Below are 288,358 nucleotides of genomic sequence, written 5' to 3' on the forward strand. Positions count from 1 at the left end.
CATGCATTTGTGCCTGTCAATAAGTTGGTGACAATAACTGATGACATGATTTTGGATTACTGTAAAGGCCTGGCTGACGCAGTTCATTCTGTGTTTCACCAGGTTGGAGAAGAAGCTACCACACTTGAGAAGAAGCAAGCACATGATCTAAGTCCAGGAGACTGGGTGAGGATTAAGGTACACAGAAGAAGAAATTGCTTGGTTCCAAGGTGGGGAAGGCCGAGACAAGTCATTCTGACTACGACAACTGCAGTAAAGTGTGCTGGAGTGAAACACTGGGTACATGCGAGTCATACTCTGAGAGTTCCAAACCCAAAAGAAGGGACTGGTAAAGAGTATTTTGAAGAGTCAGATTCCAGTGATGAAGAAGATACAGAATCAGTGAGGAGAGAAGCAGAAAAAGCTTCAAGTGAACCACTGCGAGTATCAGAGAAGAGATCAGATTCTGTGAACGAGCCAGAAGTTTCAAAAGGCAGCAGTGAAGGAAAAAGAAAAGAAAAGAGAAATTTCACAGAGACTACTCCTGAATTAGAAGAGGAGGAGATTGAAGAACCACTTGAGATTGTTCTTGAAGAAGCAGGGTCAGAAGAAGATAGAGAGGGACAGATTGCGGAAGACCCCCGAGGAGGTGTAGGGAACATTCTTGATGAGCTAGGTGAAGGGACAAGTAGACAGCAAGAAGATTGCGTGTCGGAGACCCGAGGAGGGACAGAAATAGGGAAGTCTCAAACAGTGGTGAAAGAATCTGTGGAAAAAAAGAAAGCTGCTAGAAAACGAAAACAGGAGGCACTTGAAACAGAATTGGATGAGAGTGAGAATGAACAAACAGAGGGTCGAGTTCTGAGAAAGAGAACTTGGATTGGAGAGAGAAGTAATAAAGAGATAAAGCCTAAAAAGGTTGTGAAAGGAGATCGTTGGCCTAACAACAGAGTTAAAAGGCTGAGATACAGAATAATAAGAGCAAATACATCGAAAGCAGAACAAGTGAATGAAATATCGAGTCAAAATTTAAAGACAAAAGGAGAAGAATCAAAAGAATCAAAGAAACCAGAGGAAATCAAACGGATAAGAAAACCTAACCAAAAGTATAGGTCACCGGAATGGATGTATGTGACACTGCCTGAAGGTGAAGAGGTGGAAAGTCAAGGAAATCCAGAGGAGACCGTACGAGAAGTGGTTGAGAAAGATACTGGTGAAATCATGAAAGTACTATTGACTGACATTGGTGAAGAGTCAGATACTGAGGATTTTGATGTTGGAGATCTAATACAATTTGACGTTGAAGAGAAGAATGACAAGTATCCAAACTGAATGAAAGAAAGATTCGCTTGGATTAAGTGAACGAAAAAATCATTTTGAAGAAACTGAAGAGACATCAGTAGTGGAGTAGTAGAAGCTAAGTCAAGAGATAAGGTCAACGTAGTAAAATGGCTAACATAGAGGATAATCAAAATAGATGTGCCTTCCTAAAAAGGTGGTGTAGGATGTGCTGCTGCTGTACTGGATTATTAATGCTTCTATGGGGTGTTTTAATTTTGTTAGTTACTTTTAAAGTTGAATTTGAGATGCATACAGAGAATGTGACAAATGTAGAAAAGAATTCGCAAAAAGTAGTCCCGATTAGAATTAGTGACACTTATATACACAAAGATAGGTCAATTAATAATTTTTCTAGTAATGTTTTTTCAAAGTTGCTATATGAATATGTGAAAACAATGGAAGTCAGGGATTGCTATGTCTGTATGCAGTTACCTGCATCCGTTTCAGAGGGTGTTACTTATCACCATTTGCCAGCTACATATGGTATTTCTTGTAGTGTTTTAAGTAGTGTTTTTTATCTGTTAGGGAAAATAGATTATAAGATGTCTAACAGAGATAGTATTTTTGGGCACTTGCCAATGAACAAAGAGCTGAATCCAGCTAAAGAAGCTAACACTTTTGGTGAGATTTTTATTGAAGAAAAGGGATTAACATTAGATTACATTTTTAAGAATAATTTAACTTGCAGTCTGAAAGAAGAGGAGGAAGCTTTCCTGGATATGGTAGAGGAAAGGAGATTGAACATGCAGGAGAAAGCAGGAAAATATAAAGTGAGTGAGACAATTTGGGACATTGAGATGGGAAAAAAGTTGAAAAATGGGGCTAGTCCGACTTTAGCTCTAGATGCATCACAGAAGGGTAAATTGTGCATTACCAGAAAGAAATCCCAATATGATACATACTTTGTTGGGACTAGTGAGTGTCATGATACATACTTCATTGCAACAGGATGGGGTTTCAGAGGTGGAGAAGATACAGTTTTTCCAGGAGTGTATTATGTTTGTGGGAACAAGGCTTATTACAAGTTGCCTGACCATTGGTATGGCACGTGTTATGTGGGCCTGGTCTTTCCAAAGATCTTTCATGTAGATAAGATAAGAGATGTAGAGCATATTAATTTACTAATGCGTTATAAGAGAGAAACGTGGTCTGAAATAGTGGGTGATATTTTTGGGGTTTTGATTCCAGCAGTGGGGATTTCTTTGAATGCTTATGGGATTCGGAAACTGTCCACAGTGGTTGATCGCTTATCGACAAATACCGCAGGAGGGTTTCTTTTGGTGAATACGGAATTAAGTGCCGTACGTGCCATGTCTATGCAAAATCGACTTGCCCTTGATATTCTATTGGCCAAGGAGGGTGGAGTCTGTGGAATGCTGAAAGTTCAACATTGTTGCACTTACATTCCAGACGAAAGCAAAGACCTGAAGGTCTATATCAAAAATATTACTGATTTGCATGAAGAATTAGTACCACTTGAAGCTGAAGGGTTGTGGACTAAAATAGCTAATAAGATGATAGCTGTTAAGGATTTTATTGCAAAAATAGGTAGTACTATTATAGGTAGGATATTGTTTCCTTTAACTTGTATAATTGTTGCTCTATTGATACTGAGATTAGTGTGTGTGTGTTGTAAAAACAGGAGAGGGAAAAAGAAATTGAATAGAGAAAAGAGAAACAAGAGGTTGAAAAGAGAACCACAAGAAATTGAATTGGAGGAATTGAGGGAAAGTGTTTACTTAGAGACAAAGAAGGATGACGAAAGAGTGACTGGTGTGTAATGTTGTGTAAGGAGAAAAAGACATTTCCGATTTCTCCTAAAAGGGGACTAAATTTTCACTAATTTTTTTTGGGGTTTATTTGGTGATAAAATCACCAAAGGGGGGATTGCTGGAGCAGAGTTTTCAGTTTGAAAATTCGTTGGCTTTTGAGGCTCTGGCATGTCTATTCGTTATATTAATTTATTAATAATTAATAAATAATTATTTGTCTTGTGCAAGTATGTTTATATTAATCAATCCGTTTGTCTTAACACAAGAGAGAGTTACACGTGGGTACGCATGAATGTGCTGTTTAAAAATAACGTGCGTGTTTTCATGTTTAAACGTTGCTGTGTGCTGTTTATTTTTGAGCACAAAACGCTTTCCGAATTAATGCTTTTCTATGTTGCAAGAGCTAGATAAATACATACCCATAAGGGTATTAGTGGGGTTAACACTGTTTAATCATTATGCTGTAGTAACATTGTTTTTGTTTCTTTTAATTAAGATGGTCTATTGTGGCCTATGGTGGCCTAAGAAAAGATGGCCAATTTTGTAAGCCTGGCCTCGATTTATAATATGAAAAACTGTGACGAGGGAGACCTCTGCTGGAAATGGTCCTGAAGTTAACTGACCATAGTCCTTGCTTGCTTGTTTGAAAACTTTCCATGAGGACAGCAGCAGTTTTGGGAGATCTCCAAGTGAAATGAAACGTCCTTGGCAGCCTTGGGAAACAAAGGAGCCTTAGAGAAAGACTGTGAACTGTGGCTCGATTGCTGAGGAGAAGTAGAACTAACAAGATACATTTTGTTTCTTGGTTCCTGTTCCGTAGTCTTTATTTTGTGAACTTTTCCTGAGCGGAGATTTTAAAATGTAGCGATGCTACATCCTTTCCTTCTCGCTCTGCTCAGCAGGTCCGGCGGACATTACAACTTTTTATGTTTCCAATGTATCTTTCCTTTGTCTTAGACACTATAAGAAATGTTAGCTTAGAGAGGGTTTTTGCCACTTGCCATTTGCCTTTGCCGCGTACCGAATCTGCGTTGCTGAGGATCGATGCTGAAAGGACTTCGTCTTGAGAGACTTTACTGAGAGACTTGTCCTGACCCGTTCTGACATTTAGCTAGAATAGGTAACTATGAGAAAAATGATTTATTCTGATTTATTTTCTTTGACTAATTTAGATAAAGTACCATACTTTTGAATACGGTGTTGAGTTATCATTTCTTGTCGATTATTGTGTACACTATTTTGATTATTGTTGTATAGATTGTTTAGATTATGTATCAGGACAGTCATAATAATCAGGTCTTATCGACCTCGATATAGATGCAGGGTGTTTAGAAGTTTTCCTTCCACAGGTTTAGTGCTGGTAGAGTATTTGAGCGTATGTTAGTGAAATGGGCCCTAGCGTATGATGAATGTATGTGCGTGTAACTGTGAGATTACTCTATCTGTGGTAGTGGGAATATTAAAACAGCAAGTAGCGAGATGCACACCAGGTTAATCGTGAAAATTCATCTACAATTTAAACAAATATGTTCAGTGTGGGCGTGCAATGCCAGGTAAGCGCTCCGTCCAAATGCGCTGCATATGAACAAAAACTGTGAAACCGGTTGCAGTTCCAATACCGGCAGCACAACCTATAATTCCATGAGTCCAATCAATCAAATGCTAATATTCTTATTTTCTTGACTTTTCCATTAATCTTTTGCTTTAAACTCCCATTTTTATGAACTTCGATTCATTTTACTCATTTCAGGCGGCGATCGTTATACTCAAACACAGGAGGCCAGATGGTTTCAGAATGTCACGTTTTAATAAATAACCCAATGCATTTCGGGAATCAATCCCTTCTTCGGGGGTATCTACAATGCAAACAATTCAAGAAATTAACATCTTAGTTGTATTGCGACTTCACTTTCAATGATACTCTTCTTTAATAAAAATGTAAACATAGTATTTCAAATGGTGCATGCTTGTTAAATCACCCCACCTATTAGAGCCACGTAGTGGGAATATTATACACATCCTGATCTCTATCAGAGGCACAGGGTCAAGACTGATTTGCATATGGCCATGTCTAAACTGGGGTGGCGTAGTGGGCTAAAGAACGATGGATTTAACCCAGATCTCTTGACTGGGGGAGAATGTCTGCATTGTCAGCATTCCATCCATCAATTGTTTGTTGTAACGCTTTTCGCCCTAAGTGGGATGGGTATTCCCAGACGTGGGACCCGTGCTCACTACGCCACTGGAGTCAAGCTATCCTGGCTGATGACGGCTGATAGCCAGAAACCGGTCCTAGGATGCTTGATTCTGGTCCAGGGAAGACATCGCTTGGTAGTTCGGGCTGGACTGTTCCCATGAGGCACAGGGTCAAGACTGATTTGCATATGGCCATGTCTAAACTGGGGTGGCGTAGTGTGCAAAAGAACGATGGATTTAACCCAGATCTCTTGACTGGGGGAGAATGTCTGCATTGTCAGCATTCCGTCCATCAATTGTTTGTTGTAACGCTTTTCGCCCTAAGTGGGATGGGTATTCCCAGATGTGGGACCCGTGCTCACTACGCCACTGGAGTCAAGTTATCCTGGCTGATGACGGCTGATAGCCAGAAATCGGTCCTAGAATGCTTGATTCCGGTCCAGGGAAGACATGGCTTGGCAGTTCGGGCTGGACTGTTCCCATGAGGCACAAGGTCAAGACTGATTTGCATATGGCCATGTCTAAACTGGGGTGGCGTAGTGGGGAAAAGAACGATGGATTTAACCCAGATCTCTTGACTGGGGGAGAATGTCTGCATTGTCAGCATTCCGTCCATCAATTGTTTGTTGTAACGTCATCCCTGCATATCAGCAGGGATGCGCCAGTTATTGTGCGTCACGGCTCCGCCACCATAGATGCGCTGCATTTACAATGCGGCGCACCATGGGGCAAAAATGGACAGATGCGTGACGCATCTGCTGCCGTAAAGGCGGTGCATTGCTGAAGTTGCGTTGCAAGCGCGATGCAGCTCCAGCAAGGCTCGGGGGGCCCTATCTTTAAAATGCTGCATCAATCCTAACGCCTGCTTCAAGCAGGCGCAGGTTTTTGACGCAGCATGGCCTTAAAAGTGGCTGTGTGAAATCTTGTAGATTTACTCAGCCACTTTTATTAGGCGTTCCTGTGCCGAAACGCCCCCCGCGCCTGAACGCCTACATCTGGCGTAAGGCTTTACAACGTGACGCATCTCCCAGATGCGTCACGTTGTAAGTACCCCGCACCATGGCGCTGGCTTTGTGCCGCCACTACGTCACAAAACTTACGCAACGGCGGTGTAAAAGAGGCGCAAGGGGCTTGTAAATCTGCCCCCCAGTGTCTTTGAGATGCCCTCCAGGGTACTAACCGACTGGGCTCTCTTTGACAGCTTTGGTGAGTAGAGGTCACCGTAAAAGTCTGTTACGACTCTCATGACTTCCTCTATCTCACTTTGGAGGATTCCCTCCAAGTCCCAAAGCTCCACCAGCGGTGTGTGGGCTGAGTGAAGTTTCTTAAAGAAGAACGAGTTTCATTTCGCGTCCTTCTCGAAGTTCTCAGTTCTTGTCCAGAAGATGATGTTCTTGGATTCTCCCCTGAAGTGCTCCTTGAGCCCTTTTTGGGTTTCCTCCGAGTCGTCATCCACGTCCCATCCCCTGAGCTCGAGTTTGTACCGTTGCTGCAGTTTGCTCTGCAGCTTCCTGAACTTCCTCTTCTTTTCCCGTGCAGCAGCTCTGCTTGCATCCTGGAAGAAGCTCCGGAACCTGTCCTTCACCCATTTCAACCACTCGCTGGTGGAGTGAAAGAGATCCTTCATGTCCGTCCACTCTACATACATGGGGGCAGATTTATGTGGGACTTGCGCCCCTTTTACGCCGCTGTTGCGTCACTTTTGTGACGCAGCGGCGGCGTAAACCCTGCGCCACGTTGCGCCCGATTTACATCGTGACGCATCTATGGAGATGCGTCACGGTGTAAAGCCCTGCGCCACGTGAAACCTGCATCAGGTTTCATGTGGGCGTTGCGACACAGGGGGGGGTGTTCCGTCGCAGGAACGCCCCTGAAAAGTGACTCAGTGAAATCTATAAGATTTCACTGAGTCACTTTCCCAACGCTGATGCGTCAAAACCCTGCGCCTGCTTGAAGCAGGCGTAAGGCTTGACGCACCATGTTAGGAATAGGGTAGGTTGGAACAGTGACGCTTGTGACACAACTTCAGCACTGCGCCAACCTTACGCCGGCAGATACGTCACGCATCTGCTTGTCCTTGTGCCACGGTGCACCGCATTGTAAATGCGGCGTATCTGCGGTGGCGCAAGGGCAAACTTGCATGACGCATCTTCCCTGGCGCATCCATGCTGATTTGCAGGGATGCGCCAGGGAACATAAATCTGCCCCATGGTTCTAAGGTTCGCCACTAACTCCTAATTTTCCAAAAAAGAGCAGTGCAGCTTCCACGATCCTGGGCCAGCGGGTAACTTCCCTGTAAGTTCCCCCTTGAAACTGACTGCTCTGTGGTCAGAGAAGTGGACTGCGACCATGGAGCTTTGCCCAGGCTTTACTGTTGGGAAGGTAAATAGGAAGTAGATCCATAAACGCACAGACCTGTCCGGCCTACTCAAGGAATAATTCCTGGCATTCGGTCCCATGCTCCCAATGACATCCTGGAGGGATGCCTCACCTATCATCTCCACCAACAGCCTGGACGTCACACCCATCCCTGCAGAGCCTGCCCCTGTACGTCCGTCCAGCTCTACTATGCAATTGAAATCACCACCCATCAGAATGGTTCTGGAATTCACAAGTTGCATCCTGAACATCTCGAGTTGCTCCTTTTTTTCTGAGGGGAGCAAAGATGTTGATGAGCGTAGCGGGCTCACCGGGCCACGAGCGGTCCATGACCAGCACTCTGCAGTTGACCTGCTCGGTGACCTTGTCCATGGTGAAATGCCTCCCCTTGATCAGAATGGCCACTCCAGATGATTTGCAGTCGTTCCCTCCAGACCAGAAAGATGGCCCGTGCGTCCACTGCTGTTCTAGCTCGCTGTATGACTGGGCGTACGGAATCCCGCATTCCTGCAGAAAGTAGATATCTCGGTTCTGAGCGGCCAGGAAGCGCAATGTGCCGACCCGCATAACCTGATCCTTCACACTTCTGATGTTTAGGGTGAACAATGATACAGCCATTGTCTCCGCACTAACGGTTAGTATCTGGTTTGGAATCTACTGGGGTTGAAGGCCCTGGGGTGCTCTACTTGGTGTCCTGAGCCACCCCCTGCTGGTCCTGCTCTCCCTCTTCTGGGACATCTTCAGTGCTTGCGATGAACACCTCTATCTCGACTTCTGAGACCCACTATGCTGACTCGGGGTGGGGCCCATCATGCTTAGGTGACGGAGGGGTTCTTGGATGACTGAGCAGATCTGCTCTAGTTCATCGTCCCTCTCGTCCTCCATCTCCTCGTTGTGGTCGCTTTCCACGATTATGATGTCATCTTCTTCTTCTTCCTCCGTGCCTGCTTTGTTTAGCTTCTTGCTGGCCAGGAAGTCTTTTTTCATTGACATCTTCCTCTTGTTGGCGTTTACCCGCTGGAGGCTTTTGTCCGGTGTCTTCCCATCCTCCAATGTCTCCAGCTTGGGTCCGGGTTGTGGTGTTCCGTGCGAGTTTGCCTGCTGGATCCTGGCACTGGAGCGTCTTCGTTCCGTTGCCTCTTCCCTGTCTTTTGTCACCTTTTGATGCAGTGTCTAGAATCGGACTTGGCTCCATGTCTCCTGTCATCTTCTTCACCACTGCTTTCCTCGGGTTTCCCCTTCTTCTTTTTCTCTTTCTTCTTCTCCTTTGCCCTAGAAGAGTGTACTACCTCCGTCTCCACTTCCTTGTCCTCTGTTCTCTGTTTCCGGCTTTGGACTGCTTCCTTGGGGCTTCCTTTCGTAGGGCTCCTTTTGGTGCTCCGTCCTTGGGGCTCCCTTGGGCTGGTGGACCTCCTCGGCCACTGCCGTCCCAGTCAGTGGTGTTGGTTCCTCTGCTGTGGCTGCTCCTTCCTTGGGGTCCTCTTGGTTCTTTGGGCCTGGTCCTGTGTGCAGTGGGCTCTTTGGGTTCTGACCTTTCTTATCCACCTTCCTGGCTTCCTTCAAGAGGATGTTCAGTTCGGTGCTGGCTGCTGGGGATACCTTCGGTCTGGTCTGTCTCCGAGCTGGGGTTCCTGCAGCGGCCGCTGCGTAAGTCTTCGGCAGGTCAGACTTGGGGCATTGATAGTAAGTGTGACCCTCTCCTCTGCAGGAGTTGCACTTCTTGATCCTATTGCATGTGCCTGCTTCATGTCCGTTTTGCTTGCGGATCCTGCAGAACTTCTTTAGGCAGTCCTTGCCAAAGTGTCCCATGGCCTAACACTTCCTGCAGCTGAGGGGTTGTCCTGGGTATCTGATCCTCCCTTCGTCGGCTCCTAGGTAGAAGCTTGCTGGTGGGTGTTTCATTCCGTCTCTCCCTGCAGGGTCCTTGTGAAGGCTGATGGTTGCTCGCCACATCATGTTCCATACTCCATTGGCATCTCTGACCTTGGTGGGTCCATTCAGGATGGTGCAGTACCTCTGGAGAAGCAAAGCGATGTCTCTGTCTGGGATGTGTGGGTTGGTCATCTCAACCGTGACCCTCTTCTCCGTGGTTGCCGGTGCCCATCCTGTTGTCAGGCTGAAGGTGCTGTAGGGTGTCTCCTTCTTCTTCTCTTTGAACAGGTCCCAGTACTTCCTAAAGAGGGCCTGGGTGATGAAGCTAAGGAGGAAAATCATGCCTGACACGGACGCCTGGTAGCTCAGCACCTCCGCCATAGGGACCCCTACTGGTTTGAGGACCTTGTTCAAGAACAAGTCCCTGTCCAGTCTGGGCCCTTCCTTGTCCTTCACCTCCCACCGCATGACCTTGGCGTACCAGTGGGAGAGGTTGTACCCATTAAAGGGCTCGGGCGGTCCCTTACCTGGTCCCTGCCTCAGCATTCCCCCCACTCCCTGGATTGGCAGCCTTGGGGTTTCCAGGTACACCTGTCTTTGGCGCTGAGGTCTTCTGGACATCAGCCTTCCCAGGGCTGGTGCTTGATTCTGCAAGTGCAGCCTTACTTGCCGCCTTGCCGCCCACACCAGGGGGCAGGGGTTGGGTTTCTGGGCATCCAGTGAAGGGATGCCGTCTGGGGTGACCACTGGGGCACCAGTGTCCATGCTTTCCACCATTTGGTGGGTTTTGGGGCTTACCGGTAATTTCTGGGGTTACAGCTGGGTTACCGCTTCGCCCTGTATCCTCCACCTGGGTATCTCCCAGCAGACCACAATAGTCTGCAGTGCAAGAAACACGGTTCAGTCACTCACTAGAGCAAAGGCAGGGTTATAGGTGTTGCCATCTAAGCATGTAACCCCTTGCCAGAGGTCTGGGTGCTGTACAGGCCTGTGAAGGGTGTTAGGAGGTGTTTTAAGCCTCCAGCATTAGTCCACCCAAATGCCAGGAAAAGAGAGTTAGGGGAGCGCAATGTTAATGGTGCTCTAAAGCTGACCACAGGCCCTTGGGGTTCTGTTTTGTGTTCCTAGGGATTAAACAGACACCAGAACTCTGGGGCTCCTCCTCCGACATAATTGAAAGCACGTCGGACTGTCGTGAAAATTTGCATACATTTGCATAAAGCAAATTTGTTCACTTCATAAGTCGAAGTCGTAGTTACTGTAAATCCAATTTTACTTGCGCAAAAATTGCGCTTTCAAACTGATAAGAACAGATTATATATTTTTTTCAACGTGTCAGGGCATAATTTCTGGTTCAGATACATCAATCGTCCCCTTCCACAACACCCTATTTATTCGTCAGTATTTGGTGACAAACTTGGAAACAGGTGTGCAAGCTATCCCATTGACCTTTTACCTTAGTCAAAAACATGCAGTAAATAACTACATTTACTCCACCTGTCTTCATCCGCCTTCTCCTCTCCCCTGTCGCCAACTGGTTCCTGGGTTAAATAAAAATGGACAAAAACAGGTTAGTGGCCCCTCCAGGGCCCCCCTCCAGGTAAGGGTACAAGGGGACCCCTTTGGGTCCTCAGGTTTCGTCATCGCTGTCATCATCTGATCCGTCCAGTGCTGCGTAGTCGCGCAGGAGGCTGTGGCTCATCTTATGGCCCACCAGGGTCGATGTCTCCTTTTTCCCTACTACCAGGCGGTTTCTGGAAAACAAAAGAACATCTTTAAAACTGCACAGAAGCCTCCAGCAGCTCTGGAGGTCACCTAGTGCATGTGTCCCTGGGAGCAGTCCATACATCACGGAGTCCGCGGTGATGCAGGTCGTAGGTATCCAGGCCCTAAGCTGCGTGCCTAGGGCCTTCAGCAGGTCCTGTGCATACGTGCACTCCTAGAAGAGATGATATGTCGTCTCGTCGACAATGCACCCTCTCGGGCAGGACTTGTATTGGTTGAGCCGTATTGCGTGCATGAAGGCTCTCACTGGAAGTCCTCCTTGGATGGCCATCCGGGCGATGTCTTTGTGCTGGTTCGTCAGGTGCTTGAATGGGATGTTTCCCCACACGTGCTCCTCTGTGGCTGAGGAGAGGGCGCTGATCGGCTCGCTGATGTCCCTTGCTCGTATCTGGCATTTAACAAGCTTTGGGGTGCATGTGGCGGGGCTGGCTGCCTTCAACCAGAACTCCTTTATGAACTTCTCCCCTTCTTTGTAGAACCATGGCGTCTCCCAGTTGTACGGGACAGCGCTCACCCACTCTGCCCATCCGAGCCGCCTCCACGTTGGCAACAGGTAGAAGCGTGCCATCAGAAACCTGACATGGCTCTCATCTGCGGTCCTCAGTGTGTTCCTCATGCACTGGTACACGAAGATTCCCCTTAGGATGGTGGCGATGTCTGGCACTCCTTTGCCTCCCTTGTCGTGGGTCTTGAACATCACCGCCCTCTTCACTCTGTCCATCTTCAAGCTCCAGATGAAGTAGAAGATCATTCTCTTGATGGCCTTGGCCGTTCTGGTCTGCACCGGCCACACTTGAACGACATACTAGAGCACTGGCAGGGTCTCGTTCTGCAGGACCAAAGACTTCCCTTCGATCATCAGCTTCCGGAGGCTCCAGAGTCCCAGCTTCTGCCTCGTCATCAACAGTCTTACTTCCCACGTCTTCTACGCTGCACCGTGTCCACCGAACCAGACTCCATGGATCTTCAGGAAGTCCTGTTTGATAGGGAATGGGAGTGGGTCTCGGGTGGGGGTCCAGTGTCCAAAGAGTAGGCTTTATGACTTGGCACTGTTGATCTTTGCTCCTGACGCTTTTCCAAACACGATACAAATCCTCTCCAGCTCTTTCATAGATGGTGCGCCCGCACAGAATACTGAGATGTCGTCCATCTAGAGGGAGCACTTCACTTTGCCCTGACTTCTACTTCCTGGTGCCTTCACTTCTCTGATGTTCTTGTTTTGCCCGATGCATTCGGCGAGGAACTCAATCACGCAGATGAACAGAAGGGGGGAGAGCGGGCAGCCCTGCCTCACCCCCGACGAGATGGGGAACGGGTCGGTTCTCCAGCCATTTACCAAAGCCTTGCTGGAGATGTCTCTATACATTGTGGTCACCAAGTCAGAGAAGAAGTCTCCCAGTCCCAGTGCTCTGAGTGCTCGGACCATGAACTCATGGGAAACGCGGTTGAACGCCTTTTCCTGGTCCAGGCTGACCAAGGCCGCCTGGGCCATGCGGCCCTTGACGTACTCGATTGTGTCCCAAACCAGGGCCAGCCTGTCCGCGATTTGTCGACCCAGTATCCCATAGGACTGGTCAGGGTGAACTATCTTCACTATCACTTTCTTTAGGCGGTCGTCCATCACCTTTGCGCGAATCTTGTATTCCACATTGAGGACAGAGATGAGCAGATACGAACATGTGTCCCTGGGAACAGTCCATACATCTCGAAGTCCGCGGTGATGCAGATCGTAGGTATCCAGGCCCTCAGCTCCGTGCCTACGGTCTTCAGCATGATGAGTCATCTCGTCCACGGTGCACCCTCATGACATGGCTACTGATCCTTAGGGTGCTCTTCATGCAGTGGGACATCTGGCACTGCCTTGCCTCCTTGTCCTGGGTCTTGAACATCTCCACCTTCTTACATTACATTGAGAAGTTTCATTGCTTGACGTATTCCAGCCCTGAAAAATTATAGGGTGACATTAAATCCGAAGATGAAACACGTGTTGACTTGAATAAGACGTTGAGATTATTTTCTTGGACACTTTTTGTATGTGCTCAAGGCTTGGATTTATGACATGCAGCAGTGTTTGGTGACGCGCTACTTGTTTGCTTTGGAGGAGTATGAGCTCTAGCGGCAAGAAGGAGCATTGCATCTCTCGCTCCTTCAATGAGGCGCTCGTCAGTCCTTACCTCTAGCGCCTCGAGCTCCACTTCCTCGACTTCAGACGTTCACCCTCTGGTCTATTTTTATCTAGTGTTGCCCAAAACTGTTAAACTGGTGCTGACAGCTTCCTGAGCAAAGCTGATTTAACCCCACAACATCAAGGCTCCCAAACACTTCTGCTCCCCCAGAAATTACAGGTGGGATCAAACGGTGCAGAGCGCCAAGACTCGCCCCGTATTTATATGAAATTCACCCAACGCAGGGTCACCTTCCTGCCAGTGGCGGCTGGTCCACAGGGGGCACCGGGGCGGCGCCCCACTAAGCATCCCAACACATAAGAAACTCACTGCAGTTCGGGCAACAGAATGTAAACAGACTAATTGCTTTCACAATTCGGCTGTTTACATTTCCGGCCTGTGCTTCAGACAGGTGAAAGTGCGCATGTCAACGCAGGTGGAGGCCAGAAGATGGTCTGACTGCGCATGTGAGTGAGGAGCGTTGCTCCTCACTCATATTCACAAACCATTAGGTATGCTGTGCATGCCTAGTGTAGTACAGGCGTCTAAAGATAGGATCCCCTTGGGCGGTGACGTGTTTTTCACACAGTCGCCCCATGCCCTGTCTAATGCCAGGGTACAGCCGGGTCAGCTGCCCCCAGTCTCATAAGTCTTCTGATTTGGCAATATCAGCACGTGATCATTCTCAAAACGTCTCCCACGATTCTCGCACTGTTTTGTACCGCTCACAGAGGTCTAAAGAGCACCACTCGGTGCACGTGGATTCCTGTAACTCCAAGTTTGCATTTTTATTTCATTTAAACCATCATGAGCCGGCCTCTCGAATGCTGGGGGACTGCGTCTCACCCCAGGAGGGCCACAATGGGAACCAACAGGCAGGTGAGTGTTGCGGGCCTCGGATGGCCCGTTAGAAGTAATTAGTAGTAACAGACACTAGAAAGTGATGACAAACACTAATAAGTGTCAAAACGCACAGAAAAGCGATGGAAAGCAATAACAAGCAATAACAAGTTCTCCTCCTCTGCCGAGCGATGTGCGTTTTAATGCGCGTTTTAATGCTTCTGAAGGTGTCCGACAAAGCTGCTGCACTATAAACGAGAGGCGTCAAGGTGTTTCGAGTAGAGTGACTGTGGTACTGACAGGTTCCATCTTCCCGCCTCTGGTCGGTGAGCCTCGCTGGCCTGAGCCTGACTGACACTTCATCCCTGCCCACCGCCTCACTGTCCAATAACTGTCCAGAAAGAACCCGTGGTCTATTCCTGAGTACAATGTCAAGAATAATGTAGATTTTCCTAATATATTATGACGGAAAGTCTTAATTTTATTAAAGACACGGAGGCGAGTATTATGCTTACTTTTCTTGCTTTATTCCAATAGCAGCAAGATAAAACTACCATTCCCAGAAGGCTTGGTGAAAGAACTACCAGCCAATGGGAAACAAAGAAACAATCATTATCCAATCATAACCTAGGTAGTAGTATAAGGTCTATCGTGACTGCGAACAGCCCTCTTTCTTGTGCGAGCAATTACAGAGAATGCAAAAATAAAGGAGTAACAGATAACAAAATGCATAAAGTCAAAGTCCACGTGAGAATTTCTTTCCCAAAGACCACCAGAGGAGACTCGGAGAGAAGGTCAGATCCAAGCACGGTAAGTGATGTAGCAGAAGGAGCGATCTTGGCAGAATCCGGGATAACCTCAGGATGATGCCGGTGGCAGCGCTGGAGTGCCTGTGGGGAGGGAGAACACTAGTTAGAAGTGTTGTGGCGGGATAATACTCACCTCTGTGTCTTTAATAAAATTAAGACTTTCTGTCATAATATATTAGGAAAATCTACATTTTATGGCAAGACCGGAGGCTCCTATTATGCTTGTTTAAAGCATATCTACCACCAGAGAAGAAGCAGTAACTACAGGTTTGCAATAAAATGTACGAAACACTGTATCGTTAGACCAATCTGCTGATTTCAGGATGTCCTCCAGACGGGAGCCAGCCCAAAAGGCTTTAGAAGCCATGGCTCCCCTAGTGGAATGAGCTCCGAAAACGGAGACGTCAATACCGGCCAGGGACATGACCCAACGAACCCAGCGGGCCAGAGTAGCAGAAGAAACAGGGTGAAAGGGTTTACGGAAGGAAATAAGGAGTTGGGAGCTGGAGGAAGTCCTGAGATCAGAGGTCTTACTTTCATAAACTTTTAGGCATTAACCTACACACAATTTGGGATTGGAGGGAAAGAAGGGATAGAACACAGTATGTAAATTAGTCTTGGTGCGTTTATGAATATGAAACAGCACACCAGTAGGAGTGAACTGGCGAGAAGAGACATCCATGGCCTTCACATCAGATACTCGTTTAATAGAAATTAAACATAACAACATAGTGAGTTTAGCTGAAATCATTTTCAAAGAAAGATCAGAATTATCAGGCCAATTAGAAAACAATTGTAAAACCAGATTAACATCCCATAAATTAGAATACTTAGCCAACGGAGGTTTTGAAAAACGAACTCCTCTCAGCAATCTGCAGATCAAGGGATGAGCTCCCGCAGGTTTTCCGTCGATGTGGGCATGATTGAGAGAAATGGCGGATCTGTACAGGTTGATGGTACGATAGGCTTTGCCAGAGCTGGCCTCAGAAGCTAGAAAATTAACAATAAAGTTTAAAGAGGCTGAAAAGGGATCGACAGATTTTTGCAGACACCAGCTTGACCAAAGAGATCAGGCGGATTTGCAAGCCTTGGAGGTGCCTGGGGCCCATGCACGACTAATGAAGACTGAAGCTTCCTGTGAAATGACGAGATCAGAAGAGGAAGGCTGGAAATTTTCCAGGCGGACAACACCAGTGATTGGTCGATAATTAAAGGATGGGGATTGCCCAGAGGGTCCGAGAGTAGATTGTGGAATGGGGGAAGAAGGACGGGAAAGTCCATCGCCAACTGCAGGAGAGATGGAAACCAAATCTGGGACTGCCAGAAGGGAGTTACTATCACCAGAGACGTCATTTGGCGACGCACCTGCGACAGGACTCTGTTGATTAACAGGAAAGGAGGAAACGCATAATTGAGGTGAAGGGACCAATCTTGAAGGAAGGCATCGGTCGCCAGAGCCAAATGGTCCGGACGCCAGCTGAAGAAGCGAGGTAACTGCGAATTGAGCCGGGAAGCAAAAAGGTCCATTGAGAAAGGACCCCACAACCGAGAGAGGGAGAGAAAGACGGAGGGAAGAAGCTTCCAATCGCTGGAATCCCGGAGATAGCGAGAATGCCAATCAGCAACGGCGTTTAGATCCCCTGGGAGGTATTCCGCCGAGAGCGAGAGATTGTTGGAGAGGCAAAATTCCCAAACACTTTTTGCCAGATCCGCTAGGACCTTCGACTTGGTGCCACCGAGATGGTTTATATAGCGAACCGCAGAAACATTGTCCATGCGAAGGAGGATGGTACAACTTACTTTGTCCTTTGCCAGACTCTGGATTGCAAAGGAGCCTGCCAGCATCTCTAAACAATTGATGTGCAATTTGGACTCCTCTTTTGACCATGTACCTCCAGTCGATATTGTTCCACATCGGGCGCCCCAACCCGACAGGCTTGCATCGGATTCTAATACAAGATCTGGGGCGGAAGCGAAAATGGTTCGACCATTCCAAGCTTCTAAATGGTTCATCCACCATTGCAGCTCTAGGCGGGACTCGAGGTCTAATTTTATTTGATCGGAATACGCGAGACCTTGTCGAATATGTCTGATCTTTAGGCGTTGAAGAGCCCGATAATGGAGAGGGCCTGGGAAGATTGCCTGAATAGAGGCCGAGAGAAGGCCGACAATTCTTGCTAGGGATCTGAGAGATATGAAGGGACGGCGCAGAACCTAGGAAATCTCCGTATGAATAGTGGAGATCTTGGACTGAGGAAAAAAAAGGGAGGTCGAGGGGGAGTCTATGAGAAACCCCAGAAACTCCATACTCTGAGCCGGAATGAGAGAGGACTTTTCCAAATTGAGGAGGAAGCCTAGTTCGAGTAACAGAGAGCGAGTAGTGTTGAGATCATTCAATAAGGCCTGTTTGTCTAGGTTCATGATGAGGATATCGTCGAGATAAATGATGAGCCTGATCCCGAGAGATCTTAGATAAGCTACGACAGGTCTCATCACCTTTGTGAAGCACCAGGGTGCTGAAGAAAGACCGAAAGGCAGAGAACGAAAACGATAGGTGACGTTTTGCCATTGAAATTGGAGGAATTTCGTGTGCGAATCGTGAATGGGGATAGAAAGATAAGCGTCTTGGAGATCGATGCGAATCATCCAATCGTGCTGACGCAAAGTATCTCGTAAATGTAGAATTGTTTCCATTTTGAAGTGGCGATAAACCACGAACTGATTGAAAAATCTGAGATTGATCACAGGTCTCATCTTTTTGTTCTTCTTTTGAACAAGAAAAAGGGTACTGAGAAAACCTGAGGGGTCGAAGGGAGAAACGAGAATAGCTCTTTTGGATAGAAGGGTCTGTATTTCAAAGGTCACCAGAAGGGACATTTCTGTGGAGAACACCAGAGGAGGAGGAAGAACTTTTTGAAAAGGTGGAGCATAAAACTTGATACGATAACCTTGGACGGTGTTGAGAACCCAAGGATCTGCAGTAAGGGACTGCCATCTGTGAAGGAAAAGAGATAAACGGCCCCAACGGGAATTGCTGCACTTACCTTGTTGAGAGGAGTTGTGGCGGAAGCCACGTTGGCCCCTGCCTCTGTAACCCCGACCTCTTTGGGGGTAAAACTGGGGCTTGAAGTCCTGTTGGTTTGAGTTGAAGGAGCCACAGGAGCCTTGGGATTGGAAACCACGGCCGGTAGAGCGGCTCCTGCCTCTTCCGGCCCTGCCAAAAACCCGAGATGGGAAGACTTTTTTGATGGATTGTTGCGCTTTATCCAAGGAGGCAAAGGTGGTGACGAACTTACTCAAGTCTCTCACCAACGAATCTCCAAAAAGAAGACCGTCAGCCTTGACGCCAGGATCAGGAGGGGCAAGATTGGCAAGCTTGGGATCTAACTTAATTAAGAGGCCCTTGCGGCGCTCGTGAGTCATGGCTGCATTGGTGTTGCCCAGAAGACAAATGGCTCGCTGGACCCACAAAGATACATCTTCTGGATTGAGATCAGTGCCCTCAAGGCGAGCTGTCTCTGCCAAATCAAAAATGCGGGCAAGGGGACCCACTAAATCAAGCAACTTGTCTTGGCAGGAAGACCATGCCTTATCAACCCCTTTACGCGGATCTTTGCCAAATTTTGAGAAAAAAGTGATGAGAGGTTGGTCTATAGCGGGAGTAGAGGTGATATGGGAAGGGAGAGAGGGCTTCGGGTACTCAGACTTTAGTTTAGCTCTGACAGTCTTATCCAGAGGAAGGCGAAGTCTTGCAGTAATATACTCTCCCACGTGGTCAATGGGAAACCATTCTGTAGAATTTGGGTGTCTGATGGAAGCAGGGTCGAAGAGGGGGGTACCCTCGGGGTCAAGAACCGGCTCAGATGCAAAAGCATCCAACTTCAATTTCTTAGGAGGAGGAGACGAAGGGTCCACAATGTCAAAGAGATCAGCAAGGTCAGTGGCGTCACCCATATCGTCATCGGTATCATAAATAGTAGAAATGACCAATTTCTGTGGTACCTCCGGATTATTGGACTTGGCTTTACGTTTACCATCTGGACATTTTAACCCCTCCTTTGAAGGAGACCTGGGAGGAACCGCGTCCTCTGACATATGTAAGGAAGACTCACCAACCACTTTTGACGCCAAAGAAGAAACCTTGGAGTGTACCACTTTAAGTTTTCTGCTATCCCCCGCAGATTGGGCCATTGCTTTGGTCATTAAACTTAAAATAGAATGTTCCATAGTTTTGGAAAAACGCTTCATTGAAGCTTCAACAGCATTTTCTACAGAGGTATTAATAAAAGAATTTAAATCCTCCTTAAATTCTTCCCCCTCATTTTCATTATACTCTTCTGAAACCTGAATAATAAAAGAAAACAGGGATAACTTGCAACAAACCAGAAGAGAAAGGGTTAAAACCTCAGGAAATAGAATGGGCGTGTGAAAAGGAGGAAACCCCTCCCTCTAGGGGCGTGTGAAAAACAGAAGGCGTCTGAACACGAAGGAAGAGGAAACGAAGCGTGTGAGGCAAACGTATCTGGAGTTGCAGTCGATGAAGCTGAGGAAGCGCTGCGCCACCGGCTGAGGTAACTCGAAGACCGGTGAGAGAGGCGCGCGGAGCAGGCTAAGCATGCGAGAAACGAGGGGGAAAGGAAAGGGAATTTCACATACGCGCGTAGGAGCGCGAGGGGGAAAGAAGCAACGAAGCTTCGCCGAAAAGACCAACAGTAATTACATTAATGTTAATAACTCAAGAAAACATTTCCCATGGATTAATTTAAATGATAGAAAGGTACTTATCTTGACTGCGAGCAGCAAGAAAAGAGGGCTGTTCGCAGTCACGATAGACCTTATACTACTACCTAGGTTATGATTGGATAATGATTGTTTCTTTGTTTCCCATTGGCTGGTAGTTCTTTCACCAAGCCTTCTGGGAATGGTAGTTTTATCTTGCTGCTATTGGAATAAAGCAAGAAAAGTAAGCATATTAGGAGCCTCCGGTCTTGCCATAAAATTCATTTCATCCATGCCGTTCACGAATCACGTCTCCTCTGCAGTTTGATTTGTCCTTAAATGACCCGGCATTTCACCATGCATGTAATGCTGCCGCACATGCAGCAATTCTAAAAATATAGGCAGAAAACGCCCCGGTGGTAAAAATTGCATAATGCCAGTAGTCCTGTCAGTAGACCAGCCTCTCCTGTCCAGTTTAGCTTTGTTTGACACAAAATCCGCCAATGAAAGTGGTCTTGGCTTGAAGTGCTAAAGTGAACGAGAAATGTTGCATGATCCTGCTCTGACATCAAGCATCCCATCCCGAAAATACACCGATGGGCTGGCCGCAGGTTTGCAGGTCTTTAACCTGGAAGGCAGGCGACACAAGTTATGGGTGACTGGACAGGTCTGTCTGTAAAAAAAGAAATATTAACATGTAAAACGCAGCAGTGACCATATGGACGAAGGGTGGTAGTCTGTTCAGCTCTATATTTCCTGAATCAACCAGACCGATAGCTTCATTAATTAAGCTCTCGTTGCTGCATCTGAACGACACCCGAGGTCACGAATCCGGATTCCAGGCAGGGCAATCTAAGCTCTTCACCCATCTGAGATCAGTAAAATGAACAGCGGTAAAGTGACTAGCAGTGACACCTGTTAAATACAGTTAAAAGAACTGCCATAAAACTGCAGCGTCATCATTATTACCAACGAATGGCTGAAGGGTGGGGTTTGAGGCAGTCTACCAGTACAAAGTAAAAGGTCCACCACCACGAAAAGCTTAATTTAATGGTTGTGAGGGACGAGGGACCTGGGAATGACGTCCCCCATCTCATACAGCAGCTGGCTGGGGAGCCTGGCCGAGCTGAGCTACAAGAAACCAGCAGCACATGGGCACTTACGATAAACAGAGGAATCGCTCTATATAACTGTACCGACAGGGGGCCTGTCTTCTGGGATATTGGATGAACCTGAGGCGGCGCATGATCCGGAGTGTAGAGAAGACGAGCGGAGGAAGGTAAGTTTTCTTTATTTTAATTACCGTCCCCCTACTGTAGTCTGTTACCAGGCAATGTCAGGCCTAGACAGGCTTTGATAAATTAAACCTATTGAGTGCATTGCAGTCCAGCGAAGGGTGAGTGATGTCTGTGTAAGTGCAGGTTGAGCAGTGTGCCGGTGTGACTCCAGGGTGAGTGATGTGGTGTGGATGGGTGAACGCAGGCTTAGTGATGTGTCAGGGAAGGGTAAGTAATTGGTCTATGAGTGTAGGGTGAGTAGTGTGCCTATGTGAATGCAGGGTGAGTGATGTATCTGTGCAAGTGCAAAGAGACTTGTCTGGCTACACCCAGAGATGTGTTCGCCAAGCCACCTTTTTCTCAAATTTGCTTGAGAATGCACCATTTGCCCACTAGGTGGTTCGGGCTCGCTTGCTCGCCCCGGTCCAGTATTTACGCCTCACCACTTTCAAATGTCACCAGCCGCCACTGCTTACTGCGCTGCATGAAAGAGCAGGAATGCACCATGGGTTTATTTACTATAATTTATGGCGCCTTCCGGCCCTTTCCTAGCACCAACACAGAACCTGCGTGCCTGCTGCTGCAGCGGGATGGGGCCCTCCTGCACAACAATTCGAGGCTCCGCCTCTGTCACTCGTTGAGATTTAACACAGACAAAGGAAATGTAAAGATAATTTTCCTCTTACATCATTGCATTTTTTATTTAAAGATCTCCGCTTCCTTTCTTTCAATTTTCTTATTTACTTCATTTTATGGTGGATCTTGCCTATGCTGGCAATCTTCAATAATCAAACTACTGGCGTTTATCATCGCCACACGAAGTGCAATGAACGAAACCACGATATAGAAAATAAATACATCTATGAATCAGTGGACAGATAATCCCTCTTGCCTGGTGGTATCATAAATATCACTTATGAAAATGACAGCCACTTTCAAAATCTTATTCAAGGTTTCAAATATAATGCTATCTTACCAAAGCACACGTAAACGTTTTTCTCATTCTTACATTTAAAAATACCTATTTTACACGAAACGATAGTGATTGTGGTGTTGTAGAGCTTTTCTAAACATACAAATTTACAATGAAACAATGACCAAAAGGGGTAACAAGTCACACCATGCTCTCATCTAGACTCACTTTTACTGCAAGTTGGGCATTGCAGAAGGACGGACCGACCGCTGTAATGTCGTGACACTGACACGATACGCACAGGCGTACGCGTCAGGTCACGTGTTTAACAATTGAATAAATATGACGTCACGCACACACGTAGGCAGAACGGCTACGGCGGCGGACGGAGCAATACCCAGATCAAGTGTCCTGAGAATTATTAACCGCGTAATAGGCCCGCGGTGGTAGCGGCAAGATCGTTGTGCCCAACACAACAAAGGGGCGACGAGGGTGGGCGTGCCTTCGTTCGGTCCGGGTTCCGTAGGTGGGGCGGCCGTCGAGCGTGTTTCGCTCTCGGTGCTCCTGCCCCTGCGGTAATTGCACCGAGTCTGTTCAGCCCCTGAAGCAGGGTGGAGCGGGGAAGAGCGCATGTTCGGAAGCGCGCTTCCGATCGTATACACATCGCGCACCACACGCTGCCTTTTTCCACACGGGAGCGAGCGTAAGGACGAGCTCTGCTCAGGTGCCCCCAGCGCGCTGAGCGCCACGTGTGTGCTGCGTCCCTGTCGTGTCCCCAGCGCGCTGAGCGCCTCGTGTCTTCTGCATCCCTATTGTGGCCTCCCTGAAGTGGTCCTACAGCACTGCTACGTGTTGGCTGGGACCTGTGCTGCCTCCACCAATTCGTTGCCCGTGAGTACTGTGCCTGGCCCCCATGTGTGCCTGGAGGGGTGCTGCCTGAGGGGGATTCACGACGGATACTGACTGGTGAGCACAAAAGGTACCCATATAACTGAACTGCCCAGGGAGCAAAGGGGGAAGGCCTGACTCTGCCTGATAGGAAGGCCTCCACCTGCCACGTGGGAGAGGGGCAAGGATATCGAAAGCAGTTACACTCAAGTGAAGGGAAAAGTTCTCGCCTAGCGCAGGCAGCGCACGCGCAACATGGCAAACATTCCACCAATTGAGCCGTTCTCAGTAGAGGGGTCCCCATCAGCAGTGGCAGCCCGATGGAGAGACTGGGAAGATAGAGTATGCATCTTCTTTGAGGCCACGAAAGTTCAAAGAGACCTAAAACATGCGATGATAATCCACCTCGGAGGGAAGGACATCCACAATATAGTTAAGACGCTCGTGGAGAACACTCCCAAATCGCACACGACGCTGATAGCTGCGCTCAACGAGCACTTTGAACCAATGGCAAACCGCGTTTATGAAAGATTCATATTCCGCCAAGCGCGCCAGCTGCCCGAGGAGTCGCTAGACAAGTTCCACGCCCGCCTAAAAAATCTAGCAGCCACCTGCGGATTTCGAGACGAGACGGAGGAGATAAGAGGCCAGATAATACAAGGGTGCGCGTCAGTCAAGCTGAGGGAGAGGATCCTAGAGGAATCCGGCAAACCCCTAGCAGAAATATTGACAATGGGTCGGACGAAGGAACTGTCGAAAGCACGTGCTGCGCACATGGAAGCAGCCCTACAGGTGCCTGTGAAGGTAGAGCCAGTCAATGCGGTGGCGGTCAGACCAAAATAGAGATGGCCCAAAAGGGGAACAAGTCCGGCCGTTCAAGACCAATCTAAGTCCTGCGGGTACTGTGGTGGGTCGCCACACACTGCGGCGGAGTGTCCCGCACGAGGGAGGAAATGCCTGGGGTGTGGGCGTTTCAACCATTTCGAGAAAGTGTGCCGATCGAAGAAATTCCGCAAACCCCGCCAAACAGTGAACAGTGTGGAGGAAGGAGAGCCGGTGGCCAGCGACATGGATGATGATGGAGAAGAAGAGAAGGTGATACACCGGGTACACATGATAGGAACAGCGGTATGCAGGACAAGACGACTGCCGTAGTGTAACGTCCGGGTAGGGTCGCAAGAAATCACCACTGTAGTAGACACAGGAGCTAGCATTAATATCATGGCCGCTGCGCTGCACAATGCAATGCACCCGAAGCCCGTACTACACCCGTTAACGATAAGTGTGGGGAAAATTCAGAACTACGATATCCCACGGAACGCGGTCGATCACGTCAAATATCTACATTACGGAAGACGGACAAGGCATGCTCCTAGGTTGCAGAGCTGCGGAGGATCTGGGAATAGTAACATTCGCGTTCGGGGTGCACCAAGAGTCGATGCACCACATCCTGGAGGAGTTTGAAGAGATATTCCACGGAATAGGCAAGTTCCGCGGCAAAGAAATCCACTTACACATTGATCACACCGTCCAACCGATAGCCTTACGACATCGCCGCATAGCATTCCATCTCAGGCCGCTGGTGGAAGCTGAGTTGAAGAAGCTAGAGGCGGCTGGAATAATCGAGAAGGTGTCCGGGCCGACCCCGTGGGTGTCGCCCATAGTCGTGGCAAGGAAACCCAAACAGCCAGGCGCTGTTAGAATATGCGTCGACATGCGGCTCCCCAATGTTGCCATCAAAAGGGAGCGCCATATCACTCCAACCATCGACGACCTAATCGGAGAGATGGCGGGTGCCAAGTGGTTCTCGAAGTTGGACCTACGATCAGGTTATCACCAACTAGTACTAGATGAAGCATCCCGGAACATCACCACTTTCTCGACGCATGTGGGACTAAGGCGCTACACACGTTTGAGTTTTGGAGTGTCGAGCGCTGCCGAAGTGTTCCAGAATGTGATACACGAGCTCATTGCTGGGATTCCCGGAGCGATTAATGTCAGCGACGACATTATGGTGCACGCCACGACAGTTGCGGAACACAATGAGAGACTGGTGCAAGTGCTACGACGCATAAGAGACGCAGGCCTTACACTGCATCGTGAAAAGTGCGAATTTCTGTGTAAGAAGCTCCAATTTTTTGGATACACATTCTCGGCAGAAGGCGTGAATCCGGATCCGGACAAAGTAAAAGATATCAAAGAAGCGGCTGCTCCCACGAACATCACGGAAGTACGAAGCTTTTTAGGAATGGTAAACTACTGCGGTAGATTCATCAAAGACCTGGCCAACCTAACAGCGCCCCTGAGAGAACTCACTAAAGAGGCTACCCCCTGGACATGGAGCAGCGAGCAAGCTCGAGCGTTTGAGGAAATCAAACATGCACTTTCAGAAGCGACGACGCTTGCATTCTTTGACCCAGCCAAACTGACACTGATTGCCGTAGACGCCGGTCCGGTCGGATTGGGCGCAGTCCTGCTACAAAGGAAAACGAGCGCAGAGGAGTGGGCTCCAGTGGCGTTCGCCAGCAGGTCACTCACGGAGACTGAGCAAAGATACTCACAAATAGAGAAGGAGGCAATCGCCATTCACTGGGGTTGTCACCATTTCCACTTCTACGTGTATGGCAAGCCGTTCGTTGTGGCAACGGACCACAAGCCTCTGGTAGCCCTGTTCGCGGGCACATCCACAAAGCCACCACCGAGAATCGAAAAGTGGATGTTGCAACTGCAAAACTATAACTGCAAGATAGAGTACCAGCCGGGGGCCCGGAACCCGGCGGACTACTTGTCTCGCCACCCTCGCAAGGCAACACCACAAGAGATGGACGAGGCGGCGGACACAGAAGAGTACATAAGATGTGTCACTGCTCGATCGTGTCCCAGACCAGTATCCATGGCCAGCTTGTCGCGGGCCACCAGTGAAGATGAATGCCTGCAGAGAGCTAGGGGTGCGGTCCAAAACAACAACTGGAACAGAGCCAGAGAAGAGTGGAAGAGCCTAACACCCCGGGCAAGGCAGATAATGGACAGTCTGTACAACGTAAGAGAGGAACTGACTGAAGATGACACCGGGTGTTTATTGAGAGGACACAGACTGGTCATCCCAACGTCCCTAACCCAGAGAGTGGTGGATCTAGCTCACATTGGCCACCAAGGCATGGTGAAGACCAAGTCCAGGCTCCGCACTAAAGTGTGGTTCTCTCTCATGGACGAGCTGGTAGAAGTCACAGTTCGGGCGTGCCATGCCTGTCAGGTAACTGGAGAAGTACCCCGGCCAGCCCCCATCGTTATGGAACCTCGACCCAGAAGGCCATGGTCTAAGATAAGTGTAGACTTTGGCAGCCTGCCGGACGGAAGGCACACTCTAGTCGCCATCGATGACCACTCAAAATATCCCGAAGTGGAGATACTAGCAGCTTTGAGCGCCAGTGAGGTGATCCCGAAAATAGAGAAAATCATGGCAACCCATGGTATAGTGAAGGAAATCAGAACAGATAACGGATCACTGTTCCAGAGTCAAGAATTTGCGGCATACTTACAGGCATTAGGTATTCATCATCGGCGAATTACCCCCCGCTGGCCTCAAGCAAACGGAGAAGATGAACGTTTCATGAGGACACTCAATAAAGTCATACGAATTGCTCATGAGAAAAGCCAGTCTGTGGAGCTCGCAATTTTTACGTTTCTCCGAAGCTATCGCCAGACGCCCCACTCTACCACGGGAGTGGCCCCTGCACATCTGCTAATGGGACGGGTCGTAACAGACACAATACCTCATCACCCAGAGTGGAGGCCTGAAACTCCTGATGACAGTGCCATTGATGCTCAGCGACGTGGAGCTTATGCTCATGTTGATGCCGACGACGGGCAGTGGCACCAAACATAGCCCGGGTGATATGGTGCTGATCCGAAATCGGATGCCAGGCAGCAAGTTTCGGTTAAGTTTTGAGCCAGAACCATGGACCATAGAAGAGGTCAAGGGCACGTGTGTGACGGTAAGGAGAAGCGGAGAGAGAATAACGAGGAATGTTTCATACTTCAAGAAGATTCCAGTGTCCCTCGGAATGGGAGACAGACATCAAGGCGCACACGAGAGGCGCACGCCACGAGTAGAGAGGTTCCTAGAACAAGCTGAATCTATGGACGCTGCGAGTGGAGGACCTGACTCCCAGGCTCACGGAGCTGATGTATCGCTGCATGGCCCATCGGGCAGAGGTGGTGCCGCCAGGGGAGGTCGACGTGCCAGATGTTGGAGGTGATGATGTCAACGGCGACTCTGTGAGCAGGGGTATGGGTGTTGTGCCGGACAGTGGGGAACCGCGATACAATCTGAGGCCACACCCTGAGCCTTCCCGTCGCTTTAAGGACTACGTCAAGTAAGACTGTTTTGATTTGTTTAAGTTGGTTAGTGCTGTAAGTGTCTAAAGCGGAGCTGGTAGCGAATGGGGTAATTTGTTTCAGGATCCAAATGCGAGAACGTGATTTGTTGTTATTTAAGTTTTGTGTGTTGGGGAGGAATGTAATGTTGTGACACTGACGCAATACGCACAGGCGTTCGCGTCAGGTCACGGCGGCGGACGGAGCAATACCCAGATCAAGTGTCCCGAGAATTAATAGGCCCGCGGTGGTAGCGGCAAGATCGTTGTGCCCAACACTACAGGCCGCCTCTTGATGCTTCTACTGTATTTTCATCACCTTAAAGTAGATCTCACACTATGCTGGGATCCTTCACAAATTTGTTGGACTACCGCATATCATGGTCACTCAAAGTCCAATGAACAGCGGCTAAACATCTTACAAGTAGCCAATATAGAGGAGCCCTTGCCTGATGCTATGAAGGATATCACATATGAGAATGAGAGTCACTCTAAAACTCTTCTTCAAAGTTTAAACTGTAAAGCTATCTCAGCAAAATATATAAACATGTAAACGTATTTCTCATTCTCAGTGCTAAAAAAAACTATTTTTACCCGTGACAATAAAACGGAAGTGAGTGTGGCGATTAGTGGCTTCCGGGTATGCAAATAATCCCCTCCCCCCCCCCCCTCATAAAAAAACAACCAGCTTGTCTCATTCAGGCAGACTTCCCTCTAGTGACAGAGGATGGTACTGCACCTGGAGCTTCTGGGACAGTTCAATCCCCCCTCCCTCGCGCGCTCTCATTCTCTTTCACACACGCACGCACACAAAAAACAAGCATTTGCAATCGGTCTCACAATTGCGAGATTTTGAGCTATTGGCTTTGTAAATGACAATGACTTTTATAATATTAAAAGTCATTGTCATTTACATTACAATAGGTCAAAGTTTGGCAAAAGCGAGGCCTATTGTATTGCAGAGCGCGGTGTCCCTCAGCCGCGCGCTGCGCTCGGATATTAAAGTTTTATTTAAAAGGGAACGAAGACACAAGGAAGGTGGACACACTGATAGAGGCACACTGAGATGGGTACTCAGGCAGAAACAACGAAGGCAGACACACAGGCTGTAGAGACACTCACGGATGGGCACACACAGGCATGCAATGACAGATAGACGCAGGGATACAGACACACCCACTGACTAATGGCAAACAGGCATGCACACACAGAGACAAACACACCGAGTGTGATACATGGATGGAAACAGGCATAAAATGACAGAGAGAGACACAAATATAGACACACATACACCCACAATTGGGAACACAGATATACAATGCTTGACGGACACACACTGACAGATGGCATACAGCCAGACACCCACTTACAGCCGGGCACAGAGGCATTCAATGAGAGGCAGATACATGGATAGAAACACACCCACACCTCCAAGGATGGGCACACAGACAAACACAATAAACAACCATTTACAAAGCAACAGGCCTCGCGTTTTCAATGCCATTATATTTATCCATTTAGAATAATAACACATTGTAATTGCGAAACCAATTGAATGCAAATGTTTGTTTTATTTAAGTCGAGCATTAGCTGTGGGACCTTCTCTTGCTTTCAGTATACTTTTTTTACGACTGTTCAGATCTCGAATTCGAAATCTTTCATAAATTACATTAACTGCCGTACCTGGGCAGGGGAACGCAGTGTTAGAACTTCAAAATTGAGCCTTCAAATTGGAGCCCCTGCTTACAGGTACGATATATTTCCTATGAAAATTACAGTCACTTTCCAAATCTTATTGAGGATTTGCTAGCTTAGCAAAACCGAAACACATTTAAACATATTTCTCATTCCTAGTACTAAAAGATACTGTTTTACACGTGACAATAAAACGGAAGTGAGTGTGGCGTGTTAGTGGCTTCTGGGTATGAAAATAGCCCCCCCCTTAAAAAAAAATAAAAAAACAGCTTGTCTCTTTCAGACAGACTTCCCTCTAGTGACAGAGGATGGTACTGCACCGGAAGCTTCCTGGACAGTTCAATCCCCCTCCCTCGCGCGCTCTCTCATTCTCTTTCACACACAAAAAACAAGCATTTGCAATGCAATAGGTCTCGCGTTTACGCGAGTTTAAGCTATTGGCATTGTAAATGACAATGCCTTTTATTTATGTTTTAAAAAAGTAAACAAAAATAAAAGGCATTGTAATTTGCAATGTCAATAGCTCAAACCCGCGTAAATGCGAGACCTATTGCGTTGCAAATGCTTGTTATTGGGAGGAACGGGGAGAATAGGTGATTTGCCCAGAATCACAGGATGTGTAGTCGACCCCGAATCTCGAACCTTGGTTTCCCATTTCCAAAGTCGGCAGTCTAGCCATTAGACCTTGTCCGAAGTACGGCAGGTGCTCCTAGTGCTACCTCTGCCCTTTGACCAGTGAGGACATCTTACCGATTAGGAGAAGAACGGCGAGGAGGCACAGCATACGGGACTGCGAGGCCCAGGGTGCACGCCTCCAATCTTTCCAAAGCACACCTGGAACCTCTTCCCGGCCCCGCCTCCACCAATCCCTCGCCTCGCGGCCCCCGCTTCGCGGGAGCCGCTCGGAGGCTTGGACTATTTATTCTCAGCTTCTGGGTGATGGTGTTGGGTCTGCTACCTCTGCCCTTTGACCAGTGAGGACATCTTACCGATTAGGAGAAGAACGGCAAGGAGGCACAGCATACGGGACTGCGAGGCCCAGGGTGCACGCCTCCAATCTTTCCAAAGCACACCTGGAACCTCTTCCCGGCCCCGCCTCCCACACGTCCTCCCACCTATAATAAGGACTTCGCCCACACGCGCTAGCGGTACGCGCGCGGGACGCACCTTGGGCGAAGACCGGGCAAAGAGCGGGCCCTCTAAGGCCCTCCGAGGCCGATTGAGGCTGGGCTGGGCCTGGAGTCTTTTATGCGGGTCTTTGTAGCATCTAATTATTGTTATGGCTTCTAGCGAGACTGTTATGTTAGGGGATAAACTGAGGACCGTGGTAAATGGCCCCCTAGATAGTTATTTTAAGAAGACATTTGTAACGGATAAGGATCAGGATATTACCCTGGCTGAGCGCAGTTCTGAACGTCGTCGCTCTATTGAGAACATGAAACGTAGAGCCTCAGAGGTTTCTTCCTCCCAGGTTCCTGTTGTTGATTGTGGTAGCTGTGGTAATAGCGATACCCCCCTTTCTCAAGAGGGTGTTCCGCTATTGTTACGTGATTGTTCCCCCACAAACTGTGTTCCTAGTGTTCATGTTATCAGCGATTCTCTCCCTTCAAATGTCAAAAGATATTCTAAATTCTCCAATACACGACTTACAGGCCGGGGGGTAGGAAAAAGGGCTAAGAATCTGACCAGGGGGATAATTCGTGGCCCTCCTCCCAGGAAAATAAGGCGTAAGGAGGGGGTGGTCCATATCCCTAGGATCCATCATTCAGAATTTGGCCAATATATAAAGACTCCAAATGGATCTGCTTCTGGGCTGGCAACCGCGCCAGATTGCAGGCCGATATCGGCCATTAGCACTTCTCCAACGGCCGTGAACTCAGTTGTGTCGACCCCAGAGCCTGCTTTGCCAGCTGTTGTTTTCCCGCAGGCGCATGTTATCCCCACTGATCTTCTAGCCAAACTGGGGGACATGTTTAGTACTCTTATATTGCCCATTACTGACAACGTGAGGAGGCTGGAGCATAGGCTAGAGAACATTGAATCTACATTGAGAAATATGACTGCCGTAGGAAAGGCCCCAGCGGATGGCATTAGTATTCAAGCTGCAGTTCCCACTATTAATTTACCTAAGGAAACTCCTGATTTCAGTAGGAATGCAATACAGATCTTGGGCCACATAGTTCCTGACCATGGTAGAAAGGGTCCTCTGACCCCCAGGGAACATCTAGTTAGTAAGCCTGTTACTGACCCGGTGGAGGAGGTCAGCATTGCCCCAGTGGGGATTACATGCCAGGCGCAGGGTAACTCCAGGTGGGAGGGGGGCCCTGGGATCCATGGTCTGCAGGTTGATTTACCCCCAGAAGCTGTGCCTTTGGTGGTGGTGTTGACGGGGATCCCTGTATTGGCTGATAAGAAGAGTGAAGACTTCTCTCAGCTAAAAAACAAAATTATACATTGGTTAAGAATATATAGACCTATAAATAAGAATGTAAATGGTGAGATACTGCATGTTAGACGTCTCCCTTGGCTTGGTGGAAGAAACAAGGACGTCGACGGAGATATAGTTCTGATTAATTTCAGAGATCCAGAAGCGGTAGCTTTTATATTGAACTGGCCCTTGGGTAATGGCAATAGCCAAATTTGCCCCCGAGCCCTGACCTATTTCTATCCTAGGTCCTTGGTCTTCCCCACAACCCATGCAAGGAAAAACCGCATAGTTCATCCAATAGCTCCTACAGCTTTACATGCTACAAATCTGCAATTCGATCATCAAGGTTGGAACATGATACCCTTTAGAGGCCATAGGTATAACAACCGGAGAATGGAGCACCCGAGGCCCTTTACACCTTTAGAGTTAGGGAATAGGTTTGATGTTTTTTCCGGCATGGATGATTGTGATTGAAGATTACAGTTTGGGCAGGGTAAGAGGGAGAGTCAAATTGTAGGTAGAACTGAGGGAAACGCTATTGTGTTATCTAATGAGGCTGATGACCCCCAAAACAGTGATGGGTTTCTTCTGGATCCGGAAACCAGGGTCGACATTTGCTCTTTACCCTCTACCCATACGCTGTCTGTGGAAGCCAGTAGTAGTAATAACAGCCAGCTAGTAAACCAGGTAGAGCATTTTGAAATACCCACTTTAGGGATAGTGGATATGGAAATGGGAGTTATTCCAGCTCCGCCCCCTAGTGGGAAAGACGTTATTCGACTGTTATCCTGGAACATAGCAGGGTTAGAAAGGAAACTGACTATCCCGGATTGGAACAACTTTATCGAAAAATTTGATATATGTATGTTCCAAGAAACCTGGAGTTTAGTACCAATTTATAAAACGGGATATGCTACTTTTTGTGTACCTGCTTACGGTAGTGGTAAGGGCAGACCCTCTGGGGGCCTACATATTTGGATAAAAGTAGATCTAAACTGGAATATTTCAGTTCATGATTCTGAGTGTAGGGATATTCAACATCTTACATTACCAGGACAGGTGCGGGGAAACAAGATGGAGTTATTTAACATCTACGCTAGAGGGACCCAGGGAGGTAAAATGTCTTGTACTTTTACAACCTTGGACCAGGCACTAGCTAATTGCCCACCAAATTCTAAAATACTTGTGGGGGGAGATTTTAATTGTACTTTTGAACCCTTAAGTGAGGATGACCCCCTGGGTTTGGAGGAGGACGACGCTAGCTGGTCTATTCCCGCATTGGCACTACCCCCGATTAAAAATTGGTCTGCAAAGGCGCTACAGATTAATGCCCTTACGGTGGATTATAATTTAAGAGCAGTAAATGGTAGATCCCTTTCCGATCGGGACGGGGCAATGACGTTTAACAGACTCAATAGCCCGTCCAGAATTGATTATATTTTATTGGACGTCACTATGTGGCGTGACCTGGTCGACATGGAGGTGAGCCCTTCGCAAGATAGCGACCACAATCCCTTATGTATGTCGTTGAGGTGGAGGGATTTAAAAAGTAACCAAAACCCAGCCCAATTGATGATAACAAAGGAGGTGATCCCATATGACGGCAATCGAAGATTGAAATGGGAGAAGGTAGGCTCTCACCCAGATAAACTGGCAAAGATTAAGACGCACATTGATGGGCTGATTACTGAGTTGAAGGCTATAATTATGGTGACAGGGGTGGTTCATGACTCGCTCTTCCCGCAGATTTATACTAATGCTATTGAAGAAGTTGGCAAATTATTTTTAACCCGGAGCTCTAAAACAAATGCTCCTAAACCCAGCAATCCTTGGTATTCTACAAAATGTCGGGCAAAAAGACGTGAGCTAACTGTTGCCCTTCGTAATAAGAACCAATCGCTGGTAAGAATAGTTAGGAGGGAGTATGCGGAAGAACAAGCCCGGGCAAAAAAAGAATGGGAGGAACAGTATTGGCAGGACCTCAAAAATGCATCTAGAATGAAAAATGGTTCACTGTTTTGGGATTTGATCAATAAAGCCAGAAATTATAACAGGCCTCTGATGGCTAATCACATTACTAGCCAACAATGGTATTCCCATTTTTCAACAATTTACGGTGACCACGATGCACCCAAATATCTTTTTCGAAACCCAGTATTCTCGGTTGAGAACTCATATGAGCCTTCCGAGGTTGTAGAGGCCATAAGACACCTAACCCCTAAGAAGGCAGCAGGCCAAGATGGTATTCCGGGGGATCTCCTCATGAAAGAACCCGTAGTTTGGGCCACAGTCATTGCATTAATAATGAACTTAATATCCAGGGGCCATCCTGTCCCAGACTCGTGGAAGGGGGCCGAAGTAATTACGGTCTATAAGAAGGGGGACAGGGATGACCCTGCCAACTACAGACCAATCAGTCTGATAGATGTGATTCAGAAAGTGGTCGACAGGGTTATCATTTTGCGAGTAATGAGAAGCAGGTTCTTTCTCATTACCAGGCCGGATTCTGGAAAAAAGTAGGTACAATGGACCAGGTCTTCCGCTTTTTTGCGATCTACTGGAAAACCGTGTCAATTAATCATGGTAGTCTTTACCTGGCCTTTATAGATCTCAGGATGGCGTTCGATCTGGTCCCTCGTGCTAGGCTATGGGAAGTTTTGGAAGAGCTGGGCTTGCCAGGCTACCTTCTGGACCTTATAGTTAAGCTCCACGAAGGTAATTACGCAAGAATCAGATGGGGTACCCAAGGCCAACTTACCGAGAGGGTGCCCGTGAGGAGGGGAGTCCGCCAGGGCTGTGTCATGGCGCCAACTCTATTTTCCCTATTTGTGAATGGTGTGGTGGACCACCTTGGGGAAGAGCCGGCGGATGCACCATCCCTGGCTGGGGAAAAAATACCAACTCTCCTCTTCGCGGATGACACCATTCTGATTTCAAAAACCCCGGCAGGTCTCCAAAAGCTATTGCACCGATTTAGCGATTTTTGCATTGATAGGGGCCTTACAATCAATACCTCGAAAACCAAACTTATGGCCATATCCCCTTCCAGAAAAATTTGGAATAATTTTTCGCTTAATGGTGAGTCCTTGGAGATGGTGGAGTCCTTTGACTACCTGGGAGTTAGGGTGAATAGTCGGATGTGCTGGACTGACCATCTGGCTAAAATGTCATTAAACTTTAAAAGAGTTGCAGGGGTGGTAATGCGTGAGCATAGAGTGTCAGTGAGCAAACCTGTGGCCCCGGCCCTAGCTATTTACGAAGGCCAAATATTGCCTAGTGCTCTGTATGGCTCTGAGCTCTGGGGGTTCGAAAATATTCCGGATTTAATAACCTCTGAAAACAAATTCTTGAGAGATTTGGTTGCCTTACCAGTTTCCACCCCATTGACACCTTTACGTTTAGATATGGGCAGGCGTCCCCTTAAGGATATTGTGCGCTTGCGCCCTTTACTTTTTTGGGCCCGGCTGAGAAGAACTGAGGAGCTTAAGAACTACGCTGCTGCATTGGACGAACTTATCTTGTTGGATAAAGGTAACAGGATTAAGTGGTTGAGTAACCTGCGGCAGCTGGTGGGATCTATGGGTCTGAGCGATCTATGGAAGAACCAATCTCCCCCACCTAAACTAGTTATAAAAAAGCTTTATTGGGAGTGGGTCCAGCTGGAGACTTCTCGTAGTGGCACTGGGGGTTCTCTCACTGAGCGGTTTTTGGATCATAAGGGGTCAAGGCTATTTGAACCATTTCTTGACTACATTGAGAAACCCCTTGATAGATCACTATATTTAAAAATTAGATTTGGAACCCTCCCTGTAAATGCTTTTACTTCTGGGTGGAACTCGCATGGTAGTTCAACAAAGGCGTGCCCGTGTTGTGCAGCCCCCATTGAGTCCATGGCACACCTTATGTTTGCCTGCCCGGCTTACAAGGTACCCAGGAAGATATGGCTAAAACCATTATGTAGGGGCCTGGGCCTTCGTTGCCACGCAATGGCCTTGCGAGTTCTTTGTACCGATACATCCTCCTCTACATTGGTGTGTGGTGTCGCCAAATTTATCGTAAGTGCTTGGGTGATTCGCATGAGGATACTTAGGCTCCAACTTACTACGTAGACCGGGATTATTGTGTTGTAAATGTAGAGCTCAATGATGATTTTTAACATGGTTTTTTTTGCAATGTGTAATTTTATGTGTTATGTGGTATAAATGTTAGCGACTATATTGCTTTTTATTATATGCTTAAATAGGTCATGTTACTGTATACTTACTTTTATGATGAAAATTTTTATCGAATAAAGTATTACTGACTGACTGATTGGTGTCTCGTGTCTTAGCGCTTGCTAGTATTTCAATGTAGAACTCTTGAGAGGTGTCTGATGGAAGTTAGAGGGTGGGCACCAGGGAGACCTGTGCATGCTGAGAAAAGAAGGAACATGCCTGGATTCTGACTGCGGTGAAACTCAAGCGAGGGTGGGTGTGGGGAAGTGGAGGGCAGAGGGAAGGGGGTCGGAGGGTTGCTGACAACAACAGTGAAATGCTGCTAACATAACAAGAGTACATTTAAAAGCACGCTGAGAAAGCGTGCAGCCAGGGGGAGAAAAACAAAGGTAAACGGCAAGCGGAAGGCTTACTTACATTGGACTTTGGTAGAGGAACGGTACTGTATGCAGAAGAGAGCAGCCGAGCAATGAATCATCTCTGTATGAAAGAGAGCGCGTCACAGCAAGAACCGCTCCGTGAGGTTTCCTGCTGAAAAGCTTCACAGCTAGCTCCTCCACAGTGGTCACTCTCACAAGCGCTATGCACACAGCGGTTTGAAAGTTAGAAGTAGGGCAACTTCACCATCAAGAAATAGAACTGGAAGCAAGCAAGCGGTGATATCCTGGGACGGCAATGTTTATTTATTTAAAGCACAACAGGAAGCGTGAGGAGATATTTTACATGGCTCACCTTAAAAGCAGAAGCTTGGTCAGCCCAGTTATTGAAAGCGTAGCTATTCACATGATGTTTTGAATGTTGGCAGGGAAGCGTTTTCTCAGCAGGAGGGCAAGAAGCGAGGCGTTGGGATGGCCAACACAACAAGCATTGGTCGCGGGGAATGCAAAGATGGGGGCTGCAGCGGGAGAGAGAGGCGAATGTGCGCGCACGCGTGCACGCAAACACGCGAGTGGTGCGCGTGCAGCAGCGCCCAAAGTGAAAGTAATTGCACGTTCATGCGAGCGTGAACGCAAGCATTAGGCCAGCAACTGCCGGTGGGAAGCACTTTTAAATCCCACTTACAAAAGTCAAGCAACAGCGCATGTGCTGCTGTAGGCTCGACCTAACAAGCATTTACAATCAGTCTCACAATTGCGAGAGTTTGAGCGACGTACTGGTGTACTGGCAGGGCCTCGTTCTGCAGGACCAAAGACTTCCCTTCGATCGTCAGATTGCGTAGGCTCCAGAGTACCAGCTTCTGCCTCGTCTTCGCCTGTCTCTCCTCCCAGGTCTTCTCCGCTGCCCCTTCCGACTTGGCTCTGTTGATCTTCGCTCCTGACGCTTTTCCCAAACTCAATACAGGTCCTCTCCAGCTCTTTCAAAGACGTCCGTCCATGCAGAATACTGAGACGTCATCCATGTAGAGGGAGCACTTCACTTCTCGTCCTCCGCTTCCTGGTGCCTTCATTCCTCTGACGTTCCTGTTTTGCCGGGTGCGTTCGGCGAGGAGTTCGATCACGCAGAGGAACAGAAGGCCCTGCCTCACCCCTGACAGAACGGGGAACGGGTCGTTTCTCCAGCCATTTACCAATGCCGTGCTGGAGACGTCTCTATACATTGTTTTCACCACGTCACAGAAGAAGTGCCCCAGTCCCAGTGCTCTGAGTGTCCGGTCCACGAACTGAAGTACTGGGAATTTCAAGCCCAGCGGTGCAGGGGAACACACCCTAAGACTTCGGGTTCTTCCTGTTTCAGACCTACAGAAACACAGAGTCTTCTGGGTGAAGTCAAAGATCGATTTATTGGCTGCAGACCAATTACAGGTATCCGAGAAGTACAACAGCATGTATGTTCTCAGGAGACTGCTTAAAGTTACAGAAACGGGCTTCTCCTTAAATACAAAATATCATGCTTCAGGCACACATTCCTTGTTTTATGATATGGCCATATACATGTATCCATTACAAACGAAAAGGCAGAGTCATGATGACCATCCCACATTCCAGTTAAGCCAGCCCACAACTATTTACCCAGCGCGGCTCAGATCCCACATCAGATATCAACAGGCCCCAATAAACACGAACATCTCCTGTTTGGAAAACAAGCCATAAAGCAGGAAGAGTCAGGTGTGAAAGAGATTAGCTGGAGGCTTGTGTGGGATGAAAAGGCTTTATGGTGTGTCAAACCCTGATGCTAATCACAGGTGGCCGTAGGACGGGAAGCTCGTGAGACCGGACTGACCTGTGGCAGCGGAGCCAAGCTGCCCAGGTCACAGAGAAGTCAAAGGAAGGCACATGCGTTCCAAAGGCCCGTATTTGCTCGTAATAGGTAGCCTATGTGAGGGCAACCATAAGATGGCCACCGCTCTAAGATGGAACCCACGAAGTCAATGTATAATAATGTATACATAGTGCATTTATCAATGAAACGTTATATAAAGTACTTGTACATACCGCATTGACCATTCGCGGTTTGCTAATACCGGGATAGACAGGGGTAGGGCCCTGCCTCCCACGCGGTCCCAAATTTCAAAGTACCACAGACCCTCCTTTTGCCCTTACATAGGCAATAACAATACTCACATCAATCCGAGTCTAGGTCAATATTCACGAAGTCATGGAGATGTTGCTGTAGCATCATCCTATTACTTAGCTCGTCCCTCGATACAGGTTTCCTTACAAATAATGTAGCACAGAGGCCACATATCGCAGGAGCACACTGTATGCACAGACAGAACAGGAAAAGGATGGCTAAGATCATTCCAATGACCATCAGAATCTTCCAACCCCAGGCAGATATCAGTTCCCAGAACCACCCCACCAGTGACCAATCTCCTTTATCCACGTGTATGGATTCAGATATTTTATGCAGTTTGGAGATGGCTTGATAAACTGTTGGAGCGTTATCTGGTATGAAAATGCAACAACTAGATTGAATGACCTTACATACCCCACCGCGGTCTGCAAGTATGACGTCTAGAACCATGCGGTTCTGCAAAGTCATGAGGCGATCCGCTTGGAGCTCAGCTGTCAAATTACCAAGGGCACCAGCCGTAACATTAACAGTGGATTCAACCACTCGAGTCAGTTGTCTCAGATTCCTACTATTGACCATAGGTCCCCAAAACGACAGGAAACACAAAAAGAAATCTCCCGCTTCCTGACCGGCAGTATCCTCCCTACTAATCACACCTCTCACAACTCTGGTCTTGTGATAGTCAGAGGCAGCAGTAAATGTTGGCGGTAGCAGATTTGCAATATAACATGTGCCCGAGAAATCAGGGGGCAACCATGTATATGCTCGGTCATTGCAGACAAAATATGTACCCTTGGCAGCCAAAAACGCAGGGGAAAACTGTGATGGAAAAGTGTACGTTTCAGTACAGTCACTTCTCCCCAGTTGAGCTCTTGGATTCTGACCATTACCTTGTAAACAGAACCGACCTATGTGGGGTACGACCCAAATTGGGGATGAGATTTTTCGCTGTCTTTCACCCAGACTAATACTATACCCCGTCGCGTTCCACCCTACATAAGCTCTCAATTCTTCTTTGGGAATAGATGAGTATGCGTCGATATCTCTGCTCATATCGGCAACTCCTTTCATTAAGGCTTTATTATTTGTGCTAGGTCTGATGGAACGCGGTTGTCGCGGGGAGTAGGCATCTAATGCAAAAAGAAACATGGTCTGGAATGCCCATGACGATCCATTGTAACTAAACGGCAGCACTAGATAAGGAATACCCTTGTAAATGGTATGTGGCATTAAACCGCACACCCAGCAATTGGTTGTATTCATGACTAGTTGGTGCTGGTGTAGGAGCTGAATAAACGAGTTGTTTACAAACTCTGATCGTCTAGCTTGTTCGTGTTCAGGCAGAGGGTGAAAAGAGTGCGAGGAGACAGTAGGAGGAGGTATAGGCTGTACAGTGGGTGCAATGGGCTCTTGAGAGGAGAAGAATACAAATCCTACAGTAAACACTATCATACTACATAGTATAAACAGACATAATAATACAAAAAGTTTGCTCTTCATTATTTTACATATTTTTGCTTTAAAGTTAATTTCCTCAGCGAGTCTCTCCATCTTGAAAAACTCCATCCTCTAATCGTGCCGCTCGCGGCGGGTGAGTATCTTCTGCTAAGGAGTACGCCTGTCGGTCCAGGGAACACCCTAGACCAACCAGAACTGTTGACCTAACGTCTTCGGCCTGTACCCCAAAGTCTTGGCACCGCGACCCTGCGGCTGAACCCGGATGGTGGTTCGAAAAACAAAAATCAAGAAAGTCCTTCAGATGGGAGAGCTATGATATCAACAACAAAAAGGTAAGGAAAAAGAATATTTATTTGTCCATAGGCCTTGGTCTCAGGTTGTAGTGGAAACGGCCAGGTACTGTCTGATCTTGAAACAAGAGTTCAGGCTCTGTAGTGTCCAATCGAATTGACGGTGGCACAGCTTCTTGCAAAATGTCATCACTCTGTTGTGCTGAAGTTGTGCCTCTTACGCGTGCATCACTGAATGGTACAAAACGAGGTACAGTTTCCGTTTCAGAGTCAGCGATACCCTCCTGGACCCACTGGTCATACGGTAGAGGCAAAGGGATCCTTTTGATGTGGGCGCCGTGAATCCAGTTCTTATTCCCCTTTACTCGAACAGCTGATCTTGTAGACAGAAGTACGAGGTGAGGGCCAATCCAACGGGGCTCATCGTTGCTCTTTCGCTGGAAGTTCTTGATGAGCACCCACGTGCCAGGGTCAATAGGGTGTCCTGGAGCTTCAGAGGCCTGAGGGAGAGTATCATGCACCTGTTGGTGTAAAACACGCAATTTAGCCGTCAATTCATACAAATAATCAAGCCGTACTGGATGTTCGATTTCGCTGAATTTCGTCGGTCTTGGCACACCCCATACATTGGCCGGGCGGCCAAAAATTATTTCATATGGGCTAAGTCCCACTCGTGAATGCACAGTCATTCTTGTGGATAGGAGTGCTAAAGGCAGAGCGTCAGGCCATTTAAGACCGGAGCTCGCCTGGATTTTGGCCAGCTTTAGCTTCAGAGTGCCATTGTAGCACTCTACTAATCCAGCTGATTGGGGGTGATTTGCAGCGTGAAACTTCTGCTTAATCCCTAATCCCTCACACACATTCTTCATCACTCGACCCACAAATTCACTCCCATTATCACTCCACACCATTCTTGGCATTCCAAACCTAGGAAAAAATTCCTTCACAAGGGCTTTGGCTGTGGATAAAGCAGTGTTGTCCTTTAGGGGATATGCTTCTATCCATTTTGAAAAAGCGCAAACAACACCCAGTACATATTTCAGGTTGTTGCACCTTTCCATGTGGATAAAATCTAGCTGCAAAACTTCAAATGGATATGATGGAGGCGCAAAATGACCAGCTGGAGTTGGGGTTCCCCTACCAGGGTTGTACTTCAAACATACCATACAATTCTTGACCACATTCTCTGCACACTTGGGAATTCCAGCATTCTGCCATACTGGAGCCAACAACTTACATATTCCTTTCATACTGATATGTGCCATTCCATGTGCCATAGTAACCACTGGAAGCACATATGCATCAGGTAACAACCATCGCCGATGTTCTGACAGATCAATCCAACAACCATTCTCATCCAATTTACCCGTACTTTCTCTCCACTTGCTCAACTCTTTCCCTGTGGCTTCAGCTTGAAGGGACTTCACACTCTCTATCGTGTTTTCACACATTCCAACATCACCAATCCATCTTGCAGGGCCTGCAACATACATTCGAGTCTTCACATCTTTTGCTGTTTCTTTCGCGATTTCATCAGCAAACGCATTACCACGACCAACATCATCAGTGATTTTCTTGTGCGCACTGCATTTCATAATCGCAACTTGTAACGGTAGGGTCAGCGACTCAAGGAGATCATTCACCAACTTGCCATTCTGAATCTTAGCTCCATGCGAAGTCAGGAACCCACGTTCCTTCCATAGGCGCCCAAAACTGTGCGCCACGCCAAAGGCGTACTGTCTGTCAGTATATATGTTCACTTTCATTCCTTCAGACAACACGCATGCTCTTGTAAGGGCAATTAATTCTGCTGCTTGGGCCGAATTATGTGGCACACGTGCAGTTTCCACAATCGTGTGCAAAGTCGTGATAGCATATGCAGCAGTCGTATCACCATTCGGAAGCTTGAAACACGAACCATCCACCCATAGGGTACCATTACACTCGGTCAGGGGAGTATCTTTAAGATCTATTCTTCCTTTCGTCTCTTCTTCTGTTCTGAACAGACAATCATGTTGCTCAATCTCATCTAGGTCTGCTGGGATTGGTAATAATGTAGCTGGATTCAACGTGTTGCATCTCTTTATGTGTATATGATTTGCTAACAGTGTTAATTCATATCCTGACAATCGCGCACTAGTTAAGTGCTGTGTCTTGGTCCTGTTTAACAATGTGTCCACAGCATGTGGAACCATAACAATCAATGTATTATCCATCACTAGTCCAGCAGACTGTCGAATAGACATAGCTGCGGCGGCTGTGGCTCTCAGACAACTTGGCAATGCCCTTGCTACCGGGTCCAAGGTTGACGAAAAATATGCGCATGGACGCGGTCTGTCGCCAAAAGGCTGTGTTAACACTGATAATGCGCAACCATCTTTTTCATGAACATACAACAGGAGCTGAACATAATGCATTACGCAATTCCAAAAAACTTTTCTGACACTCTTATTTATTTATTTATTTTTCACATTTATAGAGCGCACTGTTACCCAGAGGTGTCCTGGCGCTAGTTGAGTGAGTGTGTATAAGCAGGGGTTACTGTGTGAAAAGCCAGGTCTTCAGAGCTTTCCTAAAAGACAAGAGGTCCGGTAGTTGTCTGAGATTTAGTGGTAACGCGTTCCATGCCTTTGCTGCTCCTAGAGAGAAACTCCTGCCTCCCCAACTGGCTTTCCTAACTCTGGGGATGACTACCAGACCCTGCTCGGCTGATCTCAGAAGTCTTGTTGGTCTATACCACTGAAAGAGTTGGGAGATACAGTGGGGGCCTAGGCCGTACAAGGCCTTGAAAGTCACGCAAAGGGATTTAAAAATAATTCTCTTGCAAACTGGTAGCCAATGTAGCTTAACCAGGTCCCGTGAAACAGAGGCAAATTTAGGTGTGCCTGTGATTAATCGGGCTGCAGCATTCTGCAGAATCTGGAGTTTGTTGAGGAGCCCCTGTTGGGCGTTCAGCAGAAGGCTGTTACAATAGTCCAGCCGGGACATCACCAGCCCTGTAACCACGGTCTTCTTATGCTCTTCTGCAAGGAACGGCAGGACTTTTCGAATAGTTTTTAGAACAAAGTGAGTTGCTGATGAGAGTGCATAAATTTGGGGCTTGAAGGACAAAGAGTTGTCCATAAGTACACCCAGGTTTTTAACCTTTGGGACCGGAGCTGGAGGAGTGCCCATTTCCTCAGGCCACCAGCGTGGGGACCAGAAATTATCGTTGGACCCGAACAGCAGAACTTCGGTTTTTGTAGAATTTAATTTGAGGCAGTTATCTGCCATCCAGTTACTGACTTCCCGCATACAGCCTCTGAATCTATCAGCTGTACTGTCAGTTTCCCCTGGTAGCAGAGATACCACTATCTGAGTATCATCTGCGTAAGAAGTTAAGTTGAAGCCGAAAGATCTGATAACTGGTGCTAGGGTGGAGACATATATATTAAAAAGGGTGGGACTCAAGCAGGACCCCTGAGGGACTCCGCAGGGAAGCGTGAAAGGGTCTGATTCATAGTCCCCTAGTGCCATCTTCTGAGTCCTATCAGACAAGAAGGCGAGCAGGAGTTTTAGCGCCTTGCCCTGAATCCCAGTAGCCCTGAGTCGGTCCCCAAGTATCTTATGGTGGACCATATCAAAGGCCGCGGACAGGTCCAACAGGATCAGGGCAGCTCTACCTCCTGCGTCCATCACTGTTCTCACATCTTCTGTTGCTTTAAACAGGGCGGATTCGGTACTATGCCCTGCCCTGAATCCATGTTGGGAACGGTCCAGGCCCTGGCCAGCCCCTAGAAAGGCGCTTAGCTGAGTGTTTAGGAGACCTTCCAGGATTTTCGTCGGAAGGGGTAGCCTAGCTATTGGCCGAAAGTTGTTCAGGTCCGTCACCGCTAGGTTCGGCTTCTTCAACAGGGGTAAGATGGAAGCTTGTTTCCAGCGTAAGGGGAATTCTCCTTTTTCCAACATGACATTGAACAGTGGGGTGAGCCCTGCGGCCACGGCCGAGGAGGCCAATTTGGCCACGCTGGCTGGGCATGGGTCATTGAGGGAGCCTGAATTTGTCCGTAGAAGTCTGCTCTCCACCTCTTCCTCCCTAATGGGGGAGAAGTTGAGAAGCTTCGGAAGATTAATGTCTGCCTCAGGGTTAATTACTGGAGCGACAGTCTTGACCCGCATGTCTAGAGGACGGAAGATATTTTCTACCTTTTCTAGGAAGAAGTTTGCCAGCTCTTGGCATAGTTTGCGGCTAGGGGGTATCTCCACTGGTTTGCTGACCGCCAGGGACGATACTGTGCGAAATAATTCCATAGCGGAATTACTGGCCTCCTTAATACGATTCGTATAGAACTCCTGTTTTGCCTCTTGAATTGCAGATTTATACCTTTTTATCTCTAAATAGAGAAGCTTTCTGTCCTCCTCTTTATAGTTTTTCCGCCAGATTCTTTCCTGCTTTTTACAAAGCAGTTTATGGTCCCTAATACGTTCAGAGAACCACGGCGCAGAGGGGCTAGATCGAGTGGAGTGAAACGTTTTAGGCAGGGCAAGATTGAGGCATGCTGCCTCCAGCCAGTTGGTATATGAGGTGGCTGCATCCTCCACGTTAACCATAGGGGGCCGCAGGGAGGTTTTGAGCAAGCTCTCTAGGGCCTCTCCATCTATATTTTTCCACCTCCTGATCGTTCTAGGCGGATTCATAACCTTACTAGGCCTGGAAGGCGGGGCAAGGCTGATTTCAAAATGCACTACCGCATGGTCGGACCAGGAGACCGGAAGAATTGCCGTAATTTCAAGGTTGGGAAGATTGGAAAAGATCCCATCTAGAGTGTGCCCCGCCCTGTGGGTTGGGCCGGTAACCCTTTGGTTAAGCTCAACCCCACGCATCTGATCTAAGAAATTCCGCGTATCGGGATCTGAATCACATTCCAAATGAAAGTTAAAATCTCCCAGCGCAGTAAATGTTTTTGTGCAGAGTGCTTCTTCTAGCAAGCTACTGAGTGCAGGGAGGAACGAGATTTTGGGTCCGGGGGGCCTATAAATTAGGCCACCCTTAAAAGATTGATGGTTGGAAAGGGTCAGGTTATATATGAGGGCTTCAAAATGGTCGGTGGTACCCGACTGGAATGAACCTCTGATGGAATTATGGTAGATTATAGCGAGACCTCCCCCCCTTTTATTTCCTCTGTTCTGAACAAAGCACTCGTACTCAGGGGGGGTAGCTTTGATGATATCCGGACCTGAGGCTGCATCTGTCCAGGTTTCTGTTACGAATGCTATCTGTGATTTGGATTCAACTATGAGGTCCGCTAGTTCTATACTGTGTCTCACCAGGGATCTAGCGTTAAGTAAAAGGCATTTAACTGCAGTGTGTTCTTTCCTTGACCAAGGCACTGATGCGGCCGAACAGTGATTACTAGTATGCCAGTCAAACTTGGGGAGAGCTTGATTGCAATTGATGCAAAACAGTGGGGGGGGGGGGCGCTCATCCTCACGCATTTCCAATTTAACGCATCCTGAGCTCCCGCCTTTGTACCGAAGAGCCAGAAGGGTGTCACGGCTGTAGGCAAAGTGACTTAACGTTTTCCCTGACCTCGGACCAAGGAATCCGGCACTAGGCGCGGAACCGGCGCAGACGGGCTTGCCTTTGGCGAGCCTTCGGCGCGCCACCGGCGCGCCCGCTGCGCTCGTCCGCTGCGCTTCCTGGGGAAGGTGGCCATTTTATACCAATCGTGGAGTGAGGGGCGGAGCACTAGTCTGCTCGCCCACCTCCTCTGTCACGAGGGCGGAACAACGGGCCACTGGTCACGGGTTCAATCCCCGGATGTGCAAATAGCAATATTTACAAGCTGTGCAGTTTCAAGGTACTGGTATTAAAATATAACGAGTGCATTTAAAAACAAGCAGCAGGTTAAAAGTATAGAACCACGTACCATACAGCAATCTGCAAAGCTTAAGTCCCGGCTTCCGCCTCAGGACCACACTGTTACAAACACACGCAAACAACCAGCTGAGATGTGTGGGGCGGGAGGTTTATACCAATCGTGGAGTGAGGGGCGGAGCACTAGTCTGCTCGCCCACCTCCTCTGTCACGAGGGAGGAACAACGGGCCACTGGTCACGGGTTCAATCCCCGGATGTGCAAATAGCAATATTTACAAGCTGTGCAGTTTCAAGGTACTGGTATTAAAATATAACGAGTGCATTTAAAAACAAGCAGCAGGTTAAAAGTATAGAACCACGTACCATACAGCAATGTGCAAAGCTTAAGTCCCGGCTTCCACCTCAGGACCACACTGTTACAAACACACGCAAACAACCAGCTGAGATGTGTGGGGCGGTCTTTAGACCATGGGATAGGATTTGGTGTGTCTTTACATGTTAATGCTAACAAAGGTTTTGCCGGCAAAGAAAAATTTGGTATCCAATGCCTACAGTATGAAGTAATGCCCAAGAAAGCACGCACTTCTCTCTGTGTTCTTGGCACGCTCAACTGTGCAATGGCTTGAATTCTTTCTGGGGTCAGTTTCCTTCCCTCCTTCGATAAGAGATGACCTAAGTAGGTCACTTCTTGTCGACAATATTGCAGCTTTGAGAGAGACACTTTGTGATGGAAGGCAGACAAATGACGCAACAATGACAATGTAGCTTCTTTGCAAATCTTTTCATTATCCGCGGCGATTAACAAATCGTCAACGTACTGAATAAGGATAGCGCCACTAGGTAAAACCAGTGCATCAAGCTGCGCTTTTAAAGCCTGACTGTATATTGATGGAATTTCACAGTAGCCCAGGGGAGCGCGTTTAAAGCGGAAGCTTCGACCTCCTAAACTGAAGCCAAAAATGTCTCTGCTCTCCTCTGCAATTGGGATGCTAAAGAAAGCATTCTTCAGATCGATCACTGAGAACCATGCAGCGGAGGCTGGAATCATGGTTAACAAGGCAGTTATATCAGGGACAACTGGAAACTGTGGCACAACAATCTTATTAACCTCTCTAAGATCAATCACAAATCTATAAACAGGTGGCTGTGAAGGGTCCGTTCGTTTTAAGACAGGTAAAACTGGACTATTGCAAACGTTACCTCTTGTCTCTTCAATTACATCCTTTTTGATCAAATCACCGACAATGGCTAACAACGCTTTCTGACCTTCATTGGAGATCTTGTACTGGGGAATGCGTGGCAATCTGACATTGGCTTTTAAAGTTACCACATATGGCAGTATTTCCAGAAGACCCACACCATTGGGACCAGTAGCCCAAAGGACATCCGGGAGGGATGACAATTCAGGTGGCATTGCATTCTTAGACAAATACATCGGGGAAATCACTTTCTTACCTAATGTAAATTCTACTCCTGAGGGAGAACAATATAGCGTCGCATGCAATCTTTTTAACAAATCTAATCCTAACAGATTTTCACCACAACCTGTTGTTAGGATGAGGGGTGCTTTTAGCTCACAAGGTCCAACAGAAAGTGACATAGGACTAGAAATCGGGTTCCTAACTGGGGCGCCAGAAAAACCTACTGAAACATTAATTTCGCCAGACAAAGGCGCGCCAGGGAGTTTTGAATGCATGATTGAACTCTTTGCAGCACCAGTGTCTAGCAGAAAGGGCTCTGTTACACCCGCTGTAGTCACTTTAACATATGGTCCGCTCTGATCCACTGGCACTGAAACAACTCCCTCTCTCTGTCTATGGCTGTCCTAGTAATCATTACCTTCCACATTGTCATCTTCTGCATAATAATCATTATTGTAGTACTGAGCTGTATTACCAGTTGCATTGGCTTGCTGATCAAAGCTATTTATCGTATTTTGAGGCGGAAGAGGACGCGCGTTCTGGGGCGCATTTCCACGCCCTCTACCTCTAGGAGCTTGTTGACCACCTCTACCTCTTGCGCCATACGCATTACTGTTACGCTGCATTAATTTAGGACAACTATACTTGAAATGACCTTCCTCTCTGCAATATGAACATTGATTGGGACCTACAGGGATACGTGGTTGATAATACCCATTCATTTGCTGGTTATTCTGAAATTGTTGGGGTTGCTGATAGACACCTTGGGTTTGCCTGTAATTATTCTGACCTCCACGTGGCGGATAAGCCTGCTGTAAAAGGACCTTCGTTTTCAGTTCTTTCGTTTTCTTATCTGTTCTATCCTTCTTATCTTTATCTCTATTTTCATAATACTGTGCAGTAGCCAGTATTTGCTCTGAAGAGGAAACAGCCCAAGAACTTTCTGAATCTTTTAATTTCTTACACAACTCGGGAAGTAGATTCTGTACAAATTTATCAACAAATAACCGTTGGCCACCTTCAGTGCTCATGTCTTGACCACTGTGGTCGATAAACGTTTCTTCAAACCTGGTAAAGAAATCGGACACTGTCTCATCTTTCTTCTGCTTACATGCGGACAGTTTATCCCAATTTACTCGCATCGCGGGCATTAAAGTTTTCATGTATGTAATAATTCTACCAGGCAGTTCTGCTACCAAAGGGTCAGGCTTCGTGCCACCAACTTGTCCAGCATCTGCAGCAATGATATTAGCCCATGTGTTACCCAATTCTGCAGCATGATCTACATTACGAATGGATCCCCATAAAGGCTGTGGAACCACATTCCCAAACAACATATCTATGTCAGCCAGATTCATGACACACGATTCTGCAGTTTGTGATAACTCCTTATAATATCCTGTAGGGTTTTTACGGGGGTCAGGCAATGTCTGCTTAAGCGCTAATACTTCAGATCGTTTCCAAGGGACATGCACCCATACACGCTGAAAATGTGCTAAGACAGGTGGATTAGCATGTGGATCAGCAGGTCTCCACACTGGAGGAACCTCACGCATCGGATATTGGCGCGCTTTTACCTTATTTCCCACAGGGAATTCCTGTTCGAACAAGTATTGCTGACAATCGCCATTTCTGAAGGACAGTAAAGTCGCAAGTGCTTTATCTACATTGGGACCCACAATTGTACCTGTTCCAAAATCAAATCGCACTCGACACAATTCCTGTGGGTTTGGGTTTGAACCATTATCCTCCAATTCCTCACAGAGGAATTCACACATTTTGTCAAAGACATACCTCTGTGTTGGGGCATCCCATTGGTGGAAAACGTTAACAACCGATTCCACATTATAGAGTGAAGGGAAACCAATCCACCTACGCGCCAGATGATCTAACACCTCTTTCTCATCAGGACCAGGCAGCTGACTACGCAATTGCTTACGTTGTAAACCAGGGGTCACACTAGATGACCCAAAGAGAGGCGACATTAAACTAGTAACCACATTAGCTAGTCGTTGTCGTGCTGAAGGAGAAGTTGAGGCGAGAACGGGGGGATAGACAGAGGGAAGAAAAGCGGAGTCAGATACAGGTACCTGGGTAGTGTAAGAAGGAGCGCCAGGGGAGGCAGCTGGCGTGCTAGGCAAAGTTGCAGGAAGCGCAGGGGCAACAGGTAGCAAAACTGGCGGCCCTTGAGAGGGCTGCACTGTAGGGATAGGAGCCAGCTGAGGAGGAGCTGGCGATTGTGGGAAGGCTTGCGGCATATTTACTGGAGGCTGCACATTCACAAGCTGTGGAGGCGCAGTGGCATTCTGCGCATACGGGGGTGGCGAACTTTGCAAATGGGACATTAGGGAATCTTTCTCTTTCTCTTTTGTCTCATCTTGCACAAGGGGTGACAAAACAGCGTAACATTTATCAATCCCCAGTTTGCGCTGTTTATGCAATTGCTCATTCATTTGTTCCTCCTCGTTATCTTTAAATTGCACAGCTGCTTGCATCATTGACATACCTCTTTCTCTCTTATTCCTTTTCGCTAGCTTAATTTCCTTCTGTTTGGCTTCCTTTCGCCATAGGCGGAAAGAATCAAACATCGCCGGCCGGGCTTTCTTTTTAAACAATTTAACTTCCAAATTATCTAAGATATCTGTATCGAAACTACCATTTTGGGGCCATTTTAAAACACCGTCCTTTCTGGTGTATCGGATCCATACTTCATTATATGTAATGGGGCCCACGCCATGTTTTACATAAAGCTCATAAGTTGGAGTTCCAATTGGAGGAACCGGACATGAATCCTCTAACTGGAAATCCCTTCCACAACCCAAACAAAACAATCTTCCAAATACACTAGAACCAGGCATCTTGCGCTCAATAGTCTAGTTTCAAACTTCAAAGGATTATCGATTACGATAGTCTCGTGAATACACGAGTCCTCTGGCTTTGGCGCTTGCAAGCTCCAAATCAAAATGATCCCGAAGGATACCAAAAATCCCGAAGGATACCAAACAAACTGGGAGACGCTCCACTTATACTTAACTGAATATCGATGATCGATGGCGTCACCAGAAGACTCTCTCGATTGTTTCGCTCTACCAAAATCGTCAAGGGTCCAAAACAGGGCGATTAATCAGGGCAGCAGTCCTTCGTAGCCGTTGGGACGCGGAGAACCTCGCAGAAAAGACTTTTGGACCACGTCGACATGCAGGGGTCGATGAAGTGGCGGCCTTCCTCCAGAATTTCCACACAAAGCTCCTCATGAACTTCTGGCTTGGACCGGTACCGCTGAAATCGTCCCGAGTTGGGCGCCAACTGAAGTACTGGGAATTTTAAGCCCAGCGGTGCAGGGGAACACACCCTAAGACTTTGGGTTCTTCCTGTTTCAGACCTACAGAAACACAGAGTCTTCTGGGTGAAGTCAAAGATCGATTTATTGGCTGCAGACCAATTACAGGTATCCGAGAAGTACAACAGCATGTATGTTCTCAGGAGACTGCTTAAAGCTACAGAAACGGGCTTCTCCTTAAATAAAAAATATCATGCTTCAGGCACACATTCCTTGTTTTATGATATGGCCATATACATGTATCCATTACAAACGAAAAGGCAGAGTCATGATGACCATCCCACATTCCAGTTAAGCCAGCCCACAATTATTTACCCAGCGAGGCTCAGATCCCAAATCAGATATCAACAGGCCCCAATAAACACGAACATCTCCTGTTTGGAAAACAAGCCATAAAGCAGGAAGAGTCAGGTGTGAAACAGATTAGCTGGAGGCTTGTGTGGGATGAAAAGGCTTTATGGTGTGTCAAACCCTGATGCTAATCACAGGTGGCCGTAGGACGGAAGGCTCGTGAGACCGGACTGACCTGGGGCAGCGGATCCAAGCTGCCCAGGTCACAGAGAAGTCAAAGGAAGGCACATGTGTTCTAAAGGCCCGTATTTGCTCGTAATAGGTAGCCTATGTGAGGGCAACCATAAGATGGCCACCGCTCTAAGATGGAACCCACGAAGTCAATGTATAATAACGTATACATAGTGCATTTATCAATGAAACGTTATATAAAGTACTTGTACATACCGCATTGACCATTCGCGGTTCGCTAATACCGGGATAGACAGGGGTAGGGCCCTGCCTCCCACGCGGTCCCAAATTTCAAAGTACCACAGAACTCATGGGCAACGCGGTCGAATGCCTTTTCCTGGTCCAGGCTGACCAAGGCCGTCGGGACCTTGCGGCCCTTGACGTACTCAATCGTGTCCCGGACCAGGGCCAGGCTGTCCGCGATTTGCCGACCCGGTATACCACAGGACTGGTCAGGGTGGACTATCTTCGCTATCACTTTCTTTAGGCGGTTGGCCATTACCTTCTCGAGAATCTTGTAGTCCACATTGAGGAGAGAGATGAGCCTCCATTTCTTGAGGTCTTCTCTCTCTCTCTCCCTTCTGTTTGTACACAGAGATTGCGGCATACTGCCTTTGCCCACCACCTCCTCTTAGAGGTCCAGCAAGTCTGGCCTGATCAGGTTCCACAGTTCGACATAAAGTTCCACTGGGAGACTGTCATTCCCGGGGGTCTTGCCTCTCTTGGAGGTTGTGGCGGCCAAGTGCAGCTCTTCCAGGGGTGAGCAGTCTATATATCGACTTTTTAATATCGAGGGACATAAATATCGAGTCAAAAATATCGAATGTCCAAAATATCGAAATAGCTAATATCGATGTGAAAAATATCGTTTTTTTTTTTTTACTTATATGTCGATGTAAGTAATATCGTTCGTAATAATATCGACATGTGAAAATATCGTTATTGTGTAATATGAGAAATATTTATATTGTTTTAGGGGCGGGATGTTGGGTTATAGGGGATAAGGGTGGGGAGTGTTTTAAAAAAGTTAATTTATTTTTGTAATATATTGTAAAATTTAATTATTAAATTTAATTTAAAATGTGAAATGTATATTTAATTTTAGGAGCGGGATGTTGGTTTATAGGGGATAAGGGTGGGAAGTGTATTAAAAATGTTTATATATTGTTAGAATTTTTTTGAAATTTATTTAGAAATTGTAAATTTAATTTAGAATTTTAGAAATCATTTTAGGAGCGGGATGTTGGTTTATAGGGGATAAGGGTGGGAAGTGTTTTAAAAATGTTTATATATTATTTAATTTAAAAAAAAAAAAAAAAAATTGAAATTGTAATTTAAAATTTGCATTTTAAATAAAATTTTAGGAGCGGGATGTTGGTTTATAGGGGATAAGGGTGGGAAGTTTTTTAAAAATTTGTATATATTATTTAATTTAAAAAAAAAAAAATTTAGAAATTGTAAATTAAAATTTGCATTTTAAATAAAATTTTAGGAGCGGGATGTTGGTTTATAGGGGATAAGGGTGGGAAGTGTTTTAAAGATGTTTATATATTATTTAATTTTAAAATAAAAAAAAAATTAGAAATTGTAAATTAAAATTTGCATTTTAAATAAAATTTTAGGAGCGGGATGTTGGTTTATAGGGGATAAGGGTGGGAAGTTTATAAATATTTGTTAATTTTTTATTAAAAATATTTATAAATAGGAAATAAATTTTCGATTTTTACAAATATATTTCGGAGTAGAATGTTGGTTGATAGGGGCTAAGGGTGGGAAGTGTTGTAAAAATGTTTATATATCTGTTAATTTTTTAACAAATTAATTTAGAATTTTTTTTTTTTTTTTAGAATGTTACAAATAATTTTAGGAGCGGAATGTTGGGTTATAGGGGATAAGGGTGGGAAGTTAATTTAACATGTTTATATATTGTTACTTTAAAAAATATTAATATTTAGAAAATTTAAATTTATTTTTAAATTTAACTAATCCCATAATTAAATATAGATTTCAGTCAGAGTATTAAATTAATTAAGTTCACTGTCCAGCACTTATTTTAATTTAATATAGAATGGAGTGGGAATAGTAAATTAATTTAGTTCAGTGTCCAGCACCTACCCTAATTTAATATAGGTTGGAGTGAGAATAGTAAATTAATTAAGTTCATTGTCCAGCACTTATCTTAATTAAATATAGAGTGGAGTGGGAATAGTAAATTAATTAAGTTCATTGTCCAGCACCTACTGTAATTTAATATAGTTTGGATTGAGAATAGTAAATTAATAAGTTCAGTGTCCAGCACTTATCTTAATTAAATATAGATTGGAGTGGGAATAGTAAATGAATTCAGTTCAGTGTCCAGCACATACTCTAATTAAATATAGGTTGGAGTGAGAATAGTAAATTAATTAAGTTCAGTGTCCAGCACTTATTTTAATTTAATATAGACTGGAGTGGGAATAGTAAATTAATTTAGTTCAGTGTCCAGCACCTACCCTAATTTAATATAGGTTGGAGTGAGAATAGTAAATTAATTAAGTTCAGTGTCCAGCACTTATCTTAATTAAATATAGAGTGGAGTGGGAATAGTAAATTAATTTAGTTCATTGTCCAGCACCTACTGTAATTTAATATAGTTTGGAGTGAGAATAGTAAATTAATTAAGTTCAGTGTCCAGCACTTATCTTAATTAAATATAGATTGGAGTGGGAATAGTAAATTAATTAAGTTCAGTGTCCAGCACTTATTTTAATTTAATATAGACTGGAGTGGGAATAGTAAATTAATTTAGTTCAGTGTCCAGCACCTACCCTAATTTAATATAGGTTGGAGTGAGAATAGTAAATTAATTAAGTTCAGTGTCCAGCACTTATCTTAATTAAATATAGAGTGGAGTGGGAATAGTAAATTAATTTAGTTCATTGTCCAGCACCTACTGTAATTTAATATAGTTTGGAGTGAGAATAGTAAATTAATTAAGTTCAGTGTCCAGCACTTATCTTAATTAAATATATATTGGAGTGGGAATAGTAAATGAATTCAGTTCAGTGTCCAGCACATACTCTAATTAAATATAGGTTGGAGTGAGAATAGTAAATTAATTAAGTTCAGTGTCCAGCACTTATTTTAATTTAATATAGACTGGAGTGGGAATAGTAAATTTATTTAGTTCAGTGTCCAGCACCTACCCTAATTTAATATAGGTTGGAGTGAGAATAGTAAATTAATTAAGTTCAGTGTCCAGCACTTATCTTAATTAAATATAGAGTGGAGTGGGAATAGTAAATTAATTTAGTTCAGTGTCCAGCACCTACCCTAATTAAATATAGGTTGGAGTGAGAATAGTAAATTAATTAAGTTCAGTGTCCAGCACTTATTTTAATTTAATATAGACTGGAGTGGGAATAGTAAATTAATTTAGTTCAGTGTCCAGCACCCACCCTAATTTAATATAGGTTGGAGTGAGAATAGTAAATTAATTAAGTTTAGTGTCCAGCACTTATCTTAATTAAATATAGAGTGGAGTGGGAATAGTAAATTAATTTAGTTCATTGTCCAGCACCTACTGTAATTTAATATAGTTTGGAGTGAGAATAGTAAATTAATTAAGTTCAGTGTCCAGCACTTATCTTAATTAAATATATATTGGAGTGGGAATAGTAAATGAATTCAGTTCAGTGTCCAGCACATACTCTAATTAAATATAGGTTGGAGTGAGAATAGTAAATTAATTAAGTTCAGTGTCCAGCACTTATTTTAATTTAATATAGACTGGAGTGGGAATAGTAAATTAATTTAGTTCAGTGTCCAGCACCTACCCTAATTTAATATAGGTTGGAGTGAGAATAGTAAATTAATTAAGTTCAGTGTCCAGCACTTATCTTAATAAAATATAGAGTGGAGTGGGAATAGTAAATTAATTTAGTTCAGTGTCCAGCACCTACCCTAATTAAATATAGGTTGGAGTGAGAATAGTAAATTAATTAAGTTCAGTGTCCAGCACTTATTTTAATTTAATATAGACTGGAGTGGGAATAGTAAATTAATTTAGTTCAGTGTCCAGCACCTACCCTAATTTAATATAGGTTGGAGTGAGAATAGTAAATTAATTAAGTTTAGTGTCCAGCACTTATCTTAATTAAATATAGAGTGGAGTGGGAATAGTAAATTAATTAAGTTCATTGTCCAGCACCTACTGTAATTTAATATAGTTTGGAGTGAGAATAGTAAATTAACTAAGTTCAGTGTCCAGCACTTATCTTAATTAAATATAGATTGGAGTGGGAATAGTAAATGAATTCAGTTCAGTGTCCAGCACATGCTCTAATTAAATATAGGTTGGAGTGAGAATAGTAAATTAATTAAGTTCAGTGTCCAGCACTTATTTTAATTTAATATAGACTGGAGTAGGAATAGTAAATTAATTTAGTTCAGTGTCCAGCATCTACCCTAATTTAATATAGGTTGGAGTGAGAATAGTAAATTAATTAAGTTCAGTGTCCAGCACTTATCTTAATTAAATATAGAGTGGAGTGGGAATAGTAAATTAATTTAGTTCAGTGTCCAGCACCTACCCTAATTAAATATAGGTTGGAGTGAGAATAGTAAATTAATTAAGTTCAGTATGTAGTGGGAGTAGTATGTTAATTAAGTTTGGTAAATAGCAAATATTAGAATTAATTATAGAGTTGAATAAGAATAGTTAAATTTATTGGATTTAATTGACAAAAAATCTGTAGATTTTAGTTTGGGTTGGATAAAACATAGAAGTTATATCAGAATGCAAATTCCAAATTATTTTTAAATTAAATAGTAGATAGGAAAATAATATTTATTTTATAGTTGTTGGAATGTATATTCATTCGAGAGAAAATTTTGTTTATTATTACGCATATTTTAATAATTACATCATTGCAATAAACATGTCTGATATATACCATACGAACTGTCTAAAGCTATCGACCTATTACCTAGATTGAACTCTGGGTCCTGCCGATTTCGTCATACTACCCCCCGTTTTGACGTGTAAATATTTCTTATTGTTGAAACTCGCCTTAAAAATCCCATGTTTGTGCGAAATGCATTGGCTGCGGATCTGGTCTCACTAAATCTTGGAATAAAGGAATTCAAGCAAATACTCAACTACTGTGTGGATTCGAAACACAAAAGTTTATTTTGACATTAATTTACATTTCTTCCAATATGTTGCCTCTCATACTTGTGGATAATTGTTGTCTTGGTGGTCATTTGAGCAGCTGACCATTTGAGGTGGGCAATATTATCGTTACTGATAAAGTGAAAAGTCCAGGCTGAGCATTCACCTAAAACCGTGCTGCGTTAATTTTCAAACTTCCTATGTTTGTTTGGTTCTTTTATTTTGTAACCGCTCGCTGTTGTTTTGGGTTATTTTGGTCGAATCCAGGTCGCGGTTCGGAGCTGTTTCGCGTTTGAGAAGGTAAGAGTTATTTGCTTTATTATTAAATAGTTTTAAGTGTTTTGTGGAAGTAGTTATGTTGTAATAAGTGTGTATTGATTGATGTTTTAGAAGTTAGGGTGTTAGTAATAGTTTGTATACGGTTTTATAATTAACGTTGTGTTCCGTGTTTGTGGCTTTGTTAGTGTTTTGGTATTTCGGTGTGTTAAAGTTTTATAGTGTTTGAATAGCGTTTGTAGTGAGGTTTGTACGTGCGTTTTGTGTGTTTGTGGGTGGGTGGGAATGTTTGTTTCTGTTTTGTAGGTTTTACGGAGAAGATATTTTCGTCGGTTTCAAACACCTTATTTTTTTAAAGGAAGTGTGTATTAGTTGTGTTTACTAATGTTTATTTAACACTTCCTTTATTGTTCGGGTTTCCAGGAGCGGTTATTTACTTTTTTTATATTTTTCGGGATTTTTATGGTTAATGGATAGTCATTTTTTGGATAACTATGGATTTTGAACTCCCTGGATTTATTTGGAAGGAATGTTATTATCCCATTGGAGATACTACACAGGTAAGTTCATTTAAATATTTTTATTGTTGGTGGCGAAACCTTATATATTTAATATTGTTGTTGTGTACTTGGTTTGTTTAATTATGTTGTTTAAATATATGTCCATATAATTCATGTATATATTTTAGACCACATAATTAAATATGTGATATAATAAAGTGGATTATTTATGTTGTGATAGTTGTTTTAGTAGAATTGTGGGTTAATATTTAGAAAAGGGTTTAGAAGAGAGTTTGAGCTATTATATTTAAGTACTCAAGTCCTCTTGTGGATGGGTATAGCTGTACCTGTTGTTGTAGGTAATTATACATTTGAGTAGTTTGTCTAGACTGTTTTGGTTTTAATTGTAGGACAGATTGTTGCATTCTTAATTCTTGGAAACTTTGTTCCTTTTGTATGGCAATTAGTAGTTTTTGTAGTGTTGGAGTTGTTCTCCCAGTAGAAGTTAGGAATGCATTATGCCAGCCCTCGACGGCGTTGTTAGTTTTGGCTTGTTGGTTGAGTGTACTTACATATACATTCCACCAAGGTATTTGGAACTTGGGCTGACGTCTATGGCCTGATCTGTGCAGTCTCCCCACCCAGGTATCCTCAAAATAATCTAACAGGGGAGATAACTTTACTTCATTTTGTTTGTAGAATGGACTTTCTAATAAAAGATTGTAATGTTCTGCAACATCTGTGGTTGGTACATAAGCTAGGGCTGTTAGAAGTTTTATTTGATGTGCAAAACTTATGTTAGTGGCGTATTCTACACTTAGTGAAGATTTTTGTAAATGTCTCCATATACATTGGTTAAGATGGAAGTAACATCCTTGGATAGCTGTATGGGGGTACAGTTTTAGAATGGAATTTATCATGGCTTGCTCAAAGTCTATGATAATTGTTTGAGGGTAAAAATCATTAGATTCTTGTTTTACTTTTCCTAGCATTTCATTATATGTTGTGTTTTGTTTGTTAGGTAATAGTGCATAAATTAAAGGTATGGAAGTGTTGTGATATTGACCGTGTATTGTGTAAAGCTGATAGAATGGTTTTGGGCATATTGTAAAGGTGCCATCCATCATCCATGTTTGGCATTGTTGCAGTTTAGTTATATTGTTTGCAGTAGCAAACATTATGATTCTTTTTTCTGGGCTTTTGTTATCAAAAAAAATAAAAGGTTCATTATTGTGGGTGATACTTAATTCTGGTGGAATGATGATCTCTTGAAAAGTTTTAGGGGATGGTATAGTTGTCGTGGTTGCTTTTTTGGTCCTAGCAATAGTTCTTTTTATAGAAGCAATTGATGGTAATTGGCCTCTTGCTTCTTTGGGCACTCTAGGTAATATTTCTTTTAGGATTACACTTGTAGCAGTTTGTGAACCTGTGCTTAATTCTTTGATATTTTCAAGAGTTGATCTGACTTCTATTTCAGAGAGATTGGGTGGATGGTTATGCTCTCTTGTATATAGTACAGTTGTTTCTCTTGTTGTTGCTCGGCCGTAGCATTTGTTAGAATAATATTTAGTACACTTCCAGTTCACTTTTCGGTCCGTCTGCTTTTCTTGGGTGTATGTGTAACCCATGTAACACAATAGGAATTTTCCTTTCTGCGAAGTTATAAATTGGGCTTCTTCTGTCATCGTGATGTGTTACAATTCTGGAAAAAATGTATATGAAAATATATGCTATAGTACTTTATATCTTTATATGAAATTAGCAAAAAAGCATTTTTTTTATATATACTTACCAAGTCTTTTTTGTTGTATTTGAATGAAGATGTTGTTTGTCGCAAAAATGTTGTTTAGTTGATTTAGTCTCTGAAAGTTAAAGAACATTTATTGTTGTGGTTGGTTTAGTTTTTTAAGTGGGGTGGTATTGCTGTTTGGTATAGACTATATTTTTATTGAAGAAACTTATTTTATTGTTTTACAAATTAACAATTCAAAAAACATTCCCCCACCTTCATCTGTCCCGGAAGTACCACACATTTATCATCAAGACCAATTATTCAGGAGAATGAACAACCTTTCCACCCAGTTCTCTACCCCCCCCCTCCCCCACCACATGTCAATGTACCCCCGTCTCCTACCCCTCTTACTATGTGCCCCTCCTGCCTAATAAATAAGATGCAGTAGCCTAACCTCTCACTAAGCAAACAGAGCCTACCCTCATGCCCAGTGGTATAGACTATGGTGCCGATCACGATCCGGTAAAAAATTCCCCCGTGCGACTCGTATCGGGTCTTTTTACCGTACGAATCGTACAAGTGCCGTACGAACTGGCAATCACGATTCGCATGGTAAAAAGTCCATACGACCCGCACCGGGAATCATTCCCCACACGTCCTCGGGTCGGAAAATGTGTCCGACACGTCCTCGGACGATTTACCTTACAAACGTAAAAAGCCAAGTCCGACCGAGGAATCACGATCCATCCCGTGCGTCCGAGCCTACAACCGTATGGAAAAAACACCGTCCGCACCGAACACCAATAGCAACCATGGAGACATGTGCCCGCATACGCGCCCAACACTCCCCCCAGCCCCCGTACGTCCGACACGTACCCCCCGTATATGTATACCCCCACCCGTCTATGTACACCCCAGTACGTTCCAGTCGTACCCCCACCCCAGTACGTGTCGTACCACCGTCAATGTAAACCCCCCCACCCCTGTACGTGTCGTACCACCGTCTATGTACACCCCAGTACGTTCCAGTCGCACCCCCACCCCAGTACGTGTCGTACCCCCCGTGTACCTACACCCCAGTACGTTCGAGCCACACCCCCACCCCAGTACGTGTCACAGCCCCGTCTACCTACACCCCAGTACGTTCCAGTCGTACCCCCACCCCAGTACGTGTCGTACCACCGTCAATGTACACCCCCCCACCCCTGTACGTGTCGTACCACCGTCTATGTACACCCCCCCACCCCTGTACGTGTCGTACCACCGTCCATGTACACCCCAGTACGTGCCAGTCGTACCCCCACCCCAGTACGTGTCGTACCACCGTCAATGTACACCCCCCCACCCCTGTACGTGTCGTACCACCGTCCATGTACACCCCAGTACGTTCCAGTCGTACCCCCACCCCAGTACGTGTCGTACCACCGTCTATGTACACCGCATGTCTCCTTCCTGCCAGGCACCGCACCCCCTGCCCCTGTCTCCACTGCTGCCGCCAATGCTGAGTCTATGGACATCCAGCGGCAAATGCAGGTTGGTCAGGCTGCGATCCTGAATGTCCTCCATTCCCACGGGAAAACCCTCAGCAACATCGAGGCATTCTTGGAGGGCATTCATTCTTTGCAGGCTGACCAACGCAACTTGCTGAGGTCCCTAGACTCCACACTGACTGCAGCAGTGGGTCTCCTGCAGCGCGACCTCCCCCCACCTACCCCTGCCCCATCCACACTTCCCACTTCCATGCCTGTCCCACGTACACCCAGACGTCGGCATGCACCCACCACAACAGACACAGGCACCACACCAGCAGGGAAGGTCCACCGCACTCCTCCTGACACGCACACACAGGGTGAGATAGGCACACCCACTGGGTCGGGGGGCAAACGTGTGACACGCAGCCAGAGTGGGAGTCCGCATTCCACACAATCCACTCCCTCCAAATCCCCTCCCCTCAGCTCTCCTGGCCACATCTCCCCCAAGGACTCCTTCATGGCCGCTCTGTCCCTGAGCCCCACAGTTACGCCACCACGCAAGCGGTCAAGGAAGTCCTCGGTCAGGGTGGTTGAGTCTCCCCCCCTGTCTCCACCCTCCCCCGGTGGCGCTGCAACCCATCCCTCTGAACCCCCCCCCTCCTTGGGGCCTGAGGTCACTTCGGGTGCAGGGGACTCCCTGGAGGACCTTGCTAAGGTGTGTAGTGCCATCCTGGCCTCCGCCTTTGGCCATGACACACCCCCTGTGGTTGAGTCCTCCATCCCTGCACCCACAACGCCGCCCCTTTGCCCTGATGTCCCTGCGGTGCCTGTTGCTTCCCCCCCCCCTGATGCCCTCACCAGTATGGAAGACGATGGCATTTGACTGTGCAGGCAAGGTAGGGGACACACATCCCACTGTGTCCCCCATGCAGCTGGGAATAATTGACTGCCCTATGGCCTTTGTTGACTTTGAACTGCCTTTGATCCACGGACATTGTGCTCATGCTGAATAAAGCTTATTTTTTTTTTCATTATCACACTCCTGCTATGGTGGTATTGGTGTTGGTGGGGCTGCTACATTGTTTTGGGTGGTGTTTAAGGCTTTGGGTGTGTGGGATTTGTAGTAGTGTTCTGCTCTTTGGGGCCACCCTAGGATCTGTGTGCCATCACAAGGTGTTGGCTAACTTCCTTAGGTCATGTCAGCAGTTACTGCATGGTTCAATTGTCCCAGGGTGTATTCCTTCCTCTGTGTACCCAGTTTCTTCCCTGCAGGGTGTTCCCAATGTTTAGCGCAGAGCTGTGTGTACATGAGCTGTGTGTGTGACGGAGCCCTTCTACTTTGGCCATGCATGCATGGCCATGTCTCCACCTGCAACAATCGTGGCATCCTTGGTGATCACTGTACTTGTGTGTGGAGTCAGTTGACATGAGTTCATGGGGACATGTTCCCTTGTAGGCAGTATGGATGTGGGTAATTGTGGCATCACACACATGTGTTACACCCCTCCTGGGTGTGGACACTGCTGGGAGGACTCTGCACCCACCCCTCCTGGGTCTGGACACTGCTGGGAGGACTCTGCACACACCCCTCCTGGGTCTGGACACTGCTGGGAGGACTCTGCACACACCCCTCCTGTGTCAGGGCACTGCTGGGAGGACTCCACACCCACCCCTCCTGGGTCTGGACACTGCTGGGAGGACTCTGCACCCACCCCTCCTGTCTCTGGGCACTGCTGGGAGGACTCACCACCCACCCCTCCTGTCTCAGGGCACTGCTGGGAGGTCTCTGCACCCACCCCTCCTGTCTCAGGGCACTGCTGGGAGGACTCTGCACCCACCCCTCCTGTGTCAGGGCACTGCTGGGAGGACTCTGCACCCACCCCTCCTGTGTCAGGGCACTGCTGGGAGGACTCCACACCCACCCCTCCTGTCTCAGGGCACTGCTGGGAGGTCTCTGCACCCACCCCTCCTGTGTCAGGGCACTGCTGGGAGTGATGGGCACCCACCCCTCCTGTCTCAGGGCACTGCTGGGAGGACTCCACACCCACCACTCCTGTCTCAGGGCACTGCTGGGTGGACTCTGCACACACACCTCCGATTTCTGGATATGTGCGCTTGGCACATACACGGTGGGGTTACGCACACTGCATTAGAGGTGAGGGTACGAGTCTACTGACACTGGTGTGGTGGGGGTACGCTCCGTACGTCCGCGGGTGTGGGTACGGGTCGTACTTACACTGTTGGGCAGGGGGGTACGCTCCTTGCATTCGTGGGTGGGGGTTCGAGTCGTACTTACACTGTTGGCATGGGGGGTACGCTCCATGCATACGCGGGTGGGGGTACGGGTCGTACTTACACTGTTGGGCAGGGGGGTACGCTCCTTGCATTCGTGGGTGGGGGTTCGAGTCGTACTTACACTGTTGGCATGGGGGGTACGCTCCATGCATACGCGGGTGGGGGTACGGGTCGTACTTACACTGTTGGGCAGGGGGGTACGCTCCTTGCATTCGCGGGTGGGGGTACGGGTCGTACTTACACTGTTGGGCTGGGGGTACGCTCCGTACGTCCGCGGGTGGGGGTAGGGTCCGTACATATCCGTCCCCACGCTATGTGATGTTTGTGCGGCCCGTACCCAGGCCTTTGCCACGTGGGTGCGATCCGTCCCGCCATTGTTGGGGTGACGTGTGTGGGCGTGGTCCGACTCGTACCCACGCTCTTCAGGCGTGGGTACGGGACGTACCTGTCTGGTTGTGTTGCCGGTTCGCGTGGTGACGGACTTCCGTTGTGGCGGTCGCTGGATTATCAGGACACGCCCCCACCCCCTCGTGGTGACCAGGGCATGGGAGTCAGGTATGTCCAGGCCATGTGTAGTGTGTCACTCATGTGGTTGTTTTGTGGCCTGCCCTGGTCGTGCCACCCCCACCCCACCCCACTTTCCCCCCTCCCTTAGTTATTCTGACCTTCTGCGGCGTCTGCGTCGTAACCTGTAGAGGAGGTGTACTGCTATGAGGGCAGGGATGACTCGTAGGTTCGGGTCCATGTCTGTCCGTCGCGTACTGGTACTCCTTGCTCGCGTCGTCCTGTCGCGTACGGGTCCTCCTTGATCGCGTCGTCCTGTCGCGTACGGGTCCTCCTTGGTGGCGTCGTCCTGTGTGTCCGTCACGTACTGGTCCTCCTTGTTCGCGTCGCCGTCTGTCCGTCGCGTACTGGTGGTCCTTGTTCGCGTCGTCCTGATTTCCCGGCAGTTTTTGGCTGCCGCAAAATATTCACCGTGCGGGGTGACGTCGGTGCGAATCGTGATTCCTGGGTCGTGAATGGCAGGCTGCGTGCGTCCCGACGTCAGGTCGGCGCTTTCCCGGATCGCATTGGTAGGTGTTTTTTGTTCGGTCGGTCTTTTTTACGATTCGTACGGTTATGGTGTACCCGTGCGAATCGTAATTCCATGTTTGTATATTTTGACGACCGGGTACGCGTCGGACGGAGAATATGCTCCGTCCGACGGTTCGTACCCGGTTTTTACCGGATTGTGATCGGCACCTATAGGTGTTAATTTATACAGGTTTTTTACAATTTAAAAAAGAGAACATGGATTTGTTTAGGGGTTTAGGATGTTTTGGGGTTTGAGTAGGATTTAATTAATATTTTATAAAGTATTTTGATAGTATACTTACTTTTTAGTGAGTCTTTTCTGGCAATCTTCAATATTTTCTTTAGCTGTTTGGAGTAATATCTGTAGTGGAAACATAAAGAGATGGAATATATAAGTTAGTTATTTATTTGAGTAAAGATAAATTAGTGTTTTAGTTTAATTTGGCAGTTTAGTTAGAAAAGAATATTTACTTACGTTTTTAGAATAGTAATAGGATGTAGGTTTCTTCTGTTTAGTAGAGCTTCTTCTTCGTTCAATGCTTTGGTTTAAGGCACCGTGGAACACTTGTTTTAATTGGTTTATATAGTGGTTTCAAATTGTTTCTTGAATGTTATTGGTTGTTTTCTGTATGTGGCCTTTCTATTGGATGGTTTGAATTTTTTTTAGTTAATTGGTTTCCTTTTATGGAAAATGCTAAGTAAGAGTATATTTAGTTTTAAAGGAGGAGAGTTTTAAATTATTATATATAAAAAGATTGTTTATAATGTGTACTAATTTTATTTAAATGTGTTCGAAATGCCAATGTGATAATTATTTTAGTTTTTTTTTATTATGTTGTTAAATATAGAGATCGCTATAAATGTTATGTTCATGTTTAAGTAGAATCTCATTTGAAAATGTATGTTTTGGTAAAATATTGTCTTTATGTTGTTGAAAGTATTGGTTTTATTAGTATTAGAATTGTCGATATATTTAAAAAAACGATATTATTGATGTCTATATTTTGGTTATCGATATTTGTGACATGTGTCATATTTATTAACTTATGTCGATATTTAGTATTTCGATATTAATGTGTGCGATATTTGTGTGATCGATATAATTGTATTACGATATTGTAGTGTCGATATTAGTGTAGTTTTTTAAATAAGTATACAATGTCGATATTTTTGATGTCGATATATTTGTTGCGATATTTGTGTAGTTCGATAATGTGTCTGTCGATAATATGTCAGAGATCCCTTCCAGGGTGAAGGGCGCGTTCAGGCCCTCTCTCTCTTCCAGACCCAGTGTCTTTGAGGTGCCCTCGAGGAAACTATCCGCCTGGTCTCTCTCTGACAACTTAGGTGAGTAGAGTTCGCCTTAAAAGTCGGTTACGACTTTCATGACTTCCACTTTCCCGCCTTGGAGGTTGCCCTCCGAGTCCGGAAGCTCAACCAGCGGTGTGTGGGTCGAGTGAAGTTTCTTGAAGAAGAACGAGTTGCATTTCTCGTCCTTCACGAGGTTCTCGGTTCTGGTCCAGAAGATGATTTTCCTGGATTCTTCCCCAAAGTGCTCTGTGAGTCCTTCTTGGGTTTCCTCCAGGTTGTCATCCATGTCCCAACCCCTGAGCTCGAGTTCGTACAGTTGTTGCAGCTTGCTCTGCAGTTTCCTGAACGTACTCTTCTTTTCCCGTGCAGCAGCTCTGCTTGCATCATGGAAGAAGCTCCGGAACCTGTCCTTCACCCATTCCCACCACTCACTGGTGGAGTGAAAGAGGTCCTTCATGTCCCTCCACTCTACGTACACAGTTCTGAGGTTCGCCACTAACTCCTCGTTTTCCAGCAAAGAGCAGTTCAGCTGCCATGATCCTGGTCCAGCAGGGAACTTCCCTGTAAGTTCCCCCTCGAACCTGACTGCTCTCTGGTCAGAGAAGTGGACGGTGACAATGGAGCTTTGCCCAGGCTTTCTGTTGGGGAGGTGAATAGGAAGTCGATCCAGGAACGTACTGACCCGTCCGGCCTACTCCAGGGAAAATTCCTGGCGTTCGGTCCCATGCTCCTGATGACATCCTGGAGGGACGCCTCACCTATCATCTCCACCAACACGTCCATCCCTGCAGAGCCAGACCCACTGCGTCCATCCAGCTCTACTATGCAGTTGAAATCACCACCCATCAGAAGGATTCTGGAGGTCATGAGTTGCATCCTGAACACCCTGAACATCTCGAGTCGCTCATTCTTCTCTGAGGGGCATAGACGTTGATGAGCCTAATGGGCTCACTGGCCCACGCGCCGTCTACGACCCGCACTCTGCCGTTGACCTGCTCGGTGACTTTGTCCACGGTGAACTGCCTCCCCTTGATTAGAATAGCCGCTCCAGATGATTTGCAATCGTTCCCTCCAGACCAGAAAGATGGCCCGTGTGTCCACTGCCATTCAAGCTTGCTGTACGACTAGGCGTACGGAATCCCGCATTCCTGCAGAAACAAGATATCTCGGTTCTGGGTGGCCAGGAAGCACAATGCTCTCGTGTCGCTTACGAGGATGACGCCGTCATCGTCTTCCTCTTCTTCAGTGCCCGCTGTGTTCATCTTTTTGCTGGCCAGGAAGTCCTCCTTGGTTGGCAGCTTCCTCTTGTTGGTGTTACCTCGCTGGAGGGCTTTGTCCAGTGTTGTCCCTTCCTCCAGTGTCTCCTGCTTGGGTCCGGCTTGTGGTGTTCCGTGCGAGGTCGCTTTCTGGATTCTGGCGCTGGTGCGTCTCTGCTCCTTCGCCTCTTCTCCATCCTTCATGGTCTTTTGGTGCAGCGTCTGGGACCGGACCTGGCTCCATGACTCCTGGATCTCGTCGTCCTCGTCTTTGCTGCTTTCCTCTGGTTTCCCTTTCTTCTTCTTCTTTTTCTCTTTCTTCCCCTTTGCCGTTGCAGAGTCTTCTATCTCCGTCTCCACTTCCTTGTCCTCTGTTTCCGGTATGGGGCTGTTTCTTTTGGAGCTTCCTTTGGTGGGGCTCCTTGTAGTGCTCCGTCCTCGGGGCCTCCCTCGGGTTGGTGGACTTCCTCTGTCAGTGCCGTCCCAGTTGGTGGTGCTGGTTCCTCCGCTGCGTCTGGTCATGCCTTGGGGCCCTCTGGGTTCTTTGTGCCTGTTCCTGTGGGTGTTGGATTCTCTGGAACTTGGCTTTCCTTGTCTCCCCTCCTGGGTGCTGCTGGTGTCTTTGCAGCTTCGTTTCTGGCTTCCGTTAGGAGGGTGTTCAGTTGTGCGTTGGCTGCTTGGGATACCTTTGGTCTGGTCTGCCTCCAGGCTGGGTTCAATGCAGCGACCGCTGCGTAAGTCTTCGGCAGGTCAGACTTGGGGCATCGGTAGTAGATGTGGCCCTCACCTCCGCAGAGGTTGCACTTCTTGATCCTGCTGCATGTGCTTGCTTCGTGACCGGACTGCTTGCAAATTCTGCAGAACTTCTTTGGCCAGTCCTTGCCAAAATGTCCCATGGCCTCGCACTTCCTGCAGGTGAGGGGTTGTCCCGGATATCTGATCCTCCCTTCGTCAGCTCCCAGGTAGAAGCTCACCGGTGGGTGTTTCAAACTGTCTCTCCCTTTAGGGTCCTTGTGGAGGTCGATGGTTGCTCGCCAGGTCGTGTTCCTAACTCCGTTGAGGTCTCTGACCTTTGTGGGTCCGTTCTGGATGGTGCAGTACCTCTGGAGAAGCGACGCAATGTCTCTGTCTGGGATGTGGGGGTTGGTCATCTCAACCGTTACCCTCTTCTCCGTGGTCTCCGGTGCTAATCCTGTCGTCAGGCTGAAGTCTCTATAGGGTGCTTCCTTCTTTTTCCCTTGGAAGAGGTACCAGTACTTCCTGAAGAGGGCCTGTGTGATAAAACTAAGGAGGAAGATCATGCCTGAGGCAGAAGCCTGGCAACTCAGCACCTCAGCCACTAGGACCCCTGCTGGTTTGAGAACCTTGCTGAAAAACAGGTCCCTGTCCAGTCTGGGTCTTCCCTTGTCTATCACCTCCCACCGCATGACCTGGGCGTGCCGGTGGGAGACGTTGTGCCCATTGAAGGGTTCGGGGGCTGTCCCTTGCCTGGTCCCTACCTCACCCTTCCCTCCACTCACTGGTTTAGCAGCTTTGGGGGGTTCAGGTGCACCTGTTTTTGGTCCTGAGGCTTGTGGCCCTGAGGCCTTTTGGGCACCAGCAGATGTGTCCTTGCTTGCCCCGGTGCTGCCCTCCCCAGGGGGCAGAGGGGTGGATTACTGGGCGTCCAGTGAGAGGATGCCTTCTGGGATGTCAACTGGGGCTCCAGTGTCTATTTCTTTCATTTTGGGCTTACCGGTAATTTCTAGTTTTACCGTCTGGGTATCTGGAGTGTCTCCCAGCAGACCACAATGGTGTGCAGTGCAAGAAACACTGTCCAGTCACTCCCTAGAGCTAAAACAGGATTTTAGGTGTTGCCACCCAAGCATGCGTCCCCTTGCCAGAGGTCTGGGCGCTGTACAGGCCTGTGAAGAGTGTTTGTATTTTTTTTATTTTTTTTTTGGCCTCCAACATTAGTCCACCCAAACGCCAGAAAAGAGAGAGTGAGAGAGCGCAACGTTTCCGGTGCTCTAAAGCTGACCACAGGTCCTTGGGGGTTCTGTTTTGTGTTCCTAGTGAACAAACAGACACCAGCACTCTGGTGCCCCTCCTTCGGGCCCTCGTGAAAATTTGCATAAAGCAAATGTATTCACTTCAAAGTTATAGCACTGTCCAAATCAAATTTTACTAGCGCAAAATTGTGCTTTCAAACTGATAAGAACAGACACTACACTTGATCTTAGCCAAAAGGCCTCTTGCCTGGTGGTATCAAGAATATTACTTATGAAAATGACAGCCACTTTCCAAAATCTTATTCAACGTTTCAAATGTAATGCTATCTTAGTAAAGCACACGTAAACGCTTTTCTCATTCACAAGTAAACGCTTTTCTCATTCTCAGATCTAAAAATAACTATTTTACACGTTACAAGGAAATGATAATGATTGGGGCGTTGTAGAGCTGTCTAGATATGTAAATGTACACACAAAAAAATTACCAAAAGGCTAACAAGTTAGACTCTTTTAAGCGGCAAGTTTAGCATTTCAGAAAAACTGACAGCCCCATGATGCTTCATATCTATTTTCATCACCTTAAAATGAGATCTCGCTGTTATGCCCAGATCCTTCAAAAATTACCGCATATCATGGTCACCCAAAGTACAATGAATAGCAGAACATTGTTGCAAAGCAGTTAAACAATGGTATGAGTCCTGCCTGTTGCTATGAAGGATATCACATATGAGAATGAGAGTCACTCTAAAACTCTTCTTCAAAGTTTAAGCTGTAAAGCTATCTTAGCAAAACATATATACATATAAACGTATTTCTCATTCTCAGTGCTAAAAAAAGAATATTTTACCCGTGACAATAAAACGGAAGTGAGTGTGGCGTTGTAGTGGCTTCTGGGTATGCAAATAAGCCCCCCCTTCAAAAAAAACAACCACCATGTCTCATTCATACAGTCTTCCCTCTAGTAACAGAGGATGGTACTGCACCTGAAGCTTCCTGGACAGTTCAATCCCCCTCCCTCGTGCGCTCTCTCATTCTCTTTCACACACGCATCAGCAGCGGTCTGTAGTAGGAGTAGCTGCAGGGTGGTGACGTGGATGTAACGGTCTAGTTGTTTAGAAGAACTAGCAGCCCCAGAAGGACATTCACACACTGTATCACTCTCTGGCCAGGCGTGGCCAGAGAGAGCATAAATAAAGGGGCCGGGGTCGCTCGTGACCTTCCGGCCCGTACCAGCATACGAGAGTAATGTGTCATTATTGCAAAGCCAGTTAGCGTACACTCCCGTAGCTGAGGCCTACCTGTGTTCCGCTCCATGAACTATACACTGGCGACGATGGGTGGGATCTGAACCATTGATGAACTCATCGGGGAGTGGTAATGTTCCCCGGCGAGCGAAAATCGAGCCCTATGCAGCGCGAGACACACGCGTGACGGATGCCGCGTGGAGGACCCTTCGAGCAACACGAAGGTAATTGGACCCCGAATCCATCTGTGCCGCTCCAGGGTGTGAGCAGAAATCGTCCCTAGGCTCGTGAACCGCAAAGACAGCAGACGCGAGCGAGGCCGAGTGAGCGCGTCAGCAGGAGGAGGCACGCATGCGCTCTACACGTGGCCCGCTACCTCGGCAGAACGCCGGCAAGCCCAGCGGAGGACACGCGCACTAAAGAACGGTAGCGCTGCCTGCAGTGCGCGAGGCATTAGAAGGCTCAGAAGAGGAAGGAAACCAGGCAAACACACATTGGGGAACACAAGGACAGCACACTGCCAACAAATTACAATCCGAGCACAATAAATAAGCATTGGGAAGTGCAACAAAACAAACAAGCATTGGCAGGTGCAATCAGCAAGTCAGGGACAACTGCAGTCAAAAAGCAGTGCACCTCAGCGAGATACTCCACAAAGGCAGAATCGGTGACACCTAACACTGGTGATAAATTTCGGAAGCGTAATCAACACAGAACAGAAGTGATCAAGCGCTAAAGATGGTGGACCAAGCAGCAGCAGGACCAAGTCAACAGTGGCACCGGTGACCCCAGCAGCTCACATACACTCGCAAGTAAGCGCACTGCCCCCATTCAGCAAACTAATTGACCCCGCAACGGTGTCACCCAGATGGAAGGTATGGATTGGCCGTCTCGATAACTATTTCATAGCCACCAGGGAAACTGACGGAGCAGTAAAACGGTCACTTTTGTTGCACTTTGCAGGGGATGAAATATACAAATTATTTGCACATCTACCGAACACAGGGCCAGCAACGGACTACGATGCAGCGGTCAGGGCATTGAATGCCCACTTTGACCCACAGCTCAACCCAGACTACGAGCGTTTCAAGCTGCGTCAAGCGCGGCAGAGGGAAGGCGAATCAATGGATGCGTTCCACGCCCGTCTCCGGCACAGCTAATTCAAGGGTGCTGAAACAAAACCTTGAGGACCCTCATTCTTCGACAACCGCGTATTCTGCTGGAAGATATACTAATTCTAGCTAGATCACATGAGCTCTCGGACGTCCGAGCGTCCGCGATGGAAGCTGCCCTTAACGCCACAACCGAGCAAACAGTGACTGTCAAGACTGAGCGGGTCGATGCCATACGCACAACACCGCGTGGAGCACGAGGAAGGTGGCCCATCAGAACGCCACGAAGGTCGCATTTCGGATACTGCGGGAAGGAAGAACACCCACAAGACAGCTGCCCGGCAAGAGGAAAAACATGCACAAGATGTGGCATTCCCAACCACTTCGCGAGTGTGTGCCGGGGAGGCACGAGACCAAGAGGGACATCAGGGCGAAGAGCACCGTATAGGCAAGTGAAACAGCTGTCACTGGACGAATCTGCACAGTTGAGACCGACAAACTCAGGAACACCGCATCGGCAATACTTAGAAGATTCGTCAACAGAGGAGGAGGAAGAATGCCACTTCGTGTCATTTGTAAATGACCTCAAACGACGGCGTCGCCCGCAGCCCACATGTGCCATCAAGATACCTGGAACACCGGTCACAGCTCTCATAGACACGGGAGCATCCGTGAATGTCATGGGATACCAACACTATCAAGCGCTAACACCTAAGCCAGAGCTGACACCATCCAAAGTGAAGATTCTTACATATGGAAGCCAAGTCCCACTCCCGCTGAGGGGCAAAATGTCAGTACCTGTTCAATCAGAAGGCCAGGAAGTCACCACAACGTTTCACGTCGTAGATAAAGAAGCCGATATTCTACTGGGGAGCCATACAGCCGAAGACCTCAGTCTGGTCATGTTCGCCAATGCCGTGAAAACCACTCAAACCGAGGACATCCTAGACTCCTTCCCACAATTGTTCAAAGGGCTATGAAGCATAAAGAGGCCACCCATAAAGCTGCACATTGACACAGCAGGGAAACCAGTGGCTCTACGACATTGGCGGATCCCATTTCACCTGAGGCCACTAGTTGAACAAGAACTGCTGAAGCTTGAACAGCAAGGTGTCATAGAAAAGGTGACAGGCCCGACCCCGTGGGTGTCTCCCATGGTGATCGCTGAAAAGCCCCGCCAACCGGGAAAAATTAGGATATGCATACACATGAGGATGCCTAATCAGGCGATCAAAAGGGAACGGCATCTGACGCCCACTGTCGATGATATCCTAGCAGACCTGAACGGGTCACAATGGTTTTCTAAGTTGGACTTAAACGCTGGGTACCACCAGCTGAAGTTGGACAAAGACAGTAGATACAAAATTTTCGACACACCTGGGCCTGCGGGGATACAAACGGTTGAATTTCGGAATATCCTCAGCCGCGGAGATATTCCAGAACGCAGTTAAGGAAGTATTGACAGGTCTGCAAGGGGTTATAAATGCGAGTGATGATATCCTAATACACTCTGCAACACTTGAGGAGCACTGCCGTCGACTCAAAGCAACTCTGAAGTGGCTAACCGAACACGGAGTGACACTCCATAAAGAGAAATGTCAATTCTTTCTACGCTCGATTGAATTCTTTGGGTATGTCTTCAGTCAAGAAGGGGTGAGGGTAGATCCCAAGAAGTCGCAAGCAATTCAGCTAGCACCAGCGCCCACCACTACTTCGGAAGTCAGAAGCTTCATGGGTATGGCAACATACTGCGGAAGGTTCATCCCGAACCTGGCCACCATTGCAGAACCCTTACGCAAGTTGACAAAGAAAGACTCCATGTGTCGATGGACTCGAGCACAAGAGGAGGCCTTCCAGAAGGTAAAGTCAGCGCTGCTGGCCAGCACGACCATGGCATATTTTGACGTCAACCGACAGACGGAGTTGATAGTTGATGCCAGCCCCGTAGGGCTAGGTGCTGAGTTAACCCAAGAGACAGAACCAGGGACCTGGGCGCCATTGGCATTCGCCAACAAAGCATTAACAGCGACAGAAGCTCGTTATTCTCAAATAGAGCGGGAAGCACTCGCCATAAAATGGGCATGCAACCATTTTCACTTATACGTCAGTGGGCACCCGTTTCGAGTAGTGACAGACCACCAACCACTACTCCCACTTTTCAGAGGGTCAGCGCCTCATCCTCCACCCAGGATTGAACGATGGGCAATACAACTCCAGCACTATCAGATGGAACTAGCATACCGACCCAGAGTCAAAAATCCAGCGGATTTTCTGTCGCGCACCCAGCACAACCAGCAGAAACAGATGCCGGTCAAGGACGAAAGACTGCAGAGTTCATCAACATGATCTCTCAGTGGGCGTGCCCACAAACAATCTCAAAGGAGGAGATAAAATCCCACATGGAGTCAGATATGGTCATCAGAAGAACAACAGACGCAATACGAAAGGGATCCTGGGATGGGTTCCTTCAAAACATCCACGGTTGGAACGAAGTAGAGAGGGCCCGATTAGGAAAGATGTGGAGAATCCGAAACGAGCTAAGCACTGCAGAGTGCGGCATCCTGCTGAGAGGGTCACGCATCGTTATCCCTCAGAGCCTGCAAGAACAGATGAACATACTAGCACATGAAGGCCATCAGGGCACGGGAAGGATGAAGTCCTGGATGAGGGAAAAACTGTGGTTCCCGGGGCTCGAGGAAGCCGTAGACAAGGTAGTCAGGAACTGCCGAGCATGTCAACTCACGGGGAGTGCAGAATCACCGGCCCCAGTGATAACCGAAGACCCTGCCCCAACACCTTGGTCATGGGTGAGTCTGGATTTCGGGAGCTTCCCTGACGGGAGGGTCACAGCAGTGCTAGTGGATAGCTACACCAAGTACCCCTGCGTTGAAATCCTACCATCCACAGCCTTCAACCATCTCGAACCGGCACTTACAAAAACATTCGCACTGTTTGGTCTACCACACGTGATCAAGACTGACAACGGACCTCCGTTTCAAGGGAACGAATTCAAAGAATTCCTATCCCGATTAGGAATAAGACACCACCGCATAACTCCACAGTGGCCACAAGCCAATGGAGAAGTGGAATGTTTTATGCGGACTATCAATAAGATCCTACGTATAGCTGTAGCTGAACAAACAGACCCTGAAGTGGAATTACAGGAATTCCTACGGGAATATCGCAGCACACCACATTGCACAACCCAGAGATCTCCATGGTCACTGATTTTAGCCGGACCTCGGCGTGACAATTTTCCAGTGGCTGACAGCTGGGAACCTGAGCCCTACAACACATCCTCTACCCAAATTTGAAGGGCGACAACCAATGAAAAAGCAAGCCAACGTAGACGAGCCAAAGTCCGCACACTCATGCCAGGCTGCAAAGTACTAATACGAAACCGGAGGAGTGGAGGAAAGTTCCGCACCCCATATGAGGTTGGACTGTGGTCTGTGCGAAAATTCCAAGGAACAGCAATAACGGTGGAGCAAAATGGAGAAGTAATAACCAGGAACATCTCATGGTTTAAAGAAGTACCTGGGCCAGGTACTGGACAACTGAGTTCTGGAAAGGTAACGGACTTCGACATGACACTCAATGACACGGGACCTGCTCGCAATGAGGAACCGCACCAGAGCCAAATTCCAGCGGTACCGGAGGTAGAGTGTGGCTCGCACGTGATGACCAGCGAAGCAGGAACTGCCAGCCTCACCAGAGGATTGAGCACAGGCCAACATCAATACAACCTGAGGCCGAACCCGAGACCGAATCGCCAGCTAGCTGAGTTTGCATGGGGACGCAACTGCGACGCAATCGAAAAGAACTGATTTGAAATGGGATGTAACGGTCTAGTTGTTTAGAACAACTAGCAGCCCCGGAAGGACATTCACACACTGTATCACTCTCTGGTCAGGCGTGGCCAGAGAGAGCATAAATAAAGGGGCCGGGGTCGCTGGTGACCTTCCGGCCCGTACCAGCATACGAGAGTAATGTGTCATTATTGCAAAGCCAGTTAGCGTACACTCCCGTAGCCGAGGCCTACCTGTGTCCCGCTCCAGGGACTCTACAGTGGGGAGGGGGAGGGGCAGGGTGGGGGGTAGTAAACTATGGATTACGGAGGTTTACAGGTAAGTGAACATATAAATTAATAAAACGGATTTCTTTGCATGCACTGCATCGCATTTGGGGATGCAGTTCACGCAACGAAATGCCTTTTATAATATTAAAAGTAATTGTCATGTACAATACAATAGGTCAAAGTTTGGCAAAAGCGAGGCCTATTGTATTGCAGATCGCGGTGTCCCTGAAGCGCGCGCTGCGCTCAGTATTAAAGTTTTATTTAAAAAAGGAACGAAGACACAACGAAGGTGGACACACTGATAGAGGCACACTGAGATAGGTACTCAGGCAGACACAACGAAGGCAGTCACAAAGGTAGTAGAGACACTCACGGATGGGCACACACAGGCATGCAATGATAGATAGACGCAGGGATACAGACACACCCACTGGCTAATGGGCAAACACGCATGCACACACAGAGACAAACTCACCAAGTCTGATACATGGATGGAAACAGGCATAAAATGACAGAGAGAGACACAAATATCGACACATATACACCCACAATTGGGATCACAGATATACAATGTTAGACAGACACACACTGACAGATGGCATACAGTCAGACACCCACTTACAGCCGGGCACATAGGCATTCAATGAGAGGCAGATACATGGATAGAAACACACCCACACCTCCAAGGATGGGCACACAGACAAACACATTAAAAGAAGGACACACTGATATAGACGAACATTGAAAGATGGGCAAACAGACATACACACACACACACATGGGCACAGAGATATACAATGAGAGGCAGACACACACACACACACACACACACACACATAAGACAGGTCGGTACTCAGACATACACACTGTAGGATGCTGGATTGCCCAGTGAGGCAAATCCTTCCACCGCCTTGTACAACTAGCTCCTAGAAGGCAAACACTGGGGCATATGTACAAGGAGGTGGCGGAGTGAGGCGTAATGGCTTAATGCCTCACTCTGCCACTTCAGAAACGCAAGGCTGCAACATATTTACAAGGATATGGTGCAGTCTTGCATTTCCCCATGCGCTGGCGCTACACTGCTAAGTGTAGCGCCAACACAGGCACCCATGCACCATCGTGCAAGGGTGTCTTCGTGCAGGGGAAGATTGTTTATGTGCAGGAAAGTGTCCCTACCTGCAAGGTGTCCCTTCCTGCACATAAACAATCTTGAAATGCCATTTTGTCACTTGTATGTGTGCTGCTTAATGCAGCACATATTGAAGTTACCAAATATCATTTTTTTAAAGTTTGTTTATGTGCAGGTAGGGACACCTTCCTGAACATAAACAATCCAAGGCATTTTGCTATTTCCATGTGTGCTGCACAAGGCAGCACACATGGAAAAGGCAAACAGAGGAGAAATAAAGCATTTCTCCATGTTTCACCAAATTAAGACCAGGGTTTCCCCGATCTTAATTAGGCGCTGCCTCCTATTTATGATGCCCTTGTGAATAGGGGGCAGCGTCCAAAACAATGGAATTTGAATTTGAATTTATTACATTTGCATAGTTACTTAAAACAATTGCAATACGAATTTCAGATAATACAATACAATCATGATAAGATAATAATTACACATATGCAAAATGCATATATCCTTAAAAGCTTAACACAGTTAAATTACTATTGAAAAAAAGAAATAAAAAATGCTTTTGTTCTTCATACACATAGCTCTCAATGTAAATTATGCGTTCTGCCCGACTTCATTACTCTGTCTGGGCAGTGCTATTAACCACGAGGGGGCGTTATTGAGAGTCCAGTCCAAGTGCTTATATGAAGATTTCCCAAGTCACCCTTATTGGAGGAAGTCTCATGTCATAGTTAAAAGAGTACACACAGTAGTCGCAAATTCCCCTTAGCCTAGGTGGAATTTAGGCGTTCAATGGCCTTTTTTTCTCGGCTGCATCTAGGAATCTTACTAGTCTACAGTTTAATTAAGGTGTTGCTGGGTCAAAGCATGCCAAACTGCTTGTCTCCTTGAGCGAATATTCCTTTGGTTTAGGGGGACTCTTAGCAGCTGTCTCCTTTCCTCTATCAGCTCCTTGCAGGAGCATAACAAATTGGTAATGTTGCCCTGGCCATTTTTGCACAGACTACAAGATGTTCGAGATGGCTCCCTCTTCCATGGTGGAAGGTTCTGAGTGCACGGGATCAAGCCAAGGCAAAGTTTTAAGAATTTTAATTTCTGTGATTTCAGGCAGCCCAGATTGAAATATTTTTGATGAGCCAAGACTTTGTAATTGTTCACAGTCATCCAGGCGTGCGATCTTGCTTAAAAAGCTGCTTTGTCCTCCACCAGCGCCAATTTTTTCAAGGAGTTCCACACTAATTTCTTAAAGGCTGCGTGGTGGATCTGCGTGTTCAAAATGGCCAAGAGTCCAGTGCATGCTAGAGCCTCCTTAAGATAGCCTCTTGCAGGAGAGTCCTCCCTCTGCTGAAGATCTTGCCATAGAAGCTGATTTAGAGTTTTGGGGTCGATAGTCTGATTTTGTTTCAGCAGTTGATACATGCGCTGTCTCTGGCCCATGATTGCTTCAGTAGGCCGAATTCCAACCTAATTTGCGCCGGGGAAGTGTAGTTTGGAAGGTTAAGCGTGATTCTGTATGCTTTTACTAAGGTTGTGTCCAGCAGTTTTGCATCTCTCCCTCTTAAGGCTTCACTACCATAAGTAATTGTGGGTAGAATTTTGGCCTGTGCTGCTTTCAGTAGGGGACTCAATATTGGGCCCAGTAGTTTAGATGTTAAGCTTTCCATGGTTAATGCTAGCACCAACCCCTTTCTTTTAATCTCCTCTAGGTGTCGGGCAAATGTTCCTTCTTTGTCAATGTAAACACCTAGGTACTAATAGACTCCCGCTGAGTCTATTCGTCTGCCGCCCAGCTGCCAGCTTCTCTCTGCCTTCCTTTTGTTGTTAATTGACATAGTTTTAGTTCTCTTTAAGTTGATTAACAGCTTGTTTGGGTCCGGTTTCTCCTTTCATTTACTTGCCCCCCTGGATGGTCACTGATAGCGCGAGGTAGCGCTTTTGTCCTTTGGAGCCAGCACTAACCTGGTTGTTGTTGGTTGGACGCTCTGCTGCTGCCCTAGGAGGGGCTCTGATTGCCGCCTGCTGCTGCGTGTGGCGTTGCTCTCGTGGGGAGAAGGCACCGCGAAGGGACTCCGGATACCAGGAGCCCGTGCGCTATAGCACCTGTGCTCAGCCCCGCCCCCCCGCCACAGACCCTTCAAAAAACCTCGCGGAACCCGCTGGCGCGGGTCCCGCTTTGCATTTGCTGCCACCTGGTTGTTGTTGGTTGGACGCTCTGCTGCTGCCCTAGGAGGGGCTCTGATTGCCGCCTGCTGCTGCGTGTGGCGTTGCTCTCGTGGGGAGAAGGCACCGCGAAGGGACTCCGGATACCAGGAGCCCGTGCGCTATAGCACCTGTGCTCAGCCCCGCCCCCCCGCCACAGACTCATGACGCCCCTTTAAATACGTGACGGCAACCGCTACGCGGGACGCGAGCGGGACGCGCCGGACGAAGCCCGGACAAAGGGCGGGCCCTCTGTGGCCCTCAGAGGCCAGAGGAGACAGGGCTGGGCCACGGATCGTGGATTCATCTACAGCCTATATTGTTCAAACATTACGCTGTGGTTTTTATTGTGCTCACCCCCACGTGTTAGTAGAAGTTAGAAATACAATAGGGACACCTGGACAAAAACGCATTTGTTGCCTTTGCTACCCAGATTGCACGTGGATTCCTTGTATTGTGTCTAACGCTCGGCCGAACTCGTTGCATAGGTCCCGCCTCACAGAGGGGTGCTCTTCGTTGTGGGCTGCTAGCTGCAGCTGGGGGAAGATAGGGGCAGAGGGCTGCGAGCAAGAGGGCTGGGACTACATTTCTTAGGAGTCCCAGTAACCCCGCCTGTTCCACCTGGCCTGCTCTCCCTCCCCGCCCCCGACCCCAACAACCGGGTAGCCTCTGCTAGAGTCATAAATTAACGCGTGAATACGCTGTGCGGGAGCGCGACGGAGTTTGCCGGGGGCTACAGGGCCCTGACAAGTATTTTACAGTTTCCTTTCTAGTAAGTGAATTTCTTTGTATCCTGCATTGGCGTGAAGTAGGGCAATGTCTGCCATAACAAGTACCGCCAGCGCCAGTTCAACTACCTTACCGACTGAGATTGGTCTATTGGCTATCGGCCCTTTAGATAAATTCTTTTTTAACCGTTCATCTTTAATTGATAAAGAGTTAACCTTGGCCGAGAGGCGCGCAGAGCGCAGACAATCAATTGAATTGCTTAAAAATTCTACGGACAAGTATTTAACTCAAACATATCCCACTCTGGTGACTCCATTATCTTCAGTAAACTTTCCAGTTGACAACGAACAATCTGAAGGACAGACACAAATAATAAATGAGGAAACTGTTACAGATTTGAATAGTTCCAGTGGGAGTCACAACCGTCTCATATTGCTTCCTGAAACAGATGCTCAGGTTATCCCGACTCGACCTAAGCTTGGGTCTAAGAGAAAAAGAACAGCCCCACAAAGAAAATGTAAAAATGTGGTCAAACCCCCTCTAAAGCAAAGGAAGCTACACAAAACTGTGGGTACAAGAGAGGCTGTTATTGAAGAAAATCATAGTATAGGAAGTGTTCAGAACTCAAACCATGTTCCCTTGGGTATTCTAGACTCACAAGAGAAAACTTGTCTCGAGTCTACCGTATCAAGTAACGATAAATTGTTATCACCTGCAAACCTGCTCCCTGAGCTAGAAAGATTACTCAGACTAATACTTATCCCGATAGAGAATAGAATTGCCAAGCTCTCTGATAGGTTAAACCACTTTGAGCAGGCAACACTAGATAATTTTTATTCTACAAAATCACTGATTAAATCTAATGCAAGGGTGGATTCAAGTATAAAACCCCAAGATAATACTAACCTTGTCACTCAAGATAAGGGTAGAAGGTCTCAAAACAACTCTCCTTCACTTCCGAAGACAAGTAACACCATTGTCAAAACAACTACCAAATCTACTGACTTGGTATATTTAGGCCCTGTCCAACTTCAGCCTAATACCACTAATACCACAAATCCACCCCAGTCGATGGTATTTCAGTCACAAAATCCATCACCCGTGGCTGGTTTAGGGGTTACTGTACGTTCTCCAGTGGGTAAAGCTTCAGTTCCCACAAAAATAACCAACAAGCAGCTAGTTCGCAACAATCCTGCGGTTGGGACAGGGGACAATGTATGTCTTCCAGCAGGTAAAGTTTTAGTTCCAACTCAACCAACTAATATTCAGTTGATGTTGAAACCTGCACCCTGTCCTGGTCCTATAGTTTCCAAATCAATCCCACCTCCCGTGATAAAGCCACACCACAGAAAACCCCCAGTAAACCTTACTCCGGACTCCTTCCCCTATGTAGCAGTCCTTACAAACGTCCCATCACTCCCCATAGGGCAGAGAGAAACCTTCCAGATGCTTAAAAATAAGACCATGCACTGGTTAAGGGAGAATAGACCTCTCCCAGGAGATCTTGATGGGTTAATCATAGGGGTAAGGAGAATAGATTGGATAGGGTATACACCAAAAAGCTTGGGTGGGGACTGTGTTGTGGTCAACTTTCAAGATCCAAGGGTGGCGGGATGGATAACTAGGCAGGGATGGGGTGAAAACAAGGGAGATATTAGAATTGTAGATCTTACCTTCTTCTACCCCCGCCCAACCAGTGTACTGACTAGCCTGCATAACGAACCCCTGAACCCTTCTGCTGTATCCTGGCCAATTACTTCCATACCAGCTTCATTATTTGGCCAGAACTATACCACATGTACTAATCATAATCTCCAAGCTGGACGGCTGGACTCAGGGTGGGGATATTGACAAATTACTAGAGAGTGGAGTAGTAGTACTAGAGAGATTAATAATGAGTCCAAGGGGGCCCGTGATGATCATGTTAGTTCTATTGACACAATCTTAACTGCTGGTTACACAGCGAAGGGGAATTTTGTTGTAGAGGGAGGTACCGGGATGGAAAATATAAATGTTAGTACTGTGAAACTTCCTGACCCCATTGACGATCTGGGGAAGGTAGTTACTAACATCAAAAGCTCAATGATTTCCGGAGTGTCTTCTTATACTAATAATCATGATGGGTCTGAGTTTAGCTTTGGTACGCTTTTATCCTGGAATGTGGCAGGGTTGAGTAGCAAGTTAGACTCCCAACTCTGGGTAGAATATATCTGTGGGTTCGATGTATGTTGCTTCCAAGAAACCTGGGCTTGCGACCCCCTGTTTTGTTGTGGCTATTTAAACTTTTCGATACCAGCATCGAAAGGTGGTAGGGGTCGGCCCATGGGAGGTCTTACTGTATGGGTAAAACAAGATTTGGACATTACCATCAAAATATTGGACCTGGGAAGTAGCGACTTACAACTGTTAAGAATCTCAGCAGATAAGGGTCCGTCATTGGACTTGTATAATGTTTATATAAGAGGCAGTAACACAACCAATTCCTCGACCTTAGAACTGTTGTCTGCCTGCTTAGAGACAAAGTCCCAAGATAACAGGGTAATTATAGCCGGGGATCTTAATAGGACTTTTGAACCTTTAGACTCTACAAATGATCCCCTAGGGAAGGATGAGGACAACCTATGGGGAGTACCATCTTTGTGTTTAAACCCCGTCCCAAGGTGGACAAAAGACATCCTATTACTAAATGCTATTTGTATGGAACATGGTCTAAGAGCACTGAATGGGAGAACTACAGGGGACAAGGAGGGTAGTTGTACCTTCGATAATGGTAATAGCAGGAGCAGAATCGATTATATAATATGTAGTCTTCAGTTGTGGCAGGGGGTTATTGATATGGCCATCAGGCCTAGAGTAGAAAGTGATCACAACCCCCTTTGTGTGACCCATAGGTGGTGGAATCCAGGAGTGGGAAATTTGTATTTAAAGAACGATCAGATTCCGGTCATGAGCAACGACGAACGTAGGTTGAAATGGCCAAGGGTATTGGCTAACGAGGAAACCATGACCTACATCAACAATGAGGTTGATAGCGCAATCATTGCAATGGAGGCGGTTGATCCAACAGTTCCCGGGGTTAGGGATATCACCGACATCCACAATAAGTTATTTTCCCTCCTCAAACCATGTTTTTTGACCAAGAGTAAGAAAGGGAGGAAAACCCAGGAAGTTGGAAGGTGGTTCAATCGCCAATGTAGATCAGCACGTCTAGTACTGGGACAAGCTATTAGGAACAGGGACCGCGTCGCAATAAAAGAGGCAAGGAAACTGTACAAACTGGCCATTTTCCAAGCAAAAAAGAAATGGGACGAAGACCACTGGGCCGAGTTGAAAGAGGCCTCTAACAAGAAGGACTCTCGGTCCTTTTGGAAAATTATTAAGTGGGGTAGAGGAGGTGGCCCAGCAAAGCCAGATAATAATGTAGCTGAAGAAGCCTGGGTTGACTACTTCAGACCACAATATGCTGAAGTCATGCACCCCGGGGTAGGTGAAGGCATAGCGTCAGTCTATGCTATTGACAACATGTTCTCCCCCGAAGAAGTAGAAATCGCGATTAGATCTGTGAAAAGTGGGAGAGCCCCAGGGTTAGATGGGATACCCCCGGATATTTTTAAGTATGATATGACGAGATGGGTGAGGTATATTTTTTTAGTAGCAAATGCCCTAGCCAAGGGGGGGGTGGTCCCCGACCTTTGGAAAGGTGCAATTATTATTCCCATCCATAAGAAGGGAGATCGCTCATCGCCGGCCAACTATAGGCCCATAAGCTTAATAGCAACCATACAAAAAGTAGTGGGAAGAATGGTTGCAAACCAGCTTATGGACTGGGTTGATGCCAACAATGCCCTTTCCATATACCAAGCAGGATTTAGACGAGCTACCAGTACCATTGATCAGGTCTTCCGCTTTACCATACTGCGGTGGAAGACGGTTTTACTGGGAAGAGGATGCCTATATGTCGCGTTTGTCGACCTGCGGGCGGCATTTGATTTAGTCCCCAGGTTTAAGCTATGGTTGGTCTTGCAAAAAATGGGAATTCCTATTGATTTGCTTACATTAATTATGCGTCACCACAAATCCAATTTCGCAAGAATACAGTGGGGTGGGAATGGCGAGTTTACTTCGGACTTTCCCGTGGAAAGGGGTGTCCGACAAGGCTGCTCCATGGCTCCCTTACTCTTCTCATTATTTATTAATGGGATTGTTAGGCGAATGTTGGAAGCAAGCGTAGACGCACCCTCGTTAGCGGACGCCAGGGATCCGATCCTGATGTTCGCTGACGATACTCTTATCTTGTCAAAAACCCCTGCAGGGCTGCAACGTGCATTAAATATTTTTGATACCTTTTGCACAGAGCACGGGCTTGAGGTAAACGTGGGGAAAACAAAATTAATGGCCTTTACCCCAAACCGTAGAATCTATCCCAAGGTAACCCTAAATAATTGTAAGTTAGACACCGTTAAGGAGTTTACATATTTGGGGGTACAGATAGCAGAGAGTGCTGGCTGGTCGCATCATTTGGAAAAAGTGGTCATAAAACATCAACAAGTTTCAGGTGCTTTGAGGGGTGAACACCGCAAATCAAAAACAAAGCCGATTAAACCCGCACTTATAGTGTACGATGCCAAGGTCTTAGGTGCCACTTTATATGGTGCGGAGTTATGGGCCTGGGACAATCTTGCGGCCTTACAGATATCTGAGAACAAGTTCCTCAGAGGGATAACAGGACTTCCTCAGAGCACCCCCCTAATACCATTGTTCCTGGAGTTGGGTAAACGCCCAATTACTGATAGAGCGCGATTGCGCCCTGTTCTCTACTGGAGGCGTCTTTGGACAACTCCAGAGATTAGACAATATGCAGAGGGTTTTCTCTGGATAATTAAGGAAGACATTTTTCACAAGATAACTTGGCTTAAAAACCTAAGGGCAATGCTAATTGATCTGGGGTTTTCCAATCTTTGGAATAACTCAGCGGGTGAAGAGTTCCCAAGCAAAGAAGACCTCAAATTACGTTATTGGGATTGGGTGGGTGGCAATTTGCTGAACGACGTTAGGTCCGACTCTATGGCTGGTCGTTTTTTGGAGACAAAAATGTTTCCTATCCTAGAAAACTATTGGGATACTATCACGGTACCAATGGATAGGAAGTTAGTCTTCCAGCTAAGATCCGGATCTATTCCCTTAAAAAAACTAACGTCACGTTGGCATAAGTCGATCAACAGGTTATGTCCAGCCTGTGGTAATGCAGAGGAGAGTGTAGGTCACTTTCTATTCGTATGCAAAGCCTACTCATTACCCAGGAGACTATGGCTCACCCCTGTATGTAAAAACCTGGGGACACGTGATAGCACAGTGGCTTTAAGAATTGTGTGTACAACAACCCATGAATCGATAGTCATTGGGGTAGCCAAATACTTGGGTTGGGCCTGGGCCATCAGGCAACGTTTAATGGGGGGGACCAGTTAATCAGGTTTTTCTTTTATTTTTTTGGCTAAAAATGTAAAATTACTTGTCAAATGTAAACATTTCTATGCTAATACTGTATGAGCTGCACAGAACGCCTATATGAATTTATATTTGTAAATATCTTGTTTTTTAACCTCTAATGTTTTTATGCTGTGCTATATGAATTTATATTTGTAAATATCTTGTTTTTTAATCTCTAAATGTTTTTATGCTGTGCTTTTATGAGAAATATCTCGAATAAAGCTTGTACAAGCTTGTTTGCTTCAGCGTGGTCCTGGAGCCTTTCCATGAATCAGGGATGATGCCAGTTGTCTCACTTCCAGGAATATTAAATGAAGTATTCTTGCCCACTCTGTCGCCCTCTGTTTAAACAGAGCGGGCGGGATTCCATTCGGGCCTGGTGCCCCTTCCTTTCTTCCCTTTGTGATCTGCTGCTTAATTAGCAGATGCACAGCTTCATCTGACGTTTCCTCAAGAATTTGATTTGCGTTTAAGGATATATATGAGACTCTATCGTTTATTAGGTTAGCTGCATCGCACTCAGTTGAAGCTGCCCTGCTCTGGTCCTGGTGAAGGGAGCCTGCTGTTAAGTAGTTGAAGTGGCTGTACAGATAATTAGCCCAGGTTTCATCTAATATGTGTGATGAAATTCGCCCACGTTGTGGGTTAATGTTTGTATTCACCATTTTCCAGAAACGGGCGCTGTCATTTTGTTTTATGTTTTGAAGAAGTTTGGCCCAGGTGTCATCTTCATGGTTTTTGTTCATGCCCCATTTCAGCTTCTTTAGGTTAGTTCTTTCTTGACGCAAAGAGTATCAAGAGGTTCCCAGGATCATGGCACAAAGATCTTATTGAGCCGTTTATAGTTCTTTTGAGGCTTTTGATTTGCACGCCTTGTGCTGCAGTTAACCTTTTCGCTTGCTAAAATGGCAGAGTGTGCTTCATTTGTATTTGTGACGCGTGTAGTTCTCAGAGCGTCTTGGTGAACCGTTCCCAGATTTCAATGTTGTCCATGTTGGTCGGATATGAGAGTATGAGATTCAATGCCGATTCTGACAGGGATTCGATGTTATTTGCTGTGAATTTAATTCTCTTATAGTCTGACGTATAGATGGTGCCCGGGACTGAGGCAGAGGGATCAGTTGCGACTGAAGTTATTTCTTGTGGGCGATGATCACTATCTCCCTTGTCCCCCATTCTAAAATTGATGATAAATGAAAACAACGAATGACTGGTAAAGGTTTAGTCCAAAATCGAGGAAGTTATTGCAGTATAATAACTGGATACAGGAGGAGTGTCGCCTGCGAATCTTCCGTTAAGGGCCCCGAGACTGGAGTGTTCCAGGTCCTCGAGAAGGCTTCTGTTTGTCTTGTTGGTTTTCCCGTGGGTGAAGATGCCTTGTGTTGGTATATTGCAGTATGAAGTTTGAAATCTTGCTTCATATTCGTCTGATGATCCCAATAAGTATTGATACAAGTCCCCCGACAGAATGATATTTGATGATTCAGTGCTGCCTATATAAATGGTTATTTGGCCAAATAGCTTCACCGAATCTGTTGCTAAACATTTGGGGTGAATATATGCATTGACAATCGTTACTTTTTGTTGTGCGCCCGCCAGAGAGCGAGTGAGTTTGGTTGCTAAGGCAACCTCTGTTCCCGGGTCGACTGTGGCTGCTGTAGGTATGGTAGTTGTCGATATGTAGATTGCCAGCTCGTCTGAGCAGTGACCGTTTTTTCTGCCTTTTGTAGCTGGTATGGTGAAGCCGTGGAACTCGTCAATATGTAGTGGTTCAGTCAGCCATGTTTCCGGCAACAGGATTATATTGAACCTTTTGAAATATTGCAGAAAGTCTGGATCAGACATTTTTGAGGCTGGACCATTGATGTTCCTTGAGCAAAGGCAAAACACACTTCCTTTTGTTGATTGTTGCCTCTGTCCATTTGGCTATGATGTCATTGAGTTGCTGGAAGGAGGGTTAATGTTCTTGTGATTGGCTCAGCAAACCGAAGACCTTCTCCGGGTACAGCTTCTTCACCATAAGGCGCACGGTTAGAACCCCTGAAGAGAGGCCTTGATTGAGGAGAGGAGCCCAGTGCTCCTCTGAGGCTGGAAATTGGGGGCTTTGGGCGGCGATTGAGGCCAGGCCTTGGACTGGGGTTTAGAAGAGGCCCTGGGTAAGCTGGATTTTGGAAAGATCTGACCTTGATTCCCCAGGCTTCGAAAGTGTGGTGCTCATTTAATACTCTTTGGGCGATTGCAGCTGTTTTCCACGACACCCTCGTTGCTTCAGGCATTGCTGGATTTTCAGGTGCAAGAAACTCTTTTGCAAGAAGATCAGTTGTATTCAGATCTGCTAGATTGGGAATGGCCCTTAATAGTTTCAAGACATTGCCCCTGTTCAGTATATCTTGGTGCCCTTTTTATCTGTACTCTAGTTTGAGCAATGTGAGACTCGAGCTGATTGACAATCTTTTTGAGGCCGGCACTTGATTTGTAGATTCTCCAGCGTACAATGGTGGCTCTTGCTAATTGTTAAGTTGTGCATCCTCCCTTAGTTCTGGTAGCCGCACCTCTTTGGGGGGGCTGTAATTGGTTACGTTGTTTCTTGTCCGTGTTAGTTCGCTCGGTGGCCTCGAATCCTGTGGAATGAATGAGCCTTGAGGTAGCTGATCTGAGGTCTTCCATATTTGTTTTCCTTCTCTCGGTGAAGCAAGTTTTTCGATGTTATGATTTAAGCTATTATTTGTCTGATCGTTGTTGATGTATTGATTAGTGATCGTAAGCCAGATTGCGTCCATTCGGGACGCCCTGTTTTCTTCTGTTGCAGGGTCGGTGCTGATGATTCTCTTTGTCCATCAGGCCAGGTTGAATTCTTTGATGGCTTTTGTGATGAGCGTATAGGAATTACACTTGGGTTGGTGTTAGCGTTTCCTCTGTGGAGAGCTGACATTGCCTGTGGCGAGTTCCTGTTAGGTATGGCAGCTGGAGACCTTTCGATGTTAGAAGGCCCGGGAGATACTGCTGTGTTTTGAAGGATGCTTGTTTGAGCCAGAGCTATGTGTTGCTTGCCCCCCTCTTTGGGGTCAGACTCTGATTTAGAGCACTGCTTGCCGAAGATTGAGTAGGTAGCTGCTTGAGTGAGGGGAAGTGATTTTTGGTTCCGAGGTTGGAGGAGGTACCCCTCCTTGGTGGCGCGATGTCCGTTGGGTCGACCTCTGTTAAATTGAGGGGGATTTGATTGGAGGATTGGGCTGTGAGTGGACCAGATTTACCCTTATTTCTCTTACACCCTGCTTGTCTGGGCTGGACGGCTCCCTGAACACGCCCTGATCTCACGACGTAAATGTTTAATGGGCTTAGGCTCTAACTTCTTCTCTTCAGCCTCTCCTTTCGCAACTGTTTTATGTTAGTGTGCGGGTTGCACCCTGTTTTTATTTAAATGCTTGTTTCTTTATCTCCTCCAGTAGCTGGTGGCTTGATGCCTTGTTCACCTCTCTTTGTGTTTTCCTTAAGGTGAATTTGGGGGTGAGGTTAGGGGTGCTTAGTTTGTATCTTCCTTGCACTCCAAGAGTTGTTGGTGATTTATTCAGGTCCACTTTTCCGTTGTATTTGAATGTGATGAGTTTGACTAAATTTGAGGACTTGAAGGCTTGACGGTATTTTATTTGTTGTTTGGTTGATTTTGTTTGTTATTGTATCCTGTGTAATTCAGTGTAATTTCCAGGCCCCTGCCTAGTTCCGAATGCTCTTCACTTCACCGCTGGCGGGGGAAGGGCAGTCATCGTTATCGATCATTATAGATTTTGCTGTGCTTGTTTCTGCTTTGCTTCCTTGCTCTGCCTTACTCTGGGCCTTCTCTAGGTGCCTTTTCCTTTTCCTTGTGCCTCTGGTCGTTGTCTTGCGTCTTGGGGCTTTTTGTGCCCTCCTTCTTCTTCTCCTCTGGTCTGCTCCGGTCGCCACCAGTTTCCCCGCCCCCCTCCCTCACTGCTGCCACTCGCTCACGGATGCTGCACTACTGTTGGAAGTATTGAGGGTCCGAGTGGGCCGAGAGGGTTCAGTTGGGGGAGCTGAGGGTGGGACAGGGAGGTGGGTCAAGGGGTGCGGAGGATCTTCTGTGGGCGGCTGCCCCCCTTTTGATAGCTGCTAGCAGAAGAATCCGAAGTCCAAAAAATTCCACAAGTCAAGGGAGTTGGTAACACAACCGGGGGTGGCAGGGCTTTTATTTCATTTATATATTGTTTTCTTTTTTTTAGGTTGTTTTGTTTTCTGGTCCCTTCCTCAATCGCCCTGTGTCCTAATGAAGCTTCAGGTGAGGCTTCAAGTGAGGCTCTGGCACTGGCACTGGCGCTTGCAATACCGGGCGTTTATTCAGGCTGCTGCTGTTGGAGGGTAAGTGGTTGAGGAGCAAGGGGCAAGGAGCAAGGAAGCGTGATAATAGCGAGGAAATGGTGGGAGCAGGGTGGGTAGATAGTTGGTAAAACCTCACCTCTGCTCCTGACCACGGCTCTCCTGCCCCCGCTCCCGTGCTCCGCAGTGCACTTCTGCTCTGGGGGCTCCGGCCCTCCTGTGGGTTCTGCCGCGACTCTCACGGTGCTCCCGCAGAGCTCGGGTGGCTTTGGTGGCTCCTGTAGCTCCTGTGGCACATCCGTGGCTCCCGCGGCTCGGCCGCCTAGCCTTTTTTGACAGCCTCTCATGGCAGCCCTGCAATGCTCTGCACTGAGCCTCTCGCCACTCTCACCACGCTCTCCACTCTCTCAACCCGGAACCCGAAGAGCTCTCTGTAACAGGAAATCAGCGTCAAAAACAATGGGCGTTGCGATGGAATGCCCACTGCAACACTAACTGCTCACCCCTTTCACGCTAAGCATAGCGTGAAAGGGGTCCTTATTTATAAGGCATCGTTAAGCCACGTTTAGTATCCAATTTGAAAACATTCTTCAAGGGGAAGGCTCTCCAGCTCAGCTGAGAGCTTATGCTATAATATTCACTAAACTCTAGAATCTTGCCCCATAATGCTTTGCTGGGCCTTTGGTTGGCATTGGATTTTTGCCCTTAACTTTGCTTGGGGTGGTCCTAGGAGGATGGGACCACCACCGAATCGTTCAGCATGATATGCTCTTTGTGTTCAAGGCATCTGCTTGCCCTCCCCCTAGGTTAGGGGTGACCCCAAAATCATCACCTTTCTCATTGGCTGTTTTTTTTTTAAGTTCGCTTTTGTGAATTGGGCATAAACCTGGTAAAAAGAAGTAACTCACACCTAATCCTCATAAAATACAGGGGCATATTTACAGGCACCTATCGCCACCACAATGTCACTTTTCTTGCACTTGTGGTGGCGATAGGGGTTTCACCTTTGAAGGCGCTGATGGACATGTTTTAGATCGGCTCTAGAACCTTGAGTCGAGGGTACCTTTTCTCAGCATGGAAGCATAGAGGCGAGAGATATTGTTAGTGATGTCAATCAATCCAATTGCAGCGCTCCACGGTCATTAAGAATCCCAAACTACCGAATAAAGTTAGTTAATTTATCACAAAGCCAAAAACAACTGGATTTACAGACACCTCAAGACGAGGGTGTAAAAATACATTGGGACTAGTACAAAGCCAAATCTACGAATAAAGTTATGGCGATGCAGCATACACAAGACGATTAATTCAAAAATCAGGATACAAAGGGGCATATGTTCGAGCCCCTATCGCCACCACAACGTCACTTTTTACGACGTTCCTGTGGTGATAGGGGCTTAGCCTTATTTACAAGGCAGCTGTGAGAAGTTGGCCTGGTATGTGATGTTCACTAGTGAAAGTGACCACCTTGTACCATGCCAAGCAACCCTTATGGTGTGGTTGTAAGTCAACCTTTTCGGACTAGCTGCCCTAGTGGTAGCGTAGGCTTAGCAGTCTTTGAGGCTAAACTCGTTAAAGCGTGTTAAGCAAGCTGTTTTACCATATGTAACCCCCCTTTATACCAATGAAAGGACACCACACAGATATATATTCAAAATATATATGTATTTATTACTCAAAGTATCCCCTAGACTCTTTATGAGCACAGGAGCACAAATCGTTAAACAAGAAAGTATTACAATATACAGAAGTTGCACTTTATATGGATAGGCCCTGGTGGCCGATCAAACCATATACTAAAATAGTGGTATAAGTACCACGAACAGGAAAGGGAAAAGGCCTAGGGCCTCTAGAATCGCTGGGCCTACAAGGAGCTAACTTCAGTTAGTGACCAGGAGGTCCACGGGTCGCGTGTGCAGTGAGGAAAGTTACACGCGGGCTCCCATAGGTTTTCAATGGGTGCGTAAAAGTTCAAAACTTACTGCTAGAAGGGTCTTCTGGATGGACTACGAACTTAAGACTTAAAACACAGACACTAGAGATGTTTCTTTACACTTGGGCACCGGAGTGCCAGCTTTACCTCACCCACAGGAAGCGGGTGCACAGGTCTCGAAGTGCGTCAGGTTTCGTCTATCGATTCAATGGAGCCTGATGACAAAGATGCTGCAGGCGGTCGGTCCAGAAGAGATGCGGTGGATCCAAGGGTGGATCGGAGTTGTAGAAGACCTGAAAGCAGAGGGGACAGTGTTCACAGTCACTAGCCAGTGACCGGCGTGGCACCAGGTAGGTACCAGGCGATGTCGGGTGCAAACAGGTGCTGAGGTGTAGCTTGTCTCCACAGCCACGTAGTCCCTGAAGGTCGACGACGTCCAGGAGTCGGTTCACGAGCTGTCCAACGCAGGCTCTTGCTGTCGGCAGTATTGGCGGCTCAAAGGATGCAAACAAGCCTTGGCAAAAGCAGAAGTTGTGAAGAATGAAGAAAGCTGTTTACTCGGACCAGCAAGGTCAGAGGAGCTGCTCCTTTGGAGGGAAGCAGGGGCTGGTCTGGTGCAACCAGACCAGTGTTGTAGTTTTCAAACAAGGTCGCCAAAATGGCCACTAGCCAACGGGCCAGGGACTGGGCAAGCGCATCAAGATGCAAAGTGCAGAGGGGCCCCACGCAGATCGTGGAGATGCTGGAGGGCTCACCGTTGGTGCAGATGCTGCTCGGGTGTTGGGCTTCTCAGGACCCAAAGCACAACTTGGAGGGAGCCTCTGTTGTTGCGCTTGCAGCTTGTCGTCGGTTTTTCAAGATGGCTGGCTCCACGTGTCTCGGTGCCTCCACGGGTTCCTTCTTTGCAGGGACTGTGGATCGGGCTGTGAGAGGTCTGGAGGTCCAGGTCTTGTCGGGCTCTGGGCTCGGGCTCCGGCAGGAGGCGGCGGCAAAGCAGATGTCAAGTAGCGGGTTGGTGCTTGCGTTAGCAAGATGGTCACTCCCTGACCATAGGGGAGATTTCCTTCTGTCCTCTGTGCAGCAGAGCGTCGAAGTTCCCGTCTTCTTCTTGTAGTTAAGTTGATTCCAGGATGTCTGAAGTCTTAGGACACAGCTCCTACCTTTAAGCGGATTCTAGGGGCCGGACTACCTGCTAGGTCCCTCCCTAAGGGTGGGACCAGGAAGGGGGGTGGTTACACCCCCAATCCTTTGTCCAGCTCGCCCCAGGTCCGGGGCTGGTGTGCCCCAGGACCGGTTTGAAGTGGCATATGCACCGAGGCTCCTTGTGAGCCTCAGGCATGTCTGATTCCATTCAAGCCCTACCTGACCAATACACAAAATCCTGTCTGGGGTGGTGCACGCACCTCCCCTGGCAGGAAACCCTTTGTCCACGTCTCCCAAGCTGGAAGGACTCCCAGCAGCAGGAGGGCAGACTTGTGTCTGTGGTGGCAGCATCCATTTTGTGGAGCTGAGGCTATGTCTGATTTTACCCAGGTTTCAGGTACTGTACATGTCGTGTCCCTCTAGAAGGGTGGAATGCTAACCCCGTCGCCAGAATTGGCGAGGGGTTAGTATTCCAATTCGTATGACACCTTACTCTACATGTTTTGATAAAGCCAAACCAAAGATAGCATTTAACCGCAAGGTTCATAATGCACTTAAGAGTATATGGTATGACGATATCTGGAAACGGTAGAAGGAAGTTGTTCCGACCACTGCAGACAGGCTCAGCTCATGCCAGAGCACCATCTCACATGGAACCAAGCACTCTGCCTTCAGGATTGTTAAGGCCTGCCATAGGAGTGACTTATAGGTTAACATGTGTCCCATTTAAGGTTAGGTATAGGTATACTACACCTAAGTAAGAGGTGGCTACACCAACTTACCCCAGCTGAGTGATCAGCCAGTTGTGTCAAATTGCTAGGCCAGGCCAGGGGTGGCACAATACATGCTTCAGCCCCTGGTAGGCCTTAGATACACCAATGCCCTGGGTGCCTAGTGTACACTGGTACAGGGGCTCACAGGGTGATCCAATTCCAATTGGTTATGCACCTAGGGTGCATAGTGTCAATTTAGTTAGAGAGAACAGCAGGCTGGGGGTCTGATTAGCAGGCCCACAGCCTCAATATGTCAAAAACCAGTGAAGCAAAAAGCAAAAATTTGGGGTGACCGTAGGATAGCAGACCCTACTCTCCTACAGCAGCGTTAAGCCACTTGACGTGGCTTAACACTGCCTTGTGAATAAGTCCCCCTTTCATGCTATGGTCAGCTTGAAAGGGGTGGGGAGTGGGTGTTGGGGTGGGCAATTCACCGCAACACCCATTGATTTTGACGCTGCCCCCTATGTACAAGGGCAGCGTACAGAGGAGGCAGCACCAAAATTAATAGCAGGTTTTACCTGGTCTTAAATTTGCGAAATGAGGAGAAATGCATTATTGCTCCTCATTTTTGCTTTTTTCATGTGTGTTGACTTGTGCACATAAACAATCCTTCCCTGAATGTAGACACCCTTGCACTATGGTGCAAGGGTGCCTGTGTTGGCACTACATTGCTAAGTGTAGCGCCATCACAGGAGAAAATGCAAGGGTGCACCATTTTGTTGTAAATATTGTGCAGCCTTGCGTTTCAGAAGTGGGGGAGTGAGGCGTTAAGCCATGACGGCTAATGCCTCACTCTGCCACTTCTATTGTACATATCCCCCTAAATATCATGGAATAAAAGTCTAAATTCCCTGCATCGAAAGTTCATGGAAATAAAGCATTGGTCTACCCCTACACTAGCCCTGGGCAGGATCAATTAAGGTGTCAGCGTGTGGAGTCTTCCTTAGAAGGCTCTCCACTCTATTGGGTCAAGCTGCATAAGCTACAGAGCTCGTTCTAAGATGCTGTCTGTTTGACCTGGCATCATTGGCGTGAGTCTCCCTTCCATTTTTTCGCTGTGCCTCCTCTGTTTTTTCTGGTGATAGATGCTCTGGGCGCTGCGCCACTGCCATTCAGTGCCGCAGCGCGGATGCTCCCTGTATAAAGATGACACATGGATTGGTGTATCCCTGATTGGCTTATTTGGTCTACCTGTTAGTCCCTAGTAATGCGGCCTGTGTGTGCCCAGGGCTGGTAACCCAAGTGCTGCTGGTGGGCCTGCAGCGCTGGTTTGCGCCACCCACAGAAGCAGCTTGTAAAGTGTGTCTCAGACCTACCACTGCATTGTCTGTGTGCAGTCTAGAATTGCCATCTTGGCTGTGAAGTGCACCCACTTCCCAGCCCATGACCCTTCCCTTGGCATCATGTAAGCCACCCCTAGGGTAGGGTGCATTGTATGTGTAAGGTAGGACATGCTCTGATGTGTGTAGCATGTCCTGGTAGTGAATTACACCCAATTTCGTTTTTCACTACTGTAAGACTACCTGTTCTCCATAGGCCAGAATGGGAGGTTTTGGCTATTACGTTCTATAGTCCTAACTGACCTATAGAACATGGTAGAAAAACGAATTTAGTATGCCTGAGCTCAGAATATTAAAATACATATTTTAGTGAAGGTTATTTTTATATCCTGTGTTTAAAACTACCACTTTTAGAATGTAGGTACCTTCTTGCCTAAGCCTTCCAGTGTGCTCTGCTATTATGTGTATTGGCTGTCTGGTTTTGGAGGGACAGGGCAGGCTAGTCAGACCTAGGTTGAATAGAGAGATCTGCCTTGGAGTGACGGGAGGGGTAAAAGTGGTATTTTCAAACACAGAATATAAAAATAAACTTCACTAAAAGATGTATTTTAATATTCTGAGCTCAGGCATACTAAATTCATTTTTCTGTCATGTTCTATGGGTCAGTTAGGACTATAGAACGTAATAGCCAAAATCTCCCATTCTGGCCTATGGAGAACAGGTCGTCTTACAGCAGTGAAAAACGAAATTGGGTGTAATTCACTACCAGGACATGCTACACATATCAGAGCATGTCCTACCTTACACATACAATGCACCCTACCCTAGGGGTGGCTTACATGTTGCCAAGGGAAGGTTCAGGGGCTGGGTGCACTTCACAGCCAAGATGGCAGTTCTTGACTGCACACAGACAATGCAGTGGCAGGTCTGAGACACACTTTACAAGCTGCTTCTGTGGGTGGCGCAAACCAGCGCTGCAGGCCCACCAGCAGCATTTGGTTTACCAGCCCTGGGCACACACAGGCCGCATTACTAGGGACTAACAGGTAAACCAAATAAGCCAATCATGGATATACCAATTCACATGTCATCCTTACACAGGGAGCATTCGCGCTGTGGCACTGAATGGCAGTGGCACAGTGCCCAGAGCATCTATTACCAGCAAAAACAGAGGAGACATTTATTTAATTTATATGTTAACTTACCTGTAAACCTCCGTAATCCACAGTTTACTACCCCCCATCCTGCCCCTCCCCCTCCTCACGTCACCGCCCTGCAGTTACTCCTACTACCGACCGCGGCTGACATACAGGCATATTAAGCTTTCGTATCTACAGACACTAACAGTATAACTTTAAGTTGCTTTTCCCATTTGCCAGATTATATTATAAAAATCAAAGGAGCCAACGCACCCTTCCAGGCACCGGCAGAGGTATAGATCGGATCTGCATTAAATTTCTGTACAAAGTCATGCAAAACACCACAAAGGTTTTAAATAAACCTTAATGTTTTGTATCGGGAAATCTTGTCTTGTGTGCGCCTTATCCAGTGAGCATTTTCTTGTGTGAATTTTCCAGTTTGGGTTCCTCTAGTTTAAAATTTAAAATTATGTTTAGGTCTCTCGTTTTAAAAGACACACATATTCCCAATCTATACATTGGGGGCCTTTTTGATGGGGCCTTGCGAACTTTTGCGCTCCCCTTGCATCACTTTTTTTTGACACACTGGCGACGTAAAAATACGCCACGTTGCGCCCTATTTACAAAGTGACGTATCTAAGCAGATGCATCACTTTGTAAAGCCCTGTCCTACATTATACCTGAGTCAGGTATAATGGATGCAGGGTTGGCGTTCCCACGAAAAAAGCCTCACAGCTGTGGCACAGTGAGATCTATCAGATTTCACTGCACCACTTCTCGGATGCCACTGCGTCAAAATCTTACGCCTGCCTCACAGCAGGTGTAAGACTGATGCAGGCCCTTTCACAAGGGGCTTGCCCTATGTGAAAGGACACATCGCTGCAGTTGCGTCCCTTTTGTGACACACTGCAGCAATGCGTCATTACTGCGCCTACAGATACGTCAGAAATACTGACGTACCTGTAATTCCCTGCAACCTGATACGCCGTACTGTAAATATGGCACATCAATGGTGTCGCAAGAAGGGCGCACTGAAAAGTGTTGCATCGCTGCTTTGTCACAGAGATGCAACACTTCTCATAAATAAGGCCCTAGGCGTTTCTATTCTAAAAGCGCCGAAATTCTTTACCTGCCTGTGTGTGTATCTCCTCCACTCTCCTCAGCGATGCCCTCATGTGTGTATCCGCCTGAATAACTTTATCACCCATGTGCTTCTCCCCATGCGATCTCTCTAGTCCGTGAGCTCCCCCTATGTTCCTCTTTCTCTGTTTGATTCCCTGTACCCTTTCTGTTCCTTCCCCTGTGTTCTTAAAGCTGTTTTTCCCCATTTCAGCACATACTTTAAGCAGTAAATGTAAGAAGAAAACACTTTACTTTTTGTGTCCAACAACCGCCTTGATGACCCCTGATTGATAATTAAAGAAAACAAAGACAGAAAGGCTATGTTAAGAACGAATGCAGACGATTTTGTATAACGCTTTACTTAAGAAGGATGTCTGAGCCTTTGCAAAATGTTAAAAGGTCAACGATGACCAATATTTTTATTTGGGAAAGGTGGCAACCCTACGTGGAATTACAGAGGCCATTTCCTAATAAGTGTATCACTCTATGGTATTAATTCTGCAAAATCTGTTTGAGGTTCTGGTTTGGAGACACATTGGTGAAACAGCTTTGGCATCCCTTTCTTACAATTCACTAAGGGCTATAATCTGCTATTGTAGAGTGAATTCATGCATGGCAGGTCTGAGTTTCAATTTTTAGTGCTAATTATGTCACAGGGGGACTGATCTTGAAGATGAACTGATGAAATTTGAGCATTTTGTTTAATGGGGTTTTATGCAGCTCAATTTCCACTCAATGGTAATGGAACACTTTACATGAGCACCAGCCACATTACACAAGGATACATTCCCTTTTTGGAGGCATAGGAAGATTTTGAATTTCATAGAATAACAGGATGTTGTCCTGATGCACAGACTCAAACCAGGGGGCATATTTACAACATGTTGGCGTATGTCAGCACAGCAAGCCTTCTAGCTGCGCTGTCCTACGTCAAAAGAAAAGGGCAGGAATGCAACATTCTTGTCCTTTCTGCCAGCGCCGGTGCACAAACTGCAGCCTTACGTCAGCAGTGTGCAAGGGTGTCTGTGTTGTTCGCAGGAATGTTTTTGTGTAGGAAGGGAGACCTCCCTGCATAAAATCAAGCAAAGGAAGCATATTCTTCATTCTATGTGTGCTGCAGAATGCAGCACAAGTGGAAAGAGGAAAACACGGAAAAATGTAAACATTTCTCGTTGTTCCACCTGCTTTGGGAAGGCGTTAGTTTTGGCGCTGCCTCAGATTTACACTGTGCAGTAAAGCTGGGACAGTGTCAAAAACCATGGGTGTTGTGTGGGAACACCCACAGCAACACCCATGGAAGGCCCCTTCTACACAGAGTAAGGCCTTGAAAAGCCAGACGGTGTGACTGTGCATGGCCTTGTAAATATGGGCCGGCACACTGTGCTGGTGGAGTGAAAAGGGCCGCAGGTCCGCAGCTCTGCCGTTAGGCCTGTGTTCCCAATTAACCTTACTCCCACTATATGTACCTAGAATAGAATGTAGAACTTTTTTTAATGATATTTTAGCACAATTTGAGATTAGCAAAAGTTGATTCCGGACCGATACTGGTCCTCAGATCAAATTGTACTTGCAGGGTTGGAATAACTTTGGGACCGGTACCAAATTCTGGCAAACCTGCCTAGAGGTCTAGTAGGACTAGGCAGCTCTCACAATGGACAAGGGTGCAGATCTACATGTGGTCTCTAGTGGTTCCTGATGGCATCTGCCAGGTCATCTCTTACACAGTCAACCAGACAAAACACTACCTGTGATGCCGAGAGTGTAGTACCACAGGAACTCATTAGGGGGGTCCCTAATGGCATCCGCCAGGCTTCGCACGGTATAAACATGAGGGTGCAGTGCCAGAGGCCCTAGGAGACAGTGGATTCCAACACGGAATACTGTCACCGCTACGCCCCATAAATACCTGTTTCTAATGATTCCAAATGCCATGAAGTAGCGTTTGGATGCGCACAGGATTATGAGTATGCAGATTGGCGGTGACGCGCTGCTCGTTTGCTTTGGAGGAGCCTGACCTCTAATGGCAAGAAGGAGCATTGCACCTCTCACTCCTTCACCGAGCGCCTCGAGCTGCGTTCCTCAGCTTCACAAGTTCATCCTCCGGTCTAATCTTATCCAGTGTTACCTAAAACTGGCACTGACTGCTTCCGGAGCAAATCTGATTTAAACCCACTGCATCAAACCTCCCACCCCTTCTGCTCCCCCAGAAATCAGAGGTGAGATCAAACGGTACAGAGCGCCAAGACTCGGCCCGTATTTATATAAAATTCACGCGACAGAGGGTCCCCTTCCTGTGTTGCGTGAAAGAGCAGGAATGCACCATAGGGCTTATTTACTGGTTTTTGGCTATTCCGGTCCTTTCCTAGCGCCAATACAGACATGCGCAGGGGCGTAGGAGACACAACAATTCTGGGGGTGAGACTGTACGCCCGTTAAGCAAATACAGGGGCATATTATCAAGACAGGCGATAAAATGATCGTCGCTTTAGAGGCAGAAAACTTCCGCTAAAACGGTGATAATGGGCTTGATAATATGCCGCAGAGAATTCCAATTGAAGCCCATGTTAGATGTGAAGGACATCTAACCTGAGCTTCAATTGGAATTCCATAGAGCATATTATCAAGCCCATTATTGCCGTTTTAGCGACAGTTTTCTGCCGCTAAAGTGGCGATAATTTTATCGCCTGTCTTGATAATATGCCCCACAATTGCATAGTTTTGAAGTGAAATATCGAGAAACGCCTACATGTAGTCACAGTTTGCATGTATGCTTTAATGTTATTTACATTCACATAGTAATTAGACCAAATGAATTAAATCATGTATATGAATCTTGCATCTCCATCACCAAGCAAACAAAGGTTGCTGACTTCAGGTTGGGGCGTCGTGTTTGCAAGTGCATTATGATTTCAAAAGTATCTGATGCTGCATCCTGGTCTTCAGCAATTTTCAGGCAACCAAAAAATGTGAAGATAGATCAGGTGATTAATGTTCTTTATTGAGAGAGATCGTAGGTTTGTCTAATGACTCATGGTAAGGTAGCCACCGTGGGTAAATATGCCTGCTGTAAAGAACGTGTACCACGCGGATCACAAAATGCATATAATATAAATAGGTCAGTGGGTTACTGCTTTTGTCTGAGAGATTCTTGTGTTACTTGCAGTTTGTAAGTTAACCCCTTAAGCGCGGCGTAGAATCAACCACGGTGCGGACGTTTCCGTGCGCGGGCAGGGCCGCGTTGGCCAACAGACATGTGCAGCACTACGGAGGTATTGCTTGCGATGGCCGTTGGCCGACGCACGCAATAAACGGGTTAAAATCCTAACAGAGAACAGTTAGCTATTAACCGTCATCAAAGAGCTGCATGAAAACTGCAAGATATAGATTGGAGCGTTATGATTTTTCCCTAGTCTTTCCTTATCCTAATGTTATCCTAATAATTGGAAAATGGGTTAATTTGGATAGAAATCAATTCTGAACCCCCAACCATGGTGTTATGTTTTAAATTCTGAGTGTGTGCTTCTCCAGTGTTGCAAAGCCATCCTGTGCCCTGGGCAGCCCCCAATGTTTTGATGACTGGTACTGGTGGTACCTGATTTTGATTGACCCTGGGATCTACCTAACCAGGCCCAGAGCAATGCTGAAAGAGACACTTAAAAAACAGTGAAAAAAAACCTGCATACACTAGGGTGCACTATGGGTTAAGGTACCCCTATGATTGGCATGACCTCCCCTATAAGGCCCTAGTACATATTAGGGCAGAGGGATTAGAACTACCTTTAAGTCCCTAGTATAGGCCGTAGCCTTTCTGCACTTGTATGCACTGCTGAAGCCTGAAGTCAGTTTAAAAACAGCCCTGTGTTTCAGAAAGGCTTTTAAAATGCAAATTGTGCCTCAACTCAACCTTTGTGTTTAGGGCACTTAAAAATTGATAAACTGCCATGTTGGGGCATATTCGGTATCCCGGGGGTTCCCCAGGTGTCCCAGGGGTGGGGAGTCAGGTATCTATAAGGAAGACCCTTATAAAATGAGTTTTATATGTCCTGGGTTTAGTAAAATTGCACATTTCACTCCACACATTGTAGTAAAGTGCTTCCCAAAGTTGACTTTTGAACTAGGAGCACTGTGAAGTGAGGCTCTGCAATATTTTGATATAATCAGAACCCCTAAAGTCTTTCCTAGGTGTTCCATGGGTGGGGGATACGGTATGTATAAGCAGTGTCCTTACATAGGCCATGGTATTGGAGAAATTGGGCAGTTAATTTTTCCATTGCAGATCCCCAGCCCATAGGTTAACATTTCCAGAGCGTGTTAATTATTAACTAGAGAAAGGAAAGCCATAAAACTAGGATTACATGACTCAGTAGATTGGTAATGATGAATGCAACAATATGGTATTGTTTAATTTATTCTAAGATGTACAGACAAGAAGTTATAAGACTGTCTTGTCTGTAAGACAACATTCAGCCCTCTATTGCTCTGAGTTGATTGGCCAGAGATAAGTGGATGAGCCTGGCTGTTCGAAGAGGTGATAAATGACCACTGGGGCCAGGAAGCCTTTCTGTGAGGAGTGGTTTCTGGGCATAGGAATCCCAGAGCCAGGGGGAGGTGTTGTAAATAATGCTCTTCAGGGGAAGGAGGAGACACACTGGGGAAATCAGTTTCATTTACACCTCTCCCCTTGCATACAGCCAGATGGGTGATTAAGGAGGAGTGGACCAATGCAGATGAAGCCCTCCTGTGGGCTGGTTTAGTTTGCTCTGCTCCCTCTGCTGTAAAATCAGCCAAGATGAATTTTGGAGAAATTGTGCTCTCTGGGAGAAAATAATGCCACACTTTAGAGGATGTGGTCATACCCTGGAGTGTTGCCCTGCACCTCATTGGATATGAGTGACCTCCTGCTTGACCCATAGAACTTGGTATAAGTATCTGAGAAAGATCGAGCCTTTCAGATGATGCTGCTTGGCACTTGAGAGAAGAAGGGTCCCTGCCGAGGAGTTTGATTTGCACCAACTAGGTCTTGCACCCTGAAGATTGTGCCTGTTGCACAATTTGGAATTACAGCCCTGTGGACTATCTTTCTTCGAAAGGACTCAAGGCTGGACTCCATGCTAACGGAGCTCACCTGGAATTTGAATTTGTCAGGGTTTTGTCCAAGTGGATTCCGGGAATTGAAGTCCCTTTCAAGGGCCATATTGGAGATTCCAGACCCTGGGAGTAGGTTTTGGACACTTTGAGACCCTTTGGGGAACTTCAGGATGAAGTTCCGGAGGATTGGGGAAGTTTGAAGCAACTTTGGAAAAAAGCTCCATAAGTGGACTGACTTAACCTGGCCATCCATGCCGGTGACCCTCAAGCATGAGCTGGCCTGATGTCCGGGTTCCTCCCGCTGAAAAAGCTCCAGAGGTCTGACTTCCAGAGTTTGACTGGGCGTTAGAGGAAGCCCAAGCCGCCAAACCCTCACTGAATCTGGCCTGGTGAAGCGCATTGAGGGACCCTTCAGGAAAAAGCTCTGTAAAAGTTTCTAATTCCGAATGTAGGAAAGGTGACCGGACTTAACCGCTAGAGCCAAGCTGCCCACCTTCACCTGCGACCCGGCCTGGATTCCTGGCTCGTCCCGCTGGAAAGCTACGGAGGTCGGACGTCCATAAATTTGACTGTGAGCTGGTCCCAAGACAAGCTGGAGTACCCTTACTGAATCAGAACTGGCTGAGATTTTCGAGGGTCCCCAGGAAGAAAAGCTCCAGAAACGTTTCTAATTCAGAAGGTAAAAACTTTGACCGAGACCTAACGCAAGGGGTAGCCTTGAAGGGCTTCATCGCGATCAGCCTGAAACTTTCACTTTGAGCCGGTGTAGCGCAACCAGATGTCCCAATAGGCGCTATAGGTTTCTATGTGCCATATAGTGCTAAATCTTTAAAAAATCCTATCTCGTTCCCTACTTTCGATTTTTTTAATTTTAAAGATAAAAATATTTCCTATTTTAATAAATTGGATTTTTATTGTGTGTTGTGTCTTAATTATTTACTGAATTGGTGTTTTTAGATGCTTTACATACCTGTCTTTGAAGTTAAGCCTGTCTGCTCACAGCCAAGCTACCAAGGGTTGAGGATGGGAATAATTTTCTAAGACCGGTACTGAGCCATATATTGAGGTAGTGGCCTTATTGCTGGGGACAGATATACATTTGCCCCTACTAATAACCCACTTTCCAACATCCAGACCAAGCACTCTTAAACTATACTGTCTACAAGTATGGATGACATGTGACTTCTACACCTTGTAGTCTTATGTACCATTTCCTATACACAGATTTACACACCTATGATTGATTGCCTCTGTGTAGTGTGTCTGATGTAAAGGCTGCATATGTGATTTCAGCTCCTGGCTCCTTCATCCACCAACATAATCTCCATTCACATACCTCACTCTTGAGGCTTCTTTATCATCTTTGCTTTCTCCCTGTTTAATGTTTTCCATATTTCTCTTCCTACTTCTGCCCACATCCCTTGATTCCTTTCTCTCTCTTTTTCTGTTTGACAGTCTGATGGTTTAAAAAACATGTACCGGTTTCTAAAACAAAAATGCAGTTGGGTCTCACCTGCACCCACCAGCTTAAATTAAGCATCATCAGCTTGAATCTCACAAAGGAAATGCCAGAGTGGCTAGTCTGGCCCTTTCTGTATCTTATCTCCTGCCTAAAGAGCAGATACACTATTTTCTAACCTTTCAGCAAGACACAAGGACCCCAGCCTTCTCCCTTCCCCATGGCGTAGCAGAGAAGCATTACATATGACCAAAAATAGGGGCCCCATGGGCAACCTCATCTCAGAGTCCCTGCTCCCTTTCTACCCTAAACAGTGTCCCAAGTTAACTATTCTAACTCAGCACAACTGACTCTGGCATTACTCCGAGCCCATTTTAATATATCTTCCCCTATCCTTGTTACTTGTGCTGGGGTTCTTACATTACTATTTCCATCAGAGTGAATGCTGCTTCAGAGCATCACCAGCTACCAATCTCTTGTCTGTAATTGTCAGAGGGTTCCACTACTAAAGAGTGCTTGCTAACTGCACCGTGTACAGCTTCAGATGTTTCTTATTCATGCCTCTCCCATGTACTCTCTCACAGTAGGCAAGAATAAAGACCCTCCACAGGCAGGACTTGTTGCTTGAAGGCTGTGCTATCATATTCGGAATCAGCCGCGGGACGTGCAGGTAAGAGCGGTGGGGGAGAGTTGGGAGGGATTCGACAGACGACCACGAGGGAAAAGTAAACAAATAATTCATTTCCCCTCATCATCGTCTGTCGAAATCCCCCCTCTCACCTGGCCCCACCGCCCCACTGCTCTTACCTGTACGGGCAGTGGCTGTTCACATTAACTGTATTTGTAAAGTGCACACGTAGTTGAAAGGCAACAGAGTGCTTTACATGGTCAATGGCAGAGATCTAACCAGAAAGTGAATCTGGATGGGAGATCCTGGGTTCTGCAATGGGAGGTGGACTCTTTACTGTGGTGCGATGTAGTATTTTTAAAGTTATGCATCTTCAGCTCCTTCCTAACTTGAAGCATACTTGGGGTGGTCCTGCTGGATACAGGACTGTAATTACAGTTCCTGAGTGTATGGATGGGGAAGGCCTGTTTCCTCATTGTTTTATTGGTTCTTGCACCTCTGTGTCCACCTGGATGAGGGTGTTTGAATATGTCCCTGACTGGCACATTGATAATTTTGAATTGTTTGTTAGATGTGACCTGCATGACTGGACCTACTACTGCATATGAGGCCTCACCAGTAATGTGTACAGAACTTACAACTGGCTGCTGAGTTTGCACCCCGATATCCAATCCAGACATATTCATACCTGCCCCACATTGTTGACAAGTGAATTCCACAGATTGCATTCTTTGAGAGCCATCATCCCTCTGTCATACTGGACCCAGATTCATGCCGAGAGCTGTTACGCTCTTAGCTGCCAATTGGCCACATGGTAAATGTAGGCCCTTTAGGCCATTCTGGTTTGTTGGCTAATGTACTTTGCATGCCTGGATGTCAAAGTCCATGCTAATAGTAAAAAATTTAAAACTACAAGTACCAGTATGCAAAGGGCTGCTGGCTAAAGAGCCATGACGGGCTGATGACCTCATCTGTGATTCTTGTCCACTTGTAGGTTTAAGATTTTAAGTTACTCTGATGAAAATCTAATTTGTACAGTCTTCAAAAGCATAGTTTCTCATTGAACGCTCACTAAAGTGTACCTAATTCAAGAAGACCTGCAGCTGTCACAGACAAACACAAAGAGAAAGCACAGAGGGCATGTGGTGCTGAAGCACTTGGCACACGTTTTATCAAGAAGGTGCCCTACCAGGCATGCGATATCTAAAGGTGGGTGGGGCCCCAACTGGCGCAGTGGGGTCAAATTGGGAACATTGTTAGGCTCTCGTTTTTTAAACAATACTTATGTTTTTACCTGCATTGTACTGAATCTGTCCTTTCGGTGGGGAAGCTCACTCAGTGCCCGGGGAAACAGGAAGTGGGGAATTCAATCTACTGTGACCCGCCATTTTGTCATAGCGCGGTCTAGTTGTCACTGCGACGGAGGGGATAAAACAGCACGCTGCGCTAGCGCGCAGCGGATGCGCGCAGCGGGCGCGCCGCTGGCGCGCCGAGGTCCGCGCCTCGGACGCACTGGACCCTGCCGTTCACTATAGTAGAGGTAAGATACCTCCAATAAACCTTGGGCCCCGCGTTATGTACACTACTAATGACCTTAACATCCTTAATAATGTGGAGAACTGTTGTCCCCACTCTTTTTCAGCCGGCCCCATGGTAGCATGGAGTTGTGACATATGCCACTGGTCCCTCCCTCCCCCTCAGGGCATTGTGCTCCATCCTCTGTCAGAGGAACACGCAACCGCGCTAAATTTACCCTCGAATTCTTATTCCAATAATGATCTTAGATTGATGCTTTTAAATACGCGTTCAGTAAGGCAGCATGAATATCAAATCCAGGATCTTCTCTCAGACTCCAAACCCGACGTGCTATTTATTACCGAAACATGGTTACATGAAGGCTCTAACCCTACTATTGCTAATGCTATTCCTACAGATTACCTTATCGCCAGGAGTGATCGTGTAGGGGGACGTGGAGGAGGAGTTGCAATTATTTATAGAAATATATTTACCTGCTCAATACTCCCCAAGTTGGATTTGGCGAAAACAGAAAGCCTGAGCTTTCTTCTCAAAATCTCTCCACAGTACTCTATTGCTGGGGCTCTGATATATTGGCCGCCTGGGCCAGCCACCAGTTTTTTAGAGAGTCTGCAGTCTGCCATTTCCTCCCTGGCTGCTAATTATGATCACTGTCTAATCTTAGGGGACTTTAACATACATATGGATGTACCCCATAACCTAGATTCCACTAAGTTGTATGACTCTCTAAATATGCTCCATCTTTCTCCATATGTCACACAGTCTACCCATGATAAGGGACATTTATTAGATCAAGTTTTTTCTAATAAACCTATTGAAATGGACACACCTTTTCCTGTAGACTGGTCGGATCATTTTTTGCTTACTTTTAGCATTAAAATACCACTTGCTACTATGGCTAAGGCCTATGCACCACGTAATAATAACTTTAGGTCATTTAAATCAATGACCCCGGACGCTGTCGGAACCTTTCTAGAAAATCATCCCCTTGCTTTTAAGGACAATCTGGTAACTGATGTACCTTTGCTGGAGAATTGGCTTGAATCATGCGTCAATGGTTTGGCCCCTTTCCAAATCCGAAGTGCCAACAGAGGTAGACCAACTGCACCCTGGTTTACTGAAAATCTTAGAAAAAATAGGAGTCACTGCAAAACTCTTGAAAGGTTATGGCGACAAGACTACGACACTTGTACTAAGCTAGCCTATAAGAACGCCTTAAAAGCATATCACTGCAATATTCGTATAGCTAAAATGAATTTTCTTAATACGAAAATTGAACAGGCAGCCAATAAAAGCGCCGAACTCTTTAGGGTTGTAAGAGACTTTACGTCCCCCACTGTTTTAAAAAATCCTTTTACCACTACGAAAGCGTGGACCGAAGATATTGCTCTATTCTTCTACAATAAAATTGCTTCTCTCCAAGCTTCTTTCAGAGAGGTGAGCCCTAACTGCGATCTGGAGCCGGACCGGCTTTTCCAGCAACCTCCCCCTGCCTCTAACTGCCTACTTCATTTTCCTGCTATTCCCTTAGAGAACTCCTTACATCTTCTTCGTTCTCTAAAGTCTGGCTCCCCAGCCGATCCCTGCCCTGCAAAAGTCCTTGCCGCTATTGCGGAAGCTATTAATCCTGCTGTCAATAAAATTTTGAATCTTTCACTTTCCTCAGGGACCTTCCCGGATCAATGGAAATTGGGTAAAATCCTTCCCCTGTTAAAGAAACCCTCTGCAGACCCCTTACAGGCTAGCAACTACAGGCCCATCTCCTTACTTCCGGCCTTATCTAAAATCCTGGAAAAATATGTCAATCATACTCTCGGAGAATTTATAGAATCTAACAACATTCTACATTCCAGTCAGTCGGGTTTCCGTGCTAACTATAGCACCGAAACCGCTTTCCTTGAGATCTCTGAGTTGATAAAAGTCACTCTGGATAATGGCGGCCGTGCAGTGCTGGTCCTGCTCGACCTATCGGCGGCCTTCGATACCGTACCCCATGACCTTCTCCTTGATCGTCTTTGGAGTTGCGGTATTGGTCATACCGCCTTACATTGGTTCAGTTCCTACCTAACTAACCGACAGCAAACTGTCTGGTCTCCCCCTTTTGAGGCCGACATCAAAGCTATGAATGTAGGAGTCCCCCAGGGCTCAATTCTGAGCCCTACACTATTTACTGTGTATGCTGCTCCTCTGGCACAGTTGGTTGAATCCTTTGGTGCCAGAATCGTCTCTTATGCAGACGATACCCAACTGCTATTCACCTGTGCCAGGGGAGAAGTCTCAGACGGACTGTCTATCAAGCGCTGCCTTTCGGCAGTCTTCAGCTGGTTCAACTCTAATCACCTGAGATGTAATTCAGACAAATCAGAAATGATTTTTTTTGGCGGAGCACCAGTTGATAACTGGCGTGATTGGTGGCCTTCTAACATGTCTCCGCCCTCAGACCTAGCTACCACGGTCAAGAACCTGGGGGTGAAACTTGATAATAAGCTTTCCATGAATGCCCAGGTTCAGTCTGTGGTAGGCATCTGCTTTGGCTTACTCAGGATGTTGCGAAACTTTCTTCCATTGCTCTCTCAATCTCATAGAAAGACAGTTGTCCAGGCTTTGGTACTATCTCGCCTTGACTATGCAAATGTTTTGTATCTTGGTTTGCCTGAATATCTCCTGAATCGCCTCCAGGTGGCTCAAAATGCTGCTGCTCGAGCGATCTATCTGGCCGATCGTCACACCCATACGACCCCTCTTCTGAAAACTCTGCACTGGCTTCCGGTACGCAAGAGGATTCTCTTTAAAGCTCTGGTACTGGCCTTTAAAGCCTCTCATAATATTGGCGCACCGTATTTAAGGGATCGCTGCCAACATTATGTACCTTCACGTTTGCTACGGTCCTCTACTGCCCAACGACTCTGTACTCCCAGGTTTTTTCTTTCCCGTCAGGGTGGCCGTACTTTTCAGGTACTGGCGTCCGCCCTATGGAATAATCTTCCTTCTGACTTACGCCAGGAATCTGAACTCTTGCGTTTTCGTCATAAGCTAAAAACATCACTGTTTCCTTGATTTGGGTCTGTGATATATGTTGTTTGTTGAATATCTTTGTTGCGGGTTCTATGATCAGCGCCGGGACACTCCAGGGAGTAGCCGTGCGCTTAACAAATACCCAGTACCATTAACATTAACATTAATGGGACAGACTTGATAATGGGGCAACTTAGTTTACACTTAGCGTTCCTCCAGAGAGGGCCCTCATATTTCTATCCAAGTTTGGAGTGGTTCTGCCTGAATAAGTGTGGCTTACCTTTAATGTTACCAGAGGGCTCCATAATATCATCAGAGACACAGTGTTCAAGTCATTGGCTTTCCCTTTTTCCTGACATTGCTCTCAGGTGTATTAGTCCACTTGGTTAAGCTGATGAAATGCACGACTATCCCAGAATGCATTTTTGTGTTTAAGGAAAGTCAGGGACTGCAAAAAAGTGTTTTTCCGGATTCAGTGTCATCTGATACCTTTACTAGGCTTTTTAGTGTAGTGGGAAGGCACATGGGAAAGTGCCCTATGCAGTCTGTGATTCCAAATGTCAAGCCCCAGCTGCCACCTGAGAAAACTGTGATCTGTGACTGCTGCCCTTAGCCACACAGTTCGAAAGGCCTTGACATTTAAAACACAATAGGCAGATAGTAGTGGTTGAAATGGGGGAAAAAAGTAGAACTGTAGGCAGAGAATCAGAGGGTGAGAATAACCTGAGATTTGGATCTGTGGGCGGAGTCAGAGGTCTGGCCAGAAAGAGCAAAACTTAGTTTTTCTTTGGCATTTCACTGACCAGTTAATTCAACCAATAGATACGCATGTTAATTTAAGGTTAATATGAGTTATTGACATTAAAATACATTTACAAAGTAGAATATGTTTTCAATCACAGAATCACAATCACAGAATGTGCCAAATGCTGTTAAAAGTGGAATCACAAGCCATTTGTCTCCGAGCCATGTGGCGTCTGTCATTAGCACTTCTCCTCCATTTTTCCGCAAGAGCAGTTCAAACATGAATATCAAAGTATCCTAGTTTGAAAATGTTTAATTATGGCTGTCCCATATTTGCGACATATTACATCATCTGCTGCATAATCTAACGATTTCACCCCAAAAATTGTTTGTAGCTCAAACGGATCAAAAATTACTAAAACAAAAAATTTGACTTACGTTGCTGCGAAGTGGAGCGCCCTTTGCAAAGGTTGACTGGTCACCTTTCTCACTGTTGCATTTGTATGTTACACAGGTACTAATGAGGCAAAAGCTTTGCAGAGGCTGTTAGCATGTATAGAAATGTCGAAATAATGAAGCATCATAAAATGTACTGCATTACGCTGCAGCCTTTGTTTTGCTGCATAATTTATCAAGAAATCTAACAAGTTGCTCTACATATTTGAGTTATGTAAACGCTGTATAGTCGTTACATCAATAAAACACTCAGGTTAGACCATGTATTTACAAAAAAGAAGAATTAATAGATCAGTTATTGTGACAACATTTTATTGTTGTCTTGTTGACATTCACAAAACAGTAAATCTGTATCAAAATTAGTTCTTGTTATGTAATAAAATATGTACAACATCAATATTGGCCCCAAATAATAACGCTAACCATGGACAACCTAACGTACCTCATTCATACAAATCAAGCATTCAAAAACCCATTCACAGCGTGAATCCACACTACACATTCATCACCAAAAGTTCTGCCTTGATCAAAGAGATAGTCCCAACAACAACTTCAGTTTGGAATGTGGTAGACAGGCCTTCAATGTTAACCCACACTTGCCACCGTTAGGGTCCACCTGCTGGTGCTCAGACACCAGGGCATCTAATGCCTATCGGGCCTTCTAAGGTGTAGCGTGGGAATGCCCTCTGTCAGGAGAGTGGGTGGTCTGGAGGACTGGTCATGAAGGCTGAACCTGGTTCTCCAGTTCCGAACTCGGCTACTCTGGCCATAGGGCCACATCCTCTTCCCCACTGAACACGATACTGGCCCACTGAGAGATACTCACACTGCCTTCCGCTACAACCTAATTGTGCTGCAACTTCAAATTATGCACTAGACAAGAGTAATATGCTGCCTGAAAAAAAAATGACATCCTGGAAAAAGCAAACACTCATAGGGAATGCAAGGATAAGTTAAGCAGGTGAAATGTAAGCTGGTTACCAATCAATCAATCAATCAATCAATCAATCAATCAAGTTTATTACAGTTAATTAAAACCATAACATACAAACGTATTAATAAAATTCAAGGATTAAAATATAAGAGTTAATAAAAGCAGAAGAAAAAGGAAATTTTGTATACATTTATAAATCAGCTGTATCTAGATTAAGTGTCACAGTGCAAATCATAAAGAGTTTGACTTTTATCGACGTTCATATGTGCAAATAAGGATAGAGTTTGACAGTTTCTTAATGCTGAGCATTATGCAATGCAATTAGGATAATATTAACAAACTTCGCAGCTCTTGCTAAGACTTGGGCTGAGTTATTACTGAAGCATAAATCCGATGCTTCCCTGCAATGTCTCAGTGACTTTTCCCGGTAACCTGGGGCCAGTAGGCGTCGGCGGTCATTGGCAAGGTGAGGGCAACAACATAACAGATGAAACCAGGACTCATATGAATAGTTGCAGAGCCTACATGTTAGCTGGCCATTCTTCCGAGCCCACAGCGGGTTGAAGTCATGAATTGAGAGTGCTAGCAGTCTCATATAAATAATTTTATTACGTGTCAGTGATTGTAGAGAGCAACTAAAATATGGTTGAGGCTTCCCCTTGATATACGAGTCATTCAAAGCTGCAAGGAGCGATTGTTTTGGAAGCCGAGCAACATCTCTCTCAAATGACACTAAGGTGACTTGGTTTTTTATCGTTTTTTCCACACTGGCAGGGAAATGATTGGATTAGTAAAGTTGGTAATTTCAATCTTTAATGTGGAGATGGCCACGTGCAGCTGTCTGTACCAAGGAGAAAGTTCGTCCGTGAATACTAATTGCAATTGTTCTTTCATGGATTGAGCAGGTGCACGTAGAATATGGATGTAGAATTTAATCAAATCTCCCAGGCAGTGAAGATCTGTGCTTTCCAGGCCCAGTTCGAGTCTCAGTCTTGTCCTCCTAGCATGCTGGGGAACCGAAAATATTTTCTTGTAAGCCTTTATTTGATATTTTGCTAGAAATATATCCATTTTGCCAGGGAAAGCCAGGTGGCCATAGGGCACTGCCGGGAGCAGTTTGGCGCGTAGAACCCTTAAAATTGGCTCAGCTGTAGGGCTGTGCAAGTGCCGAGTCAAGCGCCTCAGACTGTATATAACACCTGCTCGCTTGTGCCGAAGATGTTTAAGATGGGATACTTGATTAGCCTTTTCATTGAACCAGACACCTAGGTAATTGTAACTGGTATAGGTTGCAATATGTAGACCGCCTGCTCGCCAAGACAGATTTTTCTTTTTTTTGTATTTCCCAAAGATCATGACTTTGGTTTTTGATTCGTTCATCAGAAGATTATTTTTTATGTTATATATGTTAAGGGCAGTGAGCGCTCTTTGTAGACCTATTTTTGTATGGTCCATGATAATAATATCATCAGCGTATTGCATAATTTGTAGTCGTGTGCCACCCAATTTTGGGGCAACCAAGGTTGCGCTTGCCAGTTCTTTTGGCAGATCAGCAGTGTAGAGATTAAATAGTAGTGGGGCTAATACGCAGCATTGCTTTAAACCATTTTTAGTTACGATTTTTGTAGATACTGTTGTGGCGCTTGTTTCAATCCTCACCCAGGTTTTCTGATGCAGAGATATCAGGGCAGAGAGGAGTACAGATGGTATCCCCCAGGAGTTTAATTTGTTCCATAGAGTCCCTCGACTGACTCTGTCGAAAGCTGCACTGAAGTCCACAAAGCAGCAAAATAATGGTAGATGATTGACCAGAGTGGCTCTCCACGAAAGATAGGACAGCGCTATTATATTATCCGTCGTGGAGCAGCCTGATCTGAAGCCGGACTGAGTATGAGGGAGAATACTATTTTCTGTAACCAAGTTCTCAAGTTCTGCCAGCAGGACCCGGGCATAGGCCTTAGCTTCGATATCCAATAGAGCTATTAGCCTATAATTTGCCGGATTTGAGCGGTTACCTTTTTTATGAAGTGGATGTAATATTGAGCCCTGCCAGGAGGATGGAATTGTAGCTGTGAGAAAAGCGTGTTTAAAAAGAGGTGTAAGGATGTCTGCCAGGAATGGACGATTTGATTTAAAAACTGTGGCGGGTATTCCATTTGGCCCTGGCGCACCATCATTTCTCATATGACTAATGATCTTTGTTGGTTCGGCTGCCGAGATGCATAAGCCCTGGGTGTTTACATTATTTGGTCCTTGAGGAGAGGAGAGAACTGACGACTCCGCTGTCCCGCTGCCGTAGAGCTGAATAATGTGGTTCACCCAGACGTTCTCAGGTACTCCGTTATCCTTGGACTGGCCACTATTACTGACTTGGTTGATGTATCTCCAAAATGGGGCTGGATTTTTTTCTTTAAGAAGAGAGAAGATTTTGAGCCAGGATTCCTCTATTCGTTTAGTGCGTTGCTCCCATGCGCGTTTCTTTTGGGCAGCTCGAAGTGATCCATTTATTGCGCATAGCAGTGCTTTTTCCTCTTTTTGTCCTGCATTTGGGGGATTTTGAAGCTTCCGTTTGCTTTCCAACATTTCCTTATTTGGGAGCTGGTTTAGAACGTTTGGCGCCTGGTTTTTTTGAGTATCCAATGTTCCCCCCAGTGCCTGATGCAGGTCTATCAGGAGAGTCGGCCAATAATCCAAGAGGGCTTGCGAGCCGAGAGCAATGTTTAATTGTTCATTTTTAGTAAACCATGCAGACAGTTTTGTACCGAGATTGGTGTTCCACTTTATCCTACGAGGGATTTTATCTCGTTCCTCACCCGTAGATACGCCTACAGACATAAATTTGGAAGATACAGGAGTGGAAAGGCAAAAGGATGCTCTAAGGGGCCTGTGGTCACTCTCTGCTCGGTTGTCAATGTCAAAATGTTTCAGGTGCGAAGCTAAAGTGCTGCCAATGAATAGGTAATCAATTGTGGAAATATTCCTGTATGTTGGAAGCGGGGCCCATGTTTGGTCCCTTGCTTTCTTGAGATTGTGAGCAGAGGATATAAAACAGGCATCAAATAAGGCTTGAAGTGTCGCAACCTCTTTTGGATGTTTATTTCCGTTTCCGGTTTTGTCGAGAGATCTGTTGTTGAAGTCCCCGACTATAAGTGGATTGTGATGAGGATATTTGATGAAAAAGTCTCCAATAATGGCTGCCTGATCATTGAGAGCATGGTTTCTCTGATGTAAGGCTGGATTAACATAACAGTTAAATAGTAGCAATCTGAGTGGATTATAATGATTTTTTACTCCATTGATGAGTAATACTTGAATTCCAGGTGATGGAGGTGCAAGTGAAATTACATCCAGCCTTCGAGAATGCTTGATGTAAACAGAGAAAACGCCCATTGGCCAGCCCAAAATATTACGTCTAAAAGCCTGGACATGATTTTCAAAATACCCGGGAAGAGCTGTAGTGGATGTTGCCCATGTCTCCTGGAGACAAATTATATCACTGTTTCGAAGGTAGTCTAGGACGGAATCATTTTTTAACAATTTCTGAAGACCAGCCACATTCCAAGAAATGATTGTTAAGTAGTTATTTTGCTCTTTCAGTATATTGGCTGTTTTGCCTTTATGGGAATTAAAGGTGCCGTCGGGCCGAATGAGGACCACATTCGACGCGATATCCGAATTGGTTATTTATGTCCGGTTTACTAGTAGAAACTCTTCTCTGATTAGTGGAGCAAGTGATCCTCAGTGGTTCATGTTGGGACAAGATACTGGTGGGGTTATGACCATGACGGATATCGACAGCACATTTTAGGATAGAATAGGTATTTAGAGATTTATTGGCTAAAACGTGAGGGTATCTGTCTTGAGGTAAATGCCTAATCTCAATACCCCAGTCAGCCAATTGGTTGGCTTCACACAGCATTGCAGTTAGATGTGACTGTTGGTGTAGCCCGATCACTGTGGATTCATCGTGGGAGTCGCCTGGCAGGCTTTGAAATTTAACCCAGGCAACATCTACTGAGCCTATGAGCTCCAGTGATGGTATGTGAGAAAATAAGCGCAGGATGTTGCCTCTGTTCAAAACATCGTAATTGCCTTTGGCGTGGTATCTTGGTGTAAGAGCGATCTCCACCACTCCTGATTTTAAATGACAGCTGCTCGTTGAGGTTCCCGGAATGGCTAGATTATCAGATGCAGGTATTAGTTGATGTACTGTTGGTGCTGGAGAAGATTTTATTGCCTGTTGATGCAGCATGTTAGTGCTGTATGCGGCACTGAACAGTGGTTGCGTGCAAGCCTCCACCTGTGGCCCTGAAGTTATAGGTGGTAGAGTCGGTCCAGGAGCGAAGCTAATCCTCGCATCTAGGCCTTCCGGGAGCTTAGGCTGAGTTGATGTTATGTGAGCCTTCTCTTTCATGTTGTCCGGAAAAGAATTGGAGGGGGTGTTGGAATTAATTGTCCCTCGAGCGGAAGCGTCAGCTAAACTCTTAATGAGTGGTTGTTTAATGAATTGTAGATGATTTGGAAGCGCTTCTCTGCCTTTCTTTCCTGATAACTTTGCTGAAAAAATTGGATAGAGCTTAACAGGGGCAATATTTGGCTTGATTGTATGTGTATTGGTTACCTTAAAGGTTTTGAAATCATTATTCAGGAATCAGTGAATGATTTTGCCTGGAAAGTTCAGGACATGACTACAGGACCCGGAAGGGACCCGTTTCAATGTCCATTGCTTATATCCTTACAAAATATAAGCAGTCTGGTTTAAAAAAGACCACATCCCTAAACACAGAGCCACGGTAAACATTTCATAAGCTAAAATAATTAAAACAGTTGAAAACGATCACATTAAACGTTTTCTACTACACCCATCAACCAGGTATTGCAGGCCCTCTAGGAATGGTGCACTTCCCCACCCTGGAAAAATAATGTTGTTCAAAGAAAGAAGATAAAAAGAAAGTAGCGCTTCACTGGCAAAGTCTGTAGAGTGGCGCTAATGTGTGCGGGTGTAAATAACACCAATCTTGCCTGTCTGCAATCACTCTGTATTGCTTTATTTAGTTATTTTTTTCTGAATTTTGATACCTTTTTCTCCTCGTCCCGAGGTTGCACTTTGGAATAGAAAAAGGTCCGACAATGACGACATTTCCAACCAAAGTGTTTCGTTCTTTTTTGGTTCCATTTCACAGGGGAACAAATAAAGAAAAGAAGAGGCAAGAGATGTCTCTTGAGATCAGCAGTGAGGAGGAGCGAGACAGAGACAGAAAGAGAGGGATGAATGAAGAGAGAGGAAGGGGTGGAGGGCACCTTCCAGAGGTAGAGCAGGAGAAGAGGACAGTGCCCTTGCCTTCTCTGGGCAGGAAGGAAAAGAGACAGTGGCGGCTGGTGGATTTTGAAAGTGGTGAGCCGAAAAATGTTGAACCCTAATGTAATAAGCGAGTGAGCGAAGTAAAAGGAGGGTGCGGGGAGGTTTTTCCCCCGCAAGAAAATTTTGAAAAAAAATGGATTCAAATGGTGGGTTTTACACCACATATTTACTGCAAATTGTTGAAAAAAGGGAGATCCAAATATAGCATTTTGAAGCACAAGTGTGAAGAGAACATTACAATCAAATTAAAAATAGTGAGACAAACATAAAATGCTGTTCTGCAGGTCTGTTTTTTAGTGTACTCATGTGCTTCCTTAGGGTCTGTACTGGGAACAGATAGGAAACGGAAAACTGAACATACTTTAGAACGTAAATAGGATGCTGTAAAATGTGTGGTACATCCTTTATTACAAGAAACGTGTATATAGATAATTGTTTCACATAATCTATTTTACTTTGCGAGGCACACAGGGCTGTGTTCATAGATCAATTTTATGATTTTTCATCCATCCAATCCACGCACACCACCCTTCTAGCAGACTTCACCTCGCTGACAGTTCTAGCTAAAAAAAACACAAAAGCACCCACCTCAACCGTATCAGTACAATGTGTTTAATTGCTCACATGCGGTTGGCGTTAAAGTATATTTCATAATCACTGCATTCGACCTCAGCCTAACACTTCCCCACAGTCCTCTCACCCGTCCTCTGTATTCAGAGACCCCCCTAATACAGAAAAAGACGGGTCAAGCTAAAAAGTCACAGAAGGGCAGTGTGTCAGCCTGAAGAACGCGGTGTGCAGCACTGTACACCTGGCGCAGGCAGCCTTATATATTGCAACATACAATGCACAGATGTGTTAAATGTGTTAAATGAATGCGAGCTAACTGCAGGAAAATGGGCTTATATGTCTCAGGTTTTAAAGACAACAATATTCAATAATCTTTAATGAAATGTGCTTCAAATCGTTTTTCGGAGACCAGCCTTCATAACCAAGCAGTCCTCAGATTAAGCGTAAAAGTACGACTTCCCTTTTACTAGGCTACCAAATTCTGCAGACAAGAATGAAGCAGTTGAATTGCAGCGTCCAAAACCCAACACAACACTAAATTGTGAAATACAGCATTCATCAGAGCTGCCAACAACATAGTTCAACATTTGCATGAACACTACACAACGAGTGTATGCTGATGGCTGTCACTAACTTGATCTTGCGAATGGAAATTGTGAGTAGTGGGTTCTCTCCCTCCCCACTCCCCCCCCCCCCAGTACAGCAGTAACACCGTTTTGCAGTAAAGGGGTGCCAACACCTCAATTGCACCGCCCATCAGTCCTTCCCCAGCACTCTAGATACCTTGCTGCCTATCAGCCTCCATTGTGTCAGCTAATATTAGAAAATCCGTGTAGGCATGCCCCAAGGCCAACCCACCAGCATATCTGGATCCCAGGAGAGACACAATACCGGTGCGGCTATTGGACGCTCATCCAGCACAACCAGACATACGACGGCACAAGAATTCCACAACAATTGGGTGAAACACACCCATGATTATAAGCTCAGACCCAAACACCCGTCCCCAGCCGGGACCGAACTCCCGATTCACTGGATGGGAAACCAACGACACCTGCCCCCACCAGCCGAAGCCACTGGTGTGCAAAAACGTTCACTGGGGACTCACAGCACAACATTGGCGTCACTGAGAGGGGCATTCACACATTCAACATAGCAGTGCTGTCTCACAATGCCATCGGCCATTTTAAGCCCTGCATGATGACCCAATCTCACCTCAGAGAAAGCAATGCAGCATCCAGCCAAACCAGCGCCCCCCATCGGACAAACCAACTCTGCGTGCATTTCCCAGTGGCCATGCACAGCATTAACCCCTTCGCTGCCAGGCCTTTTCCCCCTCCTGTGCCACGCCTTTTTTTGGCTATTTGGGGTAGTGCGCGATGAGGCCCCTGTAACTTTTTGACCACATAAGATATCCACGCCAGATTTGCGTCCTTTTCTTCCAACATCTTGGGGATTCTAAAGGTACTCAGGGTTTGTAGATTTTCCTGGAGGGGTCACAGAAATGAGCCAAAATACAGCAAAATATTTTCGGAAAAATGGGAAAAACGGGCTGCAAATGAAAGCATCTGGGTTTTTCCCTGCAAATGTTATCAAAAAAGGGTTTGTGGGGTTGAAATCACAAATTTCCCAGCTTTTAGGGGATACCAGACTTTTGTCAGAAACCCAACATTTTTTACACAGTTTTGGCATTTTTCTGGGACATAGCTTATTTTTGCTATTTTTTGTGCTTTCGACCTCCTTCCAGTTAATGGTAGAAATGGGTACAAAAGCAATAATGGATCCTGGAGAGCTATACATTTTAGAGAAGTAGACAAAATTCTAAATTCAGCAAGGGGTCATTTGTGTAGATCCATCAAGGTTTCTTTATAGAAACTAACAGTTAAATATAGGATACATTGAAAATTAGTTGAAAAAAACAGCCTTTTCTGTCAACGTTTTCACCTGTAACTTCTTCTAATTATGACAGCTCTTTGAAAGCAATATACCGTTACATCTGCTTGACATTACTGGTTGTGGGGATATATAGGACTTGTAGGTTCACCAAGAACCCGACGAACCCAGAGCCAAAAACTGAGCAGCAACTTGCAATGGTTTTTTGTTATGTACCGGGTATATAGTAATTATTCCGTAAAAATGTGTACATGGAAAAATCGGTATGAAAGACACTTATGTATTTCTGAATTGGGAACAAAATATAGAGTTTAGAAACAGTAGATATTTGCACATTTCCGAAATTGGGAATACTCATACTAGCATGAGAATTATCAGTCATTTTTTAGAATGACTTCTTTTTTACACAATGTCTTTCATTTGGAAGGCAGAAATGCATCGAAAGTCAATAGGTAATAACAGTTCCTTTACACATCTGAATTACCCCAAGTCTCCTGATAAAAATGGTACCTCACTTGTGTGGGTAGGCATAGTGCCCACGACAGGAAATGGTTCAAAACCCAACGTGAACACACCACATTTTCACAATGAAAATGTACCCTTTTTTTGCGAAGTGTCTAGCTGTAGTTTTTTAACACTAGCTCTGCCGGCACCTAGTGAAATGTTGCAAACTTATACATTTTTGAAAACTAGACACTCAGGGGAATCCAGGATGGGGTGACTTGACTGCCTCCCACCAGGTTCTGTCACCCAAAATCCCTTGCAAACCTAAAAAATTGTCCAAAAACACACATTTTCCCCACATTTCTGTGGTGGAAAGTTCTGGAATCTGCGTGGATCTACAAATTTCCACCCACCCCGCGTTCCCCAAAGTCTTACGAGAAAAATGGTACCTCACTTGTGGGGGTCGGCCTAGTGGCCGCAACAGGAAACGACGCAAATAGCAACGTGGTCACACCTCAATTTCGCAGTGAAAAATGACCCTTTTTTGGCAAAGTGCCTAGCTCTAGTTTTTGAACCCTATCTCTGAGGGCACCTTGGGAAATGTTAGAATCCGGGTTCTCTGGTTGGCACAGGTAGGTACTTGTGACAAGCAGGGAACCTTTCCTCTAGTCAGGGAAAGGGGTTACACACCTAAAACAACCCCTGCTCACCCTCTAGGTAGCTTGGCGCGAGCAGACAAGGCTTATCTCAGAGCGTTATAGGTTAAGCATTTGTGAACACATACAGTAACCAAGTGACAACACTACAAATGGACACCACAAAGGTATTATATTAAAAATAAGGATTCTTTATATAGAGTTCTCACAAGACCATTAAACGACAAAAAATTACACAATACTGTTACTTCAGATGGTAGAAGTTTGCTTGGTTCTCTTAAGTTCTTAAATGTGACACTTTAAGTCAATGTACCCTTTAGATGCGACACGCAGGGCAACGAAAGTGTTGCAACAATGTTGATGCGATTACGTTTTTGGTGCAAAGAAATAAAGATGTGAAGATCTTCCAGATGCGTTACGCTTCTCCGATGTTGCGAGAAGGCTCGACTCGATGCGTCAGCTACAGCGGCGTCACCCCATTACGCGATGCGACGACAGCGGTCTTGGCAGCGGCACTCTTCTCCGACGTTTGCGAGACGCTTCCACTCAATGCGATGCTGCAGCGGCGTCACCCCTTTACGCGATGCGACGACCACAGCTCCGACGGCGGCACGCTTCTCCGTGGATGCGAGGTGCTTTTCGTGATGCGGTGCAATGCGTCAGCTACGATGGCTGCGATGGCGACACGCTTCTTTCTCGATGCGAGACTCTCCTCTTGATGCGGTGCAATGCGTCAGCTACGATGGCTGCGATGGCGACACGCTTCTTCGGTGTTGCAATACTTCCGGAATGATGCGAGACGCTTCCGGTCGATGCGATGCTGCAGCGGCGACACCCTTTGCTAGATGCGACGGCAACAGCTCCGACGGCGGCACGCTTCTCCTTCTTGAGTCGCGCTTCCAGCTCCTTGCGACACGCAGTCCCTCAGAAGACCCCACAACAGCAGCAGGCACTTCCAAAGAACTCTGGGGAGCTGGGGGTGAAGTCCACTGGTCCTGGGACTTCGTTCAGGGGGCAAGCTCAGTACAAGCCCTTGGAGATCTTTTCAGCACAAGTTGAAATAAAGTCTTTGTAGTCTTTCCTCCTCTCCTTCAGCAGCAAGGCAAGCACTGCAGGCCAATCCCCCAGGTCAGGGACAGTGCTCCTCCTTACAGCTTTTCCTGGTTCCTTCTCCTCTGGCAGAGGTTCTTCTTGTCAAGCAGGATCTAATTTCTTGGGAGCAGGGCTCCTACATTTATACAGCAATTCTTTTGTTCTGCCAGGGGGCCTGGGCCTGGCTCAGTCCGGTTTTGGAGCACTTTGTTGTGGTGACTCTGCTCTTTCCTTTCAGTGCACAGGGCAGAGACATCAGACGCTCCACAGGGGGTGGAGCCAATATTGTGAAGGCAGAGCACAGCCCTATTCAGAGTTAAGGTGTACTCCTCCCACCCATCCTGGTGTAATCTCTCTACCCACCACCTGGCAGTCAGCCTGTCTCCTGGAATTCCCCAGCCCTGCCACTCACACACACACAGCAGAGGCGGACTGAAATGGTTAGGCCAGTAAATACTAACTTTCTAAAAGTAGTATTTACAAATCCAGAATATTAAAATAACCTTTACTAAAAGATGTACCTTATTATTCTGAGTTCAGGCATACTAAACTCGATTTTCTACCATGTACCTTGGGCATGTTAGGATCATAGGATGTAACAATCTTAACAGCCCATTCTGGCCTATGGGAGCAGGTAGCCTTGCAATAGTGAAAAACGAAAATGGCTGTAATTCACTATTAGGACATGCCACACACATCAGGGCTTGTCCTACCTTATGCTTACAATGCACCCTGCCCATGGGCCTACCATAGGGGTGACTGATATGAAGTTAAGGGAAGGTTTAGGGACTGGCAAGTGGGTGCACTTGCCCAGTCAGCATGACAGTACCAGACTGCACGCAGGTTCTGCAATGGCAGATCTTAGAGACATTTTACTAGGCCGCTTCTGTGGGTGGCACAACCAGTGCTGCAAGCCCACTAGCAGCATTTGTATTTACAAGCCCTGGGCACTCCTGGTGCACTTTACTGGGGTCTGACAGTAAACCAAATAAAGCGGTACAAAAGGGGGTGGTGATGGACGGAGCATCAGAACCAATCAAACACTCACACCCAGTCAACAGATCTGGGTTTGATCCATCACCGTTCTTTAGCCCACTCTGCCACCCCAGTTCAGACATGGCCATATGCAAATCAGTCTGACCCTGTGCCTCATGGGAACAGTCCAGCGAACTGCCAAGCCATGCCTTCCCTGGACCGGAAACAAGCTATCTAGGACCGGTTTCTGGCATTTCAGCCGTCTTCAGCCAGTCTTGCTTGAATCCAGTGGCAAAGTGAGCAAGGAACTCACGTCTGAGCATACCCTGCCAACTTATGGCAAACAAAGCGGTACAAAAGGGGGTGGTGATGGACGGAGCATTAGAACCAATCAAACACTCACACCCAGTCAACAGATCTGGGTTTGATCCATCACCGTTCTATAGCCCACTCTGCCACCCCAGTTCAGACATGGCCATATGCAAATCAGTCTGACCCTGTGCCTCATGGGAACAGTCCAGCCCGAACTGCCAAGCCATGCCTTCCCTGGACCAGAAACAAGCTTCCTAGGACCGGTTTCTGGCATTTCAGCCGTCTTCAGCCAGGCTTGCTTGAATCAAGTGGCAAAGTGAGCAAGGGACTCACGTCTGAGCATACCCTTGTTAAATGGTAGCGGCAGTTTCAGTCGATAACCTTCCAAGTATTTGCCCGGCGATAATCGCCTCTCATACCACTCGATAATTTACCAATAAAAGAGGCAGGCGCCGGAGACTGGAAGGCAGGAAACAAGGTTTTATTCCGTCGGAGCAGAACACATCAGATCAGACAGCAAGGTATCGTCACGAGGTGCTCTAACTGCATCTCTGAGACCTGGTCTCTTATACACTGGTTTATTGCTTTATTACACATAGTACATTCTTGAGATTCTTTTGAAGTACGGGGGAATATCCCCTGGAGCCCCGGTTCAGATCCGATCCCACACATAGATACAGTAGAAGTTCCCACCCTACCCGCAGTGGGAGATGGCTATCGCGCAGCAGGGAATTCCGCTAATTCCCGGGGTGTGTGCAACTGGCCGGGTCTCAGGGGGTAGGGGCTTTGATCTACTGTAATCCCTTTGATGTGGGGTGTTTCCCTTACAGTAGGGGCAGTAAACTGCATCCGCAGGGCTAGGTGATGGCCTGGGACCAGTTCAGACAATGGGGCGCAGAGGAAGGGGGTTTATCAAAGGAGAGGCATGACCATGTATGGGTTGTCGGTTGGAAGTGGTTCCGTAGCAGGGTCGCGCAGAGGGAGAGGGTTTATGGCCTGTATGAGAGAGCGGGGGTGGCCGGCGCGCGGGGGATGCTTGCAGCGCCAGGGGAAAGCGCTGGCGGTCGAGGGTGAGCGGGGAGAGAGAGTGGGGTGCCTAAAATGGCGGCCGTGCATTCGCTGTGCGTGGCGCTGGGGAGAGGCAAGATGGCGCAGATGATGTTCAGTTTGCACGCTAAATTTCCACAGTCCTCCCTTTTAACATATCTCGCCAGCTTGCCTAGTTTGGATCTATCCCCATAATACCCCGTACCTCCACCTCGTTCAGAGCTTTCATCCGCTCGGTTTCAAAGTCCAAAGTCTTAGGGCAGATGCAGTTCATAAAAAACGAACATAAAGGTGGCAGACACTGAATCCCCAAGCAACATCCACATAGTGTCACAATTGGTATCAGGATAAATGAAAACAGCCTCCATCCCCAACCTTTAATAGTGTCCCAAAACCAACTCCCCAGCGACCATTCTTCTTGTTCTTGATGGACCTCTGCGGACAGTCTGTGGAGGTGTTCAATTGCTTTGTAGACTGAGGGTGAGTTATCCGGTACGTAGGTACAACAGCTGGACCCAATGATGCGGCATGCTCCTCCACGATCTGCTAGAACCACGTCTAGAACAAGGCGGTTCTGGAGAGCCACCAGGCGGACGGCCTGAAGCTCAGCGGTGTTGTTGGCGAGGGCGCCAGCTGTAATGTTCATTGCCGTTTCGACTGCCTGGGTTAAGTGGCGGATGGCACGGCTGTTTGCCATTGGACCCCAGAGAGGAACAAGGCCTTTGACTGCGTCCATGAACTGTGCTCCGGTGGAGTCGGCCTGAACAATGTCTTTGGCCCGTTTCTGTCGGTGATGGTTTGCTGGAGCCACATACGTCGGAGGAAGGACAAAGGCGATGTAGCAGGTGCCTCCCCAACCTTTCGGAAGCCAGGTGTAGGCCTTAGTACCGCAGATGAAGTACATATTCGGGGAGGCAACAAAGGAGGGTGGGTCAACTGAGTCCAATGTTCGGGTGATGAGGCAGGAGCTGTGGCCCACCAGCTGTGCCCCCAGGCCTTCGAGGCATACAGACCCAGTGATGTTGATGACGGACAGGGCCACTGTTAGGGTGGCGGCCGTTCGTTTCCGGAGGTAAGAGAAGGTGGGTCTGGCTGGATTGTTGAACACTTGCATTTCAACTCGTTCTTTGGCAGGGATGTCCATGTGAAAGGAAGTGTTCGATCTCAGAGGGCAGAAGAGGGCAGAAGTTCTTCCAGTTTTGTTCAGCCAGAACCCATGGTAGAAGTGTGACATGGTTCTGCCGGAAGTGGCATTGTCCTTGTAGCTTTCTTGCAGGAGGATTAGCCAGGCGAGGCAGGAGCCATGGACAGAAAAAGGTGAAGGGATGAAAGGGATAGAGTGTCCAGTGGCATGTGGTAGCAGTCCACAGATCCAGCAATTAGTGGCGTTGGTAGCAAGATTGTGTTGGTGGAGCAACTGTACAAAGGAGTTATTCCAGAACTCCTTACGCCTTTCTCGGAGTTGGGGTGAAAGCGAGATCAGATGATGTTCTTTCGTGGTGGTAGGTTGAACGGTGGCCAGTAATGTCTTATGAGCGGGTGTGCTCTCCTCCATGATCCAGAAGGCGACCATGAGGAGAAGGCAAAAGAGAAGGGTAATGAAAAGTGCAATAGTCTTTAAGCTGTGCATTCGGTCAGTCTTTGGGTTTCTGTAGTGGATCTTCGGACGTCCGGTTGCTTCCATCATCTTCATGTTGGGCGCTTCCATCACCTTCAAGAGACTCGGTAGCGGGCAGAACCACAGACTTTGTTTGGTTTCTCTCCTGGTGGCCTTTGGGGTGACTAGGCTACCGCTTTGAGATTTTCACTTAGCTTGTGGTCGGCTTAGCCGAAGTTCTCTCCTTTCGTCGCAAGTTATACCCTTCTTTGGATGGCACAGTGGGATCAGGATATCTTACTAACTCGAGTGTCTCTGTATCTGGGCAGCGGCTCAGGGATGGTCGATCTTTGTCCAGGAGTTCTTCTTGGGCGGTGATGCTGTCCGTGGTTGTCAGGGTCGGTGATACCTTCTTGCAGTGGTGTGCATGCAGCCAATTGCGTTTCCCCTCCACTCGAAGAGCTGTTCGGGTGGTGATCAGGACTTGCAGGGGACCCGTCCACCGGGGCTCCAGACTCTTGGTGCGTTGGAAGTTACGCACTAAGACGAAGTCGCCGGGTTGGATGTCGTGTCCCGGGCCCCTGGAAACATCGGGAATGGCGTGCAGCACCTGCTGATGGATAACAGACAACGTCTTAGTTAGGTTATACAAATAGTCAGACATGAGGACGTCCGGGACGTCGTGGATGGACGATGGTTTTGGTGCAGTCCAAAGGTTCATGGGCCGCCCGAAGACGACCTCGTAGGGGGTTAAGTGGTGTTTGGTGGGGGTGGAACGCATTGATAGCAATGCTAGCGGGAGAGCGTCTGGCCATCTTAGCCCTGTGGTGGCGACTATTTTTGCTATCTTAAGCTTCAATGTGGCATTGTGTCGCTCAACCAAGCCTGCAGATTGGGGATGGAAGACCGCGTGGAACTTCTGTTTTACACCCAACCCTTTTAAGATGAGTTGGATAACTTCAGCTACGAAGTGGGGGCCATTGTCGCTCCACAAAATTCGACAAAGGCCGTATCGGGGGAAGAATTCCTTCAGTAGTACTTTTGCAGTAGTCATAGCGGTGTTGTCGTGGGTTGGGTAGGCTTCCACCCACTTGCTGAAGGCACACACAACGACAAGCACATACTTTAAACCTCGGCACCTTTCTAGCTGGACGTAGTCCATTTGTAGGACTTCAAAGGGGTGATTGGGGACCCCAAACCCTCCCCGGGGCACAGCAGTTCCTTTCCCAGGGTTGTGTTGGAGGCATACTAGGCATTGTTGGACCAGTCGTTTGGCTGAGTCTGGTATTCTGTCGTTGTGCCAGACTTTGGAGATGAGTTCGATCATGGGGGCAGACCCTATGTGTGCGGGGGAGTGTGCCATGGTCAGCATGGGGATCAAGTATGAGTCGGGTAGCAACCATTTGTTCGAGTCTTTAGTTCGCCAACAACCGTCATCGTCCTTCAATCCTACCCGGGCCCATTCAGTTAATTCGTGTGGTGTGCTGGCTAATTGGATATCCCTAATCGTTTCCCTAGCATCCTTCCAATTCTCAGTTTGTGACCTGGTCACGTACATGCGGGTCGTGGACCTATTCTCGGCTGTGGTTCGGGCAGTAATGTCAGCTAGTGCATTTCCCTGTCCTACAATGTCTGTCACCTTCTTGTGTGCCTGGCATTTGATCACAGCCAGCCGTGTGGGGAGGAGGACTGCTTCGGTCAGGGCAGAGACTAGATCTCCATGCAGGATGGGTGTGCCATGCGAGGTCAAGAATCCCCTCTCTTTCCATAAGAGCCCAAAGTGGTGAACTACCCCGAAGGCATACTGACTGTCTGTGTAAATGTTTGCGGTTGTCCCTGCTGCCAGGATGCAGGCTCGTGTGAGGGCAATTAGTTCAGCCGCCTGTGCGGATCGCTGGGTGATGCGGGCTGTCTCAACAACGGTTCGGGCCGTGGTGACTGCATAGGCAGCTGAGGTGGTGCCATCGGGGAGCTTGATACATGAGCCATCCACCCACAGTTCTCCGTCAGGGTTCGGGAAGGCAGTATCCCGGAGGTCAACCCTACTCTTGGTCTGTTCGTCGGTGAGGGTTACACAGTCATGTATAGGGGACGCATTGGGGTCAGTGTCAGGGAGAGGTAGTAGAGTGGCTGGATTCAGAGTGGTGCATCGTTTCAATGTGATGTGGGGTGCAAGCAGAGTCAGTTCGTACCCAGTCAGTCGTGCGCTAGTCAGGTGTTGAGTTTTGGTTTGGTTCAGGAGGGTATCAACAGCATGGGGCACCAATACAGTGAGGGGGTTCGAGAGCACGATCCCCTCACTTTGTCGGATAGAGACAGCAGCGGCGGCTACTGCTCGAAGGCAGGCGGGCAAGGCTCTGGCTACGGGGTCGAGAGTGGAAGTCAACAATGAAACGGTAGGCTTTCTCATCCCCCTCGCCTTGCTTCTTTACAATGGGTAGGATAGGGCTGTTGCAAACATTACTCACTACTTCTTCTACCACTCCTGCCTCAACCAGGGACTCGATGATTTCCACCAATGCCTTCTCGCCTTCGGGGGATATCCGATACTGAGGAAGCTTTGGGAGCACTGCGTCCGGTCGGACGGTTATGTGTACCGGGTCGATCACCATGCGCCCTACATCTGAGTCGGTTTTAGCCCATAGATGTGAAGGTAATGTGTCGAGCAGGGACATATCAGCATCGGTTATAGAGAGCATACGCCGAGTGTGACAGGGTCTGAACAGATCTGGGTTATCGTGTAGGATGACTCGAACTCCGTCTGGGGAGCATCTGATAGTGGCTCGAAAATGTTTTAGCAAATCAAGTCCCATAATAGCATCGGGGGTGTTGGAGGAGAGCAGAAAGGTCGTGTCAGTGGTGTTATCTTCCAAGTCAAAGGGGATTGGTGCTGATAAGGGGTTAGTGGAGGGCGTTCCGTCAAAGCCTATTGAGGTTACGTGTGAGCCAGACAAGGGTGCCCTAGGAATCAGTCGTTTAGATAACGCACTACGTGTCGCCCCAGTATCTACCAGGAATGGAGATTTTGTGCCCAAGACCTTAGCGGTGACGTAAGGACCTTGCTGGTCAACACGGAGTTCGACTGGATCCCTCCCTTGCCCCTGGCGGTCCTATGCGAAGTCATGAGTGCTTTCATAGTCGGACTGCTGACACTGGTTTTGTCGGGGGCGATCAAAGGTGTTTGGTCTGCCTGGCCTGTCGTTGATGGTGTTGTTCGTGTGCCCTCGTCCCTGTTCTCTATTTCTGGGGTCATATGTTGCGTCTCTGGGGCCCCTATTCTTGTTCATTTCCAGAAGGACCGGGCACTGGGATTTCCAGTGTCCGAACCCTCTACAGAACGCACATTGATTTCCATCTAAGTCCCTCCGTCCGTTGTAGGGTGTAGGTGCATGGTCTCTAGGGGGTAGCTTTCTAGGGGCGGTTGGTTGGTAGTTCTCCTTCGGGGGTTCCCTTCCTATTGTCACCCCTTGCAATTGTGCTATCATCACCCTCTCCTTTAATTCCTTTTTCTTCTTCTCTGACGCCCTATCGTTCTCGTTTTTCTGGTTTTCGTAGTATTGGGCCATCTGGAGAATTGCTGCGGGTTTGGAGGCTGCCCAACTACTCTCGCTGGTCTGTAGTTTCTGGGAAACTTCTGGCGACAGACCCTTTACATAATTCTGGACAAAGAGGTGGTGTCCGGTTGCGGTGGTCATGTCTTGGCCACTGTAGTCGGAAAACACAGTCTCGAATCGGGAGAAGTATTCAGACACGTCTTCCTGGGGTTTCTGGCGGCAAGCCGTCACTATCGACCAGTCTACCTTTCTTTCAGGGATTAGAGTCTTCAGCTTTTGTACAATCTTATCTGGGAGCTCTAGGATGGCTTTCGGGGGTTTCTGTCCTGGTTCTCGCTGTTTATCTATGGTATCGAGTTGTACCCAGGTATATCCGAACGGCTCAGCGTGGTCAACTTTCCGGATTTGTTTCCACACATCAGCCGGCAGACATAGCCCAAAGAACAAGTCGATATCTGCTAACGTCATTATCGTTGAGCCTAAGGCTGTACCTAATTCAGTGTAGAAGGCAGTCGGGTTCTTTCTCAAGTCGGGTAGGGTCTTTCTAAAGGTCAAAATATCTTGCCGGTCCCACGGCTGGTAGACCCAGTTATATACAACCCTTCCCTTCGCATCTTGGTGGTTGATGTCGTCGTGTGTTCCCTGACCCCGTGGGGGGACCCAGTAGGGGGCCGCTTCTTTAATGGGCATCATGGCATCGGCCCTTCCTCCCTGGGGTTTAGTTGCTATGGGGGTTTCTGTTTTGGTTGTTTGTCCATGTTCTTTAAGGTGTCGGTAGACCTCGAGTGTACGAGTGAAGAGGTTCGCTACATCGCCCTCTCTTTCTTCTCCGATGTCTACCTTTCTATATAGGGCCGCTAAGCCTTCGGGACCTTTATCGTGGTACCTATCCTCATATGCATTCAGGGCGTGATAACAGAGCCGTACGACAAAGTGTCGTCTGCGGTTGTCGGCATACGATTTATACACGTCCGTTATATACTCCTCACTTTCTTTTCGCTCCACCAGCGTCCCTACTATCTTGTCAATTCCTGCTCGTTCATCTTTAGTTAATCGATTCATTCTGGTGGAATCGTTCTTTCTCATCTCATGGTCATCTAGCGTTATAGCCGACGTTGGGTTCAGTACAAGAGGCTCAGCCGGCGCGGAGGCCGTGAGGGCCGAGGCCCCTGTACTGCTTTCGTTCGTGTTCGGGGGTTGTGGGTGTTGCATTACTGATTGGGAGGGTGCATACGGAGGGGGCATGTAAATGGTCGGGGGACCTAACAGTAATTCGTCATTCGTTTGCTGCTTGGAGGACAACACAGGGTAGAGCAAAGAAGGGGTCCTAACAGCGTACTGGCCTGAGGTTTCGGGCTCCTGTCCTAGTTTAGTTTCCCTTCTCTCCTTTATGTCTTCTTCTAACTTTTTAGCGGCAAGGTGAGCTGCCTTTCGTAATTCCTTTTCTGCTTTTACTTCTTCCCTCTTTTTCCGTTGCGTCGCTTCTTTGCGCCACATGCCAATACTGTCAAGCATAGTAGGCGTCGTCTTATTGCTACGCAGAGCTACTTCTAGCGCTTCTATCTTGCGGTCGTCGAAGGATCCCATCAGTGGCCACTGACTTTCGGGCTCCTTCTTGGTATATTTATGCCACAGCTTGCTATAAGCCACGGCGACTAGTCCATATTTAGTGAACATGTCCTTATTAGGGGTGCCTTCCAGTGGAGCCGGGTGGTTCACCTCTAATAAGCGGTCCGGGCAGAACCAACTACCAATCAGTGGGGAGAAGATAGGCATGACGGGTTTCAACGGGGACAAAAGTCAGCACTACCTATCTTTTCACTGCTTGCAAAGACTAGACAGAATATCTCTATTCCTCGTTATTTGTAAGCAGAGAATACCTCCAAAGAACCAATATCGAACAACTAGTGTTCGGACAATCAATCAATCAATCAATGGGGAGATAAAGATAGGCACGACGGGTTTCAATGGGGACAAAAGTCTGCGTTACCTACCCTTCACTATTTGCAAAGACTAGACAGAATATTCCTATTCTACGTTATTTGCAAACAGAGAATATCTCAAAAAGCACTATTCTTCAAAACAATCAATGTTCGGACAATCAATCAATGGGGAGATAAAGATAGGCACGACGGGTTTCAATGGGGACAAAAGTCTGCGTTACCTACCCTTCACTATCTGCAAAGGGAGAGAGAGAGAGTATTTCTACTCCTCCCCGTTTGTAGACAGCGAATATCTCAAAAAGAACAATCAATGAGCAATACTAGTATTCAAACAATCAATCAATTATTTCGCACTTTTGTCGTGTTTCACGACCTTACCCGGACCGCATGGACAGTTTCTCGTCTTCCGCCTCCAGCGCCCGATCGTCCTCTATTCTCCGTATTTGCCGCGGCACTCCTGATGGTTCCCAGTCAGGACCGTAGATCACTCGAGAGAGGTCTGCTCGGAACCAGTGAAGTTCGGATGATCGGCTGCCAGACGAGGGTCTATTGGGCAGGAGCTCTCCCGATCGTTGCAGTCGTTCACTCTGTCGTCGGGACCTCTCCCACTGGATCCACGTGTCGCTGATGGGCCCCACGTTTGGGACGCCAATTGTTAAATGGTAGCGGCAGTTTCAGTCGATAACCTTCCAAGTATTTGCCCGGCGATAATCGCCTCTCATACCACTCGATAATTTACCAATAAAAGAGGCAGGCGCCGGAGACTGGAAGGCAGGAAACAAGGTTTTATTCCGTCGGAGCAGAACACATCAGATCAGACAGCAAGGTATCGTCACGAGGTGCTCTAACTGCATCTCTGAGACCTGGTCTCTTATACACTGGTTTATTGCTTTATTACACATAGTACATTCTTGAGATTCTTTTGAAGTACGGGGGAATATCCCCTGGAGCCCCGGTTCAGATCCGATCCCACACATAGATACAGTAGAAGTTCCCACCCTACCCGCAGTGGGAGATGGCTATCGCGCAGCAGGGAATTCCGCTAATTCCCGGGGTGTGTGCAACTGGCCGGGTCTCAGGGGGTAGGGGCTTTGATCTACTGTAATCCCTTTGATGTGGGGTGTTTCCCTTACAGTAGGGGCAGTAAACTGCATCCGCAGGGCTAGGTGATGGCCTGGGACCAGTTCAGACAATGGGGCGCAGAGGAAGGGGGTTTATCAAAGGAGAGGCATGACCATGTATGGGTTGTCGGTTGGAAGTGGTTCCGTAGCAGGGTCGCGCAGAGGGAGAGGGTTCATGGCCTGTATGAGAGAGCGGGGGTGGCCGGCGCGCGGGGGATGCTTGCAGCGCCAGGGGAAAGCGCTGGCGGTCGAGGGTGAGCGGGGAGAGAGAGTGGGGTGCCTAAAATGGCGGCCGTGCATTCGCTGTGCGTGGCGCTGGGGAGAGGCAAGATGGCGCAGATGATGTTCAGTTTGCACGCTAAATTTCCACACCCTGCCAACTTATGGCAAACAAAGCGGTACAAAAGGGGGTGGTGATGGACGGAGCATCAGAACCAATCAAACACTCACACCCAGTCAACAGATCTGGGTTTGATCCATCACCGTTCTTTAGCCCACTCTGCCACCCCAGTTCAGACATGGCCATATGCAAATCAGTCTGACCCTGTGCCTCATGGGAACAGTCCAGCCCGAACTGCCAAGCCATGCCTTCCCTGGACCGGAAACAAGCTTCCTAGGACCGGTTTCTGGCATTTCAGCCATCTTCAGCCAGGCTTGCTTGAATCCAGTGGCAAAGTGAGCAAGGGACTCATGTCTGAGCATACCCTGCCAACTTATGGCAAACAAAGCGGTACAAAATGTCCTAGGATGCTTGTTTCCAGTCCAGGGAGGACCTGGCTTGGCAGTTCGGGCTGGACTGTTCCCATGAGGCACAGGGTCAAGACTGATTTGCATATGGCTGGGTTCAAACTGGAACGGCATGGTGAGCAAAAAAACAATGGATTTAGGCCCAGATCTCTGTACTGGGGTGAATGTATGACATTGTTCTGCATTCTGTCCATCAATTGTTGTTTTTGCATTTGTCATCCCGAGTGGGAAGACTATGCCCAGACGTGGGTCCCTTGCTCTCCATGCCACTGGAATCAAGCTATCCTGGCTGATGAGGGGTGAAACCCCGAAATCGGTCCTAGGAGGCTTGTTTCCAGTCCAGGGAGGACCTGGCTTGGCAGTTCGGGCTGGACTGTTCCCATGAGGCACAGGGTCAAGACTGATGTGCATATGGCTGGGTTCAAACTGGAACGGCATGGTGAGCAAAAAAACGATGGATTTAGGCCCAGATCTCTGTACTGGGGTGAATGTATGACATTGTTCTGCATTCTGTCCACCAATTGTTGTTTTTGAATTTGTCATCCCGAGTGGGAAGGGTATGCCCAGACGTGGTTCCCTTGCTCTCCATGCCACTGGAATCAAGCTATCCTGGCTGAAGAGGGGTGAAACCCCAAAACCGGTCCTAGGATGCTTGTTTCCAGTCCAGGGAGGACCTGGCTTGGCAGTTCGGGCTGGACTGTTCCCATGAGGCACAGGGTCAAGACTGATTTGCATATGGCTGGGTTCAAACTGGAACGGCATGGTGAGCAAAAAAACGATGGATTTAGGCCCAGATCTCTGTACTGGGGTGAATGTATGACATTGTTCTGCATTAAGTCCATCAATTGTTGTTTTTGCATTAGTAAACCAAATAAGCCAATCATGGAATCCAACCGACATATACATTTTAAAATAGGGAGCACTTGCACTGGGGCACTGGTTGGCAGTGGCACAGTGCTCTGAGCGGCCAACACCATAAAAACACATGAGGCACAGCCACAAAAAGTGGAAGGGAGATTCACGCCAAGGTGCCAGGTCTAACACGTGTCCCCTCCAGCTGAAAAGTGGGGAGAACTACCCTACCCCAGGGAGTTCCTCATCACTAAGGCGGAAAAATCTGGACAGACCGTCAGCATTGGCGTGATCTGTACCAGGGCGATGTTCCACCGTGAAATCCATACCCTGTAGGGAAATGGACCACCTCAACAGCTTTGGATTCTCACCCCTCATATGCATCAACCATCTGAGGGGCCTGTGGTCTGTCTGAACCTGGAAGTGAGACCCAAACAGGTAGGGTCTTAGCTTCTTCAGTGCCCAGACCACAGCAAATGCCTCACGCTCAATAGCACTCCATCTTTGTTCCCGTGGAAGTAACCTCCTGCTAAGGAAGGCTACAGGTTGATCTAGGCCCTCCTCATTAATCTGTGAAAGAACAGCCCCCACACCATGCTCTGAAGCATTTGTCTGAACGATAAACTCTTTGGAGAAGTTGGGAGCCAAAAGCACGGGCGCCGTGCACATAGCAGCTTTCAGGGCCTCAAAAGATATCTGACAGGTGTCAGTCCAAATCACATTCCGGGGCTGCTTCCTTGAAGTCAGCGCTGTCAAGGGGGCAACAATGTTGCCATACCCCTTGACAAACCTCCTGTAGTACCCGGTGAGACCTAGGAAGGCTTTCACCTCTGTCTGGGTTTTGGGCGACTCCCAATTCAGGATGGTTTCTATCTTGGGTTGAAGGGGTGCCACCTGGCCACTCCCAACTTGGTGTCCCAAGTACACCACTGAACCCTGCCCGATCTGGCACTTAATCGCCTTGATCGTGAGGCCTGCCCTACGCAGCGCCATCAACACTTCCCAGAGGTAGCGCAGGTGTTCCTCCCAAGTGGAGCTGAACACCGCGATGTCATCCAGGTAGGCTGCACTGAACGAATCCAGCCCAGCCCACACCTGGTTGACCAACCTCTGGAAGGTGACAGGGGCATTCTTCATCCCAAAGGGCATAAACCAGAACTGGTAATGCCCATCAGGGTTGGAAAATGCTAACCTCTCTTTGGCCCCATCGGTCAAGGCGATCTGCCAATACCCAGACGTTAAATCAAACATGCTGAGGTAGTTGGCAGCCCCTAGCCTATCTATGAGCTCATCAGCTCTGGGGATGGGGTGTGCGTCAGTCCTAGTGACTGAATTGAGTCCTCTGTAGTCCACACAGAACCGGAGTACGGGTGTGGCTCCCGGCGCTGCAGCCTTTGTGACCAAGACCACTGGGCTGGCCCAAGGACTGCTTGAGGACTCAATTACCCCAAGGGCAAGCATCTTGGAGACCTCCTCCTTGATGCAGGCCCTTACCCTGTCAGTCACCCTGTAGGCCTTGTGCAGCACAGGTGTGCTATCCCCAGTGTCCACATCATGGACACACCACTCAGTGACACTGGGAATCAGGGAAAACAGGTCAGAAAATTGTCCCAGTAACTGGCGACAATCGTTCTGCTGCTCAGGGGTCAGGGTGGAAGAGAGGATGACACCATCCACTGACCCATCTTGCTCCTTGGCTGACAGGAGGTCAGGAAGAGGCTTGGTCTCCTCCTCCATCCCAGCATCTGTCGCTAAGAGCATGCCCACTTGGGACCTCTCCAAGTGGGGCTTGAGGGGGTTGACATGAAGGACCCTTAAGGGGTTCCTTGGGGACCGCAAGTCCACCAAATAGGTAACAGGACTCTTGCGCTCCACCACCTCAAAGGGACCGGTCCACTTATCCTGGAGCGCACAAGGCTCCACGGGGGCCAAGACTCATACCTTCTGTCCAGGCTGAAGCTCCACCAGAGGGGCATTCTGGTCGTACCACCGCTTCATCTCCTCCTGGCTGGCTTCCAGGTTTGCCTCAACAAGTGCCCTGAAATGCCTAGTCTGGTTTCTGAAGGCCAGCATGTAGCTATATACATTCTGGGGAGGTTTCCTGGGAGATTGCTCCCAGCCTTCCTTGACCTGACTAAGAGGTCCTCTCACTGGGTTTCCATACAGAAGCTCAAAGGGGCTGAACCCTAGAGACTTCTGTGGCACCTCTCTGTAAGCAAAGAGAAGGCATGGTAAGAGGACGTCCCATTTACGCCTCATGGGTTCCTCAAGACCCATTATCATGCCCTGCAGGGTTCGATTGAATCTCTCAACCAACCCGTTACCTTGGGGGCGGTAAAGTGTGGTGAACTTGTAGGTTACACCACACTCTTGCCAAAGGGATTTCATATACTTATACACCACCTCTAGAGGGAATCCCACTCGGGAGAAAATTCCCATCAGCGTACGTCCCACCACGGGGGCCGTCACTGTCCTCAGAGGGATGGCTTCCGGGTACCGGGTGGCATGGTCCACCAGAACCAGGATGAACCTATTGCCCATAGCGGTCCTGGGGTCCAGTGGCCCTACAATGTCAATCCCCACTCGTTGGAATGGGGTACCGACCACAGGGAATGGCTGGAGTGGAGCCTTCTGCTTCCTTCCACTCTTTCCACTTGCCTGGCAAGTCTGACAGGTCCTGCAGTGAGTGTCTGAACTACTGCGCATTTGGGGCCAAAAGAAGTGGGTGATAAGCCTTTCAAAGGTCTTGTCCGCCCCAAATGTCCTGCTAATGGTACATCGTGAGCCAGCCCCAGTAGGAAGGCTCTGAAGCGCTGGGGTACCACCAGCACACGGGCTGACCCAGGCTCAGCAACCTTAGGCTCAGAATACAGGAGGTCGTTCTCCCAGTAAATGAAATGTGTTCCAGACTGATCACCATTGGCCTGGTCTGCAGCCTGCTGCCGCATGCCCACGAGAGAAGGGTATTCTTTCTGCTCCCTGCAGAATTCCTCCCTGGAGGGTCCTCCTTCTTGCTGCCAATGGGTCAGCTCAGGCAGGTCCCCCAGTTCAGCTATCTGTTCCCCTGTAGGTTCCAGGGCATCCCCCTCAAGGTCTGCTTCCTCCTGGACCGTGGGAACTGCAGGGGCCGGTTTCCCGCGCCCCCTGCCTCTTCTCCCTAAGGCCGGTTTCTGGGCCTCCCTTTCAGGCTCCAGATTCTCTTGAGCACCTCTACTCACTGTCATGGACCGTGATCTGGCATACCCAACTTCTCCAGGTGAGCACTCCGCTCCTCCTTAGCCCAAGGTGAGCTCTCCAGATCGTTCCCTAACAGACAGTCTACAAGCATGGCGGGCCTCACAGCTACCTGAAGAGTACCAGAGCCCCCCCCCCCCCACTCAAAGGGAACCTGAGCCACTGGACAGTGACTCTCGGTGTTGTCAGCGCCAACAACCGGATAGAATGCTCCTGGGACAACCTGCTCCTGAGACACCAGGTGGCGCTTGACAGCCGTCACACTGGCTCCTGTATCTCTCAGAGCTTCCACCCTATGGCCATTTATGGTCACCCACTGCCTGTATTTCTCAGTGTTCTCAGGCAGCTGGGTTTGGGGGACCACTTCACGGTCTCCTAATGAGACTAGGGACATTTCTACAGAACCAAAACCACAGTATATATAAGGGTCACAGGGGAATTTAATTTAGGGACTATCACACCTCCAATCCCCAATAGACACTACCACAACTAACAGGAGGTGCTAAGTCCGTTCATAAGGAACAGCAAGCCACTGAACGCTGGGAAAGAGTGTAAAAAACCTCCTCAGATAGTTTGTACATCACCTGGCGGGAGTTAAGAGTCCATCAGCCCACCCTTACTGGCGGTGCTTCGTCATCTGAGACTCTAGGGGGTCACGGTCTGGGCCCACAATGTCGAGCCGACAGGCCCTGCCGGGTTCCCAACCTCATACTTCCCGAAAAAGAAGGACTCCTGCCGAGGTGTGTGTTCAAACTATGAGGACTCCAGTGATGTGCAGTGCTCTAGTGTGAATGTGAGTTAAAAAGGGCTACCTGGGCAAAAAATATGTTTATTAGGAATTGTCCAGGTGTCATATTTAAAAAAAAACAAATAGTCTTGAAAAAATTGACTATTTCCTGGCTCAATCTAATAAGGTCGACATGTTTCAGCCGGTTTGGTCAACTGACCCGGCTTTCTTCAGGACCTAAATATGGTGGAAAATAAAGGCTACTGCAGGGTAAACACGTTCAGTGTATAAATCGTGAAAAACAATATTTAAACAGTGAAGATACAATCATCAGGTAAGACTGTGGCAATGGCCACCCTACCGGACAAGCAATCTCGTGCTTGGACGTAAGAACTATGTCTTCTTTCCTAAAAAGAATCCGGAAAATCAGACCATCAGAAAAGACGTTTCACACATAAATCACAGCATTCGTGACCGCTATTCCGCAGTGCCCATTACGCACTGCCCTCTTTACAAAAGAACCAAACGATGGTTGCAGACAAGCAAGATTTCGATAAAACTGTTTTGAACTCACCCAGCCTTTTGTGGGAGAAACGCCTCACCTCACCCGGCTGACTGCTCGGAGATGGAGGCACCGTTCTGTTTAAATACGAGGACAAACAGACAAGTTGCACACTGATACTCATCTGTCTAGACTCTTCACATATACATTTAAACATTATGATAAACCTATGAAAACTAAAAAGTCAACGACCTAAAAAAAAAACCCTATGGACATAATAGTGCAGGTAATTAAAAAGGATGTTCCTTTCAAAACTTCTTCGTTTTCAAATGCAACAGGGTTCAGGAGAAAACAGCACACAGCCTATGCAAGGTTCAGAGTGAGGGGTTGTTACTATCTCACTATTGAAACCAAACAAAACACTATTTGTTAAACAAAGATGGACCTACAGTCCTATGCAGGGTTCAGAGCGAGGGGTGTTACTATCTCACTATTGACTTCAAACCAAACACTCTTCGTTGAACAGAGATGGACCATACAGCCCTCAACCAAAACGTGGAACTCCCCTCTCCTTACCTGTCCGTCGGTACTTCAGACCAGACTACGAGCTGTCTGGGAGGTGACGGCAGGAAGGAGGGGGAGCTCCTTAAATACCCGCCCTGATTTAGCTGAATGACTCAATTGGAATCAGGTGCTGGTGTGTTCTTTGCACCCGCGCGTCAAGTGGAGCAGGCGCAGGCATTGAGACCCTCGCCTCAGAGCATGCGTGTTATAAGGACTAACCAAGTCGAATTGTGCGGCTGGAGTGTCCTTAGCAGCAAAAACGCATGCGGGTCAGAAAACCAAAGGAGCCGCGAGCACCAAGACACTCACTACGGTGCATGCGTGTTTCAAAGGGATGAGTATATCGAAAGGAACGGCCTCAGTAGAAGCCATGCTTCGAGTGACACCACTATATTAGGTTCATGCGCGGTAAACAGAACTTTAAGTATTTTGTGGTTCTGTAACGGTGCATGCGTGCTAGAATAGAAGCGACCCAACCTGAATAGTTATTTACAGTCAGCACGAGCCAAAAAACCAAACCACGAACCAAACCAAACTACTCCATTGCCTGCTTTTTTACAACCTAAAGGGTTTGCTCTTATGTCGGTGGACCTCATATCACAGTACCTGTATATACTTTTCAGATATATAGCAGCTACCGATCCTGGGCTGCTTGTCAAGTTTAATATAGGTACAGAAAGAGTAAAACCGAGGGACTTCACCACCAAAACACTTGCTCTAGACACAAGATAGAAAAATACAAATATGGCCAACAGCGGAGACCAGCAATTGCGGCCACTTTTCATATTCACATACATTTACCAAGGATGTACTGACAATTCATAGAGACAGATAGTACGTGATATCGTATGTGATGGAGTCTCTGATAGAGTATCTATGCAACAGTCGATTTCAAAATTAAGATTGTCAAATAAGATTTCAGATAGAGGCCCATGGTATACTGTCATTGAGGCCATGTGTGTCTGTTTTCAATCTAAAAATCCACCTCTGCTCTTTAGAGAACAGAAACCTTGAAATATCTGTTACGTGCTGGGGAATGAAAGGACGTTCCAGCACAAGCCACCTCAGATCATCGGCCTTATGTTGTTTGGCCAGAAAATGGTCTGTCAGACAAGTAGACTGTTTCATACATCGGATAGTACTCTTATGCTCACTTATGCGGAGCTTCACTTTGCGTGTGGTATACCCAATGTAATGCAGAGTACAAGGGCATGTGATCATATAGATCACACACTCCGAATTACAGTTTGTATGGTTGTGTAGTATCCAAGGACGGCTAGTCCCTATGTCCACTGATGTAGTCTTGGTGGTCTGAGGACAGACACTGCACGAGCCGCACGGATAATGGCCTCGTACCGGGGGTAGTGACCACAGAGTATTAACGTCACGTGTGGGCTGTGACAGTGGTCGTGTGTGGACCAGGCTGTTCCATAAACTCGGACCCTTCTTAAACGCAAAAAGGGGAGGTGGGATGTTTTCGGATGCCACATTTAGGATATGCCAATGCTTACGTACCGTTTTCTGTAATCGATTGGAAAGGGTACAGAAGGTGGTTACAAAGGTGAGCTGGTCATTGGGAATCCTAGGAGTGCTGTTATCCAACAAAGCATCTCGATTGTTGTTTGACGCTCTCTTCCAAGCTTGCCGCACCAGTCGCTTGGGGTACTGACGCGACCGGAGTTGAAGTGCTAATTCTTTAGCATGTTTGTCAAAAAGATCCCTAGTGGAGCAGTGCCTCCGCACGCGTAGGAACTGACCCACGGGAAGATTCTCCCTGAGGGCGCTCGGGTGATAGCTATCAAAGGGGAGAAGAGAGTTCCTCGACATTGGTTTCTTGAATAATTCACATTGCAATGTATCCTCATGGAGAAAAATGGAGATATCGAGGAAGGATAACCGTCGTTGATTGAACTCGATGGTAAACTTCAAAAAGGCATTTTGCTGGTTAAGCCAAGTGTGGAAGGCCAGAATCTCTTGGCTAGTGCCCCGCCATACCACTAGTATGTCATCTATGTACCTCTTCCACAGCACCAGATGTTGACGGTAAGGGTTGCTGTGGTTCAGTACATGATTTTGCTCAAACAGATGAACATAGAGGTTGGCGAGGCTGGGCGCAAAAACACTGCCCATAGAGGTGCCAGAAGTCTGGAGAAAGATCTGATCTTCGAATCTAAAGAAGTTCTCTCTCATAGCTATTCTGGCGCACTCCATGATGAAAGTGACGGGGGTCATGCTGTTCAAATCACGTGCTTCCAGCAGTCCCCTGATGGAGTCCAAAGTTTCTTGTTGTGGAATGCACGTATAGAGTGACTCCACGTCAAAACTGGCCAAAATATCGGTACTGATGTTGAACTCGATATCAGGCAAAATCCGTAAGACATCAGAAGTGTCTTTGAGATAAGTCGGCATCTCGGTAACCATAGGCCGTAAGAAAACATCCACAAATTTAGACAAAGGCTCAAGTAATGAGCCAATCCCAGAGATAATGGGTCGTCCTGGGGGTGGTCGTTGGCTTTTGTGGATTTTAGGGAGGCAGTAAAAATAGGGCATCACAGGGTTGTTAGTTACCAAACATTTTGCCTCATGTGGCGTAATCCACCCTTCTGCCTCCCCTTCCTCGACTAGCTGTTTTATCTCCAGAGTTAACCTGGGTGTGGGATCTGTTTCCAAAATCCGATAGGATTTGGTATCCATAAGCTGTCTGAGGCATTCAGTCCGATAGATTGCAGTGTCTTGCAGGACAGTAGCACCCCCTTTGTCCGCTGGCTTAATAATAACGGACGTATCTTTTGTCAGATTCTGGAGGGCCAATCTGTCCTTATTAGAAAAGTTGCAATAATTAGTCGACCGTGTGTCACATAATGCCATCACATCATAAGTTACTGCCTTCTCAAAGGTCGAAACCTGGGGAGGGACCTGATGTGGCAAAGGTGTAAAGTTACTTTTGAGACGTAGCCCAGTGTTCACGTTGTTTATGTCATCACTGGGGGGCATGTTGTCGTCCGACTCACTATTTTTAAAAAAGAAGTGGAGTCGGATTTTTCTGAAGAAATTCTCCAGCTCACATCTCAGAGCAAAAGGATCGCCTGAGTATGTAGGCACAAAGCCCAACCCTCTGTTTAGGACACTCTGTTCGTTTTCTGTGAGGGTCCTTGAACTAAGGTTGACTACAAGATCGTTCATTCGCTGGTCTGTTTGGAAGCTTGCTGCTGGTTGTCCCTCCTGCTCCGAGTGTTCGGGAATGTCAGATCTGGTTGCCAATGGACAGTGGGAGTGCCTCTCCGTTTGCCCCTGGCGCGACCTTGTCCCTGGTCTAAAAAAGACTGGTTCGGATAGAATTGTTGTTGTGGTGGGAAGGATTGCATGTGTGGTGGAAAAGGAGGTGGTTGATAACCCCAAGGAGCCGGTGGCCACCATTGGCCTTGATTAGGGTAAAATCTCTGGGTTCCACGCCTCTTGTTAATTCTGCGGAACTGTCCTCTCCCTCTCCCTTGGGGGACCCCAGTTGTGGAGGAATCAGAATCACCAGATCCTAACTCGGACCCAGATGATGAATAATTGGACCCATAATGCCTACCTTTGTTGTTAGATAGTGGGGCCACATAAGTGTCACTCGTATAGGGGTAGATTTTCTCCCAAGAAAAACGGGCTAGGTCTTTCTTAAACTTATCTATTTTGTTAATCAAAATGTTGTCTCTGTATTCTTTATTAGTCTTATTTGTCTCATCCAGTTGTTTCTTGTATAGAGCTGATGTAATGGTGGTTTTAATTTGTCCCTCTAATGTTTGAATTTCAATGAGGATGGGGTCAGCCTGGCGTTTCGCCGTGCTGATAATCAAAATTAACCAGTCGCGGGTACACCGCCAGGCAATGAGTGACCAATCCCGCATGAATTGTTTGTCAGTGAGAAATAATCTCGGCGTGTTGGTCACAATCAGACCAGTAGGGGGGCACTTCCCTCGCAGATATTCAACCATGGACTGCTGTTCGTGACTATGTCTTTCTAAGATTAAGTAAAGTAACCCAGTCGTCCTTAGGGTTCCCTGTCATTTCTGGTAGGGAATCTAGGATACTGGGATTGTCAGACAGTATAGTACTAAGGGTTTCATCATCAAAGGCTAAACCTGCAAAGTCAGCCATCATAGGACACGTGTTCTAGAGGTCAAGGACCTTAGGGAGCGGATAAAGACTTCTAGGTCATTGACTTTTTAGTTTTCATAGGTTTATCATAATGTTTAAATGTATATGTGAAGAGTCTAGACAGATGTTATGTTATGTTATGTTATGTTATGTTAGTCATTTTTATAAGGCGCGCAGCTGCCCCAGCCAAGGGGCATCCCGGCGCCTGATCAGGTACCACAACACAACAAATCGATGCTAATAAGGGAAAAGGAAGGAATCAGTCAGCAGTTGGGAACAAAAAAGTTTTTATGGCGCGCCTAAAAGAAGTAAGGCTGTTCAGGGCTCGAATATGGACAGGGAGAGAATTCCATAATCCTGCCGCTAATACTCGAAAGGAGCGACCTCCCATCCTAATCAGTCTAAACCGTGTATTGGCCGACAGATGGAGAAATTCCGATCTAAGAGACCGCGTAGGAACATAGGAGGAAACAAGCTCAGCGAGGGCTGGAGGAGAGGAAAGCTTCAAGATTTTAAATGTCAGGCAGAGAGCCTTAAATTTAATTCTCTGTCTGACCGGCAGCCAGTGGAGAGAGGTCAAAACTGCAGAGACAGAGCACTGTCTAGGAAGGCCAACGATGGCTCGCGCCGCGGCATTCTGCACCCTTTGCAATCTAGTAGCCTCCGCCTGATTCACTCCGAGCAGCAGCGCACTCCCATAGTCCAGCCGAGAAAGAATGGAGGCTTGGACCACCAGTTGCCGAGTAGGGGGGTCGAAGAATTTGAGGACCGGTCTCAGCCCTCGCAGAATACCATAACAGGTAGCTGCAACCTTCTTCGTGTGGCTGGTGAAGGAGAGTGTAGGATCCAGCCAGACCCCCAAGTTCTTAACTTCGGCAGCTGGGATGGGAGTCACCCCCAATTCTGGAGGCAACCACTGGTCTCCCCAGAGCTCCGCCTGCTTTCCTAAGATCAGGACCTCGGTTTTTTTGGCATTTAACTGCAGACAGTTAGTTCCCATCCAATTTGCCACGGCTATGAGTCCTGCACGGAATCTGGGAGCGTTCACCTCGGGATCACCGCTGAGTGTCACCGCCATCTGCGTGTCGTTGGCATACGATGTCATGGTTAAGCCACATTGTCTGACGAGTGCAGCCAGCGGTTTCACATATAGGTTGAACAGAGTGGGGCTCAACGCAGAGCCCTGCGGAACCCCCAGCCCCAGTGGATGGAAAGAGGACTGACAAGGTGGAATAGCCACTTTAAAAAACCGGTCCGAGAGGAAAGAGCGAAACCATTGGAGAGCAGTCCCCTCAATTCCCACTCCCTCCAAGCGCCGGATCAGAATGTCGTGAGACACCGTGTCAAACGCGGCGCTCAGATCTAACAGGAGGAGCGCCGCTGTCTGCCCAGCATCCAGCACCGTTCGCAAGTGCTCGGTCATAAAGAGCAGTGCAGTTTCGGTGCTGTGTTGTGCACGAAAACCATTCTGGCTCTGGTCTAGAATGTTATTTCGAGAAAGGTGGGCGGACAAGATGGAGTTCACATGTGCCTCAGTAACCTTGGCGGTCCAGGGCAGGAGGGAGATGGGACGGTAGTTTTCTGGTAATAGGGGGTCATGGTTAGGCTTCTTTAAAATTGGGCTGACCACTGCCTGTTTCCAGGAAGAAGGGACCACGCCCGATGTGAGCGATAGATTGATCAGATCCAGTATAGGCTCACGACATAAGGGAGGAAGAAGTCTAAATACCTCTGGCTTCAGCGGATCTAATGGAGAACCGGATTTAATTTTGAGGCTCAGAGTATCGAAGACCTCGTCAGACATTACTGGCAGGGAGGACAGGGTTTCATGAACCGTAGCCATCACACCAGTTTGCTCAGCACCAGGCACAGATGACGTAAATCCTCGGTAAATCGCCTGCACTTTCTCCACGAAAAAGGATGCCAGACTTTCACAGTGAGAGTCCGTGCAGATTTCCACCGAGGTGGCCCGTTTCCCCATAAGGTCTTTAAGAACCTTAAAGATTAATTTAGACGGGTTGGGGCTATTCTAAAACTCGAAAGCATAGTGTGCGGCCCGGGTTTGACAGATTGCCCTGTGATAGATCTTAAGCTGGGCAAAATACAAAGATTTCAAGGTGGGATCAAAGGATTTCCTCCACGCCCTCTCAGCTTGCCGGCACGTTCTCTTAAGCTCGGCAAGAGTGTCATTATACCATGGGCCGGGAACTTTAGCATGGCATTTCGACCAGCGCATCGGTATAAGAGAGTCAAGGGCGGCTAGGACCCAGTTACGAAACTGCTCGTATCCTTGTTCCACATTCAGCAGATTGCCCAGGGGCTGCGCCTCCAAGATCTTATAAAACTCCTCCAGTTTGAGCTTATGCCAATTTCTTTTAAGGATCAGTCTATCCACAGGTTTAAATTGTGGGTCATCTATGGGACATGAAACTTTAACCAGCAGATGGTCAGTCCAGCCTACCACCATCGGGTCAGAGACCCTAGCCCGCTCCAGTGTGGTAAAGAAGGGGTCAAGGATATGACCTCCTATGTGGGTAGGGGAGGTAACTAGTTGGATCATTTGCATGGCTTCAAGGTCCGCTAGCAAGGTATTAATAGGTGCTGATGACCCCTGATCAAAATGGATATTGATGTCGCCTACGATGTTAAAATTGGCACATCTCGGAGCTAAAGAGCTAACCACGTCAGCAAGAGCGGCCTTGAAGACAGTGTCGTTCCCTGGCGGGCGGTAGATAAGCATACCGCTAAGTGTAAACTGATGACTGAAGGCTACCTTAAAAGAAGCGCTCTCACACGCTGAGTATCAGTGTGCAACTTGTCTGTTTGTCCTCACATTTAAACAGAGCGGTGCCTCCATCTCCGAGCAGTCAGCCGGGTGAGGTGAGGCGTTTCTCCCACAAAAGGCTGGGTGAGTTCAAAACAGTTTTATCGAAATCTTGCTTGTATGCAACCATCGTTTGGTTCTTTTGTTAAGAGGGCAGTGCGTAATGGGCACTGCGGAATAGCGGTCACGAATGCTGTGATTTATGTGTGAAACGTCTTTTCTGATGGTCTGATTTTCCGGATTCTTTTTAGGAAAGAAGACATAGTTCTTACGTCCAAGCACGAGATTGCTTGTCCGGTAGGGTGGCCATTGCCACAGTCTTACCTGATGATTGTATCTTCACTGTTTAAATATTGTTTTTCACGATTTATACACTGAACGTGTTTACCCTGCAGTAGCCTTTATTTTCCACCATATTTAGGTCCTGAAGAAAGCCAGGTCAGTTGACCAAACCGGCTGAAACATGTCGACCTTATTAGACTGAGCCAGGAAATAGTCAATTTTTTCAAGACTATTTGTTTTTTTAAATATGACACCTGCACAATTCCTAATAAACATATTTTTTGCCCAGGTAGCCATTTTTAACTCACATTCACACTAGAGCACTGCACATCACTGGAGTCCTCATAGTTTGAACACACACCTCGGCAGGAGTCCTTCTTTTTTTCGGGAAGTATCAGGTTGGGCACCCGGCAGGGCCTGTCGGCTCGACATTGTGGGCCCAGACCGTGACCCCCTAGAGTCTCAGATGACGAAGCTCCACCAGTAAGGGTGGGCTGATGGACTCTTAACTCCCGCCAGGTGATGTACAAACTATCTGAGGAGGTTTTTTACACTCTTTCACAGCGTTCAGTGGCTTGCTGTTCCTTATGAACGGACTTAGCACCTCCTGTTAGTTGTGGTAGTCATTTCTACAGAACCCCACCCACCTTGGACACCCATCTCTCCGCACAGAGCTACACTAGCCGTCTGCCGGGGGGTTGCACCAGTGGGTGCTGGTTTACCAAACAGGCGACACTTGGTATCATTGGCACACTGACCCAGCTCACCACATCTGTAACAAGTTGGGGGCCCTCTTTGAACAGGGGTACCTGTCGGGGCCCCAGTCGGTTTCTGGGGTGGGGGAGGCTGAGAACCTTTCCCTTGGTTCCCTTGGGGATTACTTTGGGGCCTCCTCTGGAACTCCCTCTGTTTACCCTTGTCCCCCCCGCTCTTCTGCTGGGGACCCTGCCCACCTTTGGCTGAGTCTCCCATGGGACCCTTGTGGACCCTGGTACTGACCCAGCGGTCCGCCTCCTCAGCAAGCTTCCTAGGGTTAGTCAGCCTACTATCTATCAGGTGCTGGCGTAGCTCAGGAAAACAATTACCGGACAAGTGCTCCCATGCCATTAAGTCAAGAAGCCCTTGAAAATTATCAACCTTGCTACCCTTCACCCAACCATCCAGTGCTCTGCAAAAAAAGTCACATACTCTACATACATACTATTGGGAATCTTAGTGCAACCCCTGAACCTTTGCCTATACATTCAGGAGTTTTTAGAAATGAGGGGGCTCTGGTTGACGCAGGTGTGAACCCACAACAAGCAGGGACCCTTTACTTCTTGTCAGGGCGAAGGATGGCTCCCCAGAATAACCCCTGCTCACCCTCTAGGTGCGTGGCGCGAGCAGTCTAGGCTAAGTCTCAGGCGTACATGGTTAAGCAAATGCAATTACACATACAGTAAACCCCTTGCATGCACCACAAACGGACACCAATCAGGTAGTATATAAAAATAAGCTTTTATGTAGATTCAGCAGATTCAAATACAAGGCCCAGTAACGTTGAACTGATGGGGCCACAATTCTTGGAAATACGGTAAAGTCTCTTTGTTACGGAAAGTTCTTTAGGCGGGCACAAGGTAACTGTGGGCCTCAGCGCACTTCATGCTGAGGCGGCTGAGGTTCCGTATAAGACGGGACCGCACTTTTGAGTGGTAGCGAATATGGATGAGTTTGGTATCTACGAACCGCAAATGACGAGTATAATGGGTGTACGCAGTTTCGCTATGCAGCCACGTATGGTTCGTCTCATTTTTGGGTTCGTTCATCTGAACCCTCGGGTTCCATTTTAGATACAGCATCCATTTTGTTTCTTGCCCTCAGGTAGCCAGCGAACGGGCTTCTTGTCCGCTCCGTGACCCTGGGACTCTCAAGCTTACACGAAGGACACGTGTTTCTTTGAGGTGACTTTTACGACGAGGGAAACGACACGAGAAAGGCAGATGGCCCCGCTCGAGGCTCATCTCGCCGCGCCGGTCTATTGTTTCAGCCATGCATACATTAGACACGAGGTCTTTGACCCCTCTATCAAGTTTCCTTTATTGCCCCCAACACTCTTTTCTAACCTGTTGTGCATCCTTGTCCTTTCCTTGCATCTGTTTTTCGTCCTTCCTCTTAATGTGTTTATGGGTTGGATGGAATGTGTTTATTGCGGAGGAAATATGTTTTTACAGTTGGGAACTGGCAAGACTGTTGTAATTATGTTCCGGCCTCCTGAAACATGAACGCAACCCTTTTGAAGTTTATTGTGGGAACTGAGTTGTAACCTTTGTTCGCCATACTGCGCTATGGCAAAAACCTGTATAAAAGGACCGACCCACTTCTACGAATTTGAAGCAGTCTCCGAGAACCTACACGTTGTGTACTTCTTGTGACCTCTGTATCCCTGCAGTAAATAAACGCTGATCTCTGACGTCGCTGGAAGTGTCCCGTGTCTCTGTGTTTAGTACGCCAGAACAGGTAACCCACGAAGGTTTCAGGTGTTGTTCCCTGGCACCGCTGGGTCTTAAGAATAACCCAGTCCTTCAGTTGGCGCCCAACGTGGGGCGACATCAACGGTACCGGTCCAAGCCCGACGATCGTGAGGAACTTCATGTGAAATCACCGAGGGAAGGTGCACCCCGCTTCATCGATCCAGTTGTCGAAATAAGTGGCCCGACGTCTTTTCCCGCGAAGATCCCCGCCTCCTGACGGCTGCGACGGACCGATGCCCTGACTGTCTACCTGTTTTGGCGCCTGGCGTAGTCCTTTGTACGGCGAGACGATCGACGGGCCTTCCTGGTGACGCCATTGTTCTCTCAGTTAAGTATTTGTGGGTCGCTCCCAGTGTTGCTTTGTTGTTTGCATGGTTCCATAGCATTTGTGGTTCTTAGTTGTTGGGTTTTATTTGACGATTGCAATTGCCAAAACCGAGGGTCTTGCATTTTTGTGAGGACATCGTGATTCGATAACCCTTGAAGTTTGTAAACTCGGTTAGTGTGCACGATGCCTGGCCGTAGTACTTTGTTTGGGTTTCTCAAATGTTGCAGCATGGATTCCCGGCTGGAGGATTCATGTCCGATACCTCCGGTTGGAACTCCGATTTACGAGCTCTATAGTCGTCATGGCGTGGGTCCTATCGTATATAATGAATATTGGGTCCGCTACACTAAAAAGGATGGCGTCCTCAGTTGGCCATCTCATGGTAGTTTCGAGACTGCCGTTTTAGATAATTTGGAAGCTAAATTGTTTAAAAAGAAAGCTAGGCCGGCCATGTTTGATTCCTTCCGGTTATGGCGGAAAGAGGCCAAGCAGAAAGAAATCAAACAGAATAAGAAAAATAAAAGAGAAGGTGTTATTGCAGTGATGCGAAATGCAGAACAATATCAATTAGACAAAGATGAGAAAGAGCAGGAAGTTAGTGCTCGGCTACACCATGTGGCAGTGGATAAGTGTTATCCGGTGCTACCTTCTAATATCGATAAGACAGGAGAAGAAGCGATGGAGGATCCGCTCTTGTCTTATTTAATGAAATCGCCACCTCCCTATGCTCCCGATGTTATGGGTCCCGTGCGTCCACCTCTTCCTCAACCCGCTGTTTTGGCGGCTGCTTGTCAGCCCGCCGTTCCTCTCGTACTCCCGAATCCCCTTGGGCCACAGATCGTACATCCTCTTGTTCCGGCTTCTCTCCCTACTGCGCCTTTCCAAGTCCCTCCTCAGCCTGTTGTTCCCGCTGCTCCTGCTGCTGCGTCTACTTCTACTGTTTCCACCCCTATTGTTGCTGCGCCCGCATCTTCTTCCTCTTCTCCTTCTGTTCGTAGTCGTCTCTTGACTGCTGTTGCTTCTCTTTATTCTCCGCTTTTTGGGCCGATACTTGGCTCGACTCTTTCAGATGTCGCTCAAAGGCGCAGTCAGCTTCCTGATGGTAGGGAACGTGAATCGTTGGTGAAAACGGCACGTAGATGGATTCGTAATCCTGTTAAATACACCTCACGTGTAGTGTTTGAAACGTTCTCCCAGTTTAATGTGCCCACGCAACGATTTGTGTTTGAAGAACTGTGTAACTCGTTGAAGGAGGAGTGGGACGATGATGTGACAGATAATGTACCGTCAGAGGTTTCTGAGCTACAGCATCGGTTTGCCTCGGGTGTAATCGTAGGCGACAAAGTTCGAGGGGCTCTAGAGCGCTTGTTATCCTTTCGATGTGCAGTGCAACCTCGTGCGTTGTTTAAGGACGAGACTGCAGAATGGATGGCACAACCTGGTCAATATCCTATGCGAGAAGTTCCCCCGGTATGGATGCCAGGTGATCCTGCTGCTAACCCTCCTGTTCCAGGCCGTTTCCAGAGAGTGTGGATACACCTCCCTTGGAAACGATCGGAAGTTTTACAAGTGAAGCAATCTTTGCCCGATCCCCGTAAGAATCCTGCAGGTTATTATAAGGAGCTGTCCCAATTGGTGGATGCTACTGTTATGAACCTAGCCGATATTGATATGTTGTTTGGCAATGTGGTGCCTCAGCCGATTTGGGCAAAAATTCGTCACGAGAATCACGCAGCCGAGTTAGGCGGTGACTGGGCTGCCCTTACGGCGGCAGATGCCCAGCAGGTCGGTGGGGCTAAACCTGAACAGCTTATTGTGGCTTTGCCTCAGAGGATAATTACCCTCATGAAAACGCTTATGCCAGCGATGCGCGTCAATTGGGACAAATTATCAGCATGCAAGCAAAAGAGGGATGAAAGCGTTTCTGATTTCTTTACGAGATTCGAGGAAGCGTTTGTTGATCATAGTGGTCAGGACATGGGATCTGAGGGTGGTCAGCGGCTGTTTGTTGATAAGTTTGTATCGAACTTGCTGCCCGACCTTAGCAACAAGTTGAAAAATTCTGAGAGTTCGTGGGCTGTTTCTACCACTGCCCAAATATTGGCTACGGCCCAATATTACGAAAACAGAGAAAAAGAGGAAAGTGAGCGTGCAGATAAGAAAACGAAGGATCTTAAAACTAAGGTCTTATTGCAGCAAGCCTATCCTCCGCGTTCGCATTTCAGTGATACACAACAGCAAAACAGATCACAATCACAGTTCTCCAGATCGCAGACGCGAAATGCTTCCCCCGCACCTCGTTTTGTGCTGGGATATAATCAATGCGCATATTGTCGTGGGGAGGGCCATCTGAAGTTTGATTGTCCGGTTCTCCGTGATAGGAACAATGGTGTGTCGGCTCGAGGAGGACGTAGTGGCCCTCAACAGGCTTCCCGTGGTAGAGGTCGTGGAGTTACCCAGAATCAGGCCGAACGTTTTGCCACGTCTTCGGACTCGCAAAATTGTTTCGATAGGCGCGAACCATCGTCCGGTCGGTCTGCACAGTATCATGTGGATGACTGTTATGTCGAGTGTGATGTTGATACGGATGGTATCTACTAGGACAGCCATAGACAAAGGAAGGGAGAAGTATCAGTTCCGGTTGATCAGAGAGGGCCTTATGTTGCAGTAGCCACTTTGGGCGTCGTTGAGCCTTTTCTGTTGGACACTGGTGCAGCAAAAAGTTCCATCATGCATTCGAAACTCCCTGGCGCGCCTTTGTCTGGCTTAACGAATGTTTCCGTTGGATTTTCTGGCGCCCCCGTTAGCAATCCAGTTTCTAGCCCTTTGCCCCTTACAATTGGGTCTCATGAGTTAGAAGCTCCTTTGATTTTGACTACCGGTTGTGGTGAGAATATTTTGGGTCTGGATTTGTTGAAAAGGTTACATGCGACTTTGTACTGTTCTCCTACGGGTGTGGAGCTTACGTTGGGTAAGAGCGTGATTTCCCCTATGTATTTATCGATCGACAAGCTCCCACCAGAATTGAGATCTCTTCCCGACTCCTTGTGGGCGACAGGTCCCAATGACGTGGGCCTGTTGGATATACCATCTTATGTTGTTCAACTGAAAGTTGGTGCGCGCTTGCCACGCATACCCCAGTATCGTATTTCCCTGGATGGTGAAAGGGCACTATTAGCGATCATTTACGACTTGATCGGTAAAGATGTTATTGAGGAGACACGGGGTAATGTGTGCAATAGTCCCGTGTTGCCCATTCTGAAACGAACGGATCCCTCCAAGCCTCCTGTGTACCGTCTAGTTATTGACTTACGGGAGGTAAATAAAATTGTTGTCCCGCAGTTTCCTGTGGTGCCTGATATTACGGCTTTACTGACTCTGATTCCAGCGTCTGCGTCATGGTTCTCGGTTATCGATCTGAAGAATGCGTTCTTTAGCATTCCGATTGCTGAGGAAAGCAGAGACTTGTTCGGTTTCTCATTAGGTGGTCGCAGCTTCAGGTTCAAACGCGCACCACAGGGCTACTGTGAGAGTCCATCAATCTACAGCCAAGCTCTTAAGAGTCAACTTGATGCGTTTGTGTTACCGGCTGGTGCGGCCTTGATTCAGTACGTTGACGATCTGTTGATCGCTGCTGACACCGAACAGCTTTGTAGAACTGCTACAGTGTCTCTGTTACAGCATCTTTGTGACTTACATCATAAAGTGTCACCTTCCAAACTGCAATATTGTTGTCAAGAAGTAACCTATCTAGGTCACTTATTGTCAAAGGCAGGAAGAAGTTTGACCCCTGAAAGAATTGCAGCAATTGCTCGAATGACTGTGCCGACAACTCAGAGAGATGTGCGTGCCTTTCTAGGTATCACGTCATACTGCAGACAGTGGATCCCGAACTTTTCACTGTTAGCAAAGCCATTGGTAGCTCTCACGTGCAAGGACGTTTCGACTCCTTTGCCATGGACGGAGGAGTGTCGGAAAAGTTTTTCTGAACTACGTGATGCGTTGTGTTCGGCTCCTGTGTTAGGTACTCCCGATTACAGTAAGCCTTTCACATTGTACGTCCACGAGAGGGACGGTTGTGCGTTGAGTGTTTTAACGCAACAATTTGGTGGCAAACAGCGTCCGTGTGCATATTTTTCCTCGACCTTAGACCCGGTAGCTAGAGCGTTGCCGAGTTGCTTGAGGGCGACAGCGGCAGCGGCGGCGTCTATTCGGCAGTCCGCAGGTCTGGTCATGGATAATATGCTCGTAGTAATGGTTCCGCATGCAGTTGATATGCTTTTGAATCGGACAAAGACTCAACATCTGACGAGTGCAAGGTTGTCTGGGTACGAGCTGACCCTTTTGGCAAGTCATATACAGATTAAACGTTGTAATGTACTGAATCCGGCGACATTGTTGCCGATTAATATGGAATCAGATGATGTGCCGCCACATGATTGTTATTTACGGACTGAGGAAGAAACAAAAGGTCGTGTGGACCTGAAAAACACTCCCTTGGCAGATCCCGATGGTACTTTGTATGTGGATGGTTCTTGCTTCAAATTGCCGAATGGCGATGTGACGACTGCGTATGCTGTAGTGACGTTGAGCACGGTTGTGGAAACTGCGAGATTGAATCAGAATTCAGCACAAGCGGCAGAGTTAATTGCATTGACAAGAGCGTGTGTTTTGTCGAAGGGAAAGCGAGTGAATGTGTTTACTGACAGTCAGTACGCATTTGGTGTTGCGCATAATTTTGGAAGATTGTGGAGAGAAAGAGGATTTATGACATCGCATGGTACGAAGATCCAACACGGGCAGCTTGTGAATGATCTTTTGGATGCACTTACATTGCCTAAACAAGTGGCGATCGTTAAATGTAGTGCACATCGGAAAGTGACGGATGATGTTGGTCGTGGTAATGCGTTTGCGGATGAGATTGCTAAGGAAACGGCTAAGAATCTTGCGACTCGAATGTATGCCACGAGTTCAGTGAAGTGGCCGACGGAGACTGGTATGTGTGAGAATACTGTTGAGAGTGTGAAAGCAATTCAGAACGAAGCTACTGAAGCTGAAAAGACCAAGTGGAAAGAAAGTACAGGGAAATTGGATATGCATGGATGTTGGGTTGACCTGACAGAATGTCAGAGGTGGATGTTACCAGATGCGTATGTATTAGCTGTTGTGACGATGGCTCATGGGTTGTCACATATTAGTGCGAAAGGAATATGTAAGTTCTTGTCCCCTGTATGGAGGAATGAGGGTATTGCTAAGTGTGCCGAAAGAGTGGTTAAGAATTGTATGGTGTGTTTGATGCACAATCCCGGAAAAGGTACCCCCACTCCGCCTGGTCATTTCGCTCCTCCTGCTTGTCCCTTCGAGGTTATCCAGCTGGATTTTATCCATATGGAGAGATGCAATAACCTGAAGTATGTTTTGGTTGTGGTTTGCGCGTTCTCCAGATGGATTGAGGCCTATCCACTTAAGGATAATACTGCCCTGTCCACAGCAAAAATCCTGCTGAAGGAGTACTTTCCTAGGTACGGAATGCCACGGATTGTGTGGTCGGATAATGGAAGCGAGTTTGTGGGAAGTGTGATGCAGAGTGTGTGTAAGGGCCTTGGAATTCGGCAGAAATTCCACAGTGCTAATCATCCTCAGGCAGCGGGTTTGGTTGAAGGGTACAATGGTACCCTGAAGCTGAAACTCGCTAAGATTCAAGCTACGACTGGTCTGTCATGGCCTGATGCCTTGCCTCTGGCTCTCCTATCGACCAGAGCAACCGTACACTCTCGAGTAGGGCTTAGCCCATATGAGATTGTGTTCGGTCGCCCTGCGAATATTTGGGGAGTCCCGAGGCCTAGGGCTTTTGATAGTCTTGAGTATCCAATGTTGATTGATTATCTGCATGATTTGACCACTAAACTACGGTTAATCCATCAACAGGTTTTTGAAGCTCTACCGGCGCAGACAGAGGGTTCTGGACACCAGCTCCGGCCAGGGGACTGGGTGGTTACCCGAAATTTTGGTCGGAAACGTAACTTGGAGCCAAGATTCGTTGGACCCTTTCAAGTTTTGTTGACGACGAGGACAGCGGTTCGACTGGAGGGCCGGAAAAACTGGGTCCATGCCAGCCACACAAAGAAGGTACCGATCCCCTTACCAACTGACGGTTGGGTGAGGACTGGGATTTCGGCCACAGAAACTGAGACTCCTTTGCACTTTGTGCCGTTCAGTGACGCTCAACTTGTGGATGAGGATTCGTCACTGCCAAACCCATATGTGGAGTCATCAGTAGCAGAAAACCCAAGGTCTGACTCGTTGTCCACTTCATCGAATCCTGTTGCGCCAGCTGAACAATTGTTTGTAGAGCAAACTCGACCTGGAAGAAGTCGATACTTTCTTCGTTCAAGGACTAATAAAAATTAATAGTACGATGGTTTTTGACGTTACGAATATTATGGACAATTACATCCTTTCTTTTTGAGTTTTTATGTGCCTTTCCACTGCTAAGAGATATGTAATAAATTTGAACGTTTCGAGGAAACCTCTCCATCCGGGTTACCGTAGGGCCGTGCGGGTACTTCTTTCTGTTTAGCAGGTTTCTGACGCTAGGTCGGTTACTTTTGTCGATCTCTGGGAACTCCTGGGGATTGATAATCGCTACTCAGAACGAAATGCGTCAAGTACGTCACGGACGGTTTGTAGAGGATGGCATTCTCTAAGCTGTTGGAAGAAGGAAGGGTGTCGGCACAGAGATTAGAGTTATGGAGGGTTGTACGAACAAAATGTTTTTTGTTTCAGGTGTTTCTACTGTTTCTGACCTTATCTATGCTATTGGTGGGTGGAGTGTATTTTGGAGTACCGTTGTTCTTGCCTTCTGTTTCGCCTACCTTTTCTCCTAACCTAAGTTCCCTCACCACTGTCTCCCCACATTCCTTTCATCCTTTGCCTCAGCATGAGCAGGTTAGACGTGCGGAATTCATGAATAATTCCTTTGTTCAACTTCTACATCAGCATCAGTTGGTGGTGAATACTACCAATTGTTGGGTATGTGGGTTAATGCCACACACTATGGATAGGGGTATTCCGTATTTGGTCCTTCCTTACAGTTCCCAGGGTTCAGCTCGAGCATTCCAAACTATGTTCCGTAGTGCACTAGATTCCTACCCCAGTCGAGAGCCACGGTCTGTCAATTCTGGTCCTGGGCCGTACCACAAGCCTTTGGCGATAGCCATAGCAGATCTGGATAGAGATGTTTTTGATGCATCACTCATTCCAGATGAAGAAGTGCAGGCCTATAAGGATCTGAGTGAGACTGAGTATAGTACGTCAGTGGGTGATAGACAGCTTAAGAGCTCGTCCCCGATATGGATTGTACCACACCTTGGTAATTTCTGCTTGAAAGGTTTGGGTCGAAATCCGAGAGCACAACTTGGGAACAGTGCTTGCACTGATACGTATGTTCTACCCATGCTCTCCTCCCCTGTTTTTCTGACTGCTAAGGGCACCTATTTTGTATGTTATGAACGCGCATATACATGGTTACCCCGCGACTTTTCGGGTACCTGTTATATTGCGAATCTTTTACCTCCGACTTTCACAGTTGCTTCAGACTACCACAGAACTAGAGTCGTGAGAGGCGTTATTAGCAAAGAGGACACTGCTGGTCAAGAAGCAGGAGACTTCTTTAAGGGTTTCTTGCCGTTTTGGGGACCTATGGTTAATAGTAGGAACCTAAGACAGTTGACCCGTGTAGTTGAGTCGACTGCTAATATTACTGCAAATGCCCTTGGTAATCTAACAGCTGAACTACAGGCGGATAGACTCATGACGTTGCAGAACCGTATGGTTCTAGATGTTGTTCTTGCGGACAGAGGGGGTGTGTGTAAAATTATCCATTCGAGTTGTTGCATTTTTATTCCTGACAATGCTCCAACTGTTTACCAAGCCATCTCGAAGTTGCACAAGATTTCCGAGTCCATACACGTGGACGAAGGTAATTGGACGCTCCTAGGATGGTTTTGGGGCCTAATGTCAACCTGGGGTTGGAAGATTCTAATGATCGTAGGGGCTGTTGTAACGTTTCTGTTCACGTGTTGTCTTTGTGTACAGTGTGGTCCTGCCTTATGTGGCCTATGTGCTGCGACATGTATAAGGCGGCCATCTGTTACCAAGGAGACGTTGATGAATAGGATGATGTTCCAGCAGCAGCTGAACGATCTGATGAATATTGACATAGATTCAGATCTTGACTAGTGCTTGCCTACATGAGGGCAAAAGGAGGGTCTGAGGTTCCGTATAAGACGGGACCGCACTTTTGAGTGGTAGCGAATATGGATGAGTTTGGTATCTACGAACCGCAAATGACGAGTATAATGGGTGTACGCAGTTTCGCTATGCAGCCACGTATGGTTCGTCTCATTTTTGGGTTCGTTCATCTGAACCCTCGGGTTCCATTTTAGATACAGCATCCATTTTGTTTCTTGCCCTCAGGTAGCCAGCGAACGGGCTTCTTGTCCGCTCTGTGACCCTGGGACTCTCAAGCTTACACGAAGGACACGTGTTTCTTTGAGGTGACTTTTACGACGAGGGAAACGACACGAGAAAGGCAGATGGCCCCGCTCGAGGCTCATCTCGCCGCGCCGGTCTATTGTTTCAGCCATGCATACATTAGACACGAGGTCTTTGACCCCTCTATCAAGTTTCCTTTATTGCCACCAACACTCTTTTCTAACCTGTTGTGCATCCTTGTCCTTTCCTTGCATCTGTTTTTCGTCCTTCCTCTTAATGTGTTTATGGGTTGGATGGAATGTGTTTATTGCGGAGGAAATATGTTTTTACAGTTGGGAACTGGCAAGACTGTTGTAATTATGTTCCGGCCTCCTGAAACATGAACGCAACCCTTTTGAAGTTTATTGTGGGAACTGAGTTGTAACCTTTGTTCGCCATACTGCGCTATGGCAAAAACCTGTATAAAAGGACCGACCCACTTCTACGAATTTGAAGCAGTCTCCGAGAACCTACACGTTGTGTACTTCTTGTGACCTCTGTATCCCTGCAGTAAATAAACGCTGATCTCTGACGTCGCTGGAAGTGTCCCGTGTCTCTGTGTTTAGTACGCCAGAACAGGTAACCCACGAAGGTTTCAGGTGTTGTACCCTGGCACCGCTGGGTCTTAAGAATAACCCAGTCCTTCACGGCGATCGAAAAGCACACGGCAGATGACAGGGAAATCAGAACGTTGCGGACCCTGGATACGATGCGAGCTCGCGGTCGAGTTCGTAAGTACAGTACCTTGTTTCTTGACGCAAAGGCGGGTGCGGGATTTCAGCGGCCCTTCGACAGAAGGGCGAGGCGGCGTCCGAGGCTCCCACACTTCACGATGGGGGTCTGATCTTCAGGCTCACGACAAGAGCGGGGTGTTGCAGGTGGCGGGTGAACAAAGCGGGGCAGCCGGGCACGCAGATTACGTCCGGGCCATCCGATACTTGGAGATGCTCACAATGCCGATTCCGGCGGGAGGGTGAAGGTGCACAGCGAGCCTCCAGCGAGCGAGGTGACAGGGGCAGCCCAGCACAGCATAGGGGGAGCGGCTCCGATCGAGCGAGGCTCTTTCCAAGGCGGGGGCGGCTAAGCAGTCCTGGTGACGGCTCAGGGAGGGACTGGGGCACGAGGGTCACAGCTCCGGCGAGGGAAAGGACACCACAGTCCAGCGGCAGGCGAGTGAAGATCAGGTAGAGCCCAATGGTCCTGGGGCTCAGTTCAGGGGGCAAGCTCAGTTCCAAGCCCTTGGAGATCGTTTTGGAAAAGCACAAGTCTTGAAAGTAAAAATAAAGCAAAGTTTTCAGCAACAGTTTCTCTTCTCCCCTTTGGCAGCAAGGTCACCACTGCAGGCCAATCCCCCAGGACAGGGACAGTCTTCCTCCTACAGCTTTCCCGGTGCCTCCTCCTCAGGCAGAGATTCTTCTTGGTCAAAAGCGGATCTAGTTTCTCAGGAGCAGGGCTCCTACATTTATACAGCAAATCTTTTGTTCTCCCAGGCCAGGGGGGCCCTTGCCTAGTCCGGTTTCTGAGCACTTTGTTTACGCGATGCAGGCTTCTTCTTTCAGAGTGCAGGGCAGAGTCATCAGACACTCCACAGGGGGCGGAGCCGGCATTGAGGTGGCAGAGCACTGTCCAATTCAGAGCCTAGGAGCACTCCTCCCACCCATCTACCTGTCGATCGTCCTATTCACCACCAGGCTACCTAGCCCTGCCCATCTGGGTTCCCCCAGCCCTGTCACTCACACCAGCCAGACATCAGATACACATCACGCAGAGGCGGGCTGAAATGTTTAGGCAAGCAAAGACCAGCTTTCTAAAAGCGGCATTTGCAAACCCGGAATATTAAAATAAACCTTGCGAAAAGATGTACCTTATTATTCCGAGTTCAGGCATACTAAACTCGATCTCCTACCATGTTCCCTGGGTCGGTTAGGATCATAGGGTGTAACAATCCAGGCCGCCCATACTGGCCTATGAGAACAGGGTAGCCTTGCAGTAGTGAACAACAAGATGGCGGTAATTCACTACTAGGACATGCCACGCATCTAGGCTTGTCCTACCTTAGGCTCACAACGCACCCTGCCCGTGGGCCTACCAGAGGGGTGACTAACATGCAGCTAAGGGAAGGTTTTATGGACCGGCAAGTGTGGGCACTTGTCAGTCAGCATGTCAGTACCAGACTGCACGCAGGTTCTGCGATTGCAGACCTTAGACATATTTTACCGGCCGCTTCTGTGGGTGGCACAACCTGTGCTGCAAGCCCACCAGCGGTGTTTGCATTTACATGCCCTGGCGCTCCTGGCGCACTTTACTGGGGTCTGACAGTAAATCAAACAATCCAATCATGGAATCCAACCAACATATACAATTTACATAGGGAGCACTCGCACCGCGACACTGGTTGGCAGTGGCACAGCGCGCTGAGCGGCCAACACCATAAAAACACATGAGGCACAGCGACAAAAAGAGGAAGGGAGACTCACGCCAAGGTGCCAGGTCTAACAGGAGTTTACCCATACCTAGCCATTAAAGCTTCCTTCATATGGGGGTAAGAGTTATGCGAATCTGAGGGCAAATCTAGCAGTCTGTTCCGCCCTTCACTCAAGAACCGCCCACACAACCCCGCTCCCCAATCCTTCTCAGGGACCCGGTGGGAGGACATGGCTACTTCGTAGGCTTTGAACCACTGCCCTATGTCATCATTTTTAAAAAATTCCTTCACTACATCTTTGGGTATGTACACTCTGGACTCACCCTGCACTGGGGGTGTGCTGCCACCAGAGGGAGTGCTTCCCAAGCCCTGGACTTTCAACTCCAGCTCCTCATTCTCATTTCATGCTCTATTCGGCTTTTCTGTTCTTCCAGAGCCAGTTTTTTGCTTTCCAGCTCCAGGTGCCCATTTAATTTGAGTTTTGCCATTTCCATCTCGTGCATCCTACCCTCTCTTCTATCTGCCAACTCCTCTGGAGATAGACTTTTAACAGAAACACTGCTACCGGCAGGGGAAGGGGTTCTCCTTCCTCTGGAACCCGCTGGCTCATCCAGCTGCTCCTCTGCATTATCATCAACAGTGGCATTCCTTGCTTCTACCCAGGCCCTCAGCGCCTTGTAGAACTCTGCCTTGTTTTTGCATCCAGTAGTGGAAACTAAATTTCCTGCAGAAGGCCTATGGCTGCTTGCTAGTGTAGCTATCCAGTTTCTCTTCTTCCCATTCCAATTCAGTATTCACAGAGACTATGGATGCTGCTTTCTCCACCATGGTTAAGCTTGTGTCACGACCCATCGTGGCCTCCGCAGACGAACACTGACAATGCGCGCAGCCCCCGCGCGACGTTCGTGATAACCGAAAACTACACTACCCAGAATTCCCGGGAAGAGACGCTAGCGCCTACGTCATGACGCTCGTCGGGGAATCCAGAAATACTTCCAGGTTCCCGAGGAGCGGCGCTGCTAATTCCCGAGTGAGAGCCTGGAAGGGAGAAGACGCCGAGAGACGGTAGGGGTGCGGTTGCACCGGTACAGATCTTGGGGACTCCCTGCATGTTACTTGTATTACCTCTGCTGGTGCCTGCAGGTTGGGTGCCATTTCGAGCCGCTCTACGTTAGAGTGGCAAGACGCTTCAGTTCCGAGGAGGATTCCTGCCTCCCTCCTGTTTTCGAACCTCCCCTGGTCAAAAAAGGGAATTGAGGTACATTTGTGTGGCTTATTGAGGAAGCGACTCGCAGGCCTGTTGGACGAGCCGCAATCGGCTCTTGCAGGCTTGCTACGCGCTCCCCCTCTCATCGGACCAGGAAGGTCCAAACCGCAGTTGCGGAAACATTCCTTTGTTGTATCATTTGATAGTGTCTCTGGAGTTCAGGGCTGTATGCGGTCGATGCCGCCGGAACCCCGAAGACATGCACACTTAAGGTGAAGGGTTTTCCAAAAGCCCGTACCTTGGAATACTCACACTGGAAAGTGTACTTAACTGTTTGAGTGTGATAAACCTGGAATAAAGCAAAACCAAAGGAAATGATGGACGGAGTGTTGAACATTGCAAGCACTCACCCCCAGTCAACTGATCTGGGTTTAATCCATCACCGTTCTTTAGCCCACTCTGCCACCCCAGTTCAGACATGGCCATATGCAAATCAGTCTGACCCAGTGCCTCATGGGAACAGTCCAGCCCGAACTGCCAAGCCATGTCTTCCCTGGACCGGAAACAAGCTTCCTAGGACCGGTTTCTGGCATTTCAGCCGTCTTCAGCCAGGCTTGCTTGAATCCAGTGGCAAAGTGAGCAAGGGACTCACGTCTGAGCATACCCTGCCAACTTATGGCGAACAAAGCAAAACCAAAGGAAATGATGGACGGAGTGTTGAACATTGCAAGCACTCACCCCCAGTCAACTGATCTGGGTTTAATCCATCACCGTTCTTTAGCCCACTCTGCCACCCCAGTTCAGACATGGCCATATGCAAATCAGTCTGACCCAGTGCCTCATGGGAACAGTCCAGCCCGAACTGCCAAGCCATGTCTTCCCTGGACCGTAAACAAGCTTCCTAGGACCGGTTTCTGGCATTTCAGCCGTCTTCAGCCAGGCTTGCTTGAATCCAGTGGCAAAGTGAGCAAGGGACTCACGTCTGAGCATACCCTGCCAACTTATGGCGAACAAAGCAAAACCAAAGGAAATGATGGACGGAGTGTTGAATATTGCAAGCACTCACCCCCAGTCAACTGATCTGGGTTTAATCCATCACCGTTCTTTAGCCCACTCTGCCACCCCAGTTCAGACATGGCCATATGCAAATCAGTCTGACCCAGTGCCTCATGGGAACAGTCCAGCCCGAACTGTCAAGCCATGTCTTCCCTGGACCGGAAACAAGCTTCCTAGGACCGGTTTCTGGCATTCCAGCCGTCTTCAGCCAGGCTTGCTTGAATCCAGTGGCAAAGTGAGCAAGGGACTCACGTCTGAGCATACCCTGCCAACTTATGGCGAACAAAGCAAAACCAAAGGAAATGATGGACGGAGTGTTGAACATTGCAAGCACTCACCCCCAGTCAACTGATCTGGGTTTAATCCATCACCATTCTTTAGCCCACTCTGCCACCCCAGTTCAGACATGGCCATATGCAAATCAGTCTGACCCAGTGCCTCATGGGAACAGTCCAGCCCGAACTGCCAAGCCATGTCTTCCCTGGACCGGAAACAAGCTTCCTAGGACCGGTTTCTGGCATTTCAGCCGTCTTCAGCCAGGCTTGCTTGAATCCAGTGGCAAAGTGAGCAAGGGACTCACGTCTGAGCATACCCTGCCAGCTTATGGCGAACAAAGCAAAACCAAAGACAATGATGGACGGAGTGTTGAACATTGCAAGCACTCACCCCCAGTCAACTGATCTGGGTTTAATCCATCACCGCACAGGGTCAGACTGATTTGCATATGGCCATGTCTGAACTGGGGTGGCAGAGTGGGCTCAAAAATGGTGATGGATCAAACCCAGATCTGTTGACTGGGTGCGAGTGTTTGATTGGTTCTGATGCTCCGTCCATCACCACCCCCTTTTGTACCGCTTTGTTTGCCATAAGTTGGCAGGGTATGCTCAGACGTGAGTCCCTTGCTTACTTTGCCACTGGATTCAAGCAAGCCTGGCTGAAGACGGTTGAAATGCCAGAAACCGGTCCCAGGAAGCTTATTTCCGGTCCAGGGAAGGCATGGCTTGGCAGTTCGGGCTGGACTGTTCCCATGAAGCACAGGGTCAGACTGATTTGCATATGGCCATGTCTGAACGGGGGTGGCAGTGTGGGCTTAAAAATGGTGATGGATCAAACCCAGATCTGTTGACTGGGTGCGAGTGTTTGATTGGTTCTGATGCTCCGTCCATCACCACCCCCTTTTGTACCGCTTTGTTTGCCATAAGTTGGCAGGGTATGCTCAGACGTGAGTCCCTTGCTTACTTTGCCACTGGATTCAAGCAAGCCTGGCTGAAGACGGCTGAAATGCCAGAAACCGGTCCCAGGAAGCTTGTTTCCGGTCCAGGGAAGGCATGGCTTGGCAGTTCGGGCTGGACTGTTCCCATGAGGCACAGGGTCAGACTGATTTGCATATGGCCATGTCTTAACTGGGGTGGCAGAGTGGGCTCAAAAATGGTGATGGATCAAACCCAGATCTGTTGACTGGGTGCGAGTGTTTGATTGGTTCTGATGCTCCGTCCATCACCACCCCCTTTTGTACCACTTTGTTTGCCATAAGTTTGCAGGGTATGCTCAGACGTGAGTCCCTTGCTTACTTTGCCACTGGATTCAAGCAAGCCTGGCTGAAGACGGCTGAAATGCCAGAAACCGGTCCCAGGAAGCTTGTTTCTGGTCCAGGTGAGGAAATATGAATTTTGTGATCAGTTATGTCCCCTATCGTAGACCCCAACGGCTCCATGTGCATGCTATAAGTACATGTATGTTCCCTCCAGTTCCAGTTTTGAAGACGCAAATATATGTGCGTCCACCGTCAACATGTCCTCTTTCAGATCCGCCATGAATGGGTCAGATATTCCATTCCTAAGTATGAAAGGCCACCGACTTTATGTGGTTCACTTTCCACATTTTACAGATTCAGGCGAGTAGGCCCTGAATTCTGTCATCAAGCCTTTTCCTGCCTTCTGCCTCTGAAAGCTCCAGTCTGAGCCTGCATCTGTATCCATGAACTTTGTCCTACTCCCTGCGCGGCTAACGGTGCCTGATCCAGCCTGTTGCCTGCCAAAAACTGTATTTCACCTTCAAGATTATCTGCTCCGCTCCTCATCCGATGCATTCCTGTCTAGTAGTTTAGGTAAACATTCCTCCAGCTACCGTGCAAAGGGCCTGGCCTCGCTGTCCACATGCAAGTAATTCATAGCCCCGTTACCATGGAATATTCCTACCCCCTCGCATCTCATGTAGACATTTAGACGCTTGTACACGCACTAAAAGTCAGTATAGAATAGATTCTATCCTAGAGACCTTTCCTTTTGGATAACACAGTTCTTTAAACATAGGAAATTAGATATGATTTGGGATTAGGTTGACATGACCCCCAGACTTCTGTCTCCACATGTAGAGCTAAATGTCAAGTCCCTTTCACCCTCTAGTTGCACGTCAATCACACGTCATGCGGCTGCGCGCGCATCTCTGCCAAGTATTTCTGCTGACATTGCAGGATTCTCTTATGGATCCACCCACTTGTGACATCATGTTTAAAGACGTATTTTAGTTACACCCATGTATACGCCTTTTTTCGTTACGTATGTGTATTATATCTGTATTATCAGCTGTTACGCCTCTTGCATCTGTTTCACTGTAATGCATTTCCTATAAAACTAATTATCTGTCAATAATGTAGGCCCTTCCTTCCTGAACTTTCGTGGTGATGGAATAGAAGCCTGCAATTCGAATTGCATTCCTTTGTATAGGAATAAAGCCTTTTAGAACCTCTAATACCACGGATTCTGCCTCTTATATTTACTGAGTTATTCTTACTAGACTTTACCGCATAAAAAATAGTACCGGTAATGAAATATTTACCACATAAATTGGCGCCCGAATAGGGACACTTTCTCATCTCACGCGCCGGCGGTGCGTTGCAGGCCCGGTCTCCTGCCACAGCTGAACGGACAAAAACGCGTACCTGCAGGATTTCCTGTATCTCCCTCCGGCCAAGCGGGGGCGACTGAGGCTGCGATCAACACCCAGACGAGGCGGTGAGAAGTGCGAAGTATCCCGACCAGAGCCTAGCTGAGAGAGCAAGATCCGAGGTATACAGAGGCCCACCAGGTTCCGAAGTTCCGAGTCCAGTCGAGTCGAGTCCAGTCCGGTCCAGTTTCAGTTCCGTTCCGAGGCCTTCCGTTCCGAGCTACCCGGTGAGTACCATTACCGGGGAGGCATTTTACGTGCACATAGTCTGTGCCGGTCAAGACGGGTTTGGGTACACAAATCCGGTCTGCACTGTTTCAGCAGTGTATCTGTACTGTTTAGCAGTATATATAGTATGTCTTGCATATAAATAAGTATAAATAAGTATTATCTAGTGTCAGTATTTGTCAGTAACTAGTTTTCTATTAGTTATCATCGTTCGTTAAAACTGTTAAGTGTTAAATGTTTTAATGCGTTTTATATATATATTGTGGTGTGAATGACTGTTCATTATTGTGTTCATTGTATAAAGTGTGTTCTAGTAATATAGGTCTAAAAATGCCGCTCTTTTCGAAACTAAGACAGATCAAAACTAGAAAAGGTGTACTCGAAGAAGCTGTTCCCATCCCACCTAGGGACACTCCAGGGTATTTTATGTATCATAAGCATGGCTTAGATGCCGTATTATTTCTTGATCTATGGGTGGACTACACCAAGGATTTGCCAGAAAATCAGAGATGGACCGCAGCGGGGACCTGGGATGCAGATTGCATCATGAGAGTAGAAGAAGAATTATGGAAAAAGAAAGCCAGACAGTCACAGAAAGATGCCATTGAATTATGGCGCAAAGAATCATATAGACGTACAGAAAAAGCGCTCAGACAGGAAGAGAAAGGTAGAGAGAATTCAAATAAAACCCGAGAAAATCTATTAATTGAGGAAGGTACCCGAGTAAACTCAGAACAAGTAGATAGACAAAGAAACACTCTTATGAATGGTATGTATCCTCTTCTGGCCGAAGGGTTACCTAAGGCTACCCCGGAGATACCAAAAGACTTAACTCCTCCATTGCTCCCGATAAAAGCACATCCCAAAACACATCACAAAACAGCAAAGGACGTTTTCCTTTCCTCCTATTTAGATGACGTAGCTCCCGAGTATGCTAATGCCATACCACACACACCGCTTGCCGATGGTGTTCAACACCAAGAGCATCCGTCTGTATCCCCGCAACTACAACCTCCTACACGAGTTCCCACAGGTCCGTCTGTTTCTACAGTTTTTCCCGCATCTACAATCTCTATCCTACGTCCAACGAATCCTTTCGTGCCCAGCACCTCAGAGGGTGCTACAGGAGGTACAACAGACATGTTTGCCACCCCGCCGCGAAATAAACAGACCCTTAGAGATTTAGCACTCCAACGTACACCTCATTTAGCGACATCCGACATGTTTAAAGAACAGCTTGTGGATTGCAGATACGACCCAGTACCAGGTAGACAGGACAAATTGCTCATATCATCGCTACGTATACGACGAGCTACATTATATTTAACGACGATACCAGGAATGGTTGAACACCTAGACAATATATATCGCTTTGTCCAAACAGGGCGAGGTCCAGAAAGTATTAACGAAGCTATGGAATACCAGAAAGTGGATGTCCAAAGACAACTACTCCGTTTTTTCATAAATTGCGTAATTAGGAATCAAGACAGGCCTGGGGCAGATCACGATACCATGCAAAGACTTGCCAAATGGGGTCAGAACATATCAGAAGAGAAACATGATAGACAGGCGTGTATAATCGCCATGTGTCGAAAGATCCGCAAGGAAGTAGAACGAATACATAAAGAAAGACGAGAAACAGACAGAGTAGAATCAGAAGAGGAGGAGGAGCAAGAATCAGAACAATTAGAAACGATAGCTTATGTAGGTAGAGGAAGACCCCATAATAATACTAGAGGCTTTAATGACCCGATACGTCCGATACGTCCAGAATATAATAGACATTTTCCAAACCCTATGTTAAATACAAGATCCCCTGAACACCTATTCCAAGCCGTTGATAAATTACTCCGAGATCGAAGGGGGTACCACATGCTCGATTCCATGGACGAACAAGAATTAGCCAGGTCAGCAGTACAATGGGCTGACAGTCCCAGCGACTACAATGATGATGTACTTGCACACACGTTTCTGAATCTTGACCCATACGAACAGCGTTTAGCTAGTATATACATGATTCAACACCTCCTTATATTATATAAAAGCCAACACTCCGATCCAGGACCCTTACCTGACATATTGACAGAACTACTCACGAACAAATGGAGAGGGTCGGGTACTGATTTGATTAAAGAAATTCTAGAATTTCGAAACCAATATTTAACTTTCGTATGCCCAGAACACGTTCCAGTTCCCATCATGGGAAGAAAAATGTATCACATAGATAGACAGAATCCGTTACGCGAAGTACACCCAATCAGAGGTGACGGTAATAACTTTACCCGCGTGTTTGTGTACACGCCTATAACTAAACTGGAATTATTAGAAATGAAGAAAGTAGTACCCAGCCATGACAAGGACCCAGCAGGTTTCCACCGCGAGATAAAAGACATGTTACTCATGGGAGAGTATACCTACCCCGACATTATGAAAATATTAAAAGTCCTATTACCCGCCGGTGTTTACGAGAAACTCAAAGAAAAAGAATGGGAGGTGGGAGACCAAAAGATAGATTGGACAGCATTAGAAAACGAAGAAAGGGCCCGAGCTGCAGGAGCAGGGCTTGGGGAAAAGACTACAGCACTAGCAGGGCTACTAGTGCAGGTACTGCCACGTTTATTAACTACGAAAAAGGAAGACTGGGGTGCAATATCAGCCTGTAAACAAAAGCCAGATGAAGACACTAGTGATTTCTATTCCCGATTTGAAAAATGTTTTGGTATAAATAGTGGCATAAAAGCCAGTAGCGAGTCATATCCACATCTGTTTGTGACAAAATTAGTTGAAAATTCTCTGCTGCAAATCAAGAATAGAGTATTGAAATTCGAAAGTACCTGGCAAGGTAATACCCCATCACAGATGTTACAGATGTTACAATATCACCACAATCGAATTAGAGAAGAACAAGAACACGAACAAAGACGTATGAAAGATACGAAAATGAAAATGCTTGTTGCACAGTCAGTTCCAGCTGATGGTCATCAAAAGGGTGATTCCGTAGGCCCTACGAAAGGGACATGCAACTATTGTAAACAACAAGGTCATTATATACACGATTGTCCAGTCCTGAAACATAATATTGCCACAGGTAGAACCCAGGAGAGACCACGTCCACCTAGACAGGATCAGAATCAACAACAAATCCCTCAGCATGCACAACCTAGGTTAGCTCCGCAACAACTAGCTCCGCAACAGGCGGCTCCACAACAGATCGTAGCACCACCACAAGCGCAGCCTATTGCTGCAACACAAGCAACGACACAACAGATGTATCAGTATGCACAAACAGATTATCCCGATTATCAGCGATACACATGAAATAGCCTAGAGAGGGAAGTTGGCTTACCCCTTATTGAGGTTCCTGTAGACCAAGAGGGACCTTATGTACATAGTGAACTATTAGGGGAAGACAGAAAGTTTTTACTTGATACAGGGGCAAGCAGAACAACTATAAGACGCAGTGAAGTTCCAGGGGCACCCCTCTCAGGCTCACAGAATATTTCCCTTGGATTCTCAGGAAAACCTATCATTAACGAAGTAACACAACCTCTTCCACTGACGGTTGGTCCATTGACACGTACTACAGATTTATTGCTTACTAAATCATGTCCAGAAAACTTGTTAGGTATAAAAACATTGAAAGCTCTAGGAGCTATAATATGTTGTTCTCCGGAAGGAGTACGATTATTTTTGCGTGACTTTAAAGGTCACTACGTGTCAAGAGACATGGATCACCGGTTACAGAATTTACCTACACATTTATGGGCACAAGGCCCCACTGATGTTGGTTGCATGAACATTACACCATATCGAGTCACACTAAAAACAGGAGTAGTACTACCACGAATGCGACAATACAAGTTACCACCAGATGCTGTTGTGGCTTTACTGCAAATCATTGACGAGCTCATTGCACAAGGAGTGGTTGTCGAAACCGACTCCAATGTATGTAATTCCCCGATAATTCCGATTCTTAAAAGAACGGATCCAAAAGCACCACCAGTATATCGATTAGTTATTGATCTGCGCGAATTAAATAAATGTATTGTACCACAATACCCTGTGGTCCCAGATATCTCTTCATTACTAACAGCTATTGACTCAGAAGCAACGTTCTTCACTGTAATTGATCTCAAGAATGCTTTCTTTAGCGTCCCCATAGATCCGGAAAGTCAATATCTGTTCGGATTCAGTTTAAATGGACGAAGTTTTAAATTCACACGCGCACCTCAAGGATTTACAGAAAGCCCCAGCATCTATAGCCAAGCACTGAAACGAGAACTTGACAGTATCCACATGCCAGTTAACACTGCCTTGCTTCAATATGTCGATGATCTGCTGATCACCGCCCGAAGCGAACCTGAATGTGAAACAGCGTCACTGACGGTTTTGAAATTTCTGGCCGACAAGGGGCACAAGGTGTCCCCTTCTAAGCTGCAATTCTGTGTCCAGCGAGTTGTTTACCTTGGGCACTCGCTGTCCAAGGAGGGAAGGCAGCTTACATCCGACCGCATCCAGTTAATTGCTAACATGTCACCACCCAAGACACAAAAGGAGGTGCAGGCTTTTATAGGCCTCACTTCATACTGTAGGCAGTGGATCCCTCAATATGCAATTCTAGCAAAGCCACTCATCCAGTTGACAACACAGGAGGCAGCCACATCGACTGTCCTCCCTTGGACTCAAGAACATACATACGCCTTTGAAAGCTTAAAGAAAGCTTTATGCCAAGCACCTGTCCTAGCAACACCATGTTACAGTAAACAGTTTACACTCTTTGTTACAGAGAAGGCATGGCTTGGCAGTTCGGGCTGGACTGTTCCCATGAGGCACAGGGTCAGACTGATTTGCATATGGCCATGTCTGAACTGGGGTGGCAGAGTGGGCTCAAAAATGGTGATGAATCAAACCCAGATCTGTTGACTGGGTGCGAGTGTTTGATTGGTTCTGATGCTCCGTCCATCACCACCCCCTTTTGTACCGCTTTGTTTGCCATAAGTTGGCAGGGTATGCTCAGACGTGAGTCCCTTGCTTACTTTGCCACTGGATTCAAGCAAGCCTGGCTGAAGACGGCTGAAATGCCAGAAACCGGTCCCAGGAAGCTTGTTTCCGGTCCAGGGAAGGCATGGCTTGGCAGTTCGGGCTGGACTGTTCCCATGAGGCACAGGGTCAGACTGATTTGCATATGGCCATGTCTGAACTGGGGTGGCAGAGTGGGCTCAAAAATGGTGATGGATCAAACCCAGATCTGTTGACTGGGTGCGAGTGTTTGATTGGTTCTGATGCTCCGTCCATCACCACCCCCTTTTGTACCGCTTTGTTTGCCATAAGTTGGCAGGGTATGCTCAGACGTGAGTCCCTTGCTTACTTTGCCACTGGATTCAAGCAAGCCTGGCTGAAGACGGCTGAAATGCCAGAAACCGGTCCCAGGAAGCTTGTTTCCGGTCCAGGGAAGGCATGGCTTGGCAGTTCGGGCTGGACTGTTCCCATGAGGCACAGGGTCAGACTGATTTGCATATGGCCATGTCTGAACTGGGGTGGCAGAGTGGGCTCAAAAATGGTGATGGATCAAACCCAGATCTGTTGACTGGGTGCGAGTGTTTGATTGGTTCTGATGCTCCGTCCATCACCACCCCCTTTTGTACCGATAAACCTGGAATACCCTGGAAGGCAGGGTAACTTCTGAATAGGTCTTTGTTTGGCTGGTGGTGCCAGGGTACTTCCCTTACACTAAGGGGGTCAACTCTAACCTCATTTCTAATTCTCGCCTTATGTGGCAGGGTCTGGTTGAGCTGCGCGGAAGTTAGCTCCTTACCCCTGTAACCTGCTGCTGTGGTTTTCTAGGTACGCCCTGTTTGTGAATGTCTTGCTACCCACCTGTACTTTGACCACACAAGTGTCGAATACTCTGTGTATGACCAAGTTAATTGTGCTCTCCCATCTATAGAACAAGATAGAGACTGTGGCTTCTCAAATGCAACTCCAAGGCATACGGAACCATTTTTTTTCCTTTACAGGTACTATTGTACAAAGGGGCATTGCACATATTGTTGTGAGGGACATTAACTGTAGTGCGTTAGAAAGATGTTAGCGATAGAGCATTGATCCTTGTGTGTTTTTCCTTTACAGAGCTCCCTCCCTGCTGTCCCCATCCTTTCCTTCCCTCACCTGATCACTCGAAAGAGTCTGTGTTCTCATTCAGGCCTTTTGAGCTATCAGGAGGTGGAACCCACAGAGCATCGTACGTCTCCGAGGATCTGCGGACCTGACAGCTTGGCAATGCTCAAAAATAGACAGTCCCAAAAAGAAATCTACCAACAAGTATTGGTTGCGTTAAGGCCTGCACTCACTAAGAAGTGTTCACCAATTACTGTACAGGAGTCACAAATGCAAGTCCAGAATCCCACCGCTGCCACCAATGTTAGAATTCGGGTTCTCTGGTTGGCACAGGTAGGTACTTGTGACAAGCAGGGAACTTTTCCTCTAGTCAAGGAAAGGGGTACACACCTAAAACAATCCCTGCTCACCCTCTAGGTTGCTTGGCGCGAGCTGACAAGGCTTATCTCAGAGCGTTATAGGTAAAGCATTTGTGAACACATACAGTAACCAAGTGACAACACTACAAATGGACACCACACAGGTATTATATTAAAAATAAGGATATATAGAGTTATCACAAGACCATTAAACGACAAAAAATACACAATACTGTTACTTCAGATGGTAGAAGTTTGCTTAGTTCTCTTAAGTTCTTAAATGCGACACTTTAAGTCAATGTACCTTTTAGATGCGACACGCTGGGCAACGAAAGTGTTGCAACGATGTTGATGCGATTAAGTTTTTGGTGCAAAGACATAAAGATGTGAAGATCTTCCAGATGCGTTACACTTCTCCAATGTTGCGAGAAGGCTCGACTCGATGCGTCAGCTACAGCGGCGTCACCCCTTTACGCGATGCAACGACAGCGGCCTTGGCAGCGGCACTCTTCTCCGACGTTTGCGAGACGCTTCCACTCGATGCGATGCTGCAGCGGCGTCACCCCTTTACGCGATGTGACGACCACAGCTCCGACGGCGGCACGCTTCTCCGTGGATGCGAGGCGCTTTTCTTGATGTGGTGCAATGCGTCAGCTACGATGGCTGTGATGGCGACACGCTTCTTTCTCGATGCGAGACTCTCCTCTTGATGTGATGCAATGCGTCAGCTACGATGGCTGCGATGGCGACACGCTTCTTCGGCGTTGCGATACTTCCGGAATGATGCGAGACGCTTCCGCTCGATGCGATGCTGCATTGGCGACACCCTTTGCGAGATGCGACGGCAACAGCTCCGTCGCCGACACGCTTCTCCTTCTTGAGTCGCGCTTCCAGCTCCTTGCGACACGCCGTCCCTCAGAAGGCCCAACAACAGCAGCAGGCACTTCCAAAGAACTCTGGGGAGCTGGGGGTGAACTCCACTGGTCCTGGGACTTCGTTCAGGGGGCAAGCTCAGTACAAGGCCTTGGAGATCTTTTCAGCACAAGTTGAAATAAAGTCTTTGTAGTCTTTCCTCCTCTCCTTCAGCAGCAAGGCAAGCACTGCAGGCCAATCCCCCAGGTCAGGGACAGCACTCCTCCTTACAGCTTTTCCTGGTTCCTTCTCCTCTGGCAGAGGTTCTTCTTGTCAAGCAGGATCTAATTTCTTGGGAGCAGGGCTCCTACATTTATACCGCAATTCTTTTGTTCTGCCAGGCCAGGGGGCCTGGGCCTGGCTCAGTCCGGTTTTGGAGCACGTTGTTGTGGTGACTCTGCTCTTTCCTTTCAGTGCACAGGGCAGAGAGTAGACATCAGACGCTCCACAATGGGTGGAGCCAGCATTGTAAAGGCAGAGCACATCCCTATTCAGAGTCAAGGTGTACTCCTCCCACCCATCCTGGTGTAATCTCTCTACCCACCACCTGGCAGTCAGCCTGTCTCCTGGAATTCCCCAGCCCTGCCACTCACGCACACACAGCAGAGGCGGACTGAAATGGTTAGGCCAGTAAATGCTAACTTTCTAAAAGTAGTATTTACAAACCCAGAATATTAAAATAACCTTTACTAAAAGATGTACCTTATTATTCTGAGTTCAGGCATACTAAACTCGATTTTCTACCTTGTTCCCTGGGCATGTTAGGATCATAGGATGTAACAATCTTAACAGCCCATTCTGGCCTATGGGAGCAGGTAGCCTTGCAATTGTGAAAAACGAAAATGGCTGTAATTCACTATTAGGACATGCCACACACATCAGGGCTTGTCCTACCTTATGCTTACAATGCACCCTGCCCATGGGCCTACCATAGGGGTGACTGATATGAAGTTAAGGGAAGGTTTAGGGACTGGCAAGTGGGTGCACTTGCCCAGTCAGCATGACAGTACCAGACTGCACGCAGGTTCTGCAATTGCAGACCCTAGAGACATTTTACTAGGCCGCTTCTGTAGGTGGCACAACCAGTGCTGCAAGCCCACCGGCAGCATTGGGCACTCCTGGTGCACTTTACTGGGGTCTGACAGTAAACCAAATAAGCCAATCATGGAATCCAACCAACATATACATTTTCAAATAGGGAGCACTTGCACTGTGACACTGGTTGGCAGTGGCACAGTGCTCTGAGCGGCCAACACCATAAAAACACATGAGGCACAGCGACAAAAAGTGGAAGGGAGACTAACGCCAAGGTTCCAGGTCTAACAGGAAACCTAGCAAACCTATACATTTTTTAAAACTAGACACCCAGGGGAATCCAGGATGGGGTGATCTGACTGACTCCCATCAGGATCTGTTACCCAGAATCCCTTGCAAACCTAAAAAATTGTCCAAAATAAACACATTTTCCCCACATTTCTGTGGTGAAAAGTACTGGAATCTGCGTGGATCCACAAATTTCCACCGACCCCGCGTTCCCCAAAGTCTTACGAGAAAAACGGTACCTCACTTGTGTGGGTCGGCCTAGTGCTTGCGACAGGAAACGGCGCAAAACACAACGTGGTCACACCTCAATTTCGCAGTGAAAAATGGCCCTTTTTTGGCAAAATGTCTAACTGTAGTTTTTGAACCCTAGCTCTGCGGGCACCTTGGGAAATGTAGGACCGGGGGTCACCAGGCCCTCTGGGGGTAACGTGGCACGAGCAGGTAGGCACCCAAAGGCTTACATGTAAAGTGACCATACAGCACACGCATCCACTGAGACAGGAAACGCACGCAATAATTGACACCACACCAGTAGGTGGAATAAAACCAATCAGCTTTATCTAGATCAACATTAGGATCAAAGCATTTAATTGGAAATAGATTTGGCAGTTCATTAAAACATCAAAACCTGGCATTGAATCAAAGCGCTGCACCTGGCGATTCCTGCGAGCGACCAACACAGCATTTGCGCCTAGCGCCGCACCTGGCAATTCATTAAGGATAAACCTGGCATTTCATTAAGAATAAACCTGGCATTTCATTAAGAATAAACCTGGCATTTCATTAAGAATAAACCTGGCATTTCATTGAAAATAAACCTGGCATTTCATTAAGAATAAACCTGGCATTTCATTAAGAATAAACCTGGCATTTCATTGAAAGGTCAAACAGAGCATGGGCGCAACGCGCTGCACATTACCATCCATTACAGCATTAAACCTTGCAGGGCATGAAAGCGCTAAACATTACATATCACTGGGGCGCCATACATTGCATATCATTGGGGCGCCATACATTGCATATCATCCCAGCGCTAAACTGGGTATTCCTTTGGAGCCTTAGACATTTCCAGTCATTACAGCGCTCCAAACATGGCATGTAATCAAGGGATGCAAGCGCTAAACATTGAACCTGGCACCTCCTTAAGGGACTCGTCTTGACTGTGGAGACTGTTATTTCCAGTCACGGTGGCCTGAGGCCGTCGATAAGGAGGGGGAGATACCCAGTCGTTCCCTAAGCCCCAAAATACGCCTTGGGACCGGCTTCCACAGAGCCCTTCACAGGGCAAGAGATTCTACGGCCGTCGGCCGGCACGGGGCCCCGTTCTGGGCAGCAGGGGGCCCCGCAGATCTTACGATGGGCCACCCCGGGGGAGGGGCGAGCTCCGGGCCTCTGAAGAACCAGAACCTTATGGGCCTGGCGGCGCAGGGTACGCCTTAATCTCCTGGTTTCTCCTGCTTCAGCTAACAGAGACACGGGGACACTCTGTCGGCGTAAAAGATCAGATTTATTAGCTGCAGCTACTACAGTTTTCCTAGAAGTACACACGGTATGTTCTCAGGAGACTGCCACTTCACTCCGTGGCGCACAATCTTTTATAGTATATAGATGGCATATAGATTAACCAGAAACACATCCAATACATACATGAAGAACCAATAAGAAAGGTTTAAAAACAAAACGTAGCCAATGGAAAGAGTTTAAAAATAAAGTATCGAGTAACCCGTTGTAATATTACTCAAAGCTCCTACAGTGATGTCTATGGTAGTCTCTACAACACAAACCAGTTGTCTCATATTCCTGCTGTTTGCCATAGGACCCCAAAAAGGAAAAAATCCTTTGAGGAAGTCTCCTCCCTCTTGTCCTGCTGTGTCTTTGGAATCAATAATTTCTCTGCCATATCTGTTTCTATGATAATTTGAGGAAGCAGTGTATGTAGGGGGAAGAAGAAAAGCTATATAGCATGTTCCAGAAAAACCAGTCGGCAACCACGTATAGGCTCTATCGTGACAGATGAAATATGTGCCCTGAGATGGCACTAACGGCGGCGAATTCTGAGATGAGTGGATGTACGTATGGGAACAAAAGCTTTTTCTCTGTTCGGTGTCAGCAGTCTGGCCATTTATTTGCGAACAGAAATTGCCTTGATGAGGTACAGACCAAATTGGTGGAGATTTTCCCTGTTTAACCTTATCACTAAGGCTAGTGATATAATGAGTGACGTTCCAATTAGTATATGCTTTTCTCTCATCAATAGAAATTTTACTATTCTCCATGATTTTAGTCATAGCTACCATTCCCTTTATCAATGAACTATGACAGAAATCTGGTCCAGCAATATAAGAACTGACAGGTCGTTTAAATCGGCTTTGATAGGCGTTAGAGAATATTACAAAATAAGCCCAAGCGGAACCTTCATAAGAGAACGGAAGGACTAAATATGGCATCCCTTTTTCTGCGGTATGAAGCATCAGTCCACACATCCAACAATCGGTTGTATGAAATACTAATTGGTGTTGGTGTAATAACTGGATAAATGAATTATTGTAATATTCGGTTCTTCTAACGAGTTTATGTTGAGGAAGTGTATGAAATAGATGTGGAGAGATAGTAGAATAAGAAGGCACAGTGATAGAAGAAGGGACAACTTTTTGCTGCATAGCATGAACAATCCAACCTAGACACGCCAATAAAATACACAATAATATGAAAACACATAAAGTTATACCACAACGACTGTACATCAGTTTATAATACTTTTCTTTCATTTTGTTCTTTTTCTCTCTTACTCCTAATGTAGTCTCCATCTTCTAAGTGGATGCTCACGGCAATCTTCCTCAATCACTTGGTTATGATTATCTGCCGTCCTATGACACTGCACGTCCTGCAGACCTATTGTCACTACTCAGGTCACAACCAAGACTCCTACCGTGACCCTGCAACCGGGATAGAAACCACATGGAAGAGAGAATCTCAAGTTTTCATCTTCAGTCTAGGTCTTAAATCGTAATGAGCCTTATCAGGTACAGTCTGATCCTGAAACAATGTTCGTGGATTTGTGGTATTCAAGCGAAAGTGTGGTGGTACAGCTTCTTGGAGAATGTCATCAATTTCTTTTTCTGACAGTGTTCCATTCAAGCGTGCATCACTAAAAGGTATAAATCGGGGAACCTTCTCACTTTCAGAGTCACTTATACCCTTACGGACACACTGATCAAAGGGCAAAGGCAAAGGCACCTTCTTACAGTGCAGGCCGTGAATCCAGTTCTTCTTTCCTTCAACTTTCACTGCTGTACGGGTGACTAAGAGAACCTGTCGAGGCTCCCTCCAACGAGTCTCCAAATTCTTCGTCCTTTGGAAATTCTTCACACAAACCCAGTCACCTGGTTGGATGGAATGACCTGAGTCTGTGGAGGCCTCTGGCAAAGCTGTGGAGGCCTCTGGCAAAGCGCTCTGAACCTGTTGATGGAGAACACGCAATTTAGTTGTGCGGTCGTGCAAATAATCAATTAACATCGGGTATGGTATATCGGAATACTTTTTAGGGCGAGGGACTCCCCATATATTAGCTGGGCGTCCGAAAACCACCTCATAAGGGCTAAGTCCCAAATGAGAATGCACAGCCGTTCTGGTGGATAGAAGAGCCAAAGGTAGGTCATCGGGCCAATTAAGACCTGTACTGGCTTGTATTTTAGCAAGCTTGAGTTTTAGAGTACCATTATAGCACTCCACTAGACCCGCTGACTGTGGATGGTTTGCCGCATGGAACTTTTGCTTGATGCCAAGACCTGCACAAACTTTTTGCATGACCTGGCCCACAAATTCACTCCCATTGTCACTCCAGACAATGCGCGGCAAACCAAATCTAGGGAAGAACTCTTTTAGAAGTACTTTGGCTGTAGATAAAGCAGTGTTGTCTTTCAGGGGGTAAGCCTCTATACATCTGGAAAAGGCACATACCACCACTAGAACATATTTGAGATTGTTGCATCGTTCCATGTGAATGTAATCGATTTGCAACACCTCAAATGGATAGGTCGGAGGAGCAAAATTACCTGCTGGAGTTGGGGTTCCCTTTCCTGGATTGTACATTAAGCAAATAATACAATGTTTCACTACATTATCTGCACACTTCGGTATTCCTTCATTCTACCACACTGGAGCCAGAAGCTTGCATATTCCTTTCGCACTTAGGTGGGCTGGACCATGCGCCATAGTAACTACAGGTAGTACATAGGCATCTGGTAACAGCCAACGTTGGTGCTCTGATAATTCTATCCAACATCCCATCTCATCTAACATTCCTGTACTTTCTTTCCACTTACTCAACTCTTTCTCCGTAGCCTCTTCTTGAATTGATTTCACACTTTCTACTGTGTCCTCATACATTCCCCTTTCTCTGACCCAATTTGCAGGGCCCGCAACATACATGTGACTTGTAGCATCTCTGGCTGTCTCCATCTTCTAAGTGGATGCTCACGGCAATCTTCCTCAATCACTTGGTTATGATTATCTGCCGTCCTATGACACTGCACGTCCTGCAGACCTATTGTCACTACTCAGGTCACAACCAAGACTCCTACCGTGACCCTGCAACCGGGATAGAAACCACATGGAAGAGAGAATCTCAAGTTTTCTTCTTCAGTCTAGGTCTTAAATCATAATGAGCCTTATCAGGTACAGTCTGATCCTGAAACAATGTTCGTGGATTTGTGGTATTCAAGCGAAAGTATGGTGGTACAGCTTCTTGGAGAATGTCATCGTTTTCTTTTTCTGACAGTGTTCCATTCAAGCGTGCATCACTAAAAGGTATAAATCGGGGAACCTTCTCGCTTTCAGAGTCACTTATACCCTTACGGACCCACTGATCAAAGGGCAAAGGCACCTTCTTACAGTGCAGGCCGTGAATCCAGTTCTGCTTTCCTTCAACTTTCACTGCTGTACGGGTGACTAAGAGAACCTGTCGAGGCTCCCTCCAACGAGGCTCCAAATTCTTCGTCCTTTGGAAATTCTTCACACAAACCCAGTCACCTGGTTGGATGGAATGACCTGAGTCTGTGGAGGCCTCTGGCAAAGCTGTGGAGGCCTCTGGCAAAGCGCTCTGAACCTGTTGATGGAGAACACGCAATTTAGTTGTGAGGTCGTGCAAATAATCAATTAACATCGGGTATGGTATATCGGAATACTTTTTAAGGCGAGGGACTCCCCATATATTAGCTGGGCGTCCGAAAACTACCTCATAAGGGCTAAGTCCCAAATGAGAATGCACAGCCGTTCTGATGGATAGAAGAGCCAAAGGTAGGGCATCGGGCCAATTAAGACCTGTACTGGCTTGTATTTTAGCAAGCATCTCTGGCTGAAGATCAACATCGTCAGTAATCTTTTTATGCGCACTACACTTCACAATTGATATCTGGGTAGGTAAAGCAAGTGACTCAAGAAGGTCAGTCACCAACTGACCATGTTGTATCTTAGTGCCGTGGGAGGTAAGGAATCCCCTTTCTTTCCACAAACGCCCAAAATTGAACGCCACACCAAAAGCGTACTGGCTATCGGTATACACGTTCACTCTTTTTCCTTTGGATAACACACACACTCTGGGTAAAGCTATCAGTTCAGCTGCCTGAGCTGAATTATGTCTGATGTGTGCTGTTTCCACGACTGTATGCAAGGTAGTAACAGCATAGGCTGAAGTTGTCTCTCCATTAGGAAGCTTAAAACAAGAACCATCTACCCATAGCGTTCCATCCGGATTCACTAATGGCGTATCTGTTTAGTCAATTCTACCTTTTGTCTCTTCCTCAGTGCGGAGGAAACAATCATGTTGTTCTTGAACACCTTTCTCTTCTGGAAGAGGCAACAAGGTAGCTGGATTTAAAGTGTTACATCGTTTGATGTGTACGTGGCTAGCCAAGAGCGGCAGCTCATGTCCAGACAAACGAGCACTCGTAAGATGCTGTGTTTTTGTTCTATTTAGCAAAGTATCCACTGCATGTGGCACCATAACAATGAGAGTATTATCTAGCCCCACTCCAGCCGACTGACGAATGGAAATTGCTGCTGCTGCTGTCGCTTTAAGACAACTAGGCAATGCTTTAGCTACTGGATCTAACGTAGACGAAAAATAGGCACATGGTTGCTATTTATCTCCAAATCGCTGTGTTAAGACTGACAACGCGCAACCTTCTCTTTCATGAACATAGAGCGTGAAAGGCTTACTGTAATCAGGAGTACCTAATACAGGAGCAGAACACAGAGCAGCACGTAAATCAGTAAAACTCCTCTGACATTCGTCAGTCCACGGAAGGGGCTGAGGTGTATCTTTCAAAGTGAGTGCCAACAAAGGTTTGGCCAACAAGAAAAAGTTAGGAATCCACTGCCTACAATAGGAAGTAATGCCCAGAAAGGCACACACCTCTCTTTGTGTGGATGGCACAGACATTTGTGCAATTGCTTGGATACGTTCTGGGGTTAATCGTCTTCCCTCCTTTGATAAGAGATTACCTAAGTAGGTAACCTCTCGGTGAAACCTTGGGGGCGTGGCCAGCGCCAGTTGAAGATGGCGGATTGTCCCTAACTCTCCCGGGACGCGGGAGAGAACGGGCGACATAGCGCATTTCCGAGCCAGCGCTCGGACCTCAAAAGTCGAGCTTTCCCGGCGGAAATGAGGCTGCACACCTAGTCATGACTGAGGAAAGCGGCAGCAGCACGTAAGGGGCGTTTTTTCTTGTTCAACAAGTCGGAGCTGTTTCGTCATAGTTGCGGCCGCCATTTTTACCCACATTCTGTGAGGAATTTTACTTCGCACCGCTTATGGGGAGTCTTCTACATATTATGCCTCCGTCTTGCACACCAGCTGACTGACAAATGCTTGATATTAATATATTGAAGCCCACAACTTCCCTCTGCCTGATTTCTTGCATATTTAATTGCGCTTTACCTGTTATAGCGAAATTCACTTCCTCATGCAGCCTGCTCTTCTCGATGCTAAGAATGCTTCTACAGTCTTCAGGAAGCTCATAATTGACTTTCTTTTCCCTGCTTACAAGGCCTTTGCTGCCATCTACTGCCCAAGTGCCTCAGTGCGTCAGAGTTTTATTTCTTCTTTTAAACTGAGACTGTGTTTCTTTTTCAAAGTCTTGCTTTTTGCATTGTTAATTCTTCCCGTTATTGGGGGTATATGGCTAAGCGCCCAATGAGTTTGGCGGCGTTGGAGTGCAGCCCCCCGAATCAACGCGACGAGTTTGCGCTCACGGACTGCATGATATGTAGCTAGCCAGAGGAATGCTCCGTTGAAACTTTGCGCATTTTCAAGAAATTTCATTTGCCGCTTTTCAAGACAGCAAAACGTCGATTTTGTATAGTGTAAACACCTTTATGTGGAGTGTTTTCTCAGTCATATTTGCACCCATGGATGAACTTATGGATCTTGACTTCGATTTTTTTATGACTTCAAGCATCTCTTTTTGTATAATGTTTGGTTAGAAAGTCACCCAATGGGGGAAATGTCTTACAGGGACACAACTGTGTTTCCTCTCATGCATTTGTTATCTCTTTCTTCTTCTGCATGACCATGCTTGTTTTTGCCTCAACTCAGCTCTGCTTCATCTTGTGGTGACTTCAGCCTGTCGTTCACGTTTCGCCTGCTTTCCTTGGATTCAGGTCTCCTGCATTTTCAACATTGACCTATGCTTTCGTTTTATTGACTCTTGGACCCCTCATGGGAAAACTCCGGAATTTAGAGTTGGCTACTTCTTCTCAGTTGCCTGTGGACTCGGACTCTCCTCCTCGGGACATGGTGGACGCCACGACATCAAAATCAGATTTTACACGAGGCGCCATTCCAAAAGCGCGCAACAAAGGGAAACTACCGTCCTCTCTAGCTTCCTCTAAGCGCCTGAAGAAAGATCCGCCATCCCCGGGGAGTAATTCCTCATCCACTTCCATGGATCTCCTTTTGGAAGAACTTCGTGCTTTCAAACCCTTTATGGAAGCAACCACAAAGAACATGCAGGCTATGCAGGAAAAGTGGTCGACTCTGGAGTCACGTGTTCAAACCTTGGAAACCTCTACAGACTCTTTGAAATCCTCTTGTTCCCACATACCATCAATGGAGGCGGAGATTCTTCTACTTAAACGTCAGACGGAGGATTTGGAAAACAGGAATCGTAGGAACAACCTATGCCTTTATGGTCTTCCAGAACTTACAGAGGGGCCAAACCCCACCGTCTTCTTCCAATCCTTTCTTGCCAAGATTTTAGATGCTCCGGCCTTAACTTCTGTCAATATCCAAAGGGCTCATCGCCTTGGTCCAAAGGTCGCTAGTAAGCCTAGAGGTGTCATTATGCTATTCCTGCAATTCACTGACCTACTACAGGTACTTTCAGCTGCCAAGTTCAAGAAGCAAATTATGTGGGAAGGTCACCACCTCTATCTTTCGCAAGATGTCTCTAAGACCACTGCAGATCGAAGGAAGAAGTTCTTGGACATGCGACCCCAACTACGGGCCCTGAATGCAAGATATGGATTACTACATCCTTGTCTCTTCAAGGTTACATATAAGGACAGAACAATCACATATGAAGACCCCGCAGCCTTGCAGGCGTTTCTCCAACGGCAACGCCCAGATGTTATGGATACTTCCAGACCTGGTTGACAAGTCCTACTACTTTATCTTGGAACTTGTTGTGTTATGATTCTGCTGTCTTTTCATTATTGCTGATGTTGTGAATCCCCTATTGTCTCTTCTCCCAGCAGCCGTTTCACTCTCATGTGTCTCCTTTGTAGTTCAATTGTAGTTTATTTTTTCTTGTTTCCCTGTGGCGCGTCTTCCCCTTCATTTGTATATTTCTCTTGTTTTTACAGACATCTCCTTCCTCCCTTCTACCCCGATGTGCCATGCTGTTTTCTATATGCTGCGTTCTTGGACTCATGGTATTTGAGGTTCAATGTTTGTTCTGGATGTTGTCGTCGCTGTCTCCCGGCGCCATCACCCCATCCTCGTTCTTGAGTTTTTCGTTCGGTAAGTATGTTTTTCAGTCGTTCGTTTCTAACATGTACTGTCTTTTTGTTGGTTTTTGTTTCTGTCCTTTCTCCTACTTTTGATCTCTTACCATTTGCTCTTTCCTCCCTCTTTTCATTTTCTTTCACCCCCCATTTCCCCTTTTATGCTCCTTCCTTACCTTGGACTCAGTATTATATTCATAGTGGTTCCTTCCTTCTTTCCTTTCCTTTTCTCCCTCTTTGCTTTTTTTCCTTCTGCCCTCTCTCCTTCATCAATCCGTTACAATTCTCTCAGTTTTCTCAAGTTATTTTCTCTGTAATAATAAGCATGTTGCTGTTAGCTGTTTTCCTTTGCTATTCCATTCCGTGTTACATCATGGAACGTTAAGGGTTTAAACAACCCCATTAAAAGGCAAAGGGTTTTATCACATTTAGCGCGACTTAAATCTGATGTTGCCCTCCTTCAGGAGACTCATCTCTCTGAAACGGAGGCTCTGAAACTCAAGCGTTATTGGGTGGGTCATGTTTTTTGCTCCCCCACAGTTTCTAAGAAAAATGGTGTTGTGATTTTATTACATAAAAAGTTAAAAGTTTCTTCAATTTCTCATGAATGTGATGTCGATGGGTTATTGTTACACTGCTCATAGATAATATTCCTATCACTCTTTTTAATGTGTATGCCCCAACTGGGATTGACAGGTTATTTTGGCCCTCTATTTCAACTAAGCTGTCCTCCCTTTCTGGAGATTACATACTTCTCGGGGGAGATTGTAACCAAGTTGTTGATCCCTTCCTCAATCGTCATTCCAAGGTTAAATTTATCCCCTCTAGGATGCACTCTCAATTTGTTAACACCTTTCAAAATAATGCCTTGGTGGATATCTGGAGATTGTGTAATCCCGATCTTCGGGAGTACAGTTTTTACTCCCCTCCACACCAATCACAATCCCGCATCGATCATATATTCCTTAGTAAATCCCTATCCCAAGCACGCCATACGCTCTGATATTGGTTCCATCCTAATCTCGGACCATGCTCCGATTCATGTGTACCATGGCCTACTTCCTTTTTCCCCACACTCTGGCAGATGGCGTTTCAATAATGCTTTGCTTTTGGAACCTACTTTCTGTTCTGAATTTACTGCCTTTGCCACTGAATTTTTCCTTCTCAATCATACCCCTGATTCCTCTTTTGTTACTGTTTGGGATTCTTTTAAAGCAGCCTCTAGGGGTTTTATTATTAATTTTGTAGCCTGACAAAAGAAACTTCGAGAAGCCAAGTCCGAACGCATTTTAGATAATATTAAGAATTTAGAGCTTGATTATCACGCCTCTAAATCTGAGATTTCTCTTAAAAAGCTTATTGACGCGAAAATTTCCTTCAACAGGTTTACAACTGATGCCGCTTCTAACCTTTTGCTAAAATGTAATTCCAGGTATTATGGGGGTAAAAACAAAATGGGGAAACTTTTGGCCAATTACTTAAAGATAAGAAAGGAGCGCACAAAGATTGAGTCCATTAAGACTTCCACTGGGAACACTTACTTTAAAGATAAAGACATTCTTTCTGAGTTTGTTAAATTTTATGATAATCTTTATACCCCCGAGCACATCCCGGAGTCTACGGATCTTCTTTCATATTTTTATTCGCTTCCCTCCCCCCCGGCCTCTTCCGTTGATTTTGCTGCCCTAGAGCAGAACATTTCGCTCTCTGAAATTTCCCATGCTGTTTCTAAATTACGACACTTCTAAGTCTCCAGGCCCTGATGGGTTCACTATTGAATTCTACAGCCACTTTGCCTCTCTACTTCTCCCTAAACTGTTACTATTATTCCAATCCTTTCGTACAGCGGGTTCTTCCAGCGGCTCCTTCCAACAGGCTCTAATCTGTTTAATCCCCAAAGAAGATAAGGATTATTCGTTGTGCAAAAATTACAGACAAATTTCCCTGGTCAATATGGATAATAAAATTTTGGCTAAAATTCTGGCATTGCACATGGATCCCCTCTTACATGACCTCATTGGCCCTGAACAATCTGGATTTGTTAAGGGCCGTCTCTCTTCTGATAATTCCCGTGTTTTTCTTAATATACTTAGCAAAGCCCCCTCACTGTCACTTCCCTTCGCGGCTATTTCTTTAGACGCGGAGAAAGCCTTTGACAGGATTGGATGGGATTTTATGTTTCAGACCTTACGCTGGATCGGCTTTTCTCCCAAATCCATCTCTATTATTTCTTTACTTTATTCTAATCCGCAGGCTTCCATTTTTGTCAACGGGTTGACCTCGGATTATTTTTCGCTGCACAGAGGAGTGCGACAGGGCTGTCCTTTATCCCCCCTACTTTTTGTTTTAACCTTGGAACCCTTTCTTACCAAAATTCGTCTGGACAACAGTATTTCTGGTTTTAAATTTGGTTCGAGTCAGGTTAAACTCTCCGTCTATGCTGACGATATTCTTTTTTACTGCTCTGATCCTGTTTCCTCTATTCCCTCTTTTCTCCAACAGGTGTCTTCCTTCTCTGCGGTTTCCGGTTATCGCCTAAATGATGATAAATGCGAGATTCTACCTTTAAATCCTATTTGCCAAAAGCATCTTTTTTCCCAAACGGGTTTCTCATGGCAACCGTCTAAGATCAAATATTTGGGTGTTTGGTTTGCTCCTCTCTTGTCTGATACGCTCAAATTTAATTTTGATTATGTCTTCAAGAAAATGAACACGGCTATTCAACGTTGGCACCTGCTCTTTCTGTCCTGTCTTATGGAATGGCAAGCGTTCTCGGATAGCTTTGGCTTCATTGCGCAAAGATAAGGCCCAGTCTGGTGTACGCTTTCCGGATTTTAGAGAATACCACCAAGCTTTTTCTTTGAAACAATCGGCCCGTTGGTTCTCTTCTGATCTTCCGCTCTACCCGCCTGTCTGGATAAGTATGGAATCTTCCTTCCTGTCCCCCTTTACTTTTCGCGAATTCTTATCCTACACGTCTTCTTTAGTTCGCTTTCACACGCCTATTATTTCTCATTCCCGCACTCTCCTTCTCCCTTACATAATATCATCTTATCCCTCCCTCCCTCCTTTCTATTCACGAACAACCGATATGGCATAATTCTCTTTTCAGAATTCGTAATCGCACCATATTCTGGAAGACATGGCATTCTCGAGGATTGTGTTGGATCTCTCAATTAATTTCCCAAGATATTCCTCTTTCATTCCAGGAACTTCAATCCTCTTTCTCTCTGCCCTCTTCTGCTCGATTGCAATACAACGCCCTTCTCCCGGTCCTGATCCTATATCTTCGCTCCTTGGAGCCTTCTACCGATATTCCTTTGGCCCGCAAAGCTACTTCTCTATTATTGAATACGTCTCCCTCAACCTCTGCTATTTATAACTCTTTCCGAGATGCCACTGACAGACTAAAGTCTAAAATCGAGACTGCATGGGAATTGGATCTTTCTCAGGATTGGCCAATACCTTTCTGGGACAAAATATGGACTAAGCTTCATAAAACCTCTAGAGCTGCTAATACTACCCAAACCTTATATTTTATTTATAACAGAACTTTATGTACTCCACATGCTTTATCCCGTTTTTCGCCTGACACAACCCCTATTTGTTGGTCCTGTTCCTGTCCCGTTGCTGATCTCAAACACATGTTGTTTGAATGCCCTCCTATCTCCAGGTTCTAGCACCTAGTTTGGACGCAAATACAAAAAAATTTCCAACTTCAAATTCCCTTTTCCCCTTTACAAGTTTTTCTAGGCTCCCTATCACCATCTCTTCCGCAATCTCCTTCCCATTATTTACTACTTGACCTCCTAGTTGCTGTGGCTTTCCATACCATTACTTCTAATTGGAATCAGGCTGCAAATGTTTCCTATCAATCTTGGTGGAATGCAGTCTGCTTCCATCACCGCCTAGACAGCAATTACGTATATCCCGTTTCCTAAGCAATTAAACGCGATCTGATTTGCCTCCCTTTGGTATCCTATCTCTACTCCTTTGCTCCAGCACACGCCTCTCCAGACACTGACACAGTTGAGGTTCGTAAGCCGCCATGATTTTCTTGTTTCTTTAATGCCTTTTTATTATGATATTGCGTTCTACTACATTATACAGTATTTTTCATTCCTATACGTAGGTTCTGTTTATATAAACCTCATGCTTGTTATTTTTGCTTTTGTTGAGAATTTTTATTGAAATGCTTATTCTCTGTATATGCTTACCATGATGATTGTACCCACTCTCCCCTCCCTTCTCCTTCCCTTCTTATTTCTTCAATAAACTCAAACTTAAAAAAAAGAAGGTGAAACCTTATGATAAAGATCAGACAAGTGACGCAACAATGCAACAGTCACATTCTTACATATTTCCTCTGAATCAGCAGCGATTAACAAGTCGTCCATGTACTGAATAAGAGCAGCACCAGACGGCAAAGAAAAAGCATCAAGATGACATTTCAGAGCTGGACTATAAATAGAGGGACTTTCACAATAGCCTTGAGGTGCGCGCTTGAACCGGAAGTTTCGGCCTCCAAGAGAGAAGCCAAAAATATCCCTACTCTCTTCGGCAATGGGAATACTAAAGAAAGCATTTTTCAGATCGATAACAGAAAACCAAACCGCTGTGGAAGGTATCATTGTCAACAGCGCAGTAATATCTGGGACAACAGGAAACTGTGGTACAACAATTTTGTTTACCTCCCGAAGATCAATTACAAAGCGATAAACAGGAGGCTGAGAAGGATCAGTGCGCTTAAGAACAGGAAGAATAGGGCTATTACATATGTTTCCTCTCGTTTCCTCAACCACATCCTTCTGAATCAAATCATGAATGATTTCCAAAAGCGCTCTTTCACCTTCAGTGGAAATTCTATATAGAGGAACACGTGGCAATTCAGCATTGGGCTTGAGAGTGACAACATAAGGTGGGATCTCAAGACAACCAACATCATTTGGACCCGTAGCCCAAAGCGTTGCAGGAAGAGAGAGCAATTCAGGTGGAAATTGATCTTTAGACAAATACATTGGAGAAGTCAATTTCTGTCCTAAAGTAAGATATACACCAGAAGGAGAACAAGATATCGTGGCATGCATTCTTTTCAATAAATCCAAGCCCAATAGATTCTCGCCGCAACCATTCGTTAAGAGAAGCGTAGCTTCCAAATCATAAGGGCCAATTGAAATAGGCAAAGGGCAAGAGACCAGATTGCGAACTGGGGCGCCAGAAAAACCTACAGATACATTTGTTAAGCCAGACAAAGGTACCCCAGGGAGTTTTGAATGAATGATAGAACTTCTCATCGCACCAGTATCTAAAAGAAATGGCTCTGAAACACCCATTGTAGTGACAGTAACATAAGGTCCATTCTGATCTACTGGAATCAACACAACTCCCTTACTTTGTCCATGGCTGTCCTAGTTAGCATGAAGACTTTCATTCTCACCTTCAACATAATATAACCCTCATTGTAATACTGTGTAGACCGAGCGTTTTGCTGATCAAAGTAGTTCACAGAATTAGGAGGAGGAAGGGAACGCTGTTCTTGGGTCAACATACCTCAAACTCTACCTCTGTTTACTGACTGGAGGCCACCACGACCTCGTGGAGCAGATAGTGCTCCATTGCGCTGCAATAAAACCGGACAACTATTCTTAAAATGACCTTCCTCCCTACAATAGGCACATTGATTAGGACCTAACAAAGGTCGCGGAATATATGGCTCAGGCTTTTGATACACCCTCTGAAACTGTGGAGTCTGTTGAAACTGGAGCTGAGCATAACGAGGAGGATAAGCCTGTTGCAAAAGAACCTTAGGTTTCAATTCTTTAGTCTTTTTCTCTTGCTTATCTTTTTCTTCTTTATCTCTGTTTTCATAATATTGAGCAGTAGCCAATATCTGGGCAGAAGAAGAAACAGCCCATGAACTCTCGGAGTCTTTCAACTTATGTGATAGCTCAGGAAGTAAATTAAATACGAACTTATCTACAAATGATCGCTGTCCACCCTCCGTAGTCATATCCTGACCACTGTGATCAATGAATGTCTCCTCGAAACGAGTGAAGAAATCGGAGACACTCTCATCTTTCTTCTGTTTACACGCGGCTAGTTTATCCCAATTAACTCTCAAGGCAGGCATCATCGTTTTCATTAACGTAATAATCCTACCAGGGAGTTCTGAAATCAAAGCATCAGGCTTCGCACCACCCACTTGGGCTCTATCTGCGGCAATTATAGCATTCCAGTCACCACCTAATGCTTGGGCGTGATTCTCTCTACGAATCCTAGCCCATAACGCTTGTGGGACTACATTCCCCATCAACATATCAATATCTGCTAAATTCATAATACAGGCATCAACAGTCTGTGACAATTCTTTATAATAATCTGCAGGGTTCTTACGGGGATCCGGTAGAGACTGTTTAAGAGCCAAAACTTCAGATCTTTTCCAGGGGACATGTATCCATATACGCTGGAAATGAGCGGGAATAGCTGGAATATTACCTACTGCTGCAACCTCTTCTCTCCACCCTGGAGGAACCTCTCTCATTGGGTAATTTTTCTGTGTCAACCTAACCGAGGGATCGGAGTCAAGGAAAGTCTGTGAGGTAAATAAGGTTCTAAAGGTAACAAGTGTCTTTACAGCGTACTCAACCTTGGAACCCACAATGAGTCCCTTGTGAAAATCAGCCTGAACATCTAACAGACCCTGAGGAACTGAACCCAAATCCATATCCTCCCATTCTTTAACGAGAGTATCACACATAACAATAAAAACATATCTCTGCGTAGGCGCATTCCACTGTGAAAAGGTAGGCATAATGTCGGGCACACAATACTGGGGACCCTTCTCAATCCATTTACGAGCGAGAGAGTCCAACCTTTCTCGTTCTTCGGAAGCTGGGAACTAACTACGAGACTGTCTTCGAGAAAAAAACGGAGACACATTTAAAGCCTCAAAGAAAGGAGATAAAAGACCAGAGACCGTATCTGTGAGTCGTTTACGCATAGACGGAGAATTGGACATAAGGATAGGGGACAAGGTATTAGGCGAACTAACTGAAGGGGAACCAGTAATTACTGGGGGAGCAGAAGGCAAAGAAGATCGAAGTTCAGAAGATGAAGACAAAGGAGTCGAAGGCAAAGCTGGTGGAGGCGGCAATACTTGAAGGGGAAAATGTGGAAGTGCCGGAGCAGGCGGAGGCGCAATTGGCAGCTGAACAGGCTGTAACAACGGGGGTGCATTAGCAACTTGTACATAGGGCGGAGGCAATCTCAATAAGTGAGACATCAAGGGATCTTCCTCCAAATCCTTTCTTCTATCAGAAGGGGAAACTGGCAACATCGGATAGCATTTATCTATCGCCATACGAAGCTGTCTCTCTGAAATTTCCATCGCATTATCAACTTCATTATCTTTAAATTGCTGAGCAGCCTGTATAATCGTCATACCCTGTGCGGGTACTTGGGCCTCCCACACAAGTGAGGCACCATTTTTACCGGGAGACCCGGGGGAACGCTGGGTGGTGGGAAATTTGAGTGAGCCCGGTGATGCCACAATTTTCCCACACAAAAATGTGTGAAAAAAGTGATTTTTTCAGCTAAAATTGAGGTTTGCAGGGGTTTTGTGTAAGGAATCGTTGGGGGATCCACGCAAGCCATACCTCCCTGAAAGCCCCCGGGTGTCTAGTTTTCAGAAATGTATGGGTTTGGTAGGTTTCCCTAGATGGCCACCGAACACCGGGCCAAAAACCCAAGTGAGCCCCCTTGCAAAACCAGGTGGTTTTGAGATAGGCAATTTTGATGTCGCCTCACTACTTTTTGGGCCCTTGCCTGTCGCGGCTACTTGGGCCTCCCATACATGTGAGGCACCATTTTTACCGGGAGACCCGGGGGAATGCTGGGTGGTGGGAAATTTGAGTGAGCCCGGTGATGCCACAACTTTCCCACACAAAAATGTGTGAAAAATGTGATTTTTTTCAGCTAAAATTGAGGTTGGCAGGGGATTCTGGGTAAGGAAACGTTGGGGGATCCACGCAAGACATACCTCCCTGGAAGCCCCAAGGTGTCTAGTTTTCAGAAATGTATGGGTTTAGTAGGTTTCCCTAGATGACCGCCGAGCACCGGGCCAAAAACCCAAGTGACCCCCCTTGCAAAACCAGGTGGTTTTGAGATTGGCAATTTTGATGTCACCTCACTACGTTTTGGGCCCTGGCCTGTCGCGGGGACTTGGGCCTCCCACACAAGTGAGGCACCATCTTTACCAGGAGACCCGGGGGAACGCTGGGTGGTGGGAAATTTGAGTGAGCCCAGTGATGCCACAACTTTCCCACACAAAAATGTGTGAAAAATGTGATTTTTCAGCTAAAATTGAGGTTTGCAGGGGATTCTTTGTAAGGAATCGTTGGGGGATCCACGCAAGCCATACCTCCCTGAAAGCCCCCGGGTGTCTAGTTTTCAGAAATGTGTGGGTTTGGTAGGTTTCCCTAGATGGCCGCCGAACACCGGGCCAAAAACCCAAGTGAGCCCCCTTGCAAAACCAGGTCGTTTTGAGATTGGCAATTTTGATGTCACCTCACTACGTTTTGCGCCCTTGCCTGTCGCGGGTACTTGGGCCTCCCACACAAGTGAGGCACCATTTTTACCGGGAGACCCGGGGGAATGCTGGGTGGTGGGAAATTTGAGTGAGCCCAGTGATGCCACAACTTTCCCACACAAAAATGTGTGAAAAATGTGATTTTTCAGCTAAAATTGAGGTTTGCAGGGGATTCTGGGTAAGGAAACGTTGGGGCATCCACGCAAGCCATACCTCCCTGGAAGCCCCCGGGTGTCTAGTTTTCAGAAATGTATGGGTTTGGTAGGTTTCCCTAGATGGCCGCCGAGCATCGGGCCAAAAGCCCAGGTGACCCCCCTTGCAAAACCAGGTGGTTTTGAGATAGGAAATTTTGATGTCGCCTCAGTACGTTTTGGGCCCTTACCAGTCGTGGGTACTTGGGCCTCCCACACAAGTGAGGTACCATTTTTACCGGGAGACCCAGGGGAACGCTGGGTGGTGGGAAATTTGAGTGAGCCCGGTGATGCCACAACTTTCCCACACAAAAATGTGTGAAAAAAGTGATTTTTTCAGCTAAAATTGAGGTTTGCAGGGGATTCTGGTTAAGGAAACCTTGGGGGATCTATGCAAGCCATACCTACCTGGAAGCCCCCGGGTATCTAGTTTTCAGAAATGTATGGGTTTGGTAGGTTTCCCTAGATGGCCGCCGAGCACGGGCCAAAAAGACAGTTGACCCCCCTTGCAAAACCAGATCGTATTGACATAATTAGTTGTTTGTTTCTACAGCGTGAGAATTTCGGCACAATATTGCAAGGAAAATGTGACAGACATTTTGAGGTTTGCAGGACATTGTGGATAAAATAACTTTTTGGAATTCACAAGAGAGACATCACCATGAACTCCCATGGGTTTACGACAATATCTACAGTTGGTGGGTTATTCTTACATGGAACATACACCTTGGCAGAGAGACTAAAAAGTCAAAGATTCCTGCACAGCCATCTATTCCTCAAACGCACACACATACTGGTTGGATTTGGCACGAGGGCGAGTGATGGTTCAGTATATTAAATTTTATTAACAAAAGATTTCACAAAAAGGAAATGCACTGTCAATATTTAAATGGAGAAAAAACTGAACCAATGACTCGCAGCTCGTGAGCTGTAAAGCCACGGCAAGGCACCAACCGCTCTACAGGGCAATCACACACCTTTCATACGTGATACACACAAGACCATTCACACCACCAGGCACAAAACCAATACATCACAACATTCACAAAAAGGGACAAGGTAAACCCTGCTTCAGGAAGACAAAACGACAATTATTACTGCACAGCCATCTAATCCTAAAGCACACACACATACTGGTTGGATTTGGCACGAGGGTGAGTAATGGTTCAGTATATACAATTGTATTAGCAAGTGATTTCCCAAAAATTAAATGCACTATTAATAATTGAAAGGACGAGAAACTGAACCATTGACTCACAGCTCGTGAGCTGTAAAGCCATGACCAGGCACCAACCTCTTTACAGGCCATTCATACACCTTTCATACGTGTGAAACATACAAAACATTCACACCGCCAGCCGCGGGCCCATCACATTACAACACTCACACCAGCAGACAGCGCCATTCAAGGGCCCATCACTTCCACACGCCCACATTCCTGACACAGCAACTACACAAACTGATGGATTGCGTGGAGTGGCGCTCAGCTAGCAGTGTGTGTAGTGACCAGCAGCAAGTCACTACACACACACCGCCAGCCGAGCGCCAGTCCACACACACCGCCAGCCAAGCGCCAGTGCACGCACACTGCCAGCCAAGCGCCAGTCCACCCACACCTCCAGCCAAGCACCAGTCCATGCACACCTCCAGCCAAGCGCCACTCCATGCACACCGCCAGCCAAGCGCCACTCCACGCACACCGCCAGCCAAGCGCCAGTCCACGAACACCGCCAGCCAAGCACCAGTCCACGCACACCTCCAGCCAAGCACCAGTCCACGCACACCATCAGCCAAGCGCCAGTCCACGCACACCTCCAGCCAAGCACCAGTCCACGCACACCACCAGCCAAGCACCAGAACACACACACCGCCAGCCAAGCGCCAGTCCACGCACACCTCCAGCCAAGCGCCAACCTACACACACCACTATCACATTTAGGATTTTATGTACAAAAAAACACAAACAAATTGCAAATAGATACAAATCTTCTAACACAAAATCTGAAACTAAATACATTGCACTAATGCCAACCTTGAAACAGAATAATTATTTTAAACAATACAGACCAGGCAGGTCACTTTACCACTCATGGAAGCTCCCAAAATTTCTTTTGCGTGTGGTACGCTCTAAAACAAGCAGGCATACACAGCCCAGGGTTAGAAGGACACCCGGGACAGAAATAACCTTCCGCTTATCTCTTCGCCAACAGACTCTACATCTCCTAGTGGGAAAATCTTTTGAAGGTGTGGGAGGGATGTAATCAGGAAAGTGGCGATCTTTCAATCGAGCCACATCCTCCACCACTCCAAATCTAGGAACACTTGCCTGTTCCACAACAACAAGGCTAGCTATCACAGAGTGCTGAAACTGAAGAAATGTCAACTTTGACGCAGGAGAACACTCCTTGAACACAATAAAAGCATTGAAATTTGCTAATTCGAAAAAATGGATGGCCAACTTCTTATACCAAACATAAGCCTTCCGAATAGCAGAGTAAGGTTCCAACCTCTGATCTACTCTGTCAACACCACCCATGTGCTTATTGTAGTCTAGAATGCACACAGGTTTGCGCATTTCAGCAACCTGACCCCAAACAGCCACAGGTGAAGTACTCTCATCATGGATGGTAGTCAGCATGTACACATCCCTCCTGTCCATTAATTTTACAGCTAGTAGTTCATCACTACGCAAGGAACTGCACTGCCCCCTCTGAAGTTTTTTGCAAACAAGCTCTTTCGGGTAACCTTTACGGTTAGAGCGGATTGTGCCACATGCAAAAGTATCCACTTTATACAATTCCTTAAATAATTGCACAGCAGTATAGAAGTTATCAAGGTACAAATGGTGGCCTCTGTTAAACAGTCTTGTAGCAAAATCCCACACAATTTTCTCTGAAACGCCAAAAGTGGACGGACAACCTGGGGGGTCAATAGTAGAATCTCTACCAGTGTACAAACGAAAATTAAAAACATATCCTGTCCTACTCTCAGACAATAAAGACAGCTTAATTCCATAGCGTGCCCTCTTGCTAGGGATGTACTGCCTAAAAACCAAACGGCCCTTGAACAAGACCAAAGACTCATCAATAGATATTTCTTTCCCTGGAGTATAGATCTCAGAAAATCGATCTACAAAGTGATCAAGAACGGGCCGAATCTTAAAAAGACGGTCACAGTCAGTGTGATCTCGTGGCAACACCATAGAATTATCAACAAAATGCAGCATACGTAGCAAAAGTAAATACCGATTACGAGTCATAACTGCAGGAAATATGGAGTTGGCAACAAGGGGCTAGTAGACCAATATGAAGCCAAGGGTGGCTTCCTTACCACACCCATCAATAAAGTCAAACCCAAAAACTTCTTAATCTCCTCCAGATATGTGGGAGTCCACCGGATAGGTCTAGACTGGGCCTAAGTTTGTCACTGTTGTCCCTCAAAAACTGTTCAGCATACAAATTTGTCTGCTCAACAATCTCACCCAAAAATACATCATCCATAAACAACTGAAAAAACTGTATAGGCAAAAAGTGTTCACAATCCACTCTACACCCTGCATCACCGCTAAAGGCAGGCAACACCGGCTGCACCATGTTTGGATCAACTCAAAGTCCAGCACTACCAGTAGGAAGCCTAGCAGCCTCAGACTGCAATCCAGATGCCTCTTGCACCATCGGCACAGCAGTTTCCTCCTCTAAGACAGGCACTTCATCCGCACTGAGAGTTGCTTCATCCACACCAAGAGTTCCTTCATCTGCACTGAGAGTACCTTCATCATCCGATGATTCCATGTGGAGAGAAAACTCACTGCCAGAATCTTCCCCTCCCTCCTCTCCCTCAGACGCACTGTCAGTCTCATAATCATGCTCAGAGGAGGATTCAAGAAGCATACCAACCACCTGTTGAGCAGTCATACTACGGCTAGCCATAATGCTTATTAATAAAGGTAACTTGTCAAACAAGTCAACAACAACAAACACTTTGTAATATAAGTAATAAACAAAAAGCACCTTTATCAAAAACACATATATACTCAAAAACAATACCACTCACTTGCCAGAGGCAGCTAAACTACTCACCACCACCTACTCTGCACAGACACAGTATGGATCAACAATATCCCACTAAAAAAAGAAAGAGAAAAGAAATTACACATAAGACTATGCAAAACACATCGCAAAGAATTTCATGCTCAAACCACTAACTAAATATGCTGCCATTATGACATCACTTACAAAAAAAGTCATTCAAACATTACAATATTACTCATTTGGAGTAAATACAAAAAAAAAAAAATTCTTACCAAAAAAATGCAACTACACAAAACTGCAGAACAACCACTGTCGAAACCGGAAACAGGAATCAAAAGCTTTAGACTAGAATAAAAAGGAGAAAAAAACATTAATGTCACATATGCATATAATGCTCTAGACCATCACGTACTGCGCAAAATTTATTGCTTGAACCTCCCACTTTAAAGAAGGAAAGATCGATGGCCCAATCCTTTACAGGCAACGCGGCGAGAATCTGGAACTCAGCCTCAGCTCCGGACCACCCCCTCTTCCCAGTCCTTCAAAACTGACCTCAAAGTTCTCCTCCTGCAAAGACACTTCCAAACTTAATTCACTCCCTCTCTATTGTCTGAAGGAAGTCTTTACATTAGAGGAAATTCTGTTCTCCATGCCTATAGAAGTGCCTTCCCAGTGTGTTCCTGTGTTTTGAGTGTCTGCCATTTATTGCACTTTTATACCTCTACTTGTACTTTGTACTCTTTTGTAACTTGCACACATGTTACTTTTCCTCTTGTAACGTATTGTTTGCTACCTCTTGTATTTTGTTTGCTTTAGATACATGCCCAATTACCACCATTGCCTCATGTAACGTAACGTTTGCTCTTGTTTTCTGAGTGTCTGCCATTTATTGCAGTATTTTACCTCTACTTGTATTCTGTACTCTTTTGTAACATGCACACATCACTTTTTCCTCTTGTAACGTATCGTCGGCTACCTCTTTGATTTTGTTTGCACTTTAAAATATTTAAAAAATGATGTGGCCATAAGGGGAGCGACCCTTGCCACAAACAACCGCAAACCTAAAAAAAGACAAAAAACCCTGGCGCTATTGGCCATTCCTGCTGCACAATGCATAAAAGAGACATCGGGGGCAGAGGTGTAGCTAGAGCTTGTGGTGCTCGGGGCTATCTCTCATATTGCCGCCCCTGGGGGTGGAGGGGGGGGTTGCTGGGGAAAAAGGACGGCGACCACTTGAAAGAGGTCCGACACGTAGTATCACCGCTAATAGATACCTCGATCATGCAAGTTACATGCACATACATGACACGGTCCAAGGCTACACAGTTGAATACACCGGTGACTGGCAGTACAAATGAGAACACACAGACTGCATGATCTATCTGGGGACTCAGAAAAAACCGCAAGTGACATCCATTAGAGAGCTGTGTGAATAATTACCTGGTAACCCCCTACGCACAATGCAAACATGCACATACATGACACTGTTCAGGGATCCATCATCTACAGCTGACATTAAATGACCATTCATCAGGGTCCCCCCATTAAAGCAGTGCACTTTGTGATCTGCATGGGACATGTTCTTTGCAGCAGGCACATTAACCCTCTGTGCTACCTTTCCAGGAGTCAACCCTTCCACTAGACAAAACTCCATCTCTCTCTAGGAAGAACATTAATCACCAAAGTTATCATGACATTTTAATTGTTTCTGAAAATTGCTGGAGGCCAGGAAGGAGGCAGCAAGTTTTTTTCAAACCATAATATACTTGCAAACACTACGCACCCACCCGAAATAGGTACCCAGTGAGGTCACACCGTTCGCATCGCCCTAACCTGCTCAAGGTTCATGTGACCTCAGTGACAGAGTCACAGCGACTGGATCACTGTTGCTCTAGGGTGTGCTGCTTCATAGGCCTGCCCGCAAGACTGGAGATGAACTTCAGTATGGATTGTGGTGGACAGGTCTTCAAGGTTAACCCACAATTGACACCACTAGGGTACACCTGCTTGTGCTAAGACATCAAGCCTTCTAAGGTCTAGTGGGGCCTTCTGTCTAGCATGGGAATGTGCTCCCTCAGTACAGTGGTCTGGTGGACTGGTCATGAAGGCTGAACCCGGTTCCCCAGTTCCAAATTCGACAGCTCTGGCCATAGTGCCACATCCTCTCCCCCAATGAACACCATACTTCCCCACTGAGAGAAACTCGCAGTGCCTTCAGCTATAACCTAATTGTGCCCGCTATAAACACTTGGATGTGGCTCAATTCAAATTATGCACTTGATAAGAGTAATATGCTGCCTAAAAAAAAATAAAAGCAACCACTCATAGGGAATGCAAGATTAAGCAAAGCATGTGAAATGTAAGCAGAAACAACATGATTACCTTAACGATCTCTCACTCACTATTCAGAAATCAGCGAGTGGTTTTACCTGAAAAGTTATGGACATGACTAGAAGGCCCTGAAGGGAACCGTTTCAATGTCCATTGCTTATATCCTTACAAAAAATAAGCAGTATTGTATAAAAAGACCACATCCATAAACACAGAGCCATGGTATACATTGTGTTTTCCAATCCACCCATCAACCACATGGGAACAACAATGCTGTTCAAAGAAAGACGAGAAACGAAAGTAGTGCTTCACTGGCAAACTCTGTACCGTGATGCTGATGTATTTGGATGTAAATAAAAAATAATCTGGCCACTTTTCAACCCCTCTGTCTTGTTTTATTTAGTTATGTATTTATTTACCTTCTATTTCTCTCCATCCTGCTGTACTTTGGCATTTATATAAGGTGCACAGTCAAAGAGTGCACACGAATGTGTAATGTAAATACGGTGCTATGTAAAGCGCTCCAATACCTTCGGGTCGAGTTCGCGCTATATAAATATGCAACCAAAAATACATTCACAGCTATTGCATTCCGAGTCCCCGGGCCGTTAAAACTCAAATACCCCCTCCCCAGCCCCAAAACTCACCTTTCTTCTCCATGGCGCAGGAAGCAAATGGCTTCCTGCGCCACGGATAACAAAGGGGAAACCTCCAATGACGTCAGCGCGGCTCACGCGCTGACGTCATTGATGACACGGGGTGGGGGGAGGCAGGGGAAGGTCTTCCCTGCCTTCCCAGTAAAAAAAAAAAAGATCGACCACTCACGGGGGGAGCGCCAGCGCTTCCCCGTGGGTGGGTGTCATGACGAGCTGGACTCGTCATGGGCACATCGCGACTGTGCTCCATGACGAGTCCAGCTCGTCATGGGCACAGAACGGGTTAATAAAAGCAACTTACCCCTCAATCTCTAGGAGCCCGGTATCCCCCAAACCCAGGACAGACTAATTCTAAAGACTGGAGGCCAGCTGGTGCCCCCGAAACATGAGCCAGGGGTTCGCCAGACCCCAAACCTGCGAGTGACACACATTTTAATATTGGAGCCCCCCAATCCTGAGCCGCGGCCCGTCAGACCCCAAACCTCGAAGTGACACAGATTACAACATCGGAGCCCCCCCAAACATGAGCCAGGGGCCTGTCAGACCCCAAACCTCGGGGTGACACATTTCAACATTGGAGCCCCCCCAAACATCTGTGGGCTTCGAAGATGTCGCTTAACAAAAGCAGTACATTATTACAAAATCACGCACTCGTTTTGAATTTGCGTACTTTCAATACACGCAGCAGGATTTGGCACATATTAATATTTGAATAATGTTTATGCGTAAATAAAATACCTCGCAGCGTGGGAAAAGTAGAAATTAATGACCATATGATATTCTTAGCAGACCTGGCTGTGTCTAAACATGGTTTTCTAAAGCACGATTTGTCTTGCACTCAGGTACAGAGGCGCTTCCTGAAGGCAGCGACACACACACGCACGCAGTCTCTCATCTTCATGGGTCATCACACTCCCACCTCCCATCTATTTTCGATAACATATTATCTATTTCTCACCGCTCCCCCTTCAAAGCCCTCTGCTTCTGCCACGGAGCTGTTCGCTTTACACTTAACACTAGTGTAAATCCCTTAAACTTGGATGCACAATCACTTCAAATGCACTTCTGGTGGTCAACAGTTTATTTATTCTGCCTTCTCCAGAACATAAAACTTATTTGTTTCATTTCCATCTTTTTGCTTCTCATCATACATTATTCGTAGTTGGCTGTCAGTGGGTGTTTATGGTCTGTAGAAGCATTATTGAATTTTATAATCACAACAGCCCCTCCCCCGCCTCCCTAATACAGCTTATGGTTTGTCTTGAGCCTCATTTGGGAGGCTAGGGAATACCCACCAGTACGAGCCTGCTTTAAATTGATACTTGTATAGCGCACTACTCACCCGCAAGGGTCTCAAGGCACTTGTACGAATACCGCTGTGGAACCCATCCTGGCTTTCCCTGTGAGGTGTCCACTCCTGGGCACCCCCAAGGTGGAGGTCAGGCATCCTTAGCATTGTGGGGGCCGTTGTGGAGATTAAGCAAGCTATTGCCCAGAGTTGGACTCCATGATTTGAATAGGCACCAAAGCGAGAATTGTCAGGTCCGTGGAATTTTGAGCCCAAGCCCCGCAGAGGCGGGGAATTGAACCCTGATCCCGGGCCAGACCTCTGCATCAGGATCTGCCGCTCTAACCATTGAGCCACACTTCTCCACAGCTTTTTGATTTACGAGCATGAAATTAGATCATTTCCTCCTGAGTTAGAATATATAGAAAGTGAATGGAAAAATACGCCCTTGTCATATTTTCCGGTCGTATTTGATATTTTTTGTCATTTCCTTTGGCACTCTTATGTTGACTTGGTCATATTTTGAAAGCGCTACAGACAGTAATATAAACCTCTCCTGAATGTGTGTCATCTACACCGGACAGTGATTTGAAGAACTCTGGACAGGGATGTCATCCACACCGGACAGTGTCTTGAAGTACCGACAATAATGTTATCCACGCAGGACAGTGACAGGAGCCACTCAGGTTTGCGATAAGAGCCACTTAGCATAGTGACGAAGCTCTCTGCTGTGTTTGTGAAGGGGCCAACTGGATAAACACTGGATTCAATCGGCAGCTCGACTCCTCAGAGCAAAGACAGGACAGAACAATGTGGCGTAATGGCCAGATTGGCCGATTTTGGGAAATAGAGACCGAAGTTTGAGTATCGGCATCAGCCTGTGATTCTGGGCAAATCCCTTTATCTCCCCGTGCCCTCCCCCCAAAAAACTGGAATGACCAAAACTCACAACAGCGGACCCGCTTGTGCCGGTGACAAAACCTAACCCACTCAGCTAAATGACTGGACCCGTGCAGGGCAGCGACTGGAAGCACTCAGGTTAGCGACGGGGCTGCTTTATGGCGGCCGTCGCCCAGTCGTGGCTCGCAATACTCGCGGGGGGGGGTCGCGCGGGGGTGGGGTCGCGCTGGGCTGAGGAGCCGGGGTTTAAAAAGAAAGTTTTAAAAAACGAGAACTTACATGAATGCCGTCTCTGCTGTGTGCTCCAGGCCCGGGGTCCGCGTTGGGGCATTCGGTTGAGTGGCTGGTGGCAACGGCAACCCCTCTCAGCCAATCCAGACGCTGCTCCAGCAGCGCCAGGATTGGCTCGAGCAGGGACTGTCCCCGCCCATAGGAGACCGGGGGCTGCGGCCACTGGCCACTAGCAGCCCTCTCTCGCTCTCCTAATGTGCAGCAGCAGCACTGTAGGCTAATACTAGTGCGCATGTTTTGGCTGGTCCGAAAAATGACCAGCCCAAACCTGAACATGCGCACTGGGCCTGCCCTGCTGCTGTCAGTCAACAACAAACCTCACCCTGCAGTGCTGCCCCACCATCTTCAGTGATGCGTCCTGATTGACTCCGGCCGGCCGATTTCGAGTCAGGACGCAATCTTCCTCGTTAAGTTAACGTGGAAGAATGTGGCCATGCTGTGGGCGGGGCAACACCCCAACGCCCTTAATGGACGCACCGCCACTGAAAAGATACAACTTTTTTTTCCTTCTCTGCCCCTCTCAGAACGACAGAGCCTTACTGCAGCATAACAAAGGGCAGAGGGCAGGTGGCCTCTGTGACTGGAGGCAGGTCACAGGTCAAGTGCAGGGCCATTATATGTAGCCCTTTCGCATGCTAATGCCCTGCGAATAACAGAATGGAGAGGACAAATTATTGTATTCCCTAGTCCCCCCCACCCTTGTCCCCATGCCCCCCCACTCCAAAATCTGGGGGATATATCCCTCGCATTCCCCTCGCTTCCTTCGCCCATGAACATGCGTGTCTGCTGTTGCATGCGGGACGGAAAGGGGGCACCCTCCTGCTCAAAAACAATTCTTAGAGTCTTCTTCTCTTTTCATTAATGCAGCAGAATGTCCCCTCTTTGCATTTATATAGGTAAAGAACTCAGATTACTTCCTTTAAACTTTATTTCACTTCATTGGGGATCTCACTCTCTGCTGAGACCCTACAAAAATTATATTTATACATTGCCACATGAAGTCTTTTTTTTTTTTCTAACCCTTGTTAGGGCCTTGTTTCTGGTTCAGATACATCAATCGTCACCTTCCACAAAGCCCTATTTTAATCGTAAGTCGTTGGTAACAAACTTGACAACAAGTGCACAAGCTATCCAATTGACCTTTTGCCTGTGAAGGAAAAAGGTTATGTTAGTCAAATACATACAGTAAATAACTACATTTACTCCAACTGTCTTCATCCACCTTCTCCTCTCCCCTGTCACCGACCGGTTCCTGGGCATGGGAAAAAAAGGACAAAAAACAAGTTAGTGGCCCCTGTGGCCCCTCCATGTAAGGGCAGGGGGACTTCTTGGGTCCTCAGCTGTTGTCGTCTTCTTAGTTGCCTGTGCCTTCCAGGCCCCCCCGGTGTGAGGGTACAAGGGGACCCCTTTGGGTCCTCAGGTTTTGTCATCGCTGTCTTCATCTGATCTGTCCAGTGCTGCGTAGTCGCGCAGGGGGCTGTGGATCATCTTATGGCATGCCAGAGTCGATGTCTCCTTCCCTACTACAAGACGGTTTCTGGAAGATAGAAGAACATCTTTAAAACAGCCAGGAGTCTCCAGCAGTTCTGGAGGTCACTCAGTGCATGTGTCCCTGGGAACAAACCATACATCACAGAGTCTGCGTTGATACTGGTCGTAGGTATCCAGGCCCTAAGCTCCGTGCTCAGGGCCTTCAGCATGACCTGTGCGTATGTGCTCTCCCAGAAGAGATGGTATGTCGTCTCGTCCGTGGTGCACCCTCTTGGGCAGGATTTGTTTTGGTTGAGTCCTCTTGTATGCATGAAGGCTCTTAGGGGAAGTCCTCCTTGGATGGCCGTCCAGGCGATGTCGTTGTGCTGGTTGTATAGGCTCTTGGATGCGAGGTTTCCCCACACATGGTCCGCTGTGGCAGAGGGGAGGACACCAATCGGTTTGCACATGTCCTTTGCTCGTATCTGCCGTTGGACAAGCTTCGGGGTCCATGTGGCAGGGGCGGCAGCCTCCAGTCAGAACTCCTTCACAAACTTCTCCACTTCCTTGTGGAACCCCGGGGTTTCCTAGTTGTACAGGATGGCGCTCACCCACTCTGCCCATCCGAGGCACCTCCACCTTGCGAACAGGAAGAATAGTGGCATCAGAAAGCCGACGTGGCTCTCTTCTTTGGTCCTCAGGGTGCTCCTCATGCAGCGGTACAAGAAGATTCCCCTCAGGATGGTCGCAATGTCTGGCACTCCCTTGCCTCCCTTGTTGTGGGTCTTGAACATCACCGCCCTCTTCTTCACCCTGCCCATCTGTGAGCTCCAGATGAAGTAAAAGATCATTCTCATGAGGGTACTGGCCGTGCGGGACCTCAAAGGCCACACTTGGGCGACATACTGGAGCACTGGCAGGGTCTCGTTCCGCAGGACCAAAGACTTCCCTTCGATCGCCAGCTTCCGGAGGCTCAAGAGTTCCAGCTTCTGCCTTGTCATCGCCACTCTCATTTTCCATGTCTTCTCCGCTACATATTCTCCGCCGAACCAGACTCCCAGGATCTTCAGAAAGTCCTGCTTGATGGGGAAAGGCAGTGGGTCTCGGGTGGGAGTCCAGTGTCCGAAGAGTAGGGTTTCCGACTTGGAGCTGTTGTGCTTCGCTCCTGACACCTTTCCAAACAGGTCTCTCCAGTTCTCTCACAGATGGTCCGTTTGCGCAAAAGACTGAGATGTCGTCCATGTAGAGGGAACACTTCACTTTGCCCTTTCCGTTGCTTCCTGGGGCTATCATTCCTCTGACGTTCCTGTTCTGTCTGATGCGTTCGGCGAGGAGTTAAATCAAGCAGATACACAGAAGAGGGGAGAGCATACAGCTGAGGGGAGAGCAGACAGCCTTGCCTGAATTGACGGGGACACCCTAGAAATATCTTTACACATTGTGGTCACCATATAATAGAAACCACACAAAGTAGAATGACGAAGAATATCCCCCAATAAAAAAATTCAAAGAAAGATGACCCAAATGTCCCCTGCCTCGTAGTATAATATTATGAATTTCACTTATGAAAGTTACAGTGACTTTACAAATCTTTTTCAGAGTTTCAAGTGTAATGCTATCTTACCAAACTATATACACACATAAACGTATTTCTGTTTCTTACTGCTAAAAATCCGTGACAATGAAAAGGAAGTGATTGTGGCGTTGTAGTGGCTTCTGGGTATGCAAATCACCCCGCCAAAAAAAAGTTTGTTACTTTCAGGCAGACTTCCCTCTAGTAACAGAAGATGATACTGCACCTGAAGCTCACTGGACATGTTCAACTTCCCCCTCCCTCGCGCTCTCTCTCTCTTTCTTAGGCACCCACACAAAACAAGCATTGGCATAGCCAATAGGTCTCGCCTTTAGGATTTTTTAAGAGGCAGATTTACAAGAAACTGACGCATCTGTAGAGATGCATCAGTTTCCATGTAACGGCCCATGATACCCTTGCGCCACCATGGATGTGCCGTCTTTACAATATAGCGCACCATGGCGCAAGGATTGATAGATGCGCCAGAAATTCTGAAGCATCTATTTGGCCCAAAAATCCTGCATTGCTGGAGTCGTATCGCAAGCACAACGCAACCCCAGCAATGCATGGGGAGGCTTTTACTCATTGTATTGCGTCACTCCTTACACTTGCTTCTAGCAGGCCAGGCATAAGGTTTTGATGCAGTGGCATCTTAGAAATGAAGCAGTGAAATCAAGTAGATTTCACTACGTCACTTCTACAAGGCTTTTCTGCGTGGGAACGCCCACCCTGCATACATTATACCTGACGCAGGTATAGTGTGACGCAGGGCTTTACAAGGTGATGCATCTCCCTAGATGCGTCACATTGTAAATTGGCCTTATTGTTTATGGCGCTGCTGCTTCACAAAAGTGACGTAACTGCGCCGCTAATGTGTCGCAAGGGGCTAGTAAATCTGCCCCTAAATGTTTAGCTAGAGCTATCGGCTGTATTTCCCCATTGTCACTTTGATGTGCACAACACATGCTTTAGGCTTTCAAGGTATCTGTCAAGTACTACTCATGATTCATTTCCTATTACAACTAGGGGCATGTGAAAGACAGCAGGCTTTCTGTTCTTATCTATATTTTTGAATCTGCAAGCGCCATGTTTAAATTAAGGGGCACAACTTGGAAAAAACAGCAGGAAAGAAATGCACACATTGGAAAGGCAATAGTTGTTGCATTCGCGTGAGTTAGAACTATTGGCGTTGTAAATGACAATGTCTTTTACCCGTGTGTTATGGAGTGTCTGTATGCGGTATGTAGTGGAATTATGTGGGTTGGATCGGAATTGTTAGTTCTGGAATTGTGTGGTGTGGAGTGGATTTGTGTTGTGGTATTATGTGGCATGGTGGGCAGTGGAATTATGTGTATAGTAATTATGTGGTATTGAGTGTACTCAAAATATGTGGAGTGGGATTGTGTGTTATGAAGTGTTACTTGCCACCCTGAAGGGTAGGTTCAAAGACCAGGATGAGGGAAACTCTGAAAGCAGAAAAAAGGTTAATCAAACAGAACCACCAAAAGTGAGAATGGAAGGGAAAGGGGGGCCCACCAATATGTAATGTGACTAAAATATCAACATAAGTTGTCATGGAAGTTGTCATGTCTGCAGCATACCCAGAACATCGCAGCAAGACTACTGACTGGAACAAAATCTAGATACTCAGCTAAACCTTCCCTCAAAGCTCTTCACTGGCTTCCTATCCAAGAACGCATTTCCTTCAAAGCCCTGTGCATCTCCCATAAAAACCTACAAGGCAAGGGCCCACCAATACTAAGACCCCTACCTAAGCCACACAAATCATCCCGTCAGCTCAGATCGGACACCCTGTTCCTAGCAAACGTTCCCAGAATAAGGAAGGCTCGCGCTGGCGGTCGCCGCTTTTCTTATAACGCTTCTAAGCTCTGGAACAGCCTCCCCCTCAATATCCGAAAAGAAAATAATCTTCTCTCATTCCGCAGACTGCTGAAAACATGGTTGTTCCCCCAATAATCCACCCCCAGGAGTACTGTCAAGCTTTTACGTTAGCGCTGGGACGCCCGAGGGTAGCTACGCGCTCTAGGAATCCTCAATCAAATCAAATCAAATCAAGACTTGCCATTGGCATGCTAAAAACTTAACCTCGGACAAGACGGAGGTCCTCATCCTCGGTACTACCCCTTCCGCCTTGGACTACTCCTGGTGACCAGCCTCGCTGGGAACCACACCGGAACCCACAGACCATGCACACAACTTAGGGTTCATCCTAGACTCAATGCTCTCAATGACCCAACAAGTCAACGCCATCTCCTCCTCCTGCTTCAACACCCTCTGTATGCTCTGCAAAATCTACAAATGGATCCCCATCGAAACCAGAAGGACGGTCACACAGGCACTCGTCACCAGCAGGCTGGACTACGGCAACGCCCTCTACGCGGGAACCACGGCCAAACTCCAGAAGAGGCTCCAATGCATACAAAACGCCTCAGCACATCTCATCGTCGACATCCACCGCCACAGAGCCACATCACCGCCCACCTGAAGGACCTGCACTGGCTTTCCATCAACAAGAGGATCACCTTCAAGCTCCTCACCCACGCTCACAAAGCACTCCACAATGCGGGACCAGCATTCCTCAACAAGCCACTCTCCTTCTACACCCCCCAACTGCCAGCTCCGCTCCACTGGCCTCACTACTGTTCCACGCATCCACCGAACAACCACCGGCATCAGATCCTTCTCCCACCTCGCTGCCAAGACATGGAACACCCTCCCCATCCACCTATGACAGACCCAGGACCTGCAGACCTTCAGGAGACTCCTCAAGACCTGGCTGTATGATCAGTAGCTGTCTCCCCCCCACCAGCGCCTTGAGACCCTCACGGGTGAGTAGCGCGCTTTACAAATGTGTGATTGATTGATTGATTGATTGATTAGTGCCCATATTGTCATACAAAATGTGATACACCACTACCACATCAAACAATTGAAACACAAGAGTAGAAATTTATGATTACAGTACAATGAGAAAACTCGATATGGAAGGTGAAGTGACAAGAATTGAAATCCAATAGAAGTTCGTCTCCACTTTTAAGTGTTTTAAGGATCAGCCCCTTTTCAAATTAAGTGGGGTTTTTTTGCAGAAAAAATATGGTTTTGAAACAAACTGAACACACTCAAGTGACTATTGTATTTAATTTCAGCCCACAGCCAAGGAAATCAGCTTCTCCCGGTGTCACGTTAACATTTCAAAAAGTGGCAAAGGACATTCCTAAAATAATGTTAATTTTCAGTTCTAATCTTAGACTTTGATTGCAGCTTTGTGGTTAAGTCTAATGGTAAATTAATCAAGAAGCCAAAATATAAGAAGTGGTACAAATGTCAGAAGATAAACATGCTCTCCATGCCACTGGAATCAAACTTTCCTGGCTGAAGAGGGGTGAAACCCCGAAACCGGTCCTAGGATGCTTGTTTCCAGCCAGGGAAGACCTGGCCTGGCAGTTCAGGCTGGACTGTTCCCATTGGGCACAGGGTCAAGACCGATTTGCATATGGCTGGGTCCAAACTGGAATGGCATGGTGGCAAAAGAACGATGGATTTAGGCCTAGATCTCTGTACTGGGATGAATGTATGACATTGTTCTGCATTCTGTCCATCAATAGTTCTTTTTACTTCCATCTGGGGCGGCGTACGGAGCTGATCGTCGACGTGAGCCCTGTTGGCCTCGGAGCGGTCCTTCTTCAGGAACACAGCCCAGAAGCCTGGAAGCTGGTAGCCTATGCCAGTAAAGCCCTCACAGACACCGAAACTCGGTATGCCCAGATCGAGAGAGAGGCCCTGGTGATAAAATGGGCGTGTCAGCATTTTCACCTATATCCGTGCAGCCAAGAATTCCAAGTTGTCACCGACCACAACCCCTACTCCCACTCTTTGCAGGGTCATCCAGGCTGGCACCCCCGCGGATAGAGTGATGGGCGGTGCAGTTGCAGACCTACAACTTCAAGGTTGTCTTCCGTCCTGGGGCCCACAACCCAGCGGCTTACCTATCATGCCACCCAGAATCCATGTCGCCTCCAGAATCGTCCGCGGGTGCATCCCAATCTGAGGCCTTCGTGAAGATGATCTCGCAGGGAGCGTGCCCCACGGCCATGACACTTGAAGATGAGACACTATCCCGAGTGAAAACCACGCTGTCGAACAACGGCTGGGCACACTTCATGGACAGGACCCGAGCTCTCAGGGCAGAAGTCGGCAATGCTCGGCAACAGATCTGGCAAGTGCGCCACAAACTTAGTGTAGGTGAGCAGGGAGTCATCCTGAGAGGACATGTGACAGTGATTCCAGAAAGGCTGCAGAGACCGATACTCCTGCTGGTGCATGTTGGACACCAGGGTATGGCCAAGACAAAAGCCAGGCTGAGAAGCAAAGTCTGGTTTCCGCAATGGATTCCATGGTGGAAGAAATGGTGAGACAGTGCCATGCCTGCACCATCACAGGGGGAGATCCGGCGCCGGCTCCGGTGATCACCGAAGAACCCAGTGAGACCCCATGGGCCAAAGTCAGCTTTGACTTTGGAAGTTTCCCCGATGGACGTGATAGAGATCAGGGTGTATGTATTATCCTCACTTCCACGGATAGAGTAATTTCACAGTTACACGCACATACACTCATCACACACTAGGGCCCATTTCACTAACATACGCTCAAATACTCTACCAGCACTGAACCTGTGGAAAGAAAACTCCTAAACACCCTGCATCTATATCGAGGTCGATAAGACCTGGTTATTGTAACTGCCCTGAAACATAGTCTAAACAATCTATACCATAATAATCAAAACATAGTACTCAATAATTGACAAGAAATAATAACCAACACCGTATTCAAAAGTATGGTACTTTATCTAAAATTAGTCAAAGAAAGTAAATCAGAAATAATCATTTTCTCATAGTTACCTATTCTAGCTAAATGTCAGAACGGGTCAGGACAAGTCTCTCGGTAAAGTCTCTCAAGACATAGTCCTCTCAGCAACGATCCTCACCAACGCAGATTCGGGAAGGAAAGGCAAAATGGCAAGTGGCAAAAACCCTCTCTAGGCTAACAATTTTTATAGTGATTTAAACAAAGGAAAGATACAAAAATGTTCATTGCATCCGCTGAGTCTCCGAGCAAAGCGAGAAGGAAAGGATGTAGCTTCGTTACATTTGGAAAAATCTCCGCTCAGAAAAATCACAAAAATAAAAAGACAGAACAGGAACCAATATTTAAAAAGTATCTTCTTAACTTCCACACATTTCCTCCAATGAGCTTAGAACTCAGAGTCTTTCTTTAAAGCTCCTTTGTTTTCCAAGGCTGCCAAGGCTGTCGTCCCAAAGCATCTGGAGACATGCCCAGAACTGCTGCTGTCCTCACGGAAAGTTTTAACCAGGCAAGGACTGTGGACAGATGACTCGCATCCATATTCAGCAAGGCCTTTTCCATTTCAAACGCTCACTCGAAACCAGGCTCTAAATGTCGGCCATCTTTAACTAGGCCTCAATAGGCCACAATAGACCATCTTAATTGAAAGAGACAAAAATAACATTACCACAGCATAGTGATTAAACAGTGTTAACCCCACTAATACCCTTATGTGTATGTAATTATCTAGCCTTTGCAACATAGGAAAGCATTAATTCGAAAGCGTTTCGTGCTTTAAAATAAACAGCACTCAGCAACGTTTAAACATGTAAACATGCACGTTATTGTTAAACAGCACACATATGCGTTCCCACGTGTAATTCTCTCTTGTTTAAACATACAGGTTGATCAGTATAAAACACTTACACAAAACAAATGATTAATAATTAATAATTAATAAATTAATATGACAAATAGACAAGCCAGAGCTTCAAAAACCAATGAATTTTCAAACAGAAAACTCTGCTCTAGCAATCCCCCCTTTGGTGATTTTATCACCAAATAACCCAAAAAAAAAAAAATTAGTGAAAATTTTAGTCCCATTTTAGGAGAAATCGGAAATGTCTTTTCCTCCTTACACAACACTACACACCAGTCACTCTTTCATCATCCCTCTTTGTTTCTAAGTAGACACTCTCCCTCAATTCTTCTAATTCAATTTCTTGTGGTTCTCTTTTGAAAATCTTATTTCTCTTTTCATTATTTCTTTTAATTAATTTCTTTTTCCCTCCCCTGTTTTTACAACACAAACACACCAATCTAAGTATCAATAGAGCAACAATTATACAAGTTAAAGGAAACAATATCCCACCTATAATAGTACTACCTATTTTTGCAATAAAACTCTTAACAGCTATCACCTTATTAGCTAATTTAGTCCAGATACTTTCAGCTTCAAGTGGTACTAATTCTTCATGCAAATCAGTAATATTTTTGATATAGACCTTCAGGTCTTTGCTTTCGTCAGGAATGTAAGTGCAACAATGTTGAACTTTCAGCATTCCACAGACTCCACCCTCCTTGGCCAATAGAATATCAAGGGCAAGTCGATTTTGCATAGACATGGCACGTACGGCAATCAATTCCGTATTCACCAAAAGAAAGCCTCCAGCGGTATTTGTCGATAAGCGATCCACCACTGTTGACAGTTTCCGAATTCCATAAGCATTCAAAGAAATTCCCACTGCTGGAATTAAAGCTCCAAAAATGTCACCCACAATTTCAGACCAAGTTTCTCTCTTGAAACGCATTAGTGAATTAATATGTTCTACATCTTCTATCTTATCTATATGAAAGATCTTTGGAAAAACCAGGCCCACATAACACGTGCCATACCAATGGTCAGGCAACTTGTAATAAGCCTTGTTCCCACAAACATAGTACACTCCTGGAAAAACTGTATCTTCTCCACCTCTAAAACCCCATCCTGTTGCAATGAAGTATGTATCATGACACTCACTAGTCCCAACAAAGTATGTATCATATTGGGATTTCCTTCTTGTAATGCACAGCTTACCCTTCTGTGGTGCATCTAGAGCTAAAGTTGGACTAGCCCCATTTCTCAATTCTTTTCCCATCTCAATGTCCCAAATTGTCTCACTCACTTTATATTTCCCTGCTTTCTCATGCATGCTCAATCTCCTTTCCTCCACCATATTTAGGAAAGCTTTCTCCTCTTCTTTCAGACTGCAAGTTAAATTATTCTTAAAAATGTAATCTAATGTTAATCCTTCTTTTTCAATAAAAAATCTCACCAAACATGTTAGCTTCTTTAGCTGGATTCAGCTCTTTGTTCATTGGCAAGTGCCCAAAAATACTATCTCTGTTAGACATCTTATAATCTATTTTCCCTAACAAATAAAAAACACTACTTAATACACTACAAGAAATTCCATACGTAGCCTGGCCACATCAACCACTTGTGAATCTTTATCCTTTTTCTGAAGAACCTTCATCCATTCATTCAAATCTTCAGCTGTTATTTCAGTAGTTTTTCTCACTGGAACCACTTTCTTTTGCGCCTCTAAAATCGGCATCCCTGAACAACTAGCTTCACTAGCATCCAGTCCTTCACTACATGTGTCATGTCTGGATTGTCTCCGATCACTACTTTCTGTCCTTCTTCCTGAATCTCCTGAGGGACCAGCTGAACTTGTCATCTTATTTCCAACATATGGAATCACCAAACCTTTTTCACCTGTCCTCTGCTTGTCAAACACAGGCATAACCGGACCTATAGTTACAGGCACCGTAACAGCTTCCAGATTCTTTGTTAACTCCCTAATCTTCTCAGTCAGCTCTGTTGTAGTTCTAGCTAGTTCTCTTGTATTTCCGTCACCACCTTGATTCTCTCTCTCCCTGAAAGGATTACCACTTCTTAACTCAGGTGTCACATTTTCAATGTTACTCACTATATCTCTTATCGGAGAAACAATTGGTGTACTCTCGTCTGGTTCTGGTCTATATGGAGGTGGTCTCTTGTAAATCATGTCATTCAAGACCTCATCCTCATATTCATTAACTCCATATCTTCTCACTTCTGACTCAGGAACCCTTTCTGCTCCCCCTTCAACTGTTCTCATAGGATATAATCCCTCTGACATACTAGCATCTCGCCATCTTTTCATTCGATCATGATGAGTTTCACGATCATGTCTCCTCCCAAACATATACCTATAATGTCCTCCAGACCTCTGCTTTTCTCGCTCATGTACTTCCTCTTCCCATTCCACTAAAGCCTCAAATTGTGTCGGCCTTGGTTTTGGGTCAAGACATAACATCTTTTCCCGTAAATTTCTCAACACGGCCAAATTAAATGAACCATGTTCTGGAAATGCTAGAACACCATCCTCTTTGGTATACCTAACCCAATTCTCCAACCATATACAGGTATGATACCCATATTTCGCAGCCATGAAGGATGCAGGTGTTTTCGCTGGAGGCAACAATTCACCCTCTCTTGTCTTAACATCTTTATCCTTATCAAACCACTTTTTAATTTTTCCAAAGAATGTCTTCTTCTTTTTCTCTTCTTGGTAATACATTTTAGCGCTTACTAAAACTTTCTAATCCCTTCCGTATTATAAATATACAATACGAATTTTCAACCAATAACAGCGCGACTCACACTAACGCACCAATCCTGGAGCGTCTACGTCACTAGAATAGCTCTTCCAATCCTTGCGCGACTCTTACCAACGCACCAATCCCAGCGCGAACACTATTCTGATCCACTATCCAATCAGAGCGCGGTCTGTTTGACGTCAGCAGTCGCTGCAGTCGCCTGTCTCCTGTCTCCTGTCACTCGTCTACCCCTCCTTTACAAAATCTCTCAGTAGACTTCGTGTCAAAATTTCTACAAAATCTATTAGTTACAACATATAAACATCTCCATTGTCTGCTTCGCTAACCACAGAATAGTAAAGGGAATCTATTTCTCAAGAATCAACAACTTTCATACATCTCTTAACTGTTTCCTCTAGGACTTGTCCAAAGAGTCTTACAATCAATTAAATGTATAAGCATTCACGCACATTCATACAAGAAAAATATAGTACATACACACAGAATCCTGCTTCCCGAGAACAGCGAACAATCTGTCCCACTACAGAATTATAGCACACATCAACCAAGCAGCTTACCTCTGCCCAGTTCCTCAAACAAGCTCAGAGAATACCTATTACTTCTCCCGCGATAAGCTTTAACGGTGAACCTTACGGATCCCTGGAACTTAAGACCAGAGTTTCACAGATAACCTTCGCTACCATACACACACCTTATATACCAGAAATATATCTAATAGTAACATACAACAATGTCACTAATTCCGAACCCAGACAATGTGACGCGCAACTTCAATTGTCACACGTTTTTCCTTACAATCCCGTCTTTCCCGAGAGCAGCATATACTTCCCTCTGCCCTACTACGGAACTGCTACTAGCTCCCAAATTCCAGAAGCACTACATATAACTCAACATGACGACTCCAACATATAGTATTAGTACATATACCAACATCAATCAATAATCAATAATCAATAAGCTAATGTACAAGCAATCTAATCAGATCAAGACAATCATCAATAACCATCACAACTCTGCTACCAGGAAATTGATAGAGATCAGGGTGTATATATTATCCTCACTTCCACGGATAGAGTAATTTCACAGTTACACGCACATACACTCATCACACACTAGGGCCCATTTCACTAACATACGCTCAAATACTCTACCAGCACTGAACCTGTGGAAAGAAAACTCCTAAACACCCTGCATCTATATCGAGGTCGATAAGACCTGGTTATTGTAACTGCCCTGAAACATAGTCTAAACAATCTATACCATAATAATCAAAACATAGTACTCAATAATTGACAAGAAATAATAACCAACACCGTATTCAAAAGTATGGTACTTTATCTAAAATTAGTCAAAGAAAGTAAATCAGAAATAATCATTTTCTCATAGTTACCTATTCTAGCTAAATGTCAGAACGGGTCAGGACAAGTCTCTCGGTAAAGTCTCTCAAGACGTAGTCCTCTCAGCAACGATCCTCACCAACGCAGATTCGGGAAGGAAAGGCAAAATGGCAAGTGGCAAAAACCCTCTCTAGGCTAACAATTTTTATAGTGATTTAAACAAAGGAAAGATACAAAAATGTTCATTGCATCCGCTGAGTCTCCGAGCAAAGCGAGAAGGAAAGGATGTAGCTTCGTTACATTTGGAAAAATCTCCGCTCAGAAGAATCACAAAAATAAAAAGACAGAACAGGAACCAATATTTAAAAAGTATCTTCTTAACTTCCACACATTTCCTCCAATGAGCTCAGAACTCAGAGTCTTTCTTTAAAGCTCCTTTGTTTTCCAAGGCTGCCAAGGCTGTCGTCCCAAAGCATCTGGAGTCATGCCCAGAACTGCTGCTGTCCTCACGGAAAGTTTTAACCAGGCAAGGACTGTGGACAGATGACTCGCATCCATATTCAGCAAGGCCTTTTCCATTTCAAACGCTCACTCGAAACCAGGCTCTAAATGTCGGCCATCTTTAACTAGGCCTCAATAGGCCACAATAGACCATCTTAATTGAAAGAGACAAAAATAACATTACCACAGCATAGTGATTAAACAGTGTTAACCCCACTAATACCCTTATGTGTATGTAATTATCTAGCCTTTGCAACATAGGAAAGCATTAATTCGAAAGCGTTTCGTGCTTTAAAATAAACAGCACTCAGCAACGTTTAAACATGTAAACATGCACGTTATTGTTAAACAGCACACATATGCGTTCCCACGTGTAATTCTCTCTTGTTAAAACATACAGGTTGATCAGTATAAAACACTTACACAAAACAAATGATTAATAATTAATAATTAATAAATTAATATGACAAATAGACAAGCCAGAGCTTCAAAAACCAATGAATTTTCAAACAGAAAACTCTGCTCTAGCAGACGCACCATGCTGGTAATGGTTGACTCCTTCTCTAAGTTCCCTGTTGTGGAGGTGGTGGCGTCGACGGCGTTCACACACGTCAAGAGAGTTGTGGACAAGACATTCGCACTGATGGGTCTGCCCAAGGAGATCAGATCAGACAATGGGCCCCCGTTCCAGGGCCGGGAAATTCAAGAATACCTAGAAAGTAAAGCGATTCATCACCGGAAGATCACCCCGTTGTGGCCTCAAGCAAATGAGGAGGTAGAGCACCTGATGCGAACGCTCAACCGAGCACTGCGCATTACCGTAGACCAAGGAGAAGATGCAGAAGCGGCACTGGACCAAATCCTCGGTGCCTATCGACAGACACCCCACAGCACCACCAAATGCGCCCATCTCACCTACTTTTCAAGTGGCCCCCGCGGGATAACATCCCGTCAGACCCAATGTGGGAGCCCCCGGAACGGGACAACGAAGCAGTTCAGGCAAGAAGGGCAATGACCAACCTCAAGGCCAGTGAGGCCCGCCGGGCACAAGAGCCACAGCTAAAAGTAGGGGATCGAGTAGTAGTCAAGGACAGGCATCCAGGCTGGAGGTTCAGGACACCCTATGAACCCGAAGGGTGGACAGTGGTCGGCATTCAAGGGACCATGGTCAGCGCCCGACGCGGGCAACAGTCCATCACAAGGAATGTGTCTAGCTTCAAGAAGATCTGCGATCAAGGCCCTAGCCAAGAAGAGTCTGAATCTCCCGAGAACACCCCAAGTTTCTCCCCACCTGGTTCACCGGGGATGTTGGGTCCCTCGAAGAGGAGCTCGCAAGTGGCGATCGACGACGCTGTCCCCGAGGCTGGTCGCCTCTGTGAGGACGAAGTGACCGGGGCACTCCCAAACACTCCATCGGGTGCAGCGGGTAATTCCAGCTCCCGGAGCCAGAAGTATGGTCTATTGCCAAACCCTGCACCAAGTCAAAGACTGAAAGACTTTGTGTGCACCTCTCCCTGAATCCGAAGGACCTGATGGTCAAGTACTAAAAGAAAGGAGGGATGTAGAGAGCCACCCGGGCTCTTCCCTACAATGTATCCCACTACACGCATCCATACACCCCTCAGGCCGGGCTCGACCCGAGGGGATAAATAAATGGCAGGAGACTGCTCGGGGTCTTCCGGCCAATATCGTAATCATGGTGTGGTGTACCTTTATTTGAGCGCTGTCACGGCCTGCTTTCCACGTGGCCCTGCCGCGCTACATTCTTGACATAGTCAGCTCCCCCTCCCTTTCCGGGGCGCCAAGTGGTGGAAAGCGGGTCCTGATAAAGGGGTCCCAAATCCAATGCTCATGCAGCTATGTGCAGGAACTACGATGTCCTGAGGCAGCTCTTTACCCTGATTCCCTTTCCCTTTGGCGCAGGCTTGATCTGGTGAAGCTGGAGGTCGAAGGCAGCCTTAGGGTCTCATTACCAAGGGGCCGAGCTGGACTATCCGCCCTCCCACTCCCCGACAGGCAGCCTGGCCCCGGACAAGCCAGGGTGACGCATGTCCAGCGCCTTGAAGGTACTGGGTTTCTAGCCTGACCTATTGGAAGACTTCAGTGGAGGATAAACCTACACTTGATCTTAGACGAAAGGCCGAGAAGCGATAAGAAATGATATTCTTTTCCTCTTGTCAGGGCATCGTTTCTGGTTAAGATACATCAATTGTCACCTTCCACAACATCCTATTTATTCATCAGTCGTTGGTAGCAAACTTGGCAACAAGTGCGCAAGCCATCCCATTGACCTTTTACCTGTGAAGGGAAAAGGTCACATTAGTCAAATACATACAGTAAATAACTACATTTACTCCACCTGTCTTCATCAGCCTTCTCCTCTCCCCTGTCGCCAACCGGTTCCTGGGTTAAAGAAAAAAGAAAAAAATAGGTTAGTGGCTCCTCCAGACCCCCCCCCGGTGCAAGGGTACAAGGGGACCGCTGTGGGTCCTCAATCGTCGTCTTCATCTAATCCATCCAGTGCAGCGTAGTCACGCAGGAGGTTGTGGATCATCTTATGGCACACCAGGGTCGATCTCTCCTTCTTACCTACTACCATGCGATTTCTGGAAAACAGAAGAACATTTTAAAAATAGCACAGGAGCCTCCAGCAGCCCTGGAGGTCGCCTAGTGCGTGTGTCCCTGGGAACAAACCATACATCACAGAGTCCGCGGTGATGCATGCAGTAAGTATCCAGGCCCTAAGCTCCGTGCCTAGGGTCTTCAGCAGGTCCTGTGTGTTCGTGCAGTCCCAGAAGAGATAGTATATCGTCTAGTCCACGGTGCACCCTCTCGGGTAGGATGTGTATCGGTTGAGTCCTCTTGCGTGAATGAAGGCTCTCACTGGAAGTCCTCTTTGGATGGCCATCAGGGCGATGTCTTTGTGCTGGTTCGTCAGGCGCTTGAATGGGATGTTTCCCACACGTGGTCCGCTGTGGCTGAGGGGAGGGCGCTGATCGGCTCGCTGATGTCCCTTGCTCGTATCTGGCATTTGACAAGCTTTGGGGTCCATGTGGCGGGGCTGGCTGCCTTCAAACACAACTCCTTTATGAACTTCTTCCCTTCTTTGTAGAACCATGGTGTCTCCCAGTTGTACGGGACAGCACTCACCCACTCTGCCCATCCGAGCCGCCTCCACGTTGGCAACAGGTAGAAGCGTGCCATCAGAAACCTGACATGGCTCTCATCTGCGGTCCTCAGGGTGTGCCTCACGCAGTGGCACATGAAGATTCCCCTCAGGATGGTGGCGATGTCTGGCACTCCTTTGCCTCCCTTGTCGTGGGTCTTGAACATCACTGCCCTCTTCACTCTGTCCATCTTCAAGCTCCAGATGAAGTAGCAGATCATTCTCTTGATGGCCTTGGCCGTTCTGGTCTGCACCGGCTACACTTGAACGACGAACTAGAGCACTGGCAGGGTCTCGTTCCGCAGGACCAAAGACTTCCCTTCGATCAGCAGCTTCCGGAGGCTCCAGAGTCCCAGCTTCTGCCTCGTCTTCACCAGTCTTACTTCCCACGTCTTCTACGCTGCACCGTGTCCGCCGAACCAGACTCCATTTATCTTCAGGAAGTCCTGTTTGATAGGGAATGGGAGTGGGTCTCGGGTGGGGGTCCAGTGTCCGAAGAGTAGGCTTTATGACTTGGCTCTGTTGATCTTTGCTCCTGACGCTTTCCCAAACACTATACAAGTCCTCTCCAGCTCTTTCACAGATGGTGCGTCCGCACAGAAGACTGAGATGTCGTCCATGTAGAGAGAGCACCTCACTTCTCCCTGACTTCTGCTTCCTGGTGCCTTCACTCCTCTGATGTTCTTGTTTTGCCCGATGCATTCGGCAAGGAGCTCAATCACGCAGATGAACAGAAGGAGGGAGAGCGGCCATCCCTGCCTCACCACCGACAGGATGGGGAACGGGTCGGTTCTCCAGCCATTTACCAAAGCCTTGCTGGAGATGTCTCTATACATTGTGGTTACCAAGTCAAAGAAGAAGTCTCCCAGTCCCAGTGCTCTGAGTGTTCGGACCATGAACTCATGGGAAACGCGGTCGAAACGCCTTTTCCTGGTCCAGGCTGACCAAGGCCGTCTGGACCTTGCGGCCCTTGACGTACTTGATCGTGTCCCGAACCAGGGCCAGACTGTCCGCGATTTGTCGACCCAGTATCCCATAGGAATGGTCAGGGTGAACTATCTTCACTATCACTTTCTTTAGGCGGTCGGCCATCACCTTTGCGAGAATCTTGTAGTCCACATTGAGGACAGAGATGAGCAGATACGAACATGTGTCCCTGGGAACAGTCCATGCATTTCGAAGTACGCGGTGATGCAGGTCGTAGGTATCCAGGCCCTCAGCTCCGTGCCTACCGTCTTCAGCATGATGAGCCATCTCGTCCATGGTGCACCCTCGTGACATGGCTACTGGGCCTTAGGGTGCTCTTCACGCAGTGGGACGTCTGGCACTGCCTTGCCTCCTTGTCCTGGGTCTTGAACATCTCCACCTTCTTACATTACATTGAGAAGTTTCATTGCTTGACGTATTCCAGCCCTGAAAAATTATAGGGTGACATTAAATCCGAAGATGAAACACGTGTTGACTTGAACAAGACGTTGAGATTATTTTCTTGGACACTTTTTGTATGTGCTCAGGTCTTGGATTTATGTCATGCAGCAGTGTTTGGTGACGCGCTACTTGTTTGCTTTGGAGGAGCATGAGCTCTAGCGGCAAGAAGGAGCATTGCATCTCTCGCTCCTTCAACGAGGCGCTCGTCAGTCCTTACCTATAGCGCCTCGAGCTCCGCTTCCTCGACTTCAGACGTTCACCCTCTGGTCTATTTTTATCTAGTGTTGCCCAAAACTGGGAAACTGGTGCTGACAGCTTCCTGAGCAAAGCTGATTTAACCCCACAACATCAAGGTTCCCAAACACTTCTGCTCCCCAGAAATCACAGGTGGGATCAAACGGTGCAGAGCGCCAAGACTTGGCCCGTATTTATATAAAATTCCCGCAATGCAGGGTCACCTTACTGCGCTGCATGAAAGAGCAGGAGTGCACCATAGGGCTTATTTACTATAATTTATGGCGCATTCCGGCCCTTTTCTAGTGCCAACACTGAACCTGCGTGCCTGCTGCTGCATGCGGGATGGGAGGGGGCGCCCTCCTGCACAACAATTCGAGGCTCCGCCTCTGTCACTCTGCAGCAGAATGCCACTCGTTGAGATTTAACACAACAAAGGAAATGTAAAGATAATTTCCCTCTTACATCATAGCATTTTTTATGTAAAGATCTCCACTTCGTTTCTTTCAGTTTTCTTATTTACTTCATTTTATGGTGGATCCTGCCTTTGCTGGCAATCTTCAATAATCAAACTACTGGCGTTTATCATCGCCACACGAAGTGCAATGAACGGAACCACAATCTGGAAAATAAATACAACTATGAATCAGTGGACAGATAATCCCTCTTGTCTGGTGGTATCATGAATATCACTTATGAAAATGACAGCCCCTTTCAAAATCTTATTCAAGGTTTCAAATATAATGCTATCTTAGCAAAGCACACGTTAATGTTTTTCTCATTCAGTTGTAGAACTTTCTATATATGTAAATTTACAATAAATCAATGACCCAAAAGAGTAACTAATCACACGTTGCTTTCCTTCAGACTCACTTTTATTGCAAGCAGGTCATTTGAGACAAGCTTTTATTTCCTTAAAGTAGATCTCGCACAATACCGAGATCCTTCAAAAATTGTTGAAATAACAGCTTATCATCGTCACACTAAGTCCAATGAACAGCGGTAGTCTTATGTACTGAACTATCAGCCCTAAAAAAAGCCCTGCCTTTTAGTATGAAAGATATCACATATGAGAATTAGAGTCACTGTAAAATTCTTCTTCAAAGTTTAAACTGCTGTTTTAGCAAACCATATATACATGTAAACGTATTTCTTATTCTCAGTGCTAAAAAAGACAAATTTACCCGTGACAATAAAACGGAAGTGAGTGTGGCGTTGTAGTGGCTTCTGGGTATGTAAATAATCCCCCCCTTCATTAAAAAAACAACCAGTTTGTCTCTTTCAGGCAGACTTCCCTCTAGTGACAGAGGATGGTACTGCACCTGAAGCTTCCTGGACAGTTCAATCCACCTCCCTCGCGCGCTCTCTCATTCTCTTTCACACACGCAGGCACACAAAAAACAAGCATTTGCAATCGGTCTCACAATTGCGAGATTTTGAGCTATTGGCTTTGTAAATGACAATGACTTTTATAATATTAAAAGTCATTGTCATTTACAATAGGTCAAAGTTTGGCAAAAGCGAGGCCTATTGTATTGCAGAGCGCGGTGTCCCTGAAGCGCGCAAATAACAGACGCCCTTTGAGGTTTCTCAGGAGCTTTATTCTCTACTTCTTATCTCTACCTCGTCCCTACTCTAACTGCCCTTTCTCCCCGTGACTCCTCCCCTTCCTCTGACCTCTTGGATCCGCCCTCCTTAGCCACTAGACTGCTGGCTATCTTACATCTCCCCTTTTCTTCATAAAATAACAGAGCAACAGTGCTCTAGTCCATCTCTTCGATGAGTCTCCTGGGTGGCCGGATCTCCCGACGTGGCCGCAGTGACGGGGTCCCGGTGGACGCACTCGCCACTGGCTCACTTTGCTGACCTTGGTCCCCAGCAGTGATAAGGTCATGTTCTTCACCTGCCGGTGAGAGAGTCATGTCTTTCCCTGATCCGTTTGTGTCCTGCAGACACTTCTTGAAATGGGAAACATTTCTTGTTATTCTGCGGTGCTCAGATTCTGCGGTCAACATGGTGCCCTTCTGGCGGGTAACCACCAGTGGTTCATCACGGAACCGGGAGTCAGTTTTCTTCCGCTGTTCTTGTTTGACGAGAACAAGATCCCCTTCATGCAAAGACGGAGACCTCGCCCTTCGTTTTGCATCAGCATACGATTTCATTTTGTCTTTATGGCGCTTGTCCGTCGCTACCATTTCCTGATGGAGGAGGCCTGGTGATACAGCTTGCAAAGCGCCTTCCCATGTTGGGATGCGGTTCCTCATTGGGCGCCCTAGCATGAGGGTGGCAGGGCATTGTCCAGTAGTCGAGTGTGGTGTTGTCCTGTATGCTCTGAGAACTTCCGTCAGAGCAGCCTGGAGTTCTTTCTTCTCGGCGGATGCCTGCTGAAATGTCCTTTTAATCGTGGCCATGAACCTCTCAACAGTGCCATTTGCTTGGGGCCAGAGCGGCGTGACTTTCCGATGTTTGAAGTCCATGTGCTTTGCAAAAGCGCTGAATTCCTGTCCATTGAACGGGGGCCCATTGTCTGTTTTGACCTCTCTGGGGACACCCCATGTTGCAAATACATCGTCTAGTACTTTTAGAGTACAAGAGGCGCTGGTAGATGAAATCATTTGAGCTATGGGAAAACGCGAGTATTCATCAATTATGACGATCACATATTGGCCAGACTGCAGTGGCCCATAGAAGTCCATGGCGATCTCTTGCCATACTCCGCTGGGTAAGGTGGTCATTTGCAGCGGTGCCGGTGGATTGCATTGGCTCGTTAACTGACAGAGATGACAGTCTTTTAGCGTGGATTCTACCATCTGATCCAGGAAAGGGAACCAGACACGTTCCCTTAAGGCTCTCTTCGTGGACATCACCCCTCTATGTCCTTCATGAGCCAAGTCGATGACTCCCTGTCGCAGCTGCCTGGGGATGACGAGTCGGTGACTTCTTAGAATGATTCCTTCCGTGGTGACTGAGAGTTCCTCACATACATGCCGGAATGCCTGTATCTCCTTCCGGATGGTCGCATCGGCGTCTTCCTCTGGTGTCATGTGTCTCCATTTATTCATGCGGATCCGGTGTACCACTGATTGCAGAATGTCGTCCTGAGCAGTGGCCTCCCGAATGGCTTCCATGGGGATGGCCGGTGGCAGTGCTCGATCAGTCACGAAGTGAATATATTCCTCGGCAATCGATGGACTCGATTCCACAGATGGTTGAGGGTGACGAGACATATAGTCAGCCGGGTTCTCCGCCTTCCCTGGTCTATGAATAATTGTGAACGTGTACTCCTGAAGCCGGAGACCTCATCTCTCAATTCTCGGCGGCATCTTGGACTTGGGGTTGCCGTATATGGTGAGAAGCGCCTGATGATCCGTAATCAGGGTGAAGTGCTTGCCATAAATGAAAACGTGGAAATGTTCGCACGCCCACACTACAGCAAGACTTTCCTTCTCCGGCTGTGAGTACTTCTTCTCAGGATCCGACAGGCTGCGGCTGGCATATGCAACGATCCTCCTCTGGTCAGCGTCGTCATCATATTGGGCCAGAATGGCACCCAAACCAACAGGGCTGGCATCGACAGTGATTTCTGTTTTCCGTCGTGGATTGAAATAGGACAGGCTGTCGGCCGACTCCACCGCCTGTTTTATCTCCTTGAACGCCCTCTCACACTCAGGTGTCCAGTCAAACGGCTGACCGAGCTTGGTCAGGACTCGAAGTGGGTGACTGATGGTTGCGTAGTCCCGGATGTAGCGGGCACAATAGCTGGCCATTCCTAGAAAGGAACGCAAATCATTGACGTCCTGCGGGCTGTTGGTGTTATTCAATGTCGCAATCTTATCCGGGTCAGGCTTCATGCCCTCATCAGAGAAGATATGACCGAAGAACTTCAGGGTGGCCTTGTGAAATTCACACTTCTCTTTGTTCAGCGTCAGATTTGCGCCCAGCAGGGCATGGCAAACACGATCAAGAGCGATGTCATGCTCAGTCACGTCCGTTCCATAGACCAGGATGTCATCGCTGTAGTTCAGCGTGTTCGGAATGTGGTGGATGACTTGGCGGATAGCTTCCTGAAAAATCTCCGCAGCGGACGAGACACCAAAGCTCAGCCGTTTGTACCGGAACAGCCCTAGGTGCGTGGCAAATGTGGTGATGTAGCGAGACTTGACATTCAGTTCCAACTGGTGATAACCTTTATTCAGGTCCAGCTTTGAAAACACCCTTGCGCCATTTAGAGCAGCGATCATATCGCTCAGGTGAGGTCCGGGGTGTCGTTCACGTTCAATTGCGGTATTTGGCAATCGCATGTCGACGCACAATCTCACTTTGTTGGGGGTCCCTTTTTTCGGCACGATGACCACTGGGGATACCCATGGCGTCGGTCCCTCAGTGCGCTCGATGATGTCTGCTGCGAGCAGGTCCTGAAGTTCCTCTTCAACCGCCTGTTGTAGATGATAGGGAACCCGTCGCGGGTGCTGCGCAACAGGCTTGACTTGTTCATTGATGTGCAGCCGAACCTGGCAACCTCTCAGCTTGCCCAGACCCTGAAAGAGTTCAGGAAACTTGGTGATGTAGTCCTGTGTGTTGTTGATATTGAAAAGAATCTCCACCAAACAAAGTCGTTCGGCCGTGGGGAGGCTGAGGAGGCAGTCAGCCTCAGGCCCTTCGATGACGTGTATGACCGCCTGTATGGTAATGGTGCCGTGCGTGAGTGTTGTGTGAAATTTGCCCAGGCAAGGAAGTGGTTTGTCAGACATCCACGTGAACACGCGGACCGGTGCAAACGTCAGTGGAGGCTTCGGGACCATTTTGTCGTGCTCTGTAACTGGAATGTAGTTCAGTGACGCACCGCTATCCATGACAAATTTAGTGTTGTGATTCCCCACCTTGATGTCTAGTCGCGGATATTTCTTCAGCTGATCGGGATCTGCAATCATGTTCAGATACTCCACTGTGTATGCGGAGTCTCGGGAGGATGATGAGGAGCTCGAGTCCCGGGACGGAGATCGTCGATCCCAACACGACCGGCGTGATTCCCGGCTGGAGTGAGATGAACCGGGGGACCGCACAGTGACTCCTTGAACAGCCCGTATGTGATGTTTTCGGGTGCCTGATCGGGACGACCTCGTCTGCTCGCTCCGCTTGTTTCGGTGATAGTCCCCACACATTGCCTCAAAGTGATTTGACCGCCCACATTTCCTGCACCGCTGACCCATGGCCGGACAGGTGCCCACATGAGGATAGTCACGACCACACCGGTAACACCGCTTAATCCTTTCAGTCTTCCTGTCTCTTCGCCGGGCGTCCCGTCTTCCATACTCCGGACGCCGTTGGTGAGACGATGTGCTGGACCTCCAGTTGTTCTCGGGGGAGTATTTCCTTCTGTCACTCGGGCGTGCCTGAACACGATGCGCTTGCTCATGGCTGACAACGTGACCTGTTTCAATGGTGGCAGCGTGTTCCTCCGCCTGATCGTAGATGCGAGTCATCTCTTCAATCTCTTCTAGATCATGAGGCTTCCTCAATAGCCGTCGCCGAAGTGTCTCTGAGTGGCAACCTGTAATAATTTGCGATTTGATGGCCGCCTCCGGCGAGAACCTTTCGAACTCGCAGTATCTCGACAGCCGTCGCAGTCTCATGATGAACGCACACATCGCCTCCTCCTTTCCTTGGCGTGCTTGATGGAATGCATGGCGCTCGTAATCGACATTTCGTTTGTGAAGGAATTTTTTGTTCAGTGCGTTCCGCACATCGTCATATGTCCCTGTTTCAGCCGACGGGAGGTCCTTTATTATTCTGCTTATTTCTCGGCCTGCGAGATTGCGAAGGGCAATGAGCTTCTCTTCGTCTTCCGTCACCTTGGATCCCTCAATGTAGTCCTCGAAATCCTCTAACCACTCCTGCCACTTGGGGCCCATGCTCCCTCCTGTGGTCACAGTCAGGTATTCCGGGGCTCGCAGGTGCGATCCTCCCACAGCCAGGGGCTTCCGTCGTGGTGATGTTGCCATTTCCTCGACGTCTTTCTCCTACCTCCTTGATGAATCTCGTTTTGTGCTGTGTTCTCGCCAATGCTTGTTTGTTTATTCGTGCCAACGCTTCTTTATTTCGTTTTTATCAGTGTTCGTTAGTTTGCATTTACCAGTGCTTGCTTGCTCTTGTCAATGCTTGTTTGCATGTGCTTACTTGCTCTTGCCAATGCTTGTTTGCATTTACCAGTGCTTACTTGCTCTTGCTTTTTGCTGGGTGCCTGACTTCAAGATGGCCGCTCTTCAATATTCAAGGGAGTGTCCCGAAAGCTGCCTGATTTCAAGATGGCCGCCGTCCCTGCACACACGCGCGAGGCTCTCTCCCGGCTCATTCAGTCCACTACAAGTTGGACTCACCGGCGGGCATCTTCAGGGGTGGCACCCTCCAGTCCCTGCTCATTCACGGCGGCGACAGCTACCAGGTGAGGTCGGGGTGGGCTCCCGCCTTGTTCTGCAGCTTCCCGCTCTTCTTGCGCGCCGACCCTGCCAAAGCTCACGCATCGGGCGTGAGATTAGCCGGCAGCGAGGGATTTTCAGTCTTCGTTTTTAGCGCGCTCAACAGCGCTTGCAGGCAGGCTTTTGGAGACGGCGTCTCCAGCGTCAGGCACCTTCTTCTTCACTCTGGGGGCACGAGGCAGGGTCGGGGTAGGCTCCCGACTTCTGTAGTCACTGGTGGCATCCAGAGGTGCTCAATCGCCTCAGGCAGGTCCGGTTCTTCACCACGCTCCAGGGCTCTGTGACTGGTGTGGGCTTGCTCATCCCACCCTCGTCGCCAGTTGTAGCATCGTGCTACAAATAATAACAGACGCCCTTTGAGGTTTCTCAGGAGCTTTATTCTCTACTTCTTATCTCTACCTCGTCCCTACTCTAACTGCCCTTTCTCCCCGTGACTCCTCCCCTTCCTCTGACCTCTTGGATCCGCCCTCCTTAGCCACTAGACTGCTGGCTATCTTACACTGCGCTCAGATATTCAAGTTTTATTTAAAAAAAGGAACGAAGACACAAGGAAGGTGGACACACTGATAGAGGCACACAGAGATGGGCACTCAGGCAGACACAACGAAGGCAGACACCAGGCTGTAGAGACACTCACGGATGGGCACACACAGGCATGCAATGACAGATAGACGCAGGGATACAGACACACCCACTGACTAATGGCAAACAGGCATGCACACACAGAGACAAACACACCGAGTCTGATACATGGATGGAAACAGGCATAAAATGACAGAGAGAGACACAAATATAGACACACATACACCCACAATTGGGAACACCGATATACACTGCTTGACAGACACACACTGACAGATGGCATACAGTCAGACACCCACTTACAGCCGGGCACAGAGGCATTCAATGAGAGGCAGATACATGGATAGGAACACACCCACACCTCCAAGGATGGGCACACAGACAAACATAATAAACAAACATTTACAATTCAATAAGTGTCGCGTTTTCAATGCCATTTTATTTATCGATTTAGAATAACAACACATTGTAATTGCGAAACCAATCACATTGCAAATGCTTGATTATTTAAGTCCAGCAAAAGCTGTGGGACCTGCATCCTCCTACACTTGTTTTCATTACATTAACTTTCTTTACGACAGTTGGAAATCTTTCAAAAATACCATAAACTGCCGTTTATAGTTGACACACGCAGTACAACGAACCAGGGCAGGTGAAGATACGATGAATTTCATATGAAAATTACAGTAACTTTCCAAATCTTACTAAGGATTTGCTAACTTAGCAAAACAGAAATACATTTGAACATATTTCTCATTTTTAGTACTAAAAAAATACTGTTTTACACGTGACAATAAAACGGAAGTGAGTGTGGCGTTGTAGTGGCTTCTGGGTATGAAAATAGCCCCCCCCTTAAAAAAGAAAAAAAAAACAGCTTGTCTCTTTCAGACAGACTTCCCTCTAGTGACAGAGGATGGTACTGCACCTGAAGCTTCCTGGACAGTTCAATCCCCCTCCCTCGCGCGCTCTCTCATTCTCTTTCACACACAAAAAACAAGCATTTGCAATGCAATAGGTCTCGCGTTTACGCGAGTTTAAGCTATTGGCATTGTAAATGACAATGCCTTTTATTTATGTTTTAAAAACGTAAACAAAAATAAAAGGCATTGTAATTTGCAATGTCAATAGCTCAAACCCGCGTAAATGCGAGACCTATTGCATTGCAAATGCTTGTTATTGGGAGGAACGGGGAGAATAAGTGATTTGCCCAGAATCACAGGATGTGTAGTTGCTGGAGCAGAGTTTTCTGTTGAAAATTTATCGAGTTTTAAGCTTCAGTTTCGTTTATATGTTTTGACTAAAATTATTAATTTAAAATCATTAATTCATAGTTTGTTTTGTTGAAGTCGGACTAACCAACATTACTAATGAGAGAAAAACTACACGTGGGAATGTATATATGTTGCTTAATAATAATGTGCGGTTTTAATTAAATGAATGTTGCAAAGTGCTATTTGTTTAAAGCACAAAATGCTTTTGAAATAACGTGTACTAATGCTTTATTGTGTCGCAGAAGGCTAGATAATTACAAACACATAAGGGTATTAGTGGGGATTAACACTGTTTAATCATTATGCTGTGGTAACGTTGTTTGTGTCTCTTTTAATTAAGATGGTCTGTTTTGGCCTAAACAAGATGGCTGCCATTTACAGCCTGCGCTCGAGTGAATGAATTTTGATGGGAGGCCTTGCTGAATATGGTCGAGAGTCACCTGACCACAGCCTTTGCCTGGTTAGAAAATCTTCCGTGAGGACAGCAGCTCTGGGAACGATTCCAGCTGGCCTTGGACAAGGATAAAGCACAATGAACATTGTTCAGTCTGCGGTGACTTTGCTAAGATATCAAGGAAGAACATTTACGAAAGATACATTTGCAAACTCGAGTTTCCTTCTTCCGTCTTTTTATTTTTGTGATTTTTCCTGAGCGGAGGTTTTCTAAATGTAACCGAAAGACTTCCTTTCCTGCTCGCTCTGCTCAGCGGCTCAACGGATATTCAACATTTGTTTGTTACTTTTTGTTTGTTATTTTTCCTATAAAATATTAGACTAGAGAGGGTCCGTGTTCATTGCTGTTCTTCGCAGTTCATTGCGTTCACTGCGTCCCTTGCTGTTCCATTGCATTTTGGACTTCTTCCTGAACCAATGCTGAGGACGGCAGCTCGAGAGACTTTACCGAGAGACCTGTCCTGACCCTTTAGCTAGAATAGGTAACTATGAGAATGACAATTTTGCTAATGATTGACTTTTCATTTGAATTAATTTAGATAAACAAGCATTGTTTGAATTTCAGTGTCGGGTGTTTATTTCTTGTCATTTATTGAGTTTCAAATGTATTTCCTGTGTTTAAAATCATGACTCAAGGCAATATCATTCAGGTCGCATTGACCTCATTGTAGATGCAGATTAGCTCTCCTATATTCAGTGTGGATAGAGTAATAGTGTGAATTTAGTGTAATGGGCCCTAGCGTATGATGTGTGTTTGTGCGTGTGACTGTAGGTTTACTCTGTCCGTGGAAGCAGGGAGATTTTATATGCGCCGATCTGCAGCAGTTTCCTGGTAGCAGTATGATGCTTTGATTATTGTCTTGATCAGATTAGATTGCTCGTACATTGGCTTTTGATTCATTGATTTATTGATTGATGTTGGAATATGTACTAATACTATATGTTGAAGTCGTCGTGTTGAGTTTTATGTAGTGCTTCTGGAACTTGGAAGCTGGTGACAGTTCCGTAGTAGGGCAGAGGGAAGTGTATGTTGCTCTCGGGAAAAACGGGATTGTTGGAATTACCTGTATGTATGCAGGAAAAACGTGTGGCAATTGAAATTGCGCGTCACATTGTCTGGGTTCGGAATTAGTGACATCGACGTGTGTTACTACTAGAGATATTTCGGTATAAAAGGAGTGCGTATGGTAGCGAAGGTTATCTGTGAAACTCTGGTCTTAAGTCCCAGGGATCCGTAAGGTTCACCGTTAAAGCTTATTACGGGAGGAGTAATAGGTATTCACTGAGCTTGTCTGAAGGACTGGGCAGAGGTAAGCGCTGCTTGGTTAACGTGTGTTATAATTCTGTAGTGGGACAGACTGTTTGCTGTTCTCGGGAAAGGCAGGATTCTGTGTGCCGGTGCTACATTTTCTGGTGTGAAAGTGCGTGCATTTAGTTGATTGTAAGACTCTTTGGAGCAGTCCTAGAGGAAACAGTTAATGGATGCATGTTAGAAGGGCAGAGTAGGGGATGTGTTACTGTGTCAACGAGAGTAATAATTCCGTAGTGGAGCAGAGGTAAGCGCTGTTCTAGAGAGAAGCGAGATTCTTGTGAGAAAGATTTCCTTTACTATTCTGTGGTTAGCGAAGCAGACAATGGAGATGTTTATATGTTGTAACTAATAGATTTTGATAGATTTTGTGGATTCTGAAACGAAGTCTACTAAGAAGGCTTTGTAAAGGAGGGGTAGACGAGTGACAGGAGACAGAGCAGAAGCGACTGCAGCGACTGCTGACGTCACACAGACCGCGCTCTGATTGGATAGTGGATCAGAACAGTGCTCGCGTTAGGATTGGTGCGTTGGTCTGAGCCGCGCAGGGATTGGAAGGAGTACAGGGTGACGTAGACGCTCCGGGATTGGTGCGTTGGTGTGAGTCGCGCTGTTATTGGACAAAAGATCCGCAACTGTACGGAAGAGACTAGAGAATACTGGTAAACATTAAAATGTATTACCAACCGGAGGAAAAGAAGAAAAAATCCTTGTTCGGTAAAATAAAAAGGTGGTTCGACAAGGATAAAAATATAATAACCAGAGAGGGTGAATTGCTACCTCCGACGAGAACTCCTGCATCCTTCATGGTTGCGAAATATGGGTATCATACCTGTATTTGGTTAGATAACTGGGCTAAGTATACTAAAGAAGACGGTGTTTTAGCATTCCCGGAACATGGTTCATTTAATTTGGCCGTGTTGAGAAATCTACGGGAGAAAATGATGTGTCTAGAGCCTAGACCAAGGCCGACACAGTTCTAGGCGTTGGTGGAATGGGAAGATGAGGTGCATGAGCGAGAAAAGCAGAGGAGTGGAGGCAATTATAGGTACTTTTTTGGAAGGAAACATGATCGTGAAACTCATCATGATCGAATGAGGAGATGGCGAGATGCTAGTATGTCAGAGGGATTATATCCTATGAGGACAGTTGAAGAGAAGGAAGAAAGGAGGGCTACAGAAAGGGTGCCTGATGCAGAAGTGAGAAGGTATGGAGCTAATGATTATCAGGATGAGGTCTTGGATGACATGATTTACAAGAGACCACCACCGTATAGACGAGAACCAGAAGAGAGTACGCCAGCTGCTACTCCTGTGAGAGATACTTTGCGGATTATTAAAACTGAGGTTGTGACACCTGATCTGAAAAGTGGTAGCTCTTTCATGGAAAGGGAGAGAGAGCGAGAGAGAGAGCATCGAGTCAGTGACGAGAAAACAAGAGAATTAGCCAGAACCACAACTGAGCTGACTGAGAAAATTAGGGAACTAACGAAAAATCTTGAAGCAGTGACGGTACCTGTAACTATTGGTCCGGTTGTGCCTATTTTTGATAAACAAAGAATGGGTGAAAATGGTTTGACAGTTCCTTATGTTGGAAATGGTCTGGTTGGTACTTGCTCTTTGGAGGAATCAGGAACGAGAACAGGAGGAAATAATTTGAGACAGTTAGATACCTGTTGTGGAGGATTAGATGTACAGCCTAATTCAGGAATGAATACTGGTTGTTTGGGAGGAACGATTTTGGAACCACAGAGGATGACAGAACAAGAGGGTGCAGTGAAAAAATCTACTGAAATAACAGCTGAAGATTTGAATGATTGGTTGAAGGTTCTTCAAAAGAAAGATAAAGATTCACAAGCAATTGATGTAGCTAGGTTGCGCATGGAATTAGAGGAGCTTATTGCAGGGACAATTCCTACAGATATACTCAAAAATCATCATGATGGAGAGTTGTTATTCATGTGTAAGAACATTACTTCGAGGGCTAAGAGTACACATGACAGGTTAAGGGCAATAGCGAGTGAACAAGGAGTTGACATGGATAAAGTGAAGGTGTTGCAGAGGTCTTACAGGATGGATTTTACAGACAAGGATATTGAGAAAGGCTGATACTGGCTTTTAAACAGTTTAGTGGAGATGAACACCTGGGTGATAAGGATTTGAGTCATTTTGTATACAGATTTGTATATGGCCTGAGACCTGAAATAAGTGAGAGGATACGTAAGCATACAGTGGATTGGCAGAGTAAAAAGATTGATGAAATCTTGAGACATGCAAAATACTTCAGTGATGAGATTGAAGCCAAACAGAGAAAGCTGAAAGAAAAGGCAATGTGGGCACAGGTGAAGGTTGCTGAAAGACAAGAAGCACAGATGGTGGAACAGGCAAATAATCCAGGAATTAGACCCAGATATGCGGGAAAAGGAAAGGGGAATTTAGAGGAGGCCAAAAAGAAATTCCCTTGTCACAACTGTGGACAATTGGGGCATAGGAGATCCGAGTGTACCAATCCACCATTAGTGAGTAATGAAAATAAATCATTGAATCAACAGGTGCAGAACGAGGGGTGTAATCAACCGCAGCAACAACAGAAGGTTGTCAGACAGCAGAGCCAAGAGCCAAAACCGCCCTTGCCGCAGAATAGAGGGTCCCAAACGTATAATCAGGACTCAGGATTCTACAATGATGAGCAGGTAAACAAACCGAGACGTTCTAATCTGGTACAACAGTACTGGTTAAAGAATGAGGGGAGTGAGTCTGAAGGGGACTATTGACGGTGCCGAAGAGAGGAGAAAGAGTGCATACTTGGTGCGACTCTAGAAATAGACCAGGCAGGACCATTTGTAGATGGGAAAATAAATGGGGAGAGTGTTACTTTCTTGGTAGACACAGGAGGGACGAGATCAACTGTCAGGTCAGCAGATATTAGAAATCTTCCTCTCTCGGACGAAGCAATCCAAGTAGTTAGTGTAGCCAATACACAGATTAAGACTCGTCTTACCGAACCAGTAAGGGTAAGAATAGGGAAATTTTCAGACATGCACAGATTTGTTGTCTGTGACACTAGTCCAGTGAACTTGCTAGGTAGGGATCTATTGTGCAAGATGAATTGTACCATTTTCTGTACTCCGGATGGAATAGCTTTTGAGACACCGGATGAGGATGTTTTGTACCGGATGACTCTAGATAATAGAGAGAGTGAGATTGTTGGTACCTATGCTGTGTTTAATCCAGATGATTTGCCTCAGGAGTTGAGACATACAGTGAAAACAACAGTTTGGGATTTTACTGGAGAAGATGTGGGATTGATGAATAATGTAGATCCAGTGAAGATTTCAGTGAAAGAGGGGATTGTTTATCCTAATATTCCTCAGTACAGATTGACACCAGAAATAATTGAAGGAATTACTCCTATAATTGACAAAATGATTCAGCAGGGTGTTCTGAGAGAAATACTGAGTAGCCCGAGTAATTCACCGATAATGGGGCTAAAGAAACCTAATGGGAAGTTCAGGATTGTACAGGATTTGAGAAAAGTTAACAAAATTGTGGTGGCATGTTGTCCCATTGTGCCAAATCCTTCAGTGATTTTGTATCAGATTCCTCATGATGCTGAGTGGTACACCGTGATTGATTTGTGTCATGCTTTCTTTTCAATTCCATTGCATCATGACAGCCAGCCGATATTTGCATTCCGGTTTGGCCAGCGTATTTTAGCATGGTGTCGTATCCCACAGGGGTATACAGAGAGTCCTTCGATATTCAATCAGTTATTGAAGAAATCATTAGAGAGTTTGATCATGCCTGAAAGCTCAGTACTAGTGCAGTATATCGATGATCTACTTGTGGCATCGAAGACACGTGAAGCTTGTGAAGTAGATACCATAGCTTTACTGAATCATCTGGCAGATGGAGGGTTAAAGGTATCTCCAGCCAAATTGCAATTTTGCAAGAAAGAGGTGCATTATCTTGGACATCATATTGAGAAGGGTCTGAGAAAGGTGACCGATGACAGGATCAAAATTATCAGAGGAATGAGAGCCCCAATGACCCAGAGAGAAGTAAGGATGTTTCTGGGGATGGTGGGTTATTGTCGTCAGTGGATAAGTAATTTCTCCCTGATAGCAAAGCCACTGATTAAGTTGACTAAAAGTGAGGTGAGAGACCCATTGGAACTGGATGGTGAACAAATGGCAGCATTTGAAGAGCTGAAGAGCAGAATGTGTGAAGCCCCTGCTTTGGGAATGCCAGACTATGAGAAAGAGTTTGAGTTGTACTGCAGTGAGAGAAATGGTTGTGCACTTTCAGTGTTGATTCAGAAGCATGGACAACAGAGAAGGCCGATTGCGTACTTCTCATCAACACTTGACCCCGTAGCTGTGGGTTTGCCAGGTTGTCTGAAAGCAGTAGCTGCAACATGCAGAAGCCTAGAACAGAGTGAGGGAATCATAATGGGATATCCTGTAAGGGTATTCGTACCTCATGATGTGGCAATTCTTTTGACAAGAAGCAGGACTAAGTACATGTCACATAGTCGGCTGACTAAATATGAGAAAATAATTCTGGGAGCGTCGAATGTGACTCTTGAGAGATGTGTGAATGTGAATCCAGCGACACTTCTACCGGATGCTGAAAATGTGAATGTTGGAGATGATGTTGATCATGATTGTTTGGATGTGCTTGATTACTGCACAAAACCAAGACCAGACATAAGAGATTTGCCATTGCCAGAGAGTGATCATGTGCTGTTTGTGGATGGATCATGTTTGAGAACTGATGATGGTGTGCTAAGTGCAGCATATGCAGTGTGCAAGGTTTCAGAAGTTATGGAAGCTTCGCCTTTGAAAGGAGTGAGATCTGCTCAAGTGGCTGAATTGGTGGCATTGACAAAAGCTTGCAAAATTGGGAAGAATTTGAGAGTGACTGTGATGACTGATAGTCAGTATGGGTTTGGAGTTGTTCATGACTTTGGCCAGCTTTGGCTACAGAGAGGTTTCTTGACGTCGAGTGGGACTCCAATAAAGAATGCTGAAGTGATTGGAAATTTGCTTGAGGCGATACAGCTGCCTAAAGAACTAGCAGTTGTGAAGTGTACTGCTCATGGACAAGGAGATGATTTTGTTACTCTTGGTAATAGATTTGCCAATGATATTGCACAGTATTGTGCGAAAACAAATCAATCGATTAATAGGGCACGAGAGAAGGAAATGTCTTTTTGTTCTGTGATGTTTACTAATGTCCTAGAAACATGGGATGAAGTGAAACAGTTGCAGGATGAGGCAGGAGATGAGGAAATGAGAGATTGGATCAAGGCAGGTTGTGCCCCAAGAGAGACAGATCATGTTTGGATCTATAGAGATGGTAGACCAGTCATGCCAAACTCTATGCTGTCGACAATGGCAAGAATGTATCATGGCCAGGGACATTTGGGAAGGGATGCGATGATAAGGTCTTTTAAACAGACCTGGTACAATGCAAAGTTCAGGTTAATTGCAGAGAGCATTTGTCAAAGATGTTTGATTTGTCAACAGTTCAATACTGGGAAGAAGACAGTGGTGAGTCTAGGAACAATAGGCAGAGAAGGAGGTCTTTTTACTAGAATGCAAATTCATTTCATTGAGATGCCACAAGTGAACAAATTGAGGTATGTTCTAGTGGTAGTCTGTTTGTTCTCGAGATGGGTGGAGGCCTACCCGACTAGGAGAAATGATGGGATAACAGTTGCAAAGTTACTGTTAAGAGAGTTGATTCCTAGGTACGGGTTCCTAGTGACAATTGAGTCTGATAGAGGTGGACACTTCTATAATGAGCTCATGGGTTTGATTTGTGAAGCATTAAGCATACAGCAGAAGCTATATTGTGCATACAGACCAGAGGCTTCTGGCGTCGTTGAACAGATGAATGGCACAATAAAAAACCGAATTGGTAAGATGTGTTTAGCCACTGGAATGAAATGGCCTGATGTCTTGCCTCTAGTGCTAATAACCATAAGGTCTACTCCAGATAGAACCACAGGTTTGAGTCCGCACGAAATCTTAATGGGACACGCGATGAGACATGCATTTGTGCCTGTCAACAAGTTGATGACAATAACTGATGACATGATTTTGGATTACTGTAAAGGCCTGGCTGACGCAGTTCATTCTGTGTTTCACCAGGTTGGAGGAGACGCTACCACACTTGAGAAGAAGCAAGCACATGATCTGAGTCCAGGGGACTGGGTGAGGATTAAGGTACACAGAAGAAGAAATTGCTTGGTTCCAAGGTGGGGAAGGCCAAGACAAGTCATTCTGACTACGACAACTGCAGTGAAGTGTGCCGGTGTGAAAAACTGGGTGCATGCTAGTCATACTCTGAGAGTTCCTAATCCAAAAGAAGGGACTGGTAAGGAGTATTTTGAAGAGTCAGATTCGAGTGATGATGCAGAGACTGAACCAGTGAGAAGAAAGAAGAATCCTGAAAGGGGTGAAGGAGAAAGAGAGTCAGGTGATTCTTTCTTTCCAAGAGAGGCTTCAGGGAAACATTGAGAGTCTCAGAGGAGAGATCAGATTCTGTAAGAGTGCCTGAAGTTCCAACAAGTAGTGGAGAAAACAGAAGAGAAAAGAGCAATTCCACAGAGACTACTCTTGAATCAGATGAAGAGGTTGAAATTCCATTTGAGATTACACCTGAAGAGGCAGGGTCAGAAGAAGATAGAGAGGGACAGATTGCGGAAGACCCCCGAGGAGGTGTAGGGAACATTCCTGATGAGCTAGGTGAAGGGACAAGTAGACAGCAAGAAGATTGCGTGTCGGAGACCCGAGGTGGGAAAGAAATAGGGAAGTCTCAATCAGTGGTGGGAAAAACTATGGAGCAAAAGAAACCTGTTGAAGAACAAGAGGCAAATGAAACAGAATCAGATGAGAGTGAAAATGAGAAATCAGAGGGTTGAGTTCTGAGGAAGAGAACTTGGATCGGAGAAAGGAATAATAAAGAAGTGAGACCGAAGAGAGTTGTAAGAGGAGATCTTTGGCCTAACAACAAGATAAAGAGACTGAGGTACAGACTGACACGAGTAAATTCATCAAAAGCTGAACAGGTGAACGAGGTGTCGAGTCAGAATCGAGCAAAAGGTGAAAAACAAAAGGTCACAAAAGAACCAGAGGAAATCAAGAGAATCAGAAAACCTAACCAGAAGTATAGGTCACCGGAATGGACGTATGTGGCACTGTCTGAAGGTGAAGAGGCAGAAAGTCAAGGAAATCCAGAGGGGACCATACGTAAAGTGGTTGAGGAGAAAACTGTTGGAATCCTGAAAGTAATCTTGACTGACATTGGAGAAGAGTCAGATGCACAGGATGTTGTTGATGATCTAATACAGTTCGATGTTGCTGAAGAAGAAGTGAAAAGTGATGAAAATCCAAATTGAGTGAACTAAAGAAGTCACTTGGAGAAGTGAAAGAGAAAATCTGAAATTAGCTGTTTGAAATAATCTAGTGCTTTAGTGTTTCAGTAGTGGAGTAGAAGAGGCTAAGTTAAAAGACACTGCCGAAGTAGTAAAATGGCTAACACAGAAAATAATCAAAGTAAATGTGCCTTTCTGAAAAGATGGTGTAGAATGTGCTGCTGCTGTACTGGATTATTAATGCTATTATGGGGTGTACTAGCTTTATTAGTTACTTTTAGAGTTACAATAGGTACTTTTGGAATACATACTGAAAATGTGACTAATGTAGAGAAGAGTTCACAAAAAGTAGTTCCAACTAGAATTAGTAACATTTACATACATAAAGATAGGTCAATTAATGATTTTTCTAGCAATGTTTTTTCAAAGTTGTTGTACGAATACGTAAAGACAATGGAAGTTAGGGATTGCTACGTATGTATGCAATTACCTGCATCCGTTTCAGAGGGTGTTACTTATCACCATTTACCAGCTACGTATGGAATTTCATGTAGTGTGTTGAGTAGTGTTTTTTATTTGTTAGGGAAAATAGATTATGAGATGTCTAACAAAGATAGCATTTTTGGGCAATTGCCTATGAATAAAAGGCTGAATCCAGCTAAAGAAGCTAACATTTTTTGTGAGATTTTTATTGAGAAAGAAAAATTAACATTAGATTACATTTTTAAGAACAATTTAACTTGCGGTTTGAAAGAAGAGGAGAAAGCTTTCCTAAACATGGTAGAGGAAAGGAGAATGAACATGCGTGAAAATGATGGGAAATATAAAGTGAGTGAGACAATTTGGGACATTGAGATGGGAAAGGAATTGAGGAATGGGGCTAGTCCAACTTTAGCTTTAGATGCATCACAGAAGGGTAAGCTATGCATTACTAGAAAGAAATCCCAATATGATACATATTTTGTTGGGACTAGTGAGTGTCATGATACATACTTCATTGCAACAGGATGGGGTTTTAAAGGTGGAGAGGATCCAGTTTTCCCAGGAGTGTATTATGTTTGTGGGAACAAGGCTTATTACAAGTTGCCTGACCATTGGTATGGCACATGTTATGTGGGCCTGGTCTTTCCAAAGATTTTTCATATAGATAGAATAGAAGATGTAGAACATATTAATTTACTAACACGTTTTAAGAGAGAAACTTGGTCAGAAATAGTTGGTGATATATTTGGAGCTTTAATTCCAGCAGTGGGAATTTCTTTGAATGCATATGGTATTCGGAAACTGTCAACATTGGTGGATCGCTTATCGACAAGTACCGCTGGAGGGTTTCTTTTGGTAAATACGGAGATGATTGCCGTACGTGCCATGTCTATGCAAAATCGACTTGCCCTTGTTATTCTATTGGCCAAGGAGGGTGGAGTCTGTGGAATGCTGAAAGTTCAACATTGTTGCACTTACATTCCTGACGAAAGTAAAGACCTAAAGGTCTATATCAAAAATATTACTGATTTGCATGAAGAATTAGTACCCCTGGAAGCTGAAAGTATCTGGACTAAAATAGCTAATAAGATAGTTGCTGTTAAGAGTTTTATTGCAAAGATAGGTGGTACCATTATTGGTAAAGTTTTATTTCCATTGACTTGTGTAATTGTTGCTTTATTGTTACTAAGATTGGGGTGTTTGTGTTGTAAAAACAGAGGAGGGAAAAAGAGAATAATTAGAGAAAATGCTGAAAAGAAACAAAAAAGGTCAAGGAGAGATCCACAAGAAATAGAATTAGAAGAGTTGAGGGAGAGTGTTTATTTGGAGACGAAGAGGGATGATGTGAGGGAGTCTGGTGTTTTATGTTGTGTCATAAAAGACATTTTCAATTTCTCTAAAAAATTGGGACGTAAATTTGTTTTTTTGGGTTGGTTTATTTTGTGGTTTTTGTGGTGATAAGATATCACCAAAGGGGGGATTGCTGGAGCAGAGTTTTCTGTTGAAAATTTATTGAGTTTTAACCTTCAGTTTCGTTTATATGTTTTGACTAAAATTATTAATTTAAAATCATTAATTCATAGTTTGTTTTGTTGAAGTCGGACTAACCAACATTACTAATGAGAGAAAAACTACACGTGGGAATGCATATATGTTGCTTAATAATAATGTGCGGTTTTAATTAAATGAATGTTGCAAAGTGCTATTTGTTTAAAGCACAAAATGCTTTTGAAATAACGTGTACTAATGCTTTATTGTGTCGCAGAAGGCTAGATAATTACATACACATAAGGGTATTAGTGGGGATTAACACTGTTTAATCATTATGCTGTGGTAACGTTGTTTGTGTCTCTTTTAATTAAGATGGTCTGTTTTGGCCTAAACAAGATGGCTGCCATTTACAGCCTGCGCTCGAGTGAATGAATTTTGATGGGAGGCCTTGCTGAATATGGTAGAGAGTCACCTGACCACAGCCTTTGCCTGGTTAGAAAATCTTCCGTGAGGACAGCAGCTCTGGGAACGATTCCAGCTGGCCTTGGACAAGGATAAAGCACAATGAACATTGTTCAGTCTGCGGTGACTTTGCTAAGATATCAAGGAAGAACATTTACGAAAGATACATTTGCAAACTCGAGTTTCCTTCTTCTGTCTTTTTATTTTTGTGATTTTTCCTGAGCGGAGGTTTTCTAAATGTAACCGAAAGACTTCCTTTCCTGCTCGCTCTGCTCAGCGGCTCAACGGATATTCAACATTTGTTTGTTACTTTTTGTTTGTTATTTTTCCTATAAAATATTAGACTAGAGAGGGTCCGTGTTCATTGCTGTTCTTCGCAGTTCATTGCGTTCACTGCGTCCCTTGCTGTTCCATTGCATTTTGGACTTCTTCCTGAACCAATGCTGAGGACGGCAGCTCGAGAGACTTTACCGAGAGACCTGTCGTGAGTCTTTAGCTAGAATAGGTAACTATGAGAATGACAATTTTGCTAATGATTGACTTTTCATTTGAATTAATTTAGATAAACAAGCATTGTTTGAATTTCAGTGTCATTTATTGAGTTTCAAATGTATTTCCTGTGTTTAAAATCATGACTCAAGGCAATATCATTCAGGTCGCATTGACCTCATTGTAGATGCAGATTAGTTCTCCTATATTCAGTGTGGATAGAGTAATAGTGTGAATTTAGTGTAATGGGCCCTAGCGTATGATGTGTGTTTGTGCGTGTGACTGTAGGTTTACTCTGTCCGTGGAAGCAGGGAGATTTTATATGCGCCGATCTGCAGCATAGTCGACCCCGATTCTCGAACCTTGGTTTCCCATTTCCAAAGTCGGCAGTCTAGCCATTAGACCATATCCTTGTCCGAAGTACGGCAGGTGCTCCTAGTGATTGGTGTCTCGTGTCTTAGCGCTTGCTAGTATTTCAATGTAGAACTCTTGAGAGGTGCCTGATGGAAGTTAGAGGGTGGGCACCAGGGAGACCTGTGCATGCTGAGAAAAGAAGGAACATGCCTGGATTCTGACTGCGGTGAAACTCAAGCGAGGGTGGGTGTGGGGAAGTGGAGGGCAAAGGGAAGGGGGTCGGAGGGTTGCTGACAACAACAGTGAAATGCTGCTAACATAACAAGAGTACATTTAAAAGCTCGCTGAGAAAGCGTGCAGCCAGGGGGAGAAAAACAAAGGTAAACGGCAAGCGGAAGGCTTACTTACATTGGACTTTGGTAGAGGAACGGTACTGTATGCAGAAGAGAGCTGTAGTGGCAGGGACAGAGGGAGTCGAGACAGGAATGCTGATTGATAATGTATTTATTCAAGGTGTAAATGCCAAGGCCCACGAGGAGCAGGCGGGGATACAACCGCCCGTTAAGATCTCCACACTCTTCTCGCGATACTTTCCCCGCCCCCTGACGTCACAGCCGCCCACGATATCGGATTGGCCACGACGTCAGGAGGCTCGACAAACAGGGAGAAAAGACTGCTCCCTTCTGGTACGACACAAGTTGGATAACACACATGTACGACATCTCCCCCCTTAACAATATAAAGAATTAACAAAGTTTCATCTCATGACAAAATCATCGAGTCTCTTAGGTGCTCTAATATGCCTTGCCGGCCTACTTGGGGTAACATACTGAGGTTGGCCCACCCCACCAGTGCCAGCATCGCCCTGGCCCGAGCTCCACACATTTTGACTGTCACCCCTCACCAGTTTGGGGTTAGTTCCATTCCGCCCCTCGGCACCACCCATGCCCCATCGCATACTCCCACTCTTATCCACACTGCCACATCCGGTCCACCCTTGGACGAGGGAATTATCTCCATTCCCATCATCGCACGTACTTCCGCAAACGACCTCATTATCTTGCCATTCCAGCACGCTGTCATCGCCCTGAGCGCCCCTCATAAAAAGTTCCTCCTGCCCTGGTTTGAGCTTGACTATGTCGTCCTTACTACGCCATCCACCTCCTTCCAAACATACTGCCCCTCTGGTCGCTTCTTGTACACGTACAGGGGTTTGAAATACAGATTCTCCCTTCATCACTTTGTGTGGCTTCTTCACCAGTACCCAATCTCCCTGCTCTATTTCTTTTGCTTTGGCTCTGTTCACCACATCCGCGTACCGTTTGTTGCTCTCCTGCTTAGCCACAATTCTCTCCTTGACTCTCAACATCTCATCCTGTATAGCCCCAGATTCATCCCTCACGTCATACCATTTGTTGAATTTGGGGGTAAGCTCGCTCATGCATCTTCTCCCTCTCATCAAATAGAACGGTGTGTGACCTGTGATTTCATTAGGCGTATTATGGAAGGTGTGAACCTTATCTGCTAGAAATGCCTTCACATCCATGTGGGATGCAACGGCCTGTTGAACGCCCTCTTTGAGGAATCTATTCATCCGCTCCACCTGCCCATTACTCTTCGGACTGTACAAAGGAGTCTTCTCTTGCTTGATTCCCAACTTGGCCAGGAATTCTGTCATCTGCCTGGACACCAGCTGAGTGCCATTGTCCGAAACCATAACCTTCGGCTGCCCCTCCATCGCAAAGACTTTCTTAAGCACCTTGATCACCCGCTCCGTGGTAACCTCCCGAACAAACTTGTAGTGGATCCACTTGGAGAAGTAATCCGTGAGAACAATGAGGTGTCTGCAGTCCTCCGGTAGCAGGGTGAACGGACCAGCGAAATCGATGGCAATCTTGCTCCATGGGCCGACCGGTATATCCACCAGTTGCAGCTCCCCTTTTGCCGTCTTCCAATGCTTGTCGGCCCTCAAACACTGCTCGCATCGATCTATGAAGCTGCAGACGTCGCTGCACATCCCTGGCCACCAGTAGTATTGTTTAAGAAGATTTTTGGTAGCGGTGCTGCCTGGGTGACCCCTGTGGGCAATCCTGATTAGCTTGTCCCTCAGGCCTTCCGGAGGCACAAACAGCTCATGCCTCTTCAAGAAGCTGTTTTCAAGAGTAAGTTCTGCGCTTATCTGCTGGAAACATCTGAGTGCTCCGTGCAAGTTCCGGATCGGAGGCCAATGAGTCGTCATGTGGTCCATCACTCTGCGAATGGTCACGTCTTTTTCCTGGTTTGCCAGCCATTCTTCCTCAGAGATGGATCCATCGCAAATGGCCATTGCGTCCACCAACGCCACCACACACTCCGTGTCGTCCAGGGAACAGTCCTCCTCTCCGTTCACCGGCATGCGCAATAGGCAATCCGCCCTGCTGTTGAGGCCACCTTTGATGTGTCTGATGACAAAGTGATACTCTTGCAGCTTGGACAGTAAGCGCAGGAGCCGCGAGCTGGCTTTCCCATTGCCGCGGCCTTCACCATCCACCATATATATCAGGGGTTTGTGATCCGTGACAAGTTCGAACACCTTGCCCCACAGATAGTTCTTCAGTTTTTCCACCGCCCAGACGCACGCGAGCGTCTCGCGCTCGATGGTGCTGTAATGCTTCTCGGCGTCGCTCAAAGACCGGGATATAAACGCAATGGTGTTCTCCTTCTTCCCTTGGAATTGGCAAAACACTGCGCCGATACCCTTAGCGCTGGCGTCGGCCGTGATCACATTCCGTAGGTCCTTGTTGTACGGTTGCAACACTGGAGCCGCAACAATGACCCGCTTGACGGATTCGAAGGCTGCGCGTTGTTCCGGTGCCCACACGTACTTCTCATTCTTCCGCAGCAGTTTCCTCAGAGGTTCCACCGTGGTCGCGTACCCCTGCATGAACTTCGAGTAGTACTCGCTGAGTCCCAGGAACGATCGTAAGGCGTCCTTATCTCCGGGACATGGAGCATCTCGTATGGCCTTCACCAGATCATCCTTGGGCGCAATACCATCCGGGGTCAGAACGTGCCCCAAGTATTCGACCTTGCTCTCCATGAACTTGCACTTGTCTTTGGAAACCGTCATCCCTCTCTCCCGTAGGACCTCCAATACCTTGCACAGCAGCTCCAGGTGCCCCTTCTCATCTTCCGTGTGGACTAGGATGTCGTCCTGGAATGCTTCGACACCCTCCATATCGCAGAAGAGCAGATCCATCAGCTTTTGGAAGACGCCTGATGCCGATGCAAGGCCGAACGGGAGACGGACGTATCTGTACGCTCCGAACGGGGTGATGAAGGTGGTCAGCTTCTTGGATTCCTCCGTGAGGCACACCTGGTGGTACGCTGACTTCAAATCTATTAGAGTGAAGAACCTCGACCCTGATGTGGATGACAGAATCTCTTGAATGTTGGGTAGCGGATGGCAGTTCACCAGAATATTTTTGTTTAAGGATCGCAGGTCCACACACAGCCGAATGTCTCCTGACTTCTTCTTTTTGGACACCACGATCGCGGACACCCATTCTGATGCACCTGCTTCCTCTATCACTCCTTCTAGTTTCAACTTATCTAGGACAGCCTTCAACTCCCCCCTGACGGAGAGGGGAACTGTTCTGACCTTATGCTTCATCGGCACCGCGCCCTCTTTCAACTGTATGGCATGCACAAATCCTTTTACACACCCTACCTCGTTTCTAAAAACGGCATCAAATTTGCCAGTGACTTCAGCCAACCCACCATGCACATCATCTGGCTGGACATAGTTGACCCAGTCGTCACGCAGAACTATGGGATCGTCAGCCCCAGGGACTAGCATCACACCCAACTTCGCCTGGTCCTTCTACCCCACAAGGCTCCTCCCTTTCTCAGCCACATAGATCTTTGTCCGCACAGTTCGCCCCCTAAAGGTGAGAGTATCACAGAAGTACCCTTTCATCACTATGTCTTGTTCCCCAAAGGCTTTCGGATTCACATCCGTCTCACACAATCGCACACCCTGCCACTTCACATCAAATGTCGTGTCGGAAATCAAGGTAATAGGGGAACCAGAATCAGCCGTAAACGGCAACTCCACGGCACCAATCAGGACGGAGCCGATGGGCCCCTTCACTCTGCCATCCTCCGCATCAATGGACAGAATAATGTCCGCATTCGCATCCACATCGCTATCGCTCACTGAGCTCACTCTCACACTCCCTCCAGCCTTCCTGGTTTTACACACCGCTGCAAAATGGCCTCCTTTCTTGCATTTAGTGCAACTTTTGGTTAGAGCCGGGCAAGCCCTGCTGTCCGCCAAGTGATCCCGTGCCCCACAGGTCTCCTGCCTTCCCCTCTATCGCGCGCCACCCTGCCTGGAGCCTTAGGCGCCTTTTTATGACTGTCTTGGACGTAAAGCACATTCGAAGCCTGGCTCGTGCTTGAAAGCTCCCTAGTGGACACCAAGGAACGTTCTATGGCCTTCGCAATGGCCACCACATCCTTCAGGGAAGGGTTCCTACAAGCCAGCAATCGTTCTTGCACCTTCTTAGAATGGCAGTAGAACACCACCTGGTCCCTGATATAGGTATCAGTCAGCTCAGCAAATTCACAGTCTTGGGCCAGGACGCGCAAACATGCAATGTACTCGTCGATAGTCTCTCCTTCATCCTGTTTCCGCAACGCGAACTTGTGGCGCCCCACCATGATGTTACCTTCCTCGGAATACTGCAGTTCAAGCCACTTAACCGCCTCCTGGTACTCATTTAGCGGAGCAAGGACCCCCGGGGGGTTCACATACACCGGTAAGCTATCGAAAACCTCTTGTCCAGCCTTGCCCAGCAGTCCTAATAAGAGCGCCTTCTTGCGCTCGGCAGCATACCCCTTGCCGTCAATGGAAACTATATAGTTCTCAAACGCGCGCAACCAACCCTTCCACTTCATGCACGGCTTACCAGGGGACTCGAGGAAGAGAGGAGGCACACAGATATTGACCGGCTGCGCCATCATCGGAGGAGCAGGCACCACAAGCTGGAGGGGGGCCACCAAGGCCGGAATCAACTGCAGCGCTGTACTTGCTACGGTCTGCGCAGGCGAACACTCCAGCACGAAGGAAAGGGCCACACCACAGCGATGAAGGCAGCAGGCACAGGCTCTTCACCCACCGGGGCACACCAGCGTCGCGGGGAAATCCCGGGCCTTACAGCACACCGCCTGGACTCCACGTGTACCGGAGCGACAGCGACACACAGGGGACCGCAGCGCCCCACCGGCAGCTCACCGGGCGAGACGCACGTGGTCAGGAAGAGACGAAGCACTCCAGCACGGACCGCAGGCAGCAGACAGCAATCACGGAACTCGCCGGCCGGGGAGGCAGCACACGGCAGGCACCAGCAGGAAGGAGACGACGTCAATCAGGGAGTCTCCGCAGGGACACAGGAGGGGACACATCCGCACACCGCACCGCAGCGGCTCAGCAGCGCATGGAGCGTAGGAACTCACTCGTGGGCCGGAACACAAGTTTTGACCCTCGTCGCCATTTGTAGTGGCAGGGACAGAGGGAGTCGAGACAGGAATGCTGATTGATAATGTATTTATTCAAGGTGTAAATGCCAAGGCCCACGAGAAGCAGGCGGGGATACAACCGCCCGTTAAGATCTCCGCGCTCTTCTCGCGATACTCTCCCCGCCCCCTGACGTCACAGCCGCTCACGATATCGGATTGGCCACGACGTCAGGAGGCTCGACAAACAGGGAGAAAAGACTGCTCCCTTCTGGTACGACACAAGTTGGATAACACACATGTACGACAAGAGCAGCCTAGCAATCATCTCTGTATGAAAGAGAGCGCGTCACAGCAAGAACCGCTCCGTGAGGTTTCCTGCTGAAAAGCTTCACAGCTAGCTCCTCCACAATGGCTACTCTCACAAGCGCTATGCACACAGCGGTTTGAAAGTTAGAAGTAGGGCAACTTCACCATCAAGAAATAGAACTGGAAGCAAGCAAGCGGTGATATCCTGGGACGGCAATGTTTATTTATTTAAAGCACAACAGGAAGCGTGAGGAGATATTTTACATTGCTCACCTTAAAAGCAGAAGCTTGGTCAGCCCAGTTATTGAAAGCGTAGCTATTCACATGATGTTTTGAATGTTGGCAGGGAAGCGTTTTCTCAGCAGGAGGGCAAGAAGCGAGGCGTTGGGATGGCCAACACAACAAGCATTGGTCGCGGGGAGTGCAAAGATGGGGGCTGCAGCGGGAGAGAGAGGCGAAGGTGCGCGCACGCGTGCCCGCAAACACGCGAGTGGTGCGCGTGCAGCAGCGCCCAAAGTGAAAGTAATTGCACGTTCATGCGAGCGTGAACGCAAGCATTAGGCCAGCAACTGCCGGTGGGAAGCACTTTTAAATCCCACTTACAAAAGTCAAGCAACAGCGCATGTGCTGCTGTAGGCTCGACCTAACAAGCATTTACAATCAGTCTCACAATTGCGAGAGTTTGAGCGACGTACTGGTGTACTGGCAGGGCCTCGTTCTGCAGGACCAAAGACTTCCCTTCGATCGTCAGATTCCGCAGGCTCCAGAGTACCAGCTTCTGCCTCGTCTTCGCCTTTCTCTCCTCCCAGGTCTTCTCCGCTGCCCCTTCTCTGCCAAACCAGACTCCAAGGATCTTCAGGAAGTCCTGCTTGATGGGGAATGGCAGTGGGTCTCGGGTGGGTATCCAGTGCCCGAAAAGCAGGGTTTCCGACTTGGCTCTGTTGATCTTCGCTCCTGACGCTTTTCCCAAACTCAATACAGGTCCTCTCCAGCTCTTTCAAAGACGTCCGTCCATGCAGAATACTGAGACGTCATCCATGTAGAGGGAGCACTTCACTTCTCGTCCTCCGCTTCCTGGTGCCTTCATTCCTCTGACGTTCCTGTTTTGCCCGGTGCGTTCGGCGAGGAGTTCGATCACGCAGAGGAACAGAAGGCCCTGCCTCACCCCTGACAGAACGGGGAACGGGTCGTTTCTCCAGCCATTTACCAATGCCGTGCTGGAGACGTCTCTATACATTGTTTTCACCACGTCACAGAAGAAGTGCCCCAGTCCCAGTGCTCTGAGTGTCCGGTCCACGAACTGAAGTACTGGGAATTTTAAGCCCAGCGGTGCAGGGGAACACACCCTAAGACTTCGGGTTCTTCCTGTTTCAGACCTACAGAAACACAGAGTCTTCTGGGTGAAGTCAAAGATCGATTTATTGGCTGCAGACCAATTACAGGTATCCGAGAAGTACAACAGCATGTATGTTCTCAGGAGACTGCTTAAAGTTACAGAAACGGGCTTCTCCTTAAATACAAAATATCATGCTTCAGGCACACATTCCTTGTATTATGATATGGCCATATACATGTATCCATTACAAACGAAAAGGCAGAGTCATGATGACCATCCCACATTCCAGTTAAGCCAGCCCACAATTATTTACCCAGCGAGGCTCAGATCCCACATCAGATATCAACAGGCCCCAATAAACACGAACATCTCCTGTTTGGAAAACAAGCCATAAAGCAGGAAGAGTCAGGTGTGAAAGAGATTAGCTGGAGGCTTGTGTGGGATGAAAAGGCTTTATGGTGTGTCAAACCCTGATGCTAATCACAGGTGGCCGTAGGACGGGAAGCTCGTGAGACCGGACTGACCTGGGGCAGCGGAGCCAAGCTGCCCAGGTCACAGAGAAGTCAAAGGAAGGCACATGTGTTCTAAAGGCCCGTATTTGCTCATAATAGGTAGCCTATGTGAGGGCAACCATAAGATGGCCACCGCTCTAAGATGGAACCCACAAAGTCAATGTATAATAACGTATACAGAGTGCATTTATCAATGAAACGTTATATAAAGTACTTGTACATACCGCATTGACCATTCGCGGTTTGCTAATACCGGGATAGACAGGGGTAGGGCCCTGCCTCCCGCGCGGTCCCAAATTTCAAAGTACCACAGACCCTCCTTTTGCCCTTACATAGGCAATAACTATACTCACATCAATCCGAGTCTAGGTCAATATTCACGAAGTCATGGAGATGTTGCTGTAGCATCATCTTATTACTTAGCTCGTCCCTCGATACAGGTTTCCTTACACATAATGTAGCACAGAGGCCACATATCGCGGGAGCACACTGTACGCACAGACAGAACAGGAAAAGGATGGCTAAGATCATTCCAATGACCATCAGAATCTTCCAACCCCAGGCAGATATCAGTTCCCAGAACCACCCCACCAGTGACCAATCTCCTTTATCCACGTGTATGGATTTAGATATTTTATGCAGTTTGGAGATGGCTTGATAAACTGTTGGAGCGTTATCTGGTATGAAAATGCAACAACTGGATTGGATGACCTTACATACTCTACCGCGGTCTGCAAGTATGACGTCTAGAACCATGCGGTTCTGCAAAGTCATGAGGCGATCCGCTTGGAGCTCAGCTGTCAAATTACCAAGGGCACCAGCCGTAACATTAACAGTGGATTCAACCACTCGAGTCAGTTGTCTCAGATTCCTACTATTGACCATAGGTCCCCAAAACGACAGGAAACACAAAAAGAAATCTCCTGCTTCCTGACCGGCAGTATCCTCCCTACTAATCACGCCTCTCACAACTCTGGTCTTGTGATAGTCAGAGGCAGCAGTAAATGTTGGCGGTAGCAGATTTGCAATATAACATGTGCCCGAGAAATCAGGGGGCAACCATGTATATGCTCGGTCATTGCAGACAAAATATGTACCCTTGGCAGCCAAAAACGCAGGGGAAAACTGTGATGGAAAAGTGTACGTTTCAGTACAGTCACTTCTCCCCAGTTGAGCTCTTGGATTCTGACCATTACCTTGTAAACAGAACCGACCTATGTGGGGTACGACCCAAATTGGGGATGAGATTTTTCGCTGTCTTTCACCCAGACTAATACTATACCCCGTTGCGTTCCACCCTACATAAGCTCTCAATTCTTCTTTGGGAATAGATGAGTATGCGTCGATATCTCTGCTCATATCGGCAACTCCTTTCATTAAAGCTTTATTATTTGTGCTAGGTCTGATGGAACGCGGTTGTCGCGGGGAGTAGGCATCTAATGCAAAAAGAAACATGGTCTGGAATGCCCATGACGATCCATTGTAACTAAACGGCAGCACTAGATAAGGAATACCCTTGTTAATGGTATGTGGCATTAAACCGCACACCCAGCAATTGGTTGTATTCATGACTAGTTGGTGCTGGTGTAGGAGCTGAATAAACGAGTTGTTTACAAACTCTGATCGTCTAGCTTGTTCGTGTTCAGGCAGAGGGTGAAAAGAGTGCGAGGAGATAGTAGGAGGAGGTATAGGCTGTACAGTGGGTGCAATGGGCTCTTGAGAGGAGAAGAATACAAATCCTACAGTAAACACTATCATACTACATAGTATAAACAGACATAATAATACAAAACGTTTGCTCTTCATTATTTTACATATTTTTGCTTTAAAGTTCATTTCCTCAGCGAGTCTCTCCATCTTGAAAAACTCCATCCTCTAATCGTGCCGCTCGCGGCGGGTGAGTATCTTCTGCTAAGGAGTACGCCTGTCGGTCCAGGGAACACCCTAGACCAACCAGAACCGTTGACCTAACGTCTTCGGCCTGTACCCCAAAGTATTGGCACCGCGACCCTGCGGCTGAACCCGGATGGTGGTTCGAAAAACAAAAATCAAGAAAGTCCTTCAGATGGGAGAGCTATGATATCAAAAACAAAAAGGTAAGGAAAAAGAATATTTATTTGTCCATAGGCCTTGGTCTCAGGTTGTAGTGGAAACGGCCAGGTACTGTCTGATCTTGAAACAAGAGTTCAGGCTCTGTAGTGTCCAATCGAATTGACGGTGGCACAGCTTCTTGCAAAATGTCGTCACTCTGTTGTGCTGAAGTTGTGCCTCTTACGCGTGCATCACTGAATGGTACAAAACGAGGTACAGTTTCCTTTTCAGAGTCAGCGATACCCTCCTGGACCCACTGGTCATACGGTAGAGGCAAAGGGATCCTTTTGATGTGGGCGCCGTGAATCCAGTTCTTCTTCCCCTTTACTCGAACAGCTGATCTTGTAGACAGAAGTACGAGGTGAGGGCCAATCCAACGGGGCTCATCGTTGCTCTTTCGCTGGAAGTTCTTGATGAGCACCCACGTGCCAGGGTCAATAGGGTGTCCTGGAGCTTCAGAGGCCTGAGGGAGAGTATCATGCACCTGTTGGTGTAAAACACGCAATTTAGCCGTCAATTCATACAAATAATCAAGCCGTACTGGATGTTCGATTTCGCTGACTTTCGTCGGTCTTGGCACACCCCATACATTGGCCGGGCGGCCAAAAATTATTTCATATGGGCTAAGTCCCACTCGTGAATGCACAGTCATTCTTGTGGATAGGAGTGCTAAAGGCAGAGCGTCAGGCCATTTAAGACCGGAGCTCGCCTGGATTTTGGCCAGCTTTAGCTTCAGAGTGCCATTGTAGCACTCTACTAATCCAGCTGATTGGGGGTGATTTGCAGCGTGAAACTTCTGCTTAATCCCTAATCCCTCACGCACATTCTTCATCACTCGACCCACAAATTCACTCCCATTATCACTCCACACCATTCTTGGCATTCCAAACCTAGGAAAAAATTCCTTCACAAGGGCTTTGGCTGTGGATAAAGCAGTGTTGTCCTTTAGGGGATATGCTTCTATCCATTTTGAAAAAGCGCAAACAACAACCAGTACATATTTCAGGTTGTTGCACCTTTCCATGTGGATAAAATCTAGCTACAAAACTTCAAATGGATATGATGGAGGCGCAAAATGACCAGCTGGAGTTGGGGTTCCCCTACCAGGGTTGTACTTCAAACATACCATACAATTCTTGACCACATTCTCTGCACACTTGGGAATTCCAGCATTCTGCCATACTGGAGCCAACAACTTACAGATTCCTTTCATACTGATATGTGCCATTCCATGTGCCATAGTAACCACTGGAAGCACATATGCATCAGGTAACAACCATCGCCGATGTTCTGACAGATAAATCCAACAACCATTCTCATCCAATTTACCCGTACTTTCTCTCCACTTGCTCAACTCTTTCCCTGTGGCTTCAGCTTGAAGGGACTTCACACTCTCTATCGTGTTTTCACACATTCCAACATCACCAATCCATCTTGCAGGGCCTGCAACATACATTCGAGTCTTCACATCTTTTGCTGTTTCTTTCGCGATTTCATCAGCAAACGCATTACCACGACCAACATCATCAGTGATTTTCTTGTGCGCACTGCATTTCATAATCGCAACTTGTAACGGTAGGGTCAGCGACTCAAGGAGATCATTCACCAACTTGCCATTCTGAATCTTAGCTCCATGCGAAGTCAGAAACCCACGTTCCTTCCATAGGCGCCCAAAACTGTGCGCCACGCCAAAGGCGTACTGGCTGTCAGTATATATGTTCACTTTCATTCCTTCAGACAACACGCATGCTCTTGTAAGGGCAATTAATTCTGCTGCTGGGGCCGAATTATGTGGCACACGTGCAGTTTCCACAATCGTGTGCAAAGTCGTGATAGCATATGCAGCAGTCGTATCACCATTCGGAAGCTTGAAACACGAACCATCCACCCATAGGGTACCATCACACTCGGTCAGGGAAGTATCTTTAAGATCTATTCTCCCTTTCGTCTCTTCTTCTGTTCTGAACAGACAATCATGTTGCTCAATCTCATCTAGGTCTGCTGGGATTGGTAATAATGTAGCTGGATTCAACGTGTTGCATCTCTTTATGTGTATATGATTTGCTAACAGTGTTAATTCATATCCTGACAATCGCGCACTAGTTAAGTGCTGTGTCTTGGTCCTGTTTAACAATGTGTCCACAGCATGTGGAACCATAACAATCAATGTATTATCCATCACTAGGCCAGCAGACTGTCGAATAGACATAGCTGCTGCAGCTGTAGCTCTCAGACAACTTGGCAATGCCCTCGCTACCGGGTCCAAGGTTGACAAAAAATATGCGCATGGACGCGGTCTGTCGCCAAAAGGCTGTGTTAACACTGATAATGCGCAACCATCTTTTTCATGAACATACAACAGGAGCTGAACATAATGCATTACGCAATTCCAAAAAACTTTTCTGACACTCTTATTTATTTATTTATTTATTTTTCACATTTATAGAGCGCACTGTTACCCAGAGGTGTCCTGGCGCTAGTTGAGTGAGTGTGTATCAGCAGGGGTTACTGTGTGAAAAGCCAGGTCTTCAGAGCTTTCCTAAAAGACAAGAGGTCCGGTAGTTGTCTGAGATTTAGTGGTAACGCGTTCCATGCCTTTGCTGCTCCTAGAGAGAAACTCCTGCCTCCCCAACTGGCTTTCCTAACTCTGGGGATGACTACCAGACCCTGCTCGGCTGATCTCAGAAGTCTTGTTGGTCTATACCACTGAAAGAGTTGGGAGATACAGTGGGGGCCTAGGCCGTACAAGGCCTTGAAAGTCACGCAAAGGGATTTAAAAATAATTCTCTTGCAAACTGGTAGCCAATGTAGCTTAACCAGGTCCCGTGAAACAGAGGCAAATTTAGGTGTGCCTGTGATTAATCGGGCTGCAGCATTCTGCAGAATCTGGAGTTTGTTGAGGAGCCCTGTTGGGCGTTCAGCAGAAGGCTGTTACAATAGTCCAGCCGGGACATCACCAGCCCTGTAACCACGGTCTTCTTATGCTCTTCTGCAAGGAACGGCAGGACTTTTCGAATAGTTTTTAGAACAAAGTGAGTTGCTGATGAGAGTGCATTAATTTGGGGCTTGAAGGACAAAGAGTTGTCCATAAGTACACCCAGGTTTTTAACCTTTGGGACCGGAGCTGGAGGAGTGCCCATTTCCTCAGGCCACCAGCGTGGGGACCAGAAATTATCGTTGGACCCGAACAGCAGAACTTCGGTTTTTGTAGAATTTCATTTGAGGCAGTTATCTGCCATCCAGTTACTGACTTCCCGCATACAGCCTCTGAATCTATCAGCTGTACTGGCAGTTTCCCCTGGTAGCAGAGATACCACTATCTGAGTATCATCTGCGTAAGAAGTTAAGTTGAAGCCGAAAGATCTGATAACTGGTGCTAGGGTGGAGACATATATATTAAAAAGGGTGGGACTCAAGCAGGACCCCTGAGGGACTGATTCATAGTCCCCTAGTGCCACCTTCTGAGTCCTATCAGACAAGAAGGCGAGCAGGAGTTTTAGCGCCTTGCCCTGAATCCCAGTGGCCCTGAGCCGGTCCCCAAGTATCTTATGGTGGACCGTATCAAAGGCCGCGGACAGGTCCAACAGGATCAGGGCAGCTCTACCTCCTGCGTCCATCACTGTTCTCACATCTTCTGTTGCTTTAATCAGGGCGGATTCGGTACTATGCCCTGCCCTGAATCCATGTTGGGAACGGTCCAGGCCCTGGCCAGCCCCTAGAAAGGCGCTTAGCTGAGTGTTTAGGAGACCCTCCAGGATTTTCGTCGGAAGGGGTAGCCTAGCTATTGGCCGAAAGTTGTTCAGGTCGTTCACCGCTAGGTTTGGCTTCTTCAACAGGGGTAAGATGGAAGCTTATTTCCAGCGTAAGGGGAATTCTCCTTTTTCCAACATGACATTGAACAGTGGGGTGAGCCCTGCGGCCACGGCCGAGGAGGCCAATTTGGCCACGCTGGCTGGGCATGGGTCATTGGGGGAGCCTGAATTTGTCCGTAGAAGTCTGCTCTCCACCTCTTCCTCCCTAATGGGGGAGAAGTTGAGAAGCTTTGGAAGATTAATGTCTGCCTCAGGGTTAATTACTGGAGTGACAGTCTTGACCCGCATGTCTAGAGGACGGAAGATATTTTCTACCTTTTCTAGGAAGAAGTTCGCCAGCTCTTGGCATAGTTTGCGGCTAGGGGGTATCTCCACTGGTTTGATGACCGCCAGGGACGATACTGTGCGAAATAATTCCATAGCGGAATTACTGGCCTCCTTAATACGATTCGTATAGAACTCCTGTTTTGCTTCTTGAATTGCAGATTTATACCTTTTTATCTCTAAATAGAGAAGCTTTCTGTCCTCCTCTTTATAGTTTTTCCGCCAGATTCTTTCCTGCTTTTTACAAAGCAGTTTATGGTCCCTAATACGTTCAGAGAACCACGGCGCAGAGGGGCTAGATCGAGTGGAGTGAAACGTTTTAGGCGGGGCAAGATTGAGGCATGCTGCCTCCAGCCAGTTGGTATATGAGGTGGCTGCATCCTCCACGTTAACCATAGGGGGCCGCAGGGAGGTTTTGAGCAAGCTCTCTAGGGCCTCTCCATCTATATTTTTCCACCTCCTGATCGTTCTAGGCGGATTCATAACCTTACTAGGCCTGGAAGGCGGGGCAAGGCACTACCGCATGGTCGGACCAGGAGGCCGGAAGAATTGCCGTAATTTCAAGGTTGGGAAGATTGGAAAAGATCCCATCTAGAGTGTGCCCCGCCCTGTGGGTTGGGCCGGTAACCCTTTGGTTAAGCTCAACCCCACGCATCTGATCTAAGAAATTCCGTGTATCGGGATCTGAATCACATTCCAAATGAAAGTTAAAATCTCCCAGCGCAGTAAATGTTTTTGTGCAGAGTGCTTCCTCTAGCAAGCAACTGAGTGCAGGGAGGAACGAGATTTTGGGTCCGGGGGGCCTATAAATTAGGCCACCCTTAAAAGATTGATGGTTGGAAAGGGTCAGGTTATATATGAGGGCTTCAAAATGGTCGGTGGTACCCGACTGGAATGAACCTCTGATGGAATTATGGTAGATTATAGCGAGACCTCCCCCCCTTTTATTTCCTCTGTTCTGAACAAAGCACTCGTACTCAGGGGGGGTAGCTTTGATGATATCCGGACCTGAGGCTGCATCTGTCCAGGTTTCTGTTACGAATGCTATCTGTGATTTGGATTCAACTATGAGGTCCGCTAGTTCTATACTGTGTCTCACCAGGGATCTAGCGTTAAGTAAAAGGCATTTAACTGCAGTGTGTTCTTTCCTTGTCCAAGGCACTGATGCGGCCGAACAGTGATTACTAGTATGCCAGTCAAACTTGGGGAGAGCTTGATTGCAATTGATGCAAAGCAGTGGGGGGGGGGCCGCTCATCCACACGCATTTCCAATTTAACGCATCCTGAGCTCCCGCCTTTGTACCGAAGAGCCAGAAGGGTGTCACGGCTGTAGGCAAAGTGACTTAACGTTTTCCCTGACCTCGGACCAAGGAATCCGGCACTAGGCGCGGAACCGGCGCGGACGGGCGCAGACGGTCTTGCCTTTGGCGAGCCTTCGGCGCGCCACCGGCGCGCCCGCTGCGCTCGTCCGCTGCGCTTCCTGGGGAAGGTGGCCATTTTATACCAATCGTGGAGTGAGGGGCGGAGCACTAGTCTGCTCGCCCACCTCCTCTGTCACGAGGGCGGAACAACGGGCCACTGGTCACGGGTTCAATCCCCGGATGTGCAAATAGCAATATTTACAAGCTGTGCAGTTTCAAGGTACTGGTATTAAAATATAACGAGTGCATTTAAAAACAAGCAGCAGGTTAAAAGTATAGAACCACGTACCATACAGCAATGTGCAAAGCTTAAGACCCGGCTTCCGCCTCAGGACCACACTGTTACAAACACACGCAAACAACCAGCTGAGATGTGTGGGGCGGTCTTCAGACCATGGGATAGGATTCGGTGTGTCTTTACATGTTAATGCTAACAAAGGTTTTGCCGGCAAAGAAAAATTTGGTATCCAATGCCTACAGTATGAAGTAATGCCCAAGAAAGCACGCACTTCTCTCTGTGTTCTTGGCACGCTCAACTGTGCAATGGCTTGAATTCTTTCTGGGGTCAGTTTCCTTCCCTCCTTCGATAAGAGATGACCTAAGTAGGTCACTTCTTGTCGACAATATTGCAGCTTTGAGAGAGACACTTTGTGATGGAAGGCAGACAAATGACGCAACAATGACAATGTAGCTTCTTTGCAAATCTTTTCAGTATCCGCGGCGATTAACAAATCGTCAACGTACTGAATAAGGATAGCGCCACTAGGTAAAACCAGTGCATCAAGCTGCGCTTTTAAAGCCTGACTTTATATTGATGGACTTTCACAGTAGCCCTGGGGAGCGCGTTTAAAGCGGAAGCTTCGACCTCCTAAACTGAAGCCAAAAATGTCTCTGCTCTCCTCTGCAATTGGGATGCTAAAGAAAGCATTCTTCAGATCGATCACTGAGAACCATGCAGCGGAGGCTGGAATCATAGTTAACAAGGCAGTTATATCAGGGACAACTGGAAACTATGGCACAACAATCTTATTATTATTTTTTTTTTTGAAACCGTTTATTGCAATCTCAAGTATATACAAGTATGGGCCTACAACCTTCCGGCCGGCCGCTAGAGTGACAGGAGCACTTGACAAACGTACAAAAAGGCACTTGGCGTTGCAGAGAAGTAAATCAGGAGGTATCAATGACGTGGGCCACATGACTCTAAGCCCACAATACGGTTTCATTTTATATAAACACAACAACACAGAAAAACCACACCCGCAAGGCAACCCGCAATCGAAAGTAACCGCACGTGCTCCTCAAATGAGGGACCCCGACCATCCACAGGAATCTAAAGAGGGGGAAGGGAAACAGATCCAGGACTGGGGGAACTCTGTGCCCGGGGCTGGGGGAGGGGGTCAACTAGGGGGACGGAGCCGGTGAGGCAGCAGGCAGCAGTGGTGGCTCGCAGATACCCCCGCGGTAGGCGTTCCAGGGGCCCCACACTTTCACCCACGCCCCAGGCTTACCCCTCACCACATACACCACCTTTTCTCGGAACATGCACCAATCCATGTGTTCTTTCCAGGCCGACACCGCCGGGGGCCGCTGGGATCCCCACAGTTGAGCGATGTCACGCTTAGCTATCATATATCCCAGAGTCACCCATCGCGTCTGCGGAACCGAGTAATCAGTTGGTTCCCACACATTCAGCAAGCATCTCCTCGCTTCAGGCAACAGCGCGACACGCGTAACCAGTCGCAGGACCTCATGCACACCACGCCAGAATCGCTCCACCTTCGGGCATTCCCACAAAATATGCAAAAAAGTCGCCAAAGCACCACACCCACGCTTACACAACCCATCCTCAGCATAACCCATACGCAGAAGCCTTGGCCCCGTCATGTAAACCCGGTGGAGTATCTTAAGCTGGACGAAGCGAAGGCGAGTAGGTATGGCCACCTCCTTCGGAGAGGCCACCGCGGAACTCCAGTCCTCGTCGTCCAACTCCAGCCCGTCGGCAACCCAAGCCTCACGGAGGCCGGTCAGCAGGCCCGAGCGGTCATTAATCAATTTTTTGTAAATAAGGGAGATCGTGCTGTCCGGAACGTGGCCATCCAGCACTCTATCCTCCAGGGGGGAAGACTCCGGGATGGAGGCGACGTCTGGGAAGACGGAGCCCAGCGCGTGACGGACCTGCAAGTACCGAAAGTATTCACTGCCCTGCAGTTGAAACTCCGTCTGAAGCGTCTCGAATGTTTTAAATCCCCCTCTCGTCCAGAGGTCCCCCACTTTACTGATGCCGATCGTGTCCCACTTCTCGAAGCCCTTCGAGGTCCACAGGGAGCCCAACCGCTGAGGCGCATACAACGGCGACGCCCGGGTCAAACGGTCCTTCCACCCCATAGCTGCATTGGCCGCGTGCCACACCCGCACCATGACACGCGTGGGCCCCGTCAAGCGGGGATCCGGCGCGCCAGAGTAGAGCGCTCGATTGTAGTCGCCACCGGGCAGGAGCATCTTGTCCATTTCAAATGCCGGGTTCAAGGCGGGCCCATAGAGGCCGTGATTAATTGCAGCTAGCTGGGAGGCCCAGTAATACCGCTTAATGTCCGGGAGGGCGATCCCCCCGTCATACCACGGGAGTGTCAACTTCGCCAGGGCTATACGCGGCCTCCCGTCCCAGAACAGGCGGCGCTGTAGACTCTCCACCTCACGGAAGTAGCGCGCCGGGACTAGGTCCATAGTGTTCTGGAGAGCGTACAGGAAGCGCGGCAACGACATCATCTTAAACAATGTCGCCCGGCCGAGCGGCGAAAGCGGCAGGCGCCGCCAGCGCGCGACGTCCTCCTTCAAGCGCTGGAGGGGGGGAAGCAAATTCCGCTCGTAGCGGGCCTCCGGGTCCAGCGTGATATAGACACCCAGGTACCGAAACCCCCGCGAGGCAATCTGGATCGGACAGCCCCGCGGGAGGACGGGAGCCTCCCCGGAAAGCACATAGACACATGATTTAGCCCAGTTGATGACGAGGCCTGAGTTACGGCCAAAGGAGCGCAGGACATCAACCAGGACAATCAGTGATTTGCGCGGGGAGGCTAGGTACAAAAGGATATCGTTAGCGTAGAGGGACACGCGGTCCTCATACTCGGGGGTCCAACGGAGACCACGGATGGAAGGGTGCCACCGCAGCCACTCCGCCAGGGGTTCCAAGGCCAATGCAAACAGGAGCGGCGACAAGGGGCAACCCTGTCGCGTGCCCCGTCCCAGCGCGAATGGGGCCGAGACTCGTCCATTCACCACCACCTGCGCTAATGGGCCCGAGTACAACAATTTGACCCAGCTGATGAATCCCGGTCCAAATCCAAATTTCGCCAGCATCGCCCAAATGTATGGCCATTCGAGCGTGTCAAACGCCATGGTGGCGTCTAAGGACGCCAAGATGGCCGGCTCCCGCACAAACGGAACACGCGCGAGCACCCCGTGCAAGCGCCGCAGATTGAGGGCCGTGTTGCGATGGGGAATAAAGCCGGACTGGTCCTGGTGGACCAAATCACCCACCACGCCGACCAGCCGGTTGGCGAGCACCTTGGCAAGGATTTTGGGCTCCGCATTCAAGAGCGAGATAGGCCGATAGGAGGTAACCCGGTCTCGGGGTCTCCCCTCCTTGTGGATCACCACGATTGTAGCCAGACGTTGGTCCGGCGGGAGGGAGCCCCGCGAGTGGGCCGCCAGGAACATCGCGCGGAGGTGGGGTGCCAGTACATCCGGTCGCAGCTTATAGAACTCGATAGGGATGCCGTTCGGGCCCATGGCCTTGCCAGATGCGACCGAGCGTATGGCGAGGGCAATTTCGTCCGAGGTAGGAGCAGCATCCAACGACTCCCTGTCCTCCACCGAAAGGGAGGGCAGCGCGATATCTCGAAGCAGGGCATGGGAATCCGCCTCCGAGCAGGGAGAGACCGGGGAATACACCTCGCGGAAATAATCCGCGAAGCAAGAGACAATGTTTTCTGGCTCGGTGACACGTACACCATCCATCCTCTCAATCAGCGGGACCACACGACTCGCTCTCTCCTTTTTATCCAACCACGCAATCAATTTACCAGCCTTATCACCCACATCATACAGTCGCCCCTGTTGCTCTCTACTGAGGCCCCTGGCTGCCTCCGTGACGAGGGCCCTATAGGCCGCTTGCTTAAGGTGTAGAACATGCAGTGCAGCATCCGTCACCCCACTCCCCAGATCACCCTCTAATTCAGTAATTTCGGCCTCCACCCGGGTCACCTCCTCCTGCTCGCGCCTCCGGGCATGGGATATGAAGGAGAGGGCCTCCCCCCTAAGAACTGTCTTGAAGGCCTCCCACAGGGAGATAGCCGAAGGGACAGACCCCACATTCTCCTCAAAATACCGCTGCAAGGATTTAATCAAGTCAGCACGAATGGTGGGGTCGCGCAGGTACCAGGCATTGATTGGAGCTACCCTGCCCTCCCCCTTGGGAGGACACCAAAGTGCAACAGGAGCGGGGAGTGATCTGAAATACCCCGCGCCAGATGGCGCACCTCTCCCACCCTCCCAGCATAGGCCGCAGGGACAAGGATATGATCAAGCCGCGAGAGGCTACCATGGGCACCCGAATGGAAGGTGTATTGCAGCTGCGTGGGATGTTTTAAGCGCCAGCAGTCCACCAATCCCAATGTATCTAAGAGGCCGGACAGCCACGCCTGCGCCCGGGGGAGGTCCCTAGGGGGGTGACGATCCATAGTCCCAGAAACCACTGCATTGAAATCCCCCCCAACCACCAGAAGCCCCCCCGGAAGGTCAAGAAGGAGGCGCCCCAGGTCCGCAAAAGTGGTAGACTGTAGCCCCGGTGGGACGTACACTGAAACAAAGACAACCACTTTGCCCTCCATTCTCCCCACCAAGGCAGTGTAGCGTCCCCTCTCATCATGACGCACCTCGTCTATTTCCAGCGGGAGCGAGTTCTTAACCATGATGCCCACCCCCCGCGAGCCAGACGTGAAGCCCGAGTGGGCCACCAAACGATAGCCACGCCGATTCATGGCACAAAAGGAATTACCAATAAGGTGTGTCTCCTGCAAAAAGACCACATCTGGCGAAATTCGTTTCAGATACTGCAGGACCACACCTCGCTTAATCCTATCCCCCAGTCCATTAACGTTCCAAGACAACAAAGTCAAGTCCCTACCCCCCATCACATACAGAAGCCATCATTCGTCCCCCCGAGAGCACCTCAAAAACACCAATACAGTAAAGGGTTTGCCTTGCGGTAAAAACGAACAACACCCCACCCCAACCCACCCGTCCCAACAGAACTCCCCCCTCCCTGCACCCCTGCATGATCCCAAACAGCCCCCCCAAAGTGCAGTGTGCCTGTCGCCCCATAGATGAGAAAACTAACTAGTCCCCCAGAGGAGGAGGGAAAGCCCCCAAGGGACCCCGTACGACCTCCACGGGAGGGGAACTTACACAATCAGTCAATGATGACAATAATGTTGTCCAGAGCAAGGCCTACTATTAGTCCCTCAGTCCTGATCCGGCAAGCCCTCCCCACCAACCGCGCCCCCCCCACCCCTCCCGGCCCCGATCCCCGGGCAAAGTGTCCAACCAGTCCCCGGCCGCCTCGGGACGATCAAAAAAGTGCGTGCGGCCATCCACCTCTACCCTCAACTTCGCTGGAAAAAGCATCGCATACTTGAGGTTCAGGTCCCGTAGGCGACGTTTGACTCCGAGAAAACTCAGTCTCTGCTTCTGGACCGCCGGAGTAAAATCAGGATAGAAGTTTACGTCCACATTGTCGAGTCTGACCGGTCCTTGTTGCCTAGAAGTCTGCAGGATAGCGTCTCTGTCCCGAAAGTTGAAGATCCGGGCAATGAGAGGCCTCGGAGGGGCTCCGGCCTTAGGTCTTCCTCCGGGGACCCTGTGGGCACGTTCCACCGCAAAGAGTTTACTCAGCCCCCGGGGCTGGAGACGGGTGAGGATCAGGTCCTCCACAAACAGATCCGCCGCCTCCTCCTCACGTCCCTCCGGCACCCCGACAATGCGGACATTGTTCCTCCGGGCCCGACCCTCGGAATCCTCCAGTCGACGATCCATCAGGGCGCTCGCCTGGCCAAGTCGGCGCACCTCCTTTTGGAGGGCCGCCACGTCCGTTGTGAGGCCCGAGGTGGTGTGGGCCAAAGAGTCGACCCGGTCATTCGTCTTGGACAGATCGGCCCTCACCAGGCCCACATCCACGAGGACCGAGTCAATCTTCTGCGCCAGAGTGTCAAAGCGCTGGTCCACCGAGGCCTTCATCTCGGCGATGGCGCCCATGACGTCTCGGAGGGTCAGATCCGCGGGCAGAGCAGGAGCATCAGTCGGGCCCACAGGGGACCTACGCGGCGCCTCTGGAGATCCCTTCTGGAGGGTGTAGCGGTCCATGCTGTTGGATTGATGGGCTGCGCCACGGCGGGTCGATTTCACCTTTGCCCGGTCGCCATCTTGCTTCGGGGACATGGCTCCAGTCCCCAAATCGTGCCAAACTCCTTGAAAGGGGCTGACAAACCAGTTCACGGGCCCCGGGGGGGGGCGACCACAGCTCCGAAGGGCGGATCACAGCTGGCAGGCCGGCAGGGCACCCCGACGAAGCCACACCACCGCACGCCGCCCCGCGACCCTACCTCGTTTGGCAGCAAGGGGGGCGCGAAAGCGAAAGTGAAAGTGCGGGGTACGCGAGTCGCCCAGCCTCGCCCGCCGCTGTTGTTCACTTTGTCTCCGGATCGCCCCACAACTCCAATCCGGGGGGCCGGCGTGGAGAAGGCCGCAAACCTCAATCGATGCTCCCGCCGGTGTCCGAGGTCCGATTTGGAAACGGAAAACGGGTGGCACCTCAGCTCGGTCTCACGAACACAGTCCCCTCGTCTAGGACAGGATATGGTCAGGATTTATGCAGGAGGTCGCGGAGGTCCTCGGGAGCCTCGCACCTACGCGGCCATCTTGGTTGCGCGCTAGGCTCCTCCTCCACAACAATCTTATTAACCTCTCTAAGATCAATCACAAATCTGTAAACAGGTGGCTGTGAAGGGTCCGTTCGTTTTAAGACAGGTAAAACTGGACTATTGCAAACGTTGCCTCTTGTCTCTTCAATTACATCCTTTTTGATCAAATCACCGACAATGGCTAACAACGCTTTCTGACCTTCATTGGAGATCTTGTACTGGGGAATGCGTGGCAATCTGACATTGGCTTTTAAAGTTACCACATATGGCAGTATTTCCAGAAGACCCACATCATTGGGACCAGTAGCCCAAAGGACATCCGGGAGGGATGACAATTCAGGTGGCATTGCATTCTTAGACAAATACATCGGGGAAATCACTTTCTTACCTAATGTAAGTTGTACTCCTGAGGGAGAACAATATAGCGTTGCATGCAGTCTTTTTAACAAATCTAATCCTAACAGATTTTCACCACAACCTGTCGTTAGGATGAGGGGTGCTTTTAGCTCACAAGGTCCAACAGAAAGTGACATAGGACTAGAAATCGGGTTCCTAACTGGGGCACCAGAAAAACCTACTGAAACATTCATTTCGCCAGACAAAGGCGCGCCAGGGAGTTTTGAATGCATGATTGAACTCTTTGCAGCACCAGTGTCTAGCAGAAAGGGCTCTGTTACACCCGCTGTAGTCACTTTAACATATGGTCCGCTCTGATCCACTGGCACTGAAACAACTCCCTCTCTCTGTCTACGGCTGTCCTAGTAATTATTACCTTCCACATTGTCGTCTTCTGCATAATAATCATTATTGTAGTACTGAGCTGTATTACCAGTTGCATTGGCTTGCTGATCAAAGCTATTTATCGTATTTTGAGGCGGAAGAGGACGCGCGTTCTGGGGCGCATTTCCACGCCCTCTACCTCTAGGAGCTTGTTGACCACCTCTACCTCTTGCGCCATACGCATTACTGTTACGCTGCATTAATTTAGGACAACTATACTTGAAATGACCTTCCTCTCTGCAATATGAACATTGATTGGGACCTACAGGGATACGTGGTTGATAATACCCATTCATTTGCTAGTTATTCTGAAATTGTTGGGGTTGCTGATAGACACCTTGGGTTTGCCTGTAATTATTCTGACCTCCACGTGGCGGATAAGCCTGCTGTAAAAGGACCTTCGTTTTCAGTTCTTTCGTTTTCTTATCTGTTCTATCCTTCTCATCTTTATCTCTATTTTCATAATACTGTGCAGTAGCCAGTATTTGCGCTGGAGAGGAAACAGCCCAAGAACTTTCTGAATCTTTTAATTTCTTACACAACTCGGGAAGTAGATTCTGTACAAATTTATCAACAAATAACCGTTGGCCACCTTCAGTGCTCATGTCTTGACCACTGTGGTCGATAAACGTTTCTTCAAACCTGGTAAAGAAATCGGACACTGTCTCATCTTTCTTCTGCTTACATGCGGACAGTTTATCCCAATTTACTCGCATCGCGGGCATTAAAGTTTTCATGTATGTAATAATTCTACCAGGTAGTTCTGCTACCAAAGGGTCAGGCTTCGTGCCACCAACTTGTCCAGCATCTGCAGCAATGATATTAGCCCATGTGTTACCCAATTTTGCAGCATGATCTACATTACGAATGGATCCCCATAAAGGCTGTGGAACCACATTCCCAAACAACATATCTATGTCAGCCAGATTCATGACACACGATTCTGCAGTTTGTGATAACTCCTTATAATATCCTGTAGGGTTTTTACGGGGGTCAGGCAATGTCTGCTTAAGCGCTAATACTTCAGATCGTTTCCAAGGGACATGCACCCATACACGCTGAAAATGTGCTAAGACAGGTGGATTAGCATGTGGATCAGCAGGTCTCCACACTGGAGGAACCTCACGCATCGGATATTGGCGCGCTTTTACCTTATTTCCCGCAGGGAATTCCTGTTAGAACAAGTATTGCTGACAATCGCCATTTCTGAAGGACAGTAAAGTCGCAACTGCTTTATCTACATTGGGACCCACAATTGTACCTGTTCCAAAATCAAATCGCACTCGACACAATTCCTGTGGGTTTGGGTTTGAACCATTATCCTCCAATTCCTCACAGAGGAATTCACACATTTTGTCAAAGACATACCTCTGTGTTGGGGCATCCCATTGGTGGAAAACGTTAACAACTGATTCCACATTATAGAGTGAAGGGAAACCAATCCACCTACGCGCCAGATGATCTAACACCTCTTTCTCATCAGGACCAGGCAGCTGACTACACAATTGCTTACGTTGTAAACCAGGGGTCACACTAGATGACCCAAAGAGAGGCGACATTAAACTAGTAACCACATTAGCTAGTCGTTGTCGTGCTGAAGGAGAAGTTGAGGCGAGAACGGGGGGATAGACAGAGGGAAGAAAAGCGGAGTCAGATACAGGTACCTGGGTAGTGTAAGAAGGAGCGCCAGGGGAGGCAGCTGGCGTGCTAGGCAAAGTTGCAGGAAGCGCAGGGGCAACAGGTAGCAAAACTGGCGGCCCTTGAGAGGGCTGCACTGTAGGGATAGGAGCCAGCTGAGGAGGAGCTGGCGATTGTGGGAAGGCTTGCGGCATATTTACTGGAGGCTGCACATTCACAAGCTGTGGAGGCACAGTGGCATTCTGCGCATACGGGGGTGGCGAACTTAGCAAATGGGACATTAGGGAATCTTTCTCTTTCTCTTTTGTCTCATCTTGCACAAGGGGTGACAAAACAGGGTAACATTTATCAATCCCCAGTTTGCGCTGTTTATGCAATTGCTCATTCATTTGTTCCTCCTCGTTACCTTTAAATTGCACAGCTGCTTGCATCATTGACATACCTCTTTCTCTCTTATTCCTTTTCGCTAGCTTAATTTCCTTCTGTTTGGCTTCCTTTCGCCATAGGCGGAAAGAATTAAACATCGCCGGCCGGGCTTTCTTTTTGAACAATTTAACTTCCAAATTATCTAAGATATCTGTATCGAAACTACCATTTTGGGGCCATTTTAAACCACCGTCCTTTCTGGTGTATCGGATCCATACTTCATTATATGCAATGGGGCCCACGCCATGTTTTACATAAAGCTCATAAGTTGGAGTTCCAATTGGAGGAACCGGACATGAATCCTCTAACTGGAAATCCCTTCCACAACCCAAACAAAACAATCTTCCAAATACCCTAGAACCAGGCATCTTGCGCTCAATAGACTAGTTTCAAACTTCAAAGGATTATCGATTACGATAGTCTCGTGAATACACGAGTCCTCTGGCTTTGGCGCTTGCAAGCTCCAAATCAAAATGATCCCGAAGGATACCAAAAATGCCGAAGGATACCAAACAAACTGGGAGACGCTCCACTTATACTTAACTGAATATCGATGATCGATGGCGTCACCAGAAGACTCTCTCGATTGTTTCGCTCTACCAAAATCGTCAAGGGTCCAAAACAGGGCGATTAATCAGGGCAGCAGTCCTTCGTAGCCGTTGGGACGCGGAGAACCTCGCAGAAAAGACTTTTGGACCACGTCGACATGCAGGGGTCGATGAAGTGGCGGCCTTCCTCCAGAATTTCCACACAAAGCTCCTCACGAACCTCTGGCTTGGACCGGTACCGCTGAAATCGTCCCGAGTTGGGCGCCAACTGAAGTACTGGGAATTTTAAGCCCAGCGGTGCAGGGGAACACACCCTAAGACTTTGGGTTCTTCCTGTTTCAGACCTACAGAAACACAGAGTCTTCTGGATGAAGTCAAAGATCGATTTATTGGCTGCAGACCAATTACAGGTATCCGAGAAGTACAACAGCATGTATGTTCTCAGGAGACTGCATAAAGTTACAGAAACGGGCTTCTCCTTAAATACAAAATATCATGCTTCAGGCACACATTCCTTGTTTTATGATATGGCCATATACATGTATCCATTACAAACGAAAAGGCAGAGTCATGATGACCATCCCACATTCCAGTTAAGCCAGCCCACAATTATTTACCCAGCGAGGCTCAGATCCCACATCAGATATCAACAGGCCCCAATAAACACGAACATCTCCTGTTTGGAAAACAAGCCATAAAGCAGGAAGAGTCAGGTGTGAAAGAGATTAGCTGGAGGCTTGTGTGGGATGAAAAGGCTTTATGGTGTGTCAAACCCTGATGCTAATCACAGGTGGCCGTAGGACGGAAGGCTTGTGAGACCGGACTGACCTGGGGCAGCGGAGCCAAGCTGCCCAGGTCACAGAGAAGTCAAAGGAAGGCACATGTGTTCTAAAGGCCCGTATTTGCTCGTAATAGGTAGCCTATGTGAGGGCAACCATAAGATGGCCACCGCTCTAAGATGGAACCCACGAAGTCAATGTATAATAACGTATACATAGTGCATTTATCAATGAAACGTTATATAAAGTACTTGTACATACCGCATTGACCATTCGCAGTTCGCTAATACCGGGATAGACAGGGGTAGGGCCCTGCCTCCCACGCGGTCCCAAATTTCAAAGTACCACAGAACTCATGGGCAACGCGGTCGAATGCCTTTTCCTGGTCCAGGCTGACCAAGGCCGTCGGGACCTTGCGGCCCTTGACGTACTCAATCGTGTCCCGGACCAGGGCCAGGCTGTCCGCGATTTGCCGACCCGGTATCCCACAGGACTGGTCAGGGTGGACTATCTTCGCTATCACTTTCTTTAGGCGGTTGGCCATTACCTTCTCGAGAATCTTGTAGTCCACATTGAGGAGAGAGATGAGCCTCCATTTCTTGAGGTCTTCTCTCTCTCTCTCCCTTCTGTTTGTACACAGAGATTGCGGCATACTGCCTTTGCCCACCACCTCCTCTTAGAGGTCCAGCAAGTCTGGCCTGATCAGGTTCCACAGTTCGACATAAAGTTCCACTGGGAGACTGTCATTCCCGGGGGTCTTGCCTCTCTTGGAGGTTGTGGCGGCCAAGTGCAGCTCTTCCAGGGTGAAGGGCGCGTTCAGGCCCTCTCTCTCTTCCAGACCCAGTGTCTTTGAGGTGCCCTCGAGGAAACTATCCGCCTGGTCTCTCTCTGACAACTTAGGTGAGTAGAGTTTGCCTTAAAAGTCGGTTACGACTTTCATGACTTCCACTTTCCCGCCTTGGAGGTTGCCCTCCGAGTCCGGAAGCTCAACCAGCGGTGTGTGGGTCGAGTGAAGTTTCTTGAAGAAGAACGAGTTGCATTTCTCGTCCTTCACGAGGTTCTCGGTTCTGGTCCAGAAGATGATTTTCCTGGATTCTTCCCCAAAGTGCTCTGTGAGCCCTTTTTGGGTTTCCTCCAGGTTGTCATCCATGTCCCAACCCCAGAGCTCGAGTTCGTACAGTTGTTGCAGCTTGCTCTGCAGTTTCCTGAACGTACTCTTCTTTTCCCGTGCAGCAGCTCTGCTTGCATCATGGAAGAAGCTCCGGAACCTGTCCTTCACCCATTCCCACCACTCACTGGTGGAGTGAAAGAGGTCCTTCATGTCCCTCCACTCTACGTACACAGTTCTGAGGTTCGCCACTAACTCCTCGTTTTCCAGCAAAGAGCAGTTCAGCTGCCATGATCCTGGTCCAGCGGGGAACTTCCCTGTAAGTTCCCCCTCGAACCTGACTGCTCTCTGGTCAGAGAAGTGGACGGTGACAATGGAGCTTTGCCCAGGCTTTACTGTTGGGGAGGTGAATAGGAAGTCGATCCAGGAACGTACTGACCCGTCCGGCCTACTCCAGGGAAAATTCCTGGCGTTCGGTCCCATGCTCCTGATGACATCCTGGAGGGACGCCTCACCTATCATCTCCACCAACACATCCATCCCTGCAGAGCCAGACCCACTGCGTCCATCCAGCTCTACTATGCAGTTGAAATCACCACCCATCAGAAGGATTCTGGAGGTCATGAGTTGCATCCTGAGCACCCTGAACATCTCGAGTCGCTCATTCTTCTCTGAGGGGCATAGACGTTGATGAGCCTAATGGGCTCACGGGCCCATGCGCCGTCTACGACCCGCACTCTGCCGTTGACCTGCTCGGTGACTTTGTCCACGGTGAACTGCCTCCCCTTGATTAGAATGGCCGCTCCAGGGGATTTGCAATCGTTCCCTCCAGACCAGAAAGATGGCCCGTGTGTCCACTGCCATTCAAGCTTGCTGTACGACTAGGCGTACGGAATCCCGCATTCCTGCAGAAACAAGATATCTCGGTTCTGGGTGGCCAGGAAGCACAATGCTCTTGTGTCGCTTACGAGGATGACGCCGTCATCGTCTTCCTCTTCTTCAGTGCCCACTGTGTTCATCTTTTTGCTGGCCAGGAAGTCCTCCTTGGTTGGCAGCTTCCTCTTGTTGGTGTTACCTCGCTGGAGGGCTTTGTCCGGTGTTGTCCCTTCCTCCAGTGTCTCCTGCTTGGGTCCGGGTTGTGGTGTTCCGTGCGAGGTCGCTTTCTGGATTCTGGCGCTGGTGCGTCTCTGCTCCTTCGCCTCTTCTCCATCCTTCATGGTCTTTTGGTGCAGCGTCTGGGACTGGACCTGGCTCCATGACTCCTGGATCTCGTCGTCCTCGTCTTTGCTGCTTTCCTCTGGTTTCCCTTTCTTCTTCTTCTTTTTCTCTTTCTTCCCCTTTGCCGTTGCAGAGTCTTCTATCTCCGTCTCCACTTCCTTGTCCTCTGTTTCCGGTATGGGGCTGTTTCTTTTGGAGCTTCCTCTGGTGGGGCTCCTTGTGGTGCTCCGTCCTCGGGGCCTCCCTCGGGTTGGTGGACTTCCTCTGTCAGTGCCGTCCTAGTTGGTGGTGCTGGTTCCTCCGCTGCGTCTGGTCGTGCCTTGGGGTCCTCTGGGTTCTTTGTGCCTGTTCCTGTGGGTGTTGGATTCTCTGGAACTTGGCTTTCCTTGTCTCCCCTCCTGGGTGCTGCTGGTGTCTTTGCAGCTTCGTTTCTGGCTTCCGTTAGGAGGGTGTTCAGTTGTGCGTTGGCTGCTTGGGATACCTTTGGTCTGGTCTGCCTCCAGGCTGGGTTCAATGCAGCGACCGCTGCGTAAGTCTTCGGCAGGTCAGACTTGGGGCTTCGGTAGTAGATGTGGCCCTCACCTCCGCAGAGGTTGCACTTCTTGATCCTGCTGCATGTGCTTGCTTCGTGACCGGACTGCTTGCAAATTCTGCAGAACTTCTTTGGCCAGTCCTTGCCAAAATGTCCCATGGCCTCGCACTTCCTGCAGGTGAGCTCCCAGGTAGAAGCTCACCGGTGGGTGTTTCAAACTGTCTCTCCCTTTAGGGTCCTTGTGGAGGTCGATGGTTGCTCACCAGATCGTGTTCTTAACTCCGTTGAGGTCTCTGACCTTTGTGGGTCCGTTCTGGATGGTGCAGTACCTCTGGAGAAGCGACGCAATGTCTCTGTCTGGGATGTGGGGGTTGGTCATCTCAACCGTTACCCTCTTCTCCGTGGTCTCCGGTGCTAATCCTGTCGTCAGGCTGAAGTCTCTATAGGGTGCTTCCTTCTTTTTCCCTTGGAAGAGGTACCAGTACTTCCTGAAGAGGGCCTGTGTGATAAAACTAAGGAGGAAGATCATGCCTGAGGCAGAAGCCTGGCAACTCAGCACCTCAGCCACTAGGACCCCTGCTGGTTTGAGAACCTTGCTGAAAAACAGGTCCCTGTCCAGTCTGGGTATTCCCTTGTCTATCACCTCCCACCGCATGACCTGGGCGTGCCGGTGGGAGACGTTGTGCCCATTGAAGGGTTCGGGGGCTGTCCCTTGCCTGGTCCCTACCTAACCCTTCCCTCCACTCACTGGTTTAGCAGCTTTGGGGGGTTCAGGTGCACCTGTTTTTGGTCCTGAGGCTTGTGGCCCTGAGGCCTTTGGGGCACCAGCAGATGTGTCCTTGCTTGCCCCGGTGCTGCCCTCCCCAGGGGGCAGAGGGGTGGATTACTGGGCGTCCAGTGAGAGGATGCCTTCTGGGATGTCAACTGGGGCTCCAGTGTCTATTTCTTCCATTTTGGGCTTACCGGTAATTTCTAGTTTTACCGTCTGGGTATCTGGAGTGTCTCCCAGCAGACCACAATGGTGTGCAGTGCAAGAAACACTGTCCAGTCACTCCCTAGAGCTAAAACAGGATTATAGGTGTTGCCACCCAAGCATGCGTCCCCTTGCCAGAGGTCTGGGCACTGTACAGGCCTGTGAAGAGTGTTTGTAGTTTTTTTTTTTTTTTTTTTGGCCTCCAACATTAGTCCACCCAAACGCCAGAAAAGAGAGAGTGAGAGAGCGCAACGTTTCCGGTGCTCTAAAGCTGACCACAGGTCCTTGGGGGTTCTGTTTTGTGTTCCTAGTGAACAAACAGACACCAGCACTCTGGTGCCCCTCCTTCGGGCCCTCGTGAAAATTTGCATAAAGCAAATGTATTCACTTCAAAGTTATAGCACTGTCCAAATCAAATTTTACTAGCGCAAAATTGCGCTTTCAAACTGATAAGAACAGACACTACACTTGATCTTAGCCAAAAGGCCTCTTGCCTGGTGGTATCAAGAATATTACTTATGAAAATGACAGCCACTTTCAAAATCTTATTCAACGTTTCAAATGTAATGCTATCTTAGTAAAGCACACGTAAACGCTTTTCTCATTCACAAGTAAACGCTTTTGTCATTCTCAGATCTAAAAATAACTATTTTACACGTTACAAGGAAATGATAATGATTGGGGCGTTGTAGAGCTGTCTAGATATGTAAATGTACACACAAAAAAATTACCAAAAGGCTAACAAGTTAGACTCTTTTATGCGGCAAGTTTAGCATTTCAGAAAAACTGACAGCCCCATGATGCTTCATATCTATTTTCATCACCTTAAAATGAGATCTCGCGTTATGCCCAGATCCTTCAAAAATTACCGCATATCATGGTCACCCAAGGTACAATGAATAGCAGAACATTGGTGCAAAGTAGTTAAACAATGGTATGAGTCCTGCCTGTTGCTATGAAGGATATCACATATGAGAATGAGAGTCACTCTAAAACTCTTCTTCAAAGTTTAAGCTGTAAAGCTATCTTAGCAAAACATATATACATGTAAACATATTTCTCATTCTCAGTGCTAAAAAAAGACTATTTTACCCGTGACAATAAAACGGAAGTGAGTGTGGCGTTGTAGTGGCTTCTGGGTATGCAAATAAGCCCCCCCTTCAAAAAATACAACCACCATGTCTCATTCAGACAGTCTTCCCTCTAGTAACAGAGGATGGTACTGCACCTGAAGCTTCCTGGACAGTTCAATCCCCCTCCCTCGTGCGCTCTCTCATTCTCTTTCACACACGCATCAGCAGCGGTCTGTAGTAGGAGTAGCTGCAGGGTGGTGACGTGGATGTAACGGTCTAGTTGTTTAGAAGAACTAGCAGCCCCAGAAGGACATTCACACACTGTATCACTCTCTGGCCAGGCGTGGCCAGAGAGAGCATAAATAAAGGGGCCGGGGTCGCTCGTGACCTTCCGGCCCGTACCAGCATACGAGAGTAATGTGTCATTATTGCAAAGCCAGTTAGCGTACACTCCCGTAGCTGAGGCCTACCTGTGTCCCGCTCCATGAACTATACACTGGCGACGATGGGTGGGATCTGAACCATTGATGAACTCATCGGGGAGTGGTAATGTTCCCCGGCGAGCGAAAATCGAGCCCTATGCTGCGCGAGACACAAGCGTGACGGATGCCGCGTGGAGGACCCTTCGAGCAACACGAAGGTAATTGGACCCCGAATCCATCTGTGCCGCTCCAGGGTGTGAGCAGAAATCGTCCCTAGGCTCGTGAACCGCAAAGACAGCAGACGCGAGCGAGGCCGAGTGAGCGCGTCAGCAGGAGGAGGCACGCATGCGCTCTACACGTGGCCCGCTACCTCGGCAGAACGCCGGCAAGCCCAGCGGAGGACACGCGCACTAAAGAACGGTAGCGCTGCCAGCAGTGCGCGAGGCATTAGAAGGCTCAGAAGAGGAAGGAAACCAGGCAAACACACATTGGGGAACACAAGGACAGCACACTGCCAACAAATTACAATCCGAGCACAATAAATAAGCATTGGGAAGTGCAACAAAACAAACAAGCATTGGCAGGTGCAATCAGCAAGTCAGGGACAACTGCAGTCAAAAAGCAGTGCACCTCAGCGAGATACTCCACAAAGGCAGAATCGGTGACACCTAACACTGGTGATAAATTTCGGAAGCGTAATCAACACAGAACAGAAGTGATCAAGCGCTAAAGATGGTGGACCAAGCAGCAGCAGGACCAAGTCAACAGTGGCACCGGTGACCCCAGCAGCTCACATACACTCGCAAGTAAGCGCACTGCCCCCATTCAGCGAACTAATTGACCCCGCAACGGTGTCACCCAGATGGAAGGTATGGATTGGCCGTCTCGATAACTATTTCATAGCCACCAGGGAAACTGACGGAGCAGTAAAACGGTCACTTTTGTTGCACTTTGCAGGGGATGAAATATACAAATTATTTGCACATCTACCGAACACAGGGCCAGCAACGGACTACGATGCAGCGGTCAGGGCATTGAATGCCCACTTTGACCCACAGCTCAACCCAGACTACGAGCGTTTCAAGCTGCTTCAAGCGCGGCAGAGGGAAGGCGAATCAATGGATGCGTTCCACGCCCGTCTCCGGCACAGCTAATTCAAGGGTGCCGAAACAAAACCTTGAGGACCCTCATTCTTCGACAACCGCGTATTCTGCTGGAAGATATACTAATTCTAGCTAGATCACATGAGCTCTCGGACGTCCGAGCGTCCGCGATGGAAGCTGCCCTTAACGCCATAACCGAGCAAACAGTGACTGTCAAGACTGAGGGGGTCGATGCCATACGCACAACACCGCGTGGAGCACGAGGAAGGTGGCCCATCAGAACGCCACGAAGGTCGCATTTCGGATACTGCGGGAAGGAAGAACACCCACAAGACAGCTGCCCGGCAAGAGGAAAAACATGCACAAGATGTGGCATTCCCAACCACTTCGCGAGTGTGTGCCGGGGAGGCACGAGACCAAGAGGGACATCAGGGCGAAGAGCACCGTATAGGCAAGTGAAACAGCTGTCACTGGACGAATCTGCACAGTTGAGACCGACAAACTCAGGAACACCGCATCGGCAATACTTAGAAGATTCGTCAACAGAGGAGGAGGAAGAATGCCACTTCGTGTCATTTGTAAATGACCTCAAACGACGGCGTCGCCCGCAGCCCACATGTGCCATCAAGATACCTGGAACACCGGTCACAGCTCTCATAGACACGGGAGCATCCGTGAATGTCATGGGATACCAATACTATCAAGCGCTAACACCTAAGCCAGAGCTGACACCATCCAAAGTGAAGATTCTTACATATGGAAGCCAAGTCCCACTCCCGCTGAGGGGCAAAATGTCAGTACCTGTTCAATCAGAAGGCCAGGAAGTCACCACAACGTTTCACGTCGTAGATAAAGAAGCCGATATTCTACTGGGGAGCCATACAGCCGAAGACCTCAGTCTGGTCATGTTCGCCAATGCCGTGAAAACCACTCAAACCGAGGACATCCTAGACTCCTTCCCACAATTGTTCAAAGGGCTATGAAGCATAAAGAGGCCACCCATAAAGCTGCACATTGACACAGCAGGGAAACCAGTGGCTCTACGACATTGGCGGATCCCATTTCACCTGAGGCCACTAGTTGAACAAGAACTGCTGAAGCTTGAACAGCAAGGTGTCATAGAAAAGGTGACAGGCCCGACCCCGTGGGTGTCTCCCATGGTGATCGCTGAAAAGCCCCGCCAACCGGGAAAAATTAGGATATGCATACACATGAGGATGCCTAATCAGGCGATCAAAAGGGAACGGCATCTGACGCCCACTGTCGATGATATCCTAGCAGACCTGAACGGGTCACAATGGTTTTCTAAGTTGGAATTAAACGCTGGGTACCACCAGCTGAAGTTGGACAAAGACAGTAGATACAAAATTTTCGACACACCTGGGCCTGCGGAGATACAAACGGTTGAATTTCGGAATATCCTCAGCCGCGGAGATATTCCAGAACGCAGTTAAGGAAGTATTGACAGGTCTGCAAGGGGTTATAAATGCGAGTGATGATATCCTAATACACTCTGCAACACTTGAGGAGCACTGCCGTCGACTCAAAGCAACTCTGAAGTGGCTAACCGAACACGGAGTGACACTCCATAAAGAGAAATGTCAATTCTTTCTACGCTCGATTGAATTCTTTGGGTATGTCTTCAGTCAAGAAGGGGTGAGGGTAGATCCCAAGAAGTCGCAAGCAATTCAGCTAGCACCAGCGCCCCCCACTGCTTCGGAAGTCAGAAGCTTCATGGGTATGGCAACATACTGCGGAAGGTTCATCCCGAACCTGGCCACCATTGCAGAACCCTTACGCAAGTTGACAAAGAAAGACTCCATGTGGCGATGGACTCGAGCACAAGAGGAGGCCTTCCAGAAGGTAAAGTCGGCGCTGCTGGCCAGCACGACCATGGCATATTTTGACGTCAACCGACAGACGGAGTTGATAGTTGATGCCAGCCCCGTAGGGCTAGGTGCTGAGTTAACCCAAGAGACAGAACCAGGGACCTGGGCGCCATTGGCATTCGCCAACAAAGCATTAACAGCGACAGAAGCTCGTTATTCTCAAATAGAGCGGGAAGCACTCGCCATAAAATGGGCATGCAACCATTTTCACTTATACGTCAGTGGGCACCCGTTTCGAGTAGTGACAGACCACCAACCACTACTCCCACTTTTCAGAGGGTCAGCGCCTCATCCTCCACCCAGGATTGAACGATGGGCAATACAACTCCAACACTATCAGATGGAACTAGCATACCGACCCAGAGTCAAAAATCCAGCGGATTTTCTGTCGCGCCACCCAGCACAACCAGCAGAAACAGATGCCGGTCAAGAACGAAAGACTGCAGAGTTCATCAACATGATCTCTCAGTGGGCGTGCCCACAAACAATCTCAAAGGAGGAGATAAAATCCCACATGGAGTCAGATATGGTCATCTGAAGAACAACAGACGCAATACGAAAGGGATCCTGGGATGTGTTCCTTCAAAACATCCACGGTTGAAACGAAGTAGAGAGGGCCCGATTAGGAAAGATGTGGAGAATCCGAAACGAGCTAAGCACTGCAGAGTGCGGCATCCTGCTGAGAGGGTCACGCATCGTTATCCCTCAGAGCCTGCAAGAACAGATGAACATACTAGCACATGAAGGCCATCAGGGCACGGGAAGGATGAAGTCCTGGATGAGGGAAAAACTGTGGTTCCCGGGGCTCGAGGAAGCCGTAGACAAGGTAGTCAGGAACTGCCGAGCATGTCAACTCACGGGGAGTGCAGAATCACCGGCCCCGGTGATAACCGAAGACCCTGCCCCAACACCTTGGTCATGGGTGAGTCTGGATTTCGGGAGCTTCCCTGACGGGAGGGTCACAGCAGTGCTAGTGGATAGCTACACCAAGTACCCCTGCGTTGAAATCCTACCATCCACAGCCTTCAACCATCTCGAACCGGCACTTACAAAAACATTCACACTGTTTGGTCTACCACACGTGATCAAGACTGACAACGGACCTCCGTTTCAAGGGAACGAATTCAAAGAATTCCTATCCCGATTAGGAATAAGACACCACCGCATTACTCCACAGTGGCCACAAGCCAATGGAGAAGTGGAATGTTTTATGCGGACTATCAATAAGATCCTACGTATAGCTGTAGCTGAACAAACAGACCCCGAAGTGAAATTACAGGAATTCCTACGGGAATATCGCAGCACACCACATTGCACAACCCAGAGATCTCCATGGTCACTGATTTTAGCCGGACCTCGGCGTGACAATTTTCCAGTGGCTGACAGCTGGGAACCTGAGCCCTACAACACATCCTCTACCCAAATTTGAAGGGCGACAACCAATGAAAAAGCAAGCCAACGTAGACGAGCCAAAGTCCGCACACTCATGCCAGGCTATAAAGTACTAATACGAAACCGGAGGAGTGGAGGAAAGTTCCGCACCCCATATGAGGTTGGACTGTGGTCTGTGCGAAAAGTCCAAGGAACAGCAATAACGGTGGAGCAAATGGAGAAGTAATAACCAGGAACATCTCATGGTTTAAAGAAGTACCTGGGCCAGGTACTGGACAACTGAGTTCTGGAAAGGTAACGGACTTCGACATGACACTCAATGACACGGGACCTGCTCGCAATGAGGAACCGCACCAGAGCCAAATTCCAGCGGTACCGGAGGTAGAGTGTGGCTCACACGTGATGACCAGCGAAGCAGGAACTGCCAGCCTCACCAGAGGATTGAGCACAGGCCAACATCAATACAACCTGAGGCCGAACCCGAGACCGAATCGCCAGCTAGCTGAGTTTGCATGGAGACGCAACTTCGACGCAATCGAAAAGAACTGATTTGAAATGGGATGTAACGGTCTAGTTGTTTAGAACAACTAGCAGCCCCGGAAGGACATTCACACACTGTATCACTCTCTGGTCAGGCGTGGCCAGAGAGAGCATAAATAAAGGGGCCGGGGTCGCTGGTGACCTTCCGGCCCGTACCAGCATACGAGAGTAATGTGTCATTATTGCAAAGCCAGTTAGCGTACACTCCCGTAGCCGAGGCCTACCTGTGTCCCGCTCCAGGGACACTACAGTGGGGAGGGGGAGGGGCAGGGTGGGGGGTAGTGAACTATGGATTACGGAGGTTTACAGGTAAGTGAACATATAAATTAATAAAACGAATTTCTTTGCATGCACTGCATCGCATTTGGGGATGCAGTTCACGCAACGAAATGCCTTTTATAATATTAAAAGTAATTGTCATGTACAATACAAAAGGTCAAAGTTTGGCAAAAGCGAGGCCTATTGTATTGCAGATCGCGGTGTCCCTGAAGCGCGCGCTGCGCTCAGTATTAAAGTTTTATTTAAAAAAGGAACGAAGACACAAGGAAGGTGGACACACTGATAGAGGCACACTGAGATAGGTACTCAGGCAGACACAACGAAGGCAGTCACAAAGGTAGTAGAGGCACTCACGGATGGGCACACACAGGCATGCAATGATAGATAGACGCAGGGATACAGACACACCCACTGGCTAATGGGCAAACACGCATGCACACACAGAGACAAACTCACCAAGTCTGATACATGGATGGAAACAGGCATAAAATGACAGAGAGAGACACAAATATCGACACATATACACCCACAATTGGGATCACAGATATACAATGTTAGACAGACACACACTGACAGATGGCATACAGTCAGACACCCACTTACAGCCGGGCACATAGGCATTCAATGAGAGGCAGATACATGGATAGAAACACACCCACACCTCCAAGGATGGGCACACAGACAAACACATTAAAAGAAGGACACACTGATATAGACGAACATTGAAAGATGGGCAAACAGACGTACACACACATGGGCACAGAGATATACAATGAGAGGCAGACACACACACACACACACACATACACATAAGACAGATCGGTACTCAGACATACACACTGTAGGAAGCTGGATTGCCCAGTGAGGCAAATCCTTCCACCGCCTTGTAAAACTAGCTCCTAGAAGGCAAACACTGGGGCATATGTACAAGGAGGTGGCGGAGTGAGGCGTAATGGCTTAATGCCTCACTCTGCCACTTCAGAAACGCAAGGCTGCAACATATTTACAAGGATATGGTGCAGTCTTGCATTTCCCCATGCGCTGGCGCTACACTGCTAAGTGTAGCGCCAACACAGGCACCCATGCACCATCGTGCAAGGGTGTCTTCGTGCAGGGGAAGATTGTTTATGTGCAGGAAGGTGTCCCTTCCTGCAAGGTGTCCCTTCCTGCACATAAACAATCTTGAAATGCCATTTTGTCACTTGTATGTGTGCTGCTTAATGCAGCACATATTGAAGTTACAAAATGTCATTTTTTTAAAGTTTGTTTATGTGCAGGAAGGGACACCTTCCTGAACATAAACAATCCAAGGCATTTTGCTATTTCCATGTGTGCTGCACAAGGCAGCACACATGGAAAAGGCAAAAAGAGGAGAAATAAAGCATTTCTCCTTGTTTCGCCAAATTAAGACCAGGGTTTCCCCGATCTTAATTAGGCGCTGCCTCCTATTGATGATGCCCTTGTGAATAGGGGGCAGTGTCAAAAACAATGGAATTTGAATTTGAATTTATTACATTTGCATAGTTACTTAAAACAATTGCAATACGAATTTCAGATAATACAATACAATCATGATAAGATAATAATTACACATATGCAAAATGCATATATCCTTAAAAGCTTAACACAGTTAAATTACTATTGAAAAAAAGAAATAAAAAATGCTTTTGTTCTTCATATACATAGCTCTCAATGTAAATTATGCGTTCTGCCCGACTTCATTACTCTGTCTGGGCAGTGCTATTAACCACAAGGGGACGTTATTGAGAGTCCAGTCCAAGTGCTTATATGAAGATTTCCCAAGTCAACCTTATTGGAGGCAGTCTCATGACATAGTTAAAAGAGTGCACACAGTAGTCGCAAATTCCCTTAGCCTAGGTGGAATTTAGGCGTTCAATGGCCGTTTTCTCTCGGCTGCATCTAGGAATCTCACTAGTCTACAGTTTAATTAAGGTGTTGCTGGGTCAAAGCATGCCAGGACTGCTTGTCTCCTTGAGCGAATATTCCTTTGGTTTAGGGGGACTCTTAGCAGCTGTCTCCTTTCCTCTATCAGCTCCTTGCAGGAGCATAACAAATTGGTAATGTTGCCCTGGCCATTTTTGCACAGACTACAAGATGTTCGAGATGGCTCCCTCTTCCATGGTGGAAGGTTCTGAGTGCACGGGATCAAGCCAAGGCAAAGTTTTAAGAATTTTAATTTCTGTGATTTCAGGCAGCCCAGATTGAAATATTTTTGATGAGCCAAGACTTTGTAATTGTTCACAGTCATCCAGGCGTGCGATCTTGCTTAAAAAGCTGCTTTGTCCTCCACCAGCGCCAATTTTTTCAAGGAGTTCCACACTAATTTCTTAAAGGCTGCGTGGTGGATCTGCGTGTTCAAAATGGCCAAGAGTCCAGTGCATGCTAGAGCCTCCTTAAGATAGCCTCTTACAGGAGAGTCCTCCCTCTGCTGAAGATCTTGCCATAGAAGCTGATTTAGAGTTTTGGGGTCGATAGTCTGATTTTGTTTCAGCAGTTGATATATGCGCTGTCTCTGGCCCATGATTGCTGATATGTATAAGCTTTATTCGAGACAATTCTCATAAAAGCACATAAAATCAACACAGTTATACAATAATACATTATTACGGATTAAAAATTCATTAAACATAGAGTACAGCTCATACAACATTTGCATATAAAAACCATATTTACAAATAGTATTACATTAATCATTGTTGAGAGGAATACCTTGTTACCTGCTTCCCCCCAGGGACCGTCTTCTAATTGCCCATGCCCAACCCAGGTATTTAGCTACCCCTATGACTATCGAATCCTGAGTTGTAGTACGTAGGATTCTTAGAGCCACTGTGCTGTCTCGTGTCCCCAAGTTTTTGCATACCGGCGAGAGCCATTTTCTCCTCGGATTCACATAAGCGTGGCATACGAAAAGAAAATGGCCTATGCTCTCCTCGGCATTTTCGCATGCTGGACATAAGTTATTGGTGGGTCTGTGCCAGCCAGATGTCAGTTTCTTGAGGGGGATAGATCCTGATCTTAGCTGAAATACAAGTTTCCTGTCCATTGGTACCGTGATGTTGCCCCAGTAATTTTCCAGGGCAGGAAAAAATTTTATCTCCAGGAAGCGACCAGTCATAGAGTCGGCCCTGGTGTCATTCAGCATCTTACCGCCAACCCAATCCCAGTATTGTTCTTTAAGGGCTTCTTTGCTAGGGAAGATCTCTCCCTCAGGGTTATTCCAAAGATTTGAAAACCCTAAGTTTACTAACATGGACTTCAGATGTTTTAGCCATTTTATCTTATGGAAGGTATCTTCCTTGATAATCCATTGAAAACCCTCCGCATATTGTCTTATTTCTGGAGTCGTCCAGAGACGTCTCCAGTAAAGGACTGGGCGCAATCGGGCTCTATCTACAATGGTGCGTCTACCTAACTCCAAAAACAGTGGGGTTAAGGGGGTACTCTGTGGGAGTCTTGTAATCCCTCGCATAAACTTGTTCTCTGAAGTCTGAAGAGCCGCTAAACCATCCCAGGCCCATAGCTCCGCGCCATATAATGTGGCACCCAAAACCTTCGCGTCATACACTATTAATGCGGGTTTTATGGGTTTTGTTTTGGATTTGCGGTGTTCCCCCCTTAAAGCACCAGAAAGCTGCTGGTGCTTTAAGACCACTTTATCTACATGATGCGTCCAGCCAATGCCCTCTGAGATCTGTACACCCAGGTACGTAAATTCTTTGACAATGTCTAACCTACTGCTGTTTAAGGTTACCTTGGGGTAGTTCCTGCGTCCGGGGGAAAAAGCCATTAGTTTTGTTTTTCCCACATTTACCTCTAGCCCATGCTCAGTGCAAAAAGCATCAAAAATGTTTAATGCACGTTGCAGCCCCATGGGGGTCTTAGACAAGATAAGAGTGTCGTCAGCGAACATCAGGATCGGAACCCTGGTGTCCGCTAACGATGGGGCATCAACACTAGCCTTCAGCATCCTCTCAACGATTCCGTTAATAAATAACGAGAAAAGTAAAGGGGCCATGGAACAGCCCTGTCGAACACCCCTTTCCACTGGGAAATCCTCTGTTGTCTCTCCACTTCCACCCCACTGGACTCTAGCGAAGTTGGATTCGTGCAGTCGCATAATTATTGTTAGCAGATCAGCAGGGATCCCCAACTTTTGCAAAACCAACCATAACTTAAACCGGGGGACTAGGTCGAACGCCGTCCGCAGGTCGACGAACGCGACGTACAGGCAGCCCCTTCCCAGTACAACGGTCTTCCACCTTAATATGGTAAAGCGGAAGACCTGATCGATGGTACTGGTTGCTCGCCTGAATCCCGCTTGGTATGGAGAAAGGGCGTTGTTGTCTTCAACCCAGTCCATAAGCTGGTTTGTTACCATTCTCCCGACTACTTTCTGTATGGTGGCTATTAAGCTTATGGGCCTATAGTTTGCAGGCAGTGAACGATCTCCCTTCTTGTGGATGGGGATAATGGTTGCGCCTTTCCAGAGTTCTGGGACCACTTCCCCCTTGGCTAGGGCATTCGCTACAAGGAGGGTATATCTCGCCCATCTGGTCATATCGTGTTTAAAAATATCAGGTGGAATGCCATCTGGACCTGGCGCCCTCCCACATTTCGCAGAACCAATGGCAATTTCCACTTCTCTAAGGGAGAACAAATCATCGGTTGCATAAACCGGTGTTATACTATCAGCTGCCACAGGATGGTTAACTTCCGCGTACTGAGGTCTGAAGTAATCAACCCAAGCTTCCTCTGCTACATTGTTGTCTGGCTTCGCAGGACCGGCTCCACTACCCCACTTGATGATTTTCCAGAATGCCCTGGAGTCTTTACTATCAGAGGCCTCTTTTAGTTCGGCCCAGTGGCCATCATCCCAATTCTTTTTAGCACGATAGATGGCCATCTTGTACAGTTCCCTATTCTTTGTCACAGCGGCGCGGTCCCTATTCCTTATGGCTTGTCCCAGGGCTAATCGTGCTGATCTACAATGACTATCAAACCACCTTCCCACTTCTTTAGATTTCTTCCCTTTCCTTTTTTTAATGAAGAAGCATGGTCTCAGGAGGGAGAATAACTTATTGTGGATTTCGGTGATTCCACTATCCCCTGGAACCACTGGAACCGCTGTTTCCATCGCGGAAATTGCACAATCAACAGCATTATTGATGTAAGTCATAGTGGCCTCGTTTGCCAGTACCTTGGGCCATTTTAACCTGCGTTCATCATTACTCATAACAGGGGTTTCATCGTATATCACTAGAGGGTTACCCGCACCAGTATTCCACCACCTATGAGTCACACAGAGGGGGTTGTGGTCACTTTCAACCCGGGGCCTAACTGTCATGTCAACAACCCCTTTCCACAGTTGGAGACTGCACAAAATGTAATCGATTCTGCTCCTGTTGATGCCATTGTCAAAAGTGTAGCTGCCCTCCTTGTCCCCAGGTGTCCTCCCGTTCAGTGCTCTTAAGCCATGTTCCATACAAATTCCATTCAGTGATAAGATCTCTTTTGTCCATCTCCTTACAGGTTTTAGGCATAGAGGTGGTACTCCCCAGAGATTGTCCTCTTCGCTCTCCAAGAGGTCATTTGTACAGTCCAGAGGTTCAAAAGTCCTGTTGAGGTCCCCTACAATTATCGTTACACTTTCCTGGGACTTGGTCTCAATGGCAGTAGACAACAGCTCAATGGTGGGTAAATTGGTTACGTTGCTACCTCTCACGTAGACATTGTACAAATCTATTAGTTGACCCTTTGCTACGGAGATTCTTAATAATTGCAAATCACAATTTCCCAGGTCCAACATTTTGATGTTGACCTGCAGGTCCTGTCTAACCCAAACAGTTAAGCCTCCCTTGGGCCGCCCTCTTCCCCCTTTTGACGCTGGTATACAATAGTTCAAATAACCAAGACAGAAAAGGAGATCACAAGCCCAGGTTTCTTGGAAGCAACAGATGTCATACCCACTTATAAAATCCACCCAGGATTGGGAATCCAATTTACTTGCCAGCCCAGCGACATTCCAAGATAAAAGCGTACCAATGCTAGCATCTAGCCCATCTCGGGTGTTTGTCAATGGAAATACTTGGGCTAACATAGGGCTTTCAGTAGAATTAGTCTGCCTTTCTTGGTCATCTGTCGGATCCACTGTCGTATTGGCTGGGTATGTTATCTTGGCATTTGTATTTAGGGTTCCCAGTCTAAAACCACCTTCTTCGACCAAACCCCCCGTCTCGATGTAATTGACCAATGAGTTTGTAACAGTTGTATTACCATGAACATCACTTTGCCCTTCTGGCTCGTTAGTGTTCCCTCCTAAACTGTCAGTACTGGTTTGTCAATATCCCCATCCCGGCTCCTGCCATCCTGCATGAGGGTTGTAATATGTGTAAGTGGTATGATTATGACCTACAGGAGGAGGTGGTAAGGGATTGACTAGCCATGATACAGTAGGGGGAATAAGGGGTTCATTGAGTAAAGTAGTCGTTACACTAGTCTGTCGGGGGTAAAAAAAGGTAAGGTCTACAATTCCGATACCTCCCTTATTTGTTCCCCATCCCTGCCTTGTTATCCATCCCGCCACCCTTGGGTCTTGGAAATTGACCACTATGCAATCCCCACCCAAGGTTTTCGATGTATATCCCATCCAATCTATTCTCCTTACCCCTATGATTAGCCCGTCGATGTCACCAGGCAGAGGACGGTTTTCCTTTAGCCAGTGCATGATCTTGTTTTTGAGCATCTGGAAAGTTTCTCTCTGTCCTGGGGGTAATGGTGGGACGTTTATAAGAACTGCTACATAGGGAAAGGAGTCTGGGGTGAGATTAATTGGTGGTTTTCTGTAGGGTTGTTTTGCCACGGGCGGTGGGATAGATTTGGGAACTTGGGGGACATATTGGGGGACAGGCTTCAGCGCCTGTTGTTTGTTATTTATTTGGGACGGTACTGAAGTTTTACCTACCAACAAACCTGTGTTAGCCCTATTCCCTCCCACCGGAATATTCTGAGCTTTCTGCGTGCTATTAGTTACGTTTGCGTTTGTTGGTACTATTCCCGCTTGGTGACGCACTGTAGCCTCAGCACTCGTTGCGATTGGTGGATTTTGTGTCGGGGGGATTGTGGGCTGTGTAGGGTGTATTATGGTCGACTGAGGTAAATAAGGGCCAACGTTTGCTCTCTCTGTTCTGTCTGAGGATTTTGTAATGGCTTTAACTGTAGGTTTGCTCAGTTTGGGAGGTAAAGGAGAGCTATTTCGGGGATTTCTTCCCTTATCCTGAATAACAGGGTTGTTTAGGGCCTGAGAGTTTGTGCTTACTTCCACCCTATTCGCTTTAATCAGTGATTTTGTGGAATAAAAATTGTCTAAGGTAGTCTGTTCAAAATGGTTTAGCCTATCTACAAGCTTTGCAATTCTATCCTCAATGGGGGTGAGTAGTGATCTAAACAATTTTTCCAGTTCAGGGAGAACAATTACAAGTGATTGCTCCTTATCTTTACATGGTACAGTGGAGTCGGTACAAGGATTGTCATCTCCGTCCTGGCTGTTCAAGGAGACAAGATTAGTAGGTGTAACACTTTCTGCGCTTTGAGTTTCGTTAGTAGCTACCTCTCCTGTGTTCACGAGTTTATGTAACTTCCTGAGTTTTTGAGGGGGTTTGACCACCCTTTTACATTTTCTTACAGATGCTGGTCGTTTCCATTTGGACCCGATTTTGGGTTGGGCCAATGTAACCTGGGCGCCAGAATCAGTGAGCGGTGCTGGTAGGATTTTGCCGCAACAAGGATTATTTAGTTCTATCACAACATCCTTGTTTGGTTTTTGGGCCTGGACTTCAAAATGGTCGTTTACAACTGGCAGGTTCACTGATGACAGAGGAGTTACCAGGGTGGGGTAAGCTAGATTTGAAAACTTATCCGTTGAATTCTTGAGTATTTCGATTGACAGCCTACGCTCTGCGCGCTTCTCTGCCAAGGTCAACTCTTTGTCTATTACCAGTGAACGATTAAAGAAAAATTTATCTAAGGGGCCAATTGCCAGTGGACCAGACTCTACAGGAGGAGTTATTTGATGGCTATTTACAGAGTTTGTTGATGTAGACGTTGCCATGTTAAACACTAAACAAATCCAACTTTTCTAAGCCACTTACTGGAGGTGATACTATATGTCACTGGTAAGGGGGGTGGCCCAGCCCGGCCTCCTTCGGCCCCGGACGGCCACAGACGGTCCCGCCCTTGTCCCGGGCTTCTCCCGCGCGCTCTCCCGCGCTGCGGGAGTACTTGTGGCTTAATAAGGAGTATGAACACAATAGGTGGAAGGGGTAGGAGGGGTCGGGGAGAGCGGCCCAGGTGTAGCTGATCAGGGCTGGCGGGTGCTCCTGGGAAATGCAGTCCCAAGGAGCTCACGCACTCGCTCGCAGCCCCGTGCAAGTACTTCCCTCGGTGTCCCCTTCAAGGCGCTGCGGTCAACACTCCTCACGCAGCGGGACCCGCGGAGCGGGTTCCGCAAGAAGTAGGCTAGCAGCAGGCGATTCCAAACGGGCAGAAACAAAAGCAGCAAGGCGTCCCACTCGCCGTCTCAGCGAGAGCAGATGATAAGGGCTCGGTGGAAGGGTAGGAGGGGTCGGGGAGAGCGGCCCAGGTGTAGCTGATCAGGGCTGGCAGGTGCTCCTGGGAAATGCAGTCCCAAGGAGCTCACGCACTCGCTCGCAGCCCCGTGCAAGTACTTCCCTCGGTGTCCCCTTCAAGGCGCTGCGGTCAACACTCCTCACGCAGCGGGACCCGCGGAGCGGGTTCCGCAAGAAGTAGGCTGGCAGCAGGCGATTCCAAACGGGCAGAAACAAAAGCAGCAAGGCGTCCCACTCGCCGTCTCAGCGAGAGCAGATGATAAGGGCTCGGTGGAAGGGTAGGAGGGGTCGGGGAGAGCGGCCCAGGTGTAGCTGATCAGGGCTGGCGGGTGCTCCTGGGAAATGCAGTCCCAAGGAGCTCACGCACTCGCTCGCAGCCCCGTGCAAGTACTTCCCTCGGTGTCCCCTTCAAGGCGCTGCGGTCAACACTCCTCACGCAGCGGGACCCGCGGAGCGGGTTCCGCAAGAAGTAGGCTGGCAGCAGGCGATTCCAAACGGGCAGAAACAAAAGCAGCAAGGCGTCCCACTCGCCGTCTCAGCGAGAGCAGATGATAAGGGCTCGGTGGAAGGGTAGGAGGGGTCGGGGAGAGCGGCCCAGGTGTAGCTGATCAGGGCTGGCGGGTGCTCCTGGGAAATGCAGTCCCAAGGAGCTCACGCACTCGCTCGTAGCCCCGTGCAAGTACTTCCCTCGGTGTCCCCTTCAAGGCGCTGCGGTCAACACTCCTCACGCAGCGGGACCCGCGGAGCAGGTTCCGCAAGAAGTAGGCTGGCAGCAGGCGATTCCAAACGGGCAGAAACAAAAGCAGCAAGGCGTCCCCTTTTGATTGCTTCAGTAGGCCGAATTCCAACCTAATTTGCGCCGGGGAAGTGTAGTTTGGAAGGTTAAGCGTGATTCCGTATGCTTTTACTAAGGTTGTGTCCAGCAGTTTTGCATCTCTCCCTCTTAAGGCTTCACTACCATAAGTAATTGTGGGTAGAATTTTGGCCTGTGCTGCTTTCAGTAGGGGACTCAATATTGGGCCCAGTAGTTTAGATGTTAAGCGTTCCATGGTTAATGCTAGCACCAACCCCTTTCTTTTAATCTCCTCTAGGTGTCGGGCAAATGTTCCTTCTTTGTCAATGTAAACACCTAGGTACTAATAGACTCCCGCTGAGTCTATTCGTCTGCCGCCCCGCTGCCAGCTTCTCTATGCCTTCCTTTTGTTGTTAATTGACATAGTTTTAGTTCTCTTTAAGTTGATTAACAGCTTGTTTGCTTCAGCGTGGTCCTGGAGCCTTTCCATGAATCAGGGATGATGCCAGTTGTCTCACTTCCAGGAATATTAAATGAAGTATTCTTGCCCACTCTGTCGCCCTCTGTTGAAACAGAGCGGGCGGTATTCCATTCGGGCCTGGTGCCCCTTCCTTTCTTCCCTTTGTGATCTGCTGCTTAATTAGCAGATGCACAGCTTCATCTGACATTTCCTCAAGTCGCTGATTTGCGTTTAAGGATATATATGAGACTCTATCGTTTATTAGGTTAGCTGCATCGCACTCAGTTGAAGCTGCCCTGCTCTGGTCCTGGTGAAGGGAGCCTGCTGTTAAGTAGTTGAAGTGGATGTACAGATAATTAGCCCAGGTTTCCTCTAATATGTGTGATGAAATTCGCCCACGTTGTGGGTTAATGTTTGTATTCACCATTTTCCAGAAACGGGCGCTGTCATTTTGTTTTATGTTTTGAAGAAGTTTGGCCCAGGTGTCATCTTCATGGTTTTTGTTCATGCCCCATTTCAGCTTCTTTAGGTTAGTTCTTTCTTGACGCAAAGAGTATCAAGAGGTTCCCAGGATCATGGCACAAGGATCTTATTGAGCCGTTTATAGTTCTTTTGAGGCTTTTGATTTGCGTGCCTTGTGCTGCAGTTAACCTTTTCGCTTGCTAAAATGGCAGAGTGTGCTTCATTTGTATTTGCGACGCGTGTAGTTCTCAGAGCGTCTTGGTGAACCGTTCCCAGATTTCAATGTTGTCCATGTTGGTCGGATATGAGAGTATGAGATTCAATGCCGATTCTGACAGGGATTCGATGTTATTTGCTGTGAATTTAATTCTCTTATAGTCTGACGTATAGATGGTGCCCGTGACTGAGGCAGAGGGATCAGTTGCGACTGAAGTTATTTCTTGTGGGCGATGATCACTATCTCCCTTGTCCCCCATTCTAAAATTGATGATAAATGAAAACAACGAATGACTGGTAAAGGTTTAGTCCAAAATCGAGGAAGTTATTGCAGTATAATAACTGGATACAGGAGGAGTGTCGCCTGCGAATCTTCCGTTAAGGGCCCCGAGACTGGAGTGTTCCAGGTCCTCGAGAAGGCTTCTGTTTGTCTTGTTGGGTTTCCCGTGGGTGAAGATGCCTTGTGTTGGTATATTGCAGTATGAAGTTTGAAATCTTGCTTCATATTCGTCTGATGATCCCAATAAGTATTGATACAAGTCCCCCGACAGAATGATATTTGATGATTCAGTGCTGCCTATATAAATGGTTATTTGGCCAAATAGCTTCACCGAATCTGTTGCTAAACATTTGGGGTGAATATATGCATTGACAATCGTTACTTTTTGTTGTGCGCCCGCCAGAGAGCGAGTGAGTTTGGTTGCTAAGGCAACCTCTGTTCCCGGGTCGACTGTCGCTGCTGTAGGTATGGTAGTTGTCGATATGTAGATTGCCAGCTCGTCTGAACAGTGACCGGTTTTTCTGCCTTTTGTAGCTGGTATGGTGAAGCCGTGGAACCCGTCAATATGTAGTGGTTCAGTCAGCCATGTTTCCGGCAACAGGATTATATTGAACCTTTTGAAATATTGCAGAAAGTCTGGATCAGACATTTTTGAGGCTGGACCATTGATGTTCCTTGAGCAAAGGCAAAACACACTTCCTTTTGTTGATTGTTGCCTCTGTCCATTTGGCTATGATGCCATTGAGTTGCTGGAAGGAGGGTTAATGTTCTTGTGATTGGCTCAGCAAACCGAAGACCTTCTCCGGGTACAGCTTCTTCACCATAAGGCGCACGGTTAGAACCCCTGAAGAGAGGCCTTGATTGAGGAGAGGAGCCCAGTGCTCCTCTGAGGCTGGAAATTGGGGGCTTTGGGCGGCGATTGAGGCCAGGCCTTGGACTGGGGTTTAGAAGAGGCCCTGGGTAAGCTGGATTTTGGAAAGATCTGACCTTGATTCCCCAGGCTTCGAAAGTGTGGTGCTCATTTAATACTCTTTGGGCGATTGCAGCTGTTTTCCACGACACCTTCGTTGCTTCAGGCATTGCTGGATTTTCAGGTGCAAGAAACTCTTTTGCAAGAAGATCAGTTGTATTCAGATCTGCTAGATTGGGAATGGCCCTTAATAGTTTCAAGACATTGCCCCTGTTCAGTATATCTTGGTGCCCTTTTTATCTGTACTCTAGTTTGAGCAATGTGAGACTCGAGCTGATTGACAATCTTTTTGAGGCCTGCACTTGATTTGTAGATTCTCCAGCGTACAATGGTCGCTCTTGCGGATTGTTAAGTTGTGCATCCTCCCTTAGTTCTGGTAGCCGCACCTCTTTGGGGGGGCTGTAATTGGTTACGTTGTTTCTTGTCCATGTTAGTTCGCTCGGTGGCCTCGAATCCTGTGGAATGAATGAGCCTTGAGGTAGCTGATCTGAGGTCTTCCATATTTGTTTTCCTTCTCTCGGTGAAGCAAGTTTTTCGATGTTATGATTTAAGCTATTATTTGTCTGATCGTTGTTGATGTATTGACTAGTGATCGTAATCCAGATTGCGTCCATTCTGGACGCCCTGTTTTCTTCTGTCGCAGGGTCGGTGCTGATGATTCTCTTTGTCCATCAGGCCAGGTTGAATTCTTTGATGGCTTTTGTGATGAGCGTATAGGAATTACACTTAGGTTGGGGTTAGCGTTTCCTCTGTGGAGAGCTGACATTGCCTGTGGCGAGTTCCTGTTATGTATGACAGCTGGAGACCTTTCGATGTTAGAAGGCCCGGGAGATACTGCTGTGTTTTGAAGGATGCTTGTTTGAGCCAGAGCTATGTTTTGCTTGGCCCCCTCTTTGGGGTCAGACTCTGATTTAGAGCACTGCTTGCCGAAGATTGAGTAGGTAGCTGCTTGAGTGAGGGGAAGTGATTTTTGGTTCCGAGGTTGGAGGAGGTACCCCTCCTTGGTGGCGCGATGTCCGTTGGGTCGACCTCTGTTAAATTGAGGGGGATTTGATTGGAGGATTGGGCTGTGGGTGGACCAGATTTACCCTTCTTTCTCTTACACCCTGCTTGTCTGGGCTGGACGGCTCCCTGAACACGCCCTGATCTCACGACGTAAATGTTTAATGGGCTTAGGCTCTAACTTCTTCTCTTCAGCCTCTCCTTTCGCAACTGTTTTATGTTAGTGTGCGGGTTGCAC

The 288,358-nt window shown here is 47.3% G+C and overlaps 1 long non-coding RNA gene across 2 annotated transcripts; it reads left to right on the plus strand.

Annotated features, from left to right (window-relative positions):
- The first annotated feature begins 19,619 nt into the window (after positions 1 to 19,619).
- LOC146835297 (uncharacterized) lies at positions 19,620 to 226,872 on the plus strand. Of its 2 annotated transcripts, none has more exons than XR_014960407.1 (3): positions 19,620 to 19,724; positions 180,923 to 181,079; positions 226,225 to 226,872. It is a non-coding gene; the product is annotated as an uncharacterized LOC146835297 (long non-coding RNA). The 2 variants fall into 2 exon arrangements; XR_014960406.1 differs by having other exon boundaries at positions 19,620 to 19,709.
- Positions 226,873 to 288,358: the final 61,486 nt, after the last annotated feature.

Source organism: Triturus cristatus, chromosome 4_2, assembly GCF_964204655.1.
Source record: "Triturus cristatus chromosome 4_2, aTriCri1.1, whole genome shotgun sequence".
NCBI classification, from domain to species: domain Eukaryota; kingdom Metazoa; phylum Chordata; class Amphibia; order Caudata; family Salamandridae; genus Triturus; species Triturus cristatus.